Below are 288358 nucleotides of genomic sequence, written 5' to 3'. Positions count from 1 at the left end.
TGTCAAGCATATAGAAGGGCAAGATCTGCTGGGCAAAACCCAACATGGCTTCTGTAAGGGTAGGTCCTGTCTCACTAACCTATTAGAGTTTTTTGAAAGCGTCAATAAGCATGTGGACAGGAATGAGCCTATGGATATTGTGCATTTGGATTTCCAAAAAGCTTTTGACAAAGTCCCCCACCAAAGACTGCTAAGCAAACTTCATAGTCACGGGATAAGAGGACAAGTCCTCTTATGGATTGAGAGCTGGCTGAAAAATAGGAAGCAGAGAGTAGGAATCAATGGTCAATTCTCCCAATGGCGGGATGTGAGGAGTGGGGTGCCTCAGGGATCTGTGTTGGGACCGGTGCTTTTCAACCTGTTCATCAATGACCTGGAGTTGGGGTTAAACAGTGAAGTAGCCAAGTTTGCAGATGACACCAAATTATTTAGGGTGGTTAAAACAAAATTGGACTGTGAAGAGCTCCAGAAGGATCTCTGCATATTGGAAGAATGGGCATTAAAATGGCAAATGAGATTCAATGTGAGTAAGTGTAAAGTGATGCATATTGGGACAAAAAATCCCAAGTTCACATATACACTGATGGGATCTGTGCTGGCAGCAACACACCAAGAAAGGGATCTTGGGGTGGTAGTGGATAGCTCAATGAAGATGTCAACCCAGTGTGCGGCTGCTATAAAAAAGGCAAATTCCATGCTGGCCATAATTAGACGAGGAATAGAGAACAAAACTGCTGATATCATACTGCCCTTGTACAAATCTATGGTGAGACCACACTTGGAATACTGTGTACAGTTCTGGTCACCACATCTAAAAAAGGATATTACAGAGCTTGAGAAGGTGCAGAAAAGAGCAACCAAAATGATTAGGGGACTAGAGCAACTGTCCTATGGGGAGCGGTTAAGACGCTTAGGGCTGTTTAGCTTGGAAAGAAGGCGGCTGAGGGGAGACATGATAGAGGTCTATAAAATTATGCATGGTTTGGAGAGAGTGGACAGGGAGAAGTTTTTCTCCCATAATACTAGAACATGGGGTTATCTGCTAAAGCTGGAGGGTGAGAGATTCAAAACAGATAAAAGGAAGTATTTTTTCACACAACACATAGTTAAATTGTGGAACTCCCTGCCCCAGGATGTGGTGATGGCTGCCAGCTTGGAGGGCTTTAAGAAGGGAGAGGACATATTCATGGAGGAGAGGGGTATTCATGGCTGTTAGTTAGAATGGATACTAGTCATGCTGCTTACCTATTCTCTCTAGTATCAGAGGAGATGTCTATTATTTTGGGTGCGGTGGAACACAGGCAGGATGGCGATGCTGCAGTCGTCTTGTTAGTGGCTTCCTAGAGGCACCTGGTTGGCCACTGTGTGAACAGACTGCTGGACTTGATGGGCCTTGGTCTGATTCAGCAGGGCCTTTCTTATGTTCTTATGTTCTTATGAGTTTGAGTGGTAAACGGCCTTTTGCGATGCAGCACTTCTGGGTATAAACCAGAAGTGACATGGGGCGTGAGCAGACGCATGTGCACACGTTGCCCGCCGACCCTCAGCTGGTGGCGAAGAGGGACCTGGTAACCCTACTGTTACAGCTTGGTAGTGTGTTTGCTCTAGGCTTACCATGTTCCCACTTATGGCAGAAGATTTCCAGTACCCTTCTGCTGCTGCCCACCTAGGGTTGCCAGGTCCCTCTTCGCCACCGGCTGGAGGTTTTGGGGGCAGAGCCTGAGGAGGGTGGGGTTTAGGGAGGGGAGGGACTTCAGTGCCATAGAGTCCAATTGTCAAAGCGGCTGAACCTTCTCCCTGACCTGATCATTTCTATATAGGGTGCCAACCTCCAGGTACTAGCTGGAGATCTCCTACTATTACAACAGATCTCCAGCTGATAGAGATCAGTTCACCTGGAGAAAATGGCCACTTTGGCAATTGGACTCTATGGCATTGAAATCCCTCCTCAAACTCCGCCCTCCGCATGGTCCACCACAAAAGCCTCCCGCCGGTGGTGAAGAGGGACCTGACAACCCTACTTCTATATATAAATTTTTGTTTTCAGTGCGGGAGCATTCCATCAGACATGGACCACCATCAGTGGTATAATCTTAACACCAGGTTTAATACTGTGATTTTTGAGAACTAGGCCATTAGTTACTCATTAATTTAAAAAAAATTAACTTCTGAATTCTCTTTTCTTGTTCCTCCTTAAAGTCTGAGTACACATTCACTTTTAACTTCAAACCATTCCGCTGGCGGGCTGCCTGGGTTTTCTTTGGCTTGCTGTATCCTCTGGATTATTGCCACGTTAAATATGTTCGCTACTTCAGTTTCTCACACAAGGGACATGGAAAATGTGGCTCATGTAAGATCAGGACAAAACTCAGAGTGCTCTTCAAGCCAGTCTAGCCCTTTGCACTCTGTGCTTTTTTTCAAAAAGGCAACTTTTCTGCTTGAGCAAAGATCATCCAATTGCCTGTCTTCCAAGAACTGTTGCTAAAATTAACTGGGTAATGTGTAAGATGGACAAGGTGTCAGGGACCCCACCCCCACTCACTAGTTGCCAAGGGGGCAAATATTCCAACACTGGCTGGACCCTCCAGCTAGGGTAGGGTTGCCAACCTCCAGGTACTACCTGGAGATCTGCTATTACAACTGATCTCCAGCCGATAGAGATCAGTTCACCTGGAGGAAATGGCTGCTTTGGCAATTGGAACCTATGGCATTGAAGTCCCTCCCCTCCCCTCCCCAAACCCTGCCCTCCTCAGGCTCCACCCCAAAACCTCCCTCCAGTAGTGAAGAGAGACCTGGCAACCCTAAGTAAGGGGGAAAGGATTCTGCTGCATTGCCATGGCATATGTCTTGATAGCCGGTCCATAAAGCTGCTGGGTGCAGAAACATCAGAGACGAAGCAGGGCAGCAGCTTTGGCTCTCTGAGGAAGCCCCCAGTGTCTTGCAGGACCAAAGGAAAGGGCAGAGAGCATTAGTGCCTTGCTGGCAGCATTTAAAGGGTCAGGATGGGACACTGAGGAAGATAATCACGATGGGAGAAGAGATGAACTAGGAGCCAGAGCAAGAAAGGGTGCCTGTTAAATTCTTCCACATCTGAATCCTGGCCAGGGGGCCATAGATTGTCAATCTCCTACTCATTGCCCCCCCCCAAAGGAAACCTGCTTTATGTACATATATACATTTCCACTGTGCCTCACTAGTGTTCTGCACCAGTATTTTGATTCATCATCTATTAATGTTTCTATTTTGTTTTTAGCTAAGACCTGTTAATTTGTGTTCCTGAGTAGATGCACACATATCCTGCAGCAGTAGTTTTCAGATGCCAGTGAATCCTTTATTTATGGATTTGTAGGTCAAGAACCCCCTGCATTATGCAGAGGGCTCCAGGGAGCAGTTTAGGTTGCATCATGTTCAGTTAACATGGAATACCAACCAGTTCTGTTGACATCACCATTGTGCCACATCAACTGATGAGGTGCCCATTTGTACATTAGAGGACGAGGTTTATAATGATGGGCAAGCTGCCCTTCATGAAAACTCATCTCCTACTACTGACACATTGCTTGAGGCTAGGGTTGCCAGGTCCCTTTTCACCACCAGCGGGAGGTTTTTGGGGTGGAGCCTGAGGAGGGCGGGGTTTGGGGAAGGGGAGGGACTTCAATGCCATAGAGTCCAATTGCCAAAGCTACTATTTTCTCCAGGTGAACTGACCTCTATTGGATGGAGATGAGTTGTAATAGCAGGAGATCTCCAGCTAGTACCTGGAGGTTGGCAACCCTACTTGAGGCCCCTAATGAACTCCTAAGGAAACCCAGCTATCTGCAGAAGGAAGTTTGAAAACTGTTGTCCCAGGCTGGTTTCTCAGCTACCAGGTCTTGGACTGTTTCTTGTCCTCAGATAAAGAACAGAGTGGTTTCATAGTTGTATTTTTATATAATATTCTCACCACATCACTAGTTTGACTTCTACAACTTAAGAAGAACTCTGTAATCACTACGAACTTGATCAGTGAGAAGCAGCGCTATTCTGAGCTAAGAGTTATAGCCTAGATGTCAGTAAAGGAATGGATTTAAACTCAACGTGGTGCAGAATTGCTTTCATATTAGGGTTGCCTGCCCTTGAACAGAACAGCGGTCAGAAGGTTAGGTGAGAATGACTCCCCATATGCATTCAAAAGAAATAACCCTTTCTGTATATATGAAACTGGCTTGAAGGGGCAAAATAAGGCATAGTGACATTGTAAAAACAGTGTGACAAATAGAAACCAAGGGAAAAATCAGTATCTAATATGTCCTATTTCTGTATCTATATTGTAGCTATACCTACATTGTTAAGAGTCCGAACTACTGGTGTATTTTTTTCTTTCTGAAAATTCATCCACTTATACGTTTTGTTTGTTTGTATGTTCATATTTATGATGTAAAATTGATTGAAAAATTGGAACATTGGTTTTTGAGAGAGCCTGGACTACTGAAGAATCACTAAGGTTCTGTTCCACGTGGCTAACATGATACAACAGGCTTGTCAGATTTTCAGAACTTGTACTCCCCAGAATATACCTTGACTATGCAAAAAATTTTTACAAGGATGGCATCTGTTGTTAGTGCAGTCTTTGTGCTGTGAGGAATCATGGAACATTTTTATAAAGTAGTAAGCAGTCAGCTATCTTAACATGAAGAAAAGCTTGACAAAATAATAAATGATCTGTATTAAAGACCTCCCCTTCAAATGAACCTGTGCTACGGTGTAACAGAAGTGTTTATTTCTTTAAAATCTGAAGCCATCTCTTCAAGGTTCACTCATAATTTTGGAGATCTTTGGCTTACCAATATGATACTGTTGCTGGGAAACTGAGCTAATGTGAGTGACCCTGTCATGCTTTGTAATATAAAAAGGTTGTTTTCCCCCAAAAAACAAAATGCCTCATAAGTCTCATAAGTCCCATGATTCATACAGAAAAGTTGCCGCTGATGTTTGAAAGATGGGCCATATGAAATAATGATAACAAAGGAACCAGCTACATCCTTCTGTCTCTCAGGGAAATACAGAAGCAGATGAGACTCAAAATATGTTTGTGGCTTCAAGCTAGAATGTGCAAAGGTAGGCGTGATTGCCGGCAAAAGTGGTTCGTATTGCTGATACAATTATCTGAGGTTGAGTTTCAAAGGTGTCAGTACCATTCCATGGATTCATCCTGACCTTCCTCAGATAAGATCACAGAATGTCGCCAGTGTTTTCTGTGTCATCCTTACAACATTTACTTGAGTCATATACCCGTTTAAAACACAGACAACCTTTCTTTAAAGACTCTGAATCTCTTGGCAAATATTTATGTGTTACTTTCCCTCTTAGGAATTTTGCCAATTCTCCTGGGTATAAGGTCAAGGAATCTTCAAATGCTTAGAAGGCATTAACACCCCACCACCGCCACCACTAAGCTGTAGCAGTGTACTTCAGAGGTTCTGTACTTCAGAGGTTTTTACAGTGGAAAAACCAATCCACCTTTTCAACATCTTGTTGTAATTAATAAACCATTGTAAAAAAGGAATAAAGGAACAGTAAACTCTGAGATAATCTATTTTGATCACTCTCTAGTATGATTCCAGATAATGCAGTTAGGACGTAAACTAATTCAGGTTAGGTCCCCTTTTTTGCATGTCGAATTATAATCATACATGTACACCATTCTCAAGAAACGTTTATATGTTTCCCCCCCATACACCTGAATCACTTCGGAGGTCTATTATATTGCCAGTTGATAAGAAGATGGATGCATGGGCAATTTTGGGCATGTGTACAAGAACAAATGCTCTCAAGGTCATCCTGTTCAACTATTGTGTTTACATGGGAGGTCTTATAAGAAGATCATCAGTACCAGCTAGAAAGCAGAAAGTTCTGCCGTAGAGGGGGGAGAGGGACACAGAGAACAATTCCTGCATGCCAGACTAGCAGAGACAGTTTCTCTGGTCTCCCTTGCCAAAGGAAAAGGTGGAACTGTCAACAGCAGGCTGATTGTCTGTGTGTTTTATCTTCCAGTAGGCCCAATATTTCTCTCAAGGGGCCTGCAGACAATAATTAGCCATGTCCACTGAGCTAGTAATCAGTGTCTGTGCTATTACGTACAGACAGTTTATTATAGGCAGAAACTACCAGTTTAGCCTGTATAGTTTCAGCTACTCACATGCTTTCTAGGATGAATTAGTGCCCTACTTATTTTGTTTGTACCCTGTCTGCTTGCTCATGTGTGCAATAGGGAGGATGCTTGTGAGAAGGACAGCATGGGGAATAAGAGTCAAACTGTAATATCACTGAAAATGCAAAATCCTTTTAGTCTCACAAGTAAAAATCCATGACTCATTATTAGTAAATTTCCAGAGGACGCAGCATTATCTCCTTCAGACTCAGCAGTTCTGACACTTGGCTGCAGCAAGCAGAACGTCCTCTCGCTTCATTTATTTCTCTTTCAATAAAAGGGACTAAGGTATTATTTGAATGGCATGTCATCTGTGCATGCCTAGCTCAAGCACATTCCTACAGGGAAGAAAGATCTTGTCTTCAGATTCTCTGACCTGGTCACAACCACTTACTATTATGATTTACAGATAGCTCATTATGTGCCTGGCACTCTAAGGGGGAGAAATAAGGCAGACCAGGAAAGAAAACTTTCTCATGATTCAAACAGCGCATTCCTGACCGGAATGCCTGAGCCAGGCTTAGGAGCAATGCAGTGGTGCTGCCTCCTAAAGAGGGTTACACCCTGGGAACGCCTCCCAGGTCGCCATTAAACCCCAGGAATGCCTCCTGGGTTGCCACCGCAGCCTTTGCCGGCATCTGGACGCCAGCAGCAGGCTTCGGCGGCGTCAGAGCCCAGGAACCGGCGTCCAGCCCTGCATACCAGTGCTGGGGCCATAAATGCTGGCTTGCGCCACCCAGATGCCAGCGCTGTGGGCCGTCGCCGGCCTCCAAAGGCCTTTGGGTGCGGCCGCCGGCGCATCTCAGGAATGCGCTGTAAGTTAATTTTCTGACACAATTTTAAAATGTGGTGAAATGGGTTATTTATAAACTGCTTTGACCCAAGCAAATGTCAAGAGTATCTGACAATGCGCAAGAAATCAGCAGGGGAAAAAAATGTTATTTGAAACATAAGAAAAGCCTCAGAGACAATGCAGGATGGATTTAAACTTCCACAGCTGACCCTACCTGTAATCACTGCCATTTTAAAAACTTGTTTAGGAAAAATAAAATTCTGAAGCGAGGTTGTTCCAAATCACTAGGACATTTTTTTTTCTTGTCATGAGAATTTTATATTAATCCTAATCCTTTTGATCCAAGGTTATCCATAGTTCATTTCACATGAGAAGTTGTTTGGGTTACTTAGCAGTCAAAGTTTTCTGTCCTTTCTACTTGGATCTGAACAGAGTTCAACACAGACAAATTCCCAGCATTCTGTCAGTGCTCTAGGAAGAGAAATTCAAGTTCGAAGCTCTATACGCCCATCTCTTGGAGGCTAACCGATAGTCAATGAAAATAGACCTTCTGTGCCCTTACTATAGCTAAAAGACTTGTTTTACAACATTGGATAAATGCCCACCTCCTGTAAATCATTGGATTGGGGACCTTACAATTTTATCAATATTTGAACGCATGGCATATACATATACATTGGCACTACAGCCAGTTACAAAGCAGCATTTCAAGGGGCGAAGACTCAAATGCTTCTTGATTTGAATTTGGAGACTACTGGTGCATAGATTCCCAACAGGAAAGTGTGGGTCCAGCGAGCAACGAACCTCAGGTAAAACTTCCATGTATAAACAACCATAGAGAACTGAAGTCCATACTAGCAAGCTTACCATTCCATCCTGAACATTGTTACACCCTTCTAAGCCCATTGACTCAGTTCTATATTTAGGCCCGTTCCTGATATAGTCATGCCAAGATGCTACATGTCCCTTCTGACAATTAGGCTAAGCAATGTACCTGACCTACTTAGGATGCAAATACGGCAGGACAAAATGGTGGTCAAGGTGACTTGTAGAAAACAGAACCGCCACCACTGTAAAATGGATTTAGTGTGCCTAGATCAGTGTGTTCCCAGAGTTTTCACAGGTATTCAGCTGAACACTCTTAAGAGAACTGGTGTCACTGAAGCTTAATGCACATGGCATTTACAGGGATTAGAAAGATGCTTTGCAGGGGTTAAGATTTCTCAGAAAGGCTGTCTCTGGCATATGAAGGTGAATCGGAGCAGCCAAGAAAGCAGCAATATGTTATTGAGACCCAAAGTTTAACAAATTGAGCTTCATTTAATGTAATAATAACATTCTCAGAATCAGGGCTGGTTCACACAACTCATTTGATAATCATGAAAGCCATCAAGATTCTCCTTGGATACATGCTGTTGGGAAAATATATAATTTATTAATTGAAGGATTACTTGAGATTACTTCCAGTCTTAGCCCAAAGTTGTCCATCTGTATAGAAAATATAACCCTATCAAGAGGAAAGCTTTGAGCAGGATTTCTGTTGTTGGTTTCCAGTTCTGTGTCTATGATTCCCTGATTCGAACTGCTCTTGTGACAAATATTTCACTACAATATGTGACGCATTTAATTTCTACACTTACGCTTCCAAAAAATAACTATGCAATATCTGTCGTGGGCTATTTGCAGTGCTTTCCATTAGCTGAGTGATCACATTCTCCTGGTCTGTACCACTTCTAATTTAGTTCCTAGGCACTGGCCTTCTCTGGTCCTATGGAGGGAGAGGACCAGGTAATACCTGCTGGAGGTGAAACAATTTGCAGGAAGAGCACTCTGCAAAGTCACCGTTATCATTGTTCAGCCCTAGTTTGTTCCACAGTTTGAGTGGCCGGACCTTCAAAGTCAGTCCTGCATCCAGAGTTACAAATTGAAAGTTATACATTACACATAAAGCTGCCTTATACTGATGGACCCTTGGTCCATCAAAGTCAATATTGTCTACTCAGACTGGCAGTGGCTCTCCAGGGTCTCAGGTAGAGGTCTTTCACATCACCTACTTGCCTAGTCCCTTTAATTGAAGATGCTGGGGATTGAACCTAGGACCTTCCGCATGCCAAGCTGATGCGCTACCACTGAGCCATGGCCCCTCCCCATGTTGAATTCTCTTATCTACAGTGGCTTATTCACCTAGAAGCTTTCCCTATTTTATAGGGCTGTTCTGACCAGGCAGGCTACGACCTAAAAGAAGGTAAGAGCTGCAGTTGCAACTGCTGGGGTTGTTAAATTGGTGGTAGGAAAGAGGCTCCTCTGCCTGAGGGTCCACACAAGCATGCAGCCTGGCCTGAGCAGTCTCTTATCTATACCTTCTTGCTATCTCACACCTTTTGGAGTGGAGGTGGAAACTATTGGAATAGGGCTGTGCAAAAAAAAAATCCCGTAAATTTCGGGTTTGGGTTTATTGAACCCATTTTTTTTCAGGAGACCCGAAATAAGCTGAATACCCCTACTAGTAAATGGGTATTTCGGCTTTGTTTCTGGGTTTCCCCAAAAAAATTCTGGTCCATTATAGTATAGTTTTAGGAGCTCTGAGGGAGGTGTTTTTCAAGGTAGAGTCACCAAATTTTCAGGGTAGCTGTAAAGGACTCTCCTTGCATGAACCTCAAAGTTTGGTAAAGTTTGGGACAGGGAGTCCAATTTTATGGACCCCCAAAGTGGTCGCCCCCTCCTCCATAGAAAAGCACTGCAAACGTTACAATGGTTTTCAGTGCTTTGGTGACTCTACCTCTAAAAATGCCCCCTCTCGGAAGAATTTTAAAAATACTTACTTTTCAGAGTCTGTAATGACTACAACAGCACCCAAGATTTGTGGGAAAACTTGGTTTCCCATGAATGCTTGCAATGGGCCCGCACAAAGCTATGGGTAGCAATAGGTTGACTGCCTCTGAGCATGGAGGTTCACTTTAGTCACCATGGCTAGTAGCCACTGATAGACCTATCCTCCATGAATCTATCTAATTCCCTTTTAAAGCTGGCTATGCCTGTGGCCATCACTACATCCTCTGGAAACGAATTCCACATTTTAATCACTTTCTGTGTAAAGAAATCTTTCTTTTTGTTCATTCTGAATCTACTGCCTATCAACTTCACTGGATGCCCTCAAGTTCTAATATTTTGGAAGAGGGAGAAAAAGTTATCTTTGTCAACTCTCTCCTTGGTTGTGGTACCAAAACTCTGGAGCTCTCTCCAGAGAGGCTGTCCTGTCTTGTTGCTGTCTTTCGCCAGCAGGTTGAGACATCTTTGTATTGGCTGGTGTTCTTTCAGTGATCCCTCCTATGCTTTCACTGTTGTCTTTATGTTTTTGTATGTTTTAGTTATGGTTTTTGTTTGATTTTAATGTTTTTAAGACATGTTTTTATTATTTATAATTTTTATCTTATGGTAGCCCTGAAGAGGGCATAAAGGTACGATATAGATTTTTGTAAATCAATCAATCAAACACTCAATCAATCTACACTATCACAATTTGACTGACACTGCAATCCTAAGTGTTAAGCTGTTGACTTCAATGGACTTTGAAGGGTGTAGCTCTGCTTAGGATTGCCCTCTGAATCCTGACAAATAATAAAAGTGCTCTGAAGGGAACAGACTTCATGGATAGATAAGGCCAACATGTATAATAATTATCATGATTGTTATTATTACAGCTATTATTACTGCATCGCAAAAGGTAGGCTTCTATAGTATATTATATATTAAAAAGAACAAGCCCTGTCTGCAGGGCTTACAATTTATGAACCAGCATAGATTGCATCTTCCAGCAGGGGAAGTTTTAAGTTTCTCACTGCTGTTTTCCGCTCTTTAAAATGCACGTTAATTATGCTGACCTTTGGGGTAATTTGATTCTGACAAGCACAGTGGCAGCTGAGCTCCAGGCTGTCATTTTGATAAGCACCAGGGGACTGACAGTTATCACAGTTTCAAAATCAAAGCAGGGGTTTGGGTACAAAGCTGCTTCAGCAGATACAGCAGATGACTAGTGATCCTCCTTCTATGCCCTACACAACATCTCTCACTATCTTCACCACTGGTCACTTCTAGAGGCTGCAGTACAGTAAGTGAAGACATAGGAAAACTATATACCTGAAAGCGGAGTCAGGAGCATTTACACTGCCCTTCTAAGGAGAGTTACACCTTTCTAAGCCTATTGGACTTGGAAGGATGTATCTGCCTCGGTGGCACTGTTAGTATCAGTGGTTGTTCATGCATGGGAGTTTTACCTGAGGTTCGTTGCTCGCTGGACCCACACTTTCCTGTTGGGAGTCTATGCACCAGAAGTCTCAAAGCTCAAATCAGGAAGTATTTGAATCCCCACATAAAAAATGCTTTTTAAGAGCATTTTAAGAACAAAAACAAAAAACGGAGCTATTTGAAAGGAAGGGGGGGAACTCAAGCCTAGTTTTTAAAAGCCTTCTGCTCAGAAAGAACTCCGAAGGAGCAGGAAGTATTTGAATCCCCGCCCCTTGACATACTGCTTTGTAAATTGGCTGTCTACTTGATGAGAGAAACCAAGCTTCTGTGTCATGAGCTTTGCCTTATGCACGGGGATTTCAAGCGGGCAGAGCTCAGGGGAGAGGGAAGAATCAAGTTAATAGAGGGACGGGATGTCCCGGGATTTGTGAGGGCTGGCTGCGAGGTCATCTCTAATGGAGGGAAAGCTCATGCATAACTCCAAGGAACAACCAAGACAGACTGGGTGTGTGTGAATGTGAGTGAAAGTACCCATGCATAAACAACCATTGTGTGTTAGCTTACATATCACTCTATCCCAGGTCAGTAAGAATCGGGAAGATGTAGTTCCTGTGGTGACCATTGTCCCTAGATATTGACATAAGCATGCATAGCTGTATCCATGACATTGGAAACCATGGGATCATTTCCCACACTTATTCATTAGCATCAGTGTGGTTAGCACTTAGTGACAGCATGTAGAAATTAACACAGTTCTATTGCAGACATCTGCCAAAAGCTGTTCCTGTATCCAAGTAAGCAGGTAAAAGGAGATGGTGTCAATGGGGAGTGCTTGCATTGGAGTGCTGTGAGACAGCCCCAGTCCACACAAGACTCAGTTCAGTTGCAGATTGAAGTAATTTCACATGGAGTTTGTGCTCGAGCTAGGCTTTTTAACTACATTGGTCCCCCACCCCCCCGCAACTTTACACACAGTATCATTTTCCAGTTGTTACTCTGCCAATTTCCTCCCAGCCTTTCTCTATGCTTTTATCAGAAGGAACACACCTGAACATTTTTTGTGTGAAGCCTGTACAGCATGTTGCACTTCTAAAGGTCCTGCCTACATCTAACTGCTTCCAGGAGAGGGGCCGTGGCTCAGTGGTAGAGCATCTGCTTGGCATGCAGAGGTTCCCAGGTTCAGTCCCCGGCATCTCCAGTTAAAGGGATTAGGCAAGTAGGTGATGTGAAAGATCTCAGCCTAAGACCCTGGAGAGATGCCGCCGGTCTGAATAGACAATACTGACTTTGATGGGCCAAGGTATGATACAGTATAAGGCTCCTACATGTGTTCCACGCCCCACTTCTTGGATGCCTCTTTTTTTTCCCACTGAGCTGCTGCCATTTTTCCTGGCAGTGCCAGCCATTTAAAAACAAAAACAAAAAAAACCCTTGTGACCATGTTGATATATTGCTATAGCCAACAACCATAAACTGAGTTTCGGGCGGGACCAAAGAACCCCAGAGTGACTGTAAATGGAAAGGGATCCCTGGTGGTGGTGGTGGCTACTGGTACATAGAGTTTTAACCCAAGTGGCTAGGGGGCAGGTTTCCCATATCCAGGCATTAGGGGTTTGGAAAGCAAGACAGGAGGGAGGGCATGTGACACGGTGTTTGTGTATGTGTGAAAGTGTGGAGACAAGGTCCTTCCCCCCCACTCCTGCTTTAATAGGGGTACCAGCAAGCTTGAACAGGTTGCTTGGGGGTATTTTAGGGGGTGCTGGGCTCTTTAAAAGTACGACCTCAGGTCTAGAAAAACTCTCTATTGTCCTGGGAACACCACTTCACGTTATCCCACTGTTATCCCACCAGTGCAAAAGAAAAAACAAGATTTTACAGGGAGCAATACATTGCTGCCTGTGCCATGATGAAAGCTCTGACTGAAATAAAATGCAATCCTTCAACAGATCATCTGCAAGGGAAAGCCCAGCTCACCAACATAGGAAAAGCAGAAAAAAGCAACCCGTCAGGAAATAGATTTGTGAGAGCAATTCAGGGTGGCAACAGAGAAAATACAAAACAAACGTTTTTTGTGGAAACGGCCTATATTGCTGAACGTCTGGAGGATATTATTGGAGGAATTAACTGTTATGCAGTGGCAAATGCTATATTCTGTCATTTTATAAATGTCAGTTCTTTCCCAAAGAATATAACAATTACACTGATTAAATTACAAAGAAAGAGGAAAGTGTGTTCATCAGTAAGATGACAAACCCCATTCTGCTTCATTTTCTACAGAAACTGGGTCAGTTTGTAAAATTAGTCACGTTTTAATTTCCAACTCATGTTCAGTTTTATGCGCAAGTCATCTAGTTTTCTGAAAACTCTGAGCATCTGCGCATTCCATTGGCTTCAATGACATCACTGCTTCACTCTCACAAAAGTACAGAAAATGAAATTGTGTGTTTATTTTCACTGATAATAGTAAACATTTAGCATCCTTTAAAACCCACATCTTTCCTCAGCGTGGCTTAATATCTTTAATGTGCCTAAATATCGATGTGGATTTTCATATCTCTTAGTAAAGGTCTGCCCCTTTGCGGACAGTCAAATCCGCACAATAGGGCCACCCTCCCTGTGAGCCAGATAAGACCTCCCAAGGGGTCGGATCTGGCACACGGGCCTTATTTTTGACACTCCTGTTCTAAAGATTTAAAACTGGAGACATGTTTAGTCTCAGATGATATGTTCTTAGGAAGAAGACAGAGAAATGGTAAAGTAATACAGATGGAGTCTTTTTGCAGGGATTTGTATGTGATGGTACAGATCAATACTGAGTACAGGCACCTTTTATCAGGGTTCTCCCAAGACCTGAAGAGGAAATTGGTTTAATTGGTGCAACCTTACATACAAGTATTTTAGTAATGACTTTCTTAAAATAATTCTGGAAGTTGTAATTTGGCAAAGGTACTGAGAATTCTCTGTTAGAGATCCCTTCTCACAGAGCTTCAGATCCCAAGGTTTCCTCAGGTGAGATTATGTCTACTAAATTCACTTAATCCTATAACATCCTCAGACCCAGTCTTAGGAACACCATCACTCCACACTTCCAGATTGAGGAAATTAACAAAATATTACTTGTAGCAATAGCGGATGATAAGGAATGCAAAGCATTTCCCATACATACACAGTTTCATGGGATTTCTATACAGAATCTCATAACAAACCTTTAAGCCCCCTGTTGGTTAATAGACAGAATGTCTCAGATTCTTTTAACGTTTCCTATTTATTGAACTACTGCTCGCCCCAAATATTGGAGACGGTGGCACAGTTTTTTAAAGTTTGTTTTAAAAGCCCGCCAAACAGTTAATTAGATGGCAGTATCAACAAACAGTGCTGTCCGATGTAACTGTCTTTTAACTATTCTCTAAAGGGCACTTTTTAATGATTCCATTCCTGTTGTATCCTTCTGTATTGTGTTTTGATGCCAATAAAGGAATGATGATGATGAAAAGTTTCATGGGATCTGCTAGATTTGAGACCAGTAGCACCTTAGAGACCAACAAGATTTTGAGTGAATAAGCTTTCTAGAGTCAAAGCTCCTTTAATCAGATTCAGTATATGATGAAGGGAATATTTACTTGTGGGATGTGTAAGATTTTAATTAATGTAATTCTAGCATATTGGAAAAATGTTATTTTTCTATTATATTTGTAAGCTGTGGTTATTTATATAAGTCAGTAGAAAATAGTCCTGTCTAACTTAAACTGAACAAAGCAGGTGATTTTTCGTATCTGGTACAAGATATCACCAAATAACAGATGAGATCATATACATGTGACCACAAAATGAGATCAGAGTTAGGGTGGATTTGAGAGGAGGAGATATTCAAATCCTCTTAGAACAAAGAACTCTGGAAAAGTATAAATATGAGGACTAGGCGGAGTCTGTTAGGAGACTTTCACTTTTGAACCCGAAAAGGGCTGAAATGTCTTCCTCTTTTGCCTGGCAAAATAAAAAAAGCTTTTTTCTCCCTTTGCTTCTTAAACCTGGTGTCGTCTCTACTTTGTGATAATAAATCTGGTCACAGAGGAGAGTGTATATTTACATCCAACAGATTTCTGGCACCCCAATGGGACATCTGGTTGTCAACTGCTCACAGATGACGGGTGTCGAAGTTTTGTAGGACAGGTGCACCCGGCAATTTCGCTGGTCCTCAAGCTTGGCAGACACAGCATCTGGGGGTGAGTGCAATTGCAGAGTCCCACTTTTAAACCGACCCAGGAGAAGCAACGGGCTGGAGGTAAGGAACCGCGGAAAGGAATTACGGGACCTTAATGGTGGGGCAGATCTTAGAGGTAAGCCCTTCTAAGAGGAGAAGGCAGAAGCAACGCCACCATGGATAAGGGGCTCAGTGGGACGCCACTGAGTTGGAATGGTAACGGGGGCTGTAACAGAGGGTTCAGCCAATGGTATTTTATTGTCAGTGTGAAAAGCAAGAGCAGGGATTGTGAAATCCTGTGCTGATCCGGAATTTTTCCAGTTGCCTCCAGGGCACTGGAAGAGGTAAATGCCTAGAAAAGGGAACGTACTTTTGTGTTTTGTCTTGTCCAGCGTGATTTCTTATATGTCCTCTCTTTCTGTGGAGTATTTTATAAAGGTTATGTGATTATTTGACAAATGTTAACGTGTTTATTTTTTATGGGGCCAGCCTGGGATACTGGACGGCGTCAGCCAAAAGGAATTTCCCTCCTCCCTTCAAACTGTGTTGCCGAAAGGAAATCAAATTGTTTGAGTAGTCTGGTTTTGTTGTGTGTGTTGTTGTTGTTTTCTGTTGAAAATCTGTTCTTTGCTGGGAGAAAAGTAATCTGGTTGTCTTCTTTCTGAGGAAGAGACTGGAAGAGAAAAAATCCCCCATGCCCCTCCTTTCTCCGCTTCAAAGTGTTTCTGTTCTTCTTCTCTCTATCAGACTGGTCGTAAATCAAGGCAGCAATACTGTTTTGTTAACAGAAGATCCTTTCTTTCTCTGAAGTTTAAAATGTGAAACAAAATTTTAAAAAAAAAGAAAAAAAAAGAGGAATTTTAAGTTAACTCTGACTGAACCAGCCCTCTTGCTGAACGCAGGAGGAGGGGTCAAGTCAAAAGTGTTTGGAATTTGGAAAGCAGAGTCTTGTGAACTGTATAAAACTTTATAAGAAAAGAAACAGACTGGAAATGCTTACAAGGTGGAAAGGCAATGTGTATTAATATGAGGGAATAAGTAAGTTATGAGAAAGTTAGAGCATGTTTTGAGTGTGTTGTGAAGGGGCAAGTGTTTTGGCTTAAGAGGGCTGAGGAAAGGTGTTATGTATGGTTGGGAAAGACTTTAAAAGAGGAAAGCAGAAGGGTTTATAAAGAAAGAGGATAGTTATGGTTATTCAATGAGATGGATATTGGTGATGCTGGGTGCCTGTTTTCTCCAGGGACGGAGAAATCATGTTAATATATTAAGTGTTTTAAAACACAGTCAAATTAAAGCCAGGGTATTGTTGAAGGCTTTCACGGTCAAAGTTCATTGGTTCTCATAGGTTATCTGGGCTGTGTAACCGTGGTCTTGGAATTTTCTTTCCTGACGTTTCGCCAGCGGCTGTGGCCGGCATCTTCAAAGGAGTAACACTGAAGGACAGTGTCTTTTTATTTTATGTTTTTCTGTTTTTATGTTGTTATAACATAAAAGTGGCATCATTAATTAAAAAAAATTATATATTATTTGTAAACGAATGCTGTAAGTGCAAGATGACAATGCAGGCCAGTTAAACATTTCACCCATACAGGTAACCTTTGACTGGGAGCGTAAATGCCAGTTAAAATTACCAGTAGTACAGCAGTTGCTGACAAATGGGAGACATCATCCCTATTCTGGCATTGCCAAAGCCAGGTAGAAAAGGAAAGAGAAGAGGATGGAGATTAGTTGAGGATTTAAAGGAAATTAATGAGATAGTTCAACATGGGCATCCAATGGTGTCAGATCCTCACACTTTCCTGTACACCCCATCAGGACACCATGTATGGTTTAGTGTGACAAATTTGAAAAATGCCTTTTTAGCATTCCACTGGATGCCAACTCTAAGGACCTGTTTCTCCTGAGGTGAAAGAATCCAGATAATCTCTGCAAAAACAGAGAAGCTGGTGTTAGAGGGAGCGATCTCATTGCTGAATTTCTTAAGACAGAAAGAATATAGGGTCTCAAAAGAAAAACTCCAAGTAGCCCAAAGGGAAGTAATTTATTTGGGACACAAAATAACACAGGGAAGACTATTTATCGCATGCCACTCCCTCAAACTAAGAAACAGCTAAGGTCCTTCTTGGAAATATTGAAATTTTGTCATGAGTAGATAAAAGAGTATAGTAAACTAACCAGAGACTTTATAAAAATATGCCATGATGAGGAACCAGAAGTATTGTAGTGGGATCCTGAAAATGCACATAAGTAAAAAGAGCTGAAGCAAGCTTTGATGACAGCACCAGCTCTGGGTATCCCTGACCTGCAAAAAGAGGGTTGCATGGCGGGGGTCCTTACACAAACTTGTGGACTAACTGAAAGACCTGTAGCTTATTTATCAAAACAGCTGGATCCAGTGGCACAAGAGTGGCCTCCATGCTTGAGGGCAGTAGCTGCAACTGCCCTGGCTGTGAAGGAAGCAAAGAAATTGACTATTGAACATCCAATCAGAGTGTTTTGCCCTCATGCAGTGACTATTTTGTTACAACGGAAAGGAGCCAAGTGGCTTACAAAAATCCTGCTAGACTGCTGCCTGTAACAACTGACTGTCTACAGACTGTAGATATGTGCACCATGGCACGGGTAGATGAGCCTATCCACAACGCAGATCTCGAAATTTGGATTGATGGATCTTCTCGAGTGGTGAGTGGAAAAAGGCAGAGTGGATACAGCCTGGTGACTGAGTGCAAAGTGCTTGAAGCAAAGCCATTACCAGCGTCATTTTCAGCACAAGCAGCCGAATTATATGCATTGAACCAGGCCTTACTTAAAGCAGCAGGTAAGACTGTGAACATTTATACTGACAGCAAAGATGCTTTTGGAGTTGTACAAGCATATAAATACATCTGAAAAGAACAAAGAGTCCTGACAGCTAGTGGGGAGCTGTAAAGCATGAAAAATTGATTTTACAGGTTTTGGACAATATTTAGTTATAGGTGACAATAACATCAAACTGGACATACCAAGGAGGCCAAAGGAAATTGCAGAGCTGATGAAATGGCAAAAGTGACTACAGCAAAATCAACATCCTGTGATATGGTAATGACTTTAACCCCAGTTTTTACACTACCACCTACAGGGCCCTGCACTGAAGAAGAAAAGGAACTGGATGGCAAAAGTAGGGACTACAGAAACAAGAGGGGGGTGGTTGAAAAAAAAAAAAAAAGCCTAAGGGTACACATCACACACATCCTCACACAATTACACTAGAATAGTCATCTGGGGAACAGGGTTAACAGAAATATTCTTGCAGTCATACAATGGAAAGGGCATCTATCAGAAAACAAAACACATAGCAAAAGCATGTAACATATCAAAGGGTATATGTAGACAGAGGGGTTATTTGTTAGGGAAGTTATAGAACAGTTTAAAAAAAAATGAAAATAAAATATAGTTTTTACATGGCTTGGCGACCCCAGTTATCAGGGACAGTAAAAAAAAAATGAATCAGACCCTAAAAAGAAATGTTAATTAAAATGTGTAAAAACTAATTTAAAATGGTCAGATGTATTGCCTATCACACTGACACGCATCCGTATATTAGCCCGGGGGCCACACAAGTTGTTGCCCTTTGAGGCTCTGTATGAATGTCTCTTTTAGCATTTTTAGAATCAGGGAACACCCAATAAAGAGGTTGGAAACAGATATATGAAAAACTATATAAAAAACTTTAAGTGCAGCTTTGAAGGAAACCCAAAAACTGGCTTGTGTTGTACAACCTCTCCCCCTAAACTCTGTTGTCCATTCTTTTTTAATAGGAGACTGGGTGTTTGTAAAATCTTAAAAGCATACTACTCTCCAGCTCAGGTAGACGGGTCCGTTCCAAATTCTTTTCACCACAGATGTCGCAGTGAAGGTAAATGGAAAGGAAGGCTGGGTCCATTAATCCAGATGCAAGAAAGTGCTATCACCGTGTGAGGCCGAGATCAGAAGGGCAGTAGATGACGTCGTGGCAGCCAAAGCCATTGCAACTGGAGAGAGAGCTCAAGTGCAAGAGGCTCGAAGTGGTTGGTCGAACCTGCAGGCGAACTTAATTTTTTATTCAAAAATCAACAAGACTTATGATTGAAAACTTGGAAACCAGAGCACAATTGTTAGCTAAAGAACAAGAGTAGATGTTTGAAACTCTTTTAAAAAGCCATTTTGATGTATTATTTGGTCCTTTGAGTTAAAAAAAGTGGCTAGGGAAACATTGTGTCTACATTATTGTTTTAAAATTGCAAGTTAATATAATAGAATGATCAAGATTCAAAATAATTTTGATTTTGATCATGAGGGGGGACTGTGGGATGTGTAAGATTTTAATTAATTTAATTCTAGCATATTGGAAAAATGTTATTTTTCTATTATATTTGTAAGCTGTGGTTATTTATATAAGTCAGTAGAAAATAGTCCTGTCTAACTTAAACTGAACAAAGCAGGTGATTTTTCGTATCTGGTACAAGATATCACCAAATAACAGATGAGATCATATACATGTGACCACAAAATGAGATCAGAGTTAGGGTGGATTTGAGAGGAGGAGATATTCAAATCCTCTTAGAACAAAGAACTCTGGAAAAGTATAAATATGAGAACTAGGCGGAGTCTGTTAGGAGACTTTCACTTTTGAACCCGAAAAGGGCTGAAATGTCTTCCTCTTTTGCCTGGCAAAATAAAAAAAGCTTTTTTCTCCCTTTGCTTCTTAAACCTGGTGTCGTCTCTACTTTGTGATAATAAATCTGGTCACAGAGGAGAGTGTATATTTACATCCAACATACTCCCAAAAGCTTATACCCCGAAAATCTTGCTGGTCTCTAAGGTGCTACTGGACTCAAATCTAGCTGTTCTACTGCAGTCCAATACGGCTGCCCTCTGATACAGTCATGGGATTGCACTTACCTGTAACTGTTGTTCGTTGAGTGGTCTTCTGTGCAGGCACACATGTGGGACTGCACAGAAGCCACGACAACGAAACATAGTTATCAAAACCCACCTTTAAAGAGGGGCAAAATACAGTATTTAAATTCAAAACATGTTGTTCTCACCATTAGCCAAAATTGAATTGATTATTTATTTAACATACTCTCACCCTGAGGTCCAAAGCCCCTGAGGTGGCTAACAAAAACTGAAACTTCAGCTAACATTCAAATCTGCCTATATAATAAAAGGAGTTATCAAACAAGTTATTCTGATTACTTCGGCTTGATATACTCTATATACTGGGAAATTAATAGAAATGAGCAGCTTTTGCTTTCTCGCTGAGCAGCTCTTGCCATGAGTTTGCTATACATTTGCCCAGGATTTGGCTAGACCGGCTGAATGGCTGTCAGCACAGCAAATGCTTTTTTGTTTTAAGGCCAACCTAAACTTTCCTCATCTGGTCTACATAATCTGGCTGATTTTGCTGTCCCTTTGAACAATGGAAAATTGCCTGAATACTTAAACGTGTATTGTTCTCGGTGAAACACAATGTTCAGCTACTTTGGTTGCCTTAGGAACATCCACATCTAAAAATACAAAAGACACAATCTACAAAATGAATGTGTGTGTAATAAAATATGCTACTGGAGAAAATGCTTCCCTGTTCCTGACCCTGTGCCACTGCCAAATTATTGACCTGAGGCAATTCATTTAGACAGGTGACAAAAAAAATGTGGGAAATAGTGGTGTATATATAATGAACTAAGCATGGGATGAGCCTGTGGGGCATCTGCAGCCAAGGTATACCTGTGTCCGTAAATCCTTGTTAGAATCTGGCTTTTGTTGCATGACAGTAAGATTCTAGTCCTTGTGTTTTCTGAAATAACTTTGCAAATGCAATTTTAAAGTGTGAAAGAGGAGGCAAGCTTTAAAAAATGGCCTATAGTTATTTTTCTACAGTCACATTTTCTAACCTCATGTCAAGATTTTTCAAGAGCAATTTATGTTTTTTACGTTAAGGGGAAAGTCTTACCTCATTTCTGCTTGATCGCTGCAGCCTTATATATGAGTACTGAAACTTTTTTTTTACAAAAAAAAGAGAGGAAGAAGAAGCACTGGGTAGATGTATTGCGTAGTATAGACCACAATGATTCTCATCCCCAGATCTTGAATGGAAGGCCTTTTGTATAAGAAAATAACTTTATTTGTCATCCAGTTCCTGTTACGTTTAGACATCAGGTTGAATCCCATTTCACATCTATAGCCTAATATGTGGAAGACAGACTTACACATGTCAACTGGGATTAAACTGGTCATAACTTTAGTTGAGAAAAATGGTACTAAGAAAAATCAAGCAGAGGCCAGTAATGGAAGGGAATCATAATTAAATATAAGGCCACAGGTGGGAAGGGCATGGACTGCCTGGCTGAAGCACTCCCCTATTCTTTGGAAAGTAGGTAACTTTATACAAAAACGTAATTAAACACATCTATTCCTGCACAGGGAGGGGAGGCGGAAGGACAGACTTCCCAAGGCAGGTATCGCCATACTCCCTTTCACCAACGACTATGCCCATGCAAAACAGAGAAAGTGGAAACAATAGAACATGTTCTGTTGCAGTGTCCCTTCTACAACGACATAAGATCGCAGTACATTCTCCCCATATTGTCATCCTTTCCTGGGAGATCGGAAGAAGCTAAAGTTTCCCTTCTCTTAGCAGACTCCTCCCAGGAGATAACCACTCAAGTAGCCAAATTTTGCCTTGGGTCTAGTGGGATTCGTAAATGGCTAATTGACAACCTTTCCCCATAGAAGATCTTTCCTCCTCTTCCTCAAATCATCCTTCCCAAAATCATCAACTTTTATTATTTTATTTTATTATTCTGACCTAACTTTGATTTTTACTCAGAGCTGATATTGTATCGAAATAAAACTTGATTGATTGACAGACTTCCCATATTGACTCTGGAAATAACCCTTCTCTGGGACAGCCAAGAATAGCAGCAGCCTTCAAGAGCCTTTCTGGCCACATGAATAGCTTGTTATCTCTAACTCATAAGGAAATTTCCCACCACCCCATCCTACTCAGGTACTGGTTCCTTTCCTGCGCTCCCTTTTTCTTGAGATGTTTCTCCACACCAATAGTAACCATCCCAGCCAAATAAAATTGTGCTGATATTTTGGATACTCCGTTGCCTTGAGGAGACTGTAATTTCTAGTGGTGTCCTTCCCCTCTGCCAATTCTTACATGACTAGGGTTGCCAACTGCCAGGTAGTAGCAGGAGATCTCCTGCTAATTCAACTGATCTCCAGCTGATAGAGATCAGGTCACCTGGAGAAAAATGGCCGCTTTGGCAATTGAACTCTATGGCATTGAAGTTCCTCCCCTCCACAAACCCCGCCCTCTTCAGGCTCCGCCCCAAAATCTCCCGCCGGTTGCAAAGAGGGACCTGGCAACCCTATGCATGACAAACATGTGGTTGCTGTGAACTGTCAGTAATGAGATTCCCGTAAAGGATTGCATTCCAAAAAGTAGAGTGAGAGATATATGGCCTGCCATTTCTGTTGCTTTTTTTAATGTCGCTGGTATGATGTGGGCCTTAGTATATGAGATTAGAGATTCAATGCTGAATTAGTGTCAGTAGTCCCACATGGTCAGCAGCCGTACAGGCAAGGAGCACAATTGCCAGCAGGTTCTAACCAGGCAGGAGTCAAGTAGAGATCCAGCCCACTTTTTGCCATATCTGAACTCCGCACTACAGACAAATGTGTAGGATATAGACTGACAAAAGAAACCCAAAAAGTGGACATAGCAGGTCATGTGACAAGCAGAGTCCTCCATAATAACTCCTAGGACATTTTAGGGACTGGACTCTGGGCTCCTTTCTGTAGAATATATCCCCTTTTCCTGTAGCCCTGTTTAGTTCCAATTTTGCTGCAACAGCCTCATGTAACATGAGAGTGGGCTAACTTTAATCCTTCAGATACGCTCGGTTGCCATCTTGCCATCAGTATGACAACACGTATATTTTGAAGCTTCAGTACAAGTATATGAATGCCTTCAAGTTTCTGATTGCTTACTGAAGCTGGAAAATATGCATGTTGCCCTATTCACATAAAATACTATCAAGACAATTGTGCGTAGTATGATCTCCCTTTACAAGTGGTTGGATCACCAAAATGTTAAAACTGTATGTATGAATATATTATTTATATATAATATCAAGCCAAAAAAGTGAGTCGTCATGCCCCTACTCATATGACAGTAGCTCTTAAGTTAAACAAGAAGAAAACACTATTAGATATGCTTCCACCAGTATAAAAGTAATTCATAGCTATGGAGCTTAAGCTGGTGACTCTGATTATGCCCTGATGTTGTAAATTATGTTACCCCCTCCCCAAAAGAACATTAATCTTTTCACTCACTAGAAAGGGGAAGTACATTTCGGAAGTACATTTGTACTTCCGAAATGAAATACACCGTCTCTCAAGAAGTGAGAGAAAACTGGTACAAAACATTTTATAGATGGTATTTGACTCCTAATATGCTTTCCCAGATGACTACCCCTGGAAAAAAAGGTGCCTGTTGGAAATGCCAAGATACTGATGGTTCTTATTTTCATGTCTGGTGGACATGCTCAAAGATACAAACATATTGGAAAAGAATTCATCATTCAGTTAATGTTAAATATTAAGTTAACATTTGACCCCAAATTCTATCTACTCAGTATAGTGCCACTGAATTTACCTGCGAAATTTCAGGACGTTTTTAAATATGCTACTACTGCAGCTAGAACGGTTCTTGCAAGAACTTGGAAACAAACCCACATACCCGAAATAGAAGACTGGAAAGAAAAACTATTGGAATATGCTAGCATGGCTAAGATGACTTTCGAGATTAATTCAAAATCTACTGAATCTACAGAGCAATTCCATGATAAGTGGATCTCATTCTACACCTATATGAATTCTAGTTAATTGAATGTAACATGACGGTTATGTAATATTCAATTTGTTATACACAATAGTAATGTAATTTTAGACCTTCATACAATAGAATACTAATATAAGTAATAACAGAATGACACTATGTAATAGTTTTTTTTAGTATAGAGAATGTCTCTTAATATACAATTGAGCTTATTTTTTATTATTGTATTGTTTTTATACTCATAATATTCAATCCCTTCCTTTTTTTTTCCTGTATCCCTTCAATTATATAAATAAAATTTAAAAACAGCAAAAAAAAAAAATAGAAAGGGGAAGGACTGGAATAAAATTGATTAAAGTAATAAAATATATGTGTTTTAAAAAGCAAATTCATTTTAAAATGGTGCCATTACTAAAAGAATCCCACCCCCCAAAATAAGAGATTAATTATATTAATTTAAGGCTGGCTGTGTGATTAAAGTAATTAAAGTAATCCATATGGATTGCCAGGTCTTCCACCCACCCAAACCTTTAGTCAAATCAAAACAAAGAATTACACTCTTGAAAGACAGCAGCTATGGGAAAACATAGGTCCCTCTAAAGCCTGTTCCTTAGTACTGCCAAGTGGATTTTTGATTAACACTTCTATCCATTTGGCAACACGATTACAACACTACCAATTTAAAGTTGGTATGAAATGTAAACTGGAGTTGGAATCTCATTTCGGGTCTTTCCTTCCAAGAGTTGTTTGTCACACGTTGGAGACACAGGGAATGTGACATGTCCCTTATGCCAAGTCTGATCTCATAACTTATCACTTCATAGGAATCAATGGTGTCAAAAATGTGACACCACGAGGAGGCCCTTAAGTCAAAACAGATCAGAGGACAGAAATGCTTGCACAGATTTCTCTGAAGAGAAACCGCTTGAATCAGAGACCCTATACAGGGTGGTGACGGACGGTTAAAACGTAAGAGTTGGGGTCCCACAAGGAATCCTTATGGGGTAAACAGTTAAGAAATCTGTTGCCTTACAGATGTTTCATTTTTAAAGCATGATCTGTGAGCCTGTGGAAATACAGCAGACTATGTTGTAGATAGGGTTGCCAACCTCCAGGTACTAGCAAAAAATCTGCTATTATAATTGATCTCCATCCGATAGAGATCAGCTCACCTAGAGAAAATGGCTGCTTTGGCAATTGGACTCTATGGCATTGAAGTCCCTCCCCTCCCCAAACCCCACCCTCCTCAGGTTCTGCCCCCAAAATCTCCAGGTATTTCCCAACCCAGAGCTGGCAACCCTAGTTGTAGAGCTGTGTTGCCTTCCTGAATCCAGGGGCCATTTTAGTGATTTTGAGGCACTGAGCAAAATCACTGCCAAACTCCTGCCAGGGCCAGGGCCAAGCCATGGCAAGTCCTTGCCCCATGTGAGGTGGTTGGGAGCTGTTACCCCTGCCAGAAGTTAAGAGGCCCAAATCTGGATGGCTATAGGGTTGCCAAACTCCAGGTAGTATTGGAGATCTCCTGCTATTACAACTGATCTCCAGCTGATAGAGATCAGTTCACCTGGAGAAAATGGCCACTTTGGTAACTGGACTCTATGGCACTGAAGTCCCTTCCCTCCCCAAACCCTGCCCTCCTCAGGCTCCACCCCAAAAACCTCCCGCTGTGGATGAAGAGGGACATAGCAACCCTAATGGGGTAGGTATGAGTAGCTGCTGCCAAGCCTGCTCCTCAAGCCCCACAGCCACCACTCATGCCTGCCCTTCTTGTTTCCCACATTCATTGGAGGCAAGGCAAGGCTGCTGCCCTGGCTTCCTATTGGCTAAAACCATCCCTAGCTTAATATTGTGAATGTATTTCCTGGATGGCTTGCTACAAGGCTGGCTCATCTGTGGAACTAGGGGAAAGGCAATGCAGTGGCGACACCTCTCTGAGCAGAATTTGACTTTTGCTGCTTCACAACAGCAAGCTGGAGCAGCTGGAGCAGCTTCCTGTAATGTCAAAGAAATGTGCAACGTGCACCCCACTAATGTCCATACTCTTCAACAAAACCAAGAATTAGATAATGAGCAAATATGGAGGCTCACATCTTCACTAACTGGATTACACATATTGAGTAATGCATACACGTGTTTAAGCTGTGGAGGGCAACATAAGTGAAGTGAATGCGGATGGAGGAGTGCATAGTGTCATATCGGCAAGAAGAAGGTTCACATAGGAAAAGCCTGTCAGTCAAGGGTTAATTCCAAGACACAGATGGGGGAGGGAAGTATCCAGCTTCAAACTGCCATAATTTAGAGGTTTTCCCTGAACATGAGGCCCAAACATTTTACTCCATTCAGCATGTTCATGGTGTGGAGTGTCAATGTCCGGAAATAACTTCTGTAGAGAGAAACTGAATGAAATGAAATGGTCAGAAGTGTGAAATGGAAGTTGACTCTGGGGCAGGATTCTCCCATCAAAGATAACAACACGTTTTTACAGTTATTCCAGTCCCATTTCCCCAAGCTATGGAGATCAAAATGTCACTTCCATGACTACAATGGAAAGATTGTTCAGTCTTGGAAACTGTGATGTAGATGTTCACCCTGAGAGCAAGCATGGAATAGTGATTAAGAGCAGTGAACTCTAATCTGGAGCACCGGGTTTGATTCCCCACTCCTCCACACTACTGGCGGACCCTAATCTGGTGAATTGGGTTGGTTTCCCCACTCCTACACATGAAGCTTGCTGGGCGAAATTGGACCAGTCACAGAGACCTAACACACTCAGTATATACAATGGTTATAAAACCGTGTTATCCATGTTAGATCGCACCTCATGCCTCCCGTATTGGCCCGGAAACTCATTGGAAGCGTCAAATTTCCGCGTTTTCCAAAAACGAAAATGACTACTTTGGCAATTGGATTCTATGGCGTTGAAGACCCTCCCCAAACCCTGCCCTCCTCAGGCTCCATTCCAAAAACCTCTTGCCGGTGGCAAAGTGGGACCTGGCTATCCTACACTGGGGAAGGGGAGCATTAATTCTTCCCGTGTTGTCTTCCCAGTTGGAAACCCCACCCAAGCTACTTTAAACCATTGTATTCTTTTTTCTTAATGATACTTACAGCAGGCTGGGAGGGGCATTTACAGCTGGGCACTTGAGATGGGGGTAACCATTTAAAAAATCCCTTCTGCAGCCTTGATTCAAATCACCCACACCAACCTCACCCATATACTGTGTTTTAAGGGCCAAATTACATGCATGAAGCGCCAGTCATGGAAATTCCCATCACATGTAATCCGGGCCTTTGTCAGTTAACTAGAATTGATGGGTGATTATTGAGAGAAACTACAAAATCAACAACTGCTTAGAAAAAATGCCAAATTAAAAAAAAAAAACTGGAGACTAGGCGAGCCAAGAAAAAGCCACCTCCCAAACTTGAACACCAAAGGTAGATTAAAAACAAAATATTTCTTTCTCTCTCACTTTTTAAAGGTCACTTTCAGAGGATAAATGAGAATTGTAAGGCAGTCTGATAGCTGAAAAGGGCTGTGGATAAATTAAATAATTTGTAAGCCACAATGAGTACCACATTATAAATAAAATAATGTTTGCATAATTGGTGTTCCATTGCATGATAATTCTGCTGGAAATCTATCAAGCAATGCGGCGATTCACACAGTGATCCCAGTTTCCTGAAGGAGGAGGTTTATTGGAGGTTGTTTCTATCCTGTGGCTTTCTTCCCCACTAGCAGCCTAACAGTGCAGTCCTAAACAGAGTTACATCCTTCTCTGCCTATTAACTTCAGTGGGCTTAGAAGGGTGTTAAGTCTGTTTAGGATTGTACTGCAAGTCACTATTAACAAGAACATGCACTTGAAATAGGCTCCGTTCTGGCCTTAATTGTATCGCTGAATGATTGCTCCCACATGTCACAGCTTGAGGGCACGAAATGCCAGTGCAACAATTTAAAATTATGTATGTAAAGGCTGGAAAATGATGTAGATGGGTGAGGCATTTTCACAGCAGGCAAACATCAGTTTGGGGCTTGTGAGAGTCAAAGAGTGGCATAACACATATAATCATGGTAGCAGTTATTAGAAAGGCAGCAAAAGAATTATGCTGCCATCATACACAGGACAAAATTCGAGTCCTGTAGCACCTTAAAGGCCAACACAATTTTGCAGCTTATTAGTTTTTGTGAGTCAAAGTTCTCTTCATCAGATACCTTTGACTCATGAAACCTTGCACCCTGGAATGACTCAGTTTCCGCCTGAAATGATCATAAACACAGTTATGCTCATCTATATCCGTTGAAGTCAATGGTCTTAGAAGGTAATAACTTTTCTTAGGGTGATACTCTAATTTCTATTTATCTAACATATTTATATACCACCTATCTTGTCTGGTATCAGGCGCTTAAGATAGCTAACAACAAAAACCAAACATCACAGCACACCTTTCTTTAATTATTATTGAACTGCAATTAGACAAAAACAATTACCATCAGCACAGTAATGCAACAGTATAAAAATACCAACAACACATCCATTCTAGACATTACCCTGGTAGAAGTACAAGAAAAGCAAGTACCATACCTTAAAGACTTTTCTAAAAAGAAAGGGTTTTCCTTGCCTTTTGAAAGAGAGAAGAGGCCACATTTAATTCCCTGTGATGGAAACTCCTGATGTGGTGCCACCATCAAAAAGGCCCTGTCCTACCCCATTTCAGAAATTGCTGAGGCCCTCAGATAATGATATAAATGCCCAGGTGCATTCCTATGGAGATATGAAGTCTTACAGGTATTCTGGTCCTAGGCTGTTTAGGGTTTCATAGATCACTACCAGCACTTTCACTTGGCCCAGAAACCAATTAGTAACCAAGGAAGTTGTTAGATCAAAAGAGAAATGCTTTTTATGGTTTCCATCTCCTATTATTACTGCTGCAGTATAGGTAGTTTCTGAACATTCTTCAAAGGCAGCCCCATGAGAAGAGCACTGCAACACAGTAATAGGAAATGTATAGGGTTGCCAGGTGGGTGGTTTTAGTGGGCAATTACCCGCCAATCCACGCAGCTGCTGTTTGAGTGCTAAAGCGGCCACGGCGATGTGGCACTTCTGGGGCTAAACCTGGGAGTGACATAATCACAGTGTGTGTGCGATTCCCCCAGCCCCAGCCCCAAAACTCCCCACCAATGGAGAGGGGGAACTGGCAACCCTAGGAATGTACCAGGGCGCAGCCTCTGCATCTTTGGAGAGGGAGCACCCAGTATGCTAGACAAAGCTAACAGCACACATTCTTGGCCACAACCTTGATCTGGACATTAAAAGCAAGGCTGGGTTTAGGTCAATCCCAACAACGTAAACCTAATTTTTAAAGGTGGGGACAACATGACCTGGCTGTACACTTAGGCCATGCCCTCATCGAAATCTTCTTTCTGTTGTCTGAAACCTGGTCATCTCATTTGAACATGGTGAACTGGCGGTCATGTTCAACATGAAATTTGCAGCATCCCTAGTGTCAATTTGCAGGAAGATGACAGAATCCCCTACAGCAAAAGAGAAACAAACTGAACAGTTGTTGCACAACTATGCGTTTGTTTCACAGGGAAAAGAATGAAACATTTGAAAATGCTGAGTGTGTTCTTGTGGCCTAACTTTCCATGAAAATGATGGCCAGTTGTTAATTAAAGGTACAAGCAAAGTTGATAAAAACGGGAATCCCTCAGGAGCCAGCAGAGCTCGTATAAAGCCTGCAGCTAAACCTGGTTGTCAAAGGAAATCTTTCATCCCCTTCTCTCGTTTATCTTCTTTCATTTTCTTGCAATTAAGTATTTTTCTTAGTCTTAGAGGAGAGAGGGATTATAGGTTTTGTGGGTTTATTTTGGATGGTTCAATAAACAAGCATGGCCTTTTCTTCCATTTTCCCACACTTGCATAGCTTTTAACAAACAGTTTTTAAATAAACTGGGACGTTTCAGAGACATTATGTCTCTAGCAGCCAGAATTCAACATAGTAATTTTTGTGTGTGCATGAGGTAGATTATTGTTTGTATCTCAACATGTTATCAAAGGCAATAGTTTTCTGACCTTAGACTTCATGTATAATCCAGCCCCTTTGTAAAAAGGACATATTTCTAGTAGTTTACCTCGGGATAAGATTGACTTCAGAGTATCTTGTATGCACTGACAGCATGTGGGAATTGATGGTATTTGGTGTGCAAATGTAACCCAGAAGCCACATTTCCTGTTCCTCATACTTCAAGTGTTAGGTACCAAAAATATGTGCATGATGGTTGGGATCTTGGCTCAGACTGGAGCGGCTAATTTTTTTACCATTTTTTCCCTCCCATTGTATCAGCTGACCTGCCTTCCCTTCCTTCCCTTCCCTTCTCTTCCCTTCCCTCTTTGTTCTTCCCTTCTCTCCCTTTCCGTTTCCTTTTATCCTTCCCTTCCTTGTTCTTGTCCCTATTCCCTAGAGGACCTTAGACTTTCTGGGTCGATGTTGGTCTCCTGAGTATCATTTTAGACCATCCTCACCATCGATATTCTTGTCATTTATAAGAAGTGGTTATGGAGTTACAACGACATCTTGTTAATCTAAACTGGACAATTGGTTTAAAATGGTAAGTTTTGATCTTATATTTATATTGTAATACATTGTGATTTATTATTGTTGGAAGCTGCCCCGAGCCTGGCCTTGCCAGGAAAAGGCAGGGTATAAGTTCAATAAAATAAAATAAAATAAAATAAGAGAAAAGATGTGCCCCTCTCACCACACTGGGCACAGAGAACTGCTGTGAATGTGTGAACCTACTCTAACATCACAAATGTACAAAGCTGAAGAATCTGTGTTTAGCCTTGAATTCAGAGAACTGTTGCACTCTTGCTGTGCAAATATGAAGTTAAAATAATTTTATTAGAATTTCTACACAGGCTTCACCCACTAGTTGGAGCTATCTGGTCCAACAGTACAGGTAGCCCAGTGCTGATCTAATGCCTTGGACTTCTCTATCTTTATAGGAAGCATAAAGAAGTGATCCCTGTAGTTCCCAACAGCATGAGAAGAAATGTGTGTATGTGTGATGACTTGTAAAGACTTGTGGATTTTGCGGGAAGAATATATTTTGATGCTTTTCTATATAACAATATTTGTAATCATCTGGTAGTTAAATCCATTCAGCCCTGTGAGAGTATCCAAGATGAGCTTAGTTTCTCAGCTGCCACATGACGAGCGGCCATCAGCAATCAAGCTTGTCATTCACTTGACATTTCGTTTCTGGCTGGGGCACTAAATTCATGCCAGATCTCTTCACAAGACAAAAGCACACGTTCTGTGTGGATGTCACCATGAAGGGATAACAAACATCACCAGGGTCATAGCCAGACAAAGAATGGGGCAGAGGAATAGGTCAGGAGAAGTTGTGGCTTTACTTCCCTAGCCCTCTCCAGTTAAATGCACCTTTAACTTGAAATTCAGCAACTCTGTAATGTTTAGAATTACTTGCCATGCTGACCTTCAAGTTGTGAGTCTCCGCACCCTCATTGCAAGCTGCTGCTAAGAGCTTACACCAGAGAACCTTTATGGTGTAAGGATTAAAGTATTGGGATAGGACTGAGAAGACAGGTTTTCAATTCTCCACTCAGCCATGAAGCTCACTGGGTGACCTTAGCCGCTATTCCTCAGGCTTAACAAAGTCACGACGGAGTTGTGAGGGCAAAATGGAGGAAGGGGAAACTTTAGAGAAAGGTGGGATAAAAATGTAATGGATATGGAGACTTCACAACAGGATGCGGAGAAACAATATACCAAGTAGTTATACGTGTTATAGGTGGAGATCATTTGGAGAGGCCACATCAAGTAGCTTCTTTGTGTCCTGTTTTTGGGTCCACAGATATAGACTACTAGAATGAGCTTCTGTAGAAAGAGCAGCTAAGGTTCTAGAACTGTTATGTGATCTTAGGGCACATCTACAGATTATCAGTATCTATGCTGTTGTCCCGTGTATCAGCAGAATTAAAGTGCAGAAAGACAGCAAAAAGAGAAGCGGCAGGGAAAGAAGTAGAACACAATATTTGGGTGAGGAGGAAAAGGAGTAGGGCTGCCAAGCTCCTGGTGGTGGTGGGAGATCCCTGCCCCTGGTCCCATTGCCTGCTGCCGCTTCAAGCAGTGGCAGGAGAATTGTTTTTAATGTGTTCTTACCAGACATTCATACTGGAAGTGACAAAGGGTAGCTCTAGGCATCACTGTTTCCAGCAATTCCTAGAGCTACCCTTTGTCACTTCTGGAAAGAACTTCTGGTAAGTACAGGAGGGTTCATTTAAAAAAAAAAAATCTCCTACAATGCTATGCCACTGCCTCTCCCAAGCCTCCCACTGGTTGCCAGGCACTGCCTAGCAACCCAATGAAGGATAAAGTATTCCCGCTACATCCTGTTGGCTATCATGCAGCACCATTGTTCATACTTCTTATGAAATGGAAATTATTCTGTTTGTTCAATATCCCTTTCATGTCACTTGTAATGAGATACTGCCGCTTTTATTTTAAAATGGCTAATCAATTAAAAGTGTGGCAGTTCTTTGGCAAGCCCAGTCATGACGTGGTATCACACATTGGTGGTGTGGTTTTATGCTGAAATAAGGCTGAGAGGTCATATTCTGAGTATAATTGGTCTTTCTCACTCTCAGAAATCAGGGGAGTTGCCCAGACTATTCTACATGCAAACACAGGACAGGTAAAATGGGGGCAGGTTGCCCTGAGCAATTGGTTTATGTAAATAGCATGGAGAAAAGATATCCCCCACCCCTCCACTATTAGTTACTTCAAGCACGGGCTTCCTCTTTCATAGAGTACAAAAGAAAATTCCCTTATTAAACTTGAGTCAACAAATATAATTCATGGCTGCCATTGCCTTCTCATGTGCTGTTTTCTTGCCAGTACTGAAACAAGATCATGGAGGTTCTCTTTTTTTAAAAAAAATTTATTAAGCATTTTAAGGATACAAAAAATAAGAAGGAAAAAAGGAAAACAGAGGAGATTTACATCACTATCTCGTGAGGTCACCGTCTTTATTGTTCTTGAAGCCCCATTGTTCATCATTTATAACATTCTACCATGGTTATATATTGTTCTATTCGACTCTGGGTATTCAGATCCAAAATTACCTTTATATATGCTCTACTAATTAATATTAATGCTGGTAAACCTCCGATAAAGTCTAACATGACTTTACTTTTACTCATTTATATTGACTAAAGCTATATCTTAATATACCACATTCTACGTTTATTTGTCATTGCCCCAATTGTCTTCTGTTGTCTGCCTTTTTTGTGTCATAGTCTTTTCATTTAGTTTATAGTCCGTATACAGATTATGGAGGTTCTCATGAAGTTAATGTGAAAAAAAGAAAAGAAAACACCTAAGTGGGGTTTGTATTTCATCTCTGTATGGCCTAGTGAAGAAAGCAGTTAGATTCCTTCCTAAAACCCTAAAACATCTCTCCACGGTAACCTTATAATAAGTACACAGTGCATGGGAATGGAGATTATTCCAGGAGCCTCTCCAGGGGAGCCAGCCACCTGCCCAGAACTGTGTGGACTTCCTTTGTTTGCCCACTCTCATAACCCTCCTGTTTCACTTGTAGTACTGGAAGAAGAGAGTGATGCAAGGGAGTTTGCTTACAGAAAGGAGCTGCTTTGATGTCATGGAGATCAGTGATTTTCTCTGATACCCTGAATAACTGCCAAGGCTTTCAAGAATTAAAAAAGGAAGGAGGCTCTAATTGCTGAGCATTTGGTAGAAGCCAGCCAACTAGGAGAATTTGGGGCAGCACCTCTCTGATACTTTAGCCACTAATCTGTTGTGATAGATCTGGTACCAACAACACTTCCAATCCTTTGTACAGACGAACAAAGCATCTACATGATGCTTTCAGTAATGTGGAGTGGAATACATTTACTCTGCAAAATTTTGTGGCCCATAATTTTTGTTCTATTTTTTAAAATCTCATAAATATTCCAATCAGATCAATTTTATATTCTGTTTTACAAGTGATGCATTTTATGTTGATAGGGCAGTAAAATAAATTTAGTTTTGATAGGACAGTATTGCACATATTTTAATTTCCCCCTGAGTTTCCAGTTTCCCCCAAGAAACAAACATTTCTTTCCATGGGCTTAAAATTTCCAGAAATTTTACATCTCTAGTATGTAAAGCTAAGAATCTGTAGCAGCTGTGCCAAGTAAACTGGTAAACTATAGTTCACCAACTGAAGGCATCAGTTTAGTACCCTCCATACACCAAAAAAACATCAGGGACAGGAAGCAAAAGGACTCTTTGCTATTATACTCCTCTATGCCACTAGTTTTCCTTCTGGTTTAACACTAACATGATTTTTGAAAAATTATGTTTATATTCTACCTTCCTTCAAGCACATAAGAATAGCAAGCATGGAATTATTTCATTTTATTATCACAAAATTCAGTGAGGTTGGGACAGGAGATAATTTGTTCTAAAAAGTTGGTAAGGCAGGAATTCTCTTTGTATTTAAGCTCTAGTTTTAATTGTTTAATGGTGTGTTGTTAAGATGTGATTTTATTACGTATGTTTTTGTGAGCAACCTTGGTGGCCCTTATGATAGCATAAAGGCATGGTACAAAATTTTTAGAAGAAGAAGAAGAAGAGTTTGTTTTTATACCCCAATGTTACCTTTTTAAAAGAGACTCAAACTAGTTTACAATCTCCTTCCTTTTCTCTCTCCACAACAGACACCTTGTGAGGTAGTGGGGCTGAAAGTGTTCTGAGAGAACAGTGACTAGCCCAAGATCACCCAGCAGGCTTCATGAGGAGGAGTTGGGAAACCAACCCCGTCCACCAGATTAGAGTCCACAGCTCATGTGGAGGAGTTGGGGAATCAAACCCGGTTCTCCAGATTGGAGTCCACCACTCTTAACCGCTACACCATGCTGAATTTGGGCTGCATTCAGTTAAGAGATGGATTCGATGTCTCTACTTTTCTTCACATAAGGAGAAATGTGTCCTGCAGTAGTCTCCTGTGTATTATTTCTTTACTACACATGAATACTATCAGGTCTGCTTTCCTAACAATGCTTGTCTTTACCCAGAGGCATAAAATGTGCCCAAACCATGACGGCAGCAGCAAGCAGGGTGGGAATGGCTGAGAACGCCAACCGCACATGCCTGTTTCTGCTGATCTCACTGCTCAAACAACCCTCAAACCAGTCCTTCCCTTAACCCTGTTACACATGCACAAAAGGCCCTCTTTCCCTTTACTTTCCCAGCTTAGCCACACTGTAAAGCTATAGTATGGCTCATCTGGCAAAGGAAAGAAGCCCTTTACAGGGCTGAAAAGATGAGAAGGAAAAGCAAGCTTAGCTCCACCCACCTCCCTGTATTGGCTGTAGGTGGAGCCCCCACAGGGACGCCCTGCCCCAAGTTAGATCAAAGGGTTTTTAAAATCCAGTTCCAAAGGGAAAGCCAGACAAGTTGTTCCCTAATGGGGTGCAACATCTGTAGAACCTGTAGAAATTGGGTTCGGCATTGTCTAGAGGTTCCCAAATCTTCTACGGGCTTCTCACTTTAGCACGGACCATGCAGGGGGAAATCCTTTGAGTGGGAGCAGCTCAAATTAAAAACTTTTTTTCCATAGGAGTAGGAACAAGTCTATCTGAAAAAAGAGATAATAAGATTATTTCTCTCCTGAGATTGATACATGAATTTTCATATATTACCCTGAAGCCAATTTTATGTCTCATGAATAACTTATTTCCTTTCTTTTCCCTTAAAGTTATGAATTGCTTGGGGATAGCTTCATTAAACCCAGACATTTTGATGTGAACAAGAAATGCTGTAAACCCTAGATACTCATACTGGGGTGCTCGATAATAGTGTTGTTTGTCGTTGATCATGCTCATCATGGTGAGATAACGAAGACTGCATTCAAATAAAACAATAAACCATGGGTTGATCATACCACAAACTAAGATTTGTTGATTAGCACCTAATTGGGATTTCAAGCCAGGGTTTGTGTAAATCAGTTTGTACTAATAGCCATTCCTGTGACATCTGAACTCATAAGAGCCCTGCTGGATCAGAGCAATGCTCTATATAGCCCAGCACTCTGTTTCACACAGTGGCCAGCTAATTGTCCAGGAAGGCCAACAAACAGGGCATAGATGCCTCACTGGTTGTTGCCTATTAGCACTGGGTTTCAGAGATTTACTGTCTTTGAATATGAGGGTTCTTTTGACTCACCATTTCTAAAAACCATTGATGGCCTTATCCTCCATGAAGCTATCTAGCCCCATTTTAAAGCCATCTGTGCCCATGGCCATCACTATATCCACTGGCAGTGAATCCCACAATTTAACTACTCATTGAGTAAAGATATACTTAGAATCATAGAATCATAGAGTTGGAAGGGACCACCAGGGTCATCTAGTCCAACCCTTTGCACAGTGCAGGAAATTCCAAACTATCTCCCCCCACACCCCCAGTGACCCCTACTCCATGCCCAGAAGATGGCCAAGGTGCCCCCCCTCTCATGATCTGCCTAAGGTCATAGAATCAGCATTGCTGAAGATGGCCATCTAGCCTCTTCTTACAAACCTCCAGGGAAGGAGAGCTTACCACCTCCCGGGGAAGCCTGTTCCACTGAGGAACTGCTCTGTTAGAAAATTCTTCCTAATGTCTAGACTGAAATTATTTTAAGTTCAACCCGTTGGTTCTGGTCTGACCTTCTGGAGCAACAAAAACAACTCAGCACCATCCTCTATCTGACAGCCCTTCAAGTATGGTTATCGTATCACCTCTCAGTCTTCTCCTCTTCAGGCTAAACATACCCAGCTCCTTCAACCTTTCCTCATAGGACTTGGTCTCCAGACCCCTCACCATCTTTGTTGCCCTCCTCTGGACAGGTTCCAGCTTGTCTACATCTTTCTTAAATTGTGGCACCCAAAACTGAACACAATACTCTAGGTGAGGTCTAACCAGAGCAGAGTAAAGCGATACCATCACTTTGCGTGATCTTGGCAGTTGGCACTATACTTCTGTTGATACAGCCCAAGATCACATTGGCCTTTTTAGCTACCGAATCACACTGCTGACTCATGTTCAGTGTTTGGTCTACTAAGACCCCAAGATCCTTTTCGCACACACTACTGCTGAGACAAGTCTCCCCCATCCTATAATTATGCATTTGATTTTTCCTATCTAAATGCAGAACTTTACATTTATCTTTGTTGAGGTGCATTTTATTAGTTGTAGCCCAATTCTCCAGCCTTCAAGATCATCCATTATCATGGCTTCCATGGCAGAGTGAGAATTTGAACCTGGGTCTTCCAGATCCTAGCCCGACACTACACCATGCTAGTTACTGTTACAAGTTACTGGTCAGTAGACTCAATCAATCAATCAATCAATCAATCAAACCTTTATTGGCATACACAATACCTGCAGAGAACATAATCATACAATTTTACTCAACAGAGCTCGCCTGTTCCCGTTTACAGTGTGTTTTGCGGATCCACATTGCATATTGCAAAAACCTGGCTACATGGTGATCAATGGACTCACAAACTGTAGCTTGTTCAGAAGCCCTTCCCCTTGTGACACTCTGGCCACAGAGACTGAAGTATAGAGAGGACATCCTCTTGCATGAAGAGTATGTTGGGTTCAGACAAGTGACTTCCGGCAGCAGCAGTAGCTCCTGCCCACCTTACGTGGGATGAGGGGCCCCTTTTGCTTGGCCCCGGTTGGCCGCAGTGATTTTAGAGACCCATCCTGGACTTTTGCCCAGGGTCCCAGAATCATTAAGACGGCCCCTGGTTGAGGGAATCTATTTTTACAGGAACTATAGCATGCTGGTAAGAGGTGCTAAAGCCTCCTCCCCTTACCCTGCAGACAGGGTATTTTTCTCACACCAGCTCTGATAATGGACGGGAGCTGGGCTGGAAGAAAAACGCTTGAAGTAACAGAGCATTGCAAGATAAGCAAGGAGTAAGTAAGGGCAAGAGTTAGCTACTTTGGCTTGCATGTTTCATCTTTTTGTAACAACAAAACTAAACCCTCTTTAGCTCTGCTTTACATGTGAGCGGGAAGATGGGAATAAATATACTTGCATGCATTTATTTAAAATATTTATAACCTGTTTATATCACATACTGCTCTTAGAACAGTGCTGGAACAAGAGCATCTCCAGGCTTCCCGCTTACTAACTGCAACAACTAAGAATAATGCCACCTAGTGACTAAACCATAGAATGGTCTTACTTTTTTACACAGTGGTAAATGAATTCCAACATTTGTGTCCACTGATGCAGAATAGCTGATCTAAGCATTTAACAGAAAGCAGCAAAATGAGGCACTAGTGTTAGATTTGTGGATGTAATTCCTTGACTGTGCCCTTTGTGCATGTGCTTACTGGGCCTCCAGAATTTCAGATCATGGGACTCATCCTGGGCTATGGGAGGGTGCCTAACGAACTGGGGACAGCATGCTAGGATAGTAGTGGAGCACCTAGTAGAAGCAAGGGATGACATCTGTTGGATTAAGCAAAGCCTCGCTATGCCTGGTGACCAGATGGGGTTAGACATGGGAATGTCGCTAAATACTTTCATTATGCTATGCAAAAAATAGCCAAGCATTTAATTCTGCCCCCCCCCCGCCACTTCAGATCCAAACCGATTAAGACATCTGGATCTGAACTGATTAGGACAGATGTGGCCCTTTTTTCTGGTGGCATTGTAGTGCTTTCAGCGACATACTGCCTTCAGTTTCAATTTCCCCGTGTCATCTTGTTCCCATTTCCTTAGGGTAACAAAGGAAAGGTGAGGGGAGTAAGATTAATTCTGCCAGTTTGCCAATTACAGACACATAGAAGTACAATATAATCAGAAGTTTCATTCTCCACCTTCCCTGGCTGCTTACGTGCATAAAACTGACTTGACTGTATGCTGAAACAACAGAAGAGAGAATGCCAAGTGAACAGGGAAGAGAGTTCCAAAGACATCACGGAGAGAGTACTTCTGTTATCTATTATTATTATTATTATTATTATTATTATTATTATTATTCAACACAACATATAACAAGATACACAACGTACATACTTAATATAAAGCTAAGACAAGACATTAATCAACCATTATTTGGAGCGAGTCTATAACCATCCTACCTTCTGTTGTTCTAAAAAACTATTTATACATATAAAGTATAAAATATAGGCAAACCAAAAGGGAAGGGAGGAGAAAATCTAAATGCATTCTTGAACTTGCAAATTACAAAAATTGCATTGCCTGTTATGGTATATAATAATAAGCCTTATACTAAAATACTTTACAAAACATAATTGTATTATATATATTGTAAATTTAATATTATACTTAATCTATTCCAATATTACCGGTATAGCAAAGTACCTTAAAATACATATATATTGTAATACTAGACAATTGTTGTTAAACTACTATTCTATAATCATATCTACTGTAACAATGCATCTTATCATATAGCTATATACCTCTTGTATTATTCTGCAATATAATCATAATACATTTTCCAATTCTTTAAAAATTATTCTCTGGGTCTTTTATTTACGATGTTTGTCAGCTTGGCCATTACTGCATATACTACTAGTTTCTCTTAGCCAGTTGTCTAATGATGGAATACCTTTGTGTTTCCAGTTGAAGTCAATGACCACTCTTGCTGCTGTGATCATATATCTAAACAGTTCTGCCTTACTTTTCTCAATGGCTGGTGGTGGTAACATTGTTTTAGGATCTAGTAGAAAATTGGTTTTTGTTATTTTTTTTTGCATTTCTTGGTGTATCTCAGTCCAAAATTTCTGGTACTTTTTTTCATTGTTGGTGGTCTTGCAAAAAAGTACTTCTGTTATCAATCGCCTCTCTCTGAGGCCTTAGAGGGGATCTTAACTTGATGATAAATGTAAATGGGCATGCTATATGGGAAGAAAACCATCCTTATTCCATGTGGTATAAAATACTAGGAACCTGGACTTCTGCTGCTTTTGTACTTACAACTAACTTATGACTTTAGGGAGCCTGAGATGTAGAATATTCCCCCCCAAAAAAAAAAAATTCCTGGATTTAGGTATGGGCACTGAAGAGAGCCCCGTGGCACAGAGTGGTAAGCTGCAGTACTGCAATCAGAAGCTCTACTCACGACCTGAGTTTGATCATGACAGAAGTTGGTTTCAGGTAGCCAGCTCAAGATAGACTCAGCCTTCAATCCCTCCGAGTTCGGTAAAATGAGTGCCCAGCTTGCTGAGGGTAAAGAGTAGACGACTGGGGAAGGCAATGGCAAACCACCCCATAAACACAGTCTGCCTAGGAAATGTCGGGATGTGATGTCACCTGGTGCTTGCAGAGGGGACTACCTTGACCTTGACCTACTGAAGGTCTGGCCTACACTTGTCAAGAATAAGCCAGGTAGCTGCCTATCAAGGGTGAATAGCAGCCTTTAAGATAATAAAAAGGGAGGGCTTGCTGAAAAATACCTCAGAGTATTTTGTAATATAGCTTATAAAGAATTTAACCAAGGCCAGACTGGCTGATCATGTAGATTTTGGTTTTCTTATGCGTGAAGAATGCTTATTTTCTGATGCTCAGATTTGTTACTGTAGGGTCATTTCTGCTCATAAGCTCCTAGCAACTACTAAGCCAGTGTTTTATTACTAGGGTTGCCAACCTCCAGGTACTAGCTGGAGATCTCCCGCTATTACAACTGATCTCCAGCCGATAGATATCAGTTCACCTGGAGAAAATGGCCGCTTTGGCAATTGGATTCTATGGCATTGAAGTCCCTCCCCTCCCCAAACCCCGCCCTCCTCAGGCTCCGCCCCAAAAACCTCCTGCCAGTGGCTAAGAGGGACCTGGCAACCCTATTTATTACCTCTATTTGCAGCAGGCAGTTTCCAACTTTTAAATTTTGACTGTGGACCCAGGCACGGCTTTTTTTCTTGTTACACTTTTTGCCCTTTCTAGCCATGAAAACGCCAAGGGGTCGCCATGAGTCGGCTGCGACTTTACGGCACTTTACACACAGAGAGAGATGAATGCAGACGGACAGAATTTACAGAAGAACAAATCACAGCTCTACATGGAGACGCAATGCAGATGTGGGATTATACAAAACTGAGCAATTTTCCTTCTTCCTAAATAAGCTGACATGAACGGGAAAATATCGCTCTAGGGATTTGTTGTTCATTTTTCTTATCACAAATGATTAGAAATGTGGTAAATCATTTCAAAGCCACTTACCGGGGGCATGCAGTGAACATGGGACCTTTTTGCTTTCCGGGTGATAAGGCTAAGCACAGCGAATGTTGGATGTACCATTATTTCTTATCAGAAATAAAGGGTAGAGAGGCCAATCAGGAACCTCTTTCTGAGCCTAATTGGTTCTCCTGCCTGAGGAGACACTGGCAGGATGGTGCTGCTGCAGTCGTCTTGTTTGTGGCTTCCTAGAGGCACCTGGTTGGCCACTGTGTGAACAGACTGCTGGGCTTGATGGGCCTTGGTCTGATCCAGCGGGGCCTTTCTTATGTTCTTATGTTCTTACCAAGGCAGTTCTGCCTTGAAGAAGTGACTGTGGGATGGGGAGGCATTTCTCTCCATCCTATCAGCATCTGTAAACACTGGCTGCCACTGGAAAGGCCATTGTTGAACCACAAACGAAAGAGGAAGGTACATGTATGATGTCTCTGACAGATTTTGGTTGCTTGTGCATTATGGCTCTTTGGAACTGCTGAAGGCTTGCTTTCCCGTGATCAGCAGAATCACATTGGGGGTTTCACACAGCACTTCTATGTTACATGTTAAAATCTGGTAATGCCTTTCCCCAAGGGCGCAGTCCTATTATGTTTACTTGATCAGGAAGATAGAACCAGATAGCAAGACACCAGAAAAATTAACAGCCTGGAAGGTTTCTCACTAGGAATGCTGGAACACTGGCTAGTTAGCCTTATGTCCTGCTTGTCAGGTAATGTGCATAAATAATCTAGTGATCTATTGCCACAGTCTACCAGATTCTCTGAATTGTCAGTTTCCTTTTTTTAAAAAAAAGTATCCAATCCACAACGACAACAAAAGGCTAGAGGCTTTTCATAAAAAAATAACAAAAGCTGTAGATTCAGAGATGTTGTTAGATGGTTACAATAGATTGTCAGAATGATAGTGCACATTAGGGTTTGCCATTTACAAAAAAAAAAGCTTTCCCCCCGCCCTTGTCCTGTTGTAGTGGGAAAATTATGGTGCAGGTGCAAGGAAAATGCTGGGGAATCTGCCATGAAGAAGACACTTAAATCAGTCAAAAGTAGTATAAATCAACAGTGAATAAAATCAGTGGCGTTTTTAAAATTATACTGTTCAGTGTTTGTCTGATTAGTCATTAGCGGTGTTAATGGCCTCCAATCTTTTGGACCAGCAGTACGGTATTTTGGCGCATGCTCAGTTTTGATAAAACCCAATGCAAACCTGGTCGGCAGGCATTTGAGTTGCTTGATGCTGAACCAAGCACACCCAGAGATTGACTCCCTTCTGATCACCATAGTCCAACAAGGTATGTCCGACTGTCACATATGTTTGATGCAGAATTCAAGGCATCCTTATTTCTGAGAGCTCCCAAATCATTCTATAGGGATTTGAAGCATTTACTGTATTTATGAGCGGGCACCATTGAGGTTGGATCATTATTAGTAAAGTTCTAGCTGTCTATCCCTGCAAGACATATCTTGTCCTATGAAGTATGAGCTTTAGTTGAAAATGTGTAAAAGTGCTCAGATAACAGAGGTGTATGGAATATGTGTGGCTGGCCAGATTTTACCATCAGAATTTTTTTTACTAGAGAATAAATCAAAGAACCTCAGTGCTAAAATGATGGTGCCAGACCCTGCCTTCAGATGCCTTGCCTAAGATCCTGAATAAACTAACGTTGTTCTCTTAACTAGGGGGTGTCTTAGGGTTTACTTAGCCTTATCAAAATTGTTTACTTTTCCTGGTAAGCGCTTCGAAGGAAACAGACAGAAGAGCAGCAGGCTTTAGCTTGAACTGGGAAGCCAAAGTAAACCAGCGCTAAGAGACAAGTGGCTGAAAAATTGCCCAGCGCAGCGTAGACATTTTCTGAAATATATACGTGAGAGATTAGAAAGCACTTGCAGGTAAATAAACCAGAATCAGTCTTACAAGTATTATTTAACACAAGGTTAATAAGAAGAACAAAGACATCAAACATTTGAAGTCTATGTAGCTTTAAGCAGATGTCAGGCCATTCGTCATTCTGTCCTGACTCAGGAGCTTCTGTTTAGTGAACAGCTTCCTTATCTTGAGTTTTTCTGGATGGGTCACACACATCTTCATCTCAGCTCTCCATCTGTTGGTTTTTCTCTTCTTCTTTTTTTCATCTTCCAAAATTCAATCAAGGCTGAACCATTTTGGAGTTCTTTACCTTTTTATGAAATTCTGAGCAGTTTTTTTGATACATCAGTTTTTTAATCCATCATCTATGTACAATACTTAACACCAACCTTGTAATCTTTCATATCATTAGCCAGAATCGAATTGAATCGAATAGACATGAACACAAGAAGCTGCCTTATACTGGATCAGACCCTTGGTCCATCAAAGTCAGTGTTGTCTACTCAGACCAACAGTGGCTCTCCAGGGTCTCAGGTCTTTCACATTACCTACTTGCCTGGTCCCTTTAACTTGAGATGCCAGGGAGTGAGCCTGGGACCTTCTGCATGCCAAGCAGATGCTCTACAATTGAACCACAGCCCCTCCCCAAATAGAATAGAATAGAATAGAATAGAATAGAATAGAATAGAATAGAATAGAATAGAATAGTGTAAGCCAGTATGGTGCAGTGACTGGACTTTGACTAGGGAGAGCCAGGTTCAAATCCTCACTCAGCCATGAAGATCAGTAGGTGATATTAAGCCAGTCTCTCTCTCTCTCACCCTAACTTGCTTTGCATGGTTGCTGTGAAAATAGACTGGAAGAGGTGAGCTGCCATGAGCTCCTTAGAGGAAATGCTTAGATGCATTTAAAAAAAACAACTAAGGAAGATATGCATGGTCTAGACCAGGGATGGCCAACTTCTGTTAACTAGGGCTACTCCAAATAGTAATCTGGGGTACGGTCAGACTATAATAAAGTTGGCTTCACCCTCTAGTAAGGGGAAGGACCTGGAAGATCCCCTTAAATATCAAATTTACCTTTTCAGGATGCACATGGGATAGAGAAGAGGGAACTACAGTAATAGTTGTAAGAAGTAGATTTAGATTAATTGCGGCTGGACAAGCTTTAATTAAATTGAAATTGGGCATGAAATCGGCTCACTGCTGTGCTCTCACCTCCTCCTCCTGATCTGATGAAGCTTCACTTCACCACAACTTCTGTACTGAAGCACCCGGACAAACTACATATGTTTACTCCCCGCAAACCAGGATTCTGAACTGAGATTTAGAACCCTGCTTTGCAAACAAATTCCAGGTGGCCAATGTTCAAGCGGTTGGACGTCAAGGAGAAATGAGCAAACAAGTGCAAATGAGCAAACTTCATCATGTTGTTTTTTCCCTTACAAGAGAAACTGTAAGCAGAGTTTTTCCACACTTTGGTTACAATTTGGGGGCAGATGAAATAATTTGGGGGCTACTTCTCAGCCATAGGACACCAGTTGACCATCTTTGGTCTACCCTTCCATTGCTGTACTACTCCTGCTCAAGATTTTGTGTGGGCACAAGATTCAACTGCCTGACAATCTCAGCTTCCTCATTTTTTAAAAGCCAGCGAGGTGTAGTGGTTAAGAGCGATGGTTTGGAGCGGTGGAGACTGATCTAGAGAACCAGGTTTGATTCCCCACTCCTCCACACGAGTGGTGGAGGCTAATCTGGTGAACTGGATTTGTTTCCCCACTCCTACACATGAAGCCAGCTGGGTGACCTTGGGCTAGTCACACTCTCTCAGCCCACCTACCTCACAGGGTGTCTGTTGTGGGGAGGGGAAGCGAAGGTGATTGTAAGCTGGTCTGATTCTTCCTTAAGTGATGGAGAAAGTCGGCATATAAAAACCAACTCTTCTTCTTTTATGGCTTTTTCTTGCCATCAAGTCACAGCTGACTTATGGTGACCCCACGGGTTTCCAGGCAAGAGACATTCAGAGGTGGTTTGCCGTTGCCTCCCTCTGCACCACAACCCTGGACTCCCTTGATGGCCTCCCATCCAAATATTAACCAGGGCAAACCTTGCTTAGCTTCTGAAGTCTGACAAGATTGGGCCACCCTGGACTGTCCAGGTCAAGGCTAACTACATTTTATTCATTTTTTTTCCAATGGAGAAATGAAGCATACTACCTGTATTTTAATCCAAAGGGACCCTATTGGTAGAAGCACATTCTTTCGATTACATCTAGCTCATAAATTGGCACCTTATGTAGACTCTGCTGACCTAGCCACACTGAACAACACTATTGTGGCATAGGCTTGCCATTTGCCCATCTGTGGCAGGCAAACCCCGGCATCAGGCTCAATCCCCCACCCTCAAGAAACTGAGGAGCAGGAGAAAAATGGCTTAAATAGTGACTCTCTAGCAATTTCTCTGTGTTTTTATAGTACTTGTCAGAAATTAGCAGATATTGCTAAAGCATCATGCAGAAGTGACATCACATCCTGCCTAAACTCTACCCTCCTCAAGCACTGCCCTCTTGATATTTGCTGAGGCAGTGCGGGCAACCCCATTGTAACATGGGGGGGCTTCCTTTAAAGATGGCTCAGAAGCTTCAATCGGTACAAAGTGTGGCAGCAAGGCTCCGCTCTGTGACCAGTCACTCAGAATAAGTGCTACATCAATTGCAGTGACTACCTATCTGTTTCCAGGACCAATTCACAGTGCCGGTTAGTGCCTTTAAAGTCCTTCATGCCCCAGGTCCCCATATGTATTGAACTGCATGTTCCAGTATAATCCCATCTGTCAATTACACTCTTCAGGCAGCCTTGTCCCGATGATACTATCTCCTGGGACAGTCTGTATGGCAACAGGAACGGCCTACCAGCGTGGGTCTAAAGGGCACTGTTACTCATTGAATTTAAGAAGGGATGTAAAACAGTTTTATTTCAGAGGGCTTTTTGGTGGAAGGTCAATTGCTTCGGCAGAAATGACTGCTTTATCAACTGTGCATTTTTAGCTGTGTGTCACTTTTAATTATTTATTTAGCATATTTATACACTGCTTCTCTTCTGGCAACCTGGACTCAAAGCAGCTTATAAACATCAAAGGCATACAAATCTAAGATGAGTACAATCATTTAAATTGTAATACATCAAATAGGGTTACCAACCTCCAGGTACTAGATGGAGATCTCCTGCTATTACAACTGATCTCCAGTCGATAGAGATCATTTCACCTGGAGGAAATGGCTGCTTTGGCAACTGGACTCGATGGCATTGAAGTCCCCTCCAAAACTCCGCCTTCCTCAGGCTCCGCCCCGAAAACCTCCCGCCAGTGGCAAAGAGGAACCTGGTTACCCTAACATCAAAACATATCTTGTTCACATCCCCGTTGACATAAAAATTCAAAATGGGAGAAAAATACTACACCAGCAAGAAACTACCCACAGAGACCCTGCCTCCAAAACAGCCATGAAACACAAAAGTTATAAATGAGGAAACAAAACATAGAAAACGTGACAGTCTGCAGGTCAAGGCAAAAAGCAGCCTCTCTCTTCCCAGTCCCAGGTCTTTATATCATCTCTAGGCAGGGGTGGAATTGCAGTTCTGCACGGAAAATTGACAGACTAAGAGCCCATTCCTGAAGGGGGGGAACGAAGCTCCTTAGGAGCTGGTGTGACCCCGCGCCAGCGTAGGAGCCACCTTATCACGGAATAAGGTGGCACCTACACTGGTGCAGGGGCAAACATGCTGGCGTCTGGACACTGCCAACTCCCACTGCTATTGGGGACAGCGTTCCCGGGGTATTCCTGGGAGAGGAGCTGCCATTAGGCAGCTTCCTCACCTTTTCTCCCTGGGAATGCCCCCTCATGCTGCAGTGGTGCTGAACCACCTTTTTTGACGGCGCAGCCCCATTGGAGGCAAGGGGTCATTTCCCCCTTTTTTTGTTTTTTTATTTTCTAAACTTCTCTTTTTGCCTTCACAGTGGCCGGGAAGCCTCTGAGAAGGCAGCACGGCTGTGCTGCTCCAAGCCACCGCGGATCTGCCTCCCCTTCAGGATTTGGCTGCCTGGTGGAAAGCAAGGTGGTAAAACCATCTTGGGGATGGTCTGTTATGATATTTCTGTGTCCCTGTAGCTTTTGTTGCTTTGTTAGCCCCGTGAACCCCAAGGACATAAGGAATGGCATAAATATTTTCAATCAATCAATCAATATATTCATACATGTTTGTGCATACTGTTTGGCACTTTGCAAACCTGCTGCCTTTAATGGTGGAACCAATTGAAGAAACCATTTGTCACATCCAGGATAAATTACCCCAAGGTAATGTTTTTGTCTGTCATGAACAAGTCCTTGAAAGTCCTCCATTTGAAAAACTTGGCAATTCCTCAGATGGGAGGGCATTGTTTAAAGAGCCTCTGGCAGGTATTCAAGGCATGGGGAGGAAAAGAAAGAGTTGATTCATGCTTGAATTTTGGCTTAGGAGTTATGGTTTTTTTAAAAAGTTGCAACTTGGATGTCATTGGGAAAACACCAAGGAGCTCCTGTTCCTGACATTTTGCAGTTCAGGTTAAAAACACCACTGGCCACATTGGTCATCTGGCCTTCCTCTGACATCTGTGGTTTTAGAAGAAATACTCAAATGCTGCCCTTATTGTACCAGCCCCAGAAGAAGAGCTGCTTATCTGGCCATAGCCTACTGGGCTTGCCATGGCAACGCTATTGTGCAGTTCAGAAAATTTAAATTTTGATTAGACAGAAACCTGAAAGGTCTGGCACTGAAAAGTAAGAACGCTAAATAACAGGCTTGGAAAAATACTGCAGAGATCCCTAGGGCATTCAGTCATCTTGTCCAATGTAATGGACCATGCATACTGCATCAGTTTTGACCAACACCAGTCTGTCTACTTTCATGTACTAAATAAATGTTTAAAGATGGGAGTAGTGGTGCACAGGAAGACATAGAATATGCTGCGATCAGCTGCCGCACACCAGGATGGAGCCTCACTGCACTACTGAAACACCTTGGATCATTTTTTTGTACCCCTGTAGGCTGCTCTGTTCCCCAGACCATTGTCTGGGGGACAAAAGCATCTTTTGCCACACAAACTTACATTCTCATGGTAGTAGAAAAGAGCAAGAGTCCAGCAGCACCTTAAAGACTAACAAAATTTCTGGCAGGGTGTGAGCTTTCGTGAAGAGCCTCCTGCCAGTTGCGAAGAGCCTCCTGCCAGTTGCGAAGAGGGACCTGGCAACCCTATTGATCATTGACAAGGGATTTCATCTAATGCATTGACAAAGGCATTTCATCTAAAAAACCACTTCAAAAATATCAGACTGGCAACAAACTTATCCAGACTTGTTAAGGACCATACCTCTAAAATCAGTAAATAAAAGCTCAAAGTAAACTTGTTATATCTAAGCCAAAGGAAGAAACTCAGTTATTCAAAAGTTACCAAGGCCTGATTTAAATATGATGCTTGTGAGATTTACTGTGGGCTTTACAAATGTACAAATTGGGGCTATCTATCAAAACAAGTTGACTCGTCTTGTTTTGGTTTAAAGCAGGAAGTGAAACCCTTTTGATCACAGCTTTGAAAGGTACCATCTTGCCACTAGTCTTCCAGTAAGCTCCAGTCATGTATACTAGCTCTTTGATTACTGCTAAGCTGAAAGGTGTGAGCAAAAAGAACCCCCTTTCAGCATCTTTTTTTTTCTCTCCTTTTGCAAAATAGAGTTTTTTAAAAGGAGAGAAAAGTGTTTGTCCGTTCAGAAATAATGACTGGAAATGAGATGAATTGACTTCATCATCATGAAGCTGATGGCCACATGATTTATGCATTCAGAATGAGGTCTTATTCTAAACTAGTTTTGGGTTATTGCTGTACAGCCTCTCTAATGCTATAGGCTGCATTAGAGAATCCCTTGTACAACCATAGCTTCTCCGCTATCTAATTAAGCTATTCTAATTGCTATAGAAGCCTCTCTAATGCAGTTTGCTGCGTACATTGACAATCTGGTTCAATCAAGTGAAGAAGAAAGTTGAGTAGGAGAAACACGCTGCCAAAGCAACATCAAACAACATCTATAACCAAATGAAGAGCAGTGGAAGAGTGGCCTTTCATAAGCCCCTCTTTCTCCCGCAAAACATTCAGCATGTTGGAGAGGGGCTGTGGTTTAGCGGTAAAACAGAAGGTCCCAGGTTCAGTCTCTGGTACTTCCAGTTCAAAATAGGATCGCATAGTTGATTATGAGAAAGGCCTCTGCCTGAGATCCTAGAGAGCCACTGCTTTTTGGAGAAGACAATACACAACTTGATAGATAACTGGTCTGACTCAGTATCAGGCAGATTCATTTTTTTCAGGCATAATTTTATTTTTACATAATCTGGCGTAATAAAGCAAAGATGTGCTGGAGAAAGTCCCTGAAACTGGAGCTGTGTACCACCATTTGTTTTAATGTCCTCTCAAGCGAACAGAACGTTTGAGCTGATAACTGAGTAGCTGCTTGCTGCAGAATATCACCGAGTTAAGATTACCTGTAATGAAGTCTATTAGGAGACATCATATATATTACTACTTCACTTCATATATCTCATCAGCTATTCTACTACTAAGTGCTCTTAGAAATGTCCCTTGGCAGAATTGCTGCTCCTGTTCTATTTTCTTATCTGAAGGCATCACTTTTGCCATAGAACAAAAATTGCTTAAGACGTGATTGCTTAAGCGTCTCCAATAAAGGGAGTAAATGTTGGCAGGAACTAACCAGTGAGAACAGGGCCTCTTTTGTGAAGAATTCCTACAGGGAAGTTTCTTTAATGTCATGTAATCCCCCCTCCCCCTTAATCTTTAATCTCTTCACTCAGGCTGTTTCTTTTTTGTCATTCAACACATTCATAATAAGGAGCCAAAATGTGTATTTAAACTTCAGTGTTTCTAGTCACTGAGATTCAGTTACTCACTCTGTAAATTGCCAGAGGACAAAATAGCCAGTAGGAAAATTAGGGACAACAAATATAGACAAAATTGAAATTTTGTATGTAAAATTTTTATATGATGTGCGGATTTTTTGTTCATCCAATTTTTGTGACATACTACCACAGAAGATAAAGAGGAGAGCAGGGCAAAGAGGAGGGCCTGTATTAGGGTTGCCAACCTCCAAGGGAGTTTTTTGTTATTTTTTTGCACCTTTCATTATGGCAATTTTTGTATTAATATCTGAACAAAATCTTATTGGTTTCTTTGTCCCATAGTCTTCCTGTTAACAGAATGTTGCTCCAGTCCCATAAATAAACTCACATGTCAGGAACTACATGTCAGAAACTACTCTTTTCAGAATGAGAGCATATCAGAATTTTTTTTTGCCATTAAGTCACAGCTGACTTATGGTGACCACTGGTGGGATTTTCAAGGCAAGAGACTTTCAGAAGTAGTATGCCACTGCCTGCCTCTACATCACGACCTTGGTATTCCTTGGAGGTCTCCCATCCGAATACTTGCCAGCGCTGACCCTGCTTAGCTTTTGAGATCTGACAAGATCAGGCTAGCCAAGGCCATTCAGGGTCAGGGCAGAGCAATATCCTACCCCCAAATGTAAGATTCTTCTGGCAACGTTATCCAGACAGCTATTCACAAAGCTGGCAATGAGTCATACATATCAACAGGTTATATACTGGATGAGGAGTTTAGGTAGAATGTTACCATCAACATATACAAAGAATTAATTAAATATAATTGTTTACCATTTGGAGTGTCCTCCAAATCTACTATATTTCACAGCACTATGGATGGATTCCATATTGCAGACTATGGTGAGGTATTAATCATAGGAGCTCACAAACAAGAACACTTGCAAAATATATCAAAAGCTTAAATTGAACTGATGAATGCTGGTTAGATTAAAGAAGTGTTTTTTCTTATCTCCAGAAGCAACATACCAGTGCTATCAAATAGATGTCCACTGATTACATGCTGGGACAAAAGAAAAGCAATGCAAGAAGTTTCTATGCACAATAATCTCACGTTGGTCTTTTATGAATGGCTTTGTTTCCCTTGCAGTCACCCCTCCAATGACTTCAGGTCTTTGTTTTGATTATCAATCGTCAGAGGTTGGCTGGCTCTCCCCCTGCATTTCAGAGACCTGTTTTATCTCAAATTTGAAAACGTGGGCGAAAAGCAGAGAAATGCAGGGGGAGAGCGAGGCAACCTCTGACGGTTGGAAACAGCATGCATAATCAAGACAAAGGCCCAAAGTCGTCAGAGGGAAACAGCCATGCATAAAATGCTTGAGTTAAAAGCCTTTATGGGGATGTTAAATTACTATAGAAAGAGGTTGTTGTTTTTTTGTAACTTCTGTATGATTTACTTAGTGTCATTTGAAAATAACAGGCAATCAGATGTAGATCTCAGATATGTTCTAGCTGCAGACCTGTTTACAGTACATCAATCAGCAACACAAATGCATACAGAATTATTTGATTTTGGCTCTGCCTGTTCTGCAAAATACACACATCAATAATACCTACTTCCTGCAACCTTTTCAACTCCACCTTAACTTTGTGTTTCATTGCAAAAGGTACAGATCTAGGTTTTAAATAATGAAGTGCACTGTTGGCCATAACATTTATTCTTGCAGTAGTAATAATCCATGTAATATTCATACTGGGGATTATTAGGAAAGGAATTGAAAATAAAACAGCCAATACTATAATGCAAGTGTATAGCTCTCTGGTGAGGCCTCATGGTCCCTGTATCTTCAAAGGATATTGCAGAGTTGGAAAAAGTTCAGCCGAGGACAAACAAGATTAAGGAAAGACTTAAGAGTCTGGAACTTCTCAGTTTAGAATAAAAGACAACTGGTGGGCATGATAGAGGTTTATAAAATTATACATAGGGTGAAAAATGTGGATAGAGAGAACTTTTTTCTTCCTCCACCACAATACTAACACTTGAGGCACCCAATGAAGTTGGTGGGCAATAGATTCAGGACGAACAAAACGAAATACTTATTTACTCAGTGAGTAATTGTAGAATTCACAGCCACTATATGGGATCAAGCGATGGCCATGATCATGGATGGCTTTAAAAGGGGGTTAGACAGATTCCTGGTGGATAAATCTGTCAATGGCTACTAGCCATGGTGACTAAAGGGAACCCCCATATTTAGAGGCAGCAAACCTGTGAAACCCAGTGCTAGGAGGCAACATCAAGGGATGGATTTAGTCTCTATGCCTTGTTTGGTGGTCCAGAACAACTGGTTGGCCAGTGTAGTGTAGTGGTTAAAAGCGGTGGACTGTAATCTGGAGAACTGGGTTCGATTCCCCACTCCTCCACATGAGCTAGTCACAGTTCTTTCCAAACTTTCTCAGCCCTACCTACCTCACAAGGTTGTGGGGAGAGGAAGGGAAGCAGATTGTAAGCCAGTTTGATTTTCCTTTAAAAAAAAAGGTAGAGGAAGTCAGCATATAAAAACCAACTCTTCTTCTACTAGTACTAGTACATGGGCCACTGATCTGATCCAGCAAGGCTCTTCTTATGTTCTTATGTACTAGTCCCATCAAAGCATCTCAGCCCTACCTACCTCACAAGGTTGTGGGGAGAGGAAGGGAAGCAGATTGTAAGCCAGTTTGATTTTCCTTTAAAAAAAAGGGTAGAGGAAGTCAGCATATAAAAACCAACTCTTCTTCTGCTAGTACTAGTACATGGGCCACTGATCTGATCCAGCAAGGCTCTTCTTATGTTCTTATGTACTAGTCCCATCAAAGCATCTTGAAAACTTCTTAATGGTTATTATTACATCTTCAATGCCAAACTACACATCTTGTGGGAAATCACTGACCTGAATTCCAATTTTCCAAAGCCATTTCCTCCCCTAGCTCTGTTTCTCTCATTTAAATAGCACTCTCCCTAGATGTTCAATATGATTACCTTTTTAAATTCCTCCCACTGCAACTAATAAAAACTGGGGGGTCGGATCTACCACCCAGCAGCATGGCTCAGATCCAGATGGAGGGATCATGGTCGGTTTGTAATGTATAGTGTATCCCTGAGGCTTGTCTGTTTTCTCTTCAGAGTCCTTTGTAAAATAAAATAAATTGCCCTGTGTCACCTTCATACTATTTTTCTCCTCTGTTCTCACAGTAGTCCATGTAAATCCTGTACACTGATAGTCACTGGTCCATAACCAAGCTCTGCTTTAAAGTGGAGTCAAAGGTTAACAGTGGATTAGTCTTCTCAGATTTTTTCCATCTGATCTCACATATTAGTCTTCTCCTTCACATCAGTGTTGCGCCATAATTTCAATACTGAAAGCTCATGTGGAATAGTGGCTAAAGTGTCAGACTAGGGTCTGGGAGACCCAGGATTAAATCCTCACTCTGCTGTGGAAACTTGTCAGGTTAACTTTGGCCAGTCATTCTCTCTCAGCCTAATCTACCTCACAGGATTGCTGCTATGAGGATAAAATGGAAGAGGGGAGAACAACATTGTCAGATGCTCTGGATCCCCACTGGGAGAAAAGCAAAGTAGCTAACTAAAATAAATAATTTGCCACTCTGCCCCTCACACTCATTAAAGTAAAGTGGAAGATAAATGGGATTGATATATTAAATACATAACTGATTCTTAAAAGCTGCTGTGAGGCTGATGTCCAGTGGCATGAAATATGATGAACATGAAACATAAGCGACCCAAAAGAGGTGGATGGCAACCAGAGACAAGGCCCTCCGTCTTGCTTGGCACATACCTTGCTGTTCTTTAGCAGCCTAATATAAGCACTTCTTTTTCCCCAGGCTCTTAATTGAGGAGCACCATCTTTCTGAAACTGGTTTTATGATCTATTTCTAGCCTGAGGACTGTTTTATGGACCTTATTTTAGGCTTCTGAACCTTTTTTGTGTACAATTTTTATTGCCCTCACCTGTTATTAATAGCTTGCTTTCATGACTTTTTGATATTAATAATTCTTAATTATTATTGTATTGTATTGTTTTTAACTTGTGAGCTGCCTCAAATGCATTTCATCCAGGGCAAAGAAACCAAATGGAATTTTTTTGTGCTGCATTTTCATCTATGTCTCTCGAAAGTTTCTCACAGCTGTCAAAGGGATTATTTACACAAGCAACCTGTCAAGCAAGACCATATTGATAATATACAAAACTGAACAAACTCAGCTGTTTTGCAGCTACTTCCTTGATGGGCCTAACAATTGATTCATTCAAGGACTAGTTAGTGAGAAATGGTAATGGTGCTGCCATGGAAAGAATAACCCCTTAAAATACAGGTTGTGCATTTGGGTGAAAGCAAACATAACATGAAGAAACAGTAGGAATTATAGTCCCAACAGTTGCAGAGATTATTATTCTGGGATATTTTAAATAGCAGGATATGAAACAAGAAATAGAATTAGAATACTGATTAATAATTCCAGCAAGAATGCTCATAGCACAATATTGGGGGAAAAACCCAAATACATCAAATGGAGAAGAATGGGAAATTAAAAGATGGCGGCTATTATCTTGTTTGCATCGCCACACTACCTTGATGGAACAGCCGCAGAAAGGGAGGGAACCATGACATCACTTGCAGACAGCATCCTCAATGATCTAGAAACTTTCCTAAATCTCTATGGGGCTTATCATAGAGACTGGGGGATTTCTAGAGTGTTGCAGATGCTGTGACATCATTTCCAGGGGCCCATCCAGAAATGACATGGCAGTCAGCTTGTGTCAGCGCAGCTTCCTCTCCTGAGGCTCTGACCTCCTAACAATCCTGTGTGTTACCAGCTGAGACATCAGCGGCGAATAATGCCATGGAGTTCACCCTCCAAAGCAGCCATTTCCTCAAGGGGTAATATCTCTGTACTCTGGAGATCAGTTCTAATTCCAGGAGATCCCCAGGCCCCATTTGGAGGTTGGCAATGAGGCTGCCAAGCCCCTGGTGAGGGTGGGATACCCTCTGCCTCCAGCTTTGGTTGCCTGCCACCACTCTGAGAGGCAGCAGGAGAATTTTTTTAAATGGCAGCTTCACATGTGGCACTGCGTCACTTCAGGTAAAACCCAGGCTGACATAGGGTAGCTCTAGGAATTCCAGTGATTCCCAGAGCCACTTGTCATCCCTTCTGGGTTTTTACAGGAAGTGATGTCATCACACCTGTGAGCCCCCCCATTATCATATCCATGCCCCCATACTTCTGCCGGTTGCCAAACTCAACCTTGGCAACCCTAGTCCATCTAGCTCAGTGTTGTCTTCTCCGACTGCCAGTGACTCTCCAGCTTTGTTGATGGAGAATGGACTTTCCCAGCACCTGTGACCTGAGATGCCAAGGATGGAATCTGGGTGTTTCTGCATAAAATACATATTCTCTGAAATATTAAACTTTACAAGGCCTGACACATGAATCATGGTGACTGAGGCTAACCTACAGATTGTAAAACCCACTTAACAGTGGTCAAAAACGCATGGTCGCTTTATTCCCTGTTTCAGCCAGGATTCAGCTAGGATTGACCGCACGTTCGGCGAAAACGCACGTGTTCGATCCTGGCTGAATCAGGGAATAAAGGAGGCTAAGCGACCATGCGTTTTCGCCCAGTGATTTCCGATCCTGGTTTAAGGCAAGCCTTTACCACATTAACTGGTGCTGGCAGACAGTTGCTTAAGGGTTGAGGGGTGAATTTGCTCCAGGCAGAAGGGCTAATAAATAACAAATAGTTATTTGTCACCATTATATGTCTGAGGCCTTGTGAGGCTTGTGTTCCCTCAGGATGTAAAGGTTGTACAGCCTTGTGCCTTTAATTCACTGCTCATAATGTCACCACCCCAAGCTGGCTGATCTCCTGACTAGTTTCCTTTTAGGCATGCTGCCAAGCCAGTTCTGTGGAGCTCTTGAATCTGTTTTAATTGTGTTTATTTGTATGGCACAGCTTTAAACACTGCAGGGTGTGTGTGTATGCCCCCCCCTTTTTTTTTACAGTGCCCTTTGGTTTTACATTGCCTTTTGTTTCCACCATATTGTTCATTTGTACGAGTTCCTTTTGTTCCTTGTATCAAGGCTGTGTGAATAGGTTGTTTATCACAGAAGTGGGAAAAAACCCTCAGTAAGGATTGCTTTTTAAAGAGAAATCTGTGCTATACATACACAGAGATCCCCCCCCCTTTTTTTTTTCAGGCCTTTTGCACAAATGGTATTATCAAGAGTTAAAAATGATGACTGAAACAAAAGACAACAGGGCATAGGGTTGGTGAGGGAGAGCGATACGGTAAACTGGTTCCAGGCAACAAGCACTTTCAATCCAGTGATTGAGAGATTTCTTTCAAGGGCACACTTTAACTTTGGTGCTGAATGTGTGGAGTCCAAGATGCCAGAAAACATAAAAGACAGTGTTGTGAGGAAAACTATTAAGCAATTCCTTTTTTTTGTTTTTGCTTTGTTTTTACTTTACTAATGGTAACTGTCAGTTTTCATTATAGGACTAACTGTGGGACTGTATCATGGATTTCCTGTGTCTCATCTAGAGGGAGGATCCCCAGCCTTGCTGAGCCCGGACGTTTGGAAGTTCATGAAATGGTAATGAGCACCACTACAAAATGGCTGCTACGGGGCAGGCCAATGACAAACTGTTGGGAGATTGTTAAGTGGAACAGGAAAAAAAAAACAGGAATGTATGTTAGGGATCACTGGGCTGGAGTCTGGATCACATGTTTGCATCCTGGGACTAGGGAGCTACTTTTCAGGCTTACTTAGGGATGCCAGCCTCCAGGTGGGACCTGGGGATCCCCTGGAATTACAGCTCATCTCCAGACTACAGAGATCAGTTCCCCTGGAGAAAAGGGGTGTTTTGTACCCCACTGAGGTACCTGTCCTCCCCATCCGCCATCCCCAAATCTCCAGGAGTTTCCCAACCTGGATCTAGCAACCCTACCCCCACCCCCCATCCCCAGCCAGTGGCCATGGGGGCTGGCAATCCTAGAGTTACTAACAACCCAGCTATACCTTTATCGGGCTGTAACCTCCGAGGTTACTCTGGCTGCATCCATGCATTGTTGGATATTGCTGTACTTATTTGCTACTAGATTGTCTTCTCCACAGGAAAAAAAATCCAGTTATAAATGGTTGCTATAGCACAACAATATGCATCAATATATGGATGCAGTCTCAAGGGCCTTTGCTATGGCCTTGGAAGTCAAGTGTTATTACATTTTTATCCCACCCTTCTTTCAAGGAGCTTTGGGTGACATACAAGATTCTCCCCTCCTCTATTTTATCCTCACAACAAAGCAAGAAGTCCAGCTCTGAATAAAGAAACCAAGTAGAGGTTGAAGAGTTAAAACATCTTCTTTCTTCCCAGTACAGTCCTGAGGCAAATTGAGGCTGTATGTGCCTGCAGTTTGCATTTTATGGAGAGGAATTAGACACATCTCAGCTGTTTTAGTCTTTGGGCAAATCACTGCCTTTCAGCCTACCCTAAAACATTTCTCTGACCTATGTAGAACAAGGGAAGGGTAGGTTACAATTTACCAATCCATAATATTCATGGTCTCCTCAGTCATCACAATACATTCTTTGGCCTTTTTTTCTGTACAAGAAGAGAAACCCAGCAGCAAGCATGGTTGGCAGCTGGATTTCTTCCAGGTTAGAGGACTGCCAAGGGCACAAAGGTAGATCTTGGCCGTCAGAAAGCCTGAAAAGCTGCTGGGAGAAGCAACTCTGAACCAGGACACACCTGCTCCTGTTTTCATCATCTTGGTCACCTGCATTTTACTCAACACTTGCAGAGTACTAAACAGAGATTCCAGTTTTGAAAATCTCATTTGAAAGGACTATGTTACATGGTCAGAATTCACATTTCAAAAAAAAAATGCAAGTACTGTGCTAACTGCTTATTTCACTCAAAGTCTGATTTATTTCCTGATGTGTGGACTTTTCTGTGTGGGAGGAAGGTTCAGTTTGGAACAGCAGTCTGGAAAGGTTTACAAACAAATTACTCTACCTTGATACACAAAACTTATTTGCTTGAATGCAATATGGCTTACAAGTAAACATGTATAAATTGTGCACAATAGGGAGCAGGAGGGAGAATATTCTACCTTTCCCCCCCCCTGGAATAGACACAGAAAAAAATTCTAGCTAGCTTTGATTGGTCTGTCCCACATCACTTACGAATCATGGCCAAGCCCAGCATTCAACTCTGTGCTGCCTGCCACCTTCGAGCTCATGTGGACTTTGGAGGCAGCAGTGGCACAGAGCTAAATGCCGGGCCTGGCCAAGTTGGGCTCAGCATTTAGCTCTGTGCCCCCTGCTACATCCAAGACCCAGCCAGCCAGCAGGTAAGTGGGGGGGGGAGGGGGGATTCCCCCCAGTTTTTTTAAATTATGGCAGGGCCAAAGTGGCCCAAATAATGCCAAAAAATTGGCATTATTCGGGATCCACTTTTCAGTTGCTTAAATCATCACCATTTTTCAGGATTAAAAAATCTCAAAAAAATACTGGTAAGGTATTTTTCAGGGGGTTCGGTTCGTCTTTGCCGAATGTACACCCCTACTATCAATCAATCACATAAATAAATAAATGAGATGTGATGTGAGCTCCCTTTCCTTTGCAGTGAAACTAAACTAGGGTGAATTCAGATGATCCATAGAAGGTTACTTTTAAAGAGAGAGTATAATGAGAGATTCCCTCCCACATCCTATTAGAGCAACCGCACTAAACAATTTTAAAGGCTTTGCCTTTGCAAAACTGCTAGGCAGCAGAGTTCTCCAGGATTTATCTATTAAAGGTGATTAACAACCATTAATTCTGATAATACAAAAGAGTTTGGTTCCGTGAACTATTTACTCGCAAACCAGACAGAACACCTGTGGAAACTGTTATCTTTTATTGAGATAAGAAAATATTGTTTTCATTGAGCAAGACAGAAAAAATACAGGCATGAAAAAGTTAACCCTACAATGTGAAGATAAATGCTAAAATTATCAAAGTTCCCAGCATTGCTTAACAGTATTATAGCAAGTAATAGTTTTAAAAGCAAATCAGGTTTCAGCTTTTGTCTCGCTGCTTTTAAGGGATTATCAAAAAAACTCAAGTAATCGCACCTAGCCTTCTTCTGAGACTTCCATCCAGAGAAATCTGATTTGGTTGTCCCAGGAGTGCATATTTTTAGAAAAATATCAATCATCTTTCCCTAAATCTGTTCTATCACATAGTGGTTATTATCTAGATAACTGATTGGTTCATAACAAAATATGAGATAATCAATACAAGTGCAAATGATCCAATCAGCAAGTGCATATGAGTTACATCCGATACAGCAAGATAAGAAGGCCAATGTCAACTCCTAACCTTGTTTCAATTAACTGTCCAAGGTGAAAGTAACGCTAAGCAAACAAGGTTCAATGACAGTTGAAAAGTGCTCGAACTCTCAGTCAACTTGCAAATTCAGCAAGAAAAGAGTAGTGACGACAGCACCACACACCCTCCTTGCAACATTGATTTCTAGGGTTGCCAGGTCCCTCTTCGCCTGAGGAGGGCAGGGTTTGGGGAGGGACTTCAATGCCATAGAGTCCAATGGCCAAAGCGGCCATTTTCTCCAGGTGAACTGATCTCTGTCTGCTAGAGATCAGTTGTAATAGCAGGAGATTTCCAGCTACTACCTGAAGGTTGGCAACCCTAACGATTTCCCCTCCCCTATCCTGAAACGTTGTTAGATACTTACATGCACAAGGCCACCTGGACAGGCACAGATTAAGGGTCTCAACGTGTGAATGAGCAAGTGGTGCCATGAGGGTTTGTTAGGCATCGGGGAACTTCCTGGGATAAGCTGAACCTGTACAAAAGTGATGACCTTTGCTTGAACCAGAGGTGTCCAGACTGCTTGCACTTCACACCTTTAAACTAACATCTGGGGGAAAGCCAACATAAACCGGAGAACCTCCAATTCAGAACGACTCATCCCAAAGGAATGGTGTGGCAAATTCCCCTTGAAAATATTGGTGAGAGAGGGCTATAACTTGAGACTGGGCTCTAAAGTAGGAACATCTGAGAAGAGCTAAGGGCCAAAAAAGGCAAGGGGTCCTTGGAGAAGAAAATGAGTTAGAGGTGCCTAGAAGTCTCCAAGCCAAGGTCAGGAAGCCAGAGTGCTTAGTGCTAAATTTCAACGTAGATATGGTGGGCATTTCAGAAACCTAGTGGAATGGGGATAATCAGTGAGACATGGTTATCCTAGTATACAAACTCTACAGGCAGAACAGGGAGGGTCATATCAGTGGTGATGTTGCTCTGTATATCAATGACAACATAGAGTCAAGTAAGCTAGAAAACATTAGGGGAAGAAACTCTCTATGGAACTTTTGTTGGTAGAGATACTGGGGCTCTAAGGGTTACTTAAAAGTGGGGGTGTACTATCGCCCTCCTGATCAAAACCAGGAGGCAGATCTTGAGATGAAGAAAGTTAAAAAATGGTGAGCAAAGGGGAGAATGTTGTAGTACACAACTACCCTCACACTGATTGGGCAAATTTGTGCTTGAGTCATGCCATAGAAACTAGGTTTCTAGACATTTTAAATGATTGCATTGGAGTAGTTGATTACAGTGCTAACTAAAGGCGTAGCAACTCTGGAGTTAGTTCTGAATCAGTGCAAGATGTAAATGTTGTTGCTCCTTAGCTCCAATGATACTAACACTTTGGATGAAGAAGAGTCCTTCACAGGCTGTATTACCTATGGTTCAGAAAAAATGGATTCCAACAGACAGATATTGGGGAAAACAAGGTATGCAGCTTTATTAAACAAACAGTACCCTCTACCCAGGCTAATAACCTTCAGAAGATGGAGAGTCGTCTCCTGGGAGGCAAGCAAGCCACTTTGTCCTGTCTGGTAGCCCATCCTTGTTCTGCAGACACTCCTTCTCTGGCTTCTTATCTGGAGCCCGCTTCTCCTCCTCAGTAGTGAGTGAAGCCAGATTTATTTCCCCACCAACAGGTGCTCATTATCTACAGTACAGTGTGACAATTAACTCCCTGAAACCCTGAGATTGCTCTCACATGGAGAAGGGCTGCATCGAGCACCACCTACCTCCTCATGAGTACAATTGTCTTCCGCAATTTCCACTACACAGGCTGATCCTTTGTTCCAGCCTCTAGCCCCATGTTCATATGAAAATTTTTGTATCCTGTTCTCAGCTCCTGTCTTGCCTTGAGGAACCTTCTGCCCTTATGCATGGCACAGTAGTTGAATGTTCAGAATGAAAAGACCCAGGTTCAAATCCCCACTCAAGCTGAAAGCTGTTTGGGTGACTTTGGGCAGTTTTTCTCAGCCTGACCCAACTCACATGGCTGTTTTGAGAAAAATAATGGAGGGTTTATGTATGTTGCCTTGCAGTGCCTTTAAGACTCTCACAAACAGTCTGTGAGAGTATCTGACCTATATTGGCCCTCTTGCAGAAAAGAAGGTTAAGAAAGGCATTTGTACTGCAAATGAACATTTAGTGCTGGTTTTACATTTGCATGGCAACTCTGTAGTGTTGCCAGGTCCCTCTTCACAACTGGCAGGAGGTTTTTGGGGTGGAGCCTGAGGAAGGCGGAGTTTGAGGAAGGGAGGGTCTTGAATGCCATAGAGTCCAATTGCCAAAGCGGCCATTTTCTCCAGGTGAATTGATCTCTATTGGCTGGAGATCAGTTGTAATAGCAGGAGATCTTCTGCTATTACCTGGAGGTTGGCAGCCCTACAACTCTGGTTGACTCAAGAGTTTCTTTAAACCTTGGCCGTTAACGCATGGCCGATTTGTCCAGGGAAACTCCCAGGCATGCAGCGAATTGTCCTTGTCAACACGCATGGCCGTCTCCAGCTTGCGCGGTCGATGCTGCCCATACCAGAGCTTCTCCGAGTTTTTTAATTGCTCTGATATTGCAACTTAAATCCAAACCCCACTACAAATGGGAGAGCTTGCCCAAGCGTGCAGCTTCCAGGTCGACTCCCTGCTGCTTCTGCCCACCTCTTCGCCGCCAGTGGGCCAGCATGCCGGAAGAGCGCAGAGTCGTGCAGCTACCTCCACCCGTCTCCCTGCCGTCGGCTTCCCCTCTTCTCCAGTGTCGGCATGGTGGAGGAGCACAGAGCCGTGCTCTTTTCGCCAGCCTCCCCTCGCTGTCCCCATGTGGAGGCGAGGGGAGGCTGGTGGCAAGTGAAGGCTACAGTGGCCAGCGAAAAGAGATAGTGGCTTTTTTCACCGGCCACAGCAGCTTCCGCTCGCCACCAGTCACCCCTCACCTCCACCCGGGGATGGCGAGGTGGAGGAGAGAAGAGCGACAGCAGCTCTTTTCACCCGCCGCTGCAGCCTTCACTTGCCACCATCCTCCCCTCATCTCCACACGGGGACGGCGAGGTGGAGGAGAGAAGAGCAGCAGCGGCTCTTTTCACCGGCCACAGCAGCCTCTGCTTGGCGTCAGCCTCCCCTCGCCTCCGCCCAGGGACGGCGAGGTGGAGGAGCGAAGAGTGGCGGGGGCTCCCACTGGGCGCTCCTACTGTGCCATGCATTTGATTTTTGAGCTCCCGCTTTTAAAAAGCATGCACCTTTACAGGTACAAAGGAGGAATGCATTAATGGCCCTTGTGTGAAAATGTTCTAGTTGTTTTATTACAGCATGATCTTTTGCAAGTGACACCCTGCTTCAGCAGCACAAGAAAGCGTGATTGTGTAATGGTTACTGGACTTCAGCAGATAAATCTTGTGTGGCATTAAAAAAAAACTTGTCTTTGATTTCACAGATAACTGAGTTGGTACAGCATTTTCAGCAAAGAATTGCTCATACTTGGTTGGGCTAAAGTCTGTTGAGAATTGGCCTGGTATCAATTATGTTGTTAATGATTTTTTAAAATGTATTGAACTTACTGGCTTATTAGATGGCCCTTGGTTCCTATGATGATAGAAAAATAAATGTTCAGCTCAATACTTGGACTCGTTTGCACCCTTGTTGGTTTTCTGTTCAGTGGGCCAGGACTGTATGAACTCAGTAGCAGTGTTCACACAACCCCTTTCCAAGTTTGTATCATGTCCCTAAATCTTTGATTGTTTCAGAAATTATTCATACGAGTGTCTGGGGAGGGTGGAATTTGAGAAGGGTGGGATGTCGCTTCCAGGTAATACTGTACTATCTTCCCCTAATCTCAAAAGTAAAGACCACATAAACTAGGGGAGATTTCTCGTCAATGTGGAGGCAATTTTTTCTCCTGCTCCTTAATTTCTTACAAGCAGGAAATTAGGGCTGGGAGTAGGCAATTCCCCACTGGGTTCTTGCAACTAGGAAGCCTAACTTGGGTATGGCCAGAAGTGTGAGATCTTGGGCTCTTAGCCTGTAGATTAGTTGAACTCAGAGAGATTACCTGTTGCAATTTCTTGTTCACTGCTATATTTATATGTTAGCGATATCAATGTTTGTTGTATTGTTCTGTATGGTGGAAAGGTTGAGTGAAATAAAATTTTATTTTAAATTAATTTGTCTTGCAAGTTGTGTCCTTTAATTAGTCTCATAGAGCATACATTAGGGTTGCCAGGCCTGCATCAGGGGCGGGGGGGGATTCCCCGCTTTAGGCCCCCTTCCCCAATGCTCTTCAGCTGGCCAGCAAGGGACTCACCTAGGGTTTCCAACCTCCAGGTAGCAGCTGGAGATCTCTTGCCATTACAACTGATCTCCAGCCGATAGAGATCAGTTCACCTGGAGAAAATGGCTGCTGTGGCAATTGGACTCTATGACATTGAAGTCCCTCCCCTCCCCAAACCCCACCCTCCTCAGGCTCCACCCCCAAAAATCTCCCGCTGGTGGCGAAGAGGGACCTGGCAACCCTAGACTCACCAGTGGTAAATTTAGGCCTCGGCCTAGTTGCTGTCAACGTGGTGACATGACTTCCGGAAGTGACATCATCATGTCACCAACTTCATGGGAGATGCTCAGGTATTGGGGCAAAACTCTATGGTAAAAATGACTTCTACCATAGAGTTTTTGCCCAAATACCAGATCCTCTCCATAACATCAGCAACATGATGACATCACTTCCAGGCTCCCTCTGCAACTGGTAAGTCCCTTGTCACTCCCCCATCCCCCACCAGTTGCCAGGAGAGACCTGGCAACCCAATACATGCATGCAGTAGGGCTTGCATTTGGGCAAACAGCGGTATGCTACCCTTTATACTATTTTAAAACAGAATTATAGTTTGAAAAATTAACCCAAAAGTACTGGAGTATTCAGGTCATGCCACTGCAATGCAGTGTGAACTGCATGTATTATTTGCTGATGTAGCCAAGGGCAACATATGCATGAAATATGGCCAGTAGAATAGAGATTATTCAACATTATAGAAGGAGGCTTCCAACTCTCAATGGAATCAGAATTGTAAAACCATGGCTATAGTGTCATTACTGTTTACTTGCCTTCAGGATCCAGGGCTTTCTGAATGAAGAACCAACATGATAGCCTGTATCCTACAACTCTGTTCAGCAAAATTTGAAGCCTTCTTCAACTTAAGGAGTCTTCCTCCTTCCTTCCAACAGAGAAAGAGCCTCTTAAGGGGAAAGAAACATCTTTAGTAGGGTTGCCAACTGCCAGGTAGTAGCAGGAGATCTCCTGCTAATTCAACTGATATCCAGCCGATAGAGATCAGATCACCTGGAGAAAAATGGCTGCTTTGGCAATTGAACTCTATGGCATTGAAGTCTCTACCCTCCCCAAACCCTACCCTCCTCAGGCTCTGCCCCAAAAATATACCGCTGGTTGAGAAGAGGGACCTGGCAACCCTAATCGTTAGGCAGGAGGAAGGTTTAGAACCACGCTGAGCAGAGAGATAAAAAACACAGGCCACAAACCTAGAGTTTGGATCCTTTAGACCAGGGGTCCTCAAACTACGGCCCGCGGGCCGGATCCGGCCCATCAGGTTCCTGAACCCGGCCCCTTTAAAAAATTGCAGCCGCAAGTTTGTTTCTGGGGAGGAGGGGGGTAAAAAAGGGAGGAGAAAAGCCCCCTCCGCTATCTCAAAGCTGCCTCCCGCCCCCATCCGAGGCGGCGATCCGCCAGCCGCTGGCCCCAAACGACCCTCCAGCCCCCCAACCCCCCAAAAAACACCCGACCTCGGGCTGGGGCGCGCGGCAGGTTGAAGTTAGCGGCCGTGGGGGCCGACGTCCGTCCCGGCCACCGGGCTCGCCTTCGCTCTGTCCATGTTCGCCGAAGGAGGGAGGGGAGGAAGGGGAAGGGAGGCGAGGCGAGCCCGGCAAGGGCGCTTGCTGCCTGGCTGGCAGTCGGACCCAGGCGCGCTGGGGCAGGTGGGCTCGCGGAGGGAAGCGCTTGGCCGCACTCCGCCTGTGAAGGCAGGCAGGCGGCTGGCTGGCTGGCCGGGGCTCGGGCGGCCGCTCTCCCTGCGTCCTTCTCTGCCTCCTGCCTACCCACTCCGGCGTCGCGACTGCAGCCACACAGCACTCCAGCCCAGACTGAGGGGGGTTTGGGGCTGAGCTAACGTGGGCGGGCTGCGCGCTCCTCCTCCTCGGGCCCCCCTTCCTCCCTCCCTCCCTCCCTCCCTCCCTGCCTGTTTGTTGGTGCGTCTGCCTCAGCTCTTGAAGTGCGGCCAAGAATGTGACCAACTTCCCAGGCTGGGCTCTTGCTGTCCAAGGGCTATTGGGCTGAGAACTGACTATATAACATACTACTACTCATCTTTAATAAACATATAACAATTTTATTAACAAAGAACAGTATTTTTTTTATTGGAAACATTTTAATATTGGAAAAATTATGGCCACAACTAAAATTAATGGCAACAGTGTTATTGACGCATTGGCGAAGCATGGGAAGGCTGGATGGGGGCATCAGCCGTCCCGTTGCGAACTGATGCAGGCCTGAACTCCCAGCGGTCCCGCTGGGAGTAGTAGAGGATGACGGTATGTGGGATACACATGGGCTTGCGCCACTTGGTGTTCCCCTGTCACTCAGGTAGAGGCCAAACCTGCCGCCCCCTATGCGGCAACTCAACTCCTTGGCCTCCCCCAAAACCCCTTATTGGGGTCCCCCAGTTGGAGGAAGGGGCACACAGGCCGCTTCCCCCCATCAAAACCCATCCAGCCCCATGCATAAACCGCCAACTAGCTGGGCATTACCCCGCCCAGCTACCGCCAACGCGCCTTAGCACTGCAGCCAGTTTTTTAGGGCATCTCGAATGCCATGTAGCCATATATCAGACCCCCACTCTGATAAGTGGACCCCATCTGGTCCGAATAATGCCGCCATCCGGTGGGAGATATCCCAATGCCGTATTATAAATCCCCCGAGGGAGACCACAGTCTTCCCCACCATGTTTGTGACCTTATGCCTGGCAACATCCAAAGGCCGGGCAGGTGCCCCCCAACACCAACTCCGCCTCTCCAATAAATCGGACCACCCGATGGTCGTCTTGGGCCAGTGCTTTGCCAGCTCCCATAGGTTTAGTTGTGCTGTTTCTGACAGATTCTTCCCTTTGCGGAAACCCAGGTCATTCTCCCCAAGCTGAATAATTAAAATGTCCGGGATTCCAAGCCGTTGGGAATAGCGCTGTATTGCAGGAAGGAAAGAAGACCATCTCATTCCGCGTTGGCCCAGCCACTGGATCGATATCTGTCCAATACCCAGGTGGCGTCCCCATCCGGATGTCTCAGCATACCGTCTGGCCCAGTATACCATGCTGTGTCCCAAAATCCAAACTTTTGTTGATCAGCACACTGGAACTCAAAGAATGGAAGAAACAAAGCTTGTATTAGTTCAGTTCGAGGTGTGGGCGAATATAAGTCCTATAAGCAGCTGATTTCCACCTGCCAAGCGCCTGGATGTGCGTGACAGGCAACCCCAAGCCGGCTGCCGTTGTGGCGGCCCCGATCCTAAATGAATGTGAATCAAATTCGTCCGCCGGTAAACCAGAGGAACACAAACATAACTTGAACACATGCACAAACTGGAACCTTGTCACAGGTGAACCATCCCTATGCATGAATAGCCAACCAGGCCTGGGAGGGCGAACATGCAGGAAGCGCTTTAGTGCCCTGACCGGGCATGGCCCATGCCCAAACCCCTTATACAAGCGTATAATCTCCCCTTTTGCTCTTTGGTCCGTTTTTGACCGTCTGACCCTTAAGCTCAATTTGCTCCCAGAGGTGGTAACATCCTGAATTCCCAAAGCCCTTTCGCTTCTATCATGCGATGATGCTGCGACCAGCTCACTGGCCCTAAGAGCTCCGAAAAATGCAATAGCAAAAACGGCTTTAAATAACACCGCCTCAAAACTGGACCGGCATACTGACTCGGTGGCCCTAAACAGCCGTTTTAAAATGCCTATGGTAACTGGCCTGCGCCGGTCAGGTTTACTGGGTACTGCCCTCCGCCATCCGGCGGCTGCCCGGCGAGCCACGAATGACCCATATGGGTCAGGAAACCCATAGGCCCGGCTGAAAAAAGTTATGGCAGCCATATGGACCCCAATGGTCCTTGCCGCAAAACCACCCTCCTTCATATGGGCTAGGTAGCGAAGGGCCATGACTTCAGAGACAGGCCAGCCACTTGAGCCTCCTACCGCTGCAGTGAAAGCCAGAAATTTTTTGACTGCCGCTGAGTACGACTGGAACGTAGATTGCGAGATGGAATCGAAAACTGCTTGCAGTATCACACGCTGCCAAGGGCCCATAGCTCCTGAGGAAACGTCTGGGGGAGGATGTCTGCCCCCGGGGCCAAACTCCGGAATCTGTCCCACTGTGATCGAGACAACGCATCAGCCACTGAATTGTCCACTCCCGGGACATGTCTGGCAGAGAACCCAATGTTATTATAAAGGCAAGTCAGTACGAAGTGCCTGACAAGCCGCATGACTCTTGGCGATTTGGACGTTTGTCTATTCACTATTCTCACCACTGCCTGGTTATCACACCAAAATATAACTTTTTTATTTTGGAACTGGTCAGCCCAAATCGTTACAGCCACCACCAGTGGAAAAAAACTCCAAGAAAGTCAGATCCCTGACTAAGTTGGATGCCGACCAATGGCTAGGCCAAGGTTGTGCGCACCACTTGCCTGCAAAGAATACCCCGAAACCGATGCTGCCCGACGCATCGGACTGAACCTGCAAGTCGGCCCTGATTTCAAGCGGGTCTTGCCAAATGGCTACACCATTGAAGTTGGAGAGAAAGCTAAGCCAAGTGGTGATGTCGTCTTTTATCCCCCGGGTAAGCCGAATTTTGTGGTGAGGGGCCCTGACTGCGGCTGTGGCTCGCGACAGCCGAGCACAGAAAACCCGTCCAGGTGAAATGACCCTACAGGCGAAATTTAAATGCCCAACTACCGACAGCATCTCCCGTAGGGTGCATTTTTTCTTGGCCAACAACGCTGTCAAGAGTTCCCTTAATGCTGTCAACTTCACACCAGGAAGCCTGGAAGTGCCCGCAGTGGAGTCTATTTCTATCCCCAGGTAAACTAATTTTACTGCTGGGCCCTCAGTTTTCTCTTCTGCAAGTGGGACACCCAGCTCAGCAGCCAAGGAAGTGAATGAAGCCAAGAGCTGGATGCAGGAGTTAGTAGCAGCTGGCCCCACAAACAAAAAATCATCCAAATAGTGTGTTACGCTTGCCAGTCCAGAACGCTGAACCACCACCCATTCTAAAAACGTGCTAAACGTTTCAAACGCTGCACAGGCAACGGAGCAGCCCATAGGCATTGCTTTATCGACATACCAGCAGCCGTTAAAATAAAACCCTAGTAAACAGAAATCCTGCGGGTGGACTGGGAGAAGCCGGAAGGCCGATTGAATATCGCACTTAGCCATAAGCGCACCTCTGCCGCAAGATCTTACAATTTTTACGGCGTCATCAAAAGAAGCGTACCTAACTGAGCATAACTCAGCCGGAATTGCTTCATTCACTGATGCTCCTTTTGGGTGCGACAGGTGGTGGATAAGGCGATATTGACCTGGTGCCTTCTTGGGTACCACCCCAAGGGGAGATACTCGTAAATTCGGAAATGGAGGGGCATGGAATGGGCCAGCGACACGTCCAGCCGCACATTCTTTTGCTATTTTTTCAGCCACTATCTCAGGCATGTCTTGTGCTGACTTAAGGTTACCTGAGTGCATGGGGACCCGAGGACCATTAAATGGGATGTGAAAGCCATGAGCAAAACCTTCCCATAAGTACAAGGCTTCATTCCTGGCAGGATACAGGGCAAGAAGCCTGGCCAAAGGCTCCAAAATTATGGGCGTTGAAGCCAGGCCTAGCCCACTGACCCCTTCACTTTCCCCCTGCATTGATATTGGTTGATCCCCCCTCCTTTTTTGTCGAGGGGCGGCTCCCTCGAAAGGGCTGGGAGCTGGTACTGGCTCGTGGGCAATTAGATCTTGGATGAGGGCCATAGCACGAATCACAGCAATGCTCATACCTGCATTTTTGCCGTTGGCATCAACCTTGCCCGTAATCCCAGCAGATGCGCCTAGAGCTATCCCTCCGGATAGGTTTACTTTGACCTAAGCGCCCCCCATCTTGCTTAACCTTAACGTGGGGAGCCACTGTAACCAACCACAGTTTATCGTTGATGAGGTCCCATCTTGCACGCTCACTCTGCGATGCACGCTTCCGGAAGGCCTCATCGTACTCAATTGCTGCCTGGTCCCCGGCAAGAGAGCGGGCTTTTAAAACATTCCCCAAATGATTACCCAAATGCCACGCTCTTTCTGGGTAAGCTGATGCAATGACCCCCATGTAAATATTATAGCCAACCAACCATTTGTCAAAGGACTTGTCATTGCCTGCCCCTTTTTCTTTCCGCTTCTCCCTCCTGGAAGATTTGGACCTGCGGCCCTCATCGACCTCGGGTTTAGCAAGGGAGAAGACGTCGATGTAATAACCGTCCAAAGCATCCTCCCTGATTCTCCGAGGGAGGTGGATACCTGGAGGGTCCTCCTCATCATTGAAGGTTGGTGGCAATGTGAGGAACTCCTCACCCCTGCCCCCCTCCCACACATGCTTTCTGGATGACCTGATCCCAACCTCCCTGGACCTCCTTCTTCTACGCAACGCCCAGGAGGGCAAGCCTGGTACATTGGCAGCTGCCAACCAGTAATCTCCAATCTCTCTCACGGACTCGGACTCTGAAGAACTCTCACCCGACGATCTGGTGCTTTCAGATGTATCTGACCGCCGTCTGTACTTCTTCCCTTTGCGACCTCTCCCGGATGGCCTCTGTCTGTGGTGTGATGAATGCCTACTCGAATCAGAAGAATCAGAAGTTGAGGATTCCCCCCGGTGGCGCCGCCTAGTTGTAGATTGCGTGCCGCTGGTGCTGGGCTCCTCAGCAGAGGTGTCCATCCGCTCTTCGCTAGGTATGGCCTGGTGAGAGCGAAGCTGCCCAACTTCATCTGACAGCCGCTGTATCACCACTGACAGCTCCTCAAGAGTCGCCTGCCCACTCATGCAGTCATGAGGGGACTGAGCTCCTGCCCCAAAGGACAGCCTCCTAGAGTTAGAACGCCCCCTAGAGGCTACAGTTGGAGGGTACATACAACTAGTGTTAGATCGTCCAGTGATAGCTCGCCCCCTAGTGGTAGCTCGCCCCCTAGGGGCAACAGGTAAAGGGGGCTGCCCCCTAGAGACCACTGGTGTTGGGGCCTGCCTAGGCCTGCAAGTTGCAGAGGCCTGGCTGGTTGCCTGCTGGGATGTGCCTCGTGCGCCCAGCCCATTGCCCCTCCTCACAGCCCTGGCAGTAGAAGGGGCCAAGATCTCCTCTCCGCTCCTGCCTGGCCCCTCGTGCGTGGGGGGGAAGGGTGCGATGATTTTGCTGCCGGCTTGGGCTTGGGTGGCATCTTTTTTCCCTACCGACCAGCAATGCCCAGATGTGATTTAATTTTTTTTTTTTTTTGCTTGCTTGCTTGCTTGTTTGTTTATTAATTAGGGGCTGTTGGCCGCTCACAACGGCACAGCCCAAACGCCTGGAGGCACAACTGCCTAAAAGCAGCGGCAACGGTCTCCTCACGCGTGGGCCCTGTGGCGCAGCTCCCTCCTGTGATGCGCGGGCGGCTCTGCGGCAAAACGCTGGTCTCGACCGGCTGCCTCCCTTCCTCGGGGCCACCAGATGAATTGTGCCGCAGCCTCCTGCCCGTCACCACCAGCTCTTCACCGCCGCCTCACTGGTAGGCCAGCTCGCTGCGCCTCCGCGCCTCCGCTGCCCTCGGCCCGCTTATCTGTCTCCAAAGCCGGAGACAGACTGAAGCAACGGTCGGTAACTGCCGGACATGCGCAGTGGGGGAGGGGGCCGAGCCAAGCCTCCCCTGCCTCGCAACAGCCTCCCGGCCCTGCCCGATTGGTCGGGAGCAATCGGCTCCCTGGCCCAATCAGATGCGCCCCCGTGAAGGGGGGGAAGCAACTCTACCGCTCTCCGCCCCTGCCCCAGACACCAAAGCTGGCTCCAGGTGAGTCTGGAACCTTTGCTTCCAGGAACAGGTGCCGCCTCCCCCCCAGCTCAGCTCCCAGCCCTTCTGCAAAAGGCGAGCAAAGGTGCGCGGGGCCTGGGGCGGGAGGGGAGCGCGCGAGGGGCGGGCCTCGGCTGCGGAGGAGGGGGGCCGGGCGGGGTTAGAGGGTCGGGTTCGCCGGCCGGGAGGCGGAGGGGAAGGCTGGGAGGGGGAGGGCGGCGGGCCGGGCTGTGCACTCTAGCCACTCACACACTCTTTCACGCACTCTTTCTCTTTCTTTCTCTCTCTTTTTCTTTCTATTTTTCTCTTTCTTTTTCTTTCTATTTTTCTTTCTCTTTCTCCTTTTTTCTTTCTTTCTTTCTTTTTCTTTCTCTTTTTCCTTCTTTTTTCTTTCTTTCTTTTACTTTCTATTTTTCTTTCTCTTTCTCTCTCTCTTTCTCTCTTTCTCTCTTTCTCTCTTTCTCTCTTTCTCTCTTTCTCTCTTTCTCTCTTTCTCTCTTTCTTTATTTCTTTCTTTCTCTACCCAGGCAAAGTGTCCCATTCCCATCCTGGGTCTGTCCATGCTCACATGTGAGTTTGCATGCATGTGTTTGGGGAGGGGCCATGGCTCAGTGGCAGAGCCTCCGGCCCCCAACAGTGTTTGAGGGACAGTGAACTGGCCCCCTGTTTAAAAAGTTTGAGGACCTCTGCTCTAGACTACAAGCCTGGGTCTCTCATAAGTATCAAGATAAAGTTACTGTTTTGTACAATATAGCACCATGTAATGAACAGCCAAAAACACTAGTATTTTGGAAAAGCTGGACATGAGTCTGCTGATATTTGTTGATGTCCTGAAATCAGGAGAGAACCCAGATGGTGTATATGACAACTCTCCTGCTCACAAGATTATTCTCAACTCCCTGATTCTCAGAGGAACTGGCAGCAATGAAGCAGTAAATATGATGGGCTGGATTCAGTCAGCTTTTCAGCTGCTGGAAAGGAAATTAGTTCTCTTGGATCATCAAAAATGCTACGTGGAGGGATCATGAACTTGCGCAGACAAGATATATGTGGGACATGGGCTGTGGTAATTAGGGAAATTGAACAGGGTTGAGTGAAAAAGCTGGGTGGATCCAACTGAAGGGTTGGTTCAATGGGGCAAGAAAACTTGTGCCAAGGCAATAGAATAGAGGCTAAAGTTTGTCTAAGGACAGATCTATAAAGCAGCAAAGAAAATCACACTAGACTGCCACCATCCATGTTGTCATCCAGCAATGTTGTTCTGGTTTGGGGGGGAGGGGTTTTTTCTTGGTGCCTAGAAGGAACAGTAGCAGGTCCCCTCCCAACTCATTCTGAACAACTTGCAAAGCACTTTATGGATAAAAGCTATTGCATGTACTCTGACTTGGTCTCCACATTAATTGTAGATGTGTGATCAATGTTCCTAAAATATCTACTTGTCATGCTCATATGAGTACCTTTCAGTTAGTGCAGCCTGATGATGAGAACAGAGGACTTAGAAATGTGAAGGCCATCCGATATCCCAGCTAATGAAGACTGCCTAAGGAGGACTAGACCAACAGATGATGCAGCTAACTAATGCCTCCTGAAGACAGATGGTCTTCACTCATACTGTAAAAGAAACACTTATTAAAGAAACCAACCTTGACACAAGAGGTTTGAATAATTATTGCTCAGCTTCTAACTTGCCTTTGTGGGGCAAAATGCTTGAAAGAATGGTGGCTTCTCAGTTTCATGTGTTCTTGGATATGGATTATTGAAGACCATTTTCAATTGAGTTTCCACCTTTGGGGAGGAAGCTGCCTCCGGCACCCTGACTGATGTCTTATACTGGTTGGATATATAGGGCAGTTCACCTCCACTGGTTTTAGTAGTATTCCTCTGAGCTGTTAAGTAAACTGTAATCCAGCCCCATTACTGAGGGCCGGATGATTCACACACACACACACACACACACACACACACACACACACACACACACCATTGCTATTCCTGGCAAAACATCCATGGGTCCTTGTTGACTTGCAGGATCACAGCAGCACACATCCAAATATTAGAGATAGTCAAAGGGAAGCCTCCTATAGTGGATAGGGGAGTATTGACTGTATTACAATCACATTTTCCCATGGGTAAACCACAGGCAGTGAGTGACGCAAATGATATGGCAGGTTGTCTGGAATGTGAACCTGAACAGCATCTTGCTGTTGGCACTCTGTTCCCCCCACATACCAACTGAAGGGCTGCACACACCATAATAAAAAATTAAGAGAAAATCCCAAGACTCCTGCATGGAATTTGAAATAAGAGTGCTGAGAAGTCAGATACCATTCCCTCTCCCGAAATGAAAGAAATAAGGTAATGTATTGGGATACTGTAGATAGGTAAACCTTTTAATGTCCATGTTGGTTCTTATTGTGTGGCTGCTTTAAAGTGGTTGTTTTTGCACAACCACTAATGAAATAAAGTGCTTTATTACATTTTGTCCTTGCTTTATTAAATTTTCTTTTGATAAAATGGTTATCTTGTGAAACCCAAAATAGACTGAAATAGCAGAGAGGCATTAATGGGAAAAGCTTTGAGAATGAAACCGATGTCAAGATTAAGAACAATGAAAACAAAACAAGGTGCATCGTGGCATCACCAGGACCATTTTGTATGTGCATTTGTGGTTAATTTTCTCTCCACATGGTCAGCCCCAGTTTTCTAGTGCCTATATACAGAGGTTGTACAGATTACAGAGGTGAAAAAAATAGCAATGATGACTTATCCACAGTGGCACCAATAATATAATGGTCCCATTTTATCTCAGACACCATTTCTTCTTGTTTGAAATTAATTGATTTGTCAATGCACCCTAGGGTTTTAACTGAGGGTACTAACCTCTGTACAAAATTTCATGTGTTTTGCCTCTAAACTGGTTTCATGTGTATTTCTGTTATTAGCTGGGCCCAGCTCCTTCCTGCCTTTTGCACTGCAAATGACAGGCATACTTGATTCTGATCACAATGCTCATTTCTTCCGTTTTACTTCTGCTATGCTTCAGGTGGACTCCCCCTGCCCCATTATTGTAATTATTTAAAGCACCACTTGAGTGTTGATGCATGTAAACTGCTTTGGACCAGCGTGGTTGAAGATCGTATCAACCTGCTCAGTCTTTAATATCTACATCTCAGAAACTCATCTTCACCTTCAAAAGCTGAACAAGCTGGTTGGTGGCACCAGCTTTATGAGGTCTTGTTTTTGTCAGCAGCTGGAAACTCCATAATGTTTAGTAAATGAAAACAACTTTTTCTTGTGATACAATTTTCTTAAAGTCATAATTACGTCTTCTACATTATGCCTTTCTGAGCCTCTACTCACACAGATTTGTACAGAGTTTCATACTTTTAACTATTTACCTTCAGGGGTATTGGGGAAGGGGTCCCTGTCCCCTAGGGACAAGATTTCATTCAGGGTGCATTTCAAATTACTGTGAGAGGGAGAAGGCAAGACATTTGTATTCTGTGAGCTCATATACCTCTGCTTGCAGAAATACTCCTTGATATCTAAGCCACAGCATTTATGGTGCCACCAGATTCCTCCTTACCTTTACAAAACATCAGCTGATCATAATTTTGAATCAATACTGGTTTATACTGGATTGGTTGCAACACATAAATCCTATTATCTATCCTTTGCATTCAGCATAGTTTTCTATCTCTCCTTCAAGCGACTCAATAGTAATTATCCCTCCTCCCTGATACTTTACTTTAAAAAAACAGCCCTTTCTCTCCACAACCTTTTCTTCAGCAGCTTTGTTCCTGTTGGCAGCTTAGGCTGCAACCTTAAACTTCTTTGCGAGTTCTGAAGTTAATTGGATTTTGGGCACTTCAAATAATGTTGAGAATAACAAGTCTTAGATTATCGTGTTTTGTTCCCTTATTCCCATCACAGGCGAGTTCAAAGCAGTCTTCCAGGGTCACTGGCAAAGCACTGGTGTTTAAGGGCGCCTTTTCTGAAAACTGCAATATTTACAAATATGAAGGTAGAACAGAAAGGGAAGGGAAGCACTGGTAAACAGGCCTGCTCCCATATCAGACTCTCGTACTTACATTTGCATTTATTTATTTATATTCTGCTTTTCTCCCCAATTGGGATTCAAAATATCATTCTCCTCTCCTATATTTTTGCAGAACAGCCTTGAAAGATAGGTTAGGCTGAGAGAATGTGACTGGTCCCAGGTTGCCCAGAAAGTTTCCATGATTAAAAGTGGGGATTCAAACTCTGGTCTCCCAGGATCCTAGTCTAGCTCTCTATCCACTCCACCACATCAGCTCTCAGCACTCCCTCATATTATGAACAAACAAGGAGAGAAGATGTGCACACAATTCACCAGCCGCTTTTAGCGCTGCTTGCTTTTGTGCATACTCAGTTGCTGAGGAAACAGGCGGCTAACTGCTTTGCACACTACCCAGGTAGTACAAAAAAAAAAAAACAGAAGCGCAGATCACTCCTGCATCCTTCATAGGCACTTCTGGGAAACTTTCAAGACCACCCTCTGTGCTAGCTTGCCTCCAGGATTCAACAAATTAAAGGACTCCACAGACCATCCCTGCTAATTCTTAGGGATTTCAGATTTTAGCGGTGGGAGAAGGAAAAAGAAATTTCTGGTAGGTAAATCCTTAGCAAAGTTTAAAGACCCACATTACAGATTCAATTGCAAAAAAAGCAGTGAATTTTAAGAGTTTAGCAGATTTGTTTATACCTTATACCAATAGTTTCGGTGTTTTTAACAGTAATGACTCAGGAACAAATTAGATGTTATGTCTGCCATGAGTTGGGTTAGGATTCTCAGACCTGCTTTACAGATAGTTGTGATGTTGAGAAATGAATGTTTCTAAGCACTTCACAGTATGATTCATCTTGGAAGCACAGCATGGGTGGAGGGGAAGCTTCAGTCTTCTCCCCCAACACTGTTTTCCCAAGCCAAAATAGCCCAAGTGGGCCTATTAGCACTGCTGTGGGGTACATATGGAGAGAGGTAAATAGCCCCCCTGCAGCCATTTATGCTTAGGAAAGCAGCATAGGGGGAAGGCTGAAGCTCCAATACCATACTCCCGAGCCAGATGAGGCCCCGGAGCATTTGAAAACATTAGTTCCCCAACATCACATCTATCTGTAAAGCAGGTTGGGGAACCCCAACCCAACTTGTGGCAGACATTATGTCTATTTTGGAGCCAAGTGTGCAGAACCAATGAGTTAGCCAGAAATGCAAAGTGCTCCTGAAGAGTAACAGCATCTCATCCAAAGGGGCTTAACTAGATAAGATCTGTGATTTGTTCTTCCCAGGAAAATTGTAGCTGTGTTTGGCTTCAACATGGATCAAGGATGCCGTACAAGGAGAGTTGTAGTTTACCCTTCCCATCCAGTGCCATTTTTTAATCATTTGGACCCTACTGTTTGCACATATTACACAGTATACAAGAGGCTTCATCAGCAAGAGAGCAATTCAATGGTTGACTACATGCTGCGACATTTTCCAAACCTTTATCAAGGTGAACTGAAGTTTTCCTAGAGAGATGCAAGGTGATGAAGCCTCTTTGGTGAAACGCAAAGAATATCCGGGATCTGCTTTCTGTCCTGAGATTCTGAACAACTGTCTTGTGATTCTGAACCATATTTGGATTGTGGTCTCCACCATACATTTTACATTACCTTTTTAAGGGATTCATTCCAACTTCAATATTGAGAGCGAAACAAAGGGAGGGCTGTTCCGCTCCCAGTTAAACCTGTGGATAGTGTTCTTCTCCGTGTCGATAAGACTCTTCTTATATCGAATTTGCACAGGTGAACTGTGGGACCACGTTTGTAGACTCGTTTGTACATAGTGTATATATTTCTTGTGATTGTTTCGTTCAGTATCTTTTGTATTTTGCAATTGTACTTTTTGCATGCTCTAGTTAGTTAGGTATCCTTTTCTATTCTTGTAACTTTGATGTTAATACACTGTATTTGATTAAGAATCAGTGTGCTGTTGTTTTGATTGACTACCTGGAGGTTGGCAACCCTAGGTATACATGGGTTTCCCCAACAGGTCAAACAGAACCGAAACGAACTTCCTGTTACTACTGTTAGAGGAAAAAGACAGCAACCTCTTTGTTGTTGTTTTGTTTTTTCCCTTTTCAGGGCAAGTAACAGCACCAGAAAATTGCCTTCAAATGGCAAAACAATGTGAGGTGGAAAAGGTTAAACCCTTTCTGTTATGCACCATGGTCCCCGTCCAAATTGAGAAACTCCACTTGGATGCTACAGATTTTTTTGAATGCTTGGAAGATCCAATCACAGATTTCCGAATAACTCATCTAGTTAGGCAGCAGCCCTAACATCTGAGAGTAGGAAAACAATGCCCTGCCAGCGGCATTTGTGTTCTTGCTAATTTTCAGCATTTGAGAAGCTGGGTGTTTTAGACAAGGTCCACCCGCATGCTGTTCTTGCAGTGCCAGAGAGACCAATGGGGCTATGCAAATGCCGATTATTAATTACTGGGAACAGGGGGTGATTTTGACTGGAATGTCACAAATGAGTATCTGGCTGGCAGAATTATGCAGACCTCATTAATCTCTGCCACGAGAAGTAGCAGCAGCATCTCTTCATTTTAATAAATCTTTCAGCTCACAGTTTTATTTGACTTGTGGTGAATTCTGAAACACTCTCATTAAAGAAGAAGAAGAAGAAGAAGAAGAAGAAGAGTTGGTTTTGATATGCCGACTTTCTCTACCACTTAAGGAAGAATCAAACTGGCTTACAATCGCCTTCCCTTCCCCTCCCCACAACAGAGGTAGGTGGGGCTGAGAGAGCATGACTAGTCCAAAGTCACCTAGCTGGCTTCGTGTGCAGGAGCGGGGAAACAAATCCAGTTCCCCAGATTAGCCTCCGCCGCTCATGTGGAGGAGTGGGGAATCAAACCTGGTTCCAGATCAGAGTCCACCGCTCCAAACCACTGCTGTTAACCACTACACCATGATGGCAACATCTCAGCTGATTTCCAGAGACTTTGTTGCATTTTGGACACAGAACATTTGCATGATTTGAAGGAAAAATAACCAGATAAGGAGCTTCTCAGGGCAGAGATTTGCTACAAGGAAGTATATGATTCTCGAGACTTTGATTCCAAGCATTAATTGCAGAGAGGGTGAAACTGTCAGTTATACATCAGCAGCTAATGAGCGTGTGAGTGATGCCACATTTAAACCGGCCACATGAATAATCAAGGCACTGCAGAACAGTGAAGAGCAGATTTTATCCTTAGAAGGCACAACACCAAAAGCACGATCACTAAGAAATTCCATGAAATTTGATCTGAATAAATGTCTCTGCTGCCGTTTGTGTCTTTCAAGCCTTCTGTTAAATACAATTACTAAGCTGTTTTGCATCATCCTCCATGTTTCTCAAAGGTGCTGTGAGATCTGATAGTACTGAATGCCGAAAGATGACTCACAAGCTCATTTCTTTAGACGTCCTAACTGATCATTTTCTCGCTCTGTCTTGTTGACATTTTTGTTAATTTGTTTCTGGAAGAAGGAGGTTGTGTAATCTCATCCACTCAACAACGGCAATGGATGGTTTGGAAACAGTAATCCAGCTAAAGATCTCCTGCTATTACAACTAATCTCCAGCCGATAGAGATCAGTACACCTGGAGAAAATGGCCACTTTGGCCAATGGGCTCTATGGCATTGAAGTCCCTCCCCTCCCCAAACCCCATTCTCTTCAGGTTCTGCCCCAAAAACCACCCAACGGTAGAAAAGAGGGACCTTGCAACCCTAGGGGGGCAACTGCCTATAGTAAGTCATATTCCTTGTAACAACACCTACCTGGTAGCTTAAAATCTGAGGGCTGCCTTCCCTTTATTGTCACTTCTAAAGTGATATCAGAATACTCGACCATAACAGAGGGAAGACCAGCCAATCCCCTGCAACTGGAGAACCATCCATGCAGGGACTGGGTATTCCCCCCTCCACTTGCCAACTCCAACTGTGACTATGGAAGTGAAGGGATGGATACTCTGGCCTTGCCACCGGGCCCAGGGCTGTTGGAAGGTTGCATCAGCCTTTGCGGCCCCAGCCCCATGGGGGGTCGGGGCGGGGGAGCGGGTAACGGCAGTCCCGTGGTTATCCATCCTGGTGATGGACAGTGTGATCTTACCAAGAAGACTAGTACTCGATGACTGGAGTAAACAGGCCACAACTTTATTGATTACAGCATTAGGCATTGGCAAGCATGGAGGGTGGGATCCAGGGATCAGCTGACCCGACTGCCAGCTGATCACCCCTGCGCCCAACCCGACTGCTGGGCGCAGCCTGAGATGGCAGTATGCCGGGACCCACGTGGCGGCAGCCAACCGTGTGGTCCCCTGCCACTTGGGAGGAGGCCAAACCACAGCCCCCGAGACAGGCTTAACCATTCCTGGCCTCCCCCCAAAACCCCTTATTAGGGTCCGCCTATCTTACCATAGCAAAGGCAAAACCTGCCTGGTGCTAGCCTATGGTCAGAGTAGTAAATCAGAATAATCTGGAAAAATCTTCAGAGAACTTCATAGAATTTACAAAACTCTATGGTAGACAGGCACTATCTTAGCTTGAAAATATTGCCATGGCTTCATATACAGAAGTAATTCCTTTTGTAATTAGAAATGGGACAAAGTGTTCTTCCATCCTTGAAATGGTCCTTTTTTGTCTTCAGTCATCTGCCTGTTCAGCTTCCATCCTGCTTCCAATCACTATCAAGGAACCCATTGTTCAGTAAGCTGTTTGGGTGCCCCTGAGCAAAATAGGTTGTGTCTCTTTGTATGATTTAACAGCTTTCTCACATGATTAGACTGCTTTCTTGCAGCTACTCCACCACACACTGTTAAAAGGCATATAGTTGAAAGGGAGAAAAAAATCTTTTGGGATTTTTTTTTTTAGCTGAAATTTACTACTAAGACATTTTTGTGTGCTTTCATGGTCTGCCCGTGGATCTACCTACTCCTATGATCAGTTCTTGCTATCACTTCACAAATATATACTATTGACTGTACAGGTGGAAAGAAAACAGACAATGCAATGTGTATATCAGCCATTTAAAAGATGTATGTAACTGTGCAGGTTCAAAGAGGGCATGAACTCCAAGCAATGTAGTGTTTGCCAAATAGGTCACTTTAATTTCCATGACACCAAAGGGTACTCTTTCCCCTCCTCTGGTAACTGATTAGTAGTGCAATCTTAAGAACCCATTGACTTCAAGTTTAGTTAGCCATGTTTGCTATTTATTATTTATTATCAAGGTATTATCAAGTAGCAAAACTGCTCAGAATGAGAAGCATTTCAATAAGACATCAATAGGCTCTAGTTAGGGGCTATCCTCACATGTAACTGGGGAAGTCTCAATGTTGATGTTCTCAGAATGCCTAGTTGGTTCCTGTTTGTTAAGTTTGGGAAGACAGCTTCATCTTCCTGGAACTGGTGAAAAAAAAACTACATTAGAATGAGACAGATGCAAATTCCTGATTTCTCTGTGTTAGTAAGGGCATCGCCCACCCCTAAAATCAAGCAATTTAAAAACTTGTTTGTATATATGAGACAAAGAGAGAGGGATATTTGTATGTTGCCATCTCTCAGCCTTTAGTGTCATGTTCCCCATCTAAAAAAAGTAAATATTGTACAAAATGTTTAATATGCCCAAATCCTTACATATATAATGCATGGCATGCTGGATATATCAGGTTGTCTGTGACTTGGCTTGCTTTCTTGAAGTACCTGTTCTGCAAATAGATTATTTCCTTCTTTCTAATTGTGGCACAATTGTAATCTAAATTATATTAGGTTGATCTACGGGGGCTTGATACCAAACGTGTCTGGCTCTGCTCGATGGCATGCAGTAGCCTTTGACCTTAGACAAACACAGTGTTTTTCCACGGTCTCTTCCTCTTGACTTGCAAAACTCTGCCACTTTGACCCACCAGTCTCCACCGGTGATAGCAGCCAGAGGTGGTAGGACTTGTAGGACTCTCACTTTTGGGAGGCTCCAGATGAAGGGCAGTCCAGCTGCCAACTAAAAGTCAACTGCTGTATTCCCCCTCCCACCTCCACAATTTTTCCATTAATGACATCACCTGTGATTATAATGGAGTTCTTTGCCTGCTTAGGACCCACACAATGGCTTATTCTACCCTCATATAGGCGTGGCACAGAAGATACAAAGCAAGTAATGTGATAACATTTACTTAATCGGCACCTGTTAGAAATAGAATGCTTTAGTGGAGCTAATCCTGTGTCTATAGTAGTCTTTGGGGGTAAAGCTGTTAAACTATGTAACTTCTACCAATTTATTTAATTTCATTCCCCCATATTCTCAGCTGGTTAAAATGCTTTGGTATATCTCAGTCTCATGTGTCTCAGTGTCATTTGAAAGCTGATTCCATGTCAAATGTGCTTGGATTCTCCCTCCCCCACTACCCCTGTAATTTGGCTTCAAAACACCCTTGATCATTTCTGTCTCCCTTTCTAAAACTTAATCCCTTAAATGCATTGGAAGCATTTGGATGGATGGATGGATCTCCACCTGCAGACCATGACTCACCACCACCATCACCCCACTGCAGCTCAAAATGACCACCAAAATGCTATTTGTGGGGTCCTGGGGTCCCCATCCCCCAGGAGAGCATTTATTTTATTTTATTTTATTTTCAAATTTGTAGCCCGCCCTCATCCCCAGCAAGCCAGGCTCAGGGTCGGTAACAGCCACTAAAATACACAAAATCATCAGTATCGGTAAAACATCAGCAACCCCAAAAACATCAGCAACCTCAGAAAACATCAGTAAAACCTCATAATACAGTCATAAATAGGTGGCCTGCAGGTCAACCCCCCACCGATGTCAAAAGTGTGGGGGAGAGATGGGGGGAAAGTGTGGGGGAGAGATGGGGGGCAGTAATGTTGGATTCTCTCATGGCTGTCCTCAATTTGCGGGGCATTTGGTCTGCAGTGGGAGTGGGGAGGTGAAATGAAACTCTATGAGTGGAAATCCTTCTGTCTGTGGAAAGGCTCCGATGGAACCAAAACTTTGAAAGGGGGCTGTAGTTGTACTGTGGAAAATGTCCTCCAACAAAACCATTCTCTGCTGTAGACCATTTTAGGTTAACCTGGTTGGCTTCACAGAAGAAGGGAGAAAGATAGAAACTTCCCTATATTGTTTTCAATGTGAGTAAAATGATTTTTCTGACACAGGGTTGGAGTGACGGAAAGAGTCTCCTGTGCCCATTTCAAGGCACAGAAGTCCTGTCAGAAAAAAAGGTGTCTACTCTGTCAGTGGTCATTCCTCCAAGCAGGCCCATAACCAGAAATGTTATGATAAGGGGTCATGAGTACATGGCGGGGGTAAGGTTGCCAGGTCACTATTCCCCAGCCCCCACTGGGCAGGTCTTGAGATCTGGTGATATCCCCTTGTACAGCAGTATTAATAGTAGTACTTTCTCACACTGCTCAAGTGCCATCAAGTCTCAGCCGACTTATGGTGACTTCAGCAAGGGGTTTTCAAGGCAAATGGTTAAGCAGAAGTGGTTTGTCATTGCCTTCTTCTGCAGAGTCTTTCTTGGTGGTCTCCCATCCAAGAACTGACCCTGCTTGGCTTCTGAAACCTGACAAGATAGGGGTATACCATGCCGCCTTCCCTCCCCCGCTAGGTACATGCCACTTGGTATTTACATGAAGTCGTGATCATGTTACTTTGAAGAGATGGGCTATTTAGCAGATTAAAAAAAGAAAGTAGCAAGTAATTATGTGCTAAATGTGAAAAGTAACTGAATGATTAGTGCCAGATTATTGCCTCCCCTCTCCAATTTACATGTGCAGTAGTTACCGCAAACCGGCATACACAGAAGTCTTAAAAGAAGACAAATATCTCTACTGTGGCTTACCAACAGCTATCTGGGGAAAAGCGATTTGCTTGTAATCATATTAGAAGTCGTTTCTTGATTTAATTAGCGCACCTATCTTCTTCTCTTAAGAGATGTTGCAGGGCATAAGGCTGGAGAGAAAGATTCAAAACGGTGTCAGGAAAAGTGAGGGGGAGAGGTAGCAATTAATTACTGCCTTAATTACTAAACTGAGAGATTCCTAAATTACACCTGCCTGTAAATCTCTCCCTCTGATCTAGAAATTATTTTCTAATATCAGTTAGGTACAATTAATTCATTTGAAAAGCGGTGTTGGAGGAGAGTTTTTTACAGATACCCTGAACCACCAAAAAGACAAATAACTGAGTCAAATCAAGCCTAACTTCTCCCTAGAAGCTAAAATGACAAAACTGAGACTATCGTACTTTGGTCACATTATGAGAAGACAAGAGTTAACTGGAAAAGACAATAACGCTAGGAAAGGTTGGAGGCAGCATGAAAAGAGGAAAACTCAACATGAGATGGATTGACTGTATAAAGAAAGCCGTCAGTCTGCAGGACCTGAGCAAGGCTGTTAATAATGATAGGATGTTTTGGAGGTCATTAATTCATAGGGTCACCATAAGTCAGTAGCAGCTTGACGGCACTTAACACACACATGTATGTGTGTGGTCACTGTGTAATTAGGGGAAAACACTGTGCACATGTGTAGTGTTTGCTATTTCAGCATTTAGAGAAGGGATTATTCTTCGCTCAAATTCATTTAGATTATTCCAAATAATTTATTTTTCTACTGTGAGAAGTATTATGACTTAAGGCTGCCTGGATATTATGCCCCTTGGTCTTCTGCTGTGAAGGACTTTTTTTCTGCTGCAAGAGGTTCTGGAGTTTAACCTGCCTAAACATCTATGTCTCCAGTCCTTTATAATCCAGATTTTGGGAGAAACATTCTGTACATTGCATATAGAATTCATATTTAGAGGTATACATTCGTTCAGACAGGTAAGTAGTAGCAAAGTGGCTTGCAATTAAAGATACCAGGCTGAGTGAAACTGCATTAATTTGTTCCGCTTCTGCCCCCTTTTCATGGCCGCACCTACTCCTGAGGCAAATTTTCCACAGCAAACAGAAAAGGCAATCAAAAAATAGTAAATGTTGTTGCAGTTTTCCGACCAGTGTTCTTACTTGTCACTGTGGACATTAAAGAAGAGAAAAACAAAGAAGCAAGGGCCCAGGGAGAAAAGGTGCTGGGACACAAGAGAATTTTTTAAATCCTAGTACTATTGTTTCATGCTATTTGATTGAGTCATTTTACACTGCCTTGAGTGAGAAAGATGGGCTATGAACAAACATATAAATAAATAAATAGGTCAGAAACGGGTTAAGTGACTCATTTCCAGTTGACTTGCAGCTGCCCCCCAGCAACCTAGACAAAAGACATCCTGCACATTTCCCCTCATATCTCCACAACAATAAGTACTGTAGACTTAATTTTTTTTAAAAAGAAAGCTGGGAATTCCTGGAGTGGCATATTTCTGAAGAGGCATTGCCCCCAAATGCCTCCTATATCTACAGGCCTGTGCCTCTTCTCTTTTTCACCCCCTCTAAAATCCTTTACTGTTTGATATGTGCAGTGTGAAAGCTGGAACTGGGGGCAGGTATCTGTAGGCTCCTTGTTATTTCGTATTGCAAAATACTTGAATATCTTGTATTGCAAGATATTTGAGTATCTGTTGTTTCCCTCAAACTTTTTCTAGATATTCTGCTAAATCCCTTGTCTCCATTTTCATTTCAATCTTGTCCAAAAGATCCTTCACATACAGTGTGGCAGTCCAAGTCCAAGTTTGAGAAATTACCCTTATCTACCCAACTGCTAAAACAGAAGGTCCCACAGTACAGTTGCCAACCTCCAGGTACTAGTCAAAAGAAAGGGGCACCTCCGTGCCTGTACCGAATAGGTTAGGAAAACAGCACAGGAGAATATGTTTACAGGAGTAGCAAAAATCTTATTGAGTGCTTAGACATAAATGACAAAGCAAAAATGGAATACATAAACATGAACTACTCAACTCCTGATATATACAATATATACAAAATATGTATGATGCAGTCTCTATGCAACAGAAGTCTTCTTGGTGTATATTCTTCTTGATATTGAGAAGTTATTAAAATAATCCAATAAATGGTATATCATCAGAGTAATCCCAATAACACAATTAATGGGAAAAGATGGGGGGACGGCTGTTTCACAGTCTTTTCTTCAGCCCCAAATCCAATCAACTTTTATGTTTCCATATTAATTTTCTGCCTAATACATCATCAGGTTAGTTCACTGGTTCCCTGAAGGATACTCCAAAGTATGGCCAATAGAGATCAGTTCACTTGGAGAAAATGGCCCCTTTGGCAATTGGATTCTATGGCATTGAAATCCCTCCCCTCCCCAAACCCCGCCCTCCTCAACCTCTGCCCCAAAAACCTCTCACTGGTGGTGAAGAGGGACCTGGCAACCCTGTCCCACAGGGCAGGAAGCAAAAGACAGCAGAGGAGAATGCAGCTCTTGGCTTGTGTGGGCTCATTCTCTCAAGACACATACTGCATTTACTCAAAACAAGACTAGGGTTTTTTTTCAGGTGTGCCATCAAAAAAAGAAGGGGATGTCTTTAATTTGCATGCACATTACAGTTATGCTCAATAATTTTAAAAAAATGTATATAACATTTTTAGGGAGGTCATTTTACATTCAGGTTTGTCTTCTGACCAACATATGTACAGATCGCACACAGTAACGTATTCATTGTGATGCCTGAATGGTATCACAATAGTATCAGGGTAAACTGGAGTTTGTTTTCTCTGTGTACAAACTGAGAGTTTAAACCCTAGCTTAATCCCATTTAAGAATCCCACTTCATATGGCACAGAACACTGGAATTTGATCCCATGTTTTCCAAGCTAGCAACGTTTAAATCATACTCCACACATGAGAGGAAGAGGAAGGGAGGAACGAGCATAAAAGCAACTAGCTGTATTTATGCCATCACAGACAAAGATTTTATGTAATATGTGAATGTGATTCTGTGCATGTTTGTCTCAGTGGTTTTGTTTTGCTGCTACAGGATAGGGTCTGTGACTCAGTGGTAGAGCATCTGCTTTGCATGAAGCTCTCAGGTTCAGTCCCTAGCATCTACATTTAAAAGGATCAGGCAGGAGGTGATGTGAAACACCTGTATGTGAGAACCTGGAGAGCTGCTGCCAGTCAAAGCAGACAGTACTGGCCTTGATAAACCAATGGTCTGACTCAGTAGAAAGCAGCTTCATTTGCATGTGTTCCTGTACAGGAAATCACAGTTTGCTATGATCTAAATATGGAGTGAAATGGACACATCTATACACATCACATATATTGGTGAACCCGTTCCACTGAGTGTATGGCTGCTGATTTCTTTCTGTCTTGTGTATTAATTTGTGTTATATTGTAATATGTTAGATGTTTATACTGTTGTTTACTGACCTGGGATCCTGACTGTGGAGGAGCAGCATAGAAATCTTTACAATAGGTCAATGTGGTGTGTGCTGTTTTCCTTCTCAGGCATGACATTTACGCTGGCAATAATCACATGAGATTACAGCAGGAGAAAAAGAAATATAAAAATGTTCTTCCTGCTCTTCTTGGGGTTTGGGGGTGACTGCATTAAAACAAAAAAGAAAATCACATGCAGAAAAGATGGACCAAAGGACATATTGATTTGCGGAAGGAACATTGCCCATCTGTGAGCAGGAACAGGGGGATGAATGCAAGCCAATTTGGAAAAGGCAAAATTAGTGAATCAGCCTGATTTCTGAGGCTTCTGAAGCTAAAATAAGCAGCCAAACAAAAAGGATCTGTCTATGGAAGGGGGGGAGAGTCAATGACACACAAAGAGACCAGTGCATAATGAGCTTCAAATGACCCAGACTTAATTGTGCTGATTATCCAATAAAATCATGCTCAACACAGGAAGTGGTCAGAGCTTTAAAGAGAACCTTTAATCCAAGTGGTAGCAGTATTGGTATGACTGAGGCCCTGTATTCAAGGACACATCCGTGAGCCACCAGAGCACTGAAGGGTCAAATGAGATCTGATAGGACAGCCACATCAAATAAAGTGTCCCTCCCATAAAATGGGAGTGGAGTCTATTTTTCTATAGGAAAAGTAATATGTGGACGAGGGGAAGGAAAGCCTTCCCTCCCTTCCTTCAAGGCTACTAAGACCCCTCTTGAGCCCCTTAAGATTTAGCCATGCACCCACCTCACATCAAAGAGACACAACCCAAATATGACATGAAAGCAAATCACATGACTTGTCAGGATCCACAGGTTCCCAGAATGTTGTCCTCCTAGCCCCCAACCCTGAATCTCTGCCTTCCTTCCTTCACTACAGTTCACTGCAAGCCACTTGGTTCAAATTTGCCTCTTCTGAATGGGATGTTTATTGGACAGGAGAAAGTATTAAGGATGTGTGCTGGGATAGCAACTAATGAAAGTCTGATCTAAAGACATCCCATTTGTTAATATAGTTATTATAACTAATCTGACTTGAAAAAAATAATCAATCATTTATTAAATCATAGACCAGTGGAGTACAACATACATGGACAGAGTGGCTACAAGAACATTTATACACTCTTCCATTAAAATATATATGTACTTAACTGGGAGCCATATAGCAACCGTGTAAACACCTTTGCCGCAAAGACACCAATAGCTGGAGGGACATATTGATCTCCTCAGGTACAGAAAAAAATTCCCAAAACAGAGATACTTCTTTTGGCATTCCCAACCACATTCTTAGTCTGAGTGTGCCAAGACTCAGACAAATGACAAACTACACCTAAGTATTTGAAGCATGTCACCTGCTCAATCGTATTCCCATCAGTTATCCATCTATGCTTAGATCTTCTTCTGGTAAACACAACAATTTAGGACTTGCTGTACTTAAAGGTCAAGATTTCATTATCACAATGCCAACATGAACACATTGTGCTACTTTTATGACACTATCATTGGCTGTCAGTTTGTTTGTGGGCCCAATTTAAAGTGCTGGTTTTAAACTTTAAAGCCCTGAATGGCATCTACAGGACTGCAAATACAGGACCTGCCCACCTGTTGAGATCTTTCTTTGAGTAGAGTACCCACACCATCATAGCTATGATGGGTGACACAGCTAGGGGAGGGAAGGAAAAAGGAAAAGCAAGAGGAAGAGAGGGAACGAATGAGTCCTCCCTGTGCGTCCTCATGGGTCCCCCACTTTTACTGGGTACAGTCCTTATTTTCTGGAACTTGTCCTCTGGGTGAGTCAATCAGGGTCCCAGTTTTTGACTTTCAGGAATGTCTTGTTAAGCTATTGCTAGTGTAACTGGCTAGAGCTGTCACTCTATGTTCCCTCTCCAGGCACTTTGGAGATGTGGATGCATCTCATCTTCAGCATGTAGGCATTTAAAGGCACATGTGTGACTGTTCAGGTGCTGTGCGTGCCATTTCACATGCCGGCGAGGCTCATTCTGAACAGCTGACAACAAATTTGAGCACCATCGTGTTTTTCTAGTGCACCTTTAACCTAAAAAACAAAACCAGTTTAGCCTTTAAATCACTGCAAAACCTGCTATTACAGAGTGAATGACGACAATAGAGAGAGTAGAGCCTTAGCACTGTGGAATGAGGTTGTGTGTGTTGCGATGAGTGTCGCTATTTTCATCTGTGAAGTGTTGGAGGGTCTGAAGAACTCCCTCCCAGGGAAAAATTGCCTCACTTCTGGATGTAGGTGTCAGTTTAAAATGATGCTTTCAGAGAGCCCTTGTTGATGGGATGGGCTTAGGGTTGCCAGGTCCCTCTTTGCCACCGGTGGGAGGTTTTGGGGGCGGAGCCTGAGGAGGGGAGGGGAGGGGCTTCAATGCCATAGAGTCCAATTGCCAAAGCGGCCATTTTCTCCAGGCGAACTGATCTCTATCGGCTGGTGGATTAATTTGTGCAAAGGTGATACCATTTGGATTTGCCACTTCAGCCACTGAAGCGTCTTGGATTGGCTAACTAAATTGTGCAATGTGTCTATTTTTGTTCTATTTCTTGTGTCTATTTACATATACATATGTGTCTATTTACATATACATGTACAACCGTTTTTTATTCCAAAGCCGACAAGGTCTGTGCTGATTCCCTAGCGATTTTCCTTGTGTATGATGACTACAACAAAGAGGGTGAGGGGTCTGGAGACCAAGTCCTATGAGGAAAGGTTGAAGGAGCTGGGTATGTTTAGCCTGAAGAGGAGAAGACTGAGAGGGGATATGATAACCATCTTCAAGTACTTGAAGGGCTGTCATATAGAGGAGGGTGCGGAGTTGTTTTCTGTTGCCCCAGAAGGTCGGACCAGAACCAGCGGGTTGAAATTAAATCAAAAGAGTTTTCGTCTAGACATTAGGAAGAATTTTCTAACAGTTAGAGCGGTTCCTCAGTGGAACAGGCTTCCTCGGGAAGTAGTAAGCTCTCCTTCCCTGGAGGTTTTTAAGCAGAGGCTAGATGGCCATCTGTCAGCAATGCTGATTCTATGACCTCAAGTAGATGATGAGAGGGAGGGCATCTTGACCATCTTCTGGGCATGGAGTAGGGCACTGGGTGTGTGGGAGGAGGAGGTAGTTGTGAATTTCCTGCATTGTGCAGGGGGTTGGACTAGATGACCCTGGTGGTCCCTTCCAACTCTATAATTCTATGATTCTACATTTATGTGCTAAAGTAGAATGATCTGACCCATTTAACCAATTTTTCTTTATTTAAATGGCCCTGGTAGCGACTATTTGCCCCATTGAGGGCTTTTCATACACCTATAAGCTATACATGCAGCCCCCATTGTTGCAAACAGTGGCTGTCTAGGGCCATTCAGGTTGTGAAAATAGTGCTGGGGGGAAAAGGCTAAAGTCTCCTCTCTCCACACACTGTGACTGAACTGAGCCCCACGCACCTTAGAGCTGCGTTCTCAGGGGGGACTCGTGAAACAGTGTCTAACTAAGCCAGCGTGGTGTAGTGGTTAACAGCAGTGGACTCTAATCTGGGGAACCGGGTTTGATTCCCCACTCCTCCACATGAGTAGCGGACTCTAATCTGGTGAACCAGGTTGGTTTCCCCACTCCTCCAAATGAAGCCAGCTGGGTGACCTTGGGCTAGTCACAGCTCTATTAGAGCTCTCTCAGCCTCACCTTCCTCACAAGCTGTCTGTTGTGGGGAGAGAAAGGGAAGGAGATTGTAAGCCGGTTTGATTCTTCTTAACAGGTAGAGAAAATCGGCATATAAAAACCAACTCTTCTTCTTCTAAAAATCCTCCTGGTCAACCCAGAGATGGCATAGGTCTTTTATGTTTCCCTCGCAGTCCCCCCTCTGATGACTGTGGGTCTTTGTTTGGATTATGCATGCCGTTTCCGACCTTCAGAGGTCGCCTCACTCTCCCTCTGTGTTTCCCTGTGTTTTGCCCGTGTTTTCAAATTCAAGATAAAACAGGTCCCTGAAAAAGCGGGCAAAATGCGGGGAAATATAGGGGGAGAGCAAGGCGACATCTGACAGCCAGAAATGGCATGCGTAATCCAGACAAAGACCCAAAGTAGTCAGAGGGTTGACCGTGAGGGAAACAGCCATGCATAATAGGCCATTATGTCTATTTTGTCCTTTAGGCTGAACGGTTAAATCACTTCTTTCCTTTTGGTGTGGTCTAGCTGTAGCTAAATGTGCGCCCTTTGATTTTCGCTGATCAGGATCTGTAATCTTTATTCATCCCAACTGTTTTGGTTCCAAAAGTGGGGCAAAAATTTTACGAGGTTAGACTGAATCAGAACTAATGTCAAAATAAAACTCTGTCGCCAGATTCTAAAATGTTTTCTAATGAATTCTGCATATTTTTAGGAAGAGGTTTTTTTTAAAAAAAAAAACAACCCAGCAACCCCCTCGCTGCCACATGGCAAGCCTCTTTTGAAACGGATTCCGCTTTCAAATATAGTTCGCAATGCGGAAGATGTTCTTTCACGCAAAGGGAAAAAAAGTCAAAAGTCCACCAGGCACACCCCTACCACCGGCATGACTAAAGCTGCTCTTTGGAGCCCGTACTAATGATTAGCGGTGAAGGGCAGTGGAAAGAATTTCCTGGAAGAAACTCTGCAGCTCCTGTTAGGCTTAAAATGAGCAGCTGAATAATGCTGTGTCAAAGATGGTTGCGCACCAGTGAATTTTAACCTAGTACAAAGAGTTAAACTGGATTATTCTTTCATCCGTGATGTGATCATGGCAGACACGTGCACAATATAAACTTCAGTTCCTGTTGGCAAGCAGTCACTTAACTCAGAGATACTCAACACATTGCAGGGACTGTATAGAGATCACTTCTCTCCTTGTGTGTCATAAATTAGCCCCTGCCACTAGGCCGGTCATCTGGAAATCATCAGTGATGCCTAGATATAACTGAGCTTTGCTCATTGATTGCTACAAGGAAATGACATTCTGCTTAGAGATACGCTTTACATAAAACATTTCTAAAAAGTGTGATTATGTAAATTAAAGGTTAATGGTTACAGTTAAATTAATAGGCACAGTGAAACTATTCCATTTAGGAGTTTAAATTGATTTATCTGTCACATGAAATTTAAGTGCTAATAGTTGCAGTTAAATTAATAGTTACAGTGCAGTTGTGCCAGTCAGGACTTTAAATTGATTATTTATTTATTGCATGGACAAATGAACGCATTAAACTGCCATATTCTGAATCAGACCTGTCCAAGTCAGTATTGTCTACTCCGCCTGGCAGCAGCTCTCCAGGGTCTCTGTCAGAGGTCTTTCATATCACCCGCTACCTCATCATTAACTGGGAATGCCGGTAATTGAACCTGGGACCTTCTGCATGCCAAGCAGATGCTCTACTGCTAAGCCATGGCCCCTCCCCTTTAAAGAATCTACATTAAATATTTAGACCCCGCTTTTCAGTCAAATGATATTGTCAGCAGATTATAGAGATTAAATACAACACAAATACCCCAATTAAACCTACTCCGAAGCTCTTGGATATCTGGCAGGTGGCAGAGCCTAGAGTGTCTTTCCTCTCATGTCTGCTATCCCTGAGCAACTCACCTTTCTGGAAGGAAAAAGGGACGCATGATCCTTCTCTGGCTGACGGTTGGGGCCAGGCCGGTCTTCCTCCAGAGATGTTGCTTTTCTTGAGAGAGAGGGACTGCAACTTCCCCACGGCCCTTGAGCCCCTTTCTGGTGGCAAAGGATACAGTATCTTGTCCTTCATATCTGCAGTCCTGCATGGTTCCCTGTTTTCATAGCTGAAATAAATAATCTGAATTTTGGGCTTGGTGAACTGAAGGGGGGGTGGCTCTATATGTACATAGCTGCTTGTGTTTTAGTTTAAAGACAAGTGGACTGGGCAGCCCACTGAACCAGAAACACATGAAACTGCCTTATATTGAATCAAATCATTAGTCTATAAAGTCAATGTTGCCTGTTCTGTCAGCAACCCTCCATTAGCTCTGGTTGAGGTCATTCGCATTACCTGCTACCTGATCCTTTTAACTGGAGTTGCTGGAGATTGAACTGGGGACTTTCTGCATGCAAAGCAGCTGCGCTGCCACTGAGCCATGGCCCCTCCCATACACATCTCTGTGTTACCTGCCCAGGTGAACAAGGTCCCAATTTGCAAGGAAATGGAGAAATGAAGAACACATATACTGAATCAGGCCATTGGTCCATCAAAGTCAGTATTGCCTACTCAGACCGACAGCGGCTCTCCAGGGTCTCAGGCAGAAGTCCTTCACATCACCTACTTGCCTCCTCCCTTTAACTGGAGATGCCGGGGATTGAACCTGGGACCTTCTACATGCCAAGCAAATGCTCCACCACTGAGTCACGGCCCCTCATATAGGGCCAACAAAAAGCCACCTGCTGCAATGCTGTGTTGTATACTACTATGAAAGATGTGTTAGTCCTCTCCTGTTTTGCACCTGGCTGTTCTACCTGCATGCCTGTTCCTTGGATTTGGAAATGTTTGCTAACAAGAGAATTGATACAATAATATAGCAAGGGGTTTAATTCCCCTTCTCCCTACCCCGCCACCCCCAATTCTGTATTTTAGACCAATCTCTTGGCTCATGAATACATACGGGCCAAAGTCTGCCATTGCCTGGATTGTATTTGATTCCCTCTTTTAAAAGGTAATTTTCGCCTGCAGCTGGTGGCTTCTGATTGCCCAAAGTGTGATAGGAAATGAAACCACCCTGCTGTGGCTGGCGATAAAGTGGCCCTCTAAATGCACGGAGGGGGACAAATGTGACAGTTTAATTGTCTGTTTTGAGAAGAGGCAGAAAATAATGTGTTACAAAGAAGGTAGGGAAGCCAATAGCAGGAATTGCTCTTTGAAGCAAATTGGTGCCACGGTGCTGAGAGAATATTTGCAGTCCGTAACAATCTCTCCCTCCAGTTCCTGTCACTGCCATTAGAAAGAGCGGCTCTTCTCCTCCTGTGTCGGGTGCAACAGAAATGCTGTTTTCTCTTACCACAGAAAAGGAGATATCACAGGGCAGCCGGCCACTGTGGAGCCCCTGTCGTGGTATTAGTTCACAGCAGGCCTGTGTACCAAAAGCAGCTCACCAGCCATGTCCAATAGATCAACAGGAACTTGATGAACCTTCTATTCTGCTACCTGCCTAGGGTTGCCAACCTCCAGGTTGCCAACACACCGGAAGATACTTAAGCTACTCCACTTGGGGGCTTTGGCTGCTACAACTTGTATCCCATTTGGGAAAGTGGAAACTGCAAATTTGTCTGTGCAACCTTGTTTCAATGGATATCCTGATGTTGGAATAGATAAGCTAAAAAATACACATGGTTGCTATTTTGTCCCTAAAAGGGTGATGCTTAAAAGTCTATGAGAATTTTGAAGCTACATAAGCTTATATCGAAATGAGTACATTTTGAAATCAATATATGTAAGTATATCTATATTTATATTGTTTAAGTCTCTTGAGAGAACATTTATAAGAGATTGTTTACTGTAACATATACATATTTGTACAGAAACGGGACTGAGGAAGAATTGAAATGATAGTATCCCTTTCTACCCTTCAGTTCACCCGGAGAAAATGGCAGCTTTGGCAGTTAGACTCTATGGCACTGAAGTCCCTCCCCTCCTTAAACCCCGCCTTCCTCAGGCTCCCACTGGTGGCAAAGAGGGACTTAGCAGCCCTATACCTGCCTTTTATGAACATGGCTGCTTACATAATGTACCATTGCTCCAGCCTCCATCTAGCTTAATACTGACTATTCTGACGGGCAGTTGCTCTCCATGGTCTCGGACAAAGAAAAGTCTTTCCTCAGACCTGTTCCCTGAGATCCTTTGACCAGGGTGATAATTTCAGATGGTTATCTGTGCGAGTCAGTAGCAGCTAATACAACACTTCTTTAAGAGTCCTGTGGTGCCTTAAAAGACTTGCATTCCAGCACAAGCTTTTCTTATCCAGGGATAACTTCATCAGATGCATGAGGTATATATCTATCTGTTTTATTTAACCAGGGCAGCAGGGATTGAACCTGGAGCTTTTGACACACAAAATATGTGTCCTAGCAGCTTGAGGGCTCACAGGTTTTAGCAGGCCTGGTTCGGAAGGAGCAAATTAACTCGTCTGCTGGAATAATACTTAATATCTTTTAGACTGTTGAAAGCACTTCACATACATTACCCCAGGAACCTTGGCAACAATGCAGTGTGTGTGTGTTAGGTGCTGTCAAGTTGCTTCTGACTCATGGTGACCCTATGAATCAATGTCCTCCAAAACATCCTATCATTAACAGCCTTGCTCAGGTCATGCAAACTGAGGGCCATGGCTTCCTTTATAGGGTCAATCCATCTCATGTTGGGTTTTCGTCTTTTCCTGCTGCCTTCAACTTTTCCTAGCATTATTGTCTTTTCCAGTGAGTTTTGTCTTCTCATAATGTGACCAAAGTATAATAGCCTCAGTTTATTCATTTTAGCTTCTAGGGAGAGTTCTGCTGTCATTTGATTTAGAACCCCCTTATTTGTCTTTTTGGCAGTCCGGGGTATCCATAAAACTCTCCCCCAACACCACATTTCAAAGGAATCTACTTTCTTCCTGTCAGCTTTCTTCATTGTCCAACTTTCACTCCCATACATAGTAACAGGGAACATGAATTAATAGGCATGAATTAACTTGATCTTGGTTGCCAGTGACACATCCTTACACTTAAGAATCTTTTCTAGCTCCTTCATGGCTCCTTCATAAAAAAAACACTATATTGTTATTGAAAGTATATCCAATATAAAAGGAAAAAGGAAAAAGAAGAAAAAGAAGACTTCCCCTGCATCTTCCTCCATCCATCAATAAGCCTATGTACTCTTTAGTATAGATAATTCCAATCCTAATATTTTTAATTTTATTCATTAAACTAAATCACATGCAATTTTAAAGATAAAGCATTGAATATATTAATTAAAATTAATTTTAACTAACACAAAAAATTAATAAATCTCATTAATAGTAAATAGATTAGAACAATAGGTAACATTTATTACCTCCTTTAAAAGTCAATTTCTCTGCAAACCCTCCATGTCTCCCAATCTCCCATAATTGCAAATTATCTTTCTAGTATATTAGTATGGTAGATTATTCCATTTTCACCAAAGCTAAGCCTTTTAACCAGTTCCTTTTTTGTTCCAGAAAATCTATACTCTTTTAACCAGTCCCTTTGTCCGGAATTTCCAGCATCTTCCGCTTTTCCTCTTTAACACTAAGCATTGAGGAGCATCCTTGGAAATTTTTGGTAAAATTCCCTCTACAGACATAGGGTTCTTATAGTAAATCTGCATTGTAATTTCTTCCATCCCAAAGTTGTAGAGAGAGATCCCAGTGACTCCAGCCTTTCCACCCTTCAAATCCTCCAAGCTAGGATTAAAGAGTTTTTCAGGCAGATTGCAAAGACAGAAATCAAAGTCTCTCACATTCAGATCCATTGTAGCCAGCTGATCTATTGCAGTTTTTTGACGGTATACAGCCTCTGGTTGTTTATCATGGCTTTCCAGTTCCTTTATAGGATTTTTCTGTTCTTCAGCCGTCTTCTCAGTTAGAAAGTCCACTGCTCCCACATCTGGCTTCATTGTAGTAGCTTGGTTATTTATATCTTTAAATTCGTCTAAGATGATGTCTAATTTTTGGTTGATAGATATTGAGAGTTTATCAGAGCAAGTAGTTGATCCAGCTGATTAATCGCATGTTCCATGGTTGCTGCTTTTAAAAATTCTGTTAAAGCTTAGTTGGTAAAGTACTGACAGATTCACCAAAAAAGAAAGTTTGTAAATAGTTTGGCAGGATTTTTGTATTGTGGGTAGTACTTCAGTATTAGAATACCATCGAGTTGAAGACACTCTAGCACGAAGATGCTGCAGGAAATAGGATATACACAGGAAGTTGCAGGATCGTGGACCTTCCGTTACCTCCTCTTGATATCCAGGAACTTGGGAGATATTTGCCAGTTGCACAAGGGAGACACACTTCTGGTCCCACGATCGATGATACTACGATGGTATTAGACGCCTCAGAGAGCAACAAGTTTCTTACTGTCTTCCGGTTCTCCAAGATAAGTCGCTTCCAGGGAAAATGTGGCTGGAGGACCTACTTAAGTCAGAAAGACGTCACCACTGGGGTGGGGGGGGTATCTCCTCCTCCCTCCCCTTTCTGCATCGTAGTGTCTGATTGGTAGTTGTAGCATCTTTCAAAAGATGCTGTTTGTTATGTCTACCCACCGATCAAATTGATAAGGTTCCTGCCGGTTTATCAGATATTTTCTTGTTTTCAAAGAGTCATTTATACATTAGGTGGGGAGACGCGGATTTAATAGATGTATTTAACAATCCTTCAGAGCTTCCAATTCCAGGTAAAATGAAAGAGTTCTTGTAACTTACTCAGATTTTAGAAGAGCAGGTATTCTTGCTTCCATGTAGTTGCTTAGATGGTAATAGATAGAGGAGATCTGAGCCTGATGCCAAGGAGACGTTCTCGGCGTTGTATTTCCCCTCGATGCCGGCGGGACCGCACCCAATGTCTCCGAGAGACTTCCTGATGTTCTCTCAGATAAAAAGGGGGTCAAACCGCTCTTCTCAGCTGCAGGGGTATTCCTGCTTCCCAGTCCACTATTTAGGAACCTGGGGGGGGTGCAGGGGAGCACCCCAAATTCGAACGTTTCTTGGGTCCCTCGGGAGCTCCCGAGGAACGTGGCGCTCAGATCAGCGTCTCTACCAGAAGTCGAGGTTGGCAACCCCTCTTTGAGGCAGTATTATTATCCAGCATTGTAGATCAAGAGAGAGTGGCTTGCCTGAGGCCAGCCTTGTGAGTTCATGGCTGGGTTGGGCATTGAACTGGGGATTTCCCTCCTTATGCTCTTAGCAAACACTTCTCTGCTATGGTGAGATTTGATGCTTCGTGGCCTTGAGTGGCTGGTTCTGCCAGGCAGGTTCAAAACATAGTTCAAGCCCCTTGTGAAATGGGATGCATCATCTCCCACAAATGAGAGTTCTAGTCTAGGGTAGTAGCAGTCCACAATTTGATTGGATGCAAAAGCTGGAAAATTCCTGGGGAGGGGGAGTAAAGGCAATTGGGAAAGAAGAAGGAAGCCATTCTCACTAGTGAGCAGGCGGTGTGGAAATTGCCAGCTCTGACACAGAGGTCAGTGGGTTTGTGGTATTTGGCAATGAGCTTGGAGTGATTTTTATAGAATGAATGGTGCAATGAAGAAAGAAATAAAACTTCCACCTCAAAACTGGTGTAAAAGGTAGTGGGGTAGGAAAGAATACAGAGGAAATGGAGTCAGGTCCCAGCTGATCAGAGACAACCTTGCACAAAGGAGTTGGAGTGGCACTCTTCTCGTTCTCTGTGGCACTGAAGCATGAGCAAGGAAGCAGATTTTAAAAATTTGCAAATGTCGTAGAACAGCCATATCTGCAAACAAGAAAACAGAATGTTCGTGCAAGAGGCTCTGGGTACTTTGTGGAAATAGGGGTATACAGTAACATTTTAGAATCACACAATCAGTGTTGGAAGGGGCCATACGGGCCATCTAGTCCAACCCCCTGCTTAATGCAGGATCATCAGCCTAGGGCATCCCTGACAAGTGCTTGTCCAGCCTGTGCTTAAAGACTGCCATTTTAAGATGCATGAGATCAGTGTTGGCAGCTTAACAGGAGTTGTGCTCCTGAGGCCTGCTGCCACCACTGATCTCACACCTGTTTGCCTCTTCCCCCCCCCCCAGCACCTGGTGCTGTTTCTGCCTTCTTACCCAGGCACTGTGATACACAAGCACCCCATTTACATGTTACAGTGAATGTGTGTACATCCTGCATATTCATGCATACATCTGTTTGTAATAAAGAGCCAACGTACGTTCATATTACAAATGAAACCAGGGGCCAATACCTGGATAAACATGAGGTTTACATGATATGTTTAAGTTGTATATCCATTGAATTACTCAACGCGTGTAAAGAAAAATCAACTGTACAATGTACACAGATTATGCATACATACACTGTCACTTGTGAACATATACTGTAACTTATGAATCTCCTCTCTGGTGGTGGCTCTCTGGCAGAGAAAGGTCTTTCCTAACACCTGCAACCTGAAATCCTTTAACAAGCTATGGGATCAACCCTAAGCATGTGTGCTCAGAAATAAGTCCCATTTCATACAATGGGTCTTACTCCCAGGAAAGCTTTCTTGGGATTGTGGCCTATTCTAGGGATTGAAACTGGTGCTTTCTGCAGGTGCTCTGCCATTGAGCCAGTGCTCTTCCCTTTTTGGCAAGATCTTTTGTTGGTTTTTGTTCACTGTCACTGAGGAAGAGATGAGACTTCTGACCGGGCACATTTTAATAACAGCCTATGGAGTCAGTAAAATGATATGGAACACTATAAAAGCAAAAGGGGTGAGACTTATCTGGCCAGATCTGTAACTAAAATGGAAGCTGTGTTCTCCTGAGAAGTATTTTGCTCCTTCTGTTTTCCCTGTTCATAAAATGTAGGTAATACACTTTCGGATCTGCTGCCAAACAAACCCTGTTTTGTTTTTACGTATCCCATATCTATTGAGGGCGTTTACGAGGTCTACAATTCATACAGCAATGAAGTAGCTGTGTCATCCAAAGTGAAATGATGGTGATCTGAGATCCTGGAACCTGAGTGAACCCTTGAGGGCTTATTCTTCCTGCAGGTCATCAGGAGTACAGCCTGAGGATGCTGCTGGTCTGGGTGTTGTCAGTGGGTGTTTGGGTGCCCCTTCTTGGTACCCCTGAGCAGCCCATAATCACTTCACCCTTTTCTGAAGGATAGGGAACAAGCAACCAAGCAATCCAAACCTCTGAAGTCTCAAGGGTCAACTGATATTATGCCTTTTATCTATGACTTTCAACAAGCCTCAGCTGGTACAGAAAGCACCTCCTTATTGCCTGTTAGGAACATTTAAAAACTGTGTGGCTGCAACTGAACTGCAACCTTTCCAATTCAAAGTGCTGGTTTTACAAAACACTGAATATGGCAGAGTAGCCAAAGCTCATCAGAGCTTGGAAGCTAAGACTTGCTGGCTATGGTTAGTACTTGGATGGGAGACCACCAAGGAAGACCACCACTACACAGGGACAGGCAATGGCAAACCACCTCTACCTTGACAACCCCATGAGGGATCACCATAAGTTGGTCGAAACTTGGCATTTAATTATTATTATATGGAGTCTGAGTCCTGCATATTTAAGGGAACACCAAGTGCCAGCTCCAGGTTTTAGAAGACCCTCAGGCAAGACTCCCTCAATGGACTCACCTCTTCCTTACCATCAGTGCTGTCATGTCCCTGGGGGCTGTGTCTGGTACCCCCAACTATTTCAAAGGAGGTGATAGGAGAGCAAGCAGGTGATTGCTGTGCTACTCTCTGTCCTCCTGGGGAAGCAAGAAGGACAATCGAGGAGGAGAAAACAGCAGAATCAGGGAGTTCAGCAGTGGGGCCTTTCCTGCTCAGATGTGGTGGGCCTCAAGAGTTGACTGATGATTAGGGTTGCTAAGTCCCTCTTCACCACCGGCAGGAGGTTTTGGGGGTGAAGCCTGAGGAGGGTGGCGTTTGGGGAGGGGAGGGACTTCAATGCCATAGAGTCCAACTGCCAAAGCGGCCATTTTCTCCATGTGAGCTGAGCTCTATCGGCTGGAGATCAGTTGTAATAGCAGGAGATCTCCAGCTACTACCTGGAGGTTGGCAACCCTACTGGTGATGCTGATCCCTGATGCTGACCCTAGGAATACTCTCCCCTATTATACTTCATCTATAAGTGTTTAGAGGAGGCCCTGGTTCAAACACTGTGTCTTATAAAATCAGCTACGGCAATAATAAGAAGAGTTGGTTTTTATATGCTGATTTTCTCTACCTTTTTAAGGGGAATCAAACCAGCTTACAATCCCTTCCTCTCCCCCCAACAGACACCCTGTGAGGTAGGTGAGGCTGAGAGAGCTCTAAGAGAGCTGTGACTAGCCCAAGGTCACCCAGCTGGCTTCATGTGTAGGAGTGGGGAAACCTTCCTGGTTCACCAGATTAGAGTCTGCCGCTCATATGGAGGAGCGGGGAATCAAACCCAGTTCTCCAGATTAGAGTCTATCGCTCTTAACCCCTACACCACTCTGGCTCTTCTTCACTGTGGCCATGACACTGTGGAACTATTTTCCTTGGGAGATTCTCTTGCATTTGAGTCTTCAGGTCTTGGTTACAGGCCGTCAGTTTTTCTTTAGAAAGCTATTGAAGAATTTTGGATAACCGAGCAATTTTATATGACAAGTAGATACATTTAGCTTTTAGTTACAGATTTTAAAATTGCATTGTGTGTGTGTGTATCTGAATGTCGTGTGCTACCTTTTTCCTTTTGAAAAAAACACATCTAAATCTTTCCATAAGTACAAATTAAATAAATAACATTTCCTCCGAGAACTTAACCGTTTCATCAGTTGCAATCAACTTAACACTCTCAGTAAATATTCTTAGTCTTTTCTCTAAGCTTGGAAGCTTTTATTGTTATTAACTCTATTTCTATACTGCTTTTCTCATCGTTCAGAGTGGTTTACAATAAAAACATATTCAAAACCAACCAGAAACCTGATATACTAAAACACTAGCACTGTTTTAAAATAATTAAAACCAAGTCAGGAAAAAGCCCACCTATTGCAGCCTTATACTGCCTCCTGGATTAAATGATAGAAGAGGCAGCCTTTTGTTTGTTTATCTCATTTAGGCCACAACATTTTCCTCAATGGGGACCCAAAACAGTTTACATTGTTTTCCTCTCCCATTTTATCCTTGCCGCAACAACCCTGTGAGGTAGGTTAGGCTGTGTGACTGGCCCCCCGAGGTCACCCAGCAAACTTCCATGGCTGAGTGAGGATCCCAACCTGGATCCCAAGATCCTAGTCTGACACACTGTCTACTACACAACACTGGCCTATTCCATAAGGATGAGAGCCTTCACAGAGCCCATTCTTGCCTTGGTAGTCACAGATCTTACCTCCTTTAAGGAGGGGAGAGAGGCTAGACTTTGTTGTGATGATCTTAAGGTTCATCCTGGCTCGTGTGGGGAAAGGAGGTCCTTCAAGTAGGGTTGCCAGATCCCACCCCCTGGGGGGCAGGGTTGCCAGATCCAGGTTGGGAAACTCCTGCAGATTGGGGATGGAGCCTGGGAAGGACAGGTACTTTAGTGGGGTACAATGCCATAGAGTCCACCCTCCAAAGCATCCATTTTCTCCAGGGAAACTGATCTCAGTAGTCTGGAGATGAGCTGTAATTCTGGGGGATCTCCAGGTCCCACCTGGAGGTTGCCATCCCTACCTTCAAGCATGTCCTTCAACTTTTCTTTAGATCTTTTGAATGACATAAAACTTGTAGGAATAAATTCCCTTGTTCTGCCAGCTCTTAATTCTCTCTAGAAAAATGGTGCAATTTCACTGGAGCCCCAGATAGCCTTATTATTATCTGTCTGCTGAGCGGCTTTATTGTTCTGTAGGGTAGTTAGGCTTTGATATCGATGCGACAGAAAAACAAACTTATTCTAGATCAAGGCACTGGGTCAAAGTGTCTGCCTTTAGGGTAGGTTTCCCACTGCCCCAGCAAACACAGACATCTATTCATTTGGAAAGTCTGTGCAAAGCACAGTTAATGGAAAATACAGGTTAAATAAGCCTCCATGCACTGCAATACAAGTCATTGCTTTAAAAATACCACCATCCCATCTGGTCTGAGAACTCATTCTACTTATGCAGCATTGAATCAGAAGAGAAAGGGCCATTTCTGTTCACACCAATACTGCTGGATCATGGTAGTTACATTTGTACAGGCTTTTCAAGTAATGGAGCACGAATTTGCCTGTGCTCTTTGGAAAATATGATGGCCACGTTCCAAATCAAAACTCATGGCCATAAATCATAAACTCAGGATTTTCATTTTAGATCCACGTCCCCAAATTAATTCAGGAGTTCCAAGGGCAGAACATGGGTGAAACGGAAGTACTTAACGTTTATTTTATACGCCTGGAGGCAGAAGTTATTACAGTACCTTCTAAACATCTTAAAACATAATGGAAGTGTTAACTCACAGTTGCTCCCTATGATGGGTTACCATCAGTGCTGAGGGTCAGAAGAAAACTGATTAGAACAATGGAGTGTAGCAGTGTAAGGTGGATATATCTTACCATGCACAGCATATTCTGTGGAGGGGGGACTTCCCCCTACTACATAAATGAGTGGAACCTGAATAAATGCATGTGGATCTCCTCATGACATCTAGTTTGGCTCAAAGGAGACAGCTGAAAGATTCAGTCAACCTTAAAGTACCCCCTGGAATTGCAACAGATCCCCAGACTAAAAAGATCAGCTCCCCTGGAGGAAATGGCAGCTTCAGAGGGTCACGTGTATGGTATACCATAGAGTTTAGGAGAAAAGGAAGTCCTAGAATGACTTAATATCTTTGCTGAGCTCCGTCCCCTCCCCAAACTCTGCCCTCCACAGGCACCACCCTCAAAATCTCCAGGAATTTCCCAATTTGGCAACCCTCATTGCATTCCCAGCTAGGCAGCAGGAATAGAAATGACATCGTCACACCAGGGATTCTGAGTACTGCCCCCCGCATATTATCTGTCATTGTGGGGGAGGGGGAGAAGGTGTCCTGCTGCCACTAGCAGCTGGCAACCCTACATATGTGGTTAGTGGACTTTTGTTTGATTTGGCAGGGCCATGCTGTTGTTACCTGAGCTAATCACAATTAAATCTGAGCGTTTTGAGAGAATGAACACCAGATCCCAGCATATTTCAAGAGACATGCATGGCCAAAGTGTGGGAGCTAAGCTAGTTTTACCATAGCTGTGCTCTGAACTAATTGTCATTATTAACTTTTAGCCCTAGGATTGCCAACCGACTGAGGCTTAACAGTGTGTGATTTACCAAATGAAGTTATTTGCCTCCATGCCATTAAAAGATTCAGTTGCCCAGTTCTACATATTATGTCTCTATTCAAGTGATAGTACATTTTTCTCCATGCTTATTGGTAACCCTCTTTTGCCTTGGAGTTGTTTTTTTTTAATGCTCTGTACCTTTCTTACCACTGTGTCTCCACAGGACATGTAAGGTGGACTTGGAACACCACGTTTAAAGAAGCTAACCACACAAATTCTAAGCAGAATTACTCCAGCTTATTGATTTCAAGAGGTTTAGACTGGAGTCACTCTGCTAGGATTATACTGCTGGTAATGCATGGCTGGGAACTGGATTTGGTCATGAATACATGCATTATTATTTTTTGCACCAAATAGCACATCAGCACACAAAGTTCAAAGTGTCTTACACCTGCCCTTTTCCAGACCCATTCCGAACCCTGAGATTAGGTATGCAGCAACCAAAGAGAGGGTCATTTTGCCCATAGCCACAAAACAAGGGAACTCTCTATCCAGGGGTATTTTTCTGTCCCCTTCTGTCACTGTCTTCCACGAGTGAGTGAAGACTTCTTTGTTTCATCTGACATTCCCTCAATGATCCCTCCATCCTCCCTTAGGTTTTAATGGTGGTTTTATGTGTTTTTAATATGGATTTTAGTTTGGGCTTTAATGGTTTTTATGAATTGTTTTTACAATGTTTTGTTTTAACTGTTAGCTGCCTTGGTGAACTTGACTGAGCAGAAAGAAGGCACACAAATTCTGTAAACAAACAAATAAATAAATAATATGGTGGCCAGGGTGGTAGGCTCTGTTCACAAGTACTTGCAGCAAGCTGTATCCTATCACACTCAAATAGCAAGAGTGTCTCCCTTAAACACAAGAGGTTCCTGAGTTGGAGGACGTCTCTTTGCTCGGGAGCGACTCACCCCTGTTGGCTGAGCAAAGTGTTAGGATAAATTCAAGATCTACTGCTGTACAGCTTACCTTGTATAACCCATCCACACACCCTGTGACAGGAAAGGTATTTATCAGTGCTCCATTCATTCCAGGGCTAATGATGGTTGATTGAGCTTTGCACAATCAGAGCCCTGATACTCTGCTTGCTTGACTTTCACCCTTTGTATCTCCCAATTTTGTTTTATTAAATCAAAGGTTATTTTTTATTATTTTCAATAACTGTGTGCAGCAGTGGGTGCTGCGCATTCTCACGTGCATCCCGGTCAATTTGTTCACCCCAGTAACCAGCCTCATGCTGAAAAAGTTTTAATGGTTACAGGGCCGTCAGAGGGTGTTGTGAGAAGGGAAGGGAATGTGGGAAAGGACAGAGTTGGGAACCAATAACTGCACCCCATTGCATATCATTATTTGTACAAGAGTCTATGCTGCTGTGTAAAAAAAATGGCATTAAAACATTTTCTGGCCGCTATGTGAGTTTGTCATAGAAATACTGTTCAGCATTTTATGAATGGAGAAAACCTAAGCAATTGATCTTGGCTTATGCCTTTAGAATAAAGCCATGTTCCTTAGGATCATTACTTGTATAACTACCACTCCTTCTGTAAGTATGGTTGCCAACCTCTGGGTGGGGCCTGGAGTTCTCCCAGAATTACAACTGACCTCCAGACTACAAAGATCGGTTACTCTGGAGAAATTGAAGCCTCACAGTGCAAACTCTACGGTTAGGGTTGCCAGCTCCAGGTTTGGAAATACCAGGAGTGGAGGGTACAATGCCATAGAGTCCATCTTCCAAAGCAGCCATTTTCTCCAGGGGAACTGACCACTGTAGCCTGCCGATCAGTTGTAATAGCGAGAGATCTCCAGCCACCAGCTGGAGGTTGGCAACCCTATCTGTGGTATACCATACATTCTAGGCGAAATCTCTCTCCAAATTCCCCCTCCACAGGCACCATCCCCAAATCTCCAGGAATTTCCAAGGTTGGAGTTGGTAAACCTTTCCATAAGGTTTTTCTGCAAGTCCTCATGTCCTCATCGCCACGTGCATGTGTACACCATGAAAGCGCTTGCAGCCTATTAATACATGGAAGTTTCTCCAGCAAGGCAAAGAGTGACTGCCAGGGCCTTTTCAGGACAGGTAAACTGTGGGAGCAGGCTTGAGTCCCCTTTCTACATGCACAGCAGTCCCAATCCAAATTTAGCCTTCAGGTACTTGGAAACTGAGTTCCAACCATGGAAATCCCAGAGCATGTCTGATCGACAGGAATAAGATGGACAAAGGGGCAATGTAAGGTATAGTTGGGCCCTTAAACACAGAATCTTGGCACTTCAGAATGGAAACATTCCTACGGGACTTTGTCCCCTGAAGGGTTGTAAAACAGCACGACTTTGAAAGGTGAGGCTTTTTACTGTTGGGCTGGACTGCACGTGTAAGACCACCTGGGCTTTTAGAATTCTCTTTTAAAGAGACAGAATTCCTGATATTTGGGAAGATAGTTGAACTAAACCTTTTGCTCAAACAACCTGGCTGTAAACCCACACAATTTTGCACACAAAGGATCCATTGAAATCAGCAATCCCTACATAAGCAATTGGCTTGTGGCCGGTGTTATTCCGCCAGAGATACTATCTTTCTGAGACTTTAGTCTAATTGTTTCCTTGGCTCAAATGGAAAATAACAGTGCTCAAGAATGAGCTTGCCCTCAGCAATGTCCCCAGCATCCTACTCTCTTCATTTCACTGTTTGGTTGTGTTAGCAACCTGTAAATTATGTTCACAGAACTATAGTGATGAACCCTGTCAACTGCTAGCTCTAATTTGAACTAGTTCACTTTTCAGCTGTTTGTAGACTGTGGCAGATTCTAAGGAAAGGGGCCATTGAATAGTGGTAGAGGTCTCTTGCCCTGCCAATGCCCTTCCCTGGGTCAACTTTTCGCTCATTCTGTTTTCTCCCTGCATGGTAAACACTCCCATGGGAAAGGACCCGGTCTTGGGAAAAATACCCTTGGCTTCAACTGAGTAGATGACAGCTGCAGGATTCCACACTGGGGGTGTGCATTCGGATATGCTGAAATGAAAAAAAGCAGCAATCCGAATGAAGCCGAAAAACCGAAGCTGAAAGGCTGAAAGGCTCGAGGGGAGGTCGGAATTTTAAAAAATTGAAGCCCGTTCACGAGGCTGGCGATCGGGCTTGAAGTTTTTTTAAAAGTACTTTAATGATACTGTTCATGTGGCCAATTTGGCCCTGAACAGTAAATTAAAAACAAAACAAAAATTGTAAAGTTGCAAATTGGTTAACAGTAGAGTTGGGGTTTAGAAAGCGGATATTAGATGTAGTTACAAGGTATAATGGTTCATAAGCATAAGATAGTTTATGTTTGTTGGATGATTAAAAATAGCATACGTAACTGAAACGAAATGAAAATATATGAGATTAGACTTATTTACGTTTTGTAACTTTTAAAGAGATTGTAGTTGGGGTAAAGTTTAGGAAAGTAGGCAGTAATGGGCACGGACGAAGAATGGAGTGCTATATTTTCCCCATTTGTTTTTCCCTCCTTTTTACTTTTGTACCCTATAAAAATAAAATAAACCAAAAAACCACACACACAAAAAAAAACCCATTAAATTTACAATGGCTGGTGCTCTGCTGGGATTCCAGGTGGGTTCTGCGGGGCAAGAGAGAGGAGGGGGAGGGCAGTCTCACTCATGAGTTTAATGGCTTTGCATGCTACCTCTTGTAGTACTAAATGCTGGCTTGAGAAACAAAATTCCAGGGGAGCTTTATGGACAGTGGTTAGGGTCACCAACTTGCAGGTGGGGCCTGGAGATCTCCCCGAATTACAACTGATCTCCAGGTGACAGAGATGAGTTCCCCTAGAGAAAATGGCAGCTTCAGAGGGTGGACTGTTTGGCATTATACCCTGCTGAGAGCCAGCATGGTGTAGTGGTTAGGAACAGCGGACTCTAATCTGGAGAACCGGGTTTGATTCCCCACTCCTACACATGAAGCCTGCTGGGTGACCTTGGGCTAGTCACAGTTCTCTCCGAACTCTCTCAGCCCTGCCTACCTCACAAGGTGTCTGTTGTGAAGAAAGGAAGGGAAAGACATTGTAAACCGGGTTGATTCTCCTTAAAATGTGGAGAAAATCGGCATATAAAAACCAACCTTCTTCTTCCCTCTCCAAATTCTGCCCTCTCCAGGCTCCACCCCCAAATCTCCAGATATTTTCCAAGTAAGAGTTGGCAACCCTAGCATTGGTCCACATACCCCAACCTCAGTGGTTGTGACAATCAGGGATGGAAATCTCCTGGTGACCAAGAGATGGGTATGTTTTGTTAATACAAGACCATTCCCTTTCGGAATAGGTCCGTGGCTCAGTGGTAGAGCATCTGCTGGGCATGGAGAAGATCTCAGGTTCAGTCCCTGGCATCTCTAGTTAAAAGGTTCAGATAGTAGTGTTTAGAGATGCAGTAATGCCCTCTTTTCCAAGATAAGCAGCAAAGCATTTAAGGGGCTATGCAAGATTTTAAACAAACAAGCGTGAGAACTTTGCATTGCCTGGTGGTAAGGACTCTTCTGCTTCCAACTTGGTTGGGGGAGCCATCTTTTGGAAGATTTGTTTTGTTTTTGTTAGAAGTTGGAAGAAGCACAGAAATCTCTGTGTAATGTAAAGTTCCCATGCCTGTTTAATCCCTACTTAACTTCTAGGCCCATGGAGAAGGGATTCATACAGAGGAATTAAAATAGAGTTACAAATGAATCCCATTCACTCTGTAATTTTCAAAAGGCAAATCTCACTGAAAGCTCATTGAGGAACTTCATCCATGCCTAGCCTTTAACTTATACTTATACTGGAAATAATATATTAACAAAATATATTAACAAATATTGCCTGGAATATATTACCAAAATGTAACTAACTAAACTAAGTAATTTGCCAGATTTCTACCAGATGATCAATTTTCTGTCTATAAGAAACTGAAAAGCATTTTAAAAGCTTAGTGTTTCCTTGATAATACAACCAAGGATAGTTGTGATATTATGTTAACCAGAGGCTGGTATTTTCCCTTTTGCTTTCACCAGCCTTGACACTAGAATTTGACCATGTGGATAGGAAAATTACAATTTCCATCTGTCTTTTTCTGTTACTGGGATTTCCAGAAATCATTTAAATGTTGATTTTTAACATGAAGAAAGTGAGCACATTTATCACATCATTTTCTTCCCACAGACCTGGCTACTGTTGGGCCCATCATAATGATTGTTTTTGTAATTCATTATTAGCACTCCAGGTACAGACTAGGCATTTCCAGTTCAGGGCCTCCAGTGGCAGGTGCTGGAAAAGATCTGCCTCTCCCTGAGACCCCAGAGAGCCAGTGGACCAATGGTATGACTCCCTATGTTCCTCTGATACATGCAGCAACCTCGCAATGTGAGGTCAATATAGACTGAGCTTCCCTTGTGAGACCATATGTGGCTTCTGCTACCACTTATTCAACCACACTAGTGTTGCCAGGTCCCTCTTTGCTACTGGCAGGAGGTTTTTTGGGGGGAGCCTGAGGAGGGTGGGGTATAGGGTGGGGCTTCAATGCCATAGAGTCCAATGGCCACAGCGACCATTTTCTCCAGGTGAACTGATCTCTATGGGCTGGAGATCAGTTGTCATAGCAGGCGATCTCAAGTTGGTACCTGAAGGTTGGCAACCCTACCCTCACCCTGTGCAAGGTGGGCGGGAGCCACCACTGCGGGAGATCTCCAGCTACAAGTGGTCAGAGATTCTAGAGGCAGGTTCTAGGTTGGTTCCCTTTGGCACTGGAGGCTTATTACATGTTTGGAGTATTTGCTCTATTTACAAACGCAGAGACAGAGCACAGGTGGAGGCAAAAAAGCCCTCCTACAGGGCAGCAAATCTGCTACCTCACATCATATCCACTGAAACACACACAAACACACACAGAGAGAGAGAGAGATCTCCCCCCCAAGGTGTTTTAGTAGACACACCGCAGCATCTCTTTTCTTCTCCGTCTTTTCTATAATCCAAAGTTCAGTTTTTTTAACATAGATACACGTCTTCCTCCTTCCTTCAGCTGGGGTGGTGCTTGGACAGATTCATTCCATAACACTTAAATTCATTTGAGGTAATGTATACAATGGTTAAGAAACATTATTCCTTCTGTTATGGGCTACGTCTACCCTAAGGCCACCACTTCATGCCAGGCCCACAGGATAGGACCAGTTACAAGTGATGCCTTTTGGTCCAGAACATGTCCTTGAGAATGCCATAACTGTGCTATTTTATATCATATGTTCCAATGACAGGTGCAGGAAAATACCAAACCAAAAAAAAAAAAATCACCTTTAGCATGATAGCTCTTTGTAGGCATAACATTTCAACAGTTTAACAACCCACACTCTGTGCTAAACTAATGGAAGGTGCTGAAATACAATAATTTTAATAATCACCAGCACTGGGTGTTGCTGCTTTCTGGTAACTAGAGGCATGTGGGCTCTTGAAGTGAGCCAAATTTACCTGCCTTCTCAGAGCCCTAACTTCTAAATACATTCTGCTCAAACAGTCTTGCTTAGCGGACAATTGAGCAAGCAGCTTCTATGCTAACCACGGGGAGCTTTCAAAAACGCCTGAGCGCTTGTAGGTCAAATGTTCAGAGAACAATGAAAGAAAACCTATTCACTACCTTAGTCAAAGCACACCTTCTGTTTGGCAGGTCTTGGCAAGAGCTCAGAGTTCCCCCTGATAAAACTGACTTGTAAACCTCAACTCATTGTTTGAGGATCCACACATAACTCTATATCCTACTTTACAAACTGTGTAAAAGTCTCTATATTAGGACTGGTGGGGGCAGCTTGAATGTTGGTTTAATTTTCATAGCCCTGGGTAGAGCCAATTACATAATCAACACAGACATAGGAAGAAAACCAAACTCAAAGGTTATGAATGAGATGGGGAGCAGCGGTTGATTCTAATGAAGTGGTTGATTCTAATGAAATTCCTCACACATATGGAGAAATATACACCTTCTTGTGGAAGATCTCCAATTAAACAACTGAAATAATTGTAGAAGATAGGAAGATTTGGGTTTTTATATCCAGAAGTCCACATGCTGATTCTAATAAGGTACTCTGAATGATGTACTCCACAGGTTGTTGTTGTTTTAAAACTTATTACTCACAAGTTTCCATAAGTGTACCTTACTGACTAATGTAGTATAAAAACCCCTCCGGGGGGGAACTCATATGTTCTTGGGAGTAAATTATGAAGCAGCAAAATAATATATTTAACCATTGTTAACAGGGATGGAGTTGCTCCTGGCACAATTCATTTCACTGTGACCAATGATTATAGTCATTTTTGGTCATTACCGAGCTTAAAAGATTTGAGAGGCTCCAGCTGCCAAACTCAAGACTACTGATGGCTGTGAGTTTATTCTGGCTGGCTGCCATCAGAAGATAATCAAGAAGGCCAATAATGCACTTGATGCCTCACACTTTATTCACTGGGAATCATGGTGCTCTTTTGGGGGGAACTTCACTCTGTGTTAAGCAAAATGGTGCAAAACCTTTGCAAAACTTTAAGTTAAATTAACACTATATTTCTCAATGCAAGTCCTCTGTCATAGAAATGTGATCTCAATATAATTGGGGGTGGGGTGGGAGGAAAGGAAAATGTCCTATTCCAGTGTTTTGCAAATGGAGAGACTGTGGAGCATGGACATCCCCCCCCCTACACACACCAGTAATGTTACTAGGGTTGCCAACTGTTGGTTGGCAGATTCCTGGAAGGACCACAGTGGGGTATAATGCCATAGATTCCACCCTCCAAAGCAGCTGTTTTCTCCAGAGGAACTGATCTCTGTATTCTGGGAGGTCTTCTGGCCCCACTTTTAGGTTGGCGAGCCTAAACATTCCATGGTTTTGTTGACCATATAAAATTGTGACTGCATTCACATTAACATAAGAAAACAGTTAGGTACTTCTTTAGGGTACATTCAGGGGGGTATATTTTTCCTCTGAACAGTTCACATTTTCAGATCTGGAGTAGGTCACTCTGTTGTTCCTCCTAGGAGAATCGCATTTAATGCAATCATATGAAGAAGACAACTTGAGTTCTTCTGGGCTCTGCTTCCTGATGTGGAATGTATTCAAAAACAGAACCTTGTCACTTCCAGCCTGAAGTAGTACAATCCATTCTACCACCTCAAGAGTTCTACCACATCTACTCATGCAGAGATTACTTTGAATAACTAGGCAGATATATGGTCTACCAATGGTTGTTGTTACAACCATGATAGCTAAGTGAGTCTTCATGTTCGGAAGTAGTATAGCACTGGGGACAAACAATAAGAAAAGTATTGCCTTCATGCCTTGTTTGTGAATTTTCTGTGGGCTTATGTTCGAACTAGGGCTGGGATAGATGAACCTTTGGTCCAATCCAGCATTGCTTGACAAATTATAAATCAGAGCTCTTTATTTAATTTATTTTTCACATTTGTACTCTTATAACCCTCTTCACCCTGTCTTGTGATCACAGTTTCTCCTTATCACTTTATGAGGGGAAATGGCATGTGGTGTTTGATAATCTGAAATCACGTCCTCACACTCATCTACGTTTATGACATTGTAAGGGGACTTCACTTCTTTCACCTTTCCCAGACTCTGCCTCTCTCATGGGTTCTATGTAGCCTTGGCCATGCATACAACTGGAGTATGATCAATACAACATCTACTATGGATATCAATGTTTATTTATTTTTAAATCGCCTTTTAATATACTGCACTGCCCAAGAAGCAGCCTGAACAGAAAGTAAATGGAACTAAACTAATTGCTTGCGAACTGGTGATATTGGCAATAACTCAACCACACCATGTAGGCATTGACTAAGCATGCCAGTTCACATAATGAATGAGATAGATCCTACTACTCCATTGAGCAAAGTTTGAAGGCTGAGTGACCCTTCTTCCATGGGAAGAGCTCCTTTAGTTGGAGGGAGGCTCCTTAGGCTGGAGGAAAGGACTTTGCACTGTGGAGCGGTAGGATAGGGGTAGGATCCATCCCAATGTTTCAGCTGGGCTCTGTGATGGCTTCATGCAATGCAAGGGAACTGCATAAGTGCAAAACAGATCACACTTTTGTGTTGAAAGCCTGTTGCCGAACTGTAGAGCCAGAAGCCCTTTGCATTATATCTGAGGAGGCTAAGGAAGGGCCCCTGCTTAACTTTTATCTGTAGTATTGCCAAACAGCTTTTATTAAATCAAAGGTGATTTTTTTTTTACCGGTGAGTTGCAACTGCACATAGCAAAGTATTCCATTCATTTGCACTAGAATACCAGTTATCATGTCCTCTTCTGCTAGTGGGCATGCAACCACAAACTGCACATTCTCCATAAGGTCAGTGAGCCCACAGCCACAGGAGGAGGATTTTAGCATGAATAGAATGCAAAAGATAACCTGGCAGCAGCGTTGGGACAGATAGACATAATACACCTCTTCTTTGCATGTAGTGGTGAACATTTTATGTTCATCATCCACATTAAAGAGTTTTGCAGCACCCAGACACATTTTTGTGACACAGCTGTTATAGATAAGCCCCTATTTCATCAGCTATGCAAAGTGGACATGTGAAGTCAACAGATACATGCAGAACCAGAGGGTGGGAAACTGTTGTACAAGGTGGAATTCACCACTGCATACACAGATGCTGAAAATAGATACAATTTGGCAGATCAGGACTGCCAAATTTTAAACAGGTCCCTGTAGCTATGCCTTTAATATCAGTTTGATCTGCAGAACATTTCTTGTATACCACCATGCCATGAAAAGCTTCAGCTGCCCATTTCTGGTTATTAAACCTCTATTAAAAAGCAGGATATTTTCCCCCTGACAAGTTGGCAACCTTACCATCAACAGAGACCAGTTGGCAGTCCTTACCATCAACCACCAACAGAGTCCAACAAAGGACTGGGTAGAACTACATTTTTCCCCTGACCAGTTGGCAACCTTACTATCAACAGAGACCATCAATTGAAGTCAATGAGGTCTACTTGGGGACGGACTGGGGCTCAGTGGTAGAGCATCTGATTTGCAAGCAGAAGGTCCCAGGTTCAATCTCTGGTTAAAAGGATCAAATGATATGAAAGACCTCCACCTGAGACCCTGGCCTTGAGGACTGTTGCCAGTCAGGACAGGCAATGGTATGACTCAGTGCATGACAGCCTGGTGCGTTCGCATGAGATTCAGTTACTAAGGGAAAGTGAAAACTGACAAATGGAGAAAAGATCATAGGCTGCACACCAAGCTTGTTTTCAACTTTGCAAAAAGATATTTCATGTTACAACATAATGGGTCAGCTTTTAGAACTCCACCCCAATTTTCAATCAACCCCTCTAATGCACATTTAATTTACAACAACTTCACCTAGTCTCTGTTTTGCAAATAACTCTCAGTAATTGGATTGTTATTTTAGGACTGGGTGGAACTACATGTTACTTCTAACTCAGTGATCTCTTTCCTGCCTGAGGTCAGGAGTGGGATGAGACATTGGGCTGTTTAACCCTTTCTTTCCAGAGTTAATGTGCATAAGATCACCTCTCCCCTCATGCCCACAGGCTCTTCTTTCCGAGAGAACAGAGACATGGGGCGGCTCAAAGATGCATAGAGCTCAGAACTTTTTTTTATTAAGTGCTGTCTCTCATAGGAGAGATAAAATCTAGCCACATGACTCCTAGCAAAACAAAACTTTGCTTCTCAGACAATACCACAATTTAACCGGGGTGTGTGTGTCAAATCCTTGTTTAATTCAGGGGGTTCCAGTGAGAGGCACAAGACAGAGTTACAATGTCAGAGATGGGCATTTCACTGTATTATATGGACATTTCACTCCTGTTTGTAGAGCTGATCCCAATTGTCATGAAGCCTTTTTGATCATGTTGTATTACTTACCCAGAGGTTGTGCCTGGATTTATAAAGTACTTACACAGAGCTATCCTAATCTAGTCTTGTTTACTCAGAAGCAAGTCCCGCTAAGTTCAATGGGTCTCACATTTCCCAGACAACTGATAGTTATGTTCTTTTTTCCTGAATTAAAATTTGAGGCACATTTCATTTTGACACCCCAAAAGGTTTACTGTTAGATTGTCTCTGAATAACCCCAGCCCACGGGGAAAACTCATCTCACGGTTCTGCATGAGTCACTGATCTGGGCACGCTTCCTGATTGAATAAGTAGGAGCAACTGAAGGATCCACCTTCACCCAATGATGAAGTCCAATTACTCAGCCTCCCCCACAGAATAAGTGAATGTCCATTTAAAATTATTTTTAAAGCATTTTAAATTTGTATGGCTGATTTTTTTTCCCAAGCAAACAAATTTTAAGCAGGCATTTAAAAAAGGTAAAGGTCCCCTGTGCAAGCACCAGGTCATTCATGACCCATGGGGTGACGTCACATCCTGAAGTTTACTAGGCAGACTTTGTTTACGGGGTGGTTTGCCAGTGCCTTCCCCAGTTGTCTTCCCTTTACCCCCAGCAAGCTGGGTTTTCATTTTACACCTTCGAAGGATGGAAGGCTGAGTCAACCTCAAGCCGGCTACCTGAAACCGACTCCCGTTGGGCTCGAACTCAGGTCATGAGCAGAGCTTGGACTGCAGTACTGTAGCTTACCACTGTGCACCACGGGGCAGGCATAGCAGAGAAAAAGAACTGCAGAGGTGTTCCGCACACTCGAGTTCCAACGGTGAGCACAGAGCTGGAGTCTATAGATAAGAAGGCAATGCTTTTAACATGGAGACAAGGACGAGGTCTATTTCTTAGCCCCACACCCAAATGGCCACTAGTTAGATACACTGGTGAAAAAAGAAAATTTAAAACTAGGAAGAATGGATAGGGAAACATTGTTAAGACTGCTGAGACACACCTATCTTATTTTCTACATCTTAATTTTAAAACTAAAAATGATACGATTCTTAAATTTGCCATGTGGATTCTTAAAGTGAGGTCCAGTTAAAAAATGTTCTCAAGAAACATAGCAGTTGTCCAGAATAAATAAGAAAACAACACCCGAGCTAACCCAGCAATTGGAGATGAAAAGGAGGAGTAGGGAGGCATCATATTCATGACTTTTACAGCCCATTCCTGAGCTCTTGGCCCAAAAGAGCTCAGGAGGAGTGCAAGTGCCCATGCTGGCATCTGGGCTGCTTGTGCTGGCGCCTGGGTCACTAGCGCCGCCACGAGAGGCAGGGATGCCGCCGTTGGGCTGCTCACGCCAGCCTCCCTGCGCTGCCATGGCAGTGCAACCCAGGGACTCCAGCTTGGCCTCCTGCCGGTGCCCCACCAGTGCAAAGCCGTGAACCAGAATCCCGGGGGGTGTTCCCGGGGTGTGCTGCCCCCCCCCCGGGTACACCGCATACAAGAACAACATTGCTGCACCAACTTTTTGCTGGCTCAGCTTCGCTGTTTTCAATGGGGCAAAATGCCCCATTTTAAAAAAAAAACATTTTAAAGGCTTTTTAAAGGCTGGGGAACGGCTTTGGAGGCGCCGCAGTGGTGCCTCGGCCGCCGAAGGCTCAGGAATGGACTGCCTGAGGCACTGTCGAGAACGGATTTTTAAAATTCAGCCATACAAATTTAAAATGCTTTAAAATAATTTTATAATGAACGTGGTTATTTTTTAAACTCCCTCATTTCCTTTTTATTTTCTAATGAAGACAAACAGAAATGCCTTCTGAACAGTCTTTTCACATTTTTATTTTCATTATAGGACCACACAGATTACAATGGGTTACCAAAGATTTATGAACAGGGAATTTTTTTATGCAGAATGTTTTTTTTTTTAGCAAGATCCACATATTAAGGGTTACACTTATGTCCCTTTACTACTTGCTTTAGAAAAAGCACTTACTGTGGTAGTTCTAAGGGTCATCATCATGCTTCCTGGTGTCTATGCTATTTCCCCCCAAAACAACTCTGTTTGTGAAGCTGTCCACTGTAAAAGTGAGAAACTGTAACCTTCTCAGTGCCAGGTCCAGAATGTAAAACCAGTGACGAGGGATGGTGATCTACAGTGCAATATCAAAGTCCTCTAGTTACTATAGCTAATATGCAAGACTGACTCTGAAGCTTTAACAGGGGTTTTGACATCAAAAGCCCCACTCTAATGAAGCTGAGAATCTTTCTGGCCATTCTGACAGTAATTCTCCTTTAGCTAAAGCTAGGTTGTGGCTAACTCCCAACTGAGTATCCTTCAGGTCTCAGGTTCTGGACCTGTTGCAGATTCAAATCTTGCCACTGAGCAAGTTGATGACGGAGGTGGGATTTGAATCCAAGGCACTCAGCTTTGCATGAGACAACTGAGCTATACTTGTACACACGGGCTGAACAAATCCTCCTCCCCATTCTCTACACATGCTGGTTTCTAACTTACCCAATGTATGGCCAAGCCCACTGTGCTGACTAAATGAGATGTATCCCACTTAATTGGATTGCCCATTTTGCCACACCACCCACCTCCTGCCTCTTGGGCCATGTGGGATAGGCACTGATAGCAGACAAGAAATACACCTTCATTCCATTTGCTCTGCCCATGAGGTACCCAAGAGGATCCCTTCCCCCCCCCCATACGGAATTAGTATTTCTGTGTTCGACAAAGGCCAGATATTAAGGGCACAGTTTTCCAAAGCTGACACCTGAACAGATAGAAAATCCCACCTCCAGGCTGCATTTAAAATGAGCACGTCTGATAAACAGGCAGATATGTTATTGTTCTGGTGTGCGTGGCTGCCAACTTTCCTGACCCTGAAGCAAATGTGGATCAATTAAATCTACCAAGCAGAACTTCTGCTTTTGGATCACGTGAGTCAGCTCCGTGATTTCTAGAATATACCCTGGAGTAAGTGTGCGTTCGGGGAAATTGGTTTTTGGTCTATATTAAGCCCGTTTGAAGAGTAAAATCCATATGTGCAGATCCATCCATATCTGAGATGCCTGTGAAATGATGGAGATATGGATCCAGATTGCCATTATGAGTCTAGAATAGGGGTCCCCAGCCTTTTTCAGCCTGTGGGCACCTCTGGAATTCTGGCACAAGGTGGTGGGCGCAGCCACAAAATGTCTGCTTCAGGAGGCAGAAACAGACACAAAATGGCTGTCACGGCTTACCTTTAAACTCATAGTGAAGATCCTTGTGCTATGGTGGCAGCTGCTTCAAAAATCTGCGCAGCAAATCAAATCTTCAGTGGCCCACCAGAAGCCCTGCTGGGCCAATGCTCTACCTGGTCTCACTCCCTTCCTAAAAACATTTGGTGGGCACCAGGAAAGGTGTGTTTAGGTGCCATGTCACCCATGGGCACCATGTTGGGGACCCCTTTTTAAAATGATCAAGCATGCTAACAGAGGAGAGGACAGATCATTGGCCTATTGGCTTTGATGTCACAATGGTCATTCAGGGATGTACCTCCTTACTGCCATACCTAGGAAAATGGGACGTGAGATAGGGCTCTACCCCACAAGAAAAGTCAAATCTTCTAGCAGTCCCATCACAATATCTTTTTCACCTTAAATCAAACCCTACTCTGAACTTTACATGTGAATGGGGTAGACCTGTGTTTACAGGTGCAAACCAGCTGCCGCCTGGTATAATCTCAACCACGTATTACTTTTCCATCCCTCTACTGCCCAGGCCAGGGAAGTAGTTCAGAAAGAGGTGCAGAAGCATTCGCAGATACCTAAATGACTATTATGGAGATAGTATAAGGTAAGAAAGTTGTAGTATACTGGTAGTTGGCAAAAGTAGCCACAGATGGGCAAAAGGGGACTGAGGACTTGTTCAAAAAAGGTGAATCCGAGTGGCCCTTGACAAGTATGCGGAGTCAAGAACTGTCTTAGTGATTCTGGGGCCCTGGGCAAAAGTCCTCGATAGCTTAGGGGCCCAGAATTACTGTCCCCCATTGCTGCCCTCCCCAACAGGACCAAGCAAGAGGTGACCCTCACTTATGGTTGCCAGGTACCTCTTCGCCACTGGCGGGAGGTTTTTGGGTGGAGCCTGAGGAGGGTGGGATTTGGGAGGGGGAGGAACTTCAATGCCATAGAGTCCAATTGCCAAAGCGGCCATTTTTCTCCAGGTGAACTGATCTCTATTGGCTGGAGGTCACTTGTAATAGCAGATCTCCAGCTACTACCTGGAGGTTGGCAACCCTACCATCACCCTGTGCAAGGCGGGTGGGAGCCACCACTGCTGCTGGAAGCCAGCTGGCTGAAGTCTCAGATGGGGCAGCTGCAAGAGGCAGCAGGAGCCCCCTCTTCTTTTCTCCCCTCCCTCAGGGGTGAGGCCATGGGGCAGTTGGGACTCCTCAAGTGTGGGCCCAGGGCAACTGCCCCTGTTGTCCATAGGCTATGACCACCCCTGAGCACCATTGTATGTGGGTGGGAGAACGCAATCTTGCACAAGAGACCACAAGGTATGCTACATGTGCAGTTCTGTAGAAAACAGCTTTCTCTGTGCAAGCTCTCGGGTCAGGAGAACAACCCAAGTTAGCACGTGCACACACTCAATAAAATAATGCGTTGACAATCTTGAAGAGATTGAAGGAGTTAGATTGGGCCAGTACGGTTGGGAGGGCCAGACGTACTTGCTCCGGTCTGGTCTTGGGACTCCCCCCACCAGAGAAGCTTCCAGAGTTCCACTTTACGGTTTCAATCTTCTCACATCGTCGGGCTCTCCTTTTAGTTCGTTTAAATGCCTTTCCATCCATGGTCATGTTGGGCAGATATACCGGGATACTTTTTCCAGACCGTCTCTGCCCATGTAACACGGGTGAAATTGAAACGTTGGACCATCTGATGTTCCGCTGTCCTTGCTGGTCTCAAGATAGAGATGCTCTTATTGCTCCAATCCTCACCAGCTTGAACCTCCCTCTACATGCCTGGATGTTGCCTTTTTTGCTTGGTGACTCAACTAATGGTGCAGCCACATCAAATGTTGTCTGCTTTTTGGCCAGAGTGGCTGCTCTCAAGAAGAAAGAACTCTCAACACCTACCTCTGGCCATTTTTAGTCAGTTCGCTCCACCCCCAGTTTATTTTAGTTACTATTTTTACTTATTGGGCTGATGCCTAATTTTTAGCATTGTTAACTTAAGATTGTATTATCCTTATCATGTTTACTATGTATTATGCTTCCTATCCTCCCTCTTCTTCTCCCTTCCTTTCCTCCTCCCTTGGTCAAAGGCTGCGGTCATAGACCTAATAATAAATTATAAAATAATGCATAGCTTTTTTCTCACTGCCTTTAGTCTGACCGCCCTGCTCTGTATGTGTTGCTGCAGCATTCTCCCAGGTATAAAACCGTGCATATATTTTCCAAGGTCAAACAGGAGCAGACACATACTGGCCAGCTCCCTTCTGCTTCCCTTCCCTGATCTCCTCTACATCCTGATCTCTCCTTAGTTCCCCACTTTTGCCTATTTTCCCTCTTCCTCTCTGATGGTGGGTTGTTGCCACATCTCTGAGCCCAGATTCTTAGCCGTGACCTTTTGTAGATCTTTCCAGATGACATATCACTTCCTCATTCCTATTTGGCCTTCAAATACACACAGGTGTTCCAAATATGCAAATGCAGGAGGGCTGTGCTGGCATGGTTTGGGGTATACTGTTGACACGAAGGATTCCATTCTGGTATCTGAATGTCACTAAGACAGAGTGCAGCAGGAATCAGAATTGGGGGGTGGGGGAGAAGACAGAGACACTGGGCGAGGTACGTCCACAATCTGTCACTGCGTCACATTGCTCTTCAAGAACCTTGCAGGCATGTGGTCATAAGGAAATATTCTATATGAACACATGAAGCTGCCTTATACTGAATCAGTCCATCAGAGAGCCAGCGTGGTATAGTGGTAAAGTGTGGTGGTTTGGAGCGGTGGAGTCTGATCTGGAGAACCGGGCTTGATTCCCCATTCCTCCACATGAAGCCAGCTGGGTGCCCTTGGGCAAGTTACAGCTCTGTCAGAGCTCTCTCAGCCCCACCTACCTCACAGGGTGTCTGTTGTGGGGAGGGGAAGGTGATTGTAAGCCGGTTTGAGTCTCTCTTAAGTGGTAGAGAAAGCCGGCATATAAAAACCAACTCTTCTTCTTCTTATCATCATCTACTAAGACTGGCAGAGGCTCTCCAGGGTCACAGGCTGAGGTCTTTCATATCACCTACTGTCTGAACTTTTTAACTGGAGATGCCAGGGATTACCTGGAACCTTCTCCATGCCGAGCAGATGCTCTACCACTGAGTCAAGGCCCCATTCCAAAAAGGAAGGGTCTTGTATTAACAAAGCATATCCACCTCTTGGTCATCAGGAGATCTCCAGGCCTGCTTGTCACAACCACTGAGGTTGGTGTGTCTGGCCCAATGCCCATGAAGCTCCCTTGGACTGTTGTTTCTCAATCCAGCCCTTAGTACTACAAGTAGTAGAATGCAAAATCATTAAAATCATGAGGGAGATTGGCTGCCCCCTCCCATATCTCGCTCGAGCAGTGTGGGACACTGTAGCTGCCAGCCACTCAGTTGAAGGCAGGGTTATTTTCCCCAAGACTGAACCTTTCCAGCGTGGTATAGTGGTGGTTTGGAGAGGTGGACTCTGATCTGGAGAACGGGTTTGATTTTCCACTCCTTCACATGAGCGGCAGAGGCTGATCTGGTGAACTGGATTTGTTTCCCCACTCCTACACATGAAGCCAGCTGGGTGACCTTGGGCTAGTCACAGCTCTCTCCGCCGCACCTACCTCACAGGGCGTCTGTTGTGGGGAGGGGGAGGGAAGGCAATGGTAAGCAGGTTTGATTTTTCCTCAAGTGGTAGAGAAAGCTGGCGTATAAAAACCAACTCTTCTTCTTCTTCCCCATGGAAGCATTCACCATGCAGGGAGAAAGCAGGACTAGCACGAAGTCGACCCCGGGGAGGGCACTGCCAGGGCAAGAAACCCGCAGGCATGGTGCTGCAAGCAGACAAGTCCCTCCCTTCCCCCCCTCCCCCCAGCTCCACCTTCTGTGGGCGGCATCTCTGGGAGGGAGGCGCGGGAAGAAGCAGAAGAGTAGGCCAAGCAGGGCCTCCGGGCGGGACCTGAAGGGCATCTCCTAGCGCAGCCCCCTTCGCTATGCCGAAATATTTACTTCGATGCCTGGGTGCTCCAAGGCCCAGGAAGAAAAAAATGCAGGCTCCCTGGAAGCATGCCAAATGGCCCCCAGCAGTGCCAGGCAGCGACCTCCTCTCTGCGTTGCGCCCACCTTGGCGCATTCCCTGACACAGAACCTTTCTATCTACCTGCGTGTGCAATTCCACCCGCCAACGTTACCAAAATAAGCAAATATTTAAAAAAAAAATTAACCGGGAGGCAATCGCGCCAGGAGAGTTAAGCAGTTCGAGCCTTTCGGCCTCCACGGCTGCTTTTCCAGCGTGATCTCCTTTCCCCCCCCCAGTCCCTCCCCCCAGGTAAGCCGCGTGTGCGGCCGCCTCTCCCGCCACCTTAAACGAGCCCGCCTAGCGATCCGCAGGGCTTCGGCCGGCCAGCGCCGCCCCTGCCTACCAACCTCGCCGCCGCTTTTTTTCTCTCTGCAAGGCGAGCTACGGAAGCAGCCGGAGCCCCTAGCCTCGCTTCCAACCCCCCTCCTCCATTACAGACACTGTCCCCCCTCCTCTTTTTATCTGCAGGGCTCAGCTCTGCCTCCCGCCTCCCAGCGAAGGGAATTGCAAGGGGATGCCGGCCGGCGCTCGCCGCTGCCTTGCGCGCGCCTGCGAGCAGGTGCCTAGACCGAGGGGGAGGGGGGGAGCGGGGAGCCTCTCGCCCTTGCAGTCTCCCAGCCCCACCGACAGCCGTGCCCACCCCCCTGGACAGCCGGAGGCCTCATTGGCTACCGGCATTTCGGTGGGCGGAGCTCTCCCCTCGTGTCGGGCGATATAGCCAGCACGAGTGGGAGGGGACTGAGCTAATTTTTTTCCCTCCTTGGGCAGACCAGGTTCGCTTTCTTCCCATCCCCTGGCTCTCCTTTTTTTTTCCCCCACCCCTCCTCCTTCACCACCACCACCACCACCATCATCATCATCATCCCTGCTGCCAGAAGCAGGTCCCTCCAGCCCAGCGAGCGCGCCTGTACATATAGATCTATAGATAGATGTGAGGCTCTCCCGGCAAGGATTATTTTTCCGCACACCTTGCTTAGGGTGGCGCCCCGCAGCCGGCGCACAAAGAGCGGCTTTCTCTGCCCGGCGGGGAGAGTCCGTGGGCGGGAATCGCCGGAGGCGCTCGGAAGGCGGTGATCTTGTCAAGGGGACCGAAGGCTCTCTCTTTTTTCTTTTCCCTCTCCCCGCCGTCGCTTTTGCAAAGGCTGCCTGCGGTAAGGCCGATCCTCGCTCATGGCGCACGGGAAAGCAAAGGAAGGGGATGGCAACTGGAAGAAATTTATCTGGAATTCAGAGAAGAAGGAGTTTCTCGGGAGGACCGGAGGCAGTTGGTGTAAGTACCTTCCCCCGCTTTCTCTCGAAGCCCTCCTCTGTGTAGCATAGATGCAGGTCTATGCGCTAAGGATCCCACGAGGAGAGCGCCTGTGGACCGGCGCGCGGCTGAAGCGCAGCGGCGGCGGCCCCTCGGCGTCGACCTCGCCACCTCTGGATCCAGGGCAGGCGGCTGGGCGAGGCTCGGGCGACCGGGCGTTAATCGGCACGGGCGCCCGCTTGGCTCCTCCGCCGGCTCGCGCGTGTGGGCTCGCGCCGGGTTTCCGAAACGCACCCAAAGTCTCCTTGGAGGGGAAGAAAAAAGCAAGGCCAAGTGTCGGGGGTGGGAGGACCGGCCGTGAAGGGCCCTCCTGGCCTCCCTCCGGGCGGCTTTGCACGGGTGGGGGGCGCTGGTCCCCGTCCCCCCCCCCGCCTGCCCTTGAGGTGGGCGAGTGGCGCGTCGTGTGGCCGCCGACGGTCCGAAAGACGCGGGTTGTTTGGCGAAAGGGGGCTGGGCGTCGCTGAGGCCGTGGGGAGGGAGGCAGGGGGGGGGGCTCCCCTGCGGGAACCAGCGGCGCTGGGGCTGGCTGGGGCGGTGGGCGAGGGGGGCCGGATCCTCTGGCGCGCCTTGCCGCTGCGCGCCCTTGCCCTTCTCCCGGGCCGCAGCCTGTTGCCTCTGCGTCGAGGAAAGGGCGGCTCGGTTGTCCCCTCGCTTTCTCTCTCCCCCCCCACCCCGTCCCCGCCGGCAAAGGTCGTGCTGAAGGGCGCTGAGGTAGTCAAATCTGAGTCGTGACTGCGGCCGGGGTGGAGTGGGTGGGGAGAGGGGGGGAGGCCGCCTCCTCCTCCTCTTCCTTCTCCTTCAGCCGTGGAACAGCCACTGCAACGTTTGGGGAGGGCGCCACGCTAGGAGGGGGGAGGGGAAAGGACACGCGTGCTCCGTCTCTGGAGACAGGGGTGTGGGTATGCCAGGGGCCCTGCTTCCCACTTCCCCGCCCCCCCCCCAAGTTGCCATTGTGGAAAAGGGGTTCTGGAGAGTTGTGGCAATGGGAAGTCTGGGGAGGCTGGCCCGGCTCCAAAGGGTTAATAATGCATCACCGCTCAAGGTTAGTCAAGGTGACGCCTTCCCGGCAAGAGGTAACCGGAGAGGGTTGGCATCCCTGGGGAAGGTGGGGTGGGGTGTGTGCCGCCACGGAAAGCCCTGAGCCTGAGGAGGCATCTTCTGGAGGGGGCTATTCGAGGCTGGGAGAGGAATTCTGTCCTGTCTCCAATGGCACCTTCCTGGAGTTGGAGGAGGCCCAAGTGAGCCGCCCGGGAGTAGGAGAGAAAAGGTCAGGTGGGAGAGGAGAGAAGGAGGTTCAGGAATAACAAAGTCCTTGAAGGCTGTCTCCTAGCAACTGAATGCAACTTGGATGAGACTGATGTTCAGGGCACAGAAAACCGTTTTTCTTATTGCTGCCCTCCCCCCCTCCTTTCCTTTTCTGGACAAGGATCTAAACCGCATCCCAACTGCAGGACCCAAACCATCACGTTCTGTGTTGCACAAGCTAAGTCAAATCACTGAGGTACCAACATAACCTTCATACTTGATCTGGGTCTCTGCCTCCATGCTGTCTATGCAGCAGATGGTTCGTATCATTTCCAAAGCATGACTTTTCCCTAAAGCTGTAGATGCCAGAGTATAGAGGGTCTTTGATTTGTATCTCCTACCCTGTCTGAGGAGGTAACTTTCTTTTGACAGGGTTCCTTTTACGCCAGCAAACAAGATATGTGCACATTTCCCCCTTTTCATTGATGAGGGACAAGGTCTGACCCAAAAAACCCCATAGGAGAGCATGAAAGCATGCCTGGGGCCTTCTGCCTTGAATGTGTTAGATATGGCTGCCCTTGAAGGAAAGGGTAGAATGTCCTTGAGCTCCTACCTCTGCTGGGGGTTTAACAGGCTGAGTTTCTCTCTAGATCACTGCATCAAAAAAAACACCGCTTATCTAGAACTTTCCATCCCCTTCCAAACTATTTGTTCAAATTTAGAAACATTTAACAATAAGCAAGGTCAAAGCAGCAAATGACTCTGAAAAAGGGGGGGAAGGAAAATTCATTGTTCTTAAAGATAAAAAATGAATGTGTTTAGTAACAGCTGGTTTCTAAATGGTGCTTTGGAGTGGGGAAGAATCAGAAAGGCTGGGGTATATTTTAAATGATTTGGATGTTGGGACGAGACCTTCTGTAGCGGCTGGCCTTGGCACCCTCTTTGGGCTGAATCTACCCAGTGCCCTCTTTTGGGTGCCACATCTGGGAGCTTCCTGGTTTGGAGCCTTGGCTGAAATCTGTATGAAAGGCAGAAAATGCTTTCTTAATTGATCGCTGGTGGGTGGGGTCCATTGAGTGAGAGTTTTATAACTCCACCAGATGTTTTAGAGATCCACAAGGGTGCAAGGCACAAGGGGAAGACTTCTTCAGAGAAATTACACAAGAGCCCAAGAGTCCTTAAAAACAGGGTGTAATCTTTAAGGTGCTCCCAGACTCCTGTGTAATTTTGCTACAACAGGCTCCCATTATTACCCCTCTGGAATTAATTTCTTCAGTGCAATCCTTAAACAAGACATCAGATATCTGGTTGCTGGAAGGACAGTGAGTCGACTTTTTTCATAACAGCTGAGGATCTGATCCATATTTTAGAAAGCATGTTGGCTGGTTTAATTATTTTTCATTGCATTCGAATCTATGTCTTCTATAGTACAGTGGAGACTGCCTCTCTCAAGATTGTGAGTGATTGTTTAACACCCTGCTTGGAAATTTGGTTTACGCATATGTCACCTTTGGTATTCAGAGCTCTTCTTTTGATATCCCCCCCTTACAAACCCCACTGCACCTTCCTTGCCATCAGCAGGTTCCTCTTTAGCTCATTACAGCAGCACCTCCTATGATTGTACTCTGGAAAAAATGTCCAAATCTCTTGAACGTCACAGTATTTGCCTACCGCTGCCTGGTAACCAAAGAGTGTGTTAACCCTGAGAGTGCTAAAACTGTTGTGAGGTTGGTTGCAATGTGTAACCTCCCTTGTCTCTCTCATCCCCTCTGGAGGGGAAAGGTCTGTTTTAGTAGGTTTTCCTCTTTCACTAGCATGCCTGTCAGTAGCTAGAACTTCTCTTGGTCTGCCTCTGTCTGTTCCCCTTTTGAGTTGCTTCAGACAAATATTTGTTCGAAAAATTACCAGGAGCTTTTTGGAACATATTCTGTAGTCTTGCAGTGACTCTTCAAACCCCACCCCTCATTTTAACATACTTTGCTGCTATGGTTTTACTGCCATAGAGAAAAGCTGGGCAGGGGCTACTTTCCCAAAGTCTGCCTGGTAACATCTGGTACAGCCTATTACTATACAGCTAGTCAGGAGATATAATCCTTGCAAACTAGTAACTGATACAACCAGATTTCAAAGCTTTAGAAGTTCATTGGAAGAAGCCATGTCAATAAATACGTCTGGAGTTTTTTCCTTCCCCCTCCTTTAAACAAAACTCTTAATCGCTTATGTAATTTGTACACTAATCTGATTTCAACTCACTGTAGCCAGAATGTGTAGTTTTATTCACTCGCTTTGTAAGATCACCTTTTCCTACTTGTCTTTTGAGAAAGCATGTTTTTGCAAGTCACACACCAAAGACTGAGTGTCGTGTCAGAATTAAAACTTAGGTATGATTGGAGAAAAGACACTGACTCTATGGAGATATGCCGTGCATGGTGATTTGCTCAGATGTGTTATAGATCAATTTGCTTTTATGCATCTTCACCAATGGGTATGACTCCTATGAGTAAGCACATTCACTTGATACTGAAGCCCAGTTCAAACTGATCTGAAGACCCCCAAAGTAGTGCATGAGCTTCTGTTCCCCACACTTGTGTAGATTATCACATGTGGCATGAGACCTCCATGCATAAGTACCCTGGCTACAAAATACATCCATAATTTCTTGTGGCAGAAGAATCACATGTAATGGGCATGCAGTTCTAATCATACATCTTGTCGATCACATATGATGCACAAACTGGGGTCCAGGTGAGATGTACAAATTCAAGGGTTGGGTTTCAAGTAAATGCTTACTGACCTTGAATCTCACTAAGAATATATGAGAAGAGTGCTGCTGGATAGTCTAGCATTCTGTTTCCATCACTGACCAGCTAGATACCCCAAGGAAGCTAAGGACATGAAGACAACAGGCTTCCTCTGTTTTACGTGCCCAGCACTTGCTGTTCAGAGGTATATTACTTGGAGGTTGCACATATCTTTTGGGCTCGACTGTCATCAATACGTCAGCAACACCCAGCTATGTATTTCCTAATCCAAATTTCCTGGTGATGCTGTGGAAGTCCTGAATCGCTGCCTTTCCACTGTACTTAAATTAACTATTTTAGCAAATTGAAACTACCGTAAGTCCTGACGAAACAGGAGTAATGCTGTTTGGGAAGGCTGAGATCTTGAAGGACACTGTACTTTCCACCTTCAGTGGGGTTCAGCTGACCCTTACTGACTCCATCAAGAGCTTAGGGGTTATTCTGGATCCAACGAAAGTGCAGGAGGAACACGTCAATGCAGCTGCAAAAAAACACTTTCTAGTAACTTAGTTAACCCCAAGATGGCCCCCTACCTTGACTCCATTTGTCTGGCCACCTGCATCCATGCCACGGTAACACTGAGATTAGACTGATGTTAGGCTCTCTGCATAGGTCTCCCCTCAAAGTCAACTTGGAGACTCCTGTTGGTGCAGAATGCTGCAGCTCAGTTGTTATCAGTAGTTAGACAGAGCACGCGTATTGGCCCCATTTTGCATTCACTCCATTGACTGGAGTTACCGGGTTCAATTCAAGGTACTGGTAATCAAAAAGCCCTTCATGGCTTTGTACCCTAATATCTGTGTGACTGCCTCCACCACCACCGCTTCAGTTATCTGAGCAAGGCCTTCTACAGGTCCAACCTTGCAAATGGGCAAGAGCAACAACTGCCCATGCATGTACATTTTCTCTCGTGGCTCCCACCTTATGAATAGGCCTGCCTGATGAGGTCAAGTAGGCTTCCGCTCCCCTGGCATTTTGCACGTTGTACAAAACTGAATTATTCAGGAGAAGAAGAAGAGTTGGTTTTTATATGCCAACTTTCTCCACCACTTAAGGAAGAGTCAAACTGGCTTACAATCACTTTCTCTTCTCCTCCCCACAACAGACACCCTGTGAGGTAGGTGGGGCTGAGAGAGCTCTAAGAGAGCTGTAACTAGCCCAAGGTCACCCAGCTGGCTTCATGTGTAGGAGTGGGGAAACCAACCTAGTTCATCAGATTAGTGTCCGCCGCTCATGTGGAGGAGTGGGGAATCAAACCTGGTTCTCTAGATCAGAGTCCACCGCTTCAAACCACCGCTCTTAACCACTACAGGAGGGCATTTTTACAAAGGCAACAAGGCTTTATTATAATGGAATTGATTCAGGAAGAGTGTTTTAATAAACGGAAAGAGACTGCACTATATCCTCTGTGCAGTATGTACCATCTGTATTATCCTATTAAGTACTTTCTGCATTGTTTAATATACCATATTAATACTTAGGTTGTGTTTCAGGTTTGTTCCATGTTTTCAACTTGGTCTTAATTTCCACAATCTCAATCCTATTACATTGCTTATTGGATGTCCTGTCCTATTGACTGCATCGATTTACACTGTGTAATCCACCTTGAGTCTCAGTGAGAAAGGCAGACATATATATATATATTGATTGATTTTATTTATAATAATGGTTTTTAATAGAACCATTAATTTGTCTAACCGGTTAGGGAAGTAGTTTGTGATGTTTACAGTTGCAGGCTGTGTGTGGAAACACACTAAATGGAATGAATTACTGTTTCTAGTCTGTGTTGCTTATTTTGGGCGGAGTGCACTTCTCGAGTGTAGTATTATTTCCCCCTCTTTTGTTTTAAGTCCCTTGAATTTCTGTCTCGGCCTGCTATTGTGCTTATAATCTTGAAGTTGGCCTAGTGCATAACTAGCAACGTGTACTTGATAGTGTATTTTTTTCCCCTCTTGTTACAGTTAAGATCCTTCTCTTCTATACGATCTTCTACGGCTGCTTGGCAGGTATCTTCATTGGGACCATCCAAGTCATGCTGCTCACAGTCAGTGAGTTCGAGCCCAAGTATCAGGACCGAGTTGCACCTCCAGGTAATGATGAGGACAGAGAGGCCACAAGAGCGGCATATTTTGCCTTTGGGGCGCTTGTGGGGTCTAGAGCTACAGCAGTGAACTTCTGGCTGCTTCTTTCAAAAGTTTTGTGGCCTTTTCTCAGATCTTACGGTTAGATCAGTTTTGTATCACAAGCTATATAAACTCTCTTATGTGTTGTCTTTTGTCCCACATTTATTCTTCTCTCTAAGGAGCTCAGAGCAACACCTCCTGTGAGTTAGACTAGTGTAAGATAGCTTTGGCCAAGGGAGTATTTGAGCCTGGGTTTTCTACATCCAAAGCCAGTGTTCTGCTCCATTGGTCTTTGGGAGCCACAGGTGTGTCATTTCCTGTTTTTGTGCGAATCACACCAGTGGTAACACCACCACTATCTTTTTGTTTACTTGTTGCCCTATAGCGGCCCATACAGTCAGGTGATATCCCTCTCTGTCCACTAGGGGGCAGGTTCTTTTTCTGAAGATGATGATGTTGGCTAGGGCCAGTCCAGAAAACGACACTCACATCCTCCCTTGCTTTTTTGTTGTTTAACTTAAGAGGAGGAAAGAAGACATACCAAATGCAAAAGTGGACGAAGACTCCTACACTTACAACAGTTCTTTAGTGGCGGTACTTTTAGGAAGTGCAGTTTTTCTCACTCCAGCATAGCAAGCCATATCTGCTAGAATCCCTTTTCTTGCACAGCTGTTTATGGTATCCTCCTTTGAATCATATAAAGCAAAGCAGAAAGATGAATGTATAAAGAAGATAATTTAGACTACGTGTCATGTTGCAGATTGAAATGAGAGTTGGGTCCTGCTGCACCACCTCCCCTTATGGTAGGCCGAAGAGCAGGCTGGAGGGAGAGGAGGTGCTGCTTGCTCCTCATTGGCTGCACCACACCCAGGCTGGTACAGGATGCCACCATGCCCATGGTGCTCCTTACCAGCCTGAGCACAGTGTGGCTGATGAGGAGGAGCCCAATGGTACCTACGACCTGCACGCCCAGGCGTGGTGCTTCCAACGAGGAAGAGCATGATGGTGCTCAGCTTTGTCTTTCTAGCCTGGGTACACAGCATGAAGCCAGATGCCTCTGTCTCCATGCTCCTCCCCCACAACTGGACTAACAGTGCCATCCTAAGCAGAGTTGCACCTTTCTAAGCCTAGTGATTTCAACGGGATTTAAAAGGCTGCAACTCTTCTGAGGGTTGCACTGTAATCCACGTCTGCCTTTTGTATCTTGATGTGATAGGACAATAGTGTGGGTGTTTTGAAGCAGAATAGATCCGTTAGTGCATATGGAAGGAAGCGCATGTGTTTGGTTCTTTTGCATTTGTGACTGGTCTCTTACAGCCCATTCCTGAGATTCGGGATGAGGAGGCGTGACCTCCCCGCCACATAAGTGCGTGTAATCACACGTTTACACACACTTACGCTAGCGGGGAGGGCAGTTCTGCCGGCGCCCAAGCGCCGTGGAGCTGCACCGTGCCCCACCGGCAGTGCGGCCTCTCCGTGGCTAAGGCCACCGTGTACAATGGCTGCACTGGCGTGGGGGTGGGGCGGGGGGAGGAGCCACCAGTTAGGTGGCTTCCTGTCCCCATTTGCGCCAGTACGCCGGTGCCGGGAACACGGTTGCTGCGCCTGCTTTTTAGCAGGTGCAACGTTGCTGTTTTCAATGGGGCAAGAGGCCCCGTTTAAACAAAAAACAGCCGCAAGATGGCTTTTTTTTGTTTCGCGGCATACACGAGATGGCTTAGGAGGAGGCGTGGCTGTTCCTCTTCCCCGCCGTCCGCCGAGGAATGGGCTGTTAGTGTTTTACTTCAGCAAAAGACACCAGTCTGTAGGCTAGTCTGCCTTGCCTATGGACAACCAGGCTGATCTGGCAGTGTAGCAGCTTACCTGGCTTGCTCCCTCTGGTTTCTGTTGCCTTCTCTGGTCCCAGCTGCTGCTGCTTTCTCACATTGCAAATGGCCTGAAAGCTGTTGGATACCAAGGATGGTGTGTGTGAGTCACATCCCTTCTTGCTCCGTGTAGAACAGCTGGGAATCTTCAGATGACATAATTAGAGGACATTGGCAAGGTGTGGGGCTGGAGGAGTGGACCCCATTAATGAGATGCAGCCTCTCTGCCAGTTTACGGCATGCAGAGCGAACCTCTTACACACCCGTGTCCAATTGAACTGCTCCACCTCCGTTGATTGCCCATGACTGAAATGATGGTGGCTGTCAAGGACGACACTTGGAACAATGCATTTATGTTTCTGTAGCAAGAGCTGGATCTGACTGTAGCCAAGGTGTGGGGTTTAAATAGCCCTCTTCATAGGACTGCAGAGTTTTTCAGTTCTAAGCCCATTGAAATCTATGCCCTAACATTCCACTCTTAATTGCCTTTGGGCGTATACGGACAGAATGATCAGCTTCTAGGAATTGGCAGGGATTTCTAAAAAGTGGGAATCCTGTATAAAACTAGTTCTCAGTAACTACTAGGGCCAAGAAATAGAACGCAGAGTAAGACTGTTAAGATGAAAAGATGGAGGTAGGGGCTACCAAAAGATGGAGGTAGATGTAGCTTCGATTCCCAATGAGTGGGGTAGCCAGGAACAAGTTTATTCCACTACCACCATGGTGCCAAAGTGTCTCTGTTGCTTAAGAATGAATGGCAGCCAGTCATTTATGTGGGGAAAACAAACAATGAAGAGCTGTACCTGTATTGAAGGCAAAATTGATCTTTAACCTGTCCTTCGCATAGTGTGTGCTGTGTACATCTCACTAGTTCCCAGCACCTTTGCAATATACAGGCTTTAACATCACACACCTACATACTACTGATTAAAAGGATGAGTTCTTTGTGAGAACGTTATATAAACTCGAGTCTTAAGATAGCAGATGATGGACTACAAATATATTATGAAACAAGCGTCTTTCCAAACACAATATGATTCATGGAATTGCGGAACATGTTTTAAATATTTTCATTTGGCACATGTAGTTTTGGTTCAGTTTAATAATAATTTGAAGCCCAGCAGGGTTATATTTTCCCTTCTCTCGTGACTTAAAATGGTGGAGCTATTAATTTGGTCATTGTGGCCTCTTGCCATTTTAAAAGAAAATGTACACATGTCAGATATGTGAACCTGAGCTGGGATATATATATTCCTGTGCGGTTTCATGTGATTCTCTCATGTCGTTTGTAATTCTTACTATTCCATGTCATTTCTTGGTTTTTAAGTGCCTTCTCCACTCCCAAATGTACAACTCGAGCTGAATGGTGGCTGTTCCAGACATGGACAGTAGGGGGCACTTACAAGATGGCTGTACCTGTAACTATTCCCGCAAGACTTATTACATAACACTTAAACACAAGAGACCAGGAACCTGGGCTTTTCCTTCTTTTTGAGACGTTAAGTGAGATCTAGATTGCCCCAAGTAAAGTTTTTTAGAGGATGATGCACATGGATGCATGTTGGCTTCCCAAAATCATTTTAGCTTATCTGCCTGAGACAAGGAAGGCTCGCTTTGGCATTAGTCAGTGAATGATATGGCGAGTGATACTTTGCAGCACTGTCTGCTGTAATGTGTTATTAATCAAGGGAGCACTGGGTTAAAGACTGCTGGTGCTTGTTGAGCCATATTGTCCGGCTGTGCATCTCTGAGTCATGGTGACACATCCTTTACTCTGCTTTTGCCTATGTGTAGCAAAACACACAAGCGGTCAAAGACGAGGTAATGCAGCGACCCCGATCCTGGGGAGGCTCCAATTTAAACCTTGCCCCTGTCAGGAGCTTCCCAGTTGTGCATGACATTGGCATGGTCCATATCCAGGCAGCAAGTCATTGGAAGACATCAACGTTTACTTTCTGATCAGTTTTGGAGCTTCAAATCCAAGGCATGATCAAGCTTTTTTGCATTAGGACATAAGAAGAGCCCTGCTGGATCAGAACAGTGGTCCATCTAGTCCAGCATCCTGTTTCACACAGTGGCTAAGCACTTGTTCAGGGGAGCTGACAAACAGGGTACAGGATATTTAAAACTTGTGGCTATACACATATGTATGAATCGAATTTCTGCTGCAAGTTATACTGTCTGAAAAGGCTTTCGGAAGTTTTTGGGAAGCAGCCCCGACAATGACTATGCAGCATTCCTCTTGATAAACTAGACAATATATAGTGTGCATTGTCAATCTGTGTTGCTTGTTATCTGGATGAGTACTGTAAATATCCCCACAACTGCAACTGTGGCTATTGACCTTGCCACGTGATGAGGGCAGTTAGTGTAATATTGAGCAACCTTTACAAACTCCAGCAGAGAGGGAGAAATAAGTAGGGTTGCCAACCTCCAGGTACTAGCTGGAGATTTCCCACTATTACAACTAATCTCCAGCCGATAGAGATCAGTTCAACTGGAGAAAATGGCCACTTTGGCAATTGTACTCTATGGCATTGAAGTCCCCTCCTCAAACCCTGCCCTCCTTAGGCTCCGCCCCAAAAACCTCCCACTGGTGGGGAAGAGGGACCTGGCAACCCTAAAAATAAGTATATTCTCAGAACTCTGCTGCCCTATCCAGAGAATTGCACTATAATTAAGGTGCCATTTTTGCTAGTGCCTACTTTCTGAGCTGGTTTTGTTCACTTGAAAGCTGCTGGAAAATGCATTTGTGTATTTGTTGCCCTGTGTACAGTTTTACATGGCGTTTTAACCACCCATGGGGTGTATCTATTGGTAACAACTATCACTTGGTTAGTGTGGGAAATAACTGGGCCAAACCACATGGCGCTTTGCTCTTGGGGCTGCTGCTGCTTCCCAACAGGTGGAAGCCTTCCCCCCCCCCACCCCCAGTGGCTTTCTTGTATAGGGCAATTACCTTCTATTGCACAATGTAATGATTAAGCCAGCCCCAAATCTGCACAATTCAGGGCTGAAATACCCACTGCAAGATTCCTGCATGGTAGGTGGTAAGAATGTGCAAGAAACCCATGTATAGATTGAAACATGTAGTGATTGGATATCTGATTATTATTCTTTATTGCATCTAGACACAGATAGGTACATGAGCAAATACCCCGCATGTTTCCTGTGCATTCCTTGATTCCTACCATCTAAGGTGAGGTATGCGTTTACACAAGAAAAGGGCTTCTTAGTAGCTGACCCCAACCTAGGAACCATACATCCTCTAGGAATTTCATCTGACTCCATGGTTTCTGGCATTGTAGTTGGTAGTAAATATGACTGTTGCAGAAAACATCCCAGAGTGTAACTTGCTAATCTTGATACTTCCAGTTTAATGGCATGATGCAGACATAACAGCAAACCATAGTTTGCTGCTATGTGAACCAGCCTGGAGGTATCGTTGGACTTCTGCACTTTCTCATCCCCTCATGCATAGCCAGCTAATGAATGACTCCTGGTTTTGTGGCAAATCATAGCTTGTTGTTGTGTTTGAACTGCAAAATTGTGGTTTATGCTTTCCCTTCAAGCCAGGATTCCAAACTGGTATGTAGTCCTGGCATTCAAGGAAAACACAAACTGAAGTTTGGCAGCTTGTATTAATGCTACATCGCAATTTACCATGGAAGTGGAAATAAGGAATTAGACCAGCGTGTTCAAAGGGAGGAGTGAGTATCCAAGTGTGAACATCTTTCCCCTATTTTCTGTGATAACGCTGTGTTATTTTGACTTGTGTTTTTAAGACATGGTTCTTAATTCCTTATATGCCCTAATATCAGAAAATGAGGTAGACATGTTTTAAGTAAATTCCATTTGTCGCATACAATGTATGGATAATTTCTTCACTAAGTTTTATTGGTGGAAAGTACCCTCCGTGGAGGAGTTTTGCAGTGTACGAAGCAGCTGTCAAGTTTTTCAAGTTAGAATGGCTCATAGACTAGAATCTATTCAGTATCTGTCACAAAGTTGTTCCTGCCATCAAGGGAAGTTGCATCTCTTTGAGCTCTTACTCAAACTGCTTTTAATAACTCTGGAAGTAATGATTCATATGGCTCGTGGGTATTTGTATTGAATCCATATTATCAAAAGTGCATGGTGGATAGCTATAATGTGAGCGGTTGTGATCAGTGCCGATTTCCATCTTTATTTTGCAACTCCGTCTTGGGCGGCAAGCCGTATCCTTTCTGTTTGCTGTGGCTATCATGATGTTAATCCTTATCTTGTTAATGGCAGAATCGTACAACTCTCTGTGTCCAAAAGCAATTTGTGCTCCTTTAATTGCCTCCTTGCTGTGCTCTTGGCTTAAACTTGAGGAAACTGTTCTGCCTAGGGTCCAGTATAGATTAGCTAGCTGTTTGATGGATTATTTGAGTGTGGGACTTCTGTGCATCTCTGAAAATCAGTGGGCTGGAGGCACTCCCAAAATTTGTACCGACGGTTAGCTGAGAACACTGGTCAAATGTCTTTGTGAAGCAAGTGGAAGGTGGCAGCGTGTTGGCTGGTAGTCCTGCATACGAAACCCAGCATGATGTAGTGGTTAGTGTTGGACTAGGATCTGGGAGATCTGGTTTGGAATCAGCACTTATTGGGTGACCTTGGGTGTGTCACAGACTTTCAGGCTAATCCACTTCATAATGTTGTTGTGAGGTTAAAATGGAGTAGGGAAGAATGTTGTCAGCCACTGTGGGTAATCTGTTGAGGAGGAAATGGGGTATAAATGGGAAATTCTGTTTTGGAATATTTGTAGACTTCCTTTTCTCCTTTCCTATTTCAATTTTTAAAGGTTTTATCGCACAACCTTTTTTACTGGTGAAATAATTATACTGAAATTATAACTATATCTGCTACTATAAATGTGGGTCAGCTTCCCAAACATAGTTGATTTATTCCCCCACGGTAACTTAAGTTATTGGCTAATTTCAGTCTTTACTTGTGAAGTTCCATTACATTTTTAAAAACTTGAATTCTCTCCTCCCCCAAATTGCTCACTTATGAGTGAGAAGAATGTGACATCCTACAACCCATGCCATTTCCTCTTCCTCTTGGAAAAGAAAGTGACAGCCTTGTTCCTATGGAAGTGATAAAAGCGTGCTAGGGGCTGGTATATGTAGCACTTACAGTCAGACAGGGCTCTGTTTGCAAATTAATAAATAAAGGGAGTTCACATTTACAAATGTTTAGGACGAAGGAAATGGTTGTTCTGAATCCTTGCCTGTTCATTCCCTCTAATCCTGGTTTTCTGAATGCTGGGAATTACCGTACTGTTTGTGTACACAGAACCAATCATTCCAATAGTTATTGGCAGTAAAGATTAAGCTGGTGAATGGGACAGTGCATTCAAGATAATAAGCTGGAGACATGTACAAAGAGCCACTGTATTATGAAGGTACATCATAACTGGCTTGTCTTGATTATCTCTTTTTGTTTTTGCCATCAGATCACAGTTGACTAATGGCAACCCCATAGGGTTTTCAAGGCAAGAGACATTTGGAGGTGGTTTGCCATTGCCTGCCTCCGCGTCATGACCCTGGAGGTCTCCCATCCAAATACTAGCCAGAGTTGGGGCTGAGAGTGTGTGACTCGTCCAGGGTCACCCAGCTAGCTTCCATGGCACGAGTGAGGATTTGAACCTGGGATTCCTAGGTCCTACTCTGACACCTTAACCACTACACTATACTGGCTCTCACTGATTACCTCTGGTGGCATACAAACAGTAGTAACCATTCCCAAGTACATCAGGTGGGTAACAAAAGAATTCCTGTCTGACGCCTGCAACTTTGTAAAGAACTGAGACTCGCTTACATCATTTCCTTCTAGTGGTATTTAGTTGAGTGATTTGTATGTGTTTGTGGCCTCTGACATCAGTGTAGATCATGTACTATGTAACTGTATGATTATTGGCAACTGGGTAAGCTTGTCATGGATGCTTGTTTCTAGATGTTAATACCAGCAGAGATATTGCTGTGTACTAGAGGTATTAACACAGCTTTGACTGAAAAGCCACTCACGTGTCACCATAATGGGGCTCAAAAAGAACAAATACTGGTGATATTAAACCGGGTTCTGCTATAAATGGTCATGTTTACAAGGCTCGGTATTAAAGCATGATTTTTTTACATGCTAGATACAGGTGTTAATGCGGGTAAAGGTGGATCATGACTTCATCTCCTGTTTGATTTACTTAAATTTATCAAGACTAATTTGTTTTCAGACCCAGTTGTTACATGAAAAATGAGATGGTAGAATCTGAAGATGGGACAGTGAGCTCTATCACCTACAAATGCAGGGGGTTATGTTACATTTTTGAATACTGCCCCCCCCATAAGAGGTTCTGGTCCTGCACATTTCCTTCTCTAATTTTTCCCCCTAGCCCACTTTTCAAGCAAGAATCCCAAGGGTTCTCACACAATTATAATATACAGTTAATTTGAGGGTGTTTGCAGGGTGCATTTGTTACTAACTTGGATATTTATCACTTCATTGGTTCATATGTGTTGACCAGATCTTACTTGCAGTTAGATTTGGTCCCAAAATGCAAGATGAATGTAGACTAACATTGCAGGTAGATGGTAGAAAAAATTGTCAGCCTCCTGAAGACGAAGTTTCCCATTTAAGGAAGCAGCAGTTCTGGATATCACCACATCTGAATTCCACAGATGGTTTACTGGCATGTTTCTGGAAAAACCAATACACATGAGTAGGAACTTTGAATCAAAAGGGCAAATCTAGTGATTGCCTTCAGAGTCTCCATGCATATGTATGTGGAAACGTTATTATATTTGGATAGGACTAGGCTATAGAACCCCTTTTACAGAATGGGAAAAATCTGAGCCAAACTATTTATACCTTGTTTTTCTCCCCAATGGGGACCTAAATCAGCTTACAATATTGTCGTCCTCTCCTCCATTTTATTCTCACAAATAAAGCTGGTTATGCTAAGAGAGAGTGCTGGTCCAAGGTCACCTAGGAAGCTTCTGTGGCAGAATGGGTATTCAAATCCAAGCCTCCCAGCCCCTAATCTGACACTCTACCTGCAACACCACACTGACACCCTTGACTCCGCTGTCATACCAGCAAAGCAAGAAATCTAGTTTCACCATTGGGGACTGCAGTGTTGGAGCAGGGAGCATAAGAAGCTACCAGTTCAGGATTTGTGAATTACTAGCTCTTATATCTTGGATTCTTTTTGCAACATTTGAACACCTTTTTCTTCATGCTTTCTGTCCCACCAAACCATTTCTGCTTCTCACTTGCCTCGAAAGCCCCTTGCTGGGGTTATTGTAAATTAGTTGTGTCTCAATGGCACATCAGTACATTCTGTCCCACATGCTCACGATGTATTGTTAGTCTAAGGTTGCTGGAAGGAGTTGTTCTTGTTTGCATTTAGCAAGAGCTGGGAAGCATTTATTTATTTTGGAGAGGTAGGCATTTAATGAAAGTTGTCAGGGGTAAAGGAGGAAATCTGTTGTAAGGAGTTATCAGAGATTTCTGTTTAGTCTTCAGATAACCTTCAGAGCAAAACAGTACTTCTGCTTTCAGAGTAAAAGGCACCAGTGACTTCCTTGTGTCGAGATAATGGAAGGGTCTCCTCATACATTACATTTTTTCTTATGCAGTTTTTTGTGAGGGACAGTGATGTGTGTAACTGTTATGTCTAAAGTGATGTCCAAGTGTGTGTCCCCCAATTGTCTGTATATGGGATAGGCAGCAGCACTCTACTTCACACATTATGGTGCACAAGCAAAATCTCAAGCGTATAAGAAGTGAAACAGCCCCGAGAGGCAGGGAGGCAGGGAATGGCAGCATTCCACTCTGTTGTGAGTTCCAGTCTGCCCTCCCCCAAAACAGGAACTTTACTAATACTCTTAGAGGGGAATGAGTGGTAAGGCAAGGCTTCAAGTCTGCCTCTAACACTTTAGCTCGGTGTTAACACTCTTGTGAGTAGAGTATTACATAAGTTTGTTGAAACTAACCCTAGAGTTGAATCTGAAGGTGTTCTGTTCTACTAATGGTGGAGTCTGCTGCTGTTCAAAGGAGCTCTGCACTGGAAGAAGGCACTGCTGGAAGCGGAGTGGGACCTTTGGACCCCGGTAAAGGTAGTCCCCTGTGCAAGCACTGGGTTGTTACTGACCCATGGGGTGATGGCATATCCCGACATTTACTGGGCAGACTATGTTTACAGGGTGGTTTGCCATAGCCTTCCCCAGTCATCTACATTTTACCCCCAGCAAGCTGGGTACTCATTTTACCGACCTCGGAAGGATGAAAGGTTGAGTCAACCTTGAACCGGCTACCTGAACCCGATTTCTGTCGGGATCAAGGGTCGTGAGCAGAGCTTTTGACTGCAGTACTGCAGCTTACCACTCTGCACCATGGGGCTCCTCCAGTAGTTATTTCAGAGTAAAAAGTTGTGCTGGGTTTCAGCAAACACTTTGTGAACCTAAATAACAAATTCCAAACTGACACATTCATCAAGGATTCCTGAGGGGCAAATTAGATCATTTAGTAGGAATAAAACTTGAAAACATCAGTTGTTAATCATGCTTCTGGCTTCGCCAAAGGCTGTTGATGAGGAAACAAGCCTTGTCTTGAACTACCAATTCTGCTTTCTTTGCCCAGATCCATCAGGGACATAGATCTCTCTCCCCTCTCCATACTAAGAAGTAGCATCCTTTTGTTAAAAAACAAAATACTAACTGCAAAGTTGCTAACTCACACACCCCTTTTACCCTTCTCACTAGCATCTGTTATTTAAAGGATTGTGGTGTGGTGTCTTGCATTCAGTGTTTCCTCCTCCCCCGCTCCAGTTCACTGGCTGCCACTTGCACGGGGCAGGGATATACTTAATGCAACAACATTATGCATCCCATTCAGCAAATATTATCAGAGATGCGAGGCAAGGAGTGGATGCGTCAACAGCAACCCTAGGATCTTCCATAAGCCATAGTGAGGTGCAGCATAAACAGGCTAAATGATTGGGCAACCACCATTTTACAAGTTACCAAAAAAAAAACCTGGGGAAATTCTCTGCAAGCATAGCAACTAGGGTTTCCAACCTCAAGGTAGTGCCGGAAGATCTCCTGGATTTACAACTGATCTACATACTACAGAGATCAGTTCCTCTAAAAAAAATGGCTGCTTTGGAGGGTGGATTCTATGGAATTATACCCCGTTGCGTTCTCTCTCCTTCCTAACCCCTAACCTCTACTCTACCCAGGCTCTATCCCCAAATCCCCCAGAACTTCTCAACCTGGGTTTGGCAATCCTAAAGGTAACCTAGCTGGGATACTGCAGTAGGTACACCTTTGTGTCCTAGGTATATATGGAAGGATGGAGCAAACTCAGCATCAAGGGTTTTGTAACGTGCTAATTATCAACATGAAAATGTTTTCTTTTCAGTTTGGAATAATTTGGCTTTTTCAGGTAGATAAGAAACCACATCTCGGCTTGCTCAGAAACTGGGGTTGGGCCTGGGGAAAGGAGGAGAGAATCAGGCCAGGCAGAATGATACCGCTGTGACTTTTCTGCTTGGCTTTGGAGCTGCAGCTTAGAACAGGAAAAATGTATTCAGACACTCGGTCAGTAGGGGAGGGTAAAATAGGAGATGCATCGCTGAGTAGGTGTGGCTTATGGGACAACTAGCCACACAACAGAGCCCCGTGGCTCAGAGTGGTAAGATACAGTACTGCAGTCCAAGCTCTGCTCACGACCTGAGTTAGATCCCGACAGAAGTCGGTTTCAGGTAACCGGCTCAACGTTGACTCAGCCTTCCATCCTTCTGAGGTTGGTAAAATGAGTACCCAGCTTGCTGGGGGTAAAGGGAAGATGACTGGGGAAGGCACTGGCAAACCACCCCGCAAACAAAAGTCTGCCTAGTAAACATCGGGATGTGACGTCACCCCATGGGTTAGGAATGACCCAGTGCTTGCACAGGGGACCTTTACCTTTTTTAACCACACAACAGTTTCTGAGCTACCTAACTGTAGTGAAGCCAGAGGAGTCTATCTAAACATTGAGAATTCAGAATTTCAGCAACAGTCCAAAGCCATTCTCAGTTTAGCCCTGGTTCTACAAAACATTTGCCACAAGGATAATTCTTGTGACATACTGGTACAACAGGGAACCCTCCTTGCTTTTGAAATGCTTACGCTCGGCACTGTCTGGGAAGTATTCCAAGTGGGAAACCCCCTGCCCTTTGCCTGCCCACAGTAAGGCTGATTTGCCAGTCTGAATAGAACTTGAGCATGGTGTGAGGCCAAAGTGGCCACAGAAACAGCATGAACTTCATTTCTCATTACTTTCAACATCACTGATCAACACGCATCAATTAATTCAGTTAAAAGTTGACCTAAAACTCATGGGAGAACAAGCATGTGGAATGCCTTGTTATAACGGCCGCGGGATGCATTTCCATTTCATTGGGATGGGAGATAGAATTTCTCCTGATATCATCTTCCGCACCCTTCTTAAGCTTGCCCCTGGCTGTTCAACAGGCAGACCCAGTAGTGGAATAAATGATATTCTTGTGTCCAGTTATTGATACTCCTAGAACAGCTACTTTCTCTAAGGCTTCTAAGCAATGAAGCAGATGCAGGGCTATTTAAAAACTCACACACGCTAGTTGAAGCTTTGCTTTTCAAATAATTTGGGCCTGATCCAGTTGCCCTTTGTATCCATGCTAGAACAGCTGCATGTGCTTAGAACAGTGCATGTAAGGCTTCAGTTGGATTGGGCCCTTTATGCAGCTCAAAACAGCTGCTGCTAGCAATTATTAAGGTGGCTTGGCTTGCCTGTTCTGAACTGTGCACTTGATGTTTTGATTTATTTTGGTAAGAGGCAGGAGGGATAGGAAAAGACAAAGGGGTAGGGAGTTATGGGTGTGCAGAGCAGACAAAGTAGTTTTGCCCCAAATACTAGGGTCTTTTGTGTGTGCTCAGAATGGAAGCTGAGAGCATAGAAATCCATAACGTGCACTGGAAAATTCTCTAATAAATTGCTGTATATCATCCTGGACAAATGGTACTTATTTCTGTGCTTGTGTGTGTGTAAAGTGCTATCAAGTCGCTGCCGACTTATGGTGACCCCTTCTGGGGGTTTTCAAGGCAAGAGACTAACAGAGGTGGTTTGCCAGTGCTTTCCTCTGTATAGCAACCCTGGACTTCCTTGGTGGTCTCCCATCCAAATACTAACCAGGGCTGACCCTGCTTAGCTTCTAAGATCTGACAAGATCAGGCTAGCCTAGGCCATCCAGCATCTTTATATATGTATAGTTTTGGATAGTAGTCAGTGTTTCCAGCTTAAAATGTAAATGAATGTTACTTCCTCTTGTCTGCACAGGTGCTTATTTGAGACACAGGTGCAGCTTTTAATATTTAAAATCCTGACTGTATCATATCTAGCAGCAGGCAATCGCCCTACCTCTTGGAATCTGTTTTTTTCTAAGTGTCCCAAAAAATTCTGGAGGGGGAGGGATCTAGTCTTCCTAAGCTTTTTTCTTTTCTGATAGAGCTTGGAATAAGCAAAGGGAAAAAATGCACCAGTTTCCTTGTCAATCTCCTCCCCCTTCCCAAGTAAAGAAAACCAAAACCCATGAGAAGGACTTAAAAGAGATCCATTGGCGAGGAGGGAGAAGTCTGTTTGCAGAGTTCATCATTAACTAGCAATAACTCTGGCAGGGAGATAAATGGGTGATAAACCCCATTATAAACTGAGCTTGAATTTGGAGGACTTTGTACATGGAGCTTGTACTAGGGGTAAAGCTTTTCGAACTTCAGCATACCAAACGTCCCTGGTTCTGAAACTGTCCTCATCATGAATATAAGGCCCCATCCACTAGGAATCTGGAATGCTGCCATGCGAATATGCTGCTCAGGGTCGCCCACTATGGCGGACTCCTGCAACCAACTAGGAGTATGCCTGGGAATCATCTGAGTTCTGGGTCACATATGTGTGGTTTTCCTCATGTAGGTTAGTTACAGCAGGAGCTGGCAGAAGGCAGATGTGCTGGAGGGCTGTTGGTTGATTACCGCTGGACCATCCTTTGGTTGCTGAAATGATTGCAAAGAATGTTGGACTAGGTGGATATTTGTGTCATCCAGCAGAGCATTTGTTACAAAGCAAGAGTAAATACTTGGGATTGCTTAGTACAGATAAGCATTGATTGTTAAGAAAATCTTAAGAGAAGAAGAGTTGGTTTTTATATGCCGACTTTCTCTACCACTTAAGGCAGAATCAAACCGGCTTACAATCACCTCCCCTTCCCCTCCCCACAACAGACACCCTGTGAGGTAGGTGGGGTTGAGAGAGCTCGAAGAGCTGTGACTAGCCCAAGGTCACCCAGCTGGCTTCATGTGTAGGAGTGGAGAAACCAACCTAGTTCACCAGATTAGCGTCCGCCACTCATGTGGAGGAGTGGGGAATCCAACCCGCTTCTCCAGATCAGAGTCCACCGCTCCAAACCACTGCTTTAAACCACTACACCATGCTGAGTTCAAAGCTTTACTTGTAAATGAGAAACAAATAGGCTATGGGGCTCAGTCTTTTTTAAAATGAAAGGCTGGTGAGCCTGCCCTCTCTCCCCTGGCTCTTATCTGAAACTGGCTCTTGCCTGTTGTAGGAGGGATTAGAGTACACTTGGCTGCATGTGATCTTTGTAGTAAGTCCAAGCAGTTCTTCTTCCTGGGAACACCTTGGGTTGGGGTCAGAAGTCAGCGGTGTGACTTTACCATGTAAGGCTTGTTCAGCAAAGTTTCGAATTAGCTGAATGACACCTCTTCTGGGTCCGTTCCCATTCCCTGCCCCATTGCTCATTACTATATCTTGGGTTTTTGAAAGAAGCACTGGAGAAAGGAAAAGAAAATCCAGCTTTTTTTGTGATTCATGGCGCAGGTCTTCCTTTCTGTTGTAAAGCAGACTAAGGGATATTTTGGCTGTCTTGGGCGAGTGAGTGTGACTGACGGAGAGGTAGCTGGAGTATCTGAATCTGTCTCCATTGGGTGCAAGGGTGCTTTGATACTGGGGTGGATCCTACCCCTATCCTATCACTCCACTGAGCAGAGTTGGAGGAGGAGGAGGAGGCACTTAAGTTACAGGAAGGCTTCAAACTTTGCTGAGTGGAGTGGTATAGTCTCCGCTTTCCCTAGCTTGTCAGACGCGGTACATTAAACTAAAATGGTAGAGAAGCTGGACCACTGCAATCACACTGTAGGTTCACAGTCAAGGTATTGCTTCTGAAGGGCTAGCAAATTTGAGATGCTGAAGCCCTTTCCATTTGGCTGCTTCACACTGGGAGTGGTGTTGTGTCTGTGTGTTTGTTTCACTGCCTTTACAACCCAGTGAAGATACTGTTTGATTCTACACCTTGTAAAGTGAATAGCTGTGAGCCAGATGTTCAGACTTTATTCACAGCTATCTTACCTGAAAAGAGAATCATGGCACTGGTCATGAGCACTGTGCTCATGCAGGTGTCACATTCTCCTCCCAAAAAAGCTTTCTCCAGAATAAATGCAAGAGAGTTTTCTCGTGGGTTCGAAGCAACCGCAAGTTGAGGGTCACTGTAGAAATCTGATTCCCTTTACCCGAGTCAGTGTGATCTTATCAGCAGTGTTTCCAGGAAGGTACTCTGTTGTGCAGCAAAGGAGCTTTTAGTGTCGGCAGAGTTTCTGACCTCCAGTGTAGGATTGGGCAAAATTATGAAATACGTAGCTTCTGATGGTGAAATCTCATTCTATAACACTAGCACGAGATGGCTTTATACTCTGTGAGAAAAGTCCTTTTCAGGTGTTATGTCTGTGCTTACTGGGAGGCTGGCAACCATGTGTACTGGGAGCACACTGGTTTTAATAGGCATGGTTGCCATGTTGTCTGAACAGGGGCATTGCACGTAGAAGAAGAGTTGGTTTTTATATACCACTTAAGGAAGAATCAAACTGGCTTACAATCACCTTCCCTTCCCCTCCTCACCACAGATACTCTGTGAGGTAGGTAGGGCTGAGAGAGCTCAAAGAGCTGTGACTAGCCCAAGGTCACCCAGCTGGCTTCGTGTGTAGGAATGGGAAAACAAATCCAGTTCACCAGATTAGCATCCGCCACTAGTGTGGAGGAGTGGGGAACCAAACCTGGTTCTCCAGATCAGAGTCCACCCCTCCAAACCACTGCTCATAACCTCTACACCACGCTAGCTCACCACGTACTTTGTATGGATGCACAGCTTTGGTACACATGAGCCAGAACACTGGAAAATCTGGTGGTCAGTTTGTGTGTAGTGAAGGTGTACAGATATGCAAAATATGCACAGTGCCCCTGAGAACGTGGTACCACTCATATTGGGAGCAATGCTCAGTGACTGGCCTTTCAGTATGTGTAGGTGTAATGTCTGAAAAAGGGCTAAAGTCAGACTTTTGGAATATCTAGAAGCTGCTGCATGGAGAAAGTAGCTTAAAGGAGAGCCAGGGTGGTGTAGTGGTCAAGAGCGGTGGACTCTCATCTGGAGAACCGGGTTGGTTTCCCCCACTCTTCCACATGAAGCCTGCTGGGTGACCTTGGGCTAGTCACAGTTCTCTCTGGACTCTCTCAGCCCCACCTACTCACATGGTGTCTGTTGTGGGGAGGGGAAGGAGATTGTAAGACGGTTTGATTCTCCTTAAAAGGTAGAGAAAATAGGCATATAAAAACCAATTCTTCTTCTTCTAAAGTTTACGTATATAAAATGCACCTCAGTAAAATTCCTCATGCTGAAAAATCATCCTGACCTAGCAAAGTGGCATTCCTAAAGCACTCTGCCCCTTTCATCTTCTGGGCACAATCTGCAGTTCATTCATGAATCCTTCGCACCTCCTTTAGAAGCTACTTACTGATCCTTAGGGAAACCTTCCACTTGTGCCGGACACCGTCACTTTAGACACTTCCGATTTAGATCCCACCCTTCCTCCAAGAAGCTCAGAGAGGCATACATGGTTTTCCCGTCCACATTTTATCCTCACAACACTCTTTGAGATAGTTGAGTCCAAGTGAATGTGATCGAGCATAGGTCACTCAGCATGTTTCATGGCAGAGCAAAGATTTGAGCCCAGCTGTCTAAGATCAGAGTCTAACATTTTAACCTCTGCACCACAGTGGCTGTCTCACAAGCTGGCATGTATAAAGCATGACATTGGCTTTTGAACTTCATTGAAATGATTTTGTATCATTGCCTTTGCTTAAATGACTAAACACAAAACTAGGATCCAGTTGACAATACTTTCTTGACCCAAATGCCCTGTTGAGAACCTATTTGGGAGGCATAAGGTAACTGAATTATGTTAGCGTTTTTGTGTCGTGTATCGTTTTTAGTGTGCAGTGCTTTACTGCCTTGTTCAGCTTCAGAATCAGCTCGTGAAAATCTGAGACTGACAGAGTGACTTGTTGGGGAGCGTGCCACACTAACCCGTGGAGCAAACTAAGTGGCGTTTTAGCAAGTCACTCTGTTGGCCAAATCTACCACACAAACTAGCGATTATGGTAAAATAGGATAGCACTGTTAACCCCTCCCTACGTTTGTTGGATAGCAGTATGACACATTTGGCATTGTAAGTCCCTGGTTCAACTGCATTTGTTACCAGGTAGGGTCTGGAGTTCTCCCAGAATTACAGCTGATCTCCAGCCTGCAAAGATCTGTTCCCCTAGAGAAAATGGCAGCTTCAGAGCGTGGACTCTACGGCAACACATCCCTTCCCTCCCCGAACGCCACCTTTTCTAGGTTCTATCCCCAAATCTCCAAGATTTTTCCAGGCTGGAGTTGGCAACTCTGTTCAGATGTAAAACCCATGGCTCTCCATCTGCAACCCATGTTTTGATTTCCTTGGTTTTCCTGTCTCCCAGAATTCCCTAGTGTGACCTCTTCAGTGGTGCAGCAAAACAGCTCTGATGGAACAGTCTAGTGCAGGAAAGCACAGTCTAAACTCCTAAGGCTGGGTGGCGATGGTGGAGTGATGCTTTGTGGCCCCCACATGCTTTCCCCAATGAAATGGTTTCTAAGTAATCAGGATTCAGGGGGACAATCGGAGACTGATGACTGTGGTGGCAGCTGACTCTCCCTCCTGCTGGGTCTTCCCTACAACCTGTTCCCCTGGTCTCACTCCTTCCCCAGGCAGGCTTATTTTTAGCACGGAGCCAGAGAGGCCCAAAATGGGTGGGGAGTCAGCAGTGGCCCGAGGGGCTAGCATGCCTGCTGACCAGATCTGCCCAAGCAAATATGCCCCCCTCCTTTTATTACAAGGCAAACACTATAACTGGAAATGCTTTTCTTGCCTAAACATGAAGCGCTACCTTGCATTGCTTACATCCTCCAAGCCACTGGTTACAATGTCAGACCTGAGTTCTAATCCACTTGTCAAATTCACTGAGTGTCGCTTGACCGTTCGCACGTGTGCACTTCCTAATTTATTTTTCCGGTGGGTTTTGTAGGTGAAATGGTACCTTAAAAAAAAGAGAGAGAAGGAAAACCTTGAACTACATTGCCTGTCTGCTGCTATTGTGCATGTGATTTTTGGTGGCGAAGTTTTACCTCAGCAAACAACACAGAATAGACAAGAACTTCTTGGGTGAGAAGAAACAAATACACACACCCAAGCCCAAACCGCAGAGAAAATAGTTTCTTTCCCTTAGTGAAGTTTGTTTGATGCTTTCCTTCTCCTCCCCCACCCCGTTCATTTTGGCCTCCCTGGCCAGACTCTTCACTGGCTGCTGAAGAGGGGCAGGATAGCTTGAAGTATAGTGCTGCTGTGCAATAAACACAGCCCCATTACCTACCCACTAGAGGACCATGAAGAGATGCAACATTAATCTTCAGTCTCAACATATGCACTGTTCATAGCCAGATTTAACTGCCACAAGCACAATTGTCTCGGGTCCATGTTTTTTTCTGGGTACATGACTGCTATTTTCCTTCTTTTCAGGAGTGTCAAGTATTCCTCAGGTACTTAAAATGGAAATTTCCTTTGAACCTGGTAACCCCACAACATACGACAAGTACGTGAAGCTCATGGACAACTTCCTGAAGCATTATGATTCGGAATATCAGAAAGAAACCGATACGGATTTTGATTCTTGTCCAAGTAAGTAAATCCAGCATCATTTGTATATAGTGCCTGCAAATTAATTTTAGTCTTGGACCAATCCCCAATGTAGTGCCGATGGTCATTTCCAGGCCCCTAGAAAGGAGAAGAGGGTCTTTCTCTCACACACTGACATGATCATGGGCACACTCCTTGCTCCAGACATTGTGTGTCTCTTGAAGCCAGCATGGAGGTGACCTTAAAACATGTTTAGTAAGAGTCTTCTTCACTTGAACTCCACTTTTTTCCTCCTAGAATATCTGGCTGTCACAATCTTGTGTTGCCTCTTCCAAACAGAAAGGGCAAAACTTGTGTTTCTAGACTCTACCAGGGCAGTCCTCCTACCATGTGCAGGTCAAGTAGCTTGTCCAGCTGTATCCTGTTAACATAAGAACATAAGAAAGGCCCTGCTGGATCAGACCAAGGCCCATCAAGTCCAGCAGTCTGTTCACACAGGGGCCAACCAGGTGCCTCTAGGAAGCCACTAGCAAGATGACTGCAGCAGCACCATCCTGCCTGTGTTCCACAGCACCTAATATAATAGGCATGCTCCTCTGATACTAGAGAGAATAGGTATGCAGCATGACTAGTATCCATTTTAACTAATAGCCATGAATACCCCTTTCCTCCATGAATATGTCTACTCCCCTCTTAAAGCCTTCCAAGTTGGCAGCCATTACCACATTTTGGGGTAGGGAGTTCCACAATTTAACTATGCGTTGTGTGAAAAAATACTTCCTTTTATCTGTTTTGAATCTCTCACCCTCCAGCTTCAGCAGATGACCCCGCGTTTTAGTATTATGGGAGAGGGAGAAAAGCTTCTCCCTGTCCACTCTCTCCAAACCATGCATAATTTTATAGACCTCTATCATGTCTCCCCTCAGTTGCCTTCTTTCCAAGCTAAACAGCCCTAAGCGTCTTAACCGCTCCCCATAGGACTGTTACTCCAGTCCCCTAATCATTTTGGTTCCTAAAATGGTGGGGGAACGTTTTGTTGTCCTTCAGTCCCGCTGAAATGCCTCAATGTAGCTATCAAGGGCAAGAGCTCTCTGATCTGGCTCCCAAAATGCCCTTGGGATGAAGTCTTGCCAGAGGGATCCTCGGGAAGTGACTTGTGCCAGCTCTGGGAGACCAACCTCACCCATTGAGAATTGTGCACATAGATAAATCCCTTTTGATTTTAAATGCAGGGGGCAGGTTCCTTTAGGTGGTGGATATTTGGTGGTGCTAACTTTGACTTTTTTGCCATCTTAGTTTGGTGCTGCTGTCTAACAAGTAGAACAGCAGCTCCAGCAAATGCCTGGAAGATGTGGGTAGGAAAAGTACAAGGGACAACTGTAGTGTGTGTGTGTATGTGCGCACCCATGTGTAAAGTGCCATCAAGTCACAGCCGATTTATGGCTTGTGCTAACATTATCCTGGGAAATTTATAGTCTCACAGAATGTGCATTCAGCCCATATCTTGTGTGTGATTGTGTGTAAAGTGCCGTAAAGTCACAGTTGGTGCCTCCATAGGGTTTTCAAGGCAAGAGACTTTAAGAGGTGGTTTGCCATAGCCTGCCTCTGTATGGGCTGAGAGAGATCTGAGAGAACTGTGACTGGCCCAAAGTCACCCAGCAGGTTTCCTGTGGAGGAGTGGGGAATTGAATCCGGATCTCCAGATTAGTCTGCCACTCTTAACCACTACACCATGCTGGCTGGAAGGAGGAGGAGGTTTTTATATGCTGACTTTCTCTACCACTTAAGGAAGAATCAAACTGGCTTACAGTAACCTTCCCTTCCCCTCCCCACAACAGACACCCTGTGAGGTAGGTGGAGCTAAGAGAGCTGTCACTAGCCCAAGGTCACCCAGCTGGCTTTGTGTGTAGGAGTGGGGAAACCAACCCAGCCTCCGCCGCTCATGTGGAGGAGTGGGGAATCAAACCCGGTTCTCCAGATTACAGCTCACTGCTCCAAACCACTGCTCTTAACCACCACACCACGCTGGCTCTCAGAACCACAGTAAGGCAGAGTTTCTGTTCTACTATAGCAGCATCATAGGCCAAGCTGCACATGAGGATGTCCTCTTTAATGGTGCCCTGTGCTGCGTAAGATGCAGTACTGTGAAAGAGATAAATGACCAGCAGTCAGTTCTCGTGACCTGAAAGCTGTTAGCTCATGCATACGTTATTTTGCAAACATACCGAGATCTACCAAAGTGGTATGATCAATTCTGCACATGGTATCTAGCTTCATGACATCTGTCTGGTTGTGTGTTTGGGATCTGGTGGACACAAGGCATGATTAGACTACAGAAGGAGAGAAATGCTTGTTCGGTGACACCAAGAGAGTCTTATTGCTTACTATCAAAAGCTTACCCCCCCTTTAGACAAGATAAGGGCTGGCACTTCAAAATGCCTCCCCAAATATATATTTATTTTTAAATGTTGATAACCTCCTCCTCTGTTTAAAAATTCCCAAAGGGGCTTAAAACATGGTTGTTTAACATGCATATCAATTAAAATAAATGGATGCAGATATTTTTTTAAAAAAACTTGAGTATAAGCAATTTATGTCATAAAATCAGAGCAGAGAAAATCTAAGGAAAGTGCATTAAAACTAATAAAACCCGGGGCCTAAATATAGGAGCAACAATTTGTACAAGAAGAAACAGAGTTCAGCAAAAAAAAAAATTCTAGACAAGAGTTTAGAAAATCACCTTCAAAGACTTGGGAGGGGCCCCCCCAGAGCAGGGCCTCTGAAGTAGGACTAAATAAATGGGAGCAGGTGCCCTGGCTCAGAACATGTGGAACCGTGAAGGTAAGAACTAACAAGAATTAGTTACAAAGTGGTAACCCACATAGTTCCTTTAAAGCTATCATGATAAGTCCGCTATAGTTTATGCCAGCTAGTAGTCTCATTGCCCTGACCTGGATGGCTTAAGATAGTTCGATTTCATATGCTAAGCATGCTTGGTCCTGGTTAGTAATTGGATGGGAGGTCACTAGGGAAGCCCAGGGTTGCTACACAGAAGCAGGCAAGAGCAAGCCACCTGTTTGTCTCTTGCCTTGAAAACCTTACGGGGTCACCGTAAATTGGCTGTGCCTTGATGGCACTTTCTGCCACCAGTAGTCTGACTGCAGCTTTCTAAACAGAAGACAGAAATAAGCTAAGATTCATTTTTATACATTTTTACACAGAGCCTCTCATCCTTTTCATGAAAATTAGATGCTATTCTGTGAATGAAAGCAGAAGACCCCTCCAGTTTTTGACCCTGAGCACTTGAATGAAGTTTTGTGCAATGTTGACCAAAATGCGTATAAGTAAATTCATCTACCCCTCTTTTCTCTCGGCCCTGCTCCCACCCCTACAGCTGTTCCTAGTGGATATATAGAGAGAGGTAAATATGATGAGAGTGCAGGCACAAAGAAATCATGCAGGTTCAGTCGTGCCTGGTTGGAGAACTGCTCTGGATTAAATGATACCTCTTATGGTTACAAAGACGGCAAGCCATGTGTCATCATCAAGCTCAACAGAGTTCTGGGATTCAAACCCAAGGTAAGTGCTGCTTTTCCTTGCTAGCTATGTTGTTGAGATGATGAATTGGTAGGATAGCCTTATATGAAGGAGAGGATGCTGGGACACTTCGATTAACTCAACTTGAAAAAGTTGTTGAGCTAATTCTCGTGTTACTTTTACGTAAACACTAGTGTGATGACTGCTTCAAGCTCTTACTAGGAGGCATTTCTTAGCGTAGAGAACTATTCATCCTCTGGTCAGACAAGAATTGATTGTTCCTGTAACTGCTTGGAAATTTGAGAAGTAGGGGGAATAGTGATAACAAATAGAAAACCACAGTAAGGCGGGTGAGCCCATCTGCAAGCAGTTTGCATCTCTGTACATATTCTTGGGTCTAAGATGCTACACGGACAATTCTTGAGCTCATACAGCGTTCTCTTAACACTCAAGATCAACTCTCCCAGTACCAAAAACCCACCTCTCCCCAAGCCCAGAGGGGTATCCTCATTACAAGAGGATATCAGTTCATTGTGCAAGGAAGGGGTCCCTTGTAAGGGGCTCTTTCTGCCTTCTTCAGCCTGATGCCCTCCAACTGAGACCAGAGGAGCTATCAGCACGGGACAGTTCTAGCAGATGCCTGAAGGTCACAGTCCCCCCCCTCTCTCTCTCACACTCACTCACACACACACACAGAGAGAGAGCTTCTCTTGGTTGGCCAACTTGTTCCCTGAGAGCCAAAAACTCCATGCATTGAGTACACACCCACAATTTCTGTCCCGTGGGCAGATAATTGTATGTGAAGGGGCTATGGCTCAGGGGCAGAGCATCTGCTTTGCATGACCACATGGAACTGCCTTATACTGAATCAGACCGTTCTCCAGGATTTATGTAGAGGTCTTTCACATCACTTACTACCTGATCTTTTTAAAAAATCCAAATTCTGGGGACTGAGCTTGGGACCTTCTGCATGCCAAGCAGACGCTGCACCACAGAGCCATGGCATGCAGAAGGTCCTAGGTTCAGTCCCCAGTATCTTCATTTTAAAGAAGGATCGGGTAATAGGTGACGTGAAAGACCTCTACCTTGGAGAGTCACTGCCAGTTCAAGTAGACAATGCTGACCTTGATAGACTCAGTAGAAGACAGTTTCATGTGTGTATGTGTTTAAGTGACAGCCACAGTTTGCTTGATTGGGGAGAAATGGGAGAAGGGTTGCTGGTGCTGGAGAACGTAGAAGGGTGTTTCCTCTTAATTAAATACGAGAGCTCAAGACAAGACATCAAGACTTTCTGCTTCATTCAAGTGGAAATTACATGAGACTTGCCCATTTGCTTAGACTCATGTAAGTCATCGCATGGTCTAGAAGAGAGAGAGCTGGCTTTGGTTACACTTCCATGCCTAGTTGCCTGGAGAAAACTGTTGTTTGCCACTAGACAGTTTACTATTTATAAACCTAACTTCATAAAATGAAATGGGATCATCAGACCTTTGCTCTTCCTAGTTTCTGACACCTCGGAATGGTTTTATCATGCTTATGCTGTTTCAGAGGGCATTATTACTAATGTTTCCAATGTCACTCTGCCCCCCCTTCCATTCATGTCTGCTATATGACCAAGTATGGTTTGAATAGTTTAGAGAGAAAAAACTGTTGATTTAAAATGCTTTGGGGAATAGATTTGGGAGCATATGTCCCTTAAATGGCGATGATCTAACTGGGGCTTTGGTTGTCTGAATGCTGCAGCTACTACGGTTTTTGCCATCTGTAGTTAGTTTTCTAGTTTTAAATGTTTCTGAATGTGTATGTTTTATGAAGATTGTTTTAGCATTTTAATAAACTTACATGTTTTTATATGTTGTTAGCCGCCCTGAGCCCAGTTTCGGCTGGGAATTGAGGGCCTGATCTCGTCAGATCTCAGAAGCTAAGCAGGGTCAGCCCTGGTTAGTATTTGGATGGGAGACCACCAAGGAAGTCCAGGGTTGCTATACAGAGGAAGGCACTGGCAAACCACCTCTGTTAGTCTCTTGCCATGAAAACCCCAAAAGGAGTTGCCTTAAGTCGGCTGCGACTTGAAGGCACTTTACACATAAGTCGAACTAATAAATAAATATTAGGGAAGATTTTCAAGTGTGTTTTCAATAGTTTGTCATGTGCCTCTTTTCCTCTTAGCCACCAAACAATGATTCCATCCCAGAAGAGCTGAAAGCAAGATACAATCAGTTTCTCATTCCTGTCCACTGTGCTGCTAAGGTAAAGTAGTGCATGCTTTGGAGAGAGAAAGCAAGAATTAAATAAGTAGTCTTGGGCTGAGTCCACAGTTGGATGAATGCCTTTTTTATTCCTTACCTTTATACGGAAAGGGCCTTTTCAACATTATCAAGTAACTGGGAATCTACTGAAGGAGATTTTGGGTTCGTTCCCTACTTCCTCAGTACCTCATTATGAAGCAAAGGTGACAAATGAAGAAAGAGTGCCTGGATTTAAAAGCAAGTTATGTCCTGTCTGGAAGATTTTGCATTCAAACTGGATATCCTGGTGCACTTGGTGCCTTCAATCTGTGCTGTGGAAAAATGAACTAGCAGAGCTAGGCAAATGTCAGCTCATTGAAAGCAGAGGGCTTAAGTGTTCCTAGTACTCTTGTAGAGTGCTGGGAACATTCGCCACTGTAGGAAATCCTGCCTGAGTCTTCCAGAACTGAGCAGAGGACTGACCTAAAGCAGAACTCCGTAGGTTGCTCGCCTGTGTGTTAAAATAAACAGGAGACTGGTGGCTCCTTAGAGATTAACAATTTTATCCCAGCATAAGAGTTTGTGGTTGGGTAGCCTACTGAAGAATCTTTGAAACTGAAGCAGTGAGATCTAGTCAATAAAAGCTTGTGTTAGAATAAAATATTTTTACTCTTTAAGGTGCCACCAGGCTCCTTATTTTTAAAAAAAACCCTGCAAATAACCCATTTGGCTACCCTTCTGGAATTATCATCATGGAAGGTGCTGTGTGTTCTGCATAATAGCTCTTAAATGGACTATTTATCTATCTAGTCTTCTTTTGAACGGCTTAGTGTCTGTTCCAGCAAAGCAATATCACCCTGTAAAAGGCAAACACACAGCTGTTATTTTTTCCTAAAAGTAGCGGCTTAAACAACACCCAAGAGAGAGTCCAATTGCTTGTTTTTCAGTTGGAGACGGGAGATGCTATCAAAAGTGGTGACAACCCATCATGCGTCAGTGTCCTTCACTGGGGGTTAAATCAGGAAAATCTTTACTGCCTTTCATGTATCATAGGGATTGGATTGTGAACATTAGCCCAAGCGTGTCCATCTTAGTATGTACAAAATAACCACAAGGAATTGGAAATGACAGACTGCCCTAATACTGAAGCAACCTCATGACTAAAAGGCAGCAACAACATTTACCAGGCTTTCGCTGAAAAATTATACCAGACTTGCATTGTGACCCCACTTTCCTACTTTTGTGTGTGTGCTCTAGCAGTCAGTGACCTTTGAAAGAATGCAGTGCTGAACATTATCTCCAGGATCAGAGGAGCATGCCTATTATCTTAGGTGCTGTGGAACACGGGCAGGATGGTGCTGCTGCAGTTCTCTTGTTTGGGGGCTTCCTAGAGGCACCTGGTTGGCCACTGTGTGAACAGACTGCTGAACTTGATGGACCTTGGTCTGATCCAGCAGGGCTTTTCTTATGTTCTTAACACACAAAGAGGTCTTCTGGATGAAACCAAAGGTCCACCTAGTCTAGATTCTGTTTCCAGCGGTGGCAAACCAGGTGCTTTTGGGCAGTTTATGAACATGGCACAAACAGTCTTCCACGGTTTGCCCTGAGCACCTGGAATTCAGGGGGATGGTGCCCTGGACACTTGTTAAGTTCATGCTCATTTCCCCAAATATGGTGCCCAAGGAGGTTCACAGCAGAACTCAAAATAGCAATTTCATAACATCTACAAAATACAAAAGAATTATCACAAACATGATTGATCACACAAGTCATAAGTAAGCTGAAATCAGTCAGGTTTAAGAAAACGTTTTAGGTTGGCACCTTAAAAAAATGTTCCACCACTGGTGTATCATAATTGAGAAGCCCCTGCTAGTGGCCATCACCCGCCTGGGTTCAATTGAGCTATCCTAGCAGATAGGCACTGACAGATCTATCCTAAGCGAATTTGTCTAGTCGTTTTTAAAAAGCCATCTTTGCTAGTGGCTATTACCATCACATGTGGCAGGTCCACAAGGCAAGTGAAATCTATGGAGGTGTTACTAACAACCACTTGTTGCACAACTGGGAACCACTTAATGAGTGCTGGGCAAGTTACATAGGTTGAGTTCAGCGATTTCTGTACAATGAAACAGTTGTGTTTTTCTAAAAATGTGAAGTTTAAAATGATAATAGGGAAATGACAAAAACAAGCTTGCCGTATGTGGTGCGTGCAATCAAATTTGTCTGTCTTTCATTCCTTTAGAAAGCGGAAGATGTTGACAAAATCGGCATTGTGGAATACTATGGCATGGGAGGCTATGCTGGATTTCCTCTGCAATACTACCCGTATTATGGCAAGCTCCTTCAGCCCAAGTACCTCCAGCCCCTTATGGCAGTCCAGTTCATGAACCTAACCAAGGACATGGGGGTGCGTATCGAATGCAAGGCCTATGGTGAGAACATCCACTACAGTGACAAAGACCGTTTCCAGGGACGTTTTGACGTGAAATTTGAGATTAAAAGAAGCTGATCACAGGCATCTCTCTCTCTCTTTTCCTCTTAGCCATGTAAAAGTTAAAAAAAAGACAAAACCTACTAGTCTTGAACAAAACTGTCATACATATGGGACCTACACGTAATCTATATGCTTTACACTAGCTTTCTGCATTTAACTAGGTTAGAATGTAAACTTAAAAGTGTAGCAATAGCAACAAAGATATTTATTCTACTGTAAATGACAAACAAACAAACAAAATTGAGCCTTGGGACATGCCCATTTCTACTGTAAATTATGATTCCATGACTGACTTGTAGTAAGCAGTGTTTCTGCCCCCCTAAGTATTGCTGCCTTGTGAATTTTATTTAGTGTACAGTCCTATAGGTGCATTACTCTGGTCATTTTTCAAGCCATGTATTATTGTGCCTGTTTTCTACTTTCTGTGAGCAAAGATTTTGCTGTCCAAGGTGTAAATACTCAGTGGGATTAAAACTGGCATGGTTCTTTTTAGTTATTATTTTTTTGTTCATTTTTAAAAGGCAGTGGCCCACCTGTGAGATTACTCAACAGCACTCCAATAGAGCTTCCCCCCTCCCTGGTGGTTTTTAGGATTTTATTTAGCGTAGTGGCAAGAGAAATTAATTTGCCTTTGAAGCAAACCTCAAGAGTAGGTGATTGTGTACTGTGCTTTGTAGCGAATGGCCGTCTTTTTCTCTTTCCCCTCATCCTCCGGTATGTTGTATGAGAGGTCCGAGTCAGCCTATCATATTAGTCAGTGGTGGGAATAATTATTTTGCTTTGTATATTTTCTTCATTTCCGGCTAGAGGCATCACATGCTGTGGTGCTGTCTTTACTGAATGTTTTAACCATTTTCATGGTGGAAGAATTTTATATTTATGCAGTTGTACAATTTTATTTTTTTTCCTGCAAGAAGAAAGTGTAATGTATAAAGATAAACCAAAGTCACATGTTTGAAAATAAATCTTTATTTTGAACTTTATGAAAAGCAATGCAGTTAACCCCATCAACTGGTGTTTAAATGTTGTCTAAAGTGCAAAAACTCTATGTCCTAACATATGTAATAGCCAGGAGTACAGTGCTCTTGTTGATCTTGTATTTCAGTCAGGTTAAAACATTGGACAATAAATGAATAAACACATCTTCCATCCTGTGGCTTGTGTTTTGTAATTCTGTAGTTCTCCAGTTAGTTGTCCAGGATATTGAAAAAGTACTGGACCTGCAAAAGATAAAGAAGAAGAGTTGGTTTTTATATGCCGGCTTTCTCTACCACTTAAGGGAGCCTCAAACCAGCTTACAATCACCTTCCCTTCCCCTCCCCATAACAGACACCCTGTGAGGTAGGTGGGGCTGAGAGAGCTGTAACCTGCCCAAGGTCACCCAGCTGGCTTCGTGTGTAGGAAGAGTGGGGAAACAAATCCAGTTCACCAGATTAGCCTCCGCTGCTCATGTGGAGGAGTGGGGAATCAAACTCGGTTCTTCAGATCAGAGTCCATCGCTCCAAACCACCGCTCTTAACCACTACACCACGCTGTTGCATTGCATCCTTTCGGTTATGTTTCACCTTCATAGAGCTCTAGCCTGGGGGGGGGGATTCTAACATTGCTGATATTCCATGTACAGGTCTTTATAGATCAAATTCGCTGTGGTCACTGATATCACCAGGCACCCAGACTGGATTACAGCCTTCTGGCTAGCTGCGTGCACTTGTGGTTTTCCCCACCGTCCAGCTCACTTTGTAACTAGCTTGGTTTCCCAAGCTTTCTAAAAGAAGCAATGCACTGGCCATTTCTGCTGCTCCCCTTGCAAGGGAAACCAGTGATAGCGGAGGCTTTGTAGGCCCTCATCCATAAACTGTGAATTCTCCCAGCTATGTTCAAGGTTGACCCTTGCAGTTGGGATACATGGGAATTACAGTTTCCAGAGCCTTCCCACAAGAACGCTAAGACACTAACTCCCCTTCCCCATGCAAACCAGCAGCAATGGGTGCCCTATGCAGAAAAGCCAATTTGGGGAGCATGTACTGGTTGACATATCCAAACCTACTGAGTTGTGAATGAATACAGAATAAATGAATCCATAAAATATTTCAAAAGTAGCACAGGTTCTTGAAATATCTTGGAAGTGTCTTAACTGTTGCTCCAGAAACTGTTCAAAGGCCAGATCCACCTTGCTACTGCTTAAACTGAACAGTCTGAATACTGGCAGCTGGAAAGATGAATGAATTTATGTGAATGTAATGTCTAACCAGGTGAGAATGGGGAATGGAGCTTTGCTTAAGGGTGGGGTGGAGGTGTCCTTAGAGCTGCACTCCTGACCAGTACAAGGAGGCGCACAAAGCCAGATGCAAAAAGTAGCAGAAATTCAGTGAGGAGGAAACAGTCACTCATATCCAGCAAGGGGGGAAATACAAGAAATTATCTCCTCTCCCACAATGAGGAGAAAAATCATGTCTGGCCCTGTGACAAAGAATGAGACAGCAGAATAGCCGTCTTCCACCAGATCAGGACTGCACAGCAATAAGTGTCATAACTGCAAGTATGGAATTTGATAACCAACTTGTGAACAGATGTTTCCCTTCTGGTTCCTGACATATACTTTAGGTCTTTCTCCTATATACTAGCAATATCTGCAGGATAAAAAGGGTATTGTTGAGTCGATACGAGTAAAGTCTGGGGGGGACGGGGACCGAGTAGGCCCGGCCACAGCTGTGATAAAGCTGTTACACTCATTCAAAAGATACCCTTGGTTCCCCCTCCCAAATTATGGGAGGATGTGGAAGGCAGTATGAGGTGAGGAAAGAAGACAACGAGAAAAAATGTGCGCAAGTCTGTGGTATGAGTATGGTGCAAGCCATAGACTGCAAACACGGCAATTTCAAAACATCAACACGATAGATTTTTTTTTTTAAGCAATTATTTTCACAGTAGATCAAGTTGCCCATGCCGCGACTGGATGACTCATTCAGCCTACATCTCCCACTCTTACCGGGAACTGCCAAGTAGGGCTGTCGATTCAGTTCGGCCCGAACTGAAAAACAGCCGAATTTCCCCTGATTCGGAACCGAACTCAAAAATGGCAGGAAACCGGGGGAGCCGAATTCAGCGAGTTCGGGAGTTCACGAATAAATTTGGCAAATTCAGGGTGTCAGTAAGCAGCATTCTCCTCCCCCGGCCAATCGGTGGTCAAGCTGGGTCTTCTTAAGGCCAATCAGTCAGGATTGAGTACTGGAGGAATCAGCTGCTGCGCAGCCGGGCCAGGGAGAGAGAGAAAGTGAGAGAAATCCTCATGGGGGGAGTGCTTGTGCACATTCGCTCCTTTCCGTGGCTGCAGGGGGCGCATTTTTGGGGGTAGAGACCCCAAACTTTCAGCGTAGCTTCAGACAAGCCTTCTTAAGAGACCCCCAAGTTTTGTAAACATATGGGCTCCCCCCTTTCCCCCCCTTTCCATTTCCGTGGCTGCAGGGGGCGCTTTTTTGGGGGTTCAGCCCCCAAACTTTCAGCATAGCTTCAGACGAGCCTTCTTAAGAAACCCCCCAAGTTTTGTAAAGATGGATTCAGTGGGGGCAGAAATATGGGCTCCCCCCTTTTCTCTTTCCGTGGCTGCAGGGGGTGCATTTTTGGGGGTGCAGACACCAAACATTAAGCATAGCTTCAGACAAGCCTTCGTAAGAGACCCCCCAAGTTTTGTAAACATTGGGTCAGGGGGTCCCGAGATATGGGCTTTCCCCTTTTCCCTATTGGGATGAATGGATCACCCGATACTGTATGCATCTCCAGAGCGGCAAAACCTGCCGTGCTTAAATGGAATCATATTGGATTACCCAGTCCTCCTCCCAGCCCCTCCTGATGGAACAGAAGACAGCCACAGTAAGACCCCTTTGGGGGCTTTAATCTATAATTTTTCTCCTGTGTGTGTGGGGGGGAGGGAAGCAGAGTGTGTGTGTGTGTGTGGGGAGGGAGCAGTTTCTGTGGGTGGGGGGGAAGCCAAAGGGGGCTTTCGCCCGTTCTGCCTGGGGTGTGTGTGCCCCCTCGAGTCTCTCCCTGGTTTGAGGGGGGCTTCAGTTGTGTGTCCTCAGGTTTTCCCTCATTCATAAGATTGGTTAGGTCTATTTTGATGCTTGCTCAAAACTGGTTTTCAAATGGTTACTTAAAGAATGCATTTGCCTGGTCCCGGGTCCGATGCAAAAGGGGAAATCCCACCCCCTCCTGCTCATTATGCATAGCTAGCTGCCTCTGTCCCTTTCCATGGTTTGCAAACTCCCAGGTGTCAGGTGTTGCTTTGCATGGTTGCAAAGGTGTTGCTTTGCAGTTGTGGGTGTTGCTTTGCAGTTGTGTTGCTTTGCAGTGTTGCTTTGCAGTTCTGTTGCTTTGCAAACTTCTTAGCACCTGCCCCGCCCTTGCTCTCAGCTGTTTTGACAGGGCTGGGAGCTTTGTGCGTGGGTGGCAAGCTCTGCTCAGAGATGCACATTAAGGGTGGGGGGACCCCTTTCGAGGCCCATATCTCAGCCCCCCCAACCCAATCGTTACAAAACATGGGGGGTCTTGCAATAAGGGTCCTTTGAAGCTCCGCTGAAAGTTTGGGACCTCTACCCCCAAAAATGCCCCCCCTGGAGCCGCGGAAAGGCGCGGTTGTGTTTTTAATGGCTTTATTCGGCCGAATTTTTTTCCCGAACTTTGAATTCGCGCCGAATTGCACAGACCCGAAGCGGGGGAGTTCGGACTTCGGCATATCCCGAATCCAGACGGGCCGAATCCGAACTATACCGATTTTTTTTTTCAACAGCCCTACTGCCAAGTAGTCAGTGATACCAAGAAACAAATCAAGACCAGTATCTAAAGGGCAGAATGAACTCTGGCAAAGCCTCGCATGATACTGCGATCCCATCTCATACCTTTCTTTGGACTGCTGAATACTATGCACTCCCATTCACTTTGCACATTGAGAGCTGGGCAAACCTGACCACACTAACAAAGTGATTCCGTAGGACCAATGGCCAGCACCCCCTGACTACCAGTCGTGATCACCTTTTGTCCAATATTTGGCACCCAGATCCTTCCAGCTTTTCAGAGCACTGGTCTTGTCCATTTGTATAACATGGTGCGTTAACCATCTACTGAGAAATTATTTTCTTTCCCACGTGTTGGGGAAATAATTTTCTATATTAAGTTGACGCTTTCTGCTTCCGGCACCTATGGTGACAAATAGTTTTCAACCATTTTCAAAGTATGGCAACAAATGTGCATTCAAACACAGCATTATAAATGGATGGTTATCAGTGAGTAAGTATTACACTCTTAATTTTTTACACTCTTAATTTTTTATTCCAGGAGATGGCAGAATTCCATTCTTGGCCCTCAAGGATTTTTCTCATTGGAAGAGCTACCACACATACAGCCTATTTGAAGTATTATCGAAAGGAGGGGGCTACCTAGAGATACAGCATTTCCAGAAATTTTTAAATCATGGAAAAATGATTGTTCCACGGGAAAAACTAGGAATACTGAGAAATGCAATGCTTACTTTCTTATCAAACATTAACCTATTTTACTCCATTAACATCTTAAAGTCATCCTTTATACCTTAATATATAAAACTGTACTGTTTAGAAGCAGAATGTGATTAGAATGTTGGACTAGGATCTAAGAGACCTAAGCTGAATTCCCACTCTGCTCTGGAGACTCGGTAGGTGACCTGGGCCAGTCACACACTCTCAGCCTAACCTACTTCACAGGGCTGTTGTGAAGATAAAATGGAGGAGAGGACAACGATTTCATCCACTTTGGGACCCTACTGGGGAGAAAGGTAGGGTATGAGTGAAGTAAAACAAGTATTTATGCCTTAGTTTCTACAGCAAAAAAAAAAGTGAGTATATTTCTGGGCATGGAGGAGGAGTCATTGGGGGTGGCGGGGAGGTAGTTGTGAATTTCCTTCATTGTGCAGGGGGTTGGACTAGATGACCCTGGTGGTCCCTTCCAACTCTAGGATTCTACAATTCTACCCTCTATTAGAAGAACAAGCGAGAACTGTCATTTGCTATACCCTATACAACCTTATCTTAATTTTTGTCCTCTGACTCATAAGATAATTAAAGTTGAAAATACAGTAACGTTTTTGTGGTGAAGTTAAGTCTATTATTTGGACAGAAATACTTAACACTGAAAATACTGAGAAATAGTGTGTAATTATACACATTATAGTATAGTATTGTGGACAAAATAAGCCCCTAAAGCAACAAGCATTTCTCCCCACCCACCCCCATCCATATCAAGATTTTAAGTGTATAACTAGTCACCTCAGATTGATTTTGTGAAATTTAATTGCATCAGACAACAAAAGTATGTGTCACAATACACACAGTGCACCATCACATGACCTGCAAGCATGTGCTTACGTCCTGTGGTGTATGCTAGTACCAGCACCCCCTATGCATGTACAGTAAAAATTGACAGTTGCATTTCTTTAATAAAATTATAAAAGTAACAGTTCTGTTGAAAACAGACCACAACATTTTAGCTAAGTTTGTAAGGAAGGAGCTGGAGTAATTTTGTGTCCTAGTACTTTACATGGGCTGGAGTATAAAGCTACCCCCAGTGGGGAAGTCCAATTTTTTTTCTATGATAATGGAAATAAGAAATGTGAATCAATTTTCCTTGTGGAATACCATGCAACATACCGCCAATAATAGTATCCTAAAAGGGCAAAGTGATACAGTCAGTAACTTCTGAATTTTTGCAAGAATACAGATGGAGTAGATAGTTACCACGGGCAACACGTTGTGGATCACAAACAAAAAATGGTTAATGCCTGAGAGAGGAAGAAAGAACGGGTCATCCTACCAAAGATAGGGAAAGGGAGAGAGGAAGGGAATAGTCACTACTTATAAGGATTGGGTTACATCTTTAAAGGAAGAGTCTGACAGAAACCCTGTCTACTGAAAAAGAAAAAGAAGAGGTGGTTTTTATTCTCCGCTTTTCTCTACTATAAGGCTTCTCAAAGTTGCTTACAATCCCCTTCGCTCCCCCCACCCCACAACAGGCATCCTGTGAGATAGGTGGGACTGAGAGAGCTCTGAGAGAACTAGCCCAAGGTCATCCAGCAGGCTTCATGTGGAGGAAGGGGGAATCAAACCTGAGCTGTCTGAGGAAGAGTTAATCGGGGAAGCCCTCTACACCCCAATGTTACTGTCACATGAACTCTGATACTCTTCAAATGAGGACCATCCCACCTTCCTTATCTACTGCCAGAAACATCTTGACTGGTCCTCAGAATTAGATTTAATTTAAGGAAATCAAATTCCTAGATTGTTTCCAATTCTGCAGCAGCCAGAAACTTACCAAAGATCTGCCCACCTGCCTTGTGAAAAGCTCAAAAAGAAGGCCACACAACAATGACTCATACAGGGAAATGAAAACAAGAGTTGCGGCAGAACTTCTCCTAATGAAAATTACTTGCTGTGCTCTCAGTTGCACATTAGGGGCAAACTGCACACTTTGGCTGTACCTCTCCTTACAAACAGACCCATCTTTCTTTGAGCCAGCTGGCTTTGTATGATTAAGATGTGCTTTCATGTTTGCCCAGGAGGCATAGTCTCTAGACATTGCTGGAAGAATTATAGAGCTAGATAAGGGTGAATTAAGAATATCAGCATATCTGGAGGTTTGTGGAGTGACTAGCATTAAATCACGGGTCTTCAACTGAGGGATCAATACCCAAACTGGACCACACTGCCATTTTCAGTTTGTTCAACTTTTTTAAGAAGAAGAAAAAAAGGAGAGAGAAAAAATATATATGGGAAGGAATAGTCAGGATTGTCCCTGGTTAGTATTTAGATGGGAGACCACCAAGGCAGTCCAGGGATGCTACACAGAGGCACGCAATGGCAATCTGTTGCCTTGAAAACCCTACAGAGTTGCCATAAGTTGGCAGCAACGTGAAGGCACTTTACACACAGAGAAGGACTTTCCTTCCCTTTTTAAACAGAAAAAACTGATTGGCACAGAAAACACCATAGAAGAACGAAAAGCAAACCATTTGTATTCTACCCAAGTTTAGAATAGCGTATACTGTAAGATGTGGTGCTAAAATTCTTGATACAGGCACACTAAGGTTGAATTGCACTTAGCCATATTGTGGAAAAGCAATCACAGGTAAGAGCAAGCTATAAAATGACGGGGGAGTACATATCAACCTAACAGAAATCAGCACCATTAGGATCACTCTGCAAAGACAGCATATAAAGCAAGAGGAGGCCTGACTCTTCAGCATCCCCACAATGGCCCGCACTGCAGTCAGTTATTGGGGATGTTTTGGTTTTGTGCGCTGCAGATCCCTATTGAATGATTAAATAAAGTTGGCCCTTTTATTATCCCAGCTCTGGTGTCGGCTCTCATTATTTACGCATCCGCAGACAAAAACAATACAGCGGAGAATGATCCTATTTGCCCTGCAAAGCAAGGCATACTACAGCAGCACTGTCTTAGGGGACCTCAACACACTTCATGCCAGCCACACCGGAGGGGGGAAATTTCCAGTCATCTGTGACTCATGCAGGAGCTGTGCTATCAGAGAAAAAGCTCCATAACTCATTTTCAGTCCAAGACCAGCTACAATCACTCTGTAACAACAACTAAAAATATGCCTGCAATTCAGCGATTGCTATCTCCAGCAAACCATTTGGCGATTTATCACACCGAATCAGGCTTGCAGTGCAATATAATTTTTACCAAGTTGTTATCCCAAGGTCTTTGCATTCCTGAGGTGTCGTTAATCTAAGAACAAATACGAACCAACTGGGAAGCAAAAACTCAGGGCCAGGCCAATACTTTCACCTCAAGTAGCTAGAAAGGAAGAGCTGACCACAAATCCCACAGGCCATTTGCCCAGCCTCGACCTTCTCTTCCAGAAGTGTACATGAGGAAGCACCCCGTACTAATGATCTTGCAGGGTACTTTTGTCTCACGATGTGAGAGAATGAATGTGCATGCGTATGAGCATGCGGGCACGTACACATGAACACAACCCTCACTGTGAATCACAAACGATTTCGATGAGGGGCTATCTTCTCAGGCAGTATGAGGCGGTTCAGCTGTGGGCACCCCCGCACAAAGTGATATTCAGGCTTGACCACCACTAAACCTCAGCAAGTTATCTATTTCAGCATGAGAGCACAGTCCAATTTTTTTCACTTGGGAGTAGGACACAAAAGAATAGAAATCTACCAGAAAGACTGGGCATTTGAGGGGGAAAAATGGCAAATAGTTTCTACTAAATAATTTTGGGTTGATGAATCTATTTGTCTTATGTGACAGGCTTTAACCTTGAATGGTTACCCCCTTAAAACACCAAAAGCAGAACGGCTGCAAGAAAACCAACAGGATAAAGGAGTTTGGAATGCTGAATCCATTTCCGCTATCTGCATCTACAACGTATGTGTGTAAAATGAGCTGCAACTGACTCATGGCGACTTCAAGAAGTTCCACCTCATGGGGTTTTCAAGGCATTAGATGAGCAGAGGCGGTTTGCCATTGTCTTCCCCTGTACAGCAGCCTCAGTCTTCCTTTGTGGTCCCCCCTCCAAGTTCCAAACCTACTATAACGACTAACCTTTAAAATGCAACCCCCCTCCTTGAGATCTGAAGTACTAATGTAGCATTCTATATATAATACAACTGCTGAATTTTGAGATTATATTTCCCAGCACTCCCCGCCTCCTTGCTTTGAACTGGAGCAAAAGGAGCACTTCCTCTGAGGAGATGGAGGAAGAAACTTAAGTGTGGCGGGAAGGAACCAAATGAAAGAATACTGAACTTGAAGAAATAGCCCGAAATTGGGTCTGTGAATAGTAATGTCTTTTGAGTTAGGTTATTGTCCTTCAGACAATTTCTGTGAGCTGCTGAAGCACCAGTGGGAACTCAGAATTTGAGGGAGAATTAAGTTTTAGGCGAAGTATCCACCCCAAAGGCTCAATCCAGTGAATCCAGACCAGAGTCAGGAATGGCTGAAGAGAACTGGGAAGAAGAGAGATGGTCTCACCGATGCTACAAAGAGGTTGTCAGCACCAAGTAGATGGGTTCTTTCCCTCCACCTCAGTTCTCATCTTGCAAATAATACAAAACTAATATATAGCCTAGGGCTGGCTGTTTTGTTGGAACATGCGGAATGAGTTGCAGTATATAAAACCAGTAATAAAAATCACAAATCAAGTAGGATAACTCAGCTAAAAATAGCAAGGAGGCTCCTCTACATTTTGGAAGACCTTAGTAATTCAAGCGCAAGTGGCCAAATAGTTTCAAAGACATGTGGAAATAGATATCCTTTAGGTTGCACTAATAGGATAAAGGAAACTAATCTAACTGGATTTCCGGGAGGTAGGAACTCCCATAGCCTGGAGGAAGCAATGGAAAAGGAACCATCACAAGTACTTTTTATCTTGTTATTTCTTTATCTTAAGATACACATCGCTTAGGGGGGATTTAAAAGTAACAGTAGTGTTACTGTAAAAGAACAATGTTTCTAAAAGTGCAACATTTGTTAAGGATCCAATACGCATTGCTGAAACTTCCAAAGTACCTACATAGATCAGGTACCTTATCTGAGACTGAATTATTGAGACTGAGATGAAAAGAGTTCTTGGGGTTGCAGTGGAAAATATCGATGAAAATGTCAATCCAGTGTGCAGCAACGGTTAAAAAAAAAAGAGAAACCCCATGCCAGGAATTATTAGCAAGAGGGCTGAAAATAAAACAGCCAGTATTGTAATGCCCTTGTATAAAGCTATGGTATGGCCTCATTTGGAACACTGTGTGCCGTTCTGGTTGCTGTATCTTGTAGGATCTTGCAGAGCTGTTCAAGGTACAATGGAGGGCAACCAAGGTGATTACGGCGTTGAAGCACCTTTCCTATGACGAAAGGCTGAAGGGTCTGGGACTTTTCAGTCTAGAAAAAAGATGGCTAAAGGAAGTCATGATAGATAGCTGAAATGGATTCAGCACTCCAAAATCCTTTAGGCATTTATAAAGTTTGCATGGCGTAGAGAAAGTGGATAGAGGGAACTTTTTCTATCTCTCCTATAATACTAGAATTGTTGGAAAATAACTTCAGGACAGACACATAAGGAAATACTTCTTTACTCAATAATGAAATTCACTGCCAGTAGAGGTAGTGATGGCCAAAAGCATCAGACAGCTTTAACAGGGAGTTAGACAGATTCCTGCACGAGAGGTCCATCAATGGCTACTAGCCATGGTTACTGAAGGGAGCTTCCGTATACTGAGATAGCAAACCTCTGAACCAGTGCTAGGAGGCAGCATCAGGGGAGGCCCTTGGCCTCTGTGCCCTGTTGATCAGGCCTTTCAAGGCACCCAGTGGACCACTGGTCTGATCCAGCAGGCTCTACTTAAGTTCTTACATTGTTCCTAGATTCTGCACAAAGACACTGCATGAAAGGGCCTTTGTGGAGGAGTGGGATTTGCAGGCCCTTGGAAGAGATTAGGTTTGTAAAATGATTTTATCTCAAATCCACAGCCAATGTAACATGTTTTGTCATGAATGATAGATCAATGGAACTGTAATAGGAACTGCCGTTCTTTCATTTTAAGTAATTTCGTAGCCGTTCTTTCATTTTAATTTTTTGACTTTTCAAAATAGCAAGTACTAAATAATATTTAGTAACTTCTTAATCATTTTTTATGTTTAATGGTATCTAAAACCCAATATAAGGCAAACTTCATAAGTGTTGAATCTATGAAAGAGTTTGTAAATATTTTATTGCTTCTATGACAAAGGGGCTGAGAGATTAACAAAAACAATTCATTACAGCCAATAACCTAAATCTACATATACACTTACACTATATTTTCATTCTTACATATTTACCTTAATAATGAACAAATGTTTTTTTTTCTTTCATAGGGTTAGTTACTATATTAATAAATCATGTAAAATTCACCATTCACGTGGAAACCAGACAGAAATAACTAAAATTGTGTGAGTCTCTCTCAATATGCTACAATTGCATAAATCAACGGTTAATTGAAGCTTCCAATGCCAATAGTCAAAGAAAAGTGTCCAGCTTGTGGAAAAATAAGGTTTCTTAGCACAACCATCTCTTAGCTGTATCAATTCTTAGCTTTGATTATGTTGCCACTTACCAAATATTCAGTATCCATGATTTTATATTTAAATGTTTTGTATTTTTTCCATTCTGGCTGCTGGTGTATCTATGAAAGCAGGAATGGAGATCTACCCTTTATGTTCCCCCGCCCCCATGATCTTCTAGATAAAAATAAGTCATAACAGAAAAAATACATTTCCCCCTTTTTTACTCCAAATTTAAAGCCATCTGACAAGAGATTATGCCACTTGGTACCGGGCCCCCAGTGAAAGGCTGCATTGCAAAAGCACATGACTGGGCAAAACAATGACTTCTATTAATTATTTAAATGCTCTTTGACAGAGGAAATGTGGTTTGAAGGAAGAGACGGGTGACAAAGGGGGTCAGCTGCTATATCAGATGACCAACTCTCCCAGGGAAAGCTTTCATAAACCGGAACCTCCTCAGAAAATTAAAGAGTTAATTCCATGTTGCCAAAGGCTACTTGCATAGTAGTTCCAAAGTTAATGGGTAACACCACCTCAGAGACCTTTGTTCAGAACGGGACACAAATGAATTCCAGGGAAAGAAAATACATGCTTCTGGCTGTTCTGTGCTTTGCTGAGTTATTTATTTACCCACTATTATATTAATTAAACCACATCACCAAGTTCGGTAAAAAAAAATTAACACATATTTTAATACATTTCTGTTCTGTAATTTTACATTTCCTTTCAGATTTCACGATAGTTCCCACTGCACGCTATTAAACTATTGACGGAAGAACAAAACACAAAGGTTGGAAATGGTAACATGCATCTAAAAACAAAATCCTCGCCGGCTGTCATTAGTGCAAACGTATTTGAAATTTGTATTTAATAATGCGTAACTCTGTATCTCAAGAGCTTGGAGTGAATGACGTAGGCTGGGATCCAAAAAGGACTGCTTATGCCCACCCAAGGGCTTTATAGCAGCCCAGAGGGATTTTTCACTTTGGTTTGAACAGCTGGCCTCCCCGCCATCTCAAAAACTGCTTATGAGGCCCCTCCCTCCATTTCAAAAGCGGTTTGCCGTGGGGCATGGGGGAGCTGCTGCCAGAGAGAAGTCTTCTTGAGTTAGTTTTACAATTTTGTGGATCCTGGCCACACATTGAAAAGGCAATCTCCAAAAGGCCCACAATGGTAATGGAGGAAGACGGCAAATGTTTACAGCAGAGCCATAGCTGGCATTAGACTGTAAGTTCCTCAAGGCAGAGACGGAAGGGAGTAGTCACAAATCCCTTCCGATAGACACCTGCATGTTCCTTGACTAGGGATTAAATTAGAAGCACATTGAATTGAAAAGGACATAAAGGCGAACACTGGACCATCATTGGATATTACCTGAATCTGTAATGGAAAGGTGTTTTTTCCCTGATGTTCCTTGATAGTGTATTTTACAGTGGAGTTAATCTCAGAATGTTATGAATAATGGGCTGAGTCTTTATGATTTGGATGACTGTATTAACATATGCCTTCAGACCAATGTTTTATTGTTCATGTATTCATTATTAACCACCTCGAGCCTTTTTTCGCATCAGTTGCCAGGTTCAATTCAGTGCCTTGGTTATCACCTGCAAAGCCCTTCATGGCCTTGCCCCGCAAATCTGCAGGACAGCCTCTCCTGCTGTGCTCTGCTGTGACAGTTTCACTCATCTCAGCAAGCCTTTTGCAGGTGCCACCAGGCAATGGGGTAAAATTGGCAGCTGCCTGCACATCCATGCATTCTACGTTGTGGCTCCCACCTTGTGGAGTGGCCTGCCTGAGGAGGCCAGGAAGACACCCAAGCTTCTATCGCTAGGGTTGCCCACCTCCAGGTACCAGCTGGAGATCTCCCACTATTACAACAGATCTCCAGCCAATAGAGATCAGTTCACCTGGAGAAAATGGCCGCTTTGGCAATTGGACTCTATGGCATTGAAGTCCCTCCCCTCCCCAAACCCCATCCTCCTCAGGCTCCACCCCAAAAATCTCCACGTATTTCCCAACCTGGAACTGGCAACCCTGTCTATCATCGTGTGACACAGAATTGTTCAGGAGGGCATTTTTATAAAGGGAATAGGGCTGCAGTATAATGAAATGGTTCAGGAGGACACTTCATTAAATGGTTTAGGAGGGCACTTCTTTATTAAAGGAAAAAGATTGTAGTCTGTCCCAATGTTTAGTGTATGTTTATCTTAGTGCATTGCTTTCTATGCTCTGTTTTTGGCATCATTTATTATATACAATGTCTGATACCTTTTCCTTTTGCATGATTCTTTTTAACTTTGTAATCCTGGATAGCCAGATCTCATCAGATCTCGGAAGCTAAGAAATGTTGGCCCTTGTTAGTACTTGGATGGGAGACCACCAAGGAATTCCAAGGTCACTATAACAGAGGCAGGTAATGGCAAACCACCTCTGAACGTCTCTTGCCTTGAAAACCCTACAGGGTCACCACAAGTCAGTTGCGACTTGACAGCAAAAAAATAAAAATAAAAATCCTAGTACCAATGCATCATTTATTGGATGTCTTATGCTATCTGATTATATTGTTTTATATAATGTGATCCATCCTGAGCCTCGGCAAGAAAAGTGGGCTATACAGAAAGCAAACAAATAAAATATTTGAATACACAAATAAAATATATTTAAATATACAAAGAAACCCCCAAAAGGTAAAGACTTCCTCAGCCCTAACCACTGATTTTAACTGCATCACTTACATTCTTCAAAATTATTTCCTGTGTATCTGGCTGTGACATTTCAAATGCTAAGGGACTCAAAATCTTGCAGAGCATAGCCATCTTCACAATACTCAGTGTTTCTTTTCTCCTCTGCCCCCACTTAGATATGTAGAATCTTTTCTTTTAGCCTGATGAATGGCAGGCATCCACCAAAAGCCTGCTCAGTTCTTCTTAATTGCTGCCACTAACTCGATTCAAGAAAATGCCGCATTTCAACCTGACTCTATGCTTCTCAAGTTTCAGGAGATGGGAATGCGATCGGCAAAGTTACAATAATTATCGTCGAATTGTACAGGCTTGTCATTGCTTCCTCTGCTGAACACATCCAAGCGTGCTTTTATTCTCAACCCATTTTTAAAAGTCGAATGCAAAAACCAAAACAAGGACAAGAATTCTCTGTGGGGGAATATGTTTCTCTGTGACGTGCTCTTAAAAAAAAAAGGCATGTTCAGTACTCAGAAAATAAAACCTCATCAACTATATTGTCGAAGGCTTTCACGGTCAGAGTTCATTGGTTCTTGTAGGTTATCCGGGCTGTGTAACCGTGGTCTTGGTATTTTCTTTCCTGACGTTTCGCCAGCAGCTGTGGCAGGCATCTTCAGAGGAGTAACACTGAGGAGACACTGTCCTTCAGTGTTACTCCTCTGAAGATGCCTGCCACAGCTGCTGGCGAAATGTCAGGAAAGAAAATACCAAGACCACGGTTACACAGCCCGGATAACCTACAAGAACTCATCAACTATGTTCATCACTCAGCATGCCTAGATCTTAGCTAAACTAAAATGGACCCAGTATTGTTTTAACCCTATGGCAGGGCTGGTGCATTCATTTAGAATAGAATTCAAGTAAACCAAACAAATTACTGACTATACCACTGCTGATGAGAACAGTCAACAAAATGAAGTGCTCTTTTCTCTCTCTCTCCCCCACTCATGCACAAAAAAAACACATTTCCAATCTGCTGTCTTTCCCATTTTTATAACATGGAACATTACATATGGTTTGCCAGCAATGCTGAAACCACTACTTTCATTTCAGTTTCTTTCTCTAGATTCCGTGCACTGCCCATATATGGAACACTAATCAGGGACCAAATGCCAGATGAGGTACAGAAAAGCACCAGTTCCTTCTTCTATTTCCAGCAGCTGATCACGTGAAACTGACCTGATGTGGGGCACACCCTCAGTTTCTAGGGTCCAAACTCCTGCACTGGTTTGGCTGGGTGCCTTTATACATTTCAAACAACCGTGATCCATTTGGGAAATAGCATGATGTGCTCTGCTGAGCTGCCTCTGCAGGCAAGATAGGCAGTATCACTTTGGAGAAGATGCCTCTAAACAAAGGATAGCTGTGAAATATGCTTCGAATACAATAAAAAACTCCCAGTCTCCTGAAGGACTGAAAACCTGCCATTGTGTTGTTAGGGAGGGCAGAGGACCCGTGCAAACATAGAAGTACTGACTGACAGCTCCTTTGTATGCAGATGTGAATTCCCCGGGCTGTCTCCACATGAGGATTTTTCCCCAGGAGGGACTTTATTGAGGAGCTTACATGCAAAGCTGTGCTCTTTCCAAATACAACTCTTGGAGCTCCTGGTGCTTTCCCTTTGAAGATGGAGATAAGGAAAACCTCCTTGCTCTGACTTCAGAGAAAATGGTGCTATGGCTGCAAGCAGGGCCTGTGTGAAAGCTCTGCCTGCAGACAATCTGGAGAGGGGTTTCTTTTCCTTAATAAGCTGAGTGATGGATCAGCTGCAAGCCACATCTCAGCAGTTGGGGCGAAGGGGGGTTGCTGGACTCCAGAGGACCCAGCAAGATTCTCTCCAGCTTGGCACTTTTCCACTGATGCAACAAGGGGAAGTGGTGGGTGGCATCAGCAGGCAGCAGTATGGGGACTGCAGTGGGTGGATGCTGAACCCTGCCCACTGCAGCTTCCGCAAGCAGCCTGCAAGACAAACGGAAATTAACCTAGCCAGATCAGCGTGTTTAACGTTGCAATCCTAAGAAGAGTTACACCCTTCTAAATCCACTTACTTCAATGGACCTAGAAGGGTGCGACTCTGCTTGCGGTGGCACTGTAAATCACGTCAAAGTTTCATATGTTCGTTCATTTTGAAAACCAGCAGTATGGGAAAGGATCTGTCTAGCAAAAGAGCCTTGGCTACTTACCGTGAAGGCTTCTTCTGCTCAGAGGGACGAAGGGCATCTTCATTATGGGTGTTTCCTTTTCCTCTTATCTCGGGAGGCAGGAACCAAATATTTAAATTTTTCTGACCTCTGAGGGTAAACGCCCCTTGTGATCAGTTAAAGACTTTCCGAGCCTTATATATTTAAGATAGACTGAAGAAACATGTTAGTTATAATTCTATACAAGAAATAAGTTCCTAATAAACATTAACGATGAACCTTTAGGATAACTATAAGTCATGAACCAACAAACAGCATTTAACTTGAATTGAATGTCAACTGGAAGTTAGATGTAACCATGATTACCTGTAATTTTATTTTATTTGTTTTATTTATATTTTACTGACGTCTGGGCGGGCAAGATGCCCTTCGTCCCTCTGAGCAGAAGAAGCCTTCACGGTAAGTAGCCAAGGCTCTTTCTCGCTCAGAGGGAGAAGGGCATCTTCATTATGGGACATACAAGAGCTGTCCCCCGCCCTTGGGAGGGTTAGACGTCCTGAAGTATACTTTGCAGTACTCGTCTGCCTAAGGCGGCATCTGCTGACAAGTATAGATCTAATTTGTAGTGTCTCACAAATGTGGACACCGAGGACCAAGTTGCGGCCTTACATATCTCTTCCATAAAGCACGGCAGTCGAAGGCTGCTGAAGTAGCCGCACTTCTTCCCAAGTGGGCAGTAACGCCCGCAGGAGCAGGTAGGTTACTTATTCTATAAGCCTGTGTTATGTATAAGGTGATGGTCCTACTAATGGATGCCTTGGACATATGCTTGCCCTTGTCAGGTGGTGAGATATGAACGAATAAGGAGTCAGAGTTCCTAATAATTTTAGTAAGATAAATGTAAACAGGTAGTGCCCTTCTTAGGTCTAGCTAGTGCCAGGCCTTCTCCTTAGGATTCTTGGGGTTAGTGCAGAAGATGTAAGCACTATGTCCTGCTCCCTGTGAAACTTGCAGCTACATTTTGTCCTATCTCAGTGATTGGTTCGAATGGTAGTTGTGTGAGTGCTGTCAAAGCTGTGTGCAGGCTCTAGTTGTGAACCTGTGTCTAACAGGAGGAGCTAAATAACTGACGCCCCTTAAAAAGGCTTTTATGTGATGGTGTTTGGTTAAACGGTATCCAGATACCTTGGGTACTATGGTAGCTATAGATGCCAGTTGCCTTTGTAGAGTGCAGGTAGCTAGCCCCAAGCTCTGTCCCTCCTGATGGCTTCCTTGTTGTCAATATGGTAGTGACGGCCACCGGGCTATAACTTAGGGCTATAAGTCATCTCCTTTCAGTGCCCATGCGGTCAGTTTGTACCACCCTGGATTGGGATGGCATATTGGGTCTTGTAGAGGGAGATCTTGTCTGTCTGGAAGTCTCCAATGGTTCTGTATGGACATCTGAATTATAGATGGGAACCACGGTCGTCGCAGCCAATATGGAGCTATGAATCTGACTGATGCTTTTTGAAGTCGTACCTTTCTCAATACCCTTGGAGGGAGGGGGGAAACCCGTACAGTAGGTCGTGTGGCCCTGGTGACATTAAGAGGTCCATTTGTTCCGCCCCCTGTTGACGGTACATGGAATAGTACCTTGGCAGCTGGTGGATGATGCTGGATGCAAACAGATGAATCTGTGGCGTGCCGAATCTCTGAGTATTAAGTTGAAAGACCTCTGGATGTAGAGACCATTCTGCCTCGCTGATGTCCTGTCTGCTGAGCCAGTCTGCTTGTATGTTGACTGTGCCCTGAATATGTTCTGCTGATTTTGATGAGAGGTTGGACTCGGCCCAAGGAAAAATGTAGTCGCTTCTGAGGATCGTCCTGATTTCTAGGGCACTGATGTGAAGATTCTGTTCTTGATGGTCCATGTTGCTTGAGCCATTGTCCCTTGAGTGTGGCTTCCCAACCTGATAGACACGCGTCCGTGAAGATTTGAATTGGTGTTGGACGGAGATACCAACTTCCTTTCGTCAAATTCTGAGACAAACCATCATACTAGTCTTGATCTGACTTCCTCGGTCAGGATGAGATTTCTGTCACTTCTTCCTTGGTATGTCTCTTTGGTACGGCCTTAAGAACCATTGAAGAGGTCTTGCTCGTAAGCGTGCCCCTTGAACTGCGGGAATGCATGCAGACATGTGACCCTTCAGTTTGGTCAGGGACATTAGAGAAGGCGACCGGGAATTAATCACTTTCTTTGCTAGAGATGAAATGTTGTGGATTTTTGTCCACTGGAAGGTATAAGGAGTTTGTCAGTGTGTCTATGACCATCCCCCATCTCTCTCAATCGTTGGGATGGAACTAAGTGGGTCTTTCTGAAGTTGATTATGACCCGTGTTCTGTTAACCTCTTCAGAACTCTCTCTGAATGATCTATGCTCTGCTAGTTTGAGCTTGCGCAAATCAGAATGTCGTCTGAGAAGGGTGCATTCTCACGCCCTCCTTGCGCAGAGATGTGACTGGTGTGTCCAGAACTTTGGTGAATACTCGAGGAGGGGCGATGATAACCCGAATCGTAAGGCCCTGAATTGGAAGAGGTGTCCCTTGTACGGGAACCGAAGGAAACAACAATGTGCCGGGTGTATTAGAATGTAAGAAAATGCTTTTCCCTGAGGACCTGTGTGACTGACTTTAGTGTCTCCATCCTGAAGCGCTTTAATGGGATAATCTGTTCAGAAACTTGAGGTCTAGGATGGCTTTCCATCCGCCGCCTTTGTTGGGAACAGTAAAGAATACTGAATAGACTCCCAATGTATGCTCTAATGGTGACACTGGCTCCATCGCCTTGATGTCTAAGAGGCCTCTGAAGTTCTTTTTTTTGGGGGGGGGAATGTTGGAGATATTACTAGTCGATGTGAAGGAGTGTAAGAAAAACTCTATCTGATAGCCTTGTGAGATAATGTTTGTGACCTAGAGGCCTGGTTGGGAGGTGACCACTGACGGTGTAATAGGCTGAGCCTGCCTTCCACTGACTGGTGGCTGGCGTCACTGTTTGGTTGGGCGGTCGGGTTTATCCCCTTTATTGCCCTGGAAGGTGGAGGATTTTTGGAGATTTATTGAATCGTCCTCCTTTACTAAAGGAGCTGCAATTCTGGTTCCGGTGGTTTCTAGGTTGATCAGGTCTGTATCTTTGAAGTATGTGGTATGCACGAAAGGACATAGAGGGAGTGATCCCTTGGATTCCTTGCTTAGAAACTTGTCTTTGGTCTCCACTGATATGGGGACCAAATTGTCTCCAAGCAAGGTCTTTCCCTGATACAGGAAGCCCATAATAACCAATTTTGATCTATATACTCCGCTTGCCAGGGGCGTACCCAGAGAGCCTTTCTGGCAGCTGAGGCTGTGGCTAGTGTTCTAGCTGCATATGACATGTTATCTAAGGAGGAATCAGCTAGAAAGAATACCACTCTCGAAAACATGGATGACATGGTATCTAAGGTAGAATCAGCTGGAAGGATACCACTCTCAAAAAAAAAAACATGGATGCCCTTCTGGCATCTGATGCTGCGGCTAGTGTCCTAGCTGCATATGGCATGGTATCGAAGTTCGAATCAGTTAGAAAGAATACCACTCTCAAAAAACATGGGTATTCCTGTAAAGGCGTTTCTTTCTTCCTGTGGAAAAAGTTGATATAACTTCCTAGTCCAAATTATTGCCGCTCTGTATACTAGGGCAGATGTGATAGAAGCGCTTGATAGTGAGTGCCAAGACCTCTGAGCATTTATGCCTGCTAACTCTGCCTTCCTATCTGTAGGGTCCCTAATCATGGCAAGGCCATGTAACAAGGTTGAAGGAGTGAAGGCAGTGACAGGTGATTCTACTGAAGGCACTTTTAGAATTTTAGAAGCACCGATAAACCAAATATAAAGGCTTCCTAGAGGCTGTGGAGCATTGTATGGGTGCCATTGGTTTCTCCCGCTCTCCTTTCAACAGAGTTAGAAATAATCAAGCGCTGGCACAAACCTATCTGGAGTCTTTTCTCCCACTCTGAGTCCTCTGAGAGATCAAGAGTAGCTAGGTTTTTATGCCAATGCAGAAGGAAATCTTCTGTGTTAAATACTATAGACAGTCTGGGTACCAATTGGCAATTTTGTGACCGTGAATTAGCTTTCAGCGCTGCTTAGGCTGGCCAGCACTCTTGGTACTACTTGGACTGGTGATCGGCTCACCAGGATCTCAGGCAGAGGTCTTCCACATCACCTACTACCAGAATTGGCCCTCTGCATGCCAATCCGACGCTCTGCCACTGAGCCACAGCCGTTCCCCTGCTTTGGCTGATATTCTGCCCTTTTAGCAATCAGATTACTGTTTGTGGTGCTGGAGGGTGTGATCCCTACGATCCCTGTATGGATGGGGCAGGATAAGGAGGTTGTACTGCCCTTAAGCCATCTGAGAAGGCGTTTTTAATCAGGGCGGAGAGCTCTGCTCTTACAGGAGTAAAACAGGCTGCATCTATGGGGGGGGGGGCGAAGTCACCTTACCGGCAGTCGATGTCTCCGTTGATGCTTCCCGTCCTTGAATAATAATAGGCGAGCCGCCTGAGGACGGAGCATTGCGAGGCAAAAAGGCGAGCCGCCAGCCTCCTTCATTTTCCCCGTTTGTGCAGTGTGGGAGAAGTGGCTATAGCCGCTGTGTTCTCCTGGCTGCTTCCCGCTGCTTCCCGTCCTTGAATAACAATAGGCGAGCCGCCTAAGGACGGAGCACGGCGGGCGAGGCAAAAAGGCGAGTTGCCAGTCTCCTTCATTTCCCCCGTTCATGCTGTGTGGGAGGAGCGGCTACCGCCGCTGTTTTCTCCCGGCCGCTTTCTGTTGCGATCTGGCAGTCGCGTCTTTCAGGCGCGGCAGAGCAGCGTGCGTTTTGCAGCAGGCATTTGGCGCGCTTGTTAGCGGTCGAGCCAAGCCGTTTGTACTTGCCTGCGCCGTTCTTGCCGCTTTTGCCTTTCCCTTTTGAGTTTTGGTCCTCAGGTCACCAGAGTGACTGTCCGAGGGTTCATCTAATTGTAGTGGTAAGGCCACTAGCAGGCTAGGGTCTAAATTGGCAGGCGCTATATAGCTGTCCTGATGCCGATCCGCCATTTTATTTATTTATTTATTTATTTATTTTTGGCGGGAAAAGACCCTTCTGAGGAGAATAGGCAGAAAATTAAGACAGTAAATAGAATTGAGTAGTAGATTAGTTAGGTTAAGTTTAGGTTTGTTAAAATAAGAATATTTTTAGGTCTAATAAGTAAGGTTAAGGTTTCTCTATTATTTCTGTAGCAGAGAGCTGCTAGAAGGCTGCTCTCCCGTTCAAGGCAGGAAATAGAACTGATCACAAGGGGGCGTTTACCCTCAGAGGTCAGAAAAATTTAAATATTTGGTTCCTGCCTCCCGAGATAAGAGGAAAAGGAAACATCCATAATGAAGATGCCCTTCTCCCTCTGAGCGAGAAAATGCCATTCCTTCTTCTCTGCTCCACATCAGTTTTGTGCTCTATCATTGGTTTACTGATACGTTGTGCTTTTATCCTTCTTACAGTGCAAAACTGAGACACACAAAAAAAGCAGGAAACAGCATTTTCTCTCCAGGAGTTTTTGCGGTTTGAATGTGGAGAGGATCAAATAAGGCTGGAGAATTCAATGGCAAAATGGGATGCAGCCCTGGGGTGGAGGAAGTGTTCTATAAGTTACTCACTCTCGAGGAAGAGGATGCCATTTTTTTGGATTGTATCTCACCTTCACTGTGCTGCTTTTATGTTTGTAAATAAAGCAAAAGAGACAAACATGCCATAAGGTTCCAGAGCTCTCCCATTGAAAGGAAACTGAGGATACCTTTACAGATTACCATTCTAGCACGTACATATTACAGATGTAGTATGCATGTGAAGTGAATCCTGTAATGCGCAGTGCATTTACTTTGTTGTAAGCATATCACAACTACCCCAACACATTCAGTAATACATGCTATGTCTGGAAATGTAAATTAGCCTTTGCATGCTTGCAAAAAACACACATAAAAGTAGGCTAATCAGAGATAAAAAGGGATGAAGACAAGATTTTATGTCTTACTTGAATCTCGGCTAATATTTTGCTTAGGATACTGAAATGTCAGGCAGCCTACACCTAAGCATGGCTGCATGTAAGGAAGTCCCACAGAGTTACTGGACTGGGCTTACTCACCTCTTACCAGAGGAACACTGAAAATACATCCCTATTTGTAAAGAAGGATGCAACTACAGTCCCAAAGAGTCAAATGTGAAGATGACACTGGCATGCTGGAAGAACTAATCTGAACAGAGAATTCCATGAGTGATGTTCTATTCTGAGGCTGCCAATCATTTTTTTAAAGACGTAACTTGAACAGGATAAGCTTTAGTAATAAGCAATCTTCCAGAAACATTTTGACCCAACCAACCCCAGCACAATCCTTTAATGCTGCCAAAGCTGCAGCCATGACAGACTGAAGGTTATGAGCAGAGGGACATCAACCCCTGTGTGACCTTTCCTGTTCATACTTTAACTCTGCCTAAACATGTTTAATGCTAAATTCTAACTACACTCAGGGAACGGGAGTCATTTATTTTTATTCATACGTTTGTGGAGTCGCATTCCTACGAAAACGTTCAAGGCAACTTATGAACTATCACCATCTTTCTTGTCTCCTCACGTAAAAGGGAAATTTCTCCCAAGAGCTTTAACAGGCATTTATAGACAACCACTTACCAAGAGGATATTTTTACCATGATCTATCTCTTGGCTAAGCCTGTTGTGTGTACCCCTGTGATATGAACATTAGCACTTTCCTGCTTCTCCAGATTTCTGATCAAGTGAAGATGTGTGGTAAAATTGTCCTCTCCATTAACCAAAGATGTTTCAGCCAAGCAGCTTACCAAGTGGCTGTAGTTCCACTGAGGTAAACTGCCACCACCGTGGTAGTCCATTTTCACCCAGTACTGCTGGGTCAAGGGCACTGGAAACTCGGTCTAACCTCTGAGGTTATGCAATCCCATCTGCTGCACAGCTTTTGCCCCAGAGGGGAAATATTCAAGAACGCACGTGGCTTTCTCCCCACCACCACAGCCATGAATGATCCATGTTTGCTTTGCCACAACAATCTATTCTTGTGTCACAACAGCTGTGCTGACAAAGAAACAGGTTTGAAATGCTAGCTTACTCCAGGACGGCAAACCTCTCTTCATTCTATACACATTCACAGTATACACACCCAGTACAACAACTACTGATGGTTGTTGGTATACTGGAAACATTTCTCCTAGTGAAAAATATGCTGCCAAAGGCTTGAACAAGACTCTATCTGTCATGGAGCAGCTGTTGAAGCAGGTGGAAGGGGAAAACTCCATGCTGCGCACACCCAATGGGTATCACTCAGCTGATGAGACTGTGCCAGATGACTTAAATCCTACTGTGGAGGGTTTTTTCCTTATAAAAATCACTTTAAGTGCTTTCCCATTTATCAGTTTTCTCCTTTCAGAGCATAAAATCCAGCCTCTCTTACCTGCCACAACTACTTGGTTCACAGTCATGGGTTTTCAATGAATCGCATTGCACGTGTATGAGACATGAGGAATTTCAAGTCCAATCACACTGTTTTTATTTGGTAGAGTGGGGGCACATGGTCTGCTGACTCTCTAAAGCAAGGGTTTCCAACCTTTTTGAGCCTGTGGGCACCTCTGCAATTCTGACAAAGGGTCACAATCACAAAAATGGGTGCCGCAGGAGGCAGAGCCAGCCACAAAATGTCAGTGATCAAGGTTATATACAAGTCTAATAGTAACTCTTCACCATTTCAGGCAGGAGCTCTATTTAACAAGATGCCGTTTAATCTGCAGAGCCAATCAGAAGCCCTGCTGGGGGAAATCTCCACCTAGCCCCACCCACTTGTTAAAAATACTTGGTGGGCGACAGGAAATGTGTCGGCGGGCACCACTTTGGAGACCCCTGCTGTAAAGAGAACTGAACTGAAATCTATCCAAGTAGATTTTACAGGACTCTGGGTTTGTTAAAACTATTTATTGAGTTTAATAAGGGACGACTGTCATAAACCAATGCCCCACTATATTGGCGGGGTGTCAGGCATATCAAGAAAACCACAGCTGACTCAGTGTGCTTATAATGTAAAGGAATGCTGTTAAACCAGCGGCAGAGCTGTCACAATACAATTTGTTTCCTTCTGTGGTAGGAGACAGGATATGAAAGCAGAAATTGTATTTGCCCAGACTGATTTTAAGTCGCAAAAAGATCTTTCATAGTGAAAAACCACAAAATTACCGTTTTACCATGGCTGCTATGAACAAGCCATCAACTTTTGAACTCAATGCCTTTTTAAATAATCAGGCTTTTAACAAGAAACTTTTTAAAAGAAACAATGCAATCACAAAATAGAGAGTTTCTGAGTTCCACAGAACTCTTTGCCAAGCTAGATATTGACTACAAAAAATAAAAAAAGAGAGAAGATGTTTCAATACATGATAGGAAAGAAATTCCAAGCCTGCACCTCTCAGAAGTCTTGAACAAGAATGTAGGAGATATTGCAGATTTAATTAAGTTACCTGGTGCTGGGGCAAAACACACACACATACAAAATGGCTATTCCCTTTAGAAAATATAAACACCAGAAGTAACTACATTTGCTGTTATCACACAAACTGACACTGATATATAGCTACAGCCTTTGATTCAGCATTATGAAAAGGACTTCCCAATAGGCATAATATCTTTTACTCTTTCCTAAAGCAACAGAAACCACCCTATACTTCAAATTTTATGAATGAAAATGGGCTTATTCATTCTGTGGCCAGTGGCATTTTAAATTACTTCCTCTCATTCCTGGCTCAAGTGAGTCATATGAAAGTTATTTATTAACTGCATAGTGCTCGGTGAAATCATTTTCAGAAACAAGCCAAAAGTTCAGGGTCAAACTACAATGAGTGATTGACAGTGAACTGCTTAAAAAATTAAGGCACCTTCTTCCTTTGATTCAAAAAATAAGAGCTTAATTTTAACAAAAGAGAAGAAAAATCATGTGCTAGAAATCTGCTGGTCTGTACTTCAGAATGCAGATTGTGCATTATACATTCAAAAGCTAGTGTGCCCAAAACCTCAAACACAGGAAACATGCATGTCATGAGGAAAAGTTAGGCTAGGCTAGGCCCCCTTTTCCTGCCTTCAAAAGCAAAAGCCACACAACACCTTTGATTAGGACCAACCAAGATGAGACAAAACAGTGCACAAGCTTTTGAATTCTCTAGAATTCTTCATCAGGTTGGATATTACAAAAATAAGAAAGGGAGGGGAGAATCCTCTGCAAAAACCTGAGCAGGTATGCAGATTTAAATGGGTGCTGAAGTCAGGTTGCGACCCTAGTACACTGGCATCCTGGTATTAGAGAGATATTGGAACTGTCTTCCAGGTTTTGTATTTCAACTGGGATGACTCCATTTTTACTTCTTTCTCCTAGAATGCCATGGGTGCAAACTGACACCAGTACCATTTTAAATTTCCCCTGAAGTTTTATGATTTCTACTTTTCGATGCTGTTAATTTTTATTAAGTCAGTTTTAACCTTCTAGTTATAGGTAGGGATGCTCAAACACCCACTAGTCTGCCTCGTGTGCTGCTTTCTGGTTGTAAATAGGGAGCCAGTTCTTCTTCACGCAGCTTGGCTGTTTGCAAAACAGCTTGACCCTGTTCAACAGGTTACTTTTCAAGTATTAATACAGTGCAATCAACAGTATTTTATGTATGTGCATTACCGCACAGCACAGACACAGCTTTTCCCTTCCCATACAGATGTGTTATCACTGCTCAGCAGCCAATCATATAAACAGTGAAGAAACTAATTGATTAGCCCATGACTATAAATCAGTATTGTAGTTTTAAAAAATCTTGGCGCATTGGTGTTTGTTTAACCTCAACAGTAACATAGGCTTATTTCATGCATGCTAATCCACAGCCTTATGGAGGTCACAGTACTTACTCTACACATGGTTTAATTACTGGACCTGACCATCCATGATCCTGGGGGGAAACTGGTTTCACCTACGGCACAGATGCAAAAGCAGCTTGCAAGGCAAAAGGAAGTGAAATGCAACTGAACCACTACAGCTACTGTATAGCCACAAAGCTGTTCAACAGCTGCTCAAGACCAACTGATGTGAGGAGACTTGAGGCCTGGCTCATCAATGTCGGCAGCTGTCAAACTCACTGTGTGCACCTACTATGCTTGTCCACTGCAAAATTAATGGCATTCCTCGTTATAAATCTGAGTTCAGGATTTTTCATGATATACCTGGCCTACCTGTGACTAATGAATACTAGGTTTGGTCCACACATAATACTGAAGTTCTTTGGCTCTTTCTATAAGATAATTAACAAGGCTTCCTTAAAGGCCAAGTGATCAACTGTGATGGTGGTTAACTATCAAAATTTGAACACTGCAGGGGAGGGGGTGTCAAGGAAGTGGACTAAAGTATGTGGTAAGAGTATAAGCAAGAAAAAACTCTGTATGCCTCCCAGTACAAAGTTCCACAAGGGAAGTGGGAGTTTGTGATTGCCTATTTCAGCGCACTGTGGTGCCCTTGAGACAAACAGCAAGCTAATTTTGGTTGGGTAAAAGTAGGAACTGAATTTCAACACTGAACCCAATATCCATAACAAAGGGCTGGATCTAAAGATCTGCTCGTGCACGAATCTTTGGTTCACAACAGGCATCTCCCCATTCATGGAAGGAGTCCTGCCTGAACCAAAGGACTCCTGTGGATCCAACCCAAAGTTACTTAGATAGAAGCAACTGTTCATATTAATAACATACTTGCCAGTGAATTTCACTATATTGTCTAAAGGGCACAAAGATGGAGAGTACCAGGTTCGCATTCTAGCAGCGGGATTGTGCATAATTTTTTGTTTACGCCAGAGAAACCGAAGATAGCATTCTGTATTTCATTACATTATTCATGTGACACTGATAAGACATCCATTGCCAGTGCTGAGGAAGGTCTAATTGCCATATGAGAAGTAACTGATACATAAAGAGCTCAGCCGGCATTAAAGCTACGTCGACAGATGAAAGAATCACGGAAAGGCAATGACTCTTCATGCCTACATTATTGAAAGGAACACAGAGGAAAAGGCTCAGGATGTTTGCAATCTGGCATGCAGTCACTCAACCTACATTAAAACAATCATGCTTTTTTCTTGGAACAAACCATCGTGCGTGCTCATTTGCTGGGCAGGCGGGGGAGTGGCCAACCACACATAGCACTTCTTTGAATTGGGACTACCAAGTACTAATTTACTTTGAAGCTCTAAAACAGCTTGGAAATAAAACCTCGGAAATAAAAGAACTTTGCGAAAGAATACTTCTAGTAATTGCTAGGATTCAGAATTCTTTTCCACTTACTTCAGTCATCTCTTGTTCGGTTAGGTTGCAGCAAAAATTACATCAGTCAAATGCACAAGAATTCCCTATCCTGTCTGAGTCACTTAAAAAAAAATCATGTATCACCAGAAGTGGGTTTAGACTGTAAACTCCTTTTCAACTTACAAAAGGCATTTCTGTCTTGGAGTGGGGGATTTGGTAATCCTGCCTTCTTGTTGCGGACACCTACTCTGCCCCCCAGTGATGTGCCTGGGACGCTACTAACCCCTGGAAACAAAAGGGGGCGAGAGGGTGTCATGGCAGATTGCAGTGCAGCAGGAAGAGGGAGGCTGGGAACTTCTCTTCCATGAGTTCTGTGATGCTCACCTAAGTTGGAAACCAAGCCTTAAATTCTGATTTTGCTTAGAAATGTCCCACCAACTATTAAAACACACACAACTCTAAACATTAAAACTATTTAAAAAAACACTCACGATAGCCTAAAGATGCATCATGCAGCCTTACCTCCAAAAGTCCATCTTCTGGAAGATCTGTGCAGTGGACAGCATTCTGGATCTTGTTTTTGCCATAGGTAGCACGGATTGTGTCGGGGCGGAGGTGACGGGCTATTTCCTGTGCATCATAAAAATGAGAATGAACCAACAGTTTTTGTTATAAGAAATACAAATAGCAGTCAGTTAGAAGCAACGTGTTTGTATGAGGGATACTCTATACATAGCATTGACCAGAAACAAGAGTGCCAAGTCCTGATTTGACTTTTGTACATGTAGAGGTGTAAACAGTAATGTAAAGACTGAGACTGTTTGCCGTTGCGTCTGCTTGCTTGCACCATTTTTGCTTGTTCTGTAGATATTGTTGCTTGTCCTTGTTGTCATTTGTCAACGTGTACACTATTGTAATTATCATTCATTTTGTTCTTGTTACATTGTCATTCTATCTGTTTGATACTTCATTACACTTGTACCATTGTTTGCAGAGCCGACTACTGTTTGTTATTACAACCTCCAGGTAGTAGCTGGAGATCTCCTGCTATTACAACTGATCTCCAGCCGATAGAGTTCACCTGGAGAAAATGGCCGCTTTGGCAATTGGACTCTATTGCATTGAAGTCCCTCCCCAAACCCTCCCCTCCTCAGGCTCCACCCCAAAAACCTCCCGCCGGTGGCAAAGAGGGACCTGGCAACCCAATTATAGCTGCTGCTATAACCCCTAAAATACAGGTCGGTCAGTTTTCACTCTGTTTAGTGGCACTGCAATGAAGCCTGCAAATGCCCATATCCCCTGCAGCTACGTTCAATTGTCTCTCATGTCCCTGTTTAACAAGTGTTGTCACATTAGTAAAGGACGGAGAGCATCAACCAGTCAGCAAGCTTCATGATAAAGTGTAACACAAGGTTTGCATTGCTTTCAAACACAGGTTAGTGTTGCTCAGTTTCACCAGGTGTTAAAGTTCCTAAATTCTTCACTTTCATCTTCTTAGTTGAAATAGAAGCCTCAAAGTTTAGTAACAGGTAATACCAACGAAGCTGAGTGGCAAAATCATGAATCTTTTAATGCTTCACTTTGGCAAGCTAGTCATATAAAAACTCTGCAGACTGATGTGCTTCCTTTTTTGTACATGTTCCTTACAAATGACATTTGTAAATATCTGACACCCACTTCCAAAAACATCAGGTCTGATATATATCCAATTTGTTTCCAAGTGTAACAGTGTGAGAGAGGGATTATCATCCAGCATGAAAATCAATGGGAAACTCTATTTCCCTGAATTCTGAAAGTATGCTAAGCATGCTGCTCCATCTCATGGCTCTAATACTGGGAAAAGATTTTTTTCCCCCAGAGGCTTCAAGGTGACTGCAAAGAATGTTCATAGATTAACAAGTATACAACATGTTAATACAATTTTAATAATTTTGTGAGGTTGTGTGTAAATCGTTGACCACAGATAACAATAAAATCGATAAAACGATAAAAATCGTTGACCACAGATAACAATGAAACAAAAGAAACATGCAAACAGAATGCACAAAAGGCAACCAACTCCGTTAAAAAAAAATTATTTATTAACTCCAGAACCTGCTGCTGAACCCGAGGTCTCTCTCATTCACCTACCTCTCAAGCCTCGTAGCCCTGAATCACCTCAACCCCTTCGCAGTACTAACTGCCATAACCAAGAATGGCACCTTTAACTACTGGGAGGCACCCAGTTTTTAGGTCTGTTTGGAGATGTGCAGACTTTGTACCATTTAGTGAGTCTTGGGAAAGGGCAGGCTGGTCTGGGTGGAATCCTGTGTATTAGAAAGGATCCAACCTGGTGGCTAGTCGGTGAAAGCCTGTTTCTACCTGCAAGCATTAAATAGAAACCACACCATACTCTGAAGCCATAACTAGCTTAAATGCATATGTCTCAGCCAGGTTTATCCTTTGACTGTCTGGAGACCTATGCTGCTGATCTGTTCTTTAAAATCAACCTGTAAATAAATACCGTATATACTCGGGTATAAGCCGACCCGAGTATAAGCCAAGGTGCCTAATTTCACCCCAAAAATGGGGAAAAATTAGGCACCCACGTATAAGCCGAGGGGGAAATGCACCCCCCCCCGCAGGCTTACCTGACCGGGCTCCAGGCGCGCAGGCAGGCGGTGGCGGCGGCGGCCCCCTCCCTGCGCGCAGGAGGCCCCGCAGGGTCAGCTGGCAAGCGGGAGGACCGGCCCGGGTGAGGTGGTGGGTGGGGGGAGGCGGGGGGGAGAAACCGCCGCCGCTGCGCAAAAGGTGCAATGATCGCGCAAAAGGCGCAATCGGGTGGGGTGGGTGTTGTGGGAAGAAACCGCCGCCGCCACAGCGCAGAAGGAGCGATAGGGTGGGGAGGGGGGTAGAAGGCGGGACAGCCCGCCCATCAGCTGGCCGGCGGGAGCGCGCTGGGAGAGGGCCCGGCAGGCGAATTACCGTATTGACCCGAGTATAAGCCGAGGTGAGTTTTTTAAGCCAAAAATCATGGCTAAAAAACTCGGCTTATACTCGAGTATATACGGTAAATCTTCGTTGTTATTTGCATATGAAAAAAAATTTATTTCTCCAACAAGTGAACAAGTGAAATCAATATTACACAAGCAAGTTACGCTATGTCTCTCTCTTTTAAAAAAATCTTATAGAGCAACACAAAAATATGTAACTGTGTTGCGGTCATTTTTAAAATGTGTATCTTTTTAAGCAGTCCGCTAATCTAAGTCTCTAAACAGCATGTAAATGAAAGCTCGAATCTCTAATTAAATTCCTTGCCTCTGGCAGCAGCAGACAAAATTGCAACGGCAAGTCTGTAAAAATTTATCAGAGAGATGCATGTCTTAGCCACTGGGCGGGGGGGGGGGGGAACCCATCAACAAGCAATTGAATTGTAATTTGATATAATGATGAGTAACTTCGGCAGGTTGGCAAAATGAACCACCGCTTGTCTTTTGGGTATTTATTTAGGCTGCATCCTCCATCTCAATATCAAATCTAAGGGCTAAAATAGACAAAACACAGGAGATATAGCCTGTGTTTCTATTTTTTCTAGGAAACAGCCATGGAGAAGAGGGGCAAGTTAGATCAGAGGCAAGGCACTAGGGGTGGGTTTTGATTGCATTATCTCCTATACTGTATCTAGAATTGCTCCTCTTCCTAAGCTTTTATTTGCCCCACTGGAGAAAACTTACAGGTACAGCAAGTTAAGAACAACTAAATATGCCTGAAGGAATGTTGTTAAACTGTGGTAAGAAACCAAGGGCCAAACCAGACATCAATGGAACTCCGGTGTGGTTGCTTTTTTCTTTTAAATACCAGGCATACGCAGGGGCCAAACTTGCGCTGGGGTCATGGCACAACTGGAGGATGACATTACGCCTACCCACCTCATAATTTTTCAGCCCTGAACCAGGTTGAAACATACAAGTGCTATTACATCATCAAGTAGAGCTAATTTCCTCAAGTTCCGCCTTACTTTCTCAGTTATGAATTGTTCCAAACATTCTATTTGAATATTGTTACTTAGCAATTTGTAAAGAAAAAACTGGTTGCTTCTTTTGCTAATCTACTTTACCTACTCACTGATTTTAAAATCACTGAAATTTTCAAAACAGCAATTGAGAAGCCAAGCATTCAGTCGTTTTTTTAAAAAAATCTGATTTTTAAATCTGTAATCCAGAATCAAATTAACCATTTCAGCACAGCTACAAACCATTTCAGGCTATACATACTGAAGAGACTGCTATGAAAGTCTGAGGCAGAAATAAAGAACTGTTTTTGGTAAACTTAACACAACAGAAGCCTTTTGAAAATGTATTTGGAGCACCCAAATGCATGCTTCCAGTGAATTAATATTACACAGTAATTTTTTGCATGCCACTAAGAATGCGCCCTGACTTGGATGGCCCAAGCTAGCCTGATCTCATCAGATCTCAAATGGTAAGCAGGGTCAGCCTTGGTTAGTACTTGGATGGGAGACTACCAAGGAATACCAGGGTCATTATGCAGAGGAAGGCAATGGCAAACCACCTCTGAACGTCTCTTGTCTTGAAAACCCTACTGGGTTGCCATACGTTGGCTGCGATTTGATGGCACTTTACATACATACAAGTAGGGTTGCCAGGTCCCTCTTCGCCACCGGTGGGAGGTTTTGGGGCCAAAGCCTGAGGAGGGTGGGGTTTAGGGAGGGGACTTCAATGTCATAGAGTCCAATAGCCAAAGCAGCCATTTTCTCCAGGTGAATTGATCTCTTTCTGCTGGACATCAGTTGTAATAGTGGGAGATCTCCAGCTAGTACCTGGTGGTTGGCAACCCTAAATACAGGAAGGAATGCAATTTCTTCTGTGCAACATTAAGAACACAACCTATACGAAACACACACGCACAACTCACAACCAGAACTTCTTGAGTATATATGAAGCCCTGCAGCCACTGAGGTGGACCCTATCGTACCAGCTCACTGAGCAAAGTATGAAGCACTCCAAAGTTTGGAGGAGTATGACAGGGAGAAGATCCAACCCAGTATTTTGCATAGATCTGGTATTCAAAGGCCCTTCGTACATCACACAAATCACCATGAGGATTGCTTCCCTGGACATTTTCCCCACACTGCCACAGTAACATTTGGAAACCCAGAACCGCATGGGGGCAGATCCAATCATAAAGGCTCTCCCTCTTCTCCCTGACTGAGCAAAGTAGCAATTTGCTTTGCACATGTGATTCTGGACTCCCAAACACGGTTACTGTGGCATAGGAAGTTGCCATAGGAAAGAAGCAGCTTACACATTGCTGTGATAATGCAGGCTGCTCTGAAACAGTCCTCAGGGTGTGTGTATAAACTGTATCATTACACGTAAGTGTGTAACACACGGGTGTTACACATTCATGAGCCAAAAAACACAGAAAAGCAACCAATTAAAAGTTGTAAAGAAACATAGGTGGGTAAGCTAGATCTAAAATTCACACAGGCTTTCAAAATAGTAAAGTATGAAATTACTAATTCTATTCCAACATCAATTACAAATTACTAAATGTGATTTAAGTGAATCAGTAAGTAGACAGCAGGAGATGCTTCCATATTATATTGGTAAGAACAAGCAAACCACTGCTCAGCATACTTTATAATCATCAAATAAATGCCAACTAGCATTATGGACTTGTCCCATGAAGATTAGTTCTTCTCAGATAAGGGAACTTGCAATAGAAGGTATCTTGACTTTTGAAAAATATCTAATCAAACCCCAAAGGTCTCCTCACAAGCAGTTTGACCAGCATTTCCAGTAAAACTATGTGATTTATTAAATGTAGAGGTAATGTGACCCATTCACAATCACTGCCGTATTTTGCAGACCAATTCTTACTTCTTAACTTGTGTTGCCTTGCTTGATGAAGAGAAGTTTCTCCCTATAATATTTATGTGTTCATAGTTCTCAAAATCCAGGAACCTCAGGGTAGTAGATGAAGTTTACTGGTCCTTCCAACAACCACAACCTGAAACAGGTTACATTGTGAGAAGATTCATCTGGCAGCCTCCAAGTTTGTCAGATGAGGTAGAGAAGCAAGTGGTCTCACCCTCCACACACTCATGAACACACAAAACTTTCATACTGAGTCAGACCATTGGCCTATCAAAGTCAGTATTCTGTGCTTTAATTGGCAGAGTCTCTCCAGCATCTCAGGTCAAGGGATTTTGCATCATCCACTACCTGACTTGTTAACTGGAGACACTGGGGATTGAATGTGGGACCTTCTGTAATTGTTCCTGGGTGCCAACTGCATTTTTCAGGCTGCCACCCACTGGCTGTTCCCTCACTTAAAATGGCACATAAGGCATCAACCAGAGCGTAGGCCTTTTCCATCATGGCTCCCACTCTGTGGAATGGGCTCCTTGATGAGGTGAGGGATTCCCCACCTCCACGATGCAGATCTTTAGGAGGTGCTGCAAGGCCTGTTTGTTTACCACAGCTTTTGATTGGTTATGAATAACAGGCATCTTATGGCAGGGGAGGTATTTGGAGTTTATCTTATTTTCATTTTAACTTGTAATATTTTAATTATTACTGTAAGCTGTTTTAGCCAAGACAAAGGGAAGGATAAAACATTTTAATAAATAAATAGACAAGATGCTGGAGATCTGTGACTAGATCTACCATCTCCTTAAACTTCCCTAAAAGTAGCAGGGAGGGGGGAGTAGGGTTGCCAGATCAAGGCTGGGAAACTCCTGGAGATTTGGGGATGGAGCCTGGGGAGGACAGGGACTTCAGTGGAGTAAAATGTCATAGAGCCCAGCTTCCAAAGCATCCATTTTCTCCAGGGGAACTGATATCTGAAGTCTGGAGATGAACTGTAATTCCAAGGGAACCCCAGGTCCCACATGGAGGATGGCTTCCCTAAGAGGAAGAGATCTGAACTGGGAGTGAAGTGTTAGGTTTTAACCCCCCTTTCTCACAACCATGCTATTTGCCTTAGTAGAGACAACATGCAGGAAAGATTTCCCTATTATTCCATGACACCAATCTGAATTGGGGTCTCTGAGGCTGCTGTTCAGAGAAACCTAACAGGACAGCAGATCTATCACGGATCTTCAATGTCTCACCTATTTGCATCTACATGAGCAAGCCTAGATTTGCCTCTGTGGGAATCAGCTTAACCCCTGGAATAGGAGAGTGAGAGTGTGCATGACTCTACACAGCGTGGGATTCTTACTAATCCGAAAGCAGCCCAGAATCGCAAGTCACCCACTTTCATTCCCATGCTTGTTCAGCATTGTGCTCATTTGAACAAAGTAGTAAAAAAAAGAAAGAAAGAAAATCTAATATAGTTTATCTCTTCCTTTAAGAATACCACATTGGGTTAGTCAGTAATGCTTGTGATACTGCAAGGAAATAAACTGATCAAAATTCTGCTCAGGTTGCCCTGCAGTAGGAAGAAAAGTCATGCTGAACAGACCAGTGAGCAAACTAAATTATTCATCTCCCAAACATTCATTCAATCACCCACACTCCACATATGGTTTTGGGGTTTTATTGTTCCCTTTTTAAAAACAGGCTTTGGTTAATTAATGGTTCATAAGACAATGAGGCAGGAGCCAAACATCTTTGCAGCTGCTCTGGCTACTGTCAGCCAACACAAAAGGGACTTTAAAAGAAACATTTCTCCAGGCACAGAATACAATTTATACATTTGCCCTTTCAAAGATACCTTACAATATAGCTTCAGAAGAAATCCAAAAGCAAGTGGCTTTTCCATAAAGAAATATACAGGATAACCCAAGATTCCAGTAGCTAAAATTCCATAAAACCCAGAAAGCTCAATAGCCCAGTTGAGTATGTGGATAGCCACCTTCAATATTTTGTAATCATGGGGTACCCTCTTTTACCATGGAGGCTCCATCCCTGATGTATTATGGATAGTAACCTCTATAAGCCAAAGATAGGCAATGTTTTAGCCTGAGTGTGAAAAAACCCTGCTGCTTGTAAAGAAGTTGGTGTGCCAGCCAACAATAGTTGAGAGAAGAACCAAGGGCTGCACTTGGCCAGATACAATGGGAAGAAGTTGTGTCCCAGAGGGGCTGCAGTGCCTCAGAGGCTTACTTTGGCCGCTTGCACAGAGATCTGGCCCTGCAGGCCAACAAAAGGGTCTGGGCATGCTGAAGACTCCCTACCCTTAAGAAGCTTTCAGAAAAAGTTATCCAGCATTCAAGCATTATTTACATGATAAAACCCAAAAAAATAAAACTGCAATAACGTAGAAACCAAACATCACAGGGAGAATAGTGAGATGGACAGCCCATTCCTGAAGGAGGGGGTAGATAAGCAGCGACCGGAAGCAGCCGCCTCCACAGAGCATTAACCTTATCTTCTGCACAACACTACTCTTTCTGTACAAGGGAAGCAACAAAGGATTTTTCTCCTTTTGGCAAAATGTTCTTTTGCAAGGAGAGTGCCATCAGTTATTGCTGTCATAAGTACCATGTCCTTTACACAAAGGACTGGATTCTTCCTGATAAAAGATGAAAAAGTCTACATTTATCAACAACCCACACTAGATATTAAGCCACATGTACAGTGTACTTCTAAAGTTATTTATTTTGGCTTAGGTCCTGAGCCACTTACACTACATCCTTTCCAGTTGTAGAGTGTGTTCCTTCAGCGCCGCACATTTCTGCTCATGTAAGACCAGTGTTATTCAATGAGCCAAAAAGTGCCTACAGCCAAGAGCAGGGGTCCCCAACTTTTTTGAGCCTGTGGGCTCTTTTGGAATTCTGACACCAGGTGATGGGCGCCACCACAAAATGGCTGCTGCACGAGGTGGCACCAACCACAAAATGGCTGCCAGTGAAAACAGGTTTAACCACGAAATGTCAGGGAGAGAGGTTATGCATAACTCTACAGTAACTCTTCAACATTTCAGGCAGAAACTCTATTTAACAGGATGTCTTTTGAAGGAACATACTGTTTTAAAATATTTTCTTGCATTATGCACAGCTTACCTTTAGTTGTGCAGTGAAGATTCTTGTGATGCGGTACCAGCTGCTGCCAAAGCAACATCTTTAAAGATCTGCACAGCCAAGCAGATCTCCAGTGGCCAATCAGAAGCACCGCTTGGCTAAAGCCCCGCCTGGCCCCACCTACTTTCTAAAAACCAGAAAAGGTCCCAGCAGGAGCTATGATGCCCATGGGTGCCATATTGGGGACTCCTGGGCCAAGAGGATCATGCTCTGTAGTACAGGACGGTCCCAGCAATGGACAAGGCGCAAAGCTAGTGGAAGCAAGGCTTAGGATCCAAGCCTTAATTGTTATTCAATACATTGTTATTCTACCCTTCCTCCAAGGAGTTCAGTCCCGTTTTACATGGCTCTTCCCTTCTCCATTTTATGATCGTCACAACCTGTGAGGTAGGTTAGGCCGAGAGAAAGAAAGTGGCTGGCCCCAAGTCACCCAGTGAGCTTCCAGGTGAGTGGGAATTTGCATCTGGACCTTTCCCGTCCCACGCTTTTGCCCCTTCATTGTACTGACTGCCAAATATTAATACTGAATTAATTGATGGACTCTCGGTTGCCCTAATGAGGTAGCTCAACCAGTCCCATAAGACCTTTGTTAAACAGAAGCCCCCGATTGTTCAGTGCAGGTCTTTAAAGCAGTTGCTCCTTCTTCTTCTAAACTACTAGGAAATTACAAAAGAAATGTACATGAATGGAGGAGTTTCCGTGCACCTAGCCTGGCACTCCATTAAACTGGAAGTGCAGGAAGCAATACTTTAAAGAAAGCGCTGGAAGTTATTTGTACTCCAGCAGCAACTAAAAAGAGAACCTTGTTGTGATAAGGTAGGGGACACAGGAATACTTAGAGCCTGGCTAGACTTTACAAACCTCACAAATTCTCCACAGGAACTTGCAGCTATACTGTAGTTGCTAGTTTCTGGTGGCAACCTGTGAGTAAGCGTGCAGCAGGGCCCAATTTGGATCAAGACTGCAGCATGGGAGAAGGAGGAATTCTTCTGCACCCTTCTCCCGTGTGCTGTTTTTGGTAGCTGAAACAACCCGGGGACATGGGTAGGAGCATTATTTTCTCTGTGGGGAGCCAGCACATGGGAGCTTTCAGTGCACGTGCTAGGTCTGAACACAGCAAATAACGCTCCCTTCCCCATAGCTCCCAGGCTGTTCCAGCCTCTGAAAACAGCACAGGGGAGAAGGCAGGAATCCCTCCTTTACCTGCACAGCAGTCCTGATCTGAATTAGGCCCTGCTGTGCAATTACTCACGAGTTGCCACCAGGAACTAGCCACTACAGTATAGTTGCAAGCCCCCGTGGTGAACTCGCATATTTTGTAACATCTAGTTTGGATCCTTCATGATAGCCAAGAAAGAGGACAAAGCAGTCAGCAAGACAGCCTTGAAGGCTGGAGGGAAGCCAGTGAGGCAGAAGTTGTGGGGCCTTATTGCCAGGGCTGTATGTATTCACACGATGCAGAAAAGACATGGAAAGCTGCAACTTCCTTTTGAAAGCTAGCTTTCATGATTCTTACGGTTACCATGATATGTCTGAAAGCATACAGGCAATATCTGGTGAAAACTCCGCAGGCAATTTTCTGCAACAACATATGGGACACTAGAATCAGATGACCCTAAATAACATTTAAACAATTAAATCACGTCGTTTCTACTAGAGACATTCACAGACAGCATGACAAGCTAATTGCAACCTCTTATTGATCTGTTTTCTACTGTAGCCGATAATGGTGTGTCATTGAACGAACATCCTTTTTTCCTTTCCTTTGCTTGACTTAGTGCTGTGTCAAGAGTCCGTCAATACCATACAGTTATCTGCAATCATAACCAACAAGAGACACAAAACTAATCTGCCCCCACTTCATTAATTTGTTTCACCGCTAACAGTGAAAGGACTTCAATTATATATTATATGATGAAATACATTTTGCTAGTCTTTTAAGGTGCCACTGGTCTTCTGCTGCTACAGACGAGCACAACTACCCATCTGAAAGGTTAACTCTTTGGGCGAAAACGCATGGTCGCTTTATCCTCCTTTAATCCCTGTTTCAGCCAGGATTCAGCCAGGATCAAACGCATGTGTTTCACCTAATGTGTGTTCGATCCTGGCTAAAACAGGGATTCCACCGATTGGGTGGAAAGGTGACATAAAATGAAAACAAACATGTATAGGTAGTTTCCTGCTATTTGCTTCTGATCTCCATTTTACTTGATTATTTTACTAGATTTTACTAGATTTACTGCCCGTTTGACCTTGTTTGCTCTTCTTCTGATGTCCTGTGGGTATTTTTACAAGTGAAGTAGCTCTGCTAAGTCATAGGATTGTTGTGATTGTACAATATTGCTCAGAGGCTCCGTGGAGAGATTCTAATCTAATAAAGTGTGTTAACAGAAGAACAGCCCTCATCTTTGTCCTGCTCCAGAAAAACTTCATTTATTTTGCCCTAGAGGGTTAGTTTTCATATGAGAAATTTGAGAAGAGAGAAATCTAAGAATATATTCTTGGTTCTGCCATGGATTTGGTGTTTATTTGCTGCTCCCAGTCCTGTTAATGACAAAGCCAGTTTACTCTCTTTTTTTCCTCCTGCAGAGAACTCACACACCTAGTTCTTGCAATCAAGCACTCATTTCCATTTTCTTTTAAATGTGGGCCAACCAACTCCAGAACAAGGCTATCCTCCCTATAACAAGGCCTACATTCCAAATCTTCCAAGATTATAACTTGATTAATGCCAGCACCAGGAACAAATCCCTTCCATGCTCAAAGCCATGTTATTAACCGCGACATCCCCGGAGTGCTGCATTCAATCCTGACAGTTCTTAACTTTAAAACATTTATTGTTTGTGGCAGAAGGCCATCACAATCTGCCATATAAAACCCATTCATAAATAATAACATTAAAACAGTCTGACCCAAAAAAAGCCAGTAACTTAACTTAAAGAACACTATTTGATGTGGCTAAATTGATTTGTGTGTGGAGGGTAAAGCATGGCAGCTGATACAAATTAACACATAGAAGAACCTGCCAAAAAGCAAAGGTACCTTTTTAGTATTATAATTTGACAGTTATAAGGAAGCTTCTTCTAATACATTATTCCCATTGTACTCACTATTTTCATATATTTGGGGGGAGGGATAGCAATCATCATTGCAGCCTCTTTTTAACATTCTTACATCTGGGTAGCATTGACAGGATCCACTTACTGCTGTCCAACACATATTAGCCTGGGACTCTTCATTCACAGCTGGTTATACGTACTGACAATCTCTCCTCCCTCCCCCTCCTGAATAGCTTGGATTCTCCAGATATTCAAATACAACGTAAGTACGTGCGACAGAAGACATCTTGCTGCTGCCTCAGCAGTTCTCCCTGTCTCCACTGATTCGAGGAATGAGAAATGATGTAAGACCCACCAAGTCACCATGTCAGCAGCAGGAGCAAGAAACGAGAGCAAAGGAAGCAATGACATCTGGAAACGCAGCTCACAACAGAAACCTTTACAGAGGAACAGCAGCTCAGGATGAACTGCAATGTAGTCACACACCTTAGTTGGTAAAGCCAAGCGCAGCTTTCACACTGCTTTTGGAGTAAACAAAATATTAGGTTGGCGCACAGATCAGGACACCATAGATTACATTCGCTTGAACAGCATTCCAGTGACATGGAGCATCGGTTCTAATGGGAAAGGGGTTTGGCAAGGGCCTTGGCTGTGTAATCAATCACGTACGCTCATGAGAGTAACATAAGGATGCGTAGTTTGCCTTGCAAAGCCTCCCGCTAGGTGCCACAATAGCCCTATTAGAAGCAAATCTGAATATTTTTCTAATGTAGGCTTCTACAGATGGCATCTAACACTGAATTCACAAGTAACATTTTGAAAAATAGGATAGTCAAACAGCTTGAGGTAAGAAATGTCACGATCACTCTACTCTTTTGGGATACCCAAGAACATTCAAATACTTCTTATCTTGCTATTAATGCAAACTACTAGAACTGAATACCACAATTTCAGGCTGTGCATGATTATACCAACTGCAGGGCTTCTATCAGTTTTATCAGAAGCTTTATTACTTCAAATTCAGATGTACGATGAACACTTGAATTGTAAAAGTATATACTTAAAATCCAGTTGTATAGGGAATAATATGCTGTTTCAAGTGATGTTCATTTTAATATGCATAAAATTGCTTGAAGATGTAAACTATATGCAGTTATCATATGCACGTAATTTACATCTGCAAACCATTTTATGCACATCAAAACTAACACCATTTGAAATAACATCTCTCTCATAACTTTTTTAAAACTAGAATTCAGAAGTTGTAGTTAAAGTTTGAGTCTCTCTACTGCTGGATCGATAAAAACAACTCTAGCAATGTCTCAGAATTACTTTAGCACTTTAATTGTTTCGGACTGAAGGGCTGAAATAAAAGTTAACAGAGAAGGTATAAATGAAAACATCTTATTGAACAAGACCATACTGATTTAAGCAATTCCATTCTAGAAGTTCTATTAACACCCATTTTGCAGAACATAGTAAGGCAAATGGAATGAAGCCCATGTCTCAAACCCAAGGCTCCGATTTAGGATATATTAAAGAGGTGCCAGAGTTGGAATGGCTTCTCAGGCAAATAGGTAGAAAACAAAGTATTATCTACTATGAAGTTCTCTATTCAAAAGGATAAGTGACTATCACTGAGTTCATACTGCAGAGGAATCAAAATTATATTTCATTGAATTAAAAAACAACCAAATCTTCTCACAGGCTATAATAAGGTCTTGGTGTGTGGATGAACTGCTCAAGAAGAAATGCACTCTAAAAACACAGCTCACATCACAATTACTCCAGACCCGAATGATTATTGGAAGTTGAGTTTCATCAACCACAGCTCCCCAAATCACACGGCTTATCCATCACAATACCTCAAGTACTGTGCGTTCATTTGCAATCAGCTAGCCCTTCTCCATGTCTAATCTCTGCCAATAAGCACCATGAGATTGTGTTAAAGTAAAAGGAGGAGGAGGAAGAGGCATCATTGCTGCTTGCATACTACATATAGCATCAGTCCTAGAGCCCCATGCTCTCTCACCTAGTAGCTTTTGTAAATGCATTGAATAAAAGGCCTGAGTCCTTTGGGACACCATGGAATTCCCAAGGAAATATCACCCCTTCATTACTCTTTGAAACAGAGTTGCTATGCTTGGAAAGGTCTAGGAATTCAAGAGTGCCCAGGCCAGGGCTCTCCTATTGAGACTGTGGGCACTTTTGGAATGCTGAGAATGGAGAGCGGGCACCAACACAAGATGGCTGCCATGTGGGCCACGGCCAATCACAAAGGGTTGGGAAGTTCCAAGCCAAGCACCCTCCCATGACAGAAGCAGCTATTTCTGGGTATTCTCTGCAGATACCCTTCCTGGGTTCATAAGCACCTCCTGCTCCAATGAGGTAGAGGAAAGCCAAGACTGGCTATCTCCTTTGGGAAAAATGCTTCTGTGGAAAAGCACATGGGCATCAAGAAACACATTGATGGGCCACATAGTGCCCAAGGGCACTGTACTAGGGACTGCTGATCTAGGCACTTCTGAAGCTGCAACCCACCACCTGCTCACCCATTACAAAAAAGAGGAGATTCAAAATAGAACGAGAAGGCCAATGTTAATACTGTTTACTAAGCAACAACTTAATAGATTTAAGACTGTAACTTTGCCCTTCTGAAGCTGAAATAACTTCACTCTTCAGTCAGCAGAGGACCTGGAAATTCCCAGTTAATTTTCACAAAATTGACATAATGTTAACTCAGTCAGATATCAAAGTTCTCCATTTTTACAGAATTTGGTGTCATAAGAACATAAGAAAAGCCATGCTGGATCAGATCAAGGCCCATCAAGTCCAGCAGTCTGTTCACACAGTGGCCAACCAGGTGTCAATGCTACCTACAAATCCAGCAAGATGTGTACAGTTGAAAAGCAAGATAGACTCTATATAACAATCCACATGTTATCTAACAGGGGATGGTTACCCGCCAAAATTAAGGTGTCTTTCCTCATGACCACCCAGGACCCCATAAAAATTGAATTGGTGGCAAGATTCTTACAGTTTGTGATTCAAGAACATGAGCACTTGTGCCCCAAATAATGCTGGCCTAGTACTGTTAAATTGTCTAATGCACCTTAATTGATTTTACTGTAAAAACTATGGAGTTTCTTGTACTGTACGGATTTTATGTATTTGCTTTTATACACTTTATTTTATGCCAATAAAGGCTACTTGACTTGACTTGACATAGAGTCTAAGCACCTGACCCCCTCACTTTCAATCTTTAGGAAGCAGTTGAAGACTATTTTATTTAGAACTGCATTTACTTATTAGTAGTCCTGAATTGTGATTTTAAAACTTAGTCTTAATGCTTTTAATGTACTTTATTTTATGTGTAGTATCTATGGCTGAAGCTGCCTCAAGTTCCGTAAGGAAGAAAGGCAGCTAATAGATGTTTTACGTAAATAAGTAAAATAATTCAAATTAGCAGTCAGCTCTAGAGTTACAAACATACTATCCTGTTCTCAGAGTGAGAATATATCATCCAGTAAACCCAAAATGAATTCTGCAGAAATGGAAGGCTGATGATAAAACAGTGAAATCAGCAACGAATGAACAAGCAGAGACAAATCTGCTCATTCTTCCCTGAAATATATGAAGATAAAAATATCTGTCTTGTCTGCTTATTTCAGAACGAAATGATCTGCATTCAACTAACTCAGTATCTCAGCATTTTTGTAATGTATCCCTTGGCAGAAGGGGGAAACGAGGATGCTAGCAGCTGAGGTCTATCTAGGTTGACTTTTCCTATTCTTCCTATAGATACTTAAGTTTGAGCAGGGACAGAGGAAGCCCTTGGGTGTGAGTCAATGGGCATTTGGTCCTTAGCCTGGTGCTTGCAACATGGGTCCCACAACAATTAACTTGGCAGACCCAGGACTACCAAAACTTGGCTGTTTTTTGTTTCTGTAATTTGGAAGCTTTTTTGCCTTTTATAAGCCATTTTTGGCTCATCCAGGGAGAAAAGTAACCTAAAAGTGTGCAATTAAAGTCACAAGATCCATCAACAGTGGGAACAGAAGAGGAAGAATGGAAGGAGGTCTAACTACCACACTTTAACAGCTTTGACTGAAGTGCTGGCTGTGGCCCATCCTTGAAAAGCATCACTTGGTCACAGTAATCAATGCACTGATTACATAAAGATTAGACTACTGTAATATGTTCTATGTAGGGAGGCCTTTAAGAACGATCCAGGTGCTTCAGTTGGCTCATGCTGGAGTGGCTCTGCTACCAGCAGATGTCCGTTACAGGAACAGCCATTTTGTTTCTAGACACAGTTCAAAGTGCTGGTTAGGATTTATAAAATGCAGGGTATCTGAAGCACCCTCCCTTCCTTCCATCTGCCACTGATCCTCTCTTTACTAAGGCGATCTGTACTGATAAAGCAGTAGGAAAAAAAACCTTAGAACTACTGAGATTTCAACCTGTGATTTCACAGTTGCACCAAGCCATCAACTGATTTATTTATTTATTTTGCCGTCAAGTCACATATGACCTATGGCAACCCCTGGTGGGATTTTCAAGGCAAGAGATATTCAGAGGTAGTTTGCCATTGCCTGCCTCCATGTCACGCCTAGAATTTCTTGGAGGTCTCCCATCCAAATATTTGCCAGGGTCGACCCTGCTTAGCTTCTGAGATCTGACTGGGCTATCCAGGTCAGAGCATCAATGGAATAATCAGAGGGTATGTTTCCAAAAAGCTTTTGGATGTCATACACCTCCAGAAACAGACTATATAAATTGAGGGGGAAATTTATTCTTTGCCTTCAGAATAGGGAAGTGGTGCAATAATAAACATTGGGTTTGCTTGCCCAATAATAACTCTGCTAAAAAAGGTAAAAGTCCCCTGTGCAAGCACCAGGTCATTCCTGACCCATGGGGTGACGTCACATCCCGACGTTTACTAGGCAGACTTTTGTTTAAGGGGTGGTTTGCCAGTGCCTTCCCCAGTCATCCTCCCTTTACCCCCAGCAAGCTGAGTACTCATTTTACCAACCTTGGAAGGATGGAAGGCTGAGTCAACCTTGAGCCGGCTACCTGAAACCAACTTCCATCAGGATCAAACTCAGGTCGTAAGTAGAGCTTGGACTGCAGTACTGTAGCTTACTACTCTGTGCCACCGGGCTCCTAATAACTCTGCTAGTATCCATGTTATCGTGGTTTAAATGTTAATAGTAATATGACCTTCACAAGTAAGTGACTTACAGGATCAGAGGGTCCACAGAAATCTCTGAATACTTTTGAAGGATCCATTTGTCTAATCTCCAAAGCTATACAAGGTCCTGAGCAGAGTTCTACAACCATCTCCTATAAAAGGGGGAAAAAACATATTTTAAAAGGATTTTGCAAGCAAATAATTGAACATTACACAAGACTGGCATTTTAACCAAATGTAAGCCATGCTTTCAAAGGCAATTTTAGAAATTTCAGTAGGAAGTTTCCTAATCGAATAGGATTACTATATATTTACTTACAGAATATTCAGCAACAACACCTTTGTAAATTGCATAGAATTCTTCTGCATTCGCACGGTCCATGTAGAACTGTATGTAAAACAGAATGGAAAGGCAACATGTCATTCTGCTTATGGAGAGAAACGAGAAAGGACACCCCCAGCTTTATAGTTGCTCTTTCCTGCACTTACACGACCTGAGCAGGTTTCATATTATTTCTAAATTAATCCCTTGCAAGCTACTAGGAGTGTGTTGTTCATCCAAAAAAAAAAAGCTGAGGAAAGCAAAAGGAATCAGGAAGCAAGAGTTCATTTGCTACCACTGCATATTTGATTTCATATCACAATTAAGAAAGGGGGTAGCTGAGCACCAGAGATTTCAGCTAAGAACACCAGAGATGTCAGCATTATGCATCAGACATGACTGACAGGCTGCAATTCTATGCACACTGATCTGGGGTAAGTCTTACTCAGTTTTGTGGAATTTACTTTTGAGAAGACTGTCAGCATGTAGCAGTAAGAGACGGCATATGTATTATATACAGTGTAAAAAATAATGGTACTATACAAAACTCAAACCGCTCAGACAGACAGGCCGGTAGTATTTCCATTTTACAAATGGGAAAATTAGTGGGGTGAAGCTACCATAGGGTTGCCAAGTGCCAGGTGGTGCGGGCAAACCCCCGCCATTCCACCTGGCCACCCGCTGACCAGCTGAGGGTCGGCGGGCAATCTGTGCAGGCAGGGACAGGTCACTTCCGGTTCACACCCGGAAGTGCTGCGTTGCAAAGGGCCATTTTCCACTCAAACTCCCAGTTTGAGTGGTAAAGGCCTGTTGCGATGCGGCACTTCCGGGTGTAAAATGCACCACAAGGGGCCATTTTCCACTCAAATGGCCCCTTGTGATGCATTTTACACCCAGAAGTGCCGCATCGCAACAGGCCTTTACCACTCAAACTGGGAGTTTGAGTGGAAACTGGCCCTTTGCAATGCAGCACTTCAGGGTGTGAACCAGAAGTGCTGAAGCACTTCCGGGAGCACGCACCCCCCCACACCTCCACTCCAAAAACCTCCTGCCGAAGAAGAAGAGGGACCTGCTAAGCCTAAGCTACCATGATCAGGTCAAGTCAGAGTTCCCATACAGCCAACAGCTTGGGTCATTGACATCTTATTTATAAAGTGGAACAACAGATATAACTAAGATTTGGAAAATATAAATTAATATTTGTTTATTATAGTTTGTCTATATCCGTTATAATCCTATAATGGAAACACAGATATAGCTATCATTCAAGATTTATGTTTATATCAGTCAATTAGTCAAGATTAATACAAACAGATCAGTTATTAATAGTTTTTGGAATATTAGTCAAATATTGAATTAATATGGGAGAGGTTACGAGGGGGTAAAGATAGACAGTTGAGTTAGTTTGGGCATGGCCAATGTATGAATTTTAAAATTTTCCCTGTCTTTTACCCTTTCTTTTTTCTGTACCCTATATAAAAAATGAATAAAATATATACTTTTAAAAACAGCTTGGAACTGAGCTTATGTTCAAATGAGAACTATCACAGAGAACTATCAAATGAAAACATGTCATCCATGAGGGCCTAAGAGCAATGCAAGGAACATAGGCCTTACACTGCCTTATATTTGGTTCTTAAGATTTTATAGGACTTGCTCCATATATGTTGGGAGTTTTTTTCCCCCTCCCAAGCCACAAGAAGATGAAGGCCATGCAATAATTAAAAGCACAACCAAAAGATAACTCTGAAACCTTATCTTATAGCTAAGAGTTGATTTATAAAACCTCCAGAAATCAATATAATATGATAGTTTTGAGATTGTCCTAATGAAACAAAATGGCTACTTCAATTTTTGTCTGGGGAACTACTGACTCTAGTCTTAAAGTGGCATGACACATCTGCAAGAAAATTGTACTACCTAGCAACGGGATTTCTTTATGGAGTCTATGTGCCCTTCAACTACTAGGCAAAATTACCCAACTTAGATTCTATTATCTTGTACAACACCAAACCTGATTTATTTATTTTATTTTTATTTTTAATGTCTAAACCGCCCTCCTCAGCCAAGGCCAGGCTCAGGGTGGGTAACAACAGAAACATCCTTGTTACATATATGTATCTCACATTAAAACATTTAAAACAGTAAAATAGACAAGTTATCAAATCTTTAAAACCATAGATGGTGTACAATCCATGCAGCACCTGTTATGTCAGGCAGGCAGGCCAATCCCCTCTAGCGCTATTGCACTAAATACCAAAAAATTCCAACGTTGCTAATGTGAAGTCTACTAAATTTTTCTTGATTTCTGCTCTCACCTGTGTTCTGAGTACTACTTGAGAGGGCCACCTGATGTTGAGATTTTCAAAGGGAAAACAGCCACTGCTTTTTATGTTGCCATCTTTTGGTGCTACCCAAGGTCTTTTTTTTTGTACCTTTATTGACTTAAGTAAGTCTGAATAATATTTCCTGTGTTTCATCCCAACTATAGCAATCTGCAGACCAAGACTGCTGCTCCCGTCCCTTTTTTATTATTTTGCTGAACATCAAGCCTAATGGCAAGCTGGAAAGCTAATCTGAAACATTCTGGGTTGATCCTAAAAAGGTTATTCTACTGTTGGTACCAGGCAGAATGGAAATATGTTTTAAACACTTTGGAGCTGCAAGAATCAAATTAACAGAATACTATTTCAATGTTTCCTCCTCAGAGAATGTGGGGCCAAATAACAGTTTCACCAAGAGCTAAGATCCAAACACACTGTATGGCATGTGCTGGACGGGTCCCATTGCCTCTCTCTTCATGGGAAAAGGAGGAGGATTTTGACATTTGTAGAATTTTTGCCCAGCTAGCTAATTAGGCCAAGGCATGACAGAAAATTGTGACGCAGAGAGGCAAGCTGCAGAGAGGCAAGCTGGAGTCTCACTCCAGAAAAATAAGGCAGAGGAAGCAAGAATGAGAGGTAATGGGAGCCAGTCCACTAAGAGGGAGCAGAACGTAGTGGCAGGAAAGGGCCGTGACCAATCACAACAGGCAGAAATGGAGCAAGTCAAAGACCAAGCAAAATTATTCAGGTTGTAGGAGGGATATTGTTTCAAATTCAGTGGCTCAAAGGGGTACATGCTCTACTCCCAGCAGGCCATGTGGTCGTGAGTTCTCCCATGCTGCTAGCCCTGAAATGCAAAGCACTTGAACTCTGGGTAGAAAGCAAACCAATTTCCAACAGGAGCATTTTGGTCTTTCTGTAAAGGGCAACTTAAATTGTACCATATTTGTGGCAGTAAACTGTACCACCAACAGCATGTGTCTGATGGTGGCTAGGGAGTGCAGTTGCTTGGCCCACGTAACCCTTTTTTGGCATCATTCCTATGACTAGTAAGCACAGAAGCCCTGATGGTTGCCCGCCCAGGCAAGTGGCTGAAGTGTTTGCTTTAGAATAGAGTTGGGCAGCTTGAGCTTTCAGACTGTAGTGCACAGATGTTTTGATCTGCTGCTGCTGGGGAAGCCGCTTACATGTTTGTAGTTGCTGCTTTTCTAAGAAAAAAGAGGGTAGTATCACCGAAAAACATGGCAGCCGTGTCATTTTCAGGCACTCCCAACTAAAAGAGATTAAGGTGCTACTGCAGGAGAAAGCGTCCCTCTCTGGAGATTTCTCAACAAAAACCAAGAGCAAAATACTTACCATCTGCAAGGCTGAGATTTCAAATCCTGTACTAATTATTGCTTTTATAATCTTCCCAGTCAATCCTGCAAAAAATTATAAAATTCATAAAGAGGTTAGCATTTTAAAGAGTGGAATAGAATACAATCTGGGGCCTCGCGTCTATTTTTACCATAGTACTTCACATATTTATACGTTTGATTTATTCTATTTATCTAATGTGACCTGCACATTTTACCAAGGGAATTTGCAGCACAGATGGGGAAGGCTTCTAGCCCAGGTTGCTAGCCAGCCCAAAATGGCTCACTTGGATTCCCTGCGAAAGTGACACCTGCTACAGGAAGCCCTGGGTATTCCCCACCTGGGCTCCCTGGTTGGCCAGAAGAGGACATGCTGCTATCCTGCCTATTTGTGATAGTTTTCAGCTGCAAAGGCAGCAGCTGGCATATAAATAAGTTGCGGGAGGAGACCTTGAAGCAGCTTTCTTTGTTGGCAAGTGGATCTGGTTGTGTGAAGAACTTCTTTCTAGCATGGACAAAACAAGCACTTCTAATGGGCAAGAAGAACCCATTCCTTCCTCTGAGAGTAGAGAAGAGGCACAGCAGCAGGATGTGATCACAAGAGTGACCAACCTGCCTTTGGTGAGCTCTTCCTATGACCTAGCTACCTCTGCATACACCTCGACCAAAGAGAACCTGGATTTGGCTGAGAAAGGTGTGAAGCACATCTACGATATGGCTGCTACCAGTGCTCAGCCCTTTCTGACGAAGCTTGAACCTCAGGTTTCAGCGGCAGGTCAGTACGCTTCAATAGGTCTGGATAAACTGGAGGAGAAGCTGCCCATCCTTCACCAGACGGCTGACCAGGTTATTTCAAATACGCAAGAACTGGTGTCAGCAAAAGTAACTGGTGCCAGAGAAGCTGTGGCCAAGGCGATACAAAATAGCAAGGAAATGAGAGTGGGTAAGATGGCCTTGAGTGGAGCAGAAGCAATGCTGGAGCTGTCAGAAGAGTTGCTAGACCACTACCTCTCAATGATGAATGAAGAGCTAGCTGAGCTTGCAGAGTCTGCACCAGAAGGGGTGGAGGCAGGTTCTGAGGATCAGGGCTACTTTGTGCGTCTTGGCTCCCTTGTCAAATAATCTCCGTCACTGTGCCTACCAACATGCTGTAGTTAAGATGAAAATCGCTAGGGATAACATCAAAAAGGCGTTCTCTCAGCTGCATCAGTACACCGGACAGATAGAGCTTACAAAGGGAGATGCTGTCCAGGAAGGCCCGGAGAACCTGGATCAGGTAGAAACTCAGACCTTGGCCATGTCTTCCCGCATCACTGAGCAACTGAAGACGGCCCTCAAGACCCTGACTGCCAATATCCAGGGCCTGCCGACCAGCCTTCAGCAGAACATGCACCAGGCCTATCTTAGCATGGAAGAGCTCCATGGGTACTTTGCCAATGCTCGGTCTTTCCGTGAGTTCTCGAGGATCCTTCAAAGCCAAAGTCGAGAGAAGTTCATCCAGGCTCAGGACTATGCAGAGGATGTTCTGGAATACGTGGTCAATAACACTCCATTGTCTTGACTTGTAGGGCCGCTTCCTCCCAGACTGGATGAACCAGGAGGAGTTGCAGAGCACAAAAAACCCAAGGCTGAACAAGGAAAGGTCTTAGAAGTGCCAGAACAAAAGGAAAATCTGGGGTCTTTCCTGTGTATGTATTTCTGGCTAGAATTTAGGAAGGAAAAGTACCTGAACCTGGGTTTTGCATATTTTGGAGGGAAAACATAACCAAGCAAGAAACATAATGAAGTTATGGCCCTGGTGCTTTCCTGTCTTCCAAATTCCATGTCTGGGGGTGGGAGATTCAATTATAAAAGAAAATTAGCTACTAAGTCATTGATCTCTCCCTGGGGGTTATCAGACTTGACAAGTAAAACTGCTGAACTGACTCATCTTGTACTTGTGACCAGTTCTGATAAAATATGTATAGCCACAACTCTAGTACAGCCAGTGTATCTTTCAAGCCAGACTCTGATTCAGAATAAATAAGATTATAGCACAGATGGGGAAAGCGAACGCAAGATAAATGTGAAATTTTTCCAAAACCAGAAAGAGAACTCCACTCTCTACAGTAAATGCTGCCTGATTCTTACCATACTTGTACAATATATAAATCTCAATAAAAATCCATTTTACTTCTGAATCAACATTAGCTTACACAACATTTTCACTAATAAAGCTAAGGTTCTTTATACGTAAAAGAAATCCAAAATTTTGCAAGCCACCCTCTCCACATACAGACCGAATCCCCAGGCACAAGATTATGAAGGTAGTCATTTTCTATAACATTTCCCCCCTGAACCTAACGTTCAAATTGATACACTCCTTGCACCTTTGGGGGTGGGGTGGGGGGACAGAGCTACAGGGGGAAAAGGATTATATGAAATAAGAGCATTTAAGGAGAAAGACTGTAGGATAAGCATTGTTCAAACATACATCCACAGTTGTAAGGGCCTAGTTATTTCTACTTTAAAAAATTGAAAAGCTAAGATTTCAATTTCTGTAGTGGCCACGAGATCGCTGTCTGTGCACTTAAGGCTATTCAAGCCTGTCAGTGGACTGCAACGTACTTCAACTAAAATGTTTTGTCTATTTGGAAAAAAAACAACTTTCAGATCCTGCTTAAGAAAGAAATGGGGTATGTAAGGACCTCAGCAACCAGGTAGAGTACATCTTGAAAATGTGATTCCCTAGGAAGCCAAATCAGAGCAGCAGATTAGGTGTTAGTGTAGGATTTAATTTTTAGTGACAAAGGACAAAAGAAATCACAGGCATTACTAAATACAACTGAAGGAATGTAAAACTAATCCTAGAAAAAATGCATAACAAATAACTTTGGGCATAAAAGAGAGGAAAGGTTTTATGTCTCCAAGACAGCATTAGGTTTCTAGGCAAGAATTAAAGGACAGATAATCTTCAAGCACTTTTTCTCAGATACAGTGATGAGGTGCAACATCTACTGAGTTCTTTAACAATTAGCTACCTGACAACATATAAAGGCAATTCAAAGAAGCAGATCTGAAAATCTAAAGTAAAATAGAGGATGCTGAGCTCGGCGTGAACTGCATGTGAGTGTGAAACTCTGAGCTGGAATGTACACATTTTATGAGATCCAGAGGTTAATCTAATAATTAAAAACAGTAGTCAGGTACATTGGCATCAGCTACTGGCTTCGGAAAAGCGCAGCCAGATCATATTCCTTCTGCTTCCCTTCTTTCATGGTTAGAATCCAAGCATGGGCTTTACACTGCAGACCCTTGAATCATACGAAAACCTGCTCTAGATGGTCAGACAGTTGCCAGGTGGGTGGTTTCGGCGGGCAATTGCCCACCAAACCACTCAGTTGCTCCAGAGAGGCAATCGTGTGTGTGCATGGCCGCGTACATGTGATGACATCACTTCCGGGTTTACCCCCGGAAGTGCCGCATCGCATCAGCTGCTTTAGCACTCAAACCCTTGAGTGCTAAAGTGGCCGTGGCAATGCAGTGCTTCCGGGGGGTGAACCCAGAAATGATGTCATCACATGTGCACAGCTGCCCCAGCCCCAGCCCCGCCCCTTAAAACCTCCCGCCGATCGAGAGGGGGGACCTGGCAACCCAACAGTCAGGGAACCCTCTGAAGCAGGATTCAGCTTGGCACAAGTAGATGCAGCCAGAAGTGAAAAATATCCCTGTACCAAACCCCACCAGTGGGAATGGAAGAACTGTCCATTCACACGCAGGGTTAGTATTGGATTCTGCCCACTTCAAACATTAAAGGAATTATTAGTTTTTATCTTTCACTTGCTTATCAAGCAGCTCTCTGGTGAAGAAAGGGAAAAGTAATATATAACACACACAGTTGCAAGTCTTGGTCAACTGAGGGCTCCAGTTAGGGTTGCGAGCTCTGGGTTGGGAAATACCTGGAGATTTTGGGGGTGGAGCCTGAGGAGGGCAGGGTTTGGAGAGTGGAGGGACTTCAATGCCATAGAGTCCAATTGCCAAAGCGGCCATTTTCTCCAGGGGAACTGATCTCTGTCACCTGGAGATCAGTTGTAACAGCAGATCTCCAGCTAGTACCTGGAGGTTGGCAATCCTAGCTCCAGTGCATGCTACAGTGTACTCGTAGATACTTGCTTGAACTATGAATGCTACAGAGGTCCACCAAGTGAATACATTTTCATAATGTGAAGATGCCCAAAGGGCCATCTTGAGGAAAACATCTGGGACCATGTCTCTAGTTTGGTGAAATGAGGAAGGGGAAAAAAGGAGGAGGAGAAACAGCATCCAATAAAATACGTCACAACAGGACCTTGGTTTTGCTTTAAATTATTACTTAGAATGACATGGAATGTTTATTTGGATTTACATGTTAATTATATTACAACAAGTGGGAGGCCAGCGAGACACACGGGGGAGGGGACCCCATCTCCCCCCATCGCGGCTCCAGGCCCCCACCACCTACCATAAGTCTGCAACTGCAGCAGCCAGGTCTGGAGCTGCTCCAGGCACCCGCTGCCACCATAGCCAGCCCCGGAGTGAATCTCTGTGGGGCGCCCCACTGCCGTTTCAAAAAAGTGCGTTCTCTGTGCTTGTGCAGAGAACACTTTTTAATTTTGGGGAGAAGTCTGCAGAAACATATTTTTGGGGCCAGTGTGGCCCTGATCCACCGATTGCGGTATCTGCAAATGTGGGCCACACTTGGGAATTAGATACATGATCATTAAGCGATTTGCTTTGGACAATAATTTTTGCATTACTTCTTCTAGAAATTCTCTAGGGTCTATGGCACCATTTTCTTCCTTAGGCAACCATTCATTGTTTTAAAACTCCAAATAAAAGGTGTATGGAATAGAGGAGAACAGGAGACAGAAGTAGAGGGGGACAGTGCGCCCTCCCCTCTCATATGGATTGGGGGAAGCTGGTAAATGCTTGCTATGATATACATCACAGGGCCATTTCAAAAAAAAGCAAAAGGAGGCTTTTGAGATCTTAAGGACCAACAGATTCATGTGGCATAAGCTTCTGTGGACTACAGCCTATTTTATCAGATGCATAAGGTGTCCCCTCAGCTGAAGGATATCCTCATACCCGCCGAACTGAGGGCACATGTCATGCATTTGAAGAAGTGGGCTCAAGTACACAAATGCTTATGCCACAATAAATCTGTTGGTCTTTAAGGTCCCAGAAGACTCTTTATTTTTGCTGCTGCAGCGGACTAGCTAGGGTTATTGTAAGCGTTCTTGAGATAAGGACCCTGAAAGGGCTTGGCACTCCCAACCTTGCTGATAAAGTCATTCATACATAGCCTGAGGACTCTGACGTCTTAGATCTCAGTCAGAATAATAACACTTTTGACTACTGACTTCCCAGGGAACTGCTGCAAAGATTACAAGTTGTACAAAAGTGTTATGGAAAAGGCCTGCCTTTCGGATTCTGCTCTTTCTTGTCTACCTGTCCCGGATTACGTTTAATACCTTTAATTTTCTCCCTCTCTCATAATACCAGAACGTGGGGTCATCTGCTGAAGCTAGAGGGTGAGACATTCAAATCAGATAAAAGGAAGTATTTCTTCACACAACAGATAGTTAAACTGTGGAACTCCCTGTCCCAGGATGCAGTGATGGTCGCCAACTTGGAAGGCTTTAAGAGGGGAGTAGACATGTTCACGGAGGATAGGGCTATCCATGGTTACTAGTGAAAATGGCTACTAGTCATGATGCATGCCTGTTCTCTCCAGGATCAGAGGAGCATGCCTATTATATTAGGTGCTGTGGAACACAGGCAGGATGCTGCTGCAGTCGTCTTGTTTGTGGGCTTCCTAGAGGCACCTGGTTGGCCACTGTGTGAACAGACTGCTGGATTTGATGGGCCTTGGCCTGATCCAGCATGGGTTTTCTTATGTTCTTATGTACTATTGCCTTCAAAGCAAAAATGATTCATGCTAGACCAGTTCTGGCACAGTTCATAAATCTGGACAACTAATTCAAAGAGGGAAGCTGCAGTAATGTCCTCTGCTTGATTTGGAAGGTCAGCCCCACCAGTATCACAGACAAAAGGGGAACCATCTATGACTACTTAACAAGCACATTCTGAGCACGCTTACATGTACTTTCTTTTACAGGGCTTAGCTCTGTAATTTCTTTGGCTATCAAAAGGAGATTAAATATGGGCAATGGCAGTGCCCATGTGACCTATGAAATATTCAGGTCTATAGATCTAGAGAAACAAGCATTGTGTTAGAATTGAATTTGCAAGCTCCGTTCTATATTTAGCTGGATATATTGAAGCCCAATAGAAATTAACAGACTAGCAAACTAGCCAAATAAGGACTGCACGAAGAGATGACAATCATGGAATAGGAAACAAATTGGCAGATCAAGATGAAAAAATATTTATCAGCTTTAGACAATAAGATAAACTAAGACCATCAGCTACATAAGACATGCCAGCAGGTAAAACAGAAATCAGTTACACTACTTTCCCCCCAGCAGAAGACTTCATAGTTATTTGAAATTTCACAGGAGGTAACAGACCATCAGGGGTACTACCCCTCAGAGGCTCAAAGGGCAAAGCTTTCATCAGGAGCTTTTAAATGAGACCTGGAATAGTGTCAGCATTGTGTGTCTGCTATTTTCTCCCTTCCCTTTTCCAAGCCCAGCTTCCTACATCCTCTGCTGTGACAGCTCAGATCCCTGAGAAGCAAATTGCTATCACACTGCCAATCACATCCTTTTATCTTACACAAAAGCATCCCAATAAAGCTCTCCATCTTCCACACACAGTGCAGCAGGCTACCCATTTGTAACGGCTAAACCTTAATTCAATCTTATGTGGACCCAAGGATTTCCCCTTCTTGGCAGCCATTAACAGAACCCTCACTTGTGCTGCATATCAAATGTCTTTGATAACTCTGTCATGTTCTTGTGGCAGGTACTATAGTTGCTAGGGTCTGATGCTTTGGGTGCCTAGCAACAGATTTCTTTATTCCACCCAGGAGTAGATCAACAAGGCCAAAGATAAAAGCAGCAGCATTGGTCTACTTGGAACCTTATAAATGATGTAGTATAATTCAAAGTAAGCTTCTGAAAGGACTTTGCCCTAAAATTAAATGGTTATGATCAAAGATAGAGAGAGAAAGAAGAAAAAGACTATATTCAACACGTGGACACAGATCAGTTACAGTTACGATGGACCAACACATGGTTATGCACGTGCCATATCTTCACACAGGTAATGAATTAAAAATTTTAAAAAAGAAAATTTGAAGCAAACACAAACAAAACCACCGGGAAAAAACAGTGGAAGGTTCTATGAAATAAGTGCTCATGAGTCTGGAAGGAACTTCCTATAATGTAGTGGGGATGCGGCTTGATCCTGGCCTATAGGTGGAGGCCTAGGTCTCTTACATGGCATGTAGTATTTAGTACATTTTATGAAATACCTTTTATCAAATTCAGCTGATACACCGCCTATGGCCATTCCTTGAAAAGTCCTGGTGCTCCTGGTTCTGATCACCAGATCAGATTAATGGGGATACCTCTCAAAACTATCCAGAAGCTTCAATTCCTTATATCCCTCAAACACTAGTTATATGCTGCTCAAGATCAATGGATCAAGGAGCTTCTAAGGGATAAAAAGGAAAGGAAAAAAAGAAAAAAAGAAAGTAGCTTCCAAGACTGATGCCTAGAGAAGACATTATATGTCTTCCATTCCCATTTCAGTTCTTTTAAGGTGTGTCTAAAAGCTATAGAAGTTTCCATGGGTAACCATCCACAATACATTTTTAACTAGTATTTACTTTCCATACAAATTTGTTTTAGAGCATGCAGACCATGGAACCAAAGCATATAATCGTACTGTAAACACTGTGACATAATTCATTTTCATGTGCCTGATACTACAGAAGGGAAATGCAATTGCCTATATAAGGTTATGTCCGAACATCAACCATTTCAAGCTAAACGAATGAAGGGAGGATACAAATCTGCCCACCAAAAAAGGTATAATGTGTTTTAATAAACCACAAGTAACAGATATAATCCCATTAGGTTACAGTTTTTGTTTTCCACTTTTTACTGCGAAGTACAAATTGTAGATTTTAGTACCATATTGTAAGTTAGTACAGTATAAACATGAAACTAAAATTCTGCTTTATTCCTTTTATTAATTAAAATAATTATATCCCATCATTCCTTGTGACTGGGACACAGCTTACATGTCCCAGTTAAAACATTACAATTCCAAACCAATAGAATAAAACCCCAGATACCCCCCTTCCTGAAAAATGCCTTCAATTTAGACCCCATTCAAAGACCTGGCAAATAAAACGGCCCCACAGCACCTCCTAAAGATTTCTAACGGTGCTGAACTCCCCTGCTCACTCAAGGATCCTGTTCCACAGAGTGGTGGCTACAATGGAAAAGGAACAGCTCTAGCTTGTGCCAGGTGAACTACCATAAGTGCAGGAGCAGCCAGTAGGAGGCAGCCCAAAGACCGTACTTTGGCACATGGGGACATACGAAAGGAGACAGTCCTTTAGATACATGGGTTCTAGGCCAAACTATTAGATATACCTTTTTGTTTTAATTTTAAGTTAAGAGCCATCTCATGAAAAGCTTCTTTGCAGATGGCTGCCTGAAATGTTCTTCTTTAGTGGGAAAAGCTATTTTGAACATGAACAAGCCATACAAGTCACAACACAATAAAGGGGAAAGCTCCAAGAGGATGACCTTGTCACACCATGCACAGGTTATTAATGGATAATCTATTACATCTGAAAATGAACATTCTGAACTGTGTTCACACAGAGACAGAGAGGAAGGGGTACAAATCAGTCAGATTTCGCATTCAACAATTTTGCAGCACACTGAGACAGAAGTTAGCAAACATTTTTCTAATGGTACAAAGGACACACTTCTCTGTATCAGCAGCACAGAAAAGCCTTCCTTCCACTTCTCCCTTAAACATATGCCTAAATTAGTCATTCAACAAAGCATAAGCTTATCATCCCCATTCTTTACAAAACAAACAAAATAATACCTGCATGAATCTCAATCTACACGGTTGTCCAACTGAGAAGCCAGTGTCACTTACCTTCTTTAATTGCATGAGGTTTAATAACACAACAGGTACAGTAAGTATATTTTGCACTATTTGCGGGTCCACGGCCTCCACTAGAAGGGAAGAAAAACTCCAGCTCCTGAAAATAATTGGAATTAAAAGTCATTACCATGGCATGGCTCTGAGATATCGCACACACAAGGGTAGATCCAACGAACTGTGAGGAAATAAATGGAAGAGATCTCCCCCCTTGCCACAAGCTGCAGCCAGCCATGCTGCATCCACTCTGTAAGCCAAGGAAAGAAGAAGGGGGGCTAGCTAGCCACTATCTGTCTTTCAAAGTTCTGTGTGACTCTTTTCTGTCAGTTTTTATCCCATTTACCTTTACATACCATCCCCTCCCATAAAGTGCTGGATGGCATTCAGTTAACTTTCACGTATGAATGAACCGAACTAACACTCCAACAAGATTATAGTATGACCTGTGGAACAAGGTCCCTTTAAGGATGTATTTCCCTAAAGGCATATAGGCTTGGTTGATGCAATGTGCTCCACTTCAGCCCATAGCCTTCTACACTGCACATGTTTATTGAATTCACGGTTTCATTGTCTTATACTGTAAGTTTTTAAATTGGGTTTGAAAGATTTTCCATTTTATTTTCATGTATCTTTGTTTACTAATTGTTATGTACTTTATTCTACTCATTACGGACCTATATTTCATAAAGGATAATTGTTTCATTTCTGATGATAGCTACAGTAAGTCCCATGTAACCTGGTTGTAAACAGGTTCTCTCTGAACTCTCTCAGCCCCACCTACCTCCCAAGGTGTCTGTTGTGGGGAGAGGAAGGGAAGGCAATTGTAAGCCAGTTTGAGACTCCTTAAAGGTAGAGAAAAGTGGGGTATAAAAACATACTGTTCTTAAAAGCAAGGGGTGGGCTTAAATATATGACCATAGCTATGACAGGATTATAGCCTTATGCTATTTGATGTTTATCTAACAACTTGTAGCTACTACAAAATTATACAAGATAGTAGTAACAAAGGTTCAGAGAAATTGCAAGACGTGTATTGCAGTATACATAAAATGAGCAAAAATGAAGTGTTGATAGTATAACGCAAAACCACAATAGTGACAGTTCTGTGAGCTAGTATCCCGTTTCGATATCTCTTCCTCAAACTGTAACCTTGGAATTCAACAACAAACAGAAGTATAACTAATATAAACAACACACAATAATTACATATGCCTTCCCTTCCTCTCCCCACAACAGACACCTTGGGAGGTAGGTGGGGCTGAGAGAGTTCAGAGAGAACTGTGACTAGCTCAAGGACACCCAGCAGGTTTCATGTGGAGGTGTGGGGAATCAAACCCAGTTCCTCCAGATTAGAGTCCACCACACTTAACCACTTCACAGCACTGGCTCTCAACAGTTCTTAACACCTCCATCTTTTACTAGTTCATCGTTTCTAAAGCTAATGGCTTACCTCCAGAGAACCACAAGCTCTGCTCTTTATGGAACAGATCTGCGCTACCTTTCCCTTCAAGAAGCCCCACCCTGTACTATCTAAAAAGCAACTGCTGAAGACTAGAGAATTCTTAGAAATATCATGGAAAGCAGATTGGAAGGGCTGCAGTGGGAAGGAGGAATTGGCAGAAATTGACATACCCCGTCCTCTGCTACTGTGAAAGTGATGACTTTCAGAAGATGCAGGGGACAACTGGCAAGGATACTTTTTACTAGGGTGTGTTAAGAAAGTGTACTTGTTCTATCAGCACCCAAGAGAATAATTTTAAAAAACAGGCCAGTAGCTGCTTACTAGGTCCTAGATACTGATTCACTGGTAAGGTAAGGTAAATATTTATTTGTAGATAGCCAAAGGCCTTTACAGGGTATATTAAATTATAAAACAAGAAGATTGTACAATAAGGATAAAAGATAGAATACAAAATGCCATATAAGTTATAATAAAATACAATATAATTAAAATATATCCTAGCTGGCAATCAATTCTGGCTAGTTGCATTCTTTGGCACCAGTTTGGCCCTTATCTTTCTAGCTGCTAAAGTGAAAAGTGACATCCTGTAATAAATGGGTTGGTATCTGACAATAAAGATACTAATTTATTAGAGTCAGAAAATGAGTTTAACCCGTTTAGTATGGTACAAAGGAATTTTTCCCTAGGTATTTCATAAAAAAGGACAAGTTAAAATATAATGGGATAAATTACTGATTCACTGTCATTCCCAGCATGGTATAGTGTATAGTGGTATAGAGCGGCGGACTCTAATCTGGAGAACCAGGTTTGATTCCCCGCTCCTACACATGAAGCCAGCTGGGTGACCTTGGGCTAGTCACAGTTCTCTCCGAACTCTCTCAGCCTCACCTACCTCACAAGGTGTTTGTGGGGGGGGGGGAAGCGATGGTAAACTGCTTTGAGACTCCTTACACTAGAGAAACGCAGAGTATAAAAACCAACACTTCTCTTCTTTTTCTATATTGACCACCTATCATTTTTACTTTATTACTGCATATTGTACTAAATCGATTTGTATGTAAGTTGTTTTAGGAATCCCAGTTGGAAGTAAAGACACAACAATGAACAACAACAAGCCATCTGCTATCTCAAATTTCAGGACTTCTTGCATGCCATCTAGTGTATTCTGAGGGGCCTGACAACAAGCACTGGCAAAGGTTGCATAAAAACCTATTTAAAAGGAACTATGAATTTTTAAGTTTAGGACTGAATATTTCCCAAACCATGATTTCATTTCCCTTTCTGCACAACAGCCTCACAGTTTAATTGGTTTATTTTATTGTTTCCACTTACTAGCCTGCTCTCTCCCCAGCCAAAACTAGGCTCAGAGCGGATAAGAATTGGATTAGAATTTCTGGTCCTACACTGACTTTCCGTAGCCCGTCAGAAGAAACAGAAATAAAATCCAGCACCACATAAAGAAATAATGTTTGCATATATGGAAGACGAGGTTTTCAGAAAATGAATGTCAGCCCTTTAAAAAAAAAAAGCCTAGTGTACTCCCGTATACTGGCACTACAGTGGTGTCAGAACATGTTTTCCCCATGCGATCTGCAGCCACAGAGGAGTGCTACAGGGCACATTCTCAGTCCAAGTGAAAAACAGCAAGAGCCACAGGCCCACATGAACTGAGTTTGCCCACTAGAACTCTTTCCAGAATCCTCTTCAATGTCCACAAGTTTGTTTGTGATATAGAAAGGGTTCCATGGAGGTAGAAAGATTGAAATCCACGGCTTTAAAATAGAAATGTGTACACCTATGATTATGAAAGCCCTGACCTGGATGGCCCAGGCTAGCCTGATCTCGTCAGATCTCAGAAGCTAAGCAGGGTCAGCCCTGGTTAGTATTTGGATGGGAGACCACCAAGGAATACCAGGGTTGCTGTGCAGAGGAAGGCACTGGCAAACCACCTCTGTTAGTCTCTTGCCATGAACCCCACCCCCCACCCCAACTAACAGCAGATGTCTCCTTAAGTGTCCCACATACTGGTGGTGATTCTACTCTGGACAGCTCAGCTGAAACCAAATTGTGGTATTTGTTTGAAAGGACAAACCAGCCTTTAACTGTAAGAACGCTAGCAACAGCTATCATAAACTCACAGCATTTGAAAGAATGGCAAAGAATTAACCTCAGGTTTGCTTTAACAGATATTTCTTTCTTCGCAGGAGAGTTTATAGATGCAGCATCCTACAAGTTTCCCTGGCAACTGCTAAGAGGCTACATAACGTTTTATGCTACCTGCCCTTTCAGTTCACAATCCCAAGGACTGTGTCAAACTATGGTAATTATACAGTAAAAACAACAACACTGTGCTATCAGAATTCGTAGGCAAGTCTGCCAGAATGGTGCAACTGAACTTCTAACACAAAAGTGAAAACAAATTATTCTAAAGTCTGCCATCTCGCCCAGATCTAAACGTTGCCCCTGCTGCTTTACAATTCAGGAATTTTAGAAATTATTGCCCTGACCTGGATGGCCCAGGCTAGCCCAATCTTGTCAGATCTCAGAAGGTAAGCAGGGCCAGCCCTGGTTAGTACTTGGATGGGAAACCACCCAGAATTCCAGGGTCGCTAGACAGAGGCAGGAGATAGAAAACCCCCCCTGAACATCTTTTGCCATGAAAACACTATGGGGCCACTATAAGTCAGCTGTAACTTGGCAGCACTTTCCATCACAGAAATTATGGCTCAACAACAAGGTAGTGATGCATGTCACATGCAACACACTCGCTATATTGCAAACACACACACACACACTCCAGAGACCTTTTTCTCCATGACTGGCCTACCTACTGACAGGATAGGACATTTGGTCGCAGCATCAAGTCTGCAAGGAAACTGCTTACCAGGGTTCCCTGGCTACTTCCCAGAGTTGCACTACGGCCGCCAAGTCAGTCTTAGCATACCAACAAATGGAAGAATGATACTCTAGGTCTCCCAGAGAGGTACACATATCACAATCTGGGTTACTAGGAAACCTCCGCCTATTTACTTCCCTCCCTCAATTAAGTCTAGTAAAATGAAGAAGTTCATGGAAGGGAGAAGGGAACAGGATAGGAGGTACAGATCAGAAAGAATGGGGGGAAATTACAACTAGATCAGATATAGAGCCTATGGCTGCCCTAGCTTTTTTCTGCCCCACATGCTTTTCGGTCTTTTTAACCTGTACAGCTAAATATGGACACACACATAATAAATATGGTCGATTGCTATATATTGTCCCACTGTTTAAACATATTCCTACTTGTAAAGAACTGTATATGGTGTGCATAGCAAGAATAGACAGAGTCTAAAAACATGTCACAGCTCTCCAGACATCACTTGTTCATGCAGCGCAAAGAGCGGATAATAAAGACACTATGAACAATGCTATTCTTAGCTGCTCCTATCAGCCACAAGAAACATGTTTCCATGGAAAGCAAAACAGAACACAGGTATCATAGCACAATACAGAAGTGCCCCTCTGTATAGCATGACTTCTTGAAGCTGGGGAAGACACATATAACAGTCTGGCTTTCACAAGAGACTCAGTTCAAATAAAGCCCTTCGAACTATTCCAGGTGGGTTTTGTTATCCATTATAACACAAAAATATGTTAACTAATAAATATTTATGAGTCATTCTTAAGTGTAACTTCATGCTTATCAAATGCTGATCTCTCACATATATGAGATAGACATACATATGTACACAATGGAAAAATGTGACACTAACATTACCACTCACATGTGAGTAACTAAAGGCCTGAATCTACCACTTCACTAAGCAAATGAAGAGCCACTTCAGTTAGCGGAAGGCTCCTTAGGCTGGACAAACTTTCTCAAGCCTAAGGTAGGATGCTGCCCATTATTCTCCATTCACATAGCATTTCTGAATATCAAAAAGATAAATCTGTGATCTCCATTACATCTTCCCACTATCCCACCAACATCAGAAAGGTTATTATTGTGGAGGGGGAAGAGAAAGTTTAGCAGGAATGCAAGCAGTCGTCTATTACCTACCTACCGTTATCTATCAACCTTGAAGAATACTGAGTGCTACCCACAAAACAGCTGCCACAGGGGGGCAAAGCCAGCCACAAAGTGGTTGCCATGGGTGCTGGGGCCAGTCAATAAACATTGGGAAATCCCAAGCCAAGCATCCTCCCTGTGTAGGGTTGCCAGGTCCCTCTTCGCCACCAGCGGGAGATTTTTGGGGCAGAGCCTCAGGAGGGAGGGGTTTGGGGAGGGGAGGAACTTCAATGTCATAGAGTTCAATTGCCAAAGCGGCCATTTTTCTCCAGGCGATCTGATTTCTATCGGCTGGAGATCAGTTGAATTAGCAGGAGATCTCCTGCTACTACCTGGCAATTGGCAACCCTATCCCTGTGATGGAGTCACCCATTTCCCAATGGGTGTTGATTACCGCACAAAGATGGTTCTTCCTGGGCTCTTCTGAAGGACTTGCTGCTCCAGTTAGGTGGAGGAACGCCAGGACTGGGCCTTTGATTCAGGGAAGAAGGAAGAGGGTACCAGGAAAGATATTGGTGAGAGCCATGGCACCCATGGAGACAAAACTGGGCACCACTGAGCTACACAATCAGAAAGAGCACTCTGAGCTGGGAGTACTGAATCAGAAGCAAGTTTTTTATTGCTGGGAAGAGACTTCCAGGCTGTCTCCATATCAATGCCAGCAGTAGTTAGGGCTCTACCTCATTACACGCATTGTGCTGCACTTAAGGAGGAAGCAGCAGTACAGAATAAAAGAACAAAAGGGAGAACCTGTGTTTGTTCAATGGATTTTATTCTTGGATTTGGCAAGTACTATATTACTGCTATTTGCACAAGGAAAGTTTCTTCTACAAACTATTTAATGAGAGGCATTACAATGTTGATCAGGCTAACTCAGAAGATTAAAAATGCAAAAAAATTAAGATCTAAGGATTACAACATATTATAAGAGGACAGTAGAACAGATATTGTGCAGTAAAGTCCAGTATCAGTACTCATACATGTAATTTGGGAGGTCTTGAGAGTACAGTTGTAGAGATATTATGCTTTCCAGGGAAATATACATTTGTGACTAGAAGGTAACAAATGTGCAATAAGAGGGATATGTAACAATAAAGTAGATATAAAAGTATGAAAGCAGAAGACTAATCCTTAGAGAAACATAGCTTTTTAAAACTGAATGTATAAAAGTTCAGTAAAAGGAGATCAAAGAGTTGAGAATAGGAAAGGAAAATCAGGAGAAAATATCATTAATTGTTAAGATAATGTACACAAGAGTTTAAAATATTTACAGAACATGATTATATTATATTAAATCATCATTAAGTCATAACAGAAAATTTTACAGAGACAGCACTGAAAATCTTTAAGATAAACAATTTAAATAAGCATTTCATGAAAACTACTCAATTTTTAGAGGAGTTCCAAAATAAGAAGCACAATTTGGTGGCTTTTGTGGGAAAGAAATTGTGAAAATTCTTCCCCATTTTGGTCCTTTTTTGGGGAGCCCCTTGGCTATCACTACTTTCCAGGTTGCTTTCTCTGGATTAGCCACATGGGAAAAACATAGTTTGGGTTAACCTTTAATTGGATATTAGCTGAAAGTAATACAACTGAACACTAGGATTGTGTAAATGTAAATGGCCTTTTCTGAATCGCCATAAGTAATTTGCTTTGTATTGTTGTCATGAATAATTCAGTCTGTCTTGACTACCAGCATGAAGGAGTACAGCAAGGGGATTCAGCAGGAATTTTACTCCCTCATTCATTCGTGTGAAAAGCAAACTCAAGCAAGGCTTACAAGTCATAAAATATGATCAAAATTAAACACATTACATAAAAATGATACATTACATTAAACACAATAAAAAAACGGGGCTCAATTCAGTCAAACGTTTAAGCATGTTAAAGCTCTCTCACTGAAAATCAATGGGATGCAAAGAAAATGTTTAACTCATTCATTGAAATCAGTAGGTTTTGAAAGCACAGAACAAGCTTTATTATCCCATGGTCATGAGGCTGCTGGTTAATCAAATGTGCCAGTCAGATACCTAAACATATTGCTCTGCCCCAGCCCCTACCCAGAGGAATTCACAGTGACCAAACCCCACCCTATTGATAACACCATGAGGACAAACCCAGTGTCTGGCAGGAACCTTCTCTTCACCCCAAGTCACAGAGCCATCCTACATGGCAGGCAGACACAGGCCAGGTGCCCATGAGCCCTCTAATGGAGCTGGCTCCCAACAACTGGAGACAAGCTGAGGGGAAGGAAACATAACAAGATGACATCAGCTTGCAGTGCCAGAAGCCCAGCAATGGCTGGAGGTATCAAACTGGCCCACCAGACAAGCAGGAGTGCTTTATAACACAGGAATATGGTGGGTGAGGAGGAGGAGCTTGCCTGCTGGGTAATGCTGGTTAACTGATCTTTCTGGATAACCAGGAACCAAATAACAAAGGGTATACTGTACGCTACTTTAGCTGAATCATTCCTAAATTACGTATGCAACACAACAGATATTATGGATAGAAGGGTTTTAGTAATTTAGCCTACTGAGGCACTTTGTTACTACCATTATAGAATCTTACCCAGAGACACTCTTTCAACCTCAGACTGCAGGCTTTTAGGAAGTAATGCAAACGCAAAATGGAATCCAATTCATGGGTGTCTACAAACCTGAAGTCGGAGGCGAAGAGGAGTCTCTTTGGCCACAGATTCCAAAAGTTATATGTCACTGATAAGAACACCAGGGTAGCCCCACTGATTTCACTCCTGGGATGGACAGGATACCCCATTTCTTTTTACTGGCATGAAAACTCATGTTGCTGAGTCCATGATGTACTGGGCCCAGGTCATGTAGCCTTATAGGTAAAAATCAGCACCTTGAACTGGCTTGAGAAGGTAAGCAAGTTTTCACTTTGCTGAATATGAACCGATAAACATAGGTACAATTGCTATTTGTGGAGTGGCTAAACAAGGTTCCTGCTCACAAAAAGTTCGCTGGAAACTTTTCATACCCATGTCAAGTCAAAACCATCAGAAGAAAGTTTTAGGATGTACACACTGACTAAAATACAACCACCTGGATGTAGAAAATATAGGTGTGTGTGTATAAACTTACCCTTGCAGCAGTAGCAAAAGAATCAGGGCCATGAGCCACATTTCTTATGCCATCACTTCCAAAACATGCTCTAATGCTGCCTGGAGCATCAGTTCGGGCCACAACAGAGTTGGCAGGTCCTAAAAAAGTTTTCCATTTTGATATAGCATCATCTCCCAAGATCTCTAAAGCAACAACAGGGCCACTCGTAATAAACTCAAGAAGCTCACTGCAAGCAGAAAATATAACCGTCAAGAATTCACAGTGACAATAAACTTTGGCTGGTTTCAGCTCTCCTTGATATAACCAAGCCAATAATTTCAACCAAGCCAGTAATCTCAGCTTACAATGGTTACAGAAAACAGTTTTTGCAAACATAAATATATATCATCATAATAAACAAAGTTAGGTCAGTCTGTAACAACTACTGCTTCTCCTCAGTATGGAAGAAAACATGAGATAAACCCTTCCTGCAAGCCCCCTCTAGCTGCAGCATTGCATGCTCAGAATCTATTGCGGTAAGCATCTCATGATTAACTAACAATATAGCCAACTCCATCTAATACTTTCATTATTTCATCCGCCTTATACACAGCAGCAGATACCTACTTGTAAAGAGGCTTAGAAAGGTGGTCGGAGTAGAAATCCATCGCGTCTTTCCTACAAAAGATTATTTTAAAAAGCTCCTGGTTACTTATTTCCGTGGAAAACATTTTATCATCAACAACAATGGCTTGGATCCAAAAAAGCCACAAGTGGAGTTCTGCTCACACAGTAGGGCTTTCCTGCTCCCCTTTTCCACGGCAACCCTTTGCACACATACCTCAAAGTCACTCCTGAGCACCCTCCAGAATGGCCTACTATACAGAGGCTGCAGTGGGGTGGGGTGGGGGGAGGAAGGTGATCAGAGGTTTCTTGTGCTTGAGCAAAAATACCCTTGCTTGTGCAAGGGATCCCAAGCCATTGGGCTATAAATCAAGGAAACAAAGGGTCACACTAGATAAAGACCCTGGGAGAACTGTGAATGGCTCTTGAGAACATTTTAGAACGGAGCAGCCTCTGGCAGCCAGATTCAGATGAGGAGCATGCTACGGTGGGGACCTCCCCCACCCTGCATTTTCTCAGCCTGAAATGATCCACTAGATCATTGTTAGTCTGGCTGTTAATCACGGGCAGAAAGAGCCATTATATAATGTTTCCAAACTTGCCTTCAGTTGCATCAGTTCGTAAGTTCTCCAAGCTGCCTCTCAGCAACATCTGATTACTTCCTCCACTCCTAATTTATACTCTCCAGGCTTCAAATGTGTGACTGCACTTCATTGTAATGAGATTACCCTATATGGGGGGACTACAGAGATTATATCCAGTTTTTAATGGCCATATGCCCTCCTTTTAATGATTGTGCATTGGTCAATTGACCTGTGGTTTAGTTTACACATTCCGGAATAAATAATTGCTGTGAATCTGCTAAAAGCCACACAAATAGATTATGGCAGGGAAAATTCCACGATACTTGTAGTTTGACCAAAGAATGAATTGAGTCTTTTTTATATAGTATAAACTTCCTTTCCTTTACAAACAGGAAAAATTAAAAAGATTCCAAATTGTGCGTATGTTTGCATTCTCTTTCACTCCCCCCCCCCCACTCGCCCATTTGCTACTTTATATAATGATTTATTTAGGATAACACACCATCAAGCTTACAGGGCCTCTGAGCCACCTTAGTCAAAGGGTTTTGTTGTTGTTTTTGTTTGCCGTTATGGGAAGCTGCTGTGTATTCCGCTTTATTGAATCTGCTTTTGTTTCTGGCCGATGCCAACTTGCCTCAACTATTATTGGCAGCAAGTCATTGTTCGAATCAGAACCCAGTTAGGGCCACAGTGCCTTGATTCCTGTTCACTGTTCACGTTATTTCCTTTCCTTGAAATTCATTCAGTGAAGAGCCAGTAAGGTATAGCAGTTAGACAGAGTCTAACTAGGACTGTGTTTCAAATCCCCACTCAGCCACGAAGCTCATTGAGCGATGGGGGTCAATTATTTTCTCTCAGCCTAACCTCCCTTGAAGAGTTGTTGTGAGAATAAGATGGAGAAAGGAAAATACTATGCATGTCACCGAGGGCCAATACGCATGTTTCGAAGCCCTCACGCCCCGTCCCCCCACCCCCGCCATGTGTCAGGGCAAGTGACAGGATATGGAAGTTCCTTGCTTGGATCTTAATTCCCAGGTGAACTTGGATCCAAGTCAGATCACTGCAGCACAGGCAAGAGGGGGCTTGAGCCCTGTGTAATTTTCAAACCCCCTATCTCTGCCATCCTCAAGCAAATTGGGCCTGTGTGCACCTAGGAATTCCAAGCATGGAACCCCCAGAGAATGCCTGATTAACAGGATTTCTGGCAGCCATGTGGGGAATACAATGGTACTGTTATGTGAGAACTCGTCCCAAGCACCTTAGAGAAAGGGAGGGGTAAAAGTGGAAACACAGAAATAGATGAATCAGGCTGCTCTTCATCATGAACGATTTTGAGCATTTCAGACTTCATTATACATTTCAACTTGCTATTTTTTCCCCTGCTCTTTCTTCTGCTAAATAGTCTGGCTTTTTTACAATAGTTTATCCACATTTTTTCCAGTTTGCCCTTTTTCTTTCCAGTTCTTATTTTTCAGGTCTTTGCTCAGTCTTTCACGATACATCAGCTATCCAATGCTTTTCTCTTCCTAATTCCAGCCCCCCCACCCCGCCCCTGATAAATCTTTACCTTGATGGCCTGCTTCTACTCCTCACTTTTCTTCTTTTTCCTGTGTTTTCTTTGGATACATCTTTTCATTTGTTTGTCGCAAAAAAACAACAACAACCCTTCACTAGCAACCCTTTTTTCCTGACCAGGCTATTTACACCCGTCCAGCACGAAAGCATCCAAGACGAGTTTAAATGTCTGTTCTCACCGCGCCGCCTTTGTCCACTGCTTTTGATAAGCCAGATCGGCACGCTCCCACGCATGCCCAGTCGGCTTCTCCAAGCAAGGACAGCAATTGGTCCAGCGTGAGTAAGGGAGGCGGGGGGAGTGCGGGGGTTGGCTGGCAGCAGGAAGTGGGCTGGCAGCAGGAAATGGATCGAACACAGTTTGCGTGTTCCCACTGTAAGGCGCCGGGTATGGAGGACGTTTTATTTTTTTAATTCGCCGTATAAGCGGATGCGCTTAACGCGGCGAAATTGCACTCTGGAGACGTCCTCGGAATCCTTCGGGTGAGTTGCAGTGGGAACATGCAAGGAAAGCCCGCGGAAGCTGGCGCCGCAAATGGTGAGTGCGGACATGGCCCAGATTATTCCAAAACTTTCACTTTTGCTTCTTTACTTGTTTAATCTTACTTTAGCTACTAGAGTTTTTTCAGCTGACTTTAAACCTGCTTTTGTTTCTTCCAATAAAAAAGCATTTTTCTTGGTTCTTCAATTTTGGTGAATTAGCTGTTTGTTTCTAAATTATCTGAACACGGCAACTGTTTAATCTAACCTTTTATTCATGTCATTCTAGTTTTTGGCCTTGTATTTCACTTTAAGGCTATGAGTATGAAACAACTTCCACATCATGAGAATTCTCCACATTTCTCTTATCACCACTGTGAATGCAGGGGAAATGCACATTAGTGCAGTTCCATACATGGAAGACTTCTGTGCACTTCTTTTTCACAACTTTTTCTTGCCATATGCTCTCTACAGCAATGCTGTATTAGCTCTCAGGGGCTTCATTATCATGGCTGTCACAGCAATTCATCACCCCTTTTTTTGTTATTTTATTTACATACACACTGTAATTTAATTTAAAAGCCCTCCGTGGGCATAACAGGAAAAAATGCTTGGAAAACGGCACACATGAGGGGCTGATAGCACGAAAGTGATGCTGATGTGGGCAGGACCTTTGGAGGGCAGGAAAAATTCACACTACTCGTTCCAGATGGCATGTAACATGCTCAGATCACGTTATTTCTAAAAAGATCAGAGTAGAGGGTTTTTTGGAAAACAGCATATTGAAGGCAGGAAAATCCTGGAAACAGGATGATTACAGCATGATGTCGCGTGGGAGCTCCAAGAAAAAAGAACTCCACTTAGATGCCAAGGTGGAGGAAAATCTCCATGCGGAGGCAGCCTCATTTTCTTTTTCTGCTAGTACTCTGTACTTCCCCTAGATTCAGGTCTCAACATTATCAGTTTGTCTCTTCTATATGTGATCACATTTTTCATCGTTCTGTTTTTTCTTGTTTTTCTTACTAGTTCCAAATGTACTTTTTGTTTTTGTCTTAATGGTTTTTCTTTCTTTTCCTCAACAAATACCATTCTGTGTTAGTTTGCATTTTATTCATTGTCTTTCTTCCTTCGGGTTTACTAATTTAGCCTTTTGGTGTTACTTGTATGCACAAGATTAGTAGTGATTAAGAGCCAGACTAACAAGACTTTTAATGCATCGGGTCCAGAGAACTCGCTTTTTCCACAGCCACACAAACAGCTATGGGGATCGTAGATTTAAAACTGTGGGAGCCTGATTTGGTTCGGGAATGCAGCATGGGGCGAGGAGGGGGCTTCTGCCTCCACATAACACCATTTTCCCAAGCCAAAATGGCCCCAGAAGAGAGTTATTTCCCCCTTTCGCAGCTGCATCTGCTGCTGTGGACCCCAGGGAAAGAGAGTCAAGTCCAGGCAACCCAAACCCAACAAGCTAGAAAACGTCTTGTATCGTTTGACCCAAAGTTCCATTTCACTCAGTGCAACAATTCCAAGCAAATGTGCATAGGCTCTGTCTGCAACTCCTGACAAGTTCAACTACTAACTTTTGCTAAAATGAATTCCCTTTCCGTTGATCTTATTCACACTTTTGATCATGAAATTTTGTCTTGCTAGGATTACTGCAATATTCTTTTAGTTAGTCCTCCTTACTGTAGTCTTAGTAGTGTTAAAAGCAGCCAAACACTGCACTGTAAACTAGGTTGTCCTGGGTTCAAATTTTGCCTCTGGCTGCCATGAGCTAAGTTAGCTGGTCCTCAACACACCATCTGCAATATGGGAATAATAATACTGATCTATCTTTAAAAGTTGTAAGGTATATGGAACACTAACCAACTAGCTAGCTGGATTTTATTAAAACCTTGATTTGGTGTTCAAAGTCTACTATATATCACCCAAGCAAAACAAGCATTATTTATAAAGCGATTGGTGCCAGGGCTCAAGCCTGTACTAAAGTTTGCCTCTAAGACTTCCTTTTCCTAAAAGGTAAATCATGCAGAAAAGAGAAAATGTGAACAAATTTGGAGTCAGTTGACAGCACTCATGATACCCAAAGTACCCATGATGCCCAAATTATTCCTGATGCTTGGCCAGGAAAAACATGCATGCCCCCTGCTGAATTAGGAACAGAGTGAATAGAAGGGAGATGCAAATATGACTGCAGGGCAGAATCTCTGAATCCAGCACTCAAGCTTGCCTATGATATCCACAATACTGGTCCAGCAACCAAGCATGCAGTTCCATGCAGATGCTACGTGCCATCCATTTGACAGCACTCTTGATCTACTTGGGGGAGGAGCTTGATCAGTGCTATTAAAAATGGATTCTGGACCCCTGAGTCTCCAAACAGGTAACTGGGATGTTGGGTAGCCACTAGCATGTACACAGGCCTGTACGTCAGCACAAGATCCCATGTCTGTTGATCATGATGTAAAAGGCTAGGGATCAAACTACACACTGCCTTTAATACATAGCTCTCCCCTGCATCACCTGTTAATATTTACTTGAGGCAGATGCTTGATGTTGCATGAATCATTATGTCCAGGTTTTCCTTGCTTCCCTCCCATACATTGGCTTCTATGGGGGGGGAGGGGAGAATGCTTTGTGCAATGGATTCAGGTATCTGTTTCAACCAAATATTGCAAGGAGATGTGGAGAGGATATGTGAGCTGGCAGCACCCACACGTTTTAAGGTAATATGTAGTTTCACTTTAAGATAAAGGTTTTTTTAAATGTGTAAACCAATGAAGCGGATGAAAAGTACAATAATACATATTTAAATAATTTAAAAACTGTTACCAAAGCCTTACCTTGCTAATGTCGTCATTTTCGCTTTAGTTATTGTAAAACCTGCATTCAAAATCATATCAATGATTTCCCCAAGCTTGGTGGCTGCATCAGGTTTTAATAAAGCCAAGGTTCTAAAAAAAAACAAAAAACATCAAGCTAGAAATACTATGAAGTTTAAATCTCTGTTCCTTACCAGTGCTAGACAATATTGGCCTGCAGTTCACAATCACTGAGAGATATTTACCATAGTCATTTATAGACAGGATACAAGAAATTCAAGGCCCACTTTATATCTTGTGGTTGCCACTATTTGGCCACTGTCAGTTTCTCCATGGCATCAGTTATCACACTGTGAGGAATCTGTGAATTCATGATGTTGTCACCAAATTCCAAAGAGAAAGGGCTGCACTGTCACAGAGACATTTTTTTAGTTGCAGGACCTGTGAAAGTCCCCAGTTATGGAACTGTACAGAAGCCAGCATGAAGAAGTCACTTTTTCTTCCCAACTGAAAACAGGCTTTTGGACTGTGTTGGTTAGGCTCAAATTCCATAATGTAGTGCTGCTTTCAAAGGAGCATGGGGCAAGTCTCTCACATCACAGGGGAAGGTTATGCGAATGTAGTCAAATCACCACATGATCACCACATGAATGCCATGATTTGGTACTTTACAGACTATAACTCTTTCCTCTTCCCTAAACCCTATTTTTCTTTCATGTGGGTCTAATTTGATCAAATCAAATACCTTTCCCCTTTATCTGAAGAAGTGAGCTGTGACTCATGAAAACTCATACCTTGTGACAAATTTTGTTAGTCGTTAAGATGTGTGTTCTTTTCTGCTTTCCCCTGATTTTTTTTTTTAATTTGCTATGCAAACTGGTATAATACCACTCTCCTCATACAGGGACTTTCTCTCACTAAACCCTCTGGAAGTGAAGCAGTATTACTGGTCAAATAGTACATAAAAATGAAAATAGTGCAGCAACTCAAAGACTACGTTTTCTCACCTTTCTTTGCGACTGCCCAACATGCGGGAGGTATACTGATCCCCATAGTCAACCAAATTGAGATGGCGAGAAAAGATCGTGATTTTGTTGCCAACAAATAGATCTTTAAAATGCAGATCTTCATATTTTGTACGATTCAGGAATCTACAGCGATTCTTCATGTCATACTGCAGGGTAAAGATGCTGAGTCATCCACAAGCAAACCTAAAAGTTCCAGTTTCTCTCATTATAAAACAGTATAGAGTTATGATGAAGTCGTTTTCAGAACTAAATCTCACAAGTACTTTTTCAGAGGTACTTTTCAGAACTGATGAATGTTCTTCCCATCTGTACATACTGGAACAATGAGGGAAGGGGGGAATCAGGCAGAAGTTGGGAGGAAACCCACACTCAAAATTTTTCCCATTTTCTCTTTTCTAGCAGAACTTGTGGATATTTTCAGATTTTTCTCCATAACCATTGCTAGGAATAATTTTTAAGCTAATTCTACATCCAATATTCTGCTCTAGCTGCTGGAATCTGCGCAACATGTCAGATTTCACACTGTGCATTTCCAAAGACCTTGGATATAAGGAAACTGTACCTGGAGGCACATTCTGTAGCAGAAACTCAAGTATCTTTGTGAGTTAAACTAAATGATCTGCTTTAGTAAACCTGTAAACGAACAGGCAATAGCTGTTCTGTTTGACATCTTCAATTATGTCCTAAAATAACTTTTCAGTTCTTATTAATGAGAATATTCATTAGAACACGTAAATATAACTATGGAGAGCATTATCCCTAAATTAGGTAATTCTTACAGACAAACCAGAAAGAGCAAAAATGTGGCAAATAAACATTGCCTATTGAGATTTTCATTGATTTATAGGAAGGTTTACAAGTGCAGATCCTATCTTACAAAAGGTTCCTGCTAAACAAGTAGTTCAATAGTAATCAAGTGAACTGTTCGAAGTAGGTAGCTTCCAGATTGAAACTATACTTTCTACTCTTGAATTGTCACAAAGCATTTACGAGCAAAGAGAATTAAAGTAAACATAGGCAGAGCTTTCATATCCAGAAGCATCCATTATTCCTATTATCTTTGGAAGCAGTGACCAACACCCAGATCCCCATACTTGGGTACCCAAGGGTCTAATGCATACAGACATAACTACCAGTCAATATTTCCCTGTTCATACAACTGAAGGAGCAACTTCACACATGCATTCCCTTTATGTGCATAAAAATATTTTTCCATAGATATGAATAGAAGGGGGCATGCTCAAGATCCAACCCAATGTTTTGATTCAATCTAGCATGAGCAGAACACTGGTTGTGCAGGTAAGCTTTCCTGTCTATTCCATCCTACGGTATTCTGCTGTGCCTACTAAAATCATACCCCCAAGTGCAGTCAGCAAAACTGCCCCCACTTTCCACCAACGGAAAACATCGTTAGGATCCACCACAGTAATGCATGAAAGGTCCAAAGTCAACACTTGAGTCCTGCAACCTGATAGGAACCTGGACAGAAATTCTTCAAACCAACTATGTGCTCAATGCATCCATTTTATGCAACCAGATTTTAGGTATTTTTAATCATAAGTGTTTAATACTGCTTATTCCCAGTGTGGCGTAGTGGTTAAGAGTGGTGGTTTGGAGTCGTGGACTCTGATCTGGAGAGCTGGGTTTGATTCCCCACTCCTCCACATGAGTGGTGGAGGCTAATCTGGTGAACTGGATTTTTTCCCTCTCCTACACACGAAGCCAGCTGGGTGACCTTGGGCAAGTTACAGCTCTATTAAGAGCTCACTCAGCCCCACCTACCTCACAGAGAGTCTGTTGTGGGGAGGGGAAGGGAAGGTGATTGTAAGCCGGTTTGAGTCTCCCTTAAATGGTAGAGAAAGCCGGCATATAAAAACCAACTCTTCTTCTTCTAAGTAGGCATAACAGTACAGCTTTAGGCATCTTATAATTTCTTAATTTCAAAAGTAGTTTTTAGATGTCCCTCAAAAATATCAGAAAACTTTTTTCCAATTCCAATTTTTCATCCAAACCTTCAGAAGTAGAGATGCAAATTCCCAGTTTTGAAGCCATGGGGGGAAATCAGAAGTGTTGAGAAAACTGGAAAATATCCATATTTATTTTTCTATCAAACCTACATTTCTTTTACTGATTTAACAACACAAAATGCATCATTTATAATGTAAGAATATACAACTGCATTATCGGGTATATTTATGGTACATAAAAGTATAAATATCTTTGGTTTCCATAAGAAAAATTGCAAGTATACCCAATACTTCAGAAAGAGTTGCAAACTGCTATACCCTATGCTACCATTGTACGTGGATCTTTCATTTTTGCCATCTGAAAGGTAGGAAAATATAAAAGTTGAAGGTAGAACACAAGTTATGTGGTAAACAAAAGAAAGTATTATTTGAACAGAAACGCAGAGTCAGAATATGTTGGATTACCAGCATGTTTGGATACTGAGCTAGACTTCATAGCCCTGAAAACATTGACCTCTTTAATAACATGCTATAATGTGTTTAATGGGAATCTTTCTCCCTTGTTTTCTAGAGAGCTTCTAGTTTCTAGAGGGCTTTTCTGCACAGGTTGCACTGTAAAAAATGGATCACAAACTTACTTGAATAAATAATTAGGGATTATGGTCTATAGTACTGTTGCGTATAATAGGATCCTATTATATAATTTTTGCACCACTTAATGTGTCACATTAATACTTATGCTACACTTCCATTCTTTCCAACTGGTTCCAGACTTCTACAATCCTAAATGCATTGTTTATTGAAGGTCCCATTTGCATCTCTATTCAGAAGACCACACAACAGTGTTCTCTGACTAAATTTCAATCCCCATTCTACATGCTGCAAATGACAACAGTCAGCTGAAGTTGTGGGGAGTGGAAAGGAAAGAAAGAGGAACACAAAGTTCATGACTTGACCACCAAGTGCCCCTCATAGGTTTTTTTTTTTTAAAAGGTAAAGGTCCCCTGTGCAAGCACTGACCCATGGGGTGACGTCACATCCCGACGTTTCCAAGGCAGACTTTGCTTACGGGGTGGTTTGCCAGTGCCTTCCCCAGTCATCTTCCCTTTACCCCCAGCAAGCTGGGTACTCATAGATACTGAGCACAAAATCACTCATAGGTACTGAGCACAAAATCACTCATTTTTTATGCTGTTCGGCATTCAGAATCACAAAGGCTAGGCTTTCTACTGCAGTCAAATAATACTTACCGGTATGCTTTCCTGTGTGGCTTTGCAAGGCAATCTTCCAAGCACCAACTTTCAATTATTTCCCAGTTTGCTCTAATAATATTTAGTGACTCTAATATTTACTGCAAACTCTCTAATGTCTTCTAAATCTTCAGAGTGACAAATTGTAATATTAAAAATACATATATGAATTCCCCTGCCCTCCTGTAATTAAAATGCTTTGTATACTTCAAGTTATTTATAAATCTGATTAAAACAAAGAGACAGGTGCACAACAGAGTGGGTAAACAATGGTAACATCAACATCCTACTTGGTAAATACAGCTTGCAGATTTGTTCTTCTCCCTCTTGCACCGATTTCATAGCCAAGTGTAAGTGAAATATTTTGGTTTGGACCCAGAGAACCCCTTAGATGCATGCCTAGAAGCACTGAGCGGTCTCCTTTTTCACATGGCAGCTACTCATGTTGCATCAGAAGCTTTCCCCAAAGTTTCTCTGAGTTTCAGAACCAGCTTGCCAGGAGTATGGTTCGAAGGGCAGATTCCTAAACCCCAGTGTGCATCTGGAGCTCTCTACATAGTCCTGTGAATCCTAGACACGGACCCGATTCCTAAATATTGTGAATGATGTTTAGGGTTGCCAACTGCCCACTTATGGTGGGCAATCCGGAGATAAATTATCCATCTTTTTACTGGACAGGCCGGAAAATAGCTGTTCAGTAAATTAGTTTGGCAACAAACTTTACTCTTCTTCTATCCACAAGTACTTTATAATATCGTCAGAAAGTACTAGAAAGGCTCTCTCAGTTAACATCCTTAGCATCATTGTTTCCATCTATTAAAAACTGCCTCAATTCTAATGTGCATTTATGGAAAGAAGAAATAATACCCTATTTTCCACATAACTGATAGCATTTAAATCCCAGGATTGAAAAACAACTCTGGATATTTTTATTTTCTGAGAAATCATGCCTGTGTTGCCAAGGGTAAATTGTTTTTATTCTCAAACAATTATGCAAACATCTTCTGATAACAAGAATCTTACCATCTCAACTGATCCATCTTTTGGGTAGTACAAAAGCTCATAACGTCGAAAAAGTGAAGCATTTGCATCATACCACTCTGCAATGAAAGCAAATCTTTCATCTTGACTCTGAAAAAAAAGGAAGACTTCAGTAATAATCTCAAAAACAATGACTAAAATTTCATCCTTTATACAAATGAAGATTTTTTTTCCACCAGCAAGTAAATCTTAGCATAACACATAGCAACAACTTTGTTGGATTATCTGGCTCAAAATATGCCAGCACAAAACTGGGTATTTTCAATTTAATTACACACACAAAATAAATCTAGTCTTGCACAAGCCTAGTCTTTTACCTTCATGATCAACATGGTTCTGTCCCACCCACAGTTAGGAACAACTGCATGTCCTATTGAACACTTGACAGTGTAGTGACCAATGGAACAACAAAGCAACCACCGTTTTGGAAACAAAAGGGCACTCTTGTATAACCACAGTCTCATACTGAAACAACCACTTATCAGAACAAAATAATCTCCTGGTTTCCCCTGCTCCTTCTACAAAAAATTGCAGAAGATACTGTCACAGAATTACTTTCAATCTGTTTTGTATTAATTGGGGGGGGGAATCTGTGACTTTACCATGCCTTTACTGACAAATCTTTGCTTTAAAAGGCTTAAGTTTGTCATTTTGCATCCAGCGTAATAACTGCAGTAGTAGTTTAACAACAGACACAATCAAGCAGCAGGTTTATCACTGCCTCATTAACCACCTGATCACATCACTTATTACTATTATTACTACTGGGGAAACAGTGTCCTGAACTGTCCCTAGAAGCTAAAATGACTAAACTGAGGCTGTCGTTCTTTGGTCACATCATGAGAAGATAAGAGTCACTGGAAAAGATAATAACGCTAAGAAAAGTAGGAGGCAGCAGGCAAAGAGGAAGACTCAACATGAGATGGATTGACTCCATCAAGGAAGCCATGTCCCTCAATTTGCAAGACCCGAGCAAGGCTGTTAACGATAGGATGTTTTAGAGGACATTGATTCATAGGGTCGCTCTGAGTAGGAAGTGACTTGATGGCACTTAACACACACACAACCGAGCCCTGATCAAGCAACATTTTAACATTTCTGTGTCGGAACAGGCCTTTTGACCTGCAGGCCCTGTTTTGTCCTGCCCTCAAAGGGGCACATTTCTCCCTCTTTGGGGCATCGCACTGCCAACTACTGGCCTTTCTAGTAATTACCCACTGAGCGGGCCAGGGCTCTTCTTCCCTGCATTGCTGTTCTAAGGGCCCACCTTGTGCATGCGACTCCTGCTACCATGAGGACAGCTTGCTACACTTGCACACCACTGGGGGATTAGTAGCTTGCCAAATGATTGACTGCTCCTGGCACCTGTTTAAAATAGTGTGTTTGAACAGCGGAGGTCTGGATGGTACAGAGAACAGCTGCAAATATTAAAATTTATAAAACATTTGTTAAAAAGAAAATGCCCACATGCATACTCAGCACAGCAAGGGATACAAAAAAAAAGGTACAAACATTCAGTTCCTCTGTTCCCTGCACCTGTGTATGCCTTTGCTGATGTTATTCTAAGGCAGGCTCCTTGACTTAGAAGTCGTGGTGTTTCCAGAACATTCCCATTGCCTTGGAGCCCTTGTTCAGGCCTGCAATCCCCCACATGGCAATGGCGGCCTTCAGCAGGAGCCCAGGGGAGAGCTCCATCTGCCTGGTTGGAATCAGCAAAAAATAGGGCTTCCCCTCTTTGCCAAGGAGTTCATACCACCTACTTAGGAACTACACTACAGCTATTAAACGACCTGCTCTCTCAACACCAGCCCCTTCTCACCTTCAGCGTGGGGATAATGCTATTTACTAACTGCCTTGAAGGGATCTTGTATGGATTACAGAGATAATGTATGTGAAGAATCTGAATGCTTAAGTAGCAGTATAATAATAGTATTACGATTATTATCATCATGCTCTGCCTTAAGCTCTTTTAGATATGCCAGGTGACATTACCACCCCCACCCCACCGTATTTGCCTGGCAAATTCTTCACTAACAGACCTTGCCTTTCGAACTTTAGATCTTCCTACTTTTTATACTATAGCATTCAATACAGGTGATGATATTATCATGAATATCAGAAAAAGCAGATGGTTTTTTTATCTGCCGATTGTTTACAAACCTGGTCCTTGAGCAATATCACTATGAAAGAAAGGCATGCTTGATATGAAAAATGAACCGAGTCACAGAAGCATATTGGGAGATGTATGTAAACAGCTGCAGTTGATATTCTCAGCTGAACAGTGGCTCCTCTTGTCTGCTTTTCCTGCTTTACAAGTAACTGTCTAATTTCTCCCAAGGCATATGCCTTACAGTAGGATTTCATATCACTGTCTGGTGGTATTGATCTTTTCAGGAAGAAGTGCTCTGGTATTTGAGACTACTTGTATTTTCCCCTAATCGAACCCCAAAAACAAATACCTTCATCCCTTGCAGTCAGATCCTGAATTGTCAAAAACGATGTAAACGCTTTCTTAGATCCAATTGTGAATACACTTAAAATAAAAGGGGGAACATGAAGGACATAGTCTTATCAAAGAAGAGCTGCAAAGCATGTGTACCAGTTCAACTAACTCCAGCGGAAATCTCTGCTCTCTTTTTTTCTATCTAAACTGCAAAAACTCCCTATTTTATACACACCTGCGCAGCACAGACCCTAGATTCCACTCCTGCCTATCTCTGGAAGGTGTTACGTTTCCAAGGCTGGTTTCCTGGCTACAACATCCCCAGACATTAAAGGACTATTTTGTGGGAGAAAGCAATGTCTGGTGTACAAAAAGAAGAGAAGACGACCCTGCCGGGGGCAGCGAGAGGAAAGGTCAGTTAGATAGGATAGTGAGGTCAGCACCTTCTTTCCTGATAAGTGTCATTCCATGTCTGTCTTCAGACTGCTATTCTTAGGGCAATATCCTGTTCCTTCTCGGAAGTTCCTCAACTCTCCATCTCTCTCTCTTGGCTAGGCTGTTACCGCACTAGGTACTCCCAGCGATGTATCAAGAGTTTGGAAATGTAATAAAAAACATCACTTTAAAAGGGTTTTGGGATGCAACGGCTAAAAAATGGTTGGAAGACGTCTTCACAGCTAAAGGGGCCAAACAAAGTGAGAACAGTATTTTTTATAACAGTTTCAAACTCTTAATACACCGGTGGGAATACATAGAAAGTGTGAACAGTATTTTTTATAACATTTTCAAACTCTTAATAATCGCTGGGAATACCTAGCGCGGTAACAGCCTAGCCGAGAGAGAGAGATGGAGAGTTGAGGAACTTCCGAGAAGGAAGTCTCTATACTACCAAGTATGTTAATTACTGAAAAAAGCTTTCTCTACACTTCTATCAGTTTGTGCACGGTTATTGTGTTAATCACTCAGACACCACATTTAAGATTGTTTTGTTAAAATCTCTAGCACTCATCAGCTGCTCGTTTAAGATGCCCAAACTCCTGGTAATACTAGAGAGGCTTTTAATGATGTGTTTCTTTGCACATCCTCATATCCATCAGTTGAGCTTTCCTTTCCATAAATTTCAGTTGAGGGATTAGTCGCAAAACATGCCATTTAAACTTTCAGCAACCAGGAACAGGGCATCCAAAGAAACCAGTTCCAAGCCAGTCATTTCCCACTGCTGAGGAAGAATGCTATTGCAGCCTTACTGTGACTCACTGGATTCAGGGCCTGGCTGAAAAAGCTCTCGTGACTCTTTTGTTCCCCACAAAATTGTGTGTATGCCCAGCTGGTATGGGGAACGAAAAGACAACCAGAAGTCATTTCCATCTGCAGTTGCAGCTGTCTAAATGAACTATATTAGGAATGGGCAGTTCTTCTCTCTCATCTTTTACACTAACTAGCCAGATCATGCCAAGACATTGTGGTCTTTGACAGCATTCTGTCTTCTGGGAAAGATACCGTATGTTTGATTTCTAGAGCTACTAAGCCTTCATGTTTCAATTTGACATGGTGCCACCTACTTGCCATTTTAGAGCTTTTTTTTTTTTAAAAAAAGTATTATTTCGTTACTGCTATGACCTGTAGAAGTCACAGAAATTTGCATCTGCCCCTTCGATTCTGGTTGAGAGATTTTATTTTTAAGATTAGTCACAGGAAACAGATCCTGAGAGCAAAACACATCTTCAACGCCTATAGTGCACTGAAATGGTTTCCATGACAAGGAATAACACACACACTTCAGAAATCATCATTAACTTCAGGGTCTTGACATAGCCTTTAATGAACACCATACAAGGAATGCAACAGATAAAGAAACAGTAATTAACTGGTTACATTATTTGCCTTTGTACTGACCTTGGGTGCTTTGTTTTAACAACTGCTATAATATTCAATTAGGCTAGGAAAAAAAACATAATTTAAGTTGCCTTGAAAGCAATCCTAAGCAACTCTACTCAGAATCCTACTCAGGTCTGTTCACTGGGGTTTACTTCTAGGGATGTGTCGTTAGGACTACACTGTCGATTCCTTAGCAACTAGTATCGGTATCTAAAGTCATGGCTTCATCCAAAAAGGAAAAGAAGGCAATTGCATGTGCTAATTCCTGTAAATATGGCTAATATTTCTAGAAATGAAGCTGAGTCAGGAAAGAAAAAGTGCAGGTGGTAAAAAGAATCAGATAGCCTATCCAAAGGTTGGCCTGATGGTATCCCTACTCCTATACATTGATTTGCCGGTTCAGGAACCAACCTCGGCCTGGCAGGTACAGGATCCTCGCACACTGCTCACTGAGCAAGGAGGAAGAATACATCTGCATATCTTTCCTTATCTTGTATGTAAAAGGAAAAGGCACTCCGTTTGAATATGCCAAAGTATTCAAAGCGCTGAAATCCTAAACTGACAAAAGGATCTCTCTAAATCGGATGAATGGGCAACACAATGACAGCTGAGGTTGCATATAAGTGGAAAGTGATGTACAATGGGACCACAAAATCCTGCCAACATACACACTTACGGCGTCTGAAATGGTTGTGACTACCTGTTAAAGTGATCCTGGCAATCATGGTGGATAGCTCACTTAAAGTACTACCTTAGCATGAAGTAGCAATGAGAAAGGCAAATTCAGTTTTTGGAACTTTTAAACAAGAGAATAAAAGTAAAATGGCACTTGTCACAATAGTGTAATACTGGGCCCAGTTCTGTCACCTCACCCATGAAACTAAATTTTGAAGTTGGAAAAAGTACAGAAAGGGGCAACTAAAATGGTCAAGAATTGGTATCCTTTGCTGAGGAAAGGCTAATGCATCAGGGGGTGCTTAATTTGAAAGGAAAAAAAAGATTAAGGGGTACCAGAAGAGACAGCTAAATATTTTTTCTTCTGTCACAATAAAAATTTGGAAATACCCAATGAAGCTGATTGTAAGCAGGGTCAGAAAAGACAAATTTCTTCAAGCAACCCTTAATTGACACATGGAATTCATTACCACAAAATGTGTGGTCTGCAAAAGGTCAGTGCATGCCACCCCCCTAAATACTCCCATCAAGCCCTTTCCATCCACTAGATCCAGTTACGCCAACACAGGAGCTCATCTAACTTGACAGGGAGGACTAGATGAAGATATGAGAAGTGTGAACATTTCCCCGATGCCCTATAATGGCATGTCTGCTCAAGTAAAAGAACTAAGATAAGAGTGGGGGGAGGGGGAAGCTCTCTTTAGTTTAATGGGTTTCCCCTCCCATGTGTCCACTGTACACATGCAGGGAAGGTTCATACCCCAAACGGATTGGCTTTGAGAGAGAAAACTGACTTTCATTAGATTTATTGAGAACCCCCCCAAAAAGCATTCATGGAAAATGTTATAAAGAACAACACAACAAAGAAAGAACACAAACTGTGCCATGCCAAAACCCCATTAGTAATGCTAAGTACTACATGGAAATAAGGCTTCATGTGCTACTCTCTAATCAGTGTTCAGAAACGAAAAGAAAGCTGCACTAGGCTTCTCCAGCACCCCTGCATCTGCTAAGCTGAAAGGAAGGTTAACGAAACTGTGAAGAAAACAAGGCACAGCAGCGGCACTCCCATGTTCTGTACCGACCTTCGTTCTTGCCATGCTGTGTAACAGTAACAAAACAGCTCAGCTACCCACAAGCCTCAAGGATCCACAAATTAAGATGATGGATTTGAACTTATCCAAAAGTGACAAAAGACAAAATATGTATCCTGTAGTAAGGTGGATGAGCGATGCCCTTCATTGCTGCTTCAAGGGGGGTGGGGCGAGCAGCTTTCAAGGCAAGCTGGTAGAATTTAAACGAACAAGACTGATGAACAGGACGTCTGGCCATCACCAAGGCAGTAGTGTTCAGAAAACATGAACTGAGGATTGGGGTGGTGATCTTCAAGTATCAGGCAGCGTGAACATTTTAGAAACAGCCAGATATTTGGGCAATAAGCAGTTGCTTTTTCCATTAATCTGGAAAAGGGGTGCAGATTATGAAGCGGCCACCATTTCTTCTTTCCTTGGTCATGCATTGCTTGGAAGCTCCAATTATTACACTCCTGCCTTATCTAGCATAAATGAAGCTCCCCCCACATACTAACTCTATAGGTCAGGGATGGGGAATCTCAGGCCCGGGGGCTGTATGCGGCCCCCGAGGACATTTTTTGTGGCCCTCGGGAGCTCCGGGGCCCTGCCGCAGAGGTGGGGCGCAGGGCGGCTCTCCCCGAGGGTGTTCCTGGGGCTGCGGCTTACAGGGGCGCTGCGGCGCCCTTTGGACCTCCTCTCGCCGACTGTCGGCTGTTGGTCGGTGAGAGGAGAGGGGAGGGACGCTTCCCCCAAGGCTGCCCCCTACAGCCACAGCGTGCAGGAACACAGCGGTACATTGTAAGCCCCTCTCGCTGCCTGTTGGCTGTTGAGCAGCGGGGGGGGGGAAGAGGCCAGTGGCTCCTGGCGGCAGAGCATGCATGCGGGAGCCGATCGGGCTTCGGGGAGGGGGGGCTTTTGTGGACTCAGGGGGGGAGGGTATGGAGACTGGGGCCCGGTCACACGGGGCTCCGTGCGCCGCCGTGTGTGTGGGCGGGGGAGGCAGGGAGACTGGGGCCCGGTCGTGCGGGGCCGGCATGCGTGGGTGTGTGTGTGGGGAGGACGCTTTTCTCTCTTTTCTTCCTCTTTTTCTGTCACTCTTTCTCCTTTCTCTCCCTCTTTTTCTGTCTCTTTCTTTGTCTCCCTCCGTCCTTTTCTTTCTTTCCCTCCGTCCTTTTCTTTCTTTCTGCCCCTCTCTCCATTTCTTTCTCCCTCTTTCTCTGTTTTCCCTCCTCCCTTGCCGATCGACTGTGGGCTGCGCCCCCCTGGCACCTAGTTTGCTCGGGCCCATCGCTGGCTGCCCTCCCGCCTGGGAGGGGGGAGCGGGGGCACCCTGCAGGCCTTCTCTGTGTGGCCTCCCCTGGGGTTCCCAACCTCCAGGTGTTGGCTGGAGAGCTGGCAACCCTAGCCTCTCCCCCACACACACCGGGAGATCTACACCTAGTATGGCCCCTGAATGATGTCATAAATGTGCAAATGGCCCTTGGCAGGAAAAAGGTTCCCCACCCCTGCTATAGGTGCTGAGAAACTTGGCTGCTACATAGCCCAAATGAATCTGTGACCGTATGGTGACGAAAGCCATTAGACAATTCATCTAGTGACAAGCACGTATGGTCCAGTCATTTCAGACAAGCCCACTGTCAGGAATGCCTTTGTACATATGAACCCAATGATTATTGAGATTTTCAGGAGAGGGTCTGCTTTGGCTAGTTGGAACCAGATGGGCAAGAATGCAAGTTATGGCCTGCTCTACTGGGACATATAAATATGTGGAAATCCCCAGTAAGTCTCGCCTAAATGCTCCACTGCTTGGGTTTAAACATACAAATGTATATGGACACATAAAGCTGCCTTACATCATTGGTTCATCTAGCTCAATACTGTCTACTCTAATAGACACTCTCCAGTATTTCAGGGGAGAGAGAGATCTTTGCCAACACCTGCTCCCTGAGACCCTTTCACCAGAGATTCCAGGGATGGAACCTGCATTGTAAAGCATGTGCACTTCCACTGAAGTCAGTGGGGGGGACTGTGGAAAGACGATTTCCAGCTCATACAATTCGGGCTGTGCAGATTAAAAGGAGTCCCGTTAACAAAGCTTCTGCCTGAAATGTTGAAGAGTTGCTATTAGAGTTGCCTCACCCCCTGAAACTCTGTGGTCAGCTCCGTCTCCTGCAGTACCCATTTTGTGATTGACTCTATCTCCTGCTGCAGCCATTTTGTGGTTGCACCCGCGACCCTGTGTCAGAATTCCAAATGTGCCCACCAGCTCAAAAAGATTGGGGACCCCTGCATTAGAACATGGGGGAGAGAGAAAAAATTAAAACTATTATCAACAGCAGGCTGCAATAACGAGCAAGTGAAAGAATGCTTCCATACAGAGTTAGCATGTTAAAGTCTCTGCAGATGCATTAAACAAACAATTCTCATAGTAGTGCACATAGCAAACTGTTTTAAAAAGTGCATCACTTGGAGAAAACAGAATCAACAATTTCAACAGGGCTGACATTCAAAATTGTGATGGCCTAGACCAGGGGTCTGCAAACTGCGGCTCGCGAGCCACATGCGGCTCTTTGGCCCGTTGAGTGCGTCTCTCCGAACTTGGTTCGGAGCCCCTGCTCTTGTGCCCGCTCGCGCCGGCAGCCGGGCTGCGGAGCCGGCGCACCTGAGAGAGAGAGAGCGGGCGAGCAGGCGCGCTGTCTCTCCCCCCCCCCCTCGCCATGGAGAATGGCCGGGTCCCCATTTCCCTTGCCCTCAATGGTTGGGAGGCTAAAGCCTCCCCTCCCCTCTAGCCGCGCGATTGCTGGGCAGGTGGCTCAGCGGTTCCTCCCCCCCCCACCTATCAGCTGTTGGGCGGGGTGGGCTTCCTTTGGTAGACCTGGCCTCTGGCTGAGTCCCATTGGGAGGACATGTGTACCCACTGGCTTTCTTGTCGGTAGACCTGGACTCCGAGGAGGGGAAAAAGTCCCCCTTCAGAGGCCAGGTCTACCAATTGGCTTCTATGGGCCTCCGGAGGCCAGGTCTACTGCCAAGAAAGCCAGTGGGTAGACCTGGCCTCCCAATGGGACTCAGCCGGAGGCCAGGTCTACCAATAGGCTTTTATGGCGGTAGACCAGGCCTCCAAACGAGGACTCTGGACGGGGAGGGGGAAATGGCAGGGACTTACAATTTAATTTTTATCAATAAATAAGATCACTATTAAGTATGATATCAAGTTTTATTCACTGTACCTATAGTTTAATTAAGACTTAAAACTTTAATTAAAGTTTATTAATAAACAGTGTACCTACCTATATAGTTTAAGTTTAAGAAATTTGGCTCTCAAAAGAAATCTCAATCGTTGTACTGTTGATATTTGGCTCTTTTGACTAATGAGTTTGCCGACCCCTGGCCTAGGCAAACCGACATCCTCAACCTTTCAGTGGATCCTGTTATCCTGTCCTAGTGTATCTTATCTAACCCTGTGATGAGCTGTGCAGCAGTAGGTCTTTTACCACTCACTGTTTCTTATCAGCATTAGCCAGTTGCCCCCTTCTTCGCAGTAAACCAGCTACAACCATAAGTCGCTCCTCAGCATCCTATTCCCCTGGCCCATGCATCACTATGACTACTGATATGCGTTGATCTCAGAATGTCCAGCCATAATTTCCCTCGCGAAGGTAACAAAAGCTATTTTTGCTCTTGCTTCCACCAAGCTTTTATAGTCCAACAGTCACATCCTAAAATGGCAGCAATAACATATAACCTTTTCAGAAGAAGCAAACCACCTCATCACAAAATATGACAATGCAGCATCACATAGTGGCTCACATTTCTAGCAAACAGCACCAAAGGTGTGGAGGGGAGGCACAGAGAGGAGGTAGATGCAACTGAAACTTCACACTTGTTGGACTCTCATCAGTTTGTTTCCTCAGAATTTGAAGACAAACAATTACAGGTCAAACTTTCAATAACAAATGAGTATTTGAATATCATATTTGTGACAGGAGGTGTTCACAAATTATCCACTATAACCTTTAACAGAATTTTCTCTCCCCTCCCCCCATTCTTTAATGTTGCCTTCTTCCAAAAGAGCTCACTGCTTGATCTTATCGCTAATCCTGCCCTTCCTCCAAGGAGTTCAAGGTGGTATGAACTGGAACCCAGGTGTAAATCTGGCCTTCTGTCTACGCTGCCACAATGATTCGCTGCACCTAATGCTATTCTGAGCAATTCTAACCAGAATGAGCTCCCCTGGAGCCGCTGGGAAGGTGAAGAGTGACCTTCAGCCAGTTGATACCAGTGTGCGTTAGCACCAAACAGTTTGAAAGACAGTTCCAAAGAGCACACATTTGGCATTTACCCTGAACATTACGAGAATATCGTGGCCTATTAAAAATTTATTACCTTGCTACACCTAAGGCAAAGAACTCCACCAATCCCTTTCTTATTCACTACTGGGAACATTTTGAGCCAGTTCTTATTCTGCACTATATTTCAACCAGTTTCCTGCCAAGGCAGCCATTAAAGTTAAAAAAAAATATTTCCCCTCGTGTTGTGTAAAACATTAACTGTTATGTCATTCAACTGAATACAGATTGCAGCCAGAACATACTATGGACTATTGTATACTCATAAATCCATTATCACAAAGACAGATATCAAGTTAATATTGAACAGTTGTTTTATTAAAAAAGAAAACCGATCTAAGAACTTTATTAAGGGGGAATTGTCAATTGAGGGGAATAGGGAAAAAATCCAGAGGAGTCCAAATGAAAGGCATATTATATATTATAATAAACAGAGTTACAGCCTTCTAGGTTCACTGAAGTTGATGTGCTTAGAAGGCTGTAAATCTGGTTGGGATCTTCCAGCTAATTTAGACTAGCTAATAAAATTAAACTTCATTAATATCCTCTATGATGCCAAAACCCAAGACTTCAGTCTGAATAAAAATTACAACCACTCCCTTACCAGAGAGCAGGATATTTCTATATGCATCTTGAACAACTAAAATGAAATGAATTAAACAAAGCAATCAGACGCCATACACCGAAGATTTTTAGAATTTCTATCATAATTTGGTCCCTGAGCAGGAACGCAAACAGGCTGCAATCCTGAACAAAGTTATCAGTGCACTCCTAAGGATGATTTTTAAAAATAGGTAAAGGTCCCCTGGGCAAGCACCAGGTCATTCCTGACCCATGAGGTGACCTCACATCCTGACGTTTTCGAGGCAGACTTTGTTTATGGGGAGGTTTGCCAGTGCCTTCCTCAGTCATCTTCCCTTTACCCCCAGCAAGCTGGGTACTCATTTTACTGACCTTGGGAGGATGGAAGGCTGAGTCAACCTTGAGCTGGCTACCTAAAACCAACTTCCGTCGGGATCGAACTCAGGTCGTGAGCAGCTTGGACTGCAGTACTGCAGCTTACCACTCTGCGCCATAGGGCTCTGAGGAGGATTACACCCCTCTAAATGCCACGAGAGATCAGGCCCGCAGCATGGTGGGACCAGGAGATCTTGTGTCCCCCCCCCCCTTGTCAAGTACGAAAACAATCACGGTAGCTGTTTCAGCACCTGAAAAGGTATGGGAGGAGGCAAGATCACCCAGTCCTGCCATACTGATCAGGCCCTTGAGACAATTTAAAGGGCTGAGTTCACCTTAAAAGGGCATCAGACCCATGGACACAGTATCATCAACTTTGGCCACTGGAAGGGTATGACTCTGTTTAGGACTGCACTGTAAGTTGTTTAAAACCCATGGGTGGGAGGGGTAAGCGCAGGATTGCAATGGAAATCAAGCTGGAATGGTTGTGAATGCTCTGAAGTGCACCTGGGAAGGTTTCCAGTAAACTTCTTAGTCACTGCAGTAAGCACATAAGAAATCTGGCTACAACTAAGTAGCCAACTTTCTTCCAACATTGACTAGACTTCCTCACTGCATTCAGGAAAAGGGTCCTTAGAGTTTTAATTGTCCCTTAGTAAAAGGGTGGCATTTATAGTGACTACTTTTATAGAGCTACTACGTGCTTAATAAAAACACTTAAGTTATATTCTGATTCCAAACCAGGTGGAGCCTGGAGATCTCCCAGAATTACATCTGATCTTCAGACAGCAGAGATCACTTCCCCTGCTTTGGAGAGGGGGCTGGATGGCATTATACCCCCTGAGGTTCCTCCCTCCCCAAACCCCACTCTCCACAGGCTCCATCCCCAAATCTCCAGGAATTTCCCAACCCAGAGTTAACAACTTTAATCCCAACACTGTTTTGCAACTGTAACCCAAACAGCTAGACTAGCTCACACTGTTTTTCCCATAACTCTCTCATAACAGAGTAGCAACCAGAATTGTCAACACCGCAGTTTCCACTGCTGAGAGAAGAGGGATATCTACAAATGGTTCAAATTAATAAACACGAGCAGGAGAACCGCAAAGGCTTGGGGGGCCATCCCATTTTCCTCTCCTTCACTATTTCATATTTCTCTTTCTTGAAAGTCCCCACAGCCTGTCCCCTTTTCCTGCTTCCTTTTCTTCTTCCCGCCTCCCAGCCAACCTACCTTTATCAGCCCCCACACCTTCAGCTTTTGCTCCCCCTGGCAGCCTTTCCCCTGGAAAAATCTGGCCCATTTCTGCAGTGTCAGTTGCCAGGGCTGAGGTGCACGGTAGGGAACCTGCAAGGAAATGCGAGGGAATCTCAATTTCGCTTGTATCTCCCTACTCAGACTATTTCTTCTTTCTCTCTTCCTGGCAGCCTCCATATCCTCGCCTTTCTTTATTTCCTTCTCTCCTTCCTATCCAACTACCTACCTTTTATCTCCCCCATCTTCAGCTATGCTTATTATTCATCTATTTCATGTATACCCCACCTTTCTTCTCAATGGGGAACCAAAGCAGCTGACACTACTCTCCTCTGCTCCATTTTATCCTCAAAACCCTGTGAGTTTGACTAGGATGACAGCATATCACTGGCCCAAGGTCACACAGTAAGCTTCCATAAATGAGTGGGGATTTGAACCTGGATCTCCCAGATCCTGTTCTGAAACTCTAACCACTACACACCACTGGCTTTTGTGAGGTGGCTGCTGTTAAACATTAGCAAGCAGCTGGGCCTGGGTAAGTCATGCACACGGAGGGTTAGCAAGTCATCTGGTTATTACCGCCTGACCTGGCCCTGGTAAGTCCTCCCTTAAGGGCCAAAACAGCCTCCCCCTTCCTTTTACTGACAGAAACCAAGGCTTGAAGGCTGGCAATACAGTTGGGGTTGCCTGACAGCAACCACTGAGGGCATTCTTTCTTAAAGCTCAGGAGCTGCTTCTATCATTTTGGGGTTCTTTAACCCCCCCCCCCCCACACACACACACACTAAGGTTGGGGAGGGAGGGTTCAGATTTTCAGCAATCCTAGAGCGATTCTCAAGTTTGTAGAAAGATCCGTCTTGTTTGTCCATAGCTCCAGTCTTCATATTAAAGTGTCCAGAGATGGGGTCATGTTGAGAATTTGATGATGTTTGTATGAAGAAACTAATAAATAGGTGCAAACACGTACTGTTTAAACTGTACCACACATCTTTAAACTGTACCGGACAACTTTACTAACTATAGGGCTCCATCTAGTGTTCCCAAGAGGACAGATCCTTTCTTTCAAGTCTATCAACTTGGAGGTAGTAATCATCCTGTGTTAAATAATAGGTGATGTATGCATGGAAGCAAAGATTTATAAACAAAACACAGTGAATCAATAAAAACCCATCATATGTATATTCATGAAAATGTAAAATGAATGCAGATATTTAAATATTAGGGACATAGTCAGCATGCAGAGACACATGACAGATGCAGGAGGCATCAGATATATTAAAGAGTGTCAGGCTCATATTTGTGAAAGGAACTTAATAGGCCTTAAGGAAGTATTTTGATTTGGGGATCCCAGTAATAAAGCCATCTCCTCCCAGAACAGGTACATAAAATATGTTCAAAAGGTAGCAAAAACAACTAAGTGCTTTTATTGTGGCACAAAGATTAGAACCAGCTTCATTGGCAAATACACACACAAACAGCCCATTTTAGTCCTGCTTAAGCCACATTAAAATTAAAGCATAAGTGATACCTAACTTAAGTCCCTCTGATTATGAGGGGAGCTAAGCTCTGTCCCAGGGCAATTACATTTTGAAAAACTATTTTATGTTTTAGCAAAAAAAAATATGGCCCAAGACAAAGGAAAAACAGGGAGAAAAATTTGCTAGATGCACACAATGTTGCACACAGAGTCATGTGCAGAGACATAAAGCTTGGTTTCGTCACACAACGCATAGTTAAACGGTGGAACTCCCTGCCCCAGGATGTGGTGATGGCTGCCAACTTGGAAGGCTTTAAGAGGGGAGTGGACATGTTCATGGAGGAGAGGGCTATCCATGGCTACTAGTAAAAATAGCTACTAGTCATGATGCATACCAGTTCTCTCCAGGATCAAAGGAGAAGGCCTATTATATTAAGTGCTGTGGAACATAGGCAGGATAATGCTGCTGTTGTCTTGTTTGTGGCTTCCTAGAGGCACCTGGTTGGCCACTGTGTGAACAGATTGCTGGGCTTGATGGACCTTGGTCTGATCCAGCATGGCTTTTCTTATGTTCTAAGTCCTTAAAAGCCAGTCAGGTCCTTCTGATTTATGAGCCTTCCCCAAATGCTGAGTTGTATTCTTCCACTCTGCTCAGCTAAGTGAAGAGCCTTCTGCTGGAAAAAAGGCTCCACATACAGCTGAGCACCACGGCAGAACACAACCTACAGTTGTAGCCATTCTTTTTACAGCATGGATATACAGAGCTGCCTTATACTGAGCTAGACTATTAGGTTCACCTAAACCAGTAAAGCCTGCTGTGACAGAAATCCTAAAACTTGCTAAGGCTCAAGTATGCCACCTAAAGTGTCTGAGATCTTGGACTGCTAGAGATTCCATTAGAATGAGCTATTCACTTCCATTCCACATTGGACCATCCTGGCAGACTATCCCTTTTGGACCAGACCATCTATTTGTCATGGAAGTTCAGAGCCATTACTAGGTGCTTGATGGAGTCAGGACTATACTATATATGGTTCTGGCTGGTAAAAGTAGCCTCTGACATCAGAGATGTGGATCTGCATGGGATTGGAGAAATCTGCTTGTCATTAGAAAGGAGGCTGGTTTAGGTCCAACTTCATTTAGCATAAATATCTGGATGTTTAGGATTTTCCCTTGTCTTCAGTCTTCCGTGGAAACTGGGCCCACAGGAAGTTGGGTAGGGGTTATAGACTCTTTTGACTTCTTGTTACCACAAGGAACTCTGCAAATGCTCTGAGGAACCAGCTACAGCATAGGTAAAATATGTAGCTTAGTTGGTTCCACTGTATTGCTTTTCATTTCAATGTCTCTTTGCTGTTGTTGCTTGCTTTTCCCTATATTTTGTTTTGCCTTTTTCCCACCCTTTTTTTAATCCAACCACCTTTCCCTTTTTTCTCTATTTTACAATAAACCTTTTTATAAAGACATTTTTTGCCTTCATGTAGTACAATCTATTTCTCTGGGATAGTTCTCTTCCCCATGTACTAGATTGCACAGGTGCTACCAGGTTGGTTATACATTATTTTGTTATTGTTCTAGTGCTGAGCTGGAAGCCTACCATCTCAACGGGTCAGTCTAGAGGTCCTGAGTGGGGGTGGTGGGTCACCAGGGTACTTTCCAGGGAAGCCATGGTCTAAGTCAGTTTCCCAGCAAAGAAAGGCACCATTTCCCCCTTCCTACCATATCAACTGCCATGACAGAAACTCGATAAGGTGTCAAACAGAAATCTTCCCAAACTTGACTACCCCAGATGCTTTGACCGGAAATATCAGGAACTGAACATTAGACTTGATGTGTGCAAAGCATATGCATACTGAGGTATGTGCAAAGATGTCTAGGATTCCAATTGCACCAGTAGAGTCCACAACTGAGCAGCCAACATTATATATGAAGGCTAAACTCCAAAATCACATGAAACTAAACATGTAACTTCATGAGATTTATGATTGATGTCATCTTAAGAACATGGTTCTTACTTACAGGTAGACCTAATTAATGTTGTTCCCTTTGAGAAGTTCAAGATGCAGGAGATTGGGTCACAGATTTCCACATTCTATTTAGTAGCATCCTAACTTCGTGAGCCCAAGAGAGATTCAGACTTGTTTTTATCAAATTAGCATTTGTTCTTAGCAAACCTCCCCACGTTGCATGGCAAACCACTATTGTAACTGGGGGGCGTTTCAAAAGCAGTAAGTGACATGGCAAAGGATTCAAAGGGAACAAGTCAACATCTCTGCAGGTTTCATGCCAGTTTCTTGCATGAGTAACTCTTTGAATCTTAGCCAATAGCCATAGAGCTGTGAGCATCCTGCTTTTGCAGGCAACTACAAAAGTCATGGTTAAAGTTTCAACTTAAAATAAAAAATTCTAGCCCTTATAACTGCATCACTGCAGAATGGAGTACAACACTAAAGTTAAATCTATAAGTTTCAGACTCTTGACCTAGATATCAGACACTGAAGGTCAGAAACATACCAAAAGAAGCTTCCCAGTACAGTGTATTATTTATATCTTCAGCTGAATAATGCCAACCAGAGAAGCAAGGAATTAATTTATCTTCAGGACTGCAGGAGATTACTTGGTGCACCTCCAAAGAATGGGTTCATGTTATTACAGCAGAGGACTATAGCATGCTGTCACAGCTGAGTGGCTTATCTAAAGATTTACCAAGTAATCAGCAGTTTCTCCACCAATGGATACTAAAACTCTCATCTTGTTTTTATCTACACTTCTTCTTTGCAGTCGAAACAAATTCCACTCTTCCTGAGTCTGGGAACATTACAGTGGCTGCTGACATAATGGGAATTCAGAGATGTTTAAGAACAAGGCTTACAGTATCACCACCTTACTTACAGACATCTTTCAGGACAGTGCACAGCTATAGGAGAGAGACTGAAATTCCCCCTGCCATCCATCAATTCTTTTTAATGCATTTGTTTAAACTGAGCCTAGAGATTGAACTATTAGACAAATGACCAATGGTAAATAGGCTAATTTTTCAGCAGGCCAGCAGACAAACTTCTATGTATTGCTGCTAATACTTTGGTCTTTAAATGGATGTTTCAATTATACAATGCAGTATAATGCTAGACTACTTTTAAGATTCAACAAATGTGCAAAAATAATTCCTAAAAATAACTTTGAAGATGCACCACACTTGTAGGCAATTAAATGAAAATGCAGTGTCTATTTTTAAAACAATAAACAAATGAGTAAACACTGCATACCCACTCATTCTTCCTTTAATAGCTTAACCAAAGGACTCTACAGCAGATGCAAACTACATTCCAGTCAAACCTCTAAATTTATTTATTATGCTTCCAGATGTCAGTGTTTCCTAGTGCCATCCTTAGCAGAGTTACACTCAGAAGAGTGTAAATCTGCTTAGGATGGCAAACACTCACCTTCACGATGTGGTGTCTAAACAACATTCTACTAGTTTTATAAGAATATATTACAGAGAGTATTGCCGCTCAAATCATACTTTCCTTTATCCCTTAGAAGTTCCTTGATCTTGATCTTGAGCAGTATAGTTTCGAATCTAACATTTGGGGAATATAAGGACTGAGATAAATTTTGCCACTACCAATGTAGCCTTGGGATCCCTATCATTTAATAATATATCAGACACAGAGGCACTGAATTTCTTTATTAAAAGAGGAGAGATATATCGTGCTCTAAGGTCTTCATAGAAACGGCATTCCAAGAGCACATAAGCTAATGAGTCAATGGAGCCAGAACAGCACGGACAAGTCCTTTCAGAGTATGGTAAATTCAAAATTCTGCCTTGCATAACCATTGAAGGGTTAGTGTTTAATCTCGCTAGAAAGAAGGCTCTAGAGAGATGAGGAATTGTCAAATAGTAGGTATAGGCAGGCAAACCACATGGTGGTGATATTCCAAAAAACTGAGATGACCAAACGCGATGAGCACGAAAAGATGTGCTATAAATCATACTTTCTGGTTCCACTGCAAAACTTTATAGATTCAACACTGAAACATGCACATACTTAAACCCCAGGAAATCTACCACCACAGGATAAGTATGGCATTATTTTAACCACATCATATAAAAATCCATGAAGGTCTGAAGAAGACGCTTCTGATAAATTGATTTGGGCTATAAAACATCTACAAATGCTTAAATAAATACTGTCACAATTCTTAGTTTGTGCAGCTTCTAAGGAACAAATATTTTCCATTCTATATCCAATTTTTCAGGATATGTATTTTGAAGCTAGTTTATTCAGTATGAAATCCTAATCTAGAGGAAATGTTTTTGTTTGACCATGCCTGAGCCTCATGTTAAAAAGAAACAGCCATAAAGAATATCTGAGTGATGTTTCATTGTCTATATTATGTGCACATGGGGCTTTTCCACATAGCGAAGCTTTCCTATGGAAGTCCCATTGTTGCTGTGGCTTGCAATCCCTCCCTCTCGTACATGTGTACCATTATATTCCAATTTTTAAAAAATAACCTCAAAGAAGTCCCACAGGCATGCAGGTGGTTGGACAGGAGACAGCCTCTACAAGGACTGGGGAAGGTAAAATGGCTGCCATGTTAGTGGGACAAGGAAAATAGGGACTTTCCCACACACACAGCAGCCATCCAGGCTTTGCAGCAAAGCAGGTTTGGGAAAGATCAGAGAAAAGCTAGGAAAAACCCGAGAAGTACATTAATGCACAACAATGATATGGGGAAGAGGAGGAAAAGCTGCACTGAACAAACATGGAAAAGTTCACGAACTGGAATATAGAGAGACAAAAGAACACCTCTTGCCCTTCAGTATGAGGCTGCATAACCTTAAAGTAGCACTAAATACCTTCCTCCAAATTAAAGTATCCATCATCCAGCAGACTTTTTACACTGCTGAAGGAGACCGTTTCCACATTAATGTGCAACAGAATTAAAACTGTGGTGCTACTATAAAACAAAAAATGTTTAAAAGTCTCTATGAAAGATAAACATGTCTAACCATTAAAACAAAGCAGCTGTGGTTGCACAGTATAAGCTGGCTTTCACTGGTAGACCAAATAAGGGGTTTTTGATAAGTTTCAGGGGCAACCTACAGGGTATAATTTCCTTTGATGACAGAACACTGGAGTCTTGTGGTATCTTTGTTAACATTTCCTTTGCTTACATGTATGTAAGCAGCACACAGTGGAGGCCAACAGGCACCCAATTCAGCGGGCAACCAACCCCTAGAGAGAACAGATTTTGCAGCCTCCCTAACGCTACCTCTCCAAATTCAACCAATTGCAGCCTGAAACTCTCCGCTCTACTTTTGCTTCCCCCTGTTTAGGCTGCAAACAGTCATTTTTGCCATCTCTGTGCCACCTGCCCTCAGCTAGAGGGCTGTCACTCAGGAACAGATGGGCTATTATGGTCACCAGCAAAAGTCCCATTGAGTGGATATCCACAGCAGCTCCCTCTCCTGAGCTCCTGTGCCTAAGCCAGTTGAGCACAAGAAGCTGCCAGGTGGAAGCCATTTTGTCCTTCCAAGTCTTATCTATCACCTATCGTACAGTAGTTCCCAGCTACCAGCAGACCATCTCCTCTTGACACTGACTCCAGTGGCGAAAGGGCAACCACCACCGTGAACTATTTTAGCTAGCAGCTCCCTAAGACAGACACCGCTAGCAAGCACCAAAGTGGAGCATCACCGCGGGAGACACTGCAGGCCTGAGATCCAGCTCAGTACTAGCAAGTGCTAGATCTAGTCTGCGGAGAGTAGGGTACAAACGCTTGCTAGAAACTCTTGAGATGGCCTTGGCCAAGTCATTCTTGCTTAGCCTAACTAACCTATCTCAAAAGGGAGTCGTGAGGAGGAAGCAAGACACCCTATCTGTCAACGCGTTGAGTTAAGGCAAGGGCCCCCAACCTTTTTGAGACTGCAGGCACATCTGGAATCCTAACGCGGCATGGTGGGCTCAGCAACAAACTGGCTGCCACAAAATGGCTGCCACAGGAGGCAGAGCCAGCCACAAAACGATTGCCACAGCTTAACCAGTAATAAAGTGCAACTCCTTGTGACAGCTGATGCCAAAGCCACATTTTTAAAAATCTGCACAGCCAATCAAATGTCCAATAATCATTAGGGACTGGAGAGAAAAATTATGGATGTATATGAGGATGGCCAAATTAACAGAATTCCTACATGGAAAAGATATGGAAGAATTTAAAATAACATGGGCGAAGGCCGTCTCATATTGGGATAAACTGGCAAAAATGGATTTTACTAAATTAGTTAGTGAGTTATAGAAACAGTTTTTGTATATTCTTTATATTATTGTTAATAATGATATCTTTAAAACTGTTTAGACACTTCTTCGGAAGTCCGGCGATGGGTCACTTTTTATGGTGGGTGGAGGGGCAAAGGGGTTCTTTGAACTTTCTATATTTTTTAAAAAAAATTAGATTGTATTAATGTAGCTTATTTCATTGACACTCTTTTGCATTTCCTTTTATTATTGTTTGTTTTATTTTATGTTATAAAAATAAAAAATATATATTATATAAAAAAAATGTCCAATAATCAATCAGAAGCCTTGCTGGGCAAAACAAAAGCCCTACCTGGCACACCCACTTCCCAAAAACAGCGGCAACCAGAACCACCCCCCCCAACTAAGGAATGTGAGAAATGGACGAATTGCGGGGGGGTTTCCTGCTCATGATACTTGGGAACAGAGAAGCGTGAGGGGGGGTGCGCGTGAACAAAAGAAAGGCCCACTTTTCCTGCTGTAGCCGCCATAAGTTGAGATAATGAGCTGTCAAGGAGGGAAGCCGACTTCTGGCGCTGTGGCACTGGGGGTAGGCCCATTTCCCCCCATGCCCTCCGCCCGCCCCGCACTCACCATAGCGCCGCCGTCTCCCCCTTTCGAACCCAAGCGCGCGCGCGCTACGTCACCCAGGGGCAGTTGCTCGCCAGCGCAGCCGGCCCAACCGTCCCACCAAGCGGCTTCCTAGCAACCGAAGCCACGCCCTCCTCGAGATGAACGCAAGTCTAGAGTGACTCCCGAACTTCCGGCCAAAAAAAAAAGGAAAGCCGCCATCTTTATTAAAAAAAACCTCTTCGGAGCTTCCGGTAGGGCGCCGCTCTAGGCATGTAACGTTTCTACCACGAAGCGTTGGCGGTTGCTCCGTGGGCGCCCAGGACGGAGATGTGAGGACGTCATTACTAGGCAGTTGGGCGGAAGCAAGTAGTGGTACCGGAAGTTGCCGTCAAAGGGGGAGAGAAGACCGGGAGAGGGAAAGGAACCGAGGGGAAGGGGCGAGGAGGCGGTACGGGATGTCGGTAAGTTGAGGAGTGGTGGTCCGTCGCGTGATCGGTGAAGTTTCGCCTGTAATGCTCAGAATCCACATATTGAGGGGTCATGCCTGACGGGCAGCTGTGTTAGGCTGTTGCAATCAAGAATAAACCGGAAGCTTGTGGCTGTTAAAAGACTAACAACATTGTGTTCTGGCGTATTTTGGTCACGTCATGAGACGACAAGAGTCACTGGAAAAGACAGTCATGCTAGGAAAAGTTGAGGGCAGCAGGAAAAGTGGAAGACCCAACAAGAGATGGATGGACTCAAGAAAGGAAGCCACAGCCTTCAATTTGCAAGATCTGAGCAAGGCTGTCAAAGATAGGACATTTTGGAGGACTTTCATTCATAGGGTCGCCATGAGTCGGAAGCGACTTGACGGCACTTAACACACACACATTCTGGCGTAAGCTTTCATGGCTGGTGCCTGCTCCTTCAAGTACAATAAGTGGATGGTCCCTGGGCAGGCATTTTATGTAGGAGGCACGGAGAAAAACAGTACGCTGAAGGAACCGTGAAATGTAATGAAGTAAAATTCAAACCGAATCCGGAAAAAATGCAGAGGCCAATCTCTAGTTAACGCCTGTATCGGGTGGACAGTCCCAGGTTTTGTAAGCAGGTATAGCGAGGAGGCTCTCCAAAGTCTCTGTTCAACCTGGGGAGTGGGAATGCCGGCTCTGGGTTGGGGAATACCTGGAGATTTTGGGGGCTAAGCCTGGGGAGGGGAAGGGCATCAACAGGGTACAATGCCAAGGAATCCACCATCCAAAGCCGCCATTTTCTCCAGGGGAACTGATTGTTGTAGTCTGGAGATGAACTGTAATACTGGGAGGACTCCAGGCCCCACCTGGAGACCGATAACCCTATGTGAAACCTGTTAATGAATCCAAATTCAGCCATTTTATTCTGGAATCTCCTTTTGAAGCTGTTCTAGTCCACAAAAGTTTATGCTGGAACAGATTTTTGCTAGTCTTTAAGGTGTGAAGTATAAATGTAGTTAAGGGTCAGAGTCTGGCAGTCTATACATGTATTTATTAGCATTTGCATGTTGATAGTTTAACTATATTTTAAGGTACGATGTGTTAGCTAGATATGTTCAGGATGGCATTCTGAACTTAATTTCTTTTTCCCTTCAAAGGAAAAACATCATGGAATAAGGATCACCTCCTTCCCACCTCCTTTTTAAGCCTTTAGCTTTTTGTGGTAGGTATCAGTGTAATTGTAGTCAGAGTGGATTGTGACTTTCTCACAAGTGAAGGATTTGTAAGTATTGCTAGAATTGCTTCTATCATGGTGAATTGTCAGCCTTTAGAGGAAACAAAAGCTGTCTTTTCAGTATGAAACAATTTACTAGTTCTGAGCCTGAAATGACCCGCAATCCTAATGTAGTTATGTGTAACAACTGTGGCTCAGCATAAGCATTCAGTTAGTTCAAAGAGTCTCCAGCTAACATTAAAATGTGCAGCATTATATTCATCTAGATATGCATCTGCATCACTACACAGGAGACTGCATGAACATACCCCTTGCTGGACAAGGGAAATAAACTACACTATTGTGTTCTGTGTATAATTTAAGAGAACTGGGTCAAACAAATGTTAACTTTTTAAAACTTTATTTTTAAGGTATGTTATTTCTAGATCTAGCAGCAAAATGACAACTCTGCAGGAAACAGAGAACAGTAAGTGTTCATTCTTCTCCAAAAATGCATGTAGCCTTAAGAAATCTGTTCTGCAATTGTTCATGATAGGAAATAATTGTTACAGTCCTTGGTAAAATATATATCTGAATCTCTCCAGGACTATAAGGAAGTTAGGTAAGATATGGGCTGAATGCCCATTCTGTGAGACTGCAAATTTCCCAGAGAGCCAGTATGGTGTAGTGGTAAGAGCAGTGGATTCTAATCTAGAGAACCAGGTTTGATTCCTCACTCCTCCACATGAAGCCTGCTAGGTGACGTTGGGCCAATTACACTTCTCTCAACCCACACAGAGGCAGGCAATGGCAAACCACCTCTGAATGTTTCTTGCCTTGAAACCTCTACGGGATCACCATAAGTCAACAGTGACTTTACACACACACAAGTTATGAGCTGAATGCACATTCTTTCAGACTACAAATTTCCCATGGTAATGTTAGCACAAGCAACATGATGACATGTTAATTATGTGAGAATGTAGATAGCATTTTAAATATTAGCAAACCATTATTCTGTTACCATGGTTTATATCTCATTCAGCAATTGGCATTCTGTTCTGGACTCTTAATTTGGCTATCTGAAATGCATGGTTGAAAGCAAGGTTCTTCCAAAATTTGTGCAGTGTTCTGTAAAAAGCAGAATGGTAAGCTTGCTTTTCTCTCTTGAGTATCTGTATTAATCTTTTTCCTGTTTGTCTCTAAGCATCAGCTGACTACGCCACCTCACCCATTCGTGGATCTGGAGATGGCATGGAAACAGAGCAACCAATTAAATCTGTTGAAATTGTCCACGCCTCACCCAGTCGTGCCCAACTCAGCCCACACAAGAAAGCTCTTCCTTCACTAAGTCCTGGAGTCCTTCAGCTGGGGAAAATACATGGTGATAAAGCCGTGGAGATTGAAGCTGTACGAATCCTGGTTCCTAAATCTGCAATTAAGCATGTGGTTCCTACCAAAAGTTCAAAAGTGTCTAAGTCTGTGAGACACCAGAGAGAAATACTCAGCCAATCAGATGGGATTTCAGAGAATAAGAAAGATCTACTGGAGCTAAAAAATGCAGTTGAAAAGCTCAGGAACTCAGAAAGAAGGTTGCTGCAGGATAAGGAAGGCCTTTCCAACCAGCTCCATGTACAGACAGAGGTAAGAAGCAGGTCTGATCATTATACTTTACTGATACATTATACCAGGGGTCTCAAAACTGCGGCTCCAGAGCCGCATGTGGCTCGTTGGCCTGTTGAGTGCGGCTCTCCGAACCTGGTTCGGAGCCCCTGCTCTTGTGCCCGCTCGCGCTGGCAGCCGGGCTGCAGAGCCGGCATGCCTGAGAGAGAGAGAGAGAGAGAGCGGGCGAGCGGGCGCGCTGTCTCTCCCCTCCGCCGCCATGGAGAATAGCCGGGTCCCCCTTTCCCTTGCCCTCAATGGTTGGGAGGCTAAAACCTCCCCTTCCATCTAGCCGCGCGATTGCTGGGCAGGCGGCTCGGCAGTTCCTGCCCCCCCGCCAATAGCTATTGGGCGGGGCGGGCTTCCTTTGGTAGACCTGGCCTCCGGCTGAGTCCCATTTGGCGGCCATGTCTACCCACTGGCTTTCTTGCCGGTAGACCTGGACTCCGAGGAGGGGGAAAAGTCCCCCTTCAGAGGCCAGGTCTACCAATTGGCTTCTATGGGCCTCCGGAGGCCACGTCTACTGGCAAGAAAGCCAATGGGTAGACCTGGCCTCCCAATGGGACTCAGCCGGAGGCCAGGTCTACCAATAGGCTTTTATGGCGGTAGACCAGGCCTCCAGACGAGGACTCCGGACGGGGAGGGGGAAATGGCAGGGACTTACAATTTTTTATCAATAAATAAGATCACTATTAAGTATGATATCAAGTTTTAGTCAGTGTACCTATAGTTTAATTAAGACTTAAAACTTTAATTAAAGTTTATTAAGTTAATAAACAGTGTACCTACCTATATAGTTTAAGTTTAAGAAATTTGGCTCTCAAAAGAAATCTCAATCGTTGTACTGTTGATATTTGGCTCTTTTGACTAATGAGTTTGCCGACCCCTGCATTATACTGTTGAGACCACCCCATTACCCATGGGATCAGAGCAGATAACTACAAGTATCAGTGAAAAACATCAATTTGGAATTTGTTCTTTATTTTTGTGTTTCTGCAAGGCGCAGTATAAAATCACAACAATTGAGTTGGATCCTAAGAACCATTAGGCCGTATGCATGTACAACGGGGCTTTCTAGTGCAAGCCTCCCGTGCCCTGACAAAGCATGGGATGTGTGTGTGTGTGGGGGGGGTGAATTCAGCAGGGGATAGAATCTAGAGTGTCTCTTTGCAGAAATAGCCCTCTGGATCTAACCAATAACAAAAGCAGTCTCTTGTAAGTGAACAGAAGTCACTGAACCTTTTTAAAAATTGACTGTTGGCTTGATAGTGACTGTGTGCTTCATGGAAAGATGCACAGGGTCCCAATTAATAATTGTTCAGAGAACAGTTTCTTCCATCTTTAAGGTACTGCGCTATGCCGTGCCATGAAAGAACATGTGAACTAACTCTTAACAGCTGATTTACATGCCTGTGCTTGTGTATTCTATGTGCCAGCTGGTAGCTATGGCTGCATTGTATGTGCTGTGCTAATTATCCATTGCATGCATATGGGTTGGTACACTGGGTAAGAATCTATGGAACTCATATGCAGGTGTGAGCATTGGAGTTGTGTGGCACATACCTGTGTGTGTAAAGTGCCGTCAAGTCGCAGCTGACTTATGTCGACCCCTTTTTTAGGGTTTTATGGCAAGGGACTAACACAGGTAGTTTGCCATTGCCTGCCTCTTCATAACAACCCTGGACTTCCTTGGTGGTCTCCCATCCAAATACTAACCAGGACTGACCCTAAATGTAAACTCTTTTATCTGATTACTTGTGGCCATAGTCATATGGAAGGAGTAATAAAGCGAATGGGATAACTTGTTTAATAAACTTTTGTTGATGCTGATTAATTTATACCCACACAGTAAGACTTGTAGTAATTCTGGTAAAAAGGGATTAGTTTACACTTTATTTTGTTTTACCCAGCTAGAGTAATTTGGTACATCATCCTTTGTATTGCTATGGATAAGGATCAGGTCTGCTAGACACCTGGTGACTATATTCGTCTATTCTACCAACTGCATTAAAGGATATAGTACTCCTAACAAACATCTCTTCAATAATTTCACATGTGCAACAGACTGGCTACGCATAGGTTGCTCTTTCAGTAAAATTCTAGGGCACTATGCACATCAATGATCACACATGAATGTTGGTCATACTGTTCTGCAGAGACATCTGACTTCTCAGAGTAATCTCTACTTACTGGAATGTGGCAGGGATTCATAAGCAGCTAAATTGGTAGTACAATTTTGGGAGTACCCACTGGTGAGTGGATTTTCTAAATTCCCACTTTCAGCATGTTGATGTTTGTGGTATAGGCACTGTTAACCATTTGTGGTGTTCTAGGCACTGTTAACTATTCCGTGTGCCGAACTTTTCATTTATGCAGCCACACTCCAATATCAAAAGTTGTGTGCATACAACACACAACCGTCTCCTGTTCTTGGTGTATCCTGAATATATTTTTCTGATTGTCCATCACACTGACTAGGAAACTCCTGATGTCTTGATATTCTGAACTACAGATAGGCTGAGATAGGCTGGTCCTTTCACTGAAGAATGTTGCAACTAAACTTACTAAGTGTCTTCTTCTTTTAGGTCAATCGGGAGCTGAAGAAGTTACTTGTTGCATCTGTTGGGGATGACCTGCAGTATCACTTTGAACGCATGGCTCGTGAGAAAAACCAGCTGATCCTTGAAAACGAGGCTCTGGGACGGAATGTGTCTCAGCTATCTGAACAGTTAGAGAGGATGTCTATACAATGTGATGTTTGGCGGAGTAAATTTCTAGCAAGCAGGTACTATGTTAAAAGCTTCCTCAACATATATAAAAGGTTATTGTGATGAACAGCTCACCCCCAAGATCATATTGGTGGGGGAGAACCATGCTGAAACTTTTTTTAAAATGTCAAGTCACAGCTGACTTATGGTGACCCGTAGGGTTTTCAAGATGAGATGTTCAGAGGTGGTTTGCCATTGCCTACCTCCATATCGCCCTGACCTGGATGGCCCAGGCTAGCCTGATCTCGTCAGATCTCAGAAGCTAAGCAGGGTCGGCCCTGGTTAGTATTTGGATGGGAGACCACCAAGGAATACCAGGGTTGCTGTGCAGAGAAAGGCACTGGCAAACCAACTCTGTTAGTCTCTTGCCATGAAAACCCCAAAAAGGGGTCGCCATAAGTCGGCTGCGACTTGAAGGCACTTTACACACACACACACCTCCATATCATGACCCTGGTATTCCTTGGTGGTTTCCCAACCCAATAGTTGCCAGGGCTACCTCTGCTAACCTTCCAAGGTCTGACTTGATTGAAGGTTGAAACTCTACTCCCGCGCTTGTGATAGCCCAGATCTTGTAGGCAATGCAGCACTACAGGAGGAAACTCTGCCAACAGGGTGGAAGACAGCAGCCCAGAAAGAATGGGATTTCTGCAGTTGTTGTTCCTAGTTAACTGCTCTATTGCTCCTCTCCCAGAAGTGCCATTTGACTCTTAAAAGGTCCACCAGGGCCTTACTAAGCGAAACTGATCACAGCCCGGGCGCACACTAGCAGTGTCTGCTTCTTGGGTAGTCCTAGCACTTCTACACATTCCCTCTTTTGGTTGCTGGATTGCACTGTGGGAGACCTGTATTCCTGACAAGTTAGCCATCCTCTCCTAGATGTATTAAGGCTTGTGAAGCAAGCCAACACATAATAAGAGATGGATCCACATAGGTATTGAGCTTGTTCTTGATCTATAGCATTGCTCCAGTCCCAAGGTTAATAAGCACAACTTGGGCACTCCTGAACAATAAAGTGGCCAAAATAATCTTTCCATTTTGCTTCTTTTTTCATTTAGGAGGGATTACTTTGAAGACAGCAAATGAATTTTAATAGGACCACTGCATTAGAAAAGCGAATAGTATATGATTTGAAATCAGTTTCCAACTCAGCCACAACATTCATTGTGTCTTCGGCCCAAGGCCACTCCCTCTTAGCCTAACTTACATCACAGGGGAAGGCTAAGATGTCACAATGCAGTGGCTTTGGTTAATTTGAGATGTGAAATAAACAAGGTTCCTGTAAGGTTTTCAAAGGTCAGTTCAGGACCTCATCCTGTTAAGTATGAGAAGACCCAAAGTATAAATGACAAGTCCATCTGCTAATGTAGTGTGTTAATTAGAACTTTAAGGGATATTCTGTGCATGAAACATGTCTGGTGTTTCTTCTCCTGCAGAGTCATGACTGATGAGTTGACTAACTTCAGAGCAATTCTCCAGCGTCAAACCAGGGATGCTCAAAGTGCAATTCAGGATCTTCTAAGTGAACGGGACCAGTTTCGGCAAGAAATGATTGCTACGCAAAAGTATGAATTCTTGTGTGATCTCTTCAACCTTTCAATCTGTCAGACTTTCACCTGGACCGTTTTCATTCATAGGTTTCTTGATAAACTTCACTTTTCTTTGCATTTCTTCTGTACATTTGTTTAATCGTCATGGAGTTACCCTAAATATAATGGAAGAGAAGGCGTGAACGAGGAAAGCAGGCCTGCTGACGCTTACTAAGGGGAGGATGCCACCATATTTGCTTTATCCTGGACATGTGGCCTCGCACACATAGAGGATTTATCAACCATCTGCATCATCCTCCAGCATTTGCCGTCTCCCATCTCCCACCCAGGAGAACGTCTGAGATTTACTTCAAATGCTTCTAACATAATGTGGCTTCCCTCTTTTACCCGAGGATTGTCATGGCTCTTTAAGTCATACTGGAAAATCTGGCCCTCTGCACGCATTACACACATTGAAATCAACACACCAGAGGGTGAGCAGAGACATGAGTGCACTGGTCCTGCCCCCACCTATGTGTGATCACCAATTTGTGGGCTCAGAACCTACATATGTGGGCTTTCTCGCAATGTTGTTTCCTAGCAACAGGATGGTTTTCATAGCGAATGTTCTCCTTTGCGATTGCTCACCCTGCCACTGCTACGGCCTAGTAAATCTCTCACTTCTAGAAGCTTATAATCAAAATCAATTTCTTGTTATCTTTATTTCCTGTGCAGATTACTGGAAGAACTGCTAGTTTCTCTGCAGTGGGGGAGGCAACAGACTTACTATCCTAGCACGCAGCCTCGCAGTACTGCAGAACTAGCAGCTGTGAATCATAAGCTGGCTACAGCAGTGACCTCTCATCTTCTTGGAAATGCTGATGCATCTAACAGTCCAAAAAAGAATTCCTCGCCTGCAGAACTCTGCAACACACCTGCTGAAAAAATGGCTGAAAAGGTAAAAAAAAAAAACTTTGTTGTAATCTATTTACTGCATTTGGAATGCTAAAAAGAGGTTCTTTCAAGCTTGCCTTCAGGAAATGCAAAGAAATATTTCATCACTCGGCTAGCAAAAACCTCTGGGTCAGAGTTGAAAGGCTCACATTGTTGAATCAAAAATTCTCACTCATAACTTTAGAAATCCCAGCTTACTAAGATGTTCATCACTGAAAAATGGGACAGTTTTGGCCTTGCTCTGATAAGTCATTGATGGGAAGTGTAAGCCTCAGGCCAAAGACAGGCTGACTTTTACTTCTAACTCGGTTCACTGAAGGTTCCAGATACCATCCACCTCTTTGTCCAGGCACTTCAGAAAACATGTATTACTATGAGCTGTGCAGGGTTTTTTTATTCAAGTCCTCAGTGAACTGGGTTTTTTCTTCATTTCCTTTTCTTGGTTTTGGTTTTAGCAGATTATTGTATTTTCAGCATCACACCATGGAGCTGTGAAATCAGCCACGAGGTCTGACCCTCAACCACTGCTTAGTGCAGCTTAATCAACCGCGTTGACAAACCGCCACCTTCTCCCCCAACCCTGTCTTGCGCAAGCATTTCCATGAGCAGAGCAACAGCTCCTTCCAAGTGAGCTCTGCATTTCCCCTTTCTTGCCACAGCCTCCAGCACTTCACCCTGAGCAATTTTGCGAAGAGATACGGGGGAGATCTGGTCCAGTAATTCATTTTGTTCATTGTTCATCGTATCTCACCCCAAGTAGTTACATTTGTGCTAGTGTATTTCCTCCTACATCTTTGCTGCCCTTTCAGTTTCTAAGGATCTGTTCCATAGCCTAGTAAACTGCTTTGCAGCCATAACAGAAGTTACTTTTTTACCCTACCCGGTAGCTGCAGCCATAGAGGAGTTAATGGTGGCTGAACCACCTCTGTTGACAGGAGTACATTCTGATTTCTGGAACTGTCCCAGCCATCGCTGAAGCCTAAGTTCTTCCCTCTATCCATATAGGTTTTGTGATAAAATGAGGTAGAGACGTGCCCCTATTCCACCTCTAAAATAGTTGCCTGTAGCTGCTCTTTCTCCTTTGTGAATAGACACTGTGCAAAACTCCTGATTTATGGTTACTTTCTTTCAGGTATTAAGAATGCTAGATCCTGGTGCCCGTACAGACGAATCCCCTGAACTTTCTTTTTCCGAGTCTTCACCAACCTCTTTCCTTTCACCAAAGAAGAATATTGGACGGTTTCACCCGTACACTAGATACGAAAACATCACTTTCAACTGCTGCAATCACTGCCAAGGAGAACTGATCGCTCTTTAAAATTGGCCCCGAGCTCTGCAGCTTGAGCTGTTGCATCCATACACCTTTGCAGGGATCTACACTGTTAACTCTCCTGTGGTTTCTCAAAGGGGACGGGCCGCTTTCTGCTTTAGGCTTGTCAAGCAGTTCTGCTGTCAGTCTAGGTCTGACAAGATTGCATCACAATCATCACAATGGAATAACAGGAGCAGCACTGCCTGCTTTTCTAGACAAAAGAATGCTAAAACAATATTTTACACTGTACATAGTCCCTTAAATGCACACAATTTGTAGGTGTGAAGGCAAAGAATAATAAACCCCACAAGCATCAGACCTTGAACATAAGCGGGCACCTGCTGTTCTTTCGTTCAAGTAATTTAAAATGGCAGTGAGTACAGTGTTAAATATTGAAGTTCTGTTTTAGCAGGCACATTACCTGAGCAAGTACAAATCTTTTTCTTTTGAAGAAAAGGCCAAATCTTAGGTATAAACGGTTTAAATAGTCTCTATCTAGATTGAGACTAAATGATTTCTAGAGTGTATGAGGTGTTGCACATGAAGCTGAAACCAGAGTAACAGCATAAATTTTGAGGGTAAGCTATTGCGATGTGATTCTAAATGTATGCGGTATCTCTAACATGGGTTTAATGTTGCTTCAATAAGCATGTGTGGTGGAGTATATATGTAGAAAGTTGCTTCTGGTGCTATTAGACTTGGAAAGGCTGATCTTCCAGCTGTACCTCAAGGAACCAAGATGTGAGTGGTTGCTTTTTTTTCCTTTTAAATTTCTGGTTTAGTAATAGTTATATAAATCATGGATTAAGAAATACTTCTGGGTTTGACTCACTGTGGTCTGGGTTTCTAGCAACCTTTACAATAAATGTTAATTGCATTTTTTTTTCTTTGTGAGCAGATGAATTATACATTTGTGAAACTGGTAATGTTGAACAGTTTTCTAATTAACACAAAGACTAGAAATGGCACAGTGTGACTAAGCCTATTCTTGAACAGACATACAATAGTGGAATTCATGTTCACATCTTTAAAATGCCTGTTTTGTGGGTAGCACCACCAATTTCAGGAGCTAGTATGTCCAATGACTTCACAAATACAAGTCAACTTATTGTGTGGCTTTTATTAAACTAGAATAAATTTCTGTTCCCTGTGAGTAAAGAAAAACTTGATGATACTGGTTATCTGTTACTCTCAGGAAGGGAAAGAGGGTGTTCAATGCAAAGGTCAGTCTCTGCCAGTGGAAAGCAGTGGGTGAGTGACTTTATCTGATCTCTCCCTTCCACTGCAGACCACCATGACCTCCCATGTTTCTAATAGTATCCTATCCCTCAAGAGCCACGGTTTGGAGAGCTGGGGAGGGTGGGGGCAGAAGTTTTTTGTTCTGCCTGTAGAACACAGCCTTTAGATCCAACTTTATATCCCTTTCCTAATATTTCCTTACCTTCTAAACCACTGTATTACATTTGCTCTGTCTTTGTAGCCAGGTTTTTTACTGGGAAGTAAACACTTGTGAGGTTTGCAGAAAGAACTTTGTATCCAACAAATTCCATAGGCAGAAAATAGTTCATGAAAAATTAGTACTTTGCATTCTACTCATAAGGATTTTTTTAAAGCTGCAATCCTCATCTCCCCCACACACACAGGAAAAGTTGTAGGCAGCTGACTGTGCGTGTGTATATTAAGTGCTGTCAAGTCACTTCCAACTCATGGCACTGCTATGAATCAATGTCCTCCAAAATGTCCTATCTTTAACAGCCTTATTCAGGTCTTGCAAACTGAGGGTCGGGGCTTCCTTTACAGAGTCAATCCATCTCATCATCCTCGTTTTCTGCTGCCTTCAACTTTTCCTAGCATTATTGTCTTTTCCAGTGAGTCTTTGTTTTCTCATAATGTGACCAAAGTATAATAGCCTCAGTTTCGTCATTTTAGCTTCTAGGGACAGTTCAGGTTAGATTTGATCTAGTACCCACTTAATTTTTTTGGGGGGTGGCCAACTGTATCTGTAACACTCTCTTCCAGCACCACATTTCAAAGGCATCTACTTTCTTCCTATCAGCTTTCTTCATTGTCCAACTTTCACACCCATACATAGGAATAGGGAATACTAGTAATAGTAATACTATGGCATGAATTAACTTGATCTTGGGTGCCAGTGACATAGCTGAATAGTCCAAAGCAAAATACTGAAGCAACATATTATCTTTTATCAGGAGAAACCAAAATGACACAAAACACCGTGAAAGCTTCCAAGTCCTTCATGCATGAGTCTTCAGCCAGCTGGGGGGAGCAGATATCAGAGGTCATGGCTCTTAAGACCTTGTCTTGCCAGCATCCTTGACGTAAGAAATTAAATAAAGGGTTTCTCCTACTGGAAATACAAAAGCTAGCACTGAGGTATCTGTTTCTGTCTCCTTCACTCCTCTTATTTTTGTAGTAACCAACCTGATGAGTTCTGGAGAAACAAAAGTCAAAAGAATGCACACAGGTTTGTGACTTTCTGGTTGCTCCTAATAAAAGGTATTACATGGCTTTTGTTCCTGTTAGAATGGAAGTAACACATGGAATGGTCATAGAACAATCGTACATCAGCCCTTGACTAGATGGTACAGTGACGGTTAGGAGTTAGCTGTAGCACATGTACGAGGCATCTTCTGCACTAGAACCACTAGAAGCTTGACATGAATGTGGTCTAAGAAGTTATTTTAAAATGACTTACGCTCCAATTGCCATATGGGCATTTATTTTGTGGAAGTAAGAACCAAGCCACTCACAAATACAGAACTATTTGGGGTGGGGGGTGTAAAATCACTGCAAAAATTAAGACATTATTGAAGGATTGTGAAAGATGCCTCTGGAAAAGCTGCTTCCGGGAGACAGTAACTCAAGGTATACAAGGTACTTCGTGTGACAAATTCTAGGCACCTGGTGACTAAGCCTCAGCTGTATTGGTCAGTGAAGCGAAGTGTTCTGGGATCAGAAATGGAACACAGGATGTTCTCTATTTGTTTTGCTCTTCGGGCTTCCTGCCGTAACTGTTTTGATCGCTCTTTGGCAGCCAGCATCTCAGCTCGCTTTTCCCGCCTCTTCTTTCTTAGCCATCTGCAGGGGATATGAAATATCATAAAGAACTTAATACGATTATCATTTCCATGTGTGCTGAAGATTAGCTAACAGTTCACAATTTTAGCAAAAACGGTTGCACTCTGGAATTGAATGAATTATTAAGTCTGTAGTTGACAATAACAAGGTAAGCCACAAGGTGTGCTACAGTATCTGATTGCAGTTACTGAAGAGAATGATATATTTTTAAGCTACCAGTAAGCAGTGAGCCTCTTACTGATTAAAGGGGCCTGCAAAACCACTTCATCTTACATATAAATAGTTGAAGATTTAACAACCGATGAAACTCCTGCCCCAAAGCATCTCTCCCTAATAGTTATTCACACTGGGACATTTTAGATATGGTGCCAAATCATGGTGAAAGAGTCCTCTCCCTCCATGTTCCCTTCTACCTTAAGCAATTGGAATGTACTAGTGACATGGTTTAGTGTAAACGTAGTCTGAGTGAGCATGATGTAGTGGTTAGTGTGAGACTAGGATCCCCAATCTACCATGAAGTTCACTGGATGACCTTGGGCCAACCTCACAACCTATGCTGCCCTGAGATCCTTGGGAGGAAAGGTGGGATAAAATATACCAGCTAGTTTGTTGATGCTGATGTAATGGCAAACTAGTTTGTTTGTCTCCAAACCACAACTGCAAACTACTTTTAAATTCTAGTTGGAATCCTGGTTTAGTGAGGAAGCACAAATCCTAGTGTGCCATTTCAGCTGTATCAGTAAACTATGCACTAAAATGGAGGAGAGGATGTAAGCTGCTTTGGGTCCCTACTGGAGAGAAAGGTGGAGAACTAATGAAGTTAAATAAAACAAACATAAAAAGGGGGAGCTGGTTGTGTTTTATGTCACAGAGCAAGAGACAGCCCCAAACCAAAATTAAACAGCTAATTTATGAGGAAAAACTCCAAATGATTTGAAGGGTTTTTATTTGAAAGAGATCTGCTAGAGGGACTCAAAACCAATTTCAAAAGCAGCCATGAACGTTTAAGCTGTTTAATACTTTTAATCTGGCAAACAGTGGAGGACTGGATGAGGATTTAATAAATCAAAGCTTATTTATTTTATAAAATTTATATCTCACCTTTCTGCCCTCACAGGGGTCACAAACATGGCTAACAAATTAAAATGTACATAATAAAATCAGATTTTAAAACTAGTTATTGAAGATGGAAGTGCTATGGGTGGGAACAAAGCCTGACCCAAGAACAGGAGTTATTGCAACACTGGATAGTGTTAAACTGCTAAAAAAAGTCAGGTGTGCATCTTGGAATATTTTAACCAACCTTACCTTTAGACAAGTATCAGAAGTTGCCCAGAATGCCTTTTACCAACTGAGGCTGGTTTGTCAGCTACAACCTCTTCTGGAAAATGCTGATCTGTCCACAGTCATACATGTCTTGGTAACATCCAGACTCAAGTACTCTAACCCACTGCAGATGGGGGGGAGTGTGCCCATGGGGCAGTTTGGAAACTTCAAGTGGCCCAAAATGCAGCAAAGATGGCCCTTAAAGGCACCTGCCAGGGTGATCATTTTAATTCAATGTTACACGGGCAGAAAAGGGGTTGTTTGGGTTTTTGCCAGTTTCTGCTTCTCACCGCTGATCCCTGCTAGGCTGTTGCTGGGAGTCCAGTGACCACCATGGGATGAGACCAGGAGGCACAGCAGGTTGTAGCAAGAGGGGAGAAAGTTCAAACATACTGGAGCACCACTCCGCTTGTGCTAGACAAGTGCAGCCTCCCCAGCCAAACTCTGACAGCCCAGGAAGTACAGTACTACAAGCCTTTGTGATACATGAGTATTGGTCCACATGGTGCAAATCAAAATGTAGTTTTAATTTAAAATTATTGTACAGAAGGACTACTGTTCATTCAAATGGAACTGTGTTCCCCCAACCCCCTTAGAATGTAGGGGACATGACAAATGTAATGTTCCTAATTAAATTGCTAAAGGAGGAGATGCAATGACTCTTTCTGGGAATTAACAAGGAATAAAAACTTACTGTTTATAAGCTTTTTCATTTTCTGCTGTTCTAGGAAGGAAGAATGTGCACTCTTCCTGCTGCTTCTGGCTCTCAAGCTGTTTTTCTTTCACCTGTTCTCGTTGTTTTTTTTTAAGCCACGACCTGAAAGCTTCATCTGGATTTCTGCTATCCTGCTATTTAAAAGAATGCATTTACAAATCTGCTTTGCTGTCAAACTCAGGAACAAACGCACAATGTACTGATTTATTAACAAAGTGTTGCCAACTTGACTGCAAAAATAAATGTGGCCACTTTTATGATTATTTGTCCCTATTCAAGAAAAACTGAGGCATAACCATTTACCATCCTACAAAATCATAGCATCATAGAGATGGAAGGGGCAATACAGGCCATCTAGTCCAACCCCCTGATCAATGCAGGATCAACTTAGAGCATCCCTGACAAGTGTTCATCCAGCTGCTGCTTGAAGACTGCCAGAGAGGGAGCGCTCACCACGTCCCAAGGCAGCTGATCCCACTGCTGAACAACTCTCACTGTAAAAAAAAAAAATCCTAATACCCAACAGGTATCTTTCCACCCATAATATATATCCATTATTGCAAGTCCTATCCTCTGCTGCCAACAGAACAGCCCCCTGCCCTCCTCTAAGTGACAGCCTTTCAAATACTTAAAGAGAGCACTCATGTCCCCCTCAATCTCCTCCTCTTCAGACTGAACATTCCCAACTCCCTCAGCCTTCTGGCCCCTGATCATGGAACTAGAAGGGTGAAAAGTCACATAGGTGTGTGGTCCTCAGGGAAAATAGGTATGCTGTAAGTCGAAAACACTACAGAACATTATGATTAGATACTAGGCTATACTTTAATTCAACCTTTACCTTGTCTGCATTCCTTGCTATCAGAAAAGTGACGTTGCCTGAAAAAACCAAGGTGTAACTCATTTGGTTTTTTCAAGCTGGTTAATCACAATAGAATTTTGCTTTCTGGAGTTAAACCTCCAAATTCACTGTGATCAAATGATATTTAACTCAATTAACTTTGCCCACTACCAACTTCCTAATGGCTTTGGTAGGAGATACAAAATAGTCATGCAAAATAGACTCTCATAAGTCCAGTAAAAAACTACTACAGCCCACACGGGCATGAAACACCCAAAGACACTTCTCTCTTCAAATTGTCCCCACACACACAAAGACTGCCTCCCACCAATAGACTCATCAATGCCACAATTAAAATGTCTTTAATGTGTTGAACTTGAAATATCCCATATTCAGCTGTCTGTGCAACCTCCTTTTTACTTTGCTTATATTTCACTGGAGCAACAATGACTTATACCACTACTTACCCACTGACTCTTACTTTAATCTTGCCTCTTCAAAACTCTTCACTTCACCTCCCCCTGAACTTGACCCTTTGCACAACTGTAGAGACCAATACGGCTCTATCTTTTCCTCCCCCCCCCCCACCACCATGCTCTTCTACATCTTCACGGAGCAGGCCAGCCATGAAATATATGCTAAATGAAATCAAAGAGATGTGTTGCAGTGCTCTAAGGGACCCCACAGTGACTGTAGTCAGCAAACCGGAAAGTTGAAAATGTTGCCTGGGGTATGCATAGGGTTATAAAATGAAAGGCAAAATGCCAATACCCAGATGATCATACATATCTGTTGACAATTCTATTGTGATAGCCTGGCAAGCAAGTAGCTGGTAATTGCATTACCTGTAGGAAAGTGATCACGGGTCCGCAGTCCATATGGATGCTGGCAGCTACCAATCTGAAATTAAAGGCTGGGCTGCAGCCCACCACTATCAAGGAATTTCACGCAAAGCACCCAAGACAACATCAACTTACTCTGCTGTTCAAATCTTCCATGTTTTTTGCACGTTGAATTCGTTTCTCTTCTTGCATTTGTCCTTTTTTCTTCTCCAGCCAAGCTCTGAAAACCGACTCATTTTCTTTCCTTTTATCCTCCTCCTGTTCTCTTTTACGTGCTTCTTCCTTGTGTTAATTTTTTTTTACGTTAGAATTTTTAAGCAGTCCCATTCAAAGCAAAGGATATAATTCAGTGTGTAAAAGCACTGCATTAAAAAAAATTTTCACAGAGCTGGGATATGATTATCAATGATAATTCAGTTCAAATGTCTACAATACCCACACAGTCTAATTATGATAAACAGCCTGGAAAACATTAACAGTATCCAGGTAAATAAATGTTGGGGCAAAAGGATGATCCCAGATGGCACAATTTTTAAGTGCTGGGTGTGCAGATATCTTCAAGACAGAAGGGAACTGTATTAACAGTCACATCTGTCCAAGCATATTAGCAAGATCAGAACAGGTGGTAACACTGAAGATTAATGACTCTCAAAGCAAAGCCTTATGGCATTTGGTACCTTTTTCACTCAGTACCATCCCTTATTTCTGGTTTCATAATACAGAAGAAAATTAATCAGAAGGGGAGCTACCATCTGCCCTAACTCTGCACTGACAGAAAGATGTATATGGTTCATGGGAACAGGTCGAATTTAGCCTGATTCAGATAACAAGATTTGAATGTACACACAACCCCATCTGTTTAAACTTCTAAATCACTGTATCTACTTCAGTAATCCTTAGTCCAGAGTAATCCTTTCTACTTTTAAAAAGCAAAATATGTAATTTTGTTCATAGGGTTCTACTCCCATCTCTTTACAATGCTTGATGTGGATTCCCTGGAATGTCCAGCTAAAAGGATTAGACAAGATTAAAGATCTCTGACATTCTGGAGATCTGCTGCCAATCCGAGCTGACAACAAATGACCTTGACAGATCAATGGTCTGACTTAAATACAAAGCAGCTTCATGTGTGTTTGTGTTCATGTGTACAGATTTTTTTAAATCATACAAATATGATAGAGTTGCAGATATGATAAAACAGGATAAATTATGGAATTCACAGCCATAACAGAACAATACTATAACAGAACAATACTATAAAATTCTGGAAACTGCCATGTCTTAGATGCTTTAGAAAAGGCATTAAAACTATCCGTACAGGATAGGTCTACAAACTGAAATTAGTCACAACAGTTAAACAAAACCTCCATTTTTCAAAAGTATTCTACCTCTGAATACCAGTTTCTGGGGAACTAACCAAGGAAGGTTATTGCCTTCACGGTCTGCTTGTAACCATTCTAGAAGTATATGCATGGCCAGTATTATAAAGCAGATGCTGGACTAGATGGACTCCTGATCTCATTCAACATATGCATGCTAAAGCAGCAGCACCCTCTAAAAGGTCCTGCTCCTCTCTCTGAAAACTAAAAGATGTACTCTGGTAAATATCCCTAAGTTCATTCCAAAGCTTCTAGACCAGGTTGAAACAAGCCTTGCCTCCTCCCTGCAAGTGAACTAGCTTCTTTTAATTATGGGACTTGGCACAAAGTCCTGCCTATTGATCTTAATAGGAAAGGAGGTGCAAAAGGAATGAGAACTCTAAATCTGTTCGTTTTCTTGGTACTCTCACCTGTTTCTTTAATCGCTCTCTTCTTTGTTCCATTTGCTTTTGCTGTTCCTTCTGCCTGGGTGTCAGACAATAGGTAGAGCTTCTGACTCCCACATTTGCCGACTGAACCCTGCGAGGGCTTTTCCCTCTTTCCACATTGCTTGTAATGTTGATGGCTGAGCTTGGACGGATGGCAGGTGGTTGAGGGAAATACAGAAAGCCTTCTCTGGAAGAAGAGCAAGATGTTGTAGATGACGGTATGAGGGACTCGTCTTTTGTTAGACAGAAAGTGCTAAAGACCGCAGTGTGGGAAGTTTTAGGAGAAATATGTTGAGTTTCAATGTCACTAAAAGAAACACTGAGTGGAGGGAAGAAGCCTTGGCTTTCAATGTCACGTATACTCAGGAGTTCAAACTTCCCATCTCTTTCTACTAAGATTTTGCCATCCTTGTGTTCATCATCCAAAGCACCGTTTAGAGGAAAAGATATATCTTCCCGTCCTGGTTCGTTAGAAATGTGGAACTGAGACAGCCTACCTGAAATGTCCCTTTCACTGTGAGGATCATTTTTATCAGCTTCAATAGCATTCAAAGGAGGGACTTCAAGATCGACTAGATGGTCCTTGAATTTTAGTTTCTTCTCTTTACTTTCATCCAAAGGTTCCTGAGACAACAGAAGTTTGTTGGCTTCTTCAATTTTTTCCAAGATGTAACGTTTTATTTCTTCATCATCCTCATCCAAGTCCTCCTGGTTTGATTCCTGACAGGAGCCTTCACTATCAGTATCAGATACTTGTTCCAACTGCTTTATGGGACGTCCAGGTACAGATTGTTCTTGATTTTGCAGCTCTTCACCCTTCAGAGGTTCTTCAGGATCTGGAGGCTCCTTTGAAGAATTCCCCCTCTCATCCTTCAAAGCTTCCTCAGGTTCAGGAGACTCTTCTGAAGAATTCATTCGTTCTTTTCTATCTTCTTCGTTAATACTAGCTTCAACCTCCTCTTCATTGTCTTCATGATTCTAAGAAGAAATTATAAATAACTGTTTGCATTAGAAGAGTAAATAATGATTTAGGTGCACACGGATTATGGCATTGATCCTACCTGGCGCACATGAGGCGAAAAAGCATGGGAGGTTCTGCCTCAGATTTGCCACTCTCTAAATGTACATTTTTTCCATCTGAATTCTCAAAACTCTGCATCGGGGCTTATTTTTGAGTTTTGGAAATTTGTCAGGGAGAAATGTGCCTTTAGAGAGCGGCAAATCCAAAGCAAAACCTCTCATGCGTTTTCCCCCATAGAGTGACATGCATATCTGCAATCCCCCAGCAATCATGTTCCCCTGAAATCATGATCCTGTGCCTAAGTGGATATCAGTGGGGTAGGCATATTATCAAAAATTACATCCCTTCCTTTACCGCTGCTGGAAGTCCCTTTGTTAGTTACAAAACATAGTTAGAATTCACTCCTATATTTTTTTCAAGGTCTGAAGGTCTTTTAAAATTTGTACATAACCTTTTGTGTTTTTTTTAAATTAACATTCCTATATATGTCATTAACCTGGATATCCTAACATTCAAGAGTTTCCAAGATAATTTCTGTAAGTTCCAGGGTGGTAGCTATGCTGGTCTCCAGCAAAAAACAAAAGCAAAAAAACAAAAACAAAAAGGAGTCTTATGGCATCTTGAAGGCTAAGAGATTTACTGTGGCATGAGTTTGTGTAATCCTCAGTTAGCAGCATGTACCTGACGACAAAGGCCTAGCCTACAAAAGCTTATGCCACAATGAATCCATTAGTCTTTAAGGTGCCACAAAACCTCCTTTCTGGATTTCCCCCCTTTCTCTGGTAATCAAATGACCTTTATAGCTGAAGTTCAAAATGTGTACAAACTTCTAGAAGAACTAGTAACAAGGTGCAACATCTTCAAAGTTATCCTTGGTCATGAGAAACCCAGGTTCAAATCTCTACTGAGCTGTGATGCTCCCTAGATGTCCTTGTCTCTATGTGTAAAGTTAATGTACTTCACAGTATTGTTGCAAAGTTAAAGACACTACATTTAACGCTGCAGAGAAAGGATACAATGCATCAGTAATATATAAATGATGCACATGCCTGGTGTTTCATTGCCACAGACATCACCATAATACAGATTCTAAGCAAATTTCGTTAATTTGCAACGTTCATTCAGGTTACAATTTTGCAGCATTTAGAATATGTTTGCAAGATCTGGGAAGGCAGCTGTAGTCAAATCAGAGAAATTAGGAGCGAACCAGGCACAGATGTGTTGCTTTTGGAGCCCTCTGAAATCCTAGTCAAGGATCCTCTGATATTCCTTTGCAACTTTTCTACATATCTGTTAAAAATTCTTTTTACTAAATTAAGAAAATAAGATTTTGCCACCTGGCATAGGCACACATGCACGTAAAGCATAATGCTCTGCTTATACTGTCCATGTTTTACTCTTATAATCCATCCTGGTTATTGTAGACAGTAAGCCAACCAACACCAATAATTCCTGGTTTAAATATACTATTATTAACAAACTTGTGTTGCCAGCAATGATCTAGTTAAGCTTTGGACACAAAATCCTTCCTCTCACTATTTTTTTTGTCTTCACATTGTTCTGAAGAAGCAACTACCATTACATTTTATGTTCTGTTCAGCAGAAGAGTTGTGTCTCTTCAAGCTTCCTGAGGAATGGGACAAAATGTACTAGAATCCACTCCAGAAATTCCCCCAAAATTTAGCAGTGGTTGTGTAGAAACACTGGGGGATGAATTCAGAAGGCCCTTTGGGTCTCAGCCTATTCTCAACATATCATATTTCACATGTCATTTAGATACCGACACAAGACAGCAAATGTAGCATTTTCTAAGTACCTGTGTGTCATCAAAGATACCTTTTTCCTCTTCATTAATTAGCCACTCAAGGTCCTTTTCAAAGTCATCTTCATATTCTCCAGTTTCTGTGGAATCTCCACTGTCAGCAGATTCACTAGGGTCTTTCTTGTCACTCATTGTGGATGTTGCTTAAAGTAAACCTAAAAATATGAAAAAAATAAAATAAATAGGTATTTAATTGCAAAGGAATTAGAGCTTACTGATGCCGTTTTTCCCCCTGGTACGCACTTATTCCATCCATCATCAGATATACATACGTCCATGTGGGCAAATGAGAAATAGTTGGTTATGGTGATCTTGGCCAGCAGCAAGTCCCATAACTACAAAGCATCTTTTCCAGTTGCTATGAGAGCAATCCTAATAAAACGTATTGAGAAGTAAGTCCAATCTTGTTTAATAGGCTTACTCCCAGCAAAGTGTTCTTGGGATTGCACTATGTATTTGAGAATGTATTGTTGTAAAATTATCTGTATATGCAGAGGTCTTTTTATTTGGGAAGTGGGATCAAATGTAAATTCAGCTCACACAACACGCCTTTGCACATCAGGATCTTGCAGTTGAGACAATCTGATGTGCAGAATACTCCTACGCTGTACTTTATATGCTTTTACTGTTTTGAAAAAACCCAGCTCCAACTGAATTTAGGGCTACTGTGATAAATTAGAAACAGCAGAAGCCTTCATGCAGACATATCCAATTTTTCTTTCCAGCCATTTACCCATCAATCATATGGAAACTAACATCTCACATGAGACAATTTTAACTGAATAGTACAAGGTCACAAGAATAATTCAGTGCCAGAAATACCAGGATGTACTGTCTAGCATTTTACCTTACTTTTCTAAACACCAAAATACAGACAAAAACTTTTTGTGGCTTGTGCAAAAGGTCATGGTCCTTCTGCAAGGACATATCAAAAAGTGGATAGGAAATCTCTATAGAAGCCAATGATAGCAGAGAATGACAACAATCACCTACAACTCATCTGGATTTTGTTGTTATTTACTTCGATGAGTCTGTTACACTGATCAGATTACAAGTATGCCTTGATCTAAAGGCACAGGTCCTTCAGAGATGAAATTATCAGTCTCAAGTTAAAATAATATTCAAAAGGTACTAGCCATCTCAGTTTTCACAAAATCATGAAAGACAGGAAGCAGTAAACCAAACAAGGGAGTCTTAACGTTATCAAAATTAAACATTTGGCTCAATTAATATTTGAAAGCATTACTTAATCATAAGAGAATTTAGTATTCTGGCCCTTCAATTCTATTCCTAGAAAGAAATGAGCGTAGGCTGCATCAAATATAGATGGTACATTTACAACAGAAGAAGAGTTGGTTTTTATATGCCAACTTTCTCTACCACTTAAGGGAGAATCAAACCAGCTTACAATCACCTTCCCTTCCCCTCCCCCTGTGAGGTAGGTGGGGCTGGGAGAGCTCTAAGAGTGCTGTGACTAGCCCAAGGTCACCCAGCTGGCTTCATGTGTAGGAGTGGGGAAACCAACCCAGTTCACCAGGTTAGGCTCCACCACTCATGTGGAGGAGTGGGGATCAAACCCAGTTCTCCAGATCAGAGTCCGCTGCTCCAAACCACCACTCTTAACTTCTACACCGTTCCTCTAGCACAGTGCAAGAGATATTAGTACTTTGCTCAGCCACTTGGGCTGCCCCCACTGAACACTTCCTGCATTTAATATGCTTGTATATATGTACCCTAAACCTGGTGTGGTTTTTTTTTTTAAAGGAAAGGGTAAAATTAAAGGACTTGCCTGATCCAAAAAATGTGGACAGCTCTGTTCTGATTTGCTCTCAGACAGTGAAATAGGAATGATATCTCCCTCCCTTTCCCTTCTCTTAGGCAGAGGGTGCCAGTTGCAATGAGCAGGAAAAGAAGCCTGGTGCCGCTTTCTGAGCTCTACTGCCCCACTTCGTTATTAAAACTTTTCTTCTTGGGACGTATTTATGATTAACGAAGTCGCATCTTCCTTAGGGCACCGACTCAAGGCATCTACCTCTCTTCACACCCCAGCGCTGCAAAGCCGTCAAATATCTCCTGGGGCGGGGAAACGGGCGTCAAAGCCTCCCTCCAGAGTCAGCTGCTGCCCCACTTTTCCAAACTCAAGAGGTATAATAACCCTGAGGAATGCCGCTCGGCAACAGCTGCCGAGAAGGATTAAGGTGACAGAGCTCCAGCTCGTGAGTTCCCTAGGCCAAAGCTGGCTATTTTTACACTGAGGCTCACTGGCTCAGTGGTAGAGCATCTGCTTGGCATGCAGAAGCTCCCAGGTTCAATCCCCGGCATCTTCAGTTAGGCAAGTAGATGATAAGAACATATAAGAACATAAGAAAGGCCCTACTGGATCAGACCAAGGCCCACCAAGTCCAGCAGTCGGTTCACACAGGGGCCAACCAGGTGCCTCTAGGAAGCCACAAACAAGATGACTGTAGCAGCACCATCCTGCCTGTGTTCCACAGCACCTAAGATAATAGGCATGCTCCTCTGATGCTAGAGAGAATAGGTATGCAGAATGACTAGTATCCATTCTAACTAACAGCCATGAATACCCCTTTCCTTCATGAATCTGTCCACTCCCCTCTTAAAGCCCTCCAAGCTGGCAGCCATCACCACATCCTGGGGCAGGGAGTTCCACAATTTAACTATGCGTTGTGTGAAAAAATACTTCATCTGTTTTGAATCTCTCGCCCTCCAGCTTTAGCAGATGACCCCGTGTTCTAGTATTATGGGAGAGGGAGAAAAACTTGTGAAAGACCCCTGCCTGAGAGCCTGGAGAGCCGCTGCCGGTCTGAGCAGACAATACCGACTCTGATGGACCGAAGGGTCTGACTCAGTAGAAGGCAGCTTCATGTGTTCATGTGTATGTGAACACCTAAGGAGCATCTTTGGCGGTCGCCATGGCAGCCGTCAGAGCCCCCCCCCCTCTCGGGGTAAAAGGCCGCCACCCCCTTCCAAAATAAGGGCTGGGCTCCATAGCTAGGGTTGCCAGGTCCCTCTTCACCACCAGCGGGAGGTTTTGGGGGCGGAGCCTGGGGAGGGCGGGGTTTGGGGAGGGGAGGGACTTCGATGCCATAGAGTCCAATGGCCAAAGCGGCCGTTTTCTCCAGGGGAACTGATCTCTATCGGCTGGAGATCAGTTGTAATAGCGGGAGACCTCCAGCTAGTACCTGGAGGTTGGCAACCCTATCCAGAACCGACGCCAGCCTCGGGGAGGCCTGCGGCGGCCTTGGCCGCAGCCGCCGAGCTCATATCCGGAGCCTCTTGCGGCCGGAGCTGTCACTTTCGGCCGCCTTCCGTCCCACCCAGCGGCCCCCATCGACGGCGGGCAAGCCTCGGCCCTCCCTAACCCCTTCATTCCCCCCCTCCCCTTCCCCTCTTTCACCTGCAGACGGCGACCCGCCTTCCATGCCGTTGTCATGGTAACCGCGGCGCCCACCGGCCTGCTCTCATGTTCCCTAGCTTCCCCCCTCCCGCACTCACCCAGCACAGGACGGCGGCTGTGAAGGACCAAACCGCAAGCCCACCGTCACGCAGCGCGCGCGTCCCCGTCACCATAGCAATCGGCCGGCCAAGCAGATCTCGCGAAAGGACAAACGAGAGGCCTGCCCTCCGGCCCGTGCTGTCTCCTAGGAGACGCCGCGCGGGTTGGGGGGGGGGCCGTGACCGTTTCCGGCAGGCCTGAGTTGGCCGCTTCAATAATAATGTGTGTGTGAAGTGCCGTCAAGTCGCAGCCGACTTATGGCGACCCCTTTTTTTTGGGGGGGGGGGTTCATGGCAAGAGACTAGCAGAGGTGGTTTGCCAGTGCCTTCCTCTGCACAGCAACCCTGGACTTCCTTGGTGGTCTCCCATCCAAATACTAACCAGGGCTGACCCTGCTTAGCTTCTGAGATCTGACGAGATCAGGCTAGCCTGGGCCATCCAGGTCAGGGCTCAATAATAATAAACCCATTCAAACTATTCCTGCGGAATGGCTGCAGGGGGAGAGGAAGGTGGCTGTTCTTGTAGACGCAGGCTGCACCGTGGCAGGCATTTCATCAGTGAAGTAGGAAAAGGTTGTACAGCCATGTGGGTCGATGCAAAATCACCAAAACAAGGACAAAATCTTGGCCATTTTTGGGGCAATGGGGGTGTGTGGGGGAGGTAGTTGTGAATTCCCTGCATTGTGCAGGGGGTTGGACTAGGTGACCCTGGCGGTCCCTTCCAACTCTATCATTCTATGAAAATCCATGTAAAAACTTTTTTATTGGGTCAACCCAATTGCACAGTGTTTTTGTGCTAATTTGGTTGGTCTTGTCTGGGGGTGGGGGTTCATCAATGGTCAGGAAATATGGATTAGCTATCCCATAACTTCCTATGCAGAACAATTAGTTATGCTTATTCAGAAATACGTCTGGCAAAATTCGATAGGGCATAGAATGTGTGCTGAAGATAGCAGCTATGCAGTTTGATCCTTTACATGCTTAAAAGCTAGCTCTGTTGAGCTCAGTGGGCCTAACTCCCAAGTAAGAGCGCATAAAATTAGTCTGGAGATTCCCTTTCAGCACATGCTACCAGAGAACTGTTGTCCACATGTGTGATCTTAGGAGCAAAACAGGATTGTTTAATTCACAGTGGGTAGCCGTGTTAGTCTGTCTGCAGTAGGAGAAAAGAGCAAGAGTCCAGTAGCACCTTAAAGACTAACAAAAATATTTTCTGGCAGGGTATGAGCTTTCGTGAGCCACAGCTCACTTCTTCAGATATTTAAGGCACTGCAAGGGTGTGCATAGTTTCTGTTTGTGCTTTTTAGGGTTGTCAACTCTAAGTTTGGAAATTCCTGGAGATTTGGGGATGGAAGGGCAGGGTTTGGAGAGAGGAGGGACCTCAGTGGTGTAGTCTACCCTCCATAGGAGCCATTTTTTCCAGGGGAACTGATCTCTGTAGTCTAGAGATCAGTTGTAATTCCAGAAGACCTCTACTCCCACCTGGAGGTTGGCAACCTTATTTTATAATTTTATTTCTTAATGTTATTTATTTATTACAACATCCCACCTTTCCTCATGGAAATTGCTTCTCATCTAGCAAAATGGAAATTAGAACAAGACTGTATTTCCTTTTCTCATTCTGCCAGTTTCTTCTCTCATTTTCCACTTTCTATTTCATAGCCATCTTGCGTTATGCTCCTAGTCAGCCCTCTTCTGCTCCATCCACTGACAATTTCCTCACTTTTCCATATCCAGTATTACACAACTGGATTAATTATAACTGTTTAACCAATGTGTTGTCCTAGCAATATGGATACCTGCTGAGTGATGATTCACCCACCAGTATAGAGACAAATGCCCTGATTTGAATAGACCCAGCTAGCCTGATCTTGTCAGATCTCAGAAGCTAAGCAGGATCGGTTCGGATTACTATTTGGATGGGAGACCTCTAAGGAATACCAGGGTCATGATGCGGAGGCAGGCAGTGACAAACCACCTCTGTTAGTCTCTTGCCTTGAAGACCCTACCAGGGGTCACCATAAGTCAGCTGTGACTTGATGGCACAAAAAGAGAGAGACAAGTTTTGAGTCAGCCTAATTATGTATCTGTGCCACTATATAATTTGAAGTGGCTCAAATGTTTTTTTTGCAAAGCACAGAGGTGATCAAACTCCAATTCTTGCTTATTAATTATGGTTAATAAATCAATTCTTAGTGTGCCATACCTGCAGGCATGTTACACCAAATTAAAGGTCTGGCCAAGATATATGCTTAGGGCATGTATTATGACTGTGCTTCTTTGATCCAAAACCTATATTGGGATGTAAAGCTGCTTAAATACCATGCCCTCATCCAAACTGCTTTTACATATTTTAATTGAACAAGGAACTAGGAACTGCAATCAAGGAACTAGAAGCTAAGAACCAATTTCAACCTCATGAATACAGTCGGTATCAAATGGCAGTGTTGTTAAGCACTTGTTGACAGGTGGAAACCATCAGATGACCACTGCTGATTCTGATCAAAGGTATAATATCCAAATGTTTAGCTTTAAACCTTTTCTGCATGTAGAATGAATGTTCAACTGAGCTTCAAAAGAAGACTTCAGTTTGTAAAATTAGAACCACAACCCAATTAGAACCACAATTAGAGCATTAATCAGAATTAACCAGGGTGAAATTAGATGCTTCATGCCCTGAGCACACTAGTGACAAACTTGTGTCTAAAAGGCATCTCACCTTACTAAACCTGCTATAGTTACAGGGTCCAACATTCACCTCCTTAAGGTGACTTCCCTTAAGACTGTTCATACAGCTACAGCAAGACTTTGTGTCTTTTCTATGGTGGGCCTGGTCCACTGGAATGACCTGCCAGAATGGATGAGGAGGGCATCTTCACCTGCAACATTTAGGAAGATACATGGTGGGGGAAAGTGCCATTAAGTCACAGCCAACTTATGGTGACTCAGGGTTTTCGAGGCAAGAGATGTTTAGAGGTAGTTTGCCATTGCCTGCCTTTACATAACAACCCAGGACTTCCTTGGTGGCCTCCCATCCAAGTACTAATCAGCCTCAGACGTCCAGATCAGAGCAGGAAGGCATGTAAGGCAGTTTTATTCCAGAGGGCATTTGGTGGAAGACAAATTGTTTCATAAGGTTTGGCTTTGCTTGTTTACTCCTGTCTGTTTTAAATCTGGAGTGCTTTTAAATTTGTAATGCACAAACTTTATTCTATTTTAATTGGGCTTCACAATTTAAGGATGTTGACAAGTTGGAGCATGTCCAGAGGAGAGCAACCAGAATGATCAAAGGTCTGGAATCTACGGTATGTCCTATGAAGAGAGACTTAAGGAGCTGGGTTTGTTTAGTCTGGAGAAGAAAAGGTTAAGGAGTGACATGATAGCCATGTTTAAATATTTGAAGGGATGCCATGTTAATGAGGGAACTAGCTTGTTCTCAGCTGCTTCAGAGACTAGGACATTGAGTAATAGATTTAAACTAACAGAAAAGTTATTCCACCTAAACATTAAGAACTTTCTGACGGTGAGGGCGGTTCGACAGTGGAATGCGCTGCCGGGGGGGGCGGGGAGTCCCCGTCTTTGGAGGTCTTTAAGCAGAGGCTGGATGGCCATCTGTCGGGAGCGCTTTAATTGTGGGATCCTGCATGGCAGGGGGTTGGACTGGATGGCCCTTGTGGTCTCTTCCAACCGTGTATGATTTTGTAATTGTTAATTTATGTTCTTGTAGCCTGGTTGCTGCACTGGTCATTGCCTTGAGTCCAAGGAGATAAGGTGGGATAGAAATGTTTTAAACACATAAATCACAACGCTGAATGCACAGATCAACAATACAACAACCTGGAGCTATTTAGTGCCTCCTGCATAGCTGATGTAGTTTTGTGGTGCCACTCAAAGAAGATACTATTGTATACTGTAAAACCCATGTGCCTTAAGAGTCAGCTGCGTTCACATGCCCCTATTAATTGACCTTGTTGTTGTTAGGTTTAAGACGCTTATGCACTACATTCCTTACATATAGTTCTAAGTCAAGATTTCAAAATAAAGGGTGCTTCCTCAGTACTGCCTACTATGTACGTATTAATATTGACAGCAATATATATATTTGTATGTTTTTATTCACCTTTTATATGAATATCGTTGATTGTTGTAAGTCACCCCTGAGCCTGGCTTTGGCCGGGAAAGGGCAGGATACAAGAACAGATTTTTATTACGGCATTGCCATTCTAAGAATACTTGATAAAACTGTCCACAGTTCACAATTGTGCATTAATTTAAAATACAAAAATACAAATCCATCAAGTTAGATTTTACTTATCCCCCTAATTTAAAATTAGACCCATCCTTGAAACCTTTGAAAGGCGAACTTTAACAGCTATTGCACAGAACCTAGCGCTGTGGCTAAGGTAACCTGTTCTTTTCCCCCCTCCAGAAGTGTCTGCAGTATTACTGATTCTTTGGGCTCTCTAGGGCCCTTCAGTGAAGGGAAGGGTAGGATATAAATCTAATAAATCTAAAATATAACAAGAACTACTGTTAATCAAAGACAGTGAAAACCAGCAAGCTTCTAGGAATATAATAAAATATTTTATTTGATTAAAAAATAAGTTTTATAATTTGGACAGATGTTCATACTCACAGCAGTACTGTTTGCACATTTTCTTTTCAGTTCTACAGGTTTTCCTAATCTGAAAGGTACTCTATTATGATAATACTTGTATTTTATGAGCACAACACAAGATAACTGTGTACCATTTCCAGATTTCCATTAACTAAACTAGACCACTACAGTACAGCATAATCATACAGACTTTTATAAGGCAATTCTAAGGCAAGACAAACATCATGAGCTGTCTGCCTTTAAGTAATAATGTTCTATAGTCTGAGCTTTTGTAGTTATTTCTATTTCCCTCACAGGAGAAAGGCAGGCAAGAAAAAAATACTTTACCACTAGATTAAAGGTTCAGTTTCTCCTTTTGATCACCCAACCCTTATTTCCCTGAGTTTATGAGTCGATGGAGGTTGTTACCTGTTGTTAAAGTTTTCAGGTTTCTCTTCAGAAGATATTAAAGGTGCATTCAACAGTTAGCTTCTTGCCCCCCCCCCCAAGAAGACTGCAGAAAACTACCTTATAGACACTGTGATTTAGATGGAGGCAGATACTCTGACTAGGTCTAAGATATACTGGAGCCCCTTATCAATTTGTAATCTGGAAGTTTTGCCCATTGGACATCACTACAAAGCAATGATACAAATCATAATGGGGAGTTGTGCAAATCTCTCCTAGAATGTTCTGTTCTGAACCTTCAAAACCTTTGCCTCAGTCCAAGGACAGAACTAAAATTGAGTTTGCTGCTGTACTTTGTCAGATGCATAACAGACTTGTATCTGCAAATACAGCAATTATCATGATTAAAACCGCACCCATTTAAAAGTTTACTGACATAACTCTGCATGCTCTGATCAAATAGCCCCCCACAATCTTCCTGTTTTCTTCATAAGGTGTCATGTAGCCAGACCACCATTAAATCATCAAATACCATTCCCACTGGGAATGGGTTCCATGAGAAGGGCTTCTTCACACATGATCATTTCCACAGGATGTTCAGATGTAGTTCATTACCTGCAACCACTACATACCTATGCCACTGCTTGAGCAAGCACCAGGCAACACCTGGGCAGTCATTTTGTAAAATTCATGCACAGCTGAATACATGTGCACAATCACATGTGGATTTCACCTACACAGAAGTGCTTTTTGTGTAGAAGCAGTACAACGTATGAAGAGAGCCTATCATGTAGCTGGGTCTGAAATCCTCACCAGCTGGTCAAGAACACCACACGGCAGACCTCAGAAAAGTTATCATTAGCTGGAGACCTTGAAAACTTGTCATGGCTTACTGAACCCTCTCGCTTGCAAGTTTATGGGAAACAAATGTGGCCAAAGTAATTAAAAACGGAGGGGAAGCAAACATGTAGTTTTAGGAGCAGCATCCCCTTCTACAAACACAAGCCATGCAACCACCTCTGGGTGTGAAACCCCTGCCTTACAAAGGAGGGGTGGACAAAATGTTAAGGCTACAGTTAAAAAAACCTGCCTTGTCCTTTCCTGAGAATAAGCCTACGAGCTGCTTAAAACATCTAAGGGAGCCTCAAGGAGTTCAACCTAAATCAACACCCACAAAATATGTACCCAGCTACCTAGTTTACTGAGGAGAAACTAAACATGACCATCATCAGGATGAGCTTCCTGTCCAGTGTTGTCAAATATAAGAAGCAGATGTGATCTGAATCCTGAATCCATTACATGAAACAATATTGCTGTCGGTTTTTTCTCTGAGTCAGTGTGAAACTTGCTGTCAAAAGCTAAAAATCAAGACTTTAGAGGTCAAGTCCTGACTTTTGAGGAGCTGAATGAAGGCAAGCCAAACCTGAACAGAGTTTTGCTTCTTGTGCTTCCTATGCCTCATTCTGTATGAATTAAAATGTACTAAGAGTGTCAACAAGGTCACTAGGTTAATGGGTCTATTTAA

The 288358-nt window shown here is 43.4% G+C and overlaps 4 protein-coding genes across 5 annotated transcripts; 2 read left to right on the top strand and 2 right to left on the bottom strand.

Annotated features, from left to right (window-relative positions):
- The first annotated feature begins 123675 nt into the window (after positions 1–123675).
- ATP1B1 (ATPase Na+/K+ transporting subunit beta 1) lies at positions 123676–157471 on the top strand. The gene is made up of 6 exons (XM_056858310.1): positions 123676–123819; positions 129866–129994; positions 148869–149027; positions 152380–152564; positions 154692–154772; positions 156993–157471. Exons 1-6 carry the CDS (start codon positions 123720–123722, stop codon positions 157257–157259), a joined length of 921 nt encoding a protein of 306 aa, XP_056714288.1. The 5' UTR covers positions 123676–123719; the 3' UTR covers positions 157260–157471.
- Positions 157472–158089: 618 nt separating this feature from the next.
- NME7 (NME/NM23 family member 7) lies at positions 158090–257491 on the bottom strand. The gene is made up of 13 exons (XM_056858168.1): positions 257402–257491; positions 248577–248690; positions 235956–236063; positions 231695–231861; positions 230709–230819; positions 225233–225283; positions 224645–224852; positions 216025–216130; positions 206915–206979; positions 203232–203300; positions 202963–203064; positions 186151–186258; positions 158090–158464 (listed from the first exon to the last, which is right to left on the bottom strand). Exons 1-13 carry the CDS (start codon positions 257489–257491, stop codon positions 158432–158434), a joined length of 1332 nt encoding a protein of 443 aa, XP_056714146.1. The 3' UTR covers positions 158090–158431.
- A 1566-nt stretch (positions 257492–259057) lies between these two features.
- BLZF1 (basic leucine zipper nuclear factor 1) lies at positions 259058–266933 on the top strand. Its single transcript, XM_056858326.1, has 6 exons — positions 259058–259104; positions 259825–260261; positions 262865–263064; positions 264484–264612; positions 265312–265534; positions 266663–266933. Exons 1-6 carry the CDS (start codon positions 259077–259079, stop codon positions 266846–266848), a joined length of 1203 nt encoding a protein of 400 aa, XP_056714304.1. The 5' UTR covers positions 259058–259076; the 3' UTR covers positions 266849–266933.
- A 2767-nt stretch (positions 266934–269700) lies between these two features.
- On the bottom strand, positions 269701–281815 carry CCDC181 (coiled-coil domain containing 181). 2 transcript variants are annotated; one of them, XM_056858383.1, is made up of 6 exons: positions 281731–281815; positions 278307–278467; positions 275452–276447; positions 273798–273944; positions 271962–272116; positions 269701–269941 (listed from the first exon to the last, which is right to left on the bottom strand). In XM_056858383.1, exons 2-6 carry the CDS (start codon positions 278442–278444, stop codon positions 269779–269781), a joined length of 1599 nt encoding a protein of 532 aa, XP_056714361.1. In that variant the 5' UTR covers positions 278445–278467; positions 281731–281815; the 3' UTR covers positions 269701–269778. The 2 variants fall into 2 exon arrangements, with proteins under 2 accessions (XP_056714361.1, XP_056714362.1); XM_056858384.1 differs by having other exon boundaries at positions 271962–272113.
- Between the last annotated feature and the right edge of the window lie 6543 nt (positions 281816–288358).

Source organism: Euleptes europaea, chromosome 12, assembly GCF_029931775.1.
Source record: "Euleptes europaea isolate rEulEur1 chromosome 12, rEulEur1.hap1, whole genome shotgun sequence".
In the NCBI taxonomy this organism is placed as follows: domain Eukaryota; kingdom Metazoa; phylum Chordata; class Lepidosauria; order Squamata; family Sphaerodactylidae; genus Euleptes; species Euleptes europaea.
Note: the sequence above shows the minus strand (reverse complement) of the source record. Positions and strands in the feature narration are given on the sequence as shown.

Bases quoted from the DNA above. Each gene is read 5' to 3' on its own strand.
- CCDC181 (XM_056858383.1), bottom strand. From the start codon at position 278,444: ATGAGTGACAAGAAAGACCCTAGTGAATCTGCTGACAGTGGAGATTCC. The intron at 276,448-278,306 runs GTACTTAGAAAA...ATTTCTTCTTAG, and splicing joins GTATCTTTGATGACACACAG to AATCATGAAGACAATGAAGA. The intron at 272,117-273,797 runs GTAAGTTGATGT...TCTTTTAAATAG, and splicing joins TGGAAGATTTGAACAGCAGA to CAGGATAGCAGAAATCCAGA.
- NME7 (XM_056858168.1), bottom strand. From the start codon at position 257,491: ATGACCCCTCAATATGTGGATTCTGAGCATTACAGGCGAAACTTCACC. The intron at 206,980-216,024 runs GTAAGTGACACT...AATTTTTTGCAG, and splicing joins ACCTCATGCAATTAAAGAAG to GATTGACTGGGAAGATTATA. The intron at 186,259-202,962 runs GTAAGTCACTTA...TATGATGCACAG, and splicing joins TCTGTGGACCCTCTGATCCT to GAAATAGCCCGTCACCTCCG.
- BLZF1 (XM_056858326.1), top strand. From the start codon at position 259,077: ATGACAACTCTGCAGGAAACAGAGAACA. The intron at 259,105-259,824 runs GTAAGTGTTCAT...TTTGTCTCTAAG, and splicing joins TCTGCAGGAAACAGAGAACA to CATCAGCTGACTACGCCACC. The intron at 263,065-264,483 runs GTACTATGTTAA...CTTCTCCTGCAG, and splicing joins AGTAAATTTCTAGCAAGCAG to AGTCATGACTGATGAGTTGA.
- ATP1B1 (XM_056858310.1), top strand. From the start codon at position 123,720: ATGGCGCACGGGAAAGCAAAGGAAGGGGATGGCAACTGGAAGAAATTT. The intron at 123,820-129,865 runs GTAAGTACCTTC...CTCTTGTTACAG, and splicing joins GAGGACCGGAGGCAGTTGGT to TTAAGATCCTTCTCTTCTAT. The intron at 152,565-154,691 runs GTAAGTGCTGCT...TTTTCCTCTTAG, and splicing joins TTCTGGGATTCAAACCCAAG to CCACCAAACAATGATTCCAT.